The 288358-nt window shown below is 39.2% G+C and overlaps 17 protein-coding genes across 21 annotated transcripts; 8 read left to right on the top strand and 9 right to left on the bottom strand.

Moving 5' to 3' along the window:
* Positions 1 to 24818: 24818 nt before the first annotated feature.
* On the bottom strand, positions 24819 to 44465 carry LOC139937236 (pyruvate dehydrogenase (acetyl-transferring) kinase isozyme 2, mitochondrial-like). Its single transcript, XM_071932322.1, has 12 exons — positions 43957 to 44465; positions 37947 to 38088; positions 37507 to 37575; positions 35148 to 35211; positions 34377 to 34497; positions 31208 to 31294; positions 30807 to 30884; positions 30442 to 30518; positions 29874 to 29975; positions 29622 to 29735; positions 28717 to 28830; positions 24819 to 28106 (listed from the first exon to the last, which is right to left on the bottom strand). The coding sequence occupies exons 1-12, from the start codon at positions 44069 to 44071 to the stop codon at positions 27948 to 27950; spliced, it is 1242 nt and encodes a 413-aa protein (XP_071788423.1). The 5' UTR covers positions 44072 to 44465; the 3' UTR covers positions 24819 to 27947.
* Positions 44466 to 44727: 262 nt separating this feature from the next.
* Positions 44728 to 54977, top strand: LOC139937568 (protein CDV3 homolog). Its single transcript, XM_071932774.1, has 5 exons — positions 44728 to 45078; positions 46616 to 46689; positions 48720 to 48835; positions 49351 to 49591; positions 51042 to 54977. The coding sequence occupies exons 1-5, from the start codon at positions 44851 to 44853 to the stop codon at positions 51163 to 51165; spliced, it is 783 nt and encodes a 260-aa protein (XP_071788875.1). The 5' UTR covers positions 44728 to 44850; the 3' UTR covers positions 51166 to 54977.
* A 1501-nt stretch (positions 54978 to 56478) lies between these two features.
* LOC139937552 (gamma-glutamylaminecyclotransferase C-like) lies at positions 56479 to 63826 on the bottom strand. 2 transcript variants are annotated; one of them, XM_071932753.1, is made up of 4 exons: positions 63697 to 63826; positions 62370 to 62574; positions 60647 to 60906; positions 56479 to 59574 (listed from the first exon to the last, which is right to left on the bottom strand). In XM_071932753.1, the coding sequence occupies exons 2-4, from the start codon at positions 62553 to 62555 to the stop codon at positions 59541 to 59543; spliced, it is 480 nt and encodes a 159-aa protein (XP_071788854.1). In that variant the 5' UTR covers positions 62556 to 62574; positions 63697 to 63826; the 3' UTR covers positions 56479 to 59540. The 2 variants fall into 2 exon arrangements, with proteins under 2 accessions (XP_071788854.1, XP_071788853.1); XM_071932752.1 differs by having other exon boundaries at positions 56479 to 60906.
* A 127-nt stretch (positions 63827 to 63953) lies between these two features.
* On the top strand, positions 63954 to 65654 carry LOC139937712 (uncharacterized). The gene is made up of 2 exons (XM_071932994.1): positions 63954 to 64113; positions 64657 to 65654. Exons 1-2 carry the CDS (start codon positions 63966 to 63968, stop codon positions 64941 to 64943), a joined length of 435 nt encoding a protein of 144 aa, XP_071789095.1. The 5' UTR covers positions 63954 to 63965; the 3' UTR covers positions 64944 to 65654.
* A 395-nt stretch (positions 65655 to 66049) lies between these two features.
* On the bottom strand, positions 66050 to 77043 carry LOC139937711 (uncharacterized). 2 transcript variants are annotated; one of them, XM_071932992.1, is made up of 3 exons: positions 76374 to 77043; positions 67963 to 68117; positions 66050 to 66872 (listed from the first exon to the last, which is right to left on the bottom strand). In XM_071932992.1, exons 1-3 carry the CDS (start codon positions 76426 to 76428, stop codon positions 66423 to 66425), a joined length of 660 nt encoding a protein of 219 aa, XP_071789093.1. In that variant the 5' UTR covers positions 76429 to 77043; the 3' UTR covers positions 66050 to 66422. The 2 variants fall into 2 exon arrangements, with proteins under 2 accessions (XP_071789093.1, XP_071789092.1); XM_071932991.1 differs by lacking the exon at positions 76374 to 77043 and adding an exon at positions 68888 to 69658 and having other exon boundaries at positions 66066 to 66872.
* On the bottom strand, positions 69784 to 73963 carry LOC139937365 (uncharacterized). Its single transcript, XM_071932477.1, has one exon. The coding sequence runs from the start codon at positions 72168 to 72170 to the stop codon at positions 70977 to 70979; it is 1194 nt and encodes a 397-aa protein (XP_071788578.1). The 5' UTR covers positions 72171 to 73963; the 3' UTR covers positions 69784 to 70976.
* A 2597-nt stretch (positions 77044 to 79640) lies between the features above and the next one.
* On the bottom strand, positions 79641 to 102695 carry LOC139937391 (activin receptor type-2A-like). The gene is made up of 6 exons (XM_071932514.1): positions 101852 to 102695; positions 89320 to 89808; positions 87996 to 88801; positions 87301 to 87442; positions 85620 to 85753; positions 79641 to 84519 (listed from the first exon to the last, which is right to left on the bottom strand). The coding sequence occupies exons 1-6, from the start codon at positions 101928 to 101930 to the stop codon at positions 84355 to 84357; spliced, it is 1815 nt and encodes a 604-aa protein (XP_071788615.1). The 5' UTR covers positions 101931 to 102695; the 3' UTR covers positions 79641 to 84354.
* Positions 102696 to 103653: 958 nt separating this feature from the next.
* LOC139937587 (sorting nexin-4-like) lies at positions 103654 to 136125 on the top strand. The gene is made up of 12 exons (XM_071932796.1): positions 103654 to 103812; positions 106923 to 107044; positions 112690 to 112828; positions 115006 to 115206; positions 118855 to 118910; positions 120781 to 120853; positions 128421 to 128548; positions 129597 to 129686; positions 130277 to 130370; positions 131429 to 131583; positions 132584 to 132698; positions 133702 to 136125. Exons 1-12 carry the CDS (start codon positions 103693 to 103695, stop codon positions 133747 to 133749), a joined length of 1341 nt encoding a protein of 446 aa, XP_071788897.1. The 5' UTR covers positions 103654 to 103692; the 3' UTR covers positions 133750 to 136125.
* Positions 136126 to 136779: 654 nt separating this feature from the next.
* Positions 136780 to 146229, top strand: LOC139937659 (uncharacterized). Its single transcript, XM_071932907.1, has 10 exons — positions 136780 to 136848; positions 137154 to 137234; positions 137613 to 137707; positions 140280 to 140492; positions 141260 to 141335; positions 141598 to 141684; positions 141998 to 142170; positions 142661 to 142762; positions 143537 to 144065; positions 144618 to 146229. Exons 2-10 carry the CDS (start codon positions 137183 to 137185, stop codon positions 144971 to 144973), a joined length of 1683 nt encoding a protein of 560 aa, XP_071789008.1. The 5' UTR covers positions 136780 to 136848; positions 137154 to 137182; the 3' UTR covers positions 144974 to 146229.
* Positions 146230 to 147235: 1006 nt separating this feature from the next.
* LOC139937185 (DNA topoisomerase 2-binding protein 1-like) lies at positions 147236 to 179613 on the top strand. Of its 2 annotated transcripts, none has more exons than XM_071932246.1 (32): positions 147236 to 147374; positions 150494 to 150620; positions 150841 to 150980; positions 152351 to 152483; positions 153333 to 153440; positions 153941 to 154145; positions 154577 to 154642; positions 154859 to 154911; positions 155074 to 155191; positions 158628 to 158809; positions 160606 to 160769; positions 161615 to 161740; positions 162574 to 162701; positions 163619 to 163732; positions 165507 to 165638; positions 166247 to 166469; positions 167717 to 167905; positions 168242 to 168866; positions 169356 to 169457; positions 169695 to 169844; positions 170382 to 170465; positions 170630 to 170698; positions 170954 to 171348; positions 172229 to 172425; positions 172902 to 173068; positions 173547 to 173726; positions 174251 to 174395; positions 174645 to 174751; positions 174985 to 175098; positions 175552 to 175755; positions 176765 to 176898; positions 177449 to 179613. In XM_071932246.1, the coding sequence occupies exons 2-32, from the start codon at positions 150549 to 150551 to the stop codon at positions 177549 to 177551; spliced, it is 4929 nt and encodes a 1642-aa protein (XP_071788347.1). In that variant the 5' UTR covers positions 147236 to 147374; positions 150494 to 150548; the 3' UTR covers positions 177552 to 179613. The 2 variants fall into 2 exon arrangements, with proteins under 2 accessions (XP_071788347.1, XP_071788346.1); XM_071932245.1 differs by having other exon boundaries at positions 158625 to 158809.
* Positions 179614 to 181112: 1499 nt separating this feature from the next.
* Positions 181113 to 191958, top strand: LOC139937210 (uncharacterized). The gene is made up of 10 exons (XM_071932291.1): positions 181113 to 181216; positions 181625 to 181721; positions 183438 to 183532; positions 184283 to 184366; positions 185164 to 185278; positions 186109 to 186324; positions 187399 to 187576; positions 188789 to 188903; positions 189194 to 189273; positions 189949 to 191958. The coding sequence occupies exons 2-10, from the start codon at positions 181692 to 181694 to the stop codon at positions 190008 to 190010; spliced, it is 975 nt and encodes a 324-aa protein (XP_071788392.1). The 5' UTR covers positions 181113 to 181216; positions 181625 to 181691; the 3' UTR covers positions 190011 to 191958.
* A 1836-nt stretch (positions 191959 to 193794) lies between these two features.
* Positions 193795 to 221651, top strand: LOC139937150 (uncharacterized). Its single transcript, XM_071932177.1, has 14 exons — positions 193795 to 193903; positions 200294 to 200352; positions 203053 to 203107; positions 203802 to 203876; positions 204260 to 204354; positions 205150 to 205314; positions 206641 to 206767; positions 207563 to 207637; positions 208255 to 208385; positions 209037 to 209097; positions 210720 to 210764; positions 212405 to 212461; positions 213468 to 213680; positions 215232 to 221651. Exons 1-14 carry the CDS (start codon positions 193874 to 193876, stop codon positions 215337 to 215339), a joined length of 1296 nt encoding a protein of 431 aa, XP_071788278.1. The 5' UTR covers positions 193795 to 193873; the 3' UTR covers positions 215340 to 221651.
* A 1359-nt stretch (positions 221652 to 223010) lies between these two features.
* On the top strand, positions 223011 to 275374 carry LOC139937111 (bifunctional purine biosynthesis protein ATIC-like). The gene is made up of 17 exons (XM_071932113.1): positions 223011 to 223171; positions 224873 to 224999; positions 225865 to 225941; positions 226623 to 226689; positions 227323 to 227411; positions 227943 to 228021; positions 229341 to 229413; positions 230060 to 230447; positions 231690 to 231775; positions 233324 to 233413; positions 267044 to 267172; positions 270111 to 270277; positions 270747 to 270855; positions 271455 to 271514; positions 271880 to 271975; positions 273547 to 273681; positions 274253 to 275374. Exons 1-16 carry the CDS (start codon positions 223150 to 223152, stop codon positions 273664 to 273666), a joined length of 1779 nt encoding a protein of 592 aa, XP_071788214.1. The 5' UTR covers positions 223011 to 223149; the 3' UTR covers positions 273667 to 273681; positions 274253 to 275374.
* On the bottom strand, positions 236426 to 243401 carry LOC139937112 (uncharacterized). Its single transcript, XM_071932114.1, has 2 exons — positions 243183 to 243401; positions 236426 to 239414 (listed from the first exon to the last, which is right to left on the bottom strand). The coding sequence occupies exon 2, from the start codon at positions 239399 to 239401 to the stop codon at positions 238277 to 238279; it is 1125 nt and encodes a 374-aa protein (XP_071788215.1). The 5' UTR covers positions 239402 to 239414; positions 243183 to 243401; the 3' UTR covers positions 236426 to 238276.
* Positions 244823 to 247068, bottom strand: LOC139937113 (uncharacterized). The gene is made up of 2 exons (XM_071932115.1): positions 246931 to 247068; positions 244823 to 245838 (listed from the first exon to the last, which is right to left on the bottom strand). Exon 2 carries the CDS (start codon positions 245824 to 245826, stop codon positions 245101 to 245103), a length of 726 nt encoding a protein of 241 aa, XP_071788216.1. The 5' UTR covers positions 245827 to 245838; positions 246931 to 247068; the 3' UTR covers positions 244823 to 245100.
* Positions 247796 to 257322, bottom strand: LOC139937770 (uncharacterized). Of its 2 annotated transcripts, XM_071933075.1 has the most exons (3): positions 257191 to 257322; positions 255942 to 256487; positions 247796 to 252158 (listed from the first exon to the last, which is right to left on the bottom strand). In XM_071933075.1, exons 2-3 carry the CDS (start codon positions 256427 to 256429, stop codon positions 250910 to 250912), a joined length of 1737 nt encoding a protein of 578 aa, XP_071789176.1. In that variant the 5' UTR covers positions 256430 to 256487; positions 257191 to 257322; the 3' UTR covers positions 247796 to 250909. The 2 variants fall into 2 exon arrangements, with proteins under 2 accessions (XP_071789176.1, XP_071789177.1); XM_071933076.1 differs by lacking the exons at positions 255942 to 256487; positions 257191 to 257322 and adding an exon at positions 255727 to 255751.
* A 3033-nt stretch (positions 275375 to 278407) lies between the features above and the next one.
* On the bottom strand, positions 278408 to 282676 carry LOC139937380 (uncharacterized). Its single transcript, XM_071932502.1, has 2 exons — positions 282455 to 282676; positions 278408 to 282093 (listed from the first exon to the last, which is right to left on the bottom strand). Exon 2 carries the CDS (start codon positions 282071 to 282073, stop codon positions 279980 to 279982), a length of 2094 nt encoding a protein of 697 aa, XP_071788603.1. The 5' UTR covers positions 282074 to 282093; positions 282455 to 282676; the 3' UTR covers positions 278408 to 279979.
* Between the last annotated feature and the right edge of the window lie 5682 nt (positions 282677 to 288358).

Here is a 288358-nt window from a genome sequence, read left to right as displayed (position 1 = left end):
GGACGAGTTCACATAGGGACGAGTTGACTTGGGGTCGAGTTGCCTTGTGTACAAATTGAATAGGGTACGAGTTGACTTGAGTACCGTATGATCTGAATTTTTCCAACAGGTCAACTTGTGCCACAGTCAACTCGTACTCATGTCATAGCGCACCGGCTTTTAGACGTACATTGTTAGTGCAGAGATGAGATGTTTGTGGCGGGTTTTTCCCGTCTTGGGAAGGCGGCCTCCCAAAAACCTCGTTTGATAAACACAGGTTGATAAAAACTGATTTGATTATCGTCTTAACCGTAAATGGAGTTCCTCAAATTTCAAAACATGTAATAAATCAAATATCATCAACTCAAAAGGGCTACGTTGAGGTATCAGAAAAAAATCCCACAACTGCGTAAAAAACAAGCAGAGTCATATTACTTCTCTGAAATATTATTTTTGAAGAAAACATCCCCTACCAATTTTCAGTGTGAAGTTTCATAACAGAAATAATTAAAACTAATTTCCCTTATTTCACTAATTGTTAACGCTGCAGCAATCACCTAGTTACGAGTTCACTTGGTACAAGTTGACTTGAGTACGAATTTACTTTGGGTACGAGTACACTTCAATACGATTTCACCTGGGTACGAGTTAACTTGGGGACGAGTTCACATAGGGACGAGTTGACTTGGGATCGAGTTGACTTGTGTACAAATTGAATAGGGTACGAGTTGACTTGAGTACCATATGATCTGAATTTTTCCAACAGGTCAACTCGTGCCACAGTCAACTCGTACTCATGTTATAGCGCACCGGCTTTTAGACGTACATTGTTAGTGCAGAGATGAGATGTTTGTGGCGGGTTTTTCCCGTCTTGGGAAGGCGGCCTCCCAAAAACCTCGTTTGATAAACACAGGTTGATAAAAACTGATTTGATTATCGTCTTAACCGTAAATGGAGTTCCTCTCATTTCAAAACATTTAATAAATAAAATATTAATATCAACTCGAAAGGGCTACGTTGAAGTCTCCGAAAAAAAAATCCCACAACTGCTTAAAAAAAAACCAGTCATACTAATTTTCTGAAATATTATTTTTGAAGAAAACATCCCTTACCAATTGTCAGTGTGAAATTTCATAACAGAAATAAATAAAACTAATTTCCCTAATTTCACTAATTGTTAACGCTGCCGAGTTCACCTAGTTACGAGTTCACTTGGTACAAGTTGACTTGAGTACGAATTTACTTTGGGTACGAGTTCACTTCAATACGATTTCACCAGGGTACGAGTTAACTTGGGGACGAGTTCAAATAGGGACGAGTTGACTTGGGGTCGAGTTGACTTGTGTACAAATTGAATAGGGTACGAGTTGACTTGAGTACCGTATGATCTGAATTTTTCCAACAGGTCAACTCGTGCCACAGTCAACTCGTACTCATGTCACAGCGCACCGGCTTTTAGACGTACATTAATAGTGCAGAGATTAGATGTCTGTGGCGGGTTTTTCCCGTCTTGGGAAGGCGGCCTCCCAAAACCCTCGTTTGATAAACACAGGTTGATAAAAACTGATTTGATTATCATCTCAACCGTAAAATGGAGTTCCTCTAATTTCAAAACATTTAATAAATAAAATATTATCAATTCGAAAGGGCTACGTTGAAGTCTCCGAAAAAAAATCCCACAACTGCGTAAAAAAAAGCAGAGTCATATTAATTTTCTGAAATATTATTTTTGAAGAAAACATCCCTTACAAATTGTCAGTGTGAAAGTTCATAACAGAAATAAATAAAACTAATTTCCCTAATTTCACTAATTGTTAACGGTGCCGAGTTCACCTAGTTACGAGTTCACTTGGTACAAGTTGACTTGAGTACGAATTTACTTTGGGTACGAGTTCACTTCAATACGATTTCACCTGGGTACGAGTTAACTTGGGGACGAGTTCACATAGGGACGAGTTGACTTGGGGTCGAGTTGACTTGTGTACAAATTGAATAGGGTACGAGTTGACTTGAGTACCATATGATCTGAATTTTTCCAACAGGTCAACTCGTGCCACAGTCAACTCGTACTCATGTCAAAGCGCACCGGCTTTTAGACGTACATTGTTAGTGCAGAGATGAGATGTTTGTGGCGGGTTTTTCCCATCTTGGGAAGGCGGCCTCCCAAAACCCTCGTTTGATAAACACAGGATGATAATCAAACTGATTTGATTATCGTCTTAACCGTAAATGGAGTTCCTCTAATTTCAAAACATTTAATAAATAAAATATCATCAACTCAAAAGGGCTACGTTGAGGTATCAGAAAAAAATCCCACAACTGCGTAAAAAAAAAGCAGAGTCATATTATTTCTCTGAAATATTATTTTTGAAGAAAACATCCCCTACCAATTTTCAGTGTGAAGTTTCATAACAGAAATAATTAAAACTAATTTCCCTTATTTCACTAATTGTTAACGCTGCCGAGTTCACCTAGTTACGAGTTCACTTGGTACAAGTTGACTTGAGTACGAATTTACTTTGGGTACGAGTTCACTTCAATACGATTTCACCTGGGTACGAGTTAACTTGGGGACGAGTTCACATAGGGACGGGTTGACTTGGGGTCGAGTTGACTTGTGTACAAATTGAATAGGGTACGAGTTGACTTGAGTACCATATGATCTGAATTTTTCCAACAGGTCAACTCGTGCCACAGTCAACTCGTACTCATGTCATAGCGCACCGGCTTTTAGACGTACATTGTTAGTGCAGAGATGAGATGTTTGTGGCGGGTGTTTCCCGTCTTGGGAAGGCGGCCTCCCAAAAACCTCGTTTGATAAACACAGGTTGATAAAAACTGATTTGATTATCGTCTTAACCGTAAATGGAGTTCCTCTCATTTCAAAACATTTCATAAATAAAATATCATCAACTCAAAAGGGCTACGTTGAGGTATCAGAAAAAAATCCCACAACTGCTTAAAAAAAAGCAGAGTCATTATTTTTCTGAAATATTATTTTTGAAGAAAACATCCCCTACAACTTTTCAGTGTGAAGTTTCATAACAGAAATAATTAAAACTAATTTCCCTTATTTCACTAATTGTTAACGCTGCAGCAATCACCTAGTAACGAGTTCACTTGGTACAAGTTGACTTGAGTACGAATTTACTTTGGGTACGAGTACACTTCAATACGATTTCACCTTGGTACGAGTTAACTTGGGGACGAGTTCACATAGGGACGAGTTGACTTGGGGTCGAGTTGACTTGTGTACAAATTGAGTAGGGTACGAGTTGACTTGAATACCGTATGATCTGAGTTTTTCCAACAGGTCAACTCGTGCCACAGTCAACTCGTACTCATGTCATAGCGCACCGGCTTTTAGACGTACATTGTTAGTGCAGAGATGAGATGTTTGTGGCGGATTTTTCCCGTCCTGGGAAGGCGGCCTCCCAAAAACCTCGTTTGATAAACACAGGTTGATAAAAACTGATTTGATTATCGTCTTAACCGTAAATGGAGTTCCTCTAATTTCAAAACATGTAATAAATAAAATATCATCAACTCAAAAGGGCTATGTTGAGGTATCCGAAAAAAATCCCACATCTGCGTAAAAAATGTAGAGTCATATTAATTTTCTGAAATATTATTTTTGAAGAAAACATCCCTTACCAATTGTCAGTGTGAAATTTCATAACAGAAATAAATAAAACTAATTTCCCTAAGTTCACTAATTGTTAACGCTGCCGAGTTCACCTAGTTACGAGTTCACTTGGTACAGATTGACTTGAGTACGAATTTACTTTGGGTACGAGTTCACTTCAATACGATTTCACCAGGGTACGAGTTAACTTGGGGACGAGTTCACATAGGGACGAGTTGACTTGGGGTCGAGTTGCCTTGTGTACAAATTGAATAGGGTACGAGTTGACTTGAGTACCGTATGATCTGAATTTTTCCAACAGGTCAACTTGTGCCACAGTCAACTCGTACTCATGTCATAGCGCACCGGCTTTTAGACGTACATTAATAGTGCAGAGATAAGATGTCTGTGGCGGGTTTTTCCCGTCTTAGGAAGGCGGCCTCCCAAAAACCCTCGTTTGATAAACAAAGGTTGATAAAAACTGATTTGATTATCATCTCAACCGTAAAATGGAGTTCCTCTAATTTCAAAACATTTAATAAATAAAATATTAATATCAACTCGAAAGGGCTACGTTGAAGTCTCCGAAAAAAAATCCCACAACTGCGTAAAAAAAAGCACAGTCATATTAATTTTCTGAAATATTATTTTTGAAGAAAACATCCCCTACCAATTGTCAGTGTGAAATTTCATAACAGAAATAAATGAAACTAATTTCCCTAATTTTACTAATTGTTAACGCTGCCGAGTTCACCTAGTTACGAGTTCACTTGGTACAAGTTGACTTGAGTACGAATTTTCTTTGGGTACGAGTTCACTTCAATACGATTTCACCTGGGTACGAGTTAACTTGGGGACGAGTTCACATAGGGACGAGTTGACTTGGGGTCGAGTTGACTTGTGTACAAATTGAACAGGGTACGAGTTGACATGAGTACCGGATGATCTGAATTTTTCCAACAGGTCAACTCGTGCCACAGTCAACTCGTACTCATGTCATAGCGCACCGGCTTTTAGACGTACATTGTTAGTGCAGAGATGAGATGTTTGTGGCGGATTTTTCCCGTCCTGGGAAGGCGGCCTCCCAAAAACCTCGTTTGATAAACACAGGTTGATAAAAACTGATTTGATTATCGTCTTAACCGTAAATGGAGTTCCTCAAATTTCAAAACATGTAATAAATCAAATATCATCAACTCAAAAGGGCTACGTTGAGGTATCCGAAAAAAATCCCACATCTGCGTAAAAAAACAGTCATATTTATTTTCTGAAATATTATTTTTGAAGAAAACATACCTTACAAATTGTCAGTGTGAAATTTCATAACAGAAATAAATAAAACGAATTTCCCTAATTTCACTAATTGTTAACGCTGCCGAGTTCACCTAGTTACGAGTTCACTTTGTACAAGTTGACTTGAGTACGAATTTACTTTGAGTACGAGTTCACTTCAATACGGTTTCACCTGGGTACGAGTTAACTTGGGGACGAGTTCACATAGGGACGAGTTGACTTGGGGTCGAGTTGCCTTGTGTACAAATTGAATAGGGTACGAGTTGACTTGAGTACCGTATGATCTGAATTTTTCCAACAGGTCAACTTGTGCCACAGTCAACTCGTACTCATGTCATAGCGCACCGGCTTTTAGACGTACATTGTTAGTGCAGAGATGAGATGTTTGTGGCGGGTTTTTCCCGTCTTGGGAAGGCGGCCTCCCAAAAACCTCGTTTGATAAACACAGGTTGATAAAAACTGATTTGATTATCGTCTTAACCGTAAATGGAGTTCCTCAAATTTCAAAACATGTAATAAATCAAATATCATCAACTCAAAAGGGCTACGTTGAGGTATCAGAAAAAAATCCCACAACTGCGTAAAAAACAAGCAGAGTCATATTACTTCTCTGAAATATTATTTTTGAAGAAAACATCCCCTACCAATTTTCAGTGTGAAGTTTCATAACAGAAATAATTAAAACTAATTTCCCTTATTTCACTAATTGTTAACGCTGCAGCAATCACCTAGTTACGAGTTCACTTGGTACAAGTTGACTTGAGTACGAATTTACTTTGGGTACGAGTACACTTCAATACGATTTCACCTGGGTACGAGTTAACTTGGGGACGAGTTCACATAGGGACGAGTTGACTTGGGGTCGAGTTGACTTGTGTACAAATTGAATAGGGTACGAGTTGACTTGAGTACCATATGATCTGAATTTTTCCAACAGGTCAACTCGTGCCACAGTCAACTCGTACTCATGTTATAGCGCACCGGCTTTTAGACGTACATTGTTAGTGCAGAGATGAGATGTTTGTGGCGGGTTTTTCCCGTCTTGGGAAGGCGGCCTCCCAAAAACCTCGTTTGATAAACACAGGTTGATAAAAACTGATTTGATTATCGTCTTAACCGTAAATGGAGTTCCTCTCATTTCAAAACATTTAATAAATAAAATATTAATATCAACTCGAAAGGGCTACGTTGAAGTCTCCGAAAAAAAAATCCCACAACTGCGTAAAAAAAAACCAGTCATACTAATTTTCTGAAATATTATTTTTGAAGAAAACATCCCTTACCAATTGTCAGTGTGAAATTTCATAACAGAAATAAATAAAACTAATTTCCCTAATTTCACTAATTGTTAACGCTGCCGAGTTCACCTAGTTACGAGTTCACTTGGTACAAGTTGACTTGAGTACGAATTTACTTTGGGTACGAGTTCACTTCAATACGATTTCACCTGGGTACGAGTTAACTTGGGGACGAGTTCAAATAGGGACGAGTTGACTTGGGGTCGAGTTGACTTGTGTACAAATTGAATAGGGTACGAGTTGACTTGAGTACCATATGATCTGAATTTTTCCAACAGGTCAACTCGTGCCACAGTCAACTCGTACTCATGTCAAAGCGCACCGGCTTTTAGACGTACATTGTTAGTGCAGAGATGAGATGTTTGTGGCGGGTTTTTCCCATCTTGGGAAGGCGGCCTCCCAAAACCCTCGTTTGATAAACACAGGATGATAATCAAACTGATTTGATTATCGTCTTAACCGTAAATGGAGTTCCTCTAATTTCAAAACATTTAATAAATAAAATATCATCAACTCAAAAGGGCTACGTTGAGGTATCAGAAAAAAATCCCACAACTGCGTAAAAAAAAAGCAGAGTCATATTATTTCTCTGAAATATTATTTTTGAAGAAAACATCCCCTACCAATTTTCAGTGTGAAGTTTCATAACAGAAATAATTAAAACTAATTTCCCTTATTTCACTAATTGTTAACGCTGCCGAGTTCACCTAGTTACGAGTTCACTTGGTACAAGTTGACTTGAGTACGAATTTACTTTGGGTACGAGTTCACTTCAATACGATTTCACCTGGGTACGAGTTAACTTGGGGACGAGTTCACATAGGGACGAGTTGACTTGGGGTCGAGTTGACTTGTGTACAAATTGAATAGGGTACGAGTTGACTTGAGTACCATATGATCTGAATTTTTCCAACAGGTCAACTCGTGCCACAGTCAACTCGTACTCATGTCATAGCGCACCGGCTTTTAGACGTACATTGTTAGTGCAGAGATGAGATGTTTGTGGCGGGTGTTTCCCGTCTTGGGAAGGCGGCCTCCCAAAAACCTCGTTTGATAAACACAGGTTGATAAAAACTGATTTGATTATCGTCTTAACCGTAAATGGAGTTCCTCTCATTTCAAAACATTTCATAAATAAAATATCATCAACTCAAAAGGGCTACGTTGAGGTATCAGAAAAAAATCCCACAACTGCTTCAAAAAAAGCAGAGTCATTATTTTTCTGAAATATTATTTTTGAAGAAAACATCCCCTACAAATTTTCAGTGTGAAGTTTCATAACAGAAATAATTAAAACTAATTTCCCTTATTTCACTAATTGTTAACGCTGCAGCAATCACCTAGTAACGAGTTCACTTGGTACAAGTTGACTTGAGTACGAATTTACTTTGGGTACGAGTACACTTCAATACGATTTCACCTTGGTACGAGTTAACTTGGGGACGAGTTCACATAGGGACGAGTTGACTTGGGGTCGAGTTGACTTGTGTACAAATTGAGTAGGGTACGAGTTGACTTGAATACCGTATGATCTGAGTTTTTCCAACAGGTCAACTCGTGCCACAGTCAACTCGTACTCATGTCATAGCGCACCGGCTTTTAGACGTACATTGTTAGTGCAGAGATGAGATGTTTGTGGCGGATTTTTCCCGTCCTGGGAAGGCGGCCTCCCAAAAACCTCGTTTGATAAACACAGGTTGATAAAAACTGATTTGATTATCGTCTTAACCGTAAATGGAGTTCCTCTAATTTCAAAACATGTAATAAATAAAATATCATCAACTCAAAAGGGCTACGTTGAGGTATCCGAAAAAAATCCCACATCTGCGTAAAAAATGTAGAGTCATATTAATTTTCTGAAATATTATTTTTGAAGAAAACATCCCCTACCAATTGTCAGTGTGAAATTTCATAACAGAAATAAATGAAACTAATTTCCCTAATTTCACTAATTGTTAACGCTGCCGAGTTCACCTAGTTACGAGTTCACTTGGTACAAGTTGACTTGAGTACGAATTTTCTTTGGGTACGAGTTCACTTCAATACGATTTCACCTGGGTACGAGTTAACTTGGGGACGAGTTCACATAGGGACGAGTTGACTTGGGGTCGAGTTGACTTGTGTACAAATTGAACAGGGTACGAGTTGACATGAGTACCGTATGATCTGAATTTTTCCAACAGGTCAACTCGTGCCACAGTGAACTCGTACTCATGTCATAGCGCACCGGCTTTTAGACATACATTAATAGTGCAGAGATAAGATGTCTGTGGCGGGTTTTTCCCGTCTTGGGAAGGCGGCCTCCCAAAACCGTCGTTTGATAAACACAGGATGATAATCAAACTGATTTGATTGTCGTCTTAACCGTTAATGGAGTTCCTCTAATTTAAAAACATTTAATAAATAAAATATTATCAACTCAAAAGGGCTACGTTGAGGTATCCGAAAAACGTCACACAACTGCGTAAAAAAAGCAGAGTTATAATTATTTTCTGAAATATTATTTTTGACGAAAACATTTCTTACCAATAGCCAGTGTGAAACTTCATAACAGAAACAAATAAAACAAATTTCCCTAATTTTACTAATTGTTAACGCTGCCGAGTTCTCCTAGTTACGAGTTCACTTGGTACAAGTAGACTTGAGTATGAATTTACTTTGAGTACGAGTCACTTCAATACGATTTCACCTGGGTACGAGTTAAATGGGGACGAGTTCACTTAGTGTCGAGTTGACTTGGGGTCGAGTTAACTTGTGTACAAATTGAGTAGGGTACGAGTTGACTTGAGTACCGTATGATCTGAATTTTTCCAACAGGTCAACTCGTGCCACAGTCAACTCGTACTCATGTCACAGCGCACCGGCTTTTAGACGTACATTAATAGTGCAGAGATAAGATGTCTGTGGCGGGTTTTTCCCATCTTGGGAAGGCGGCCTCCCACAACCCTCGTTTGATAAACACAGGATGATAATCAAACTGATTTGATTATCGTCTTAACCGTAAATGGAGTTCCTCTAATTTCAAAACATTTAATAAATAAAATATCATCAACTCAAAAGGGCTACGTTGAGGTATCAGAAAAAAATCCCACAACTGCGTAAAAAAAAAGCAGAGTCATATTATTCCTCTGAAATATTATTTTTGAAGAAAACATCCCCTACCAATTTTCAGTGTGAAGTTTCATAACAGAAATAATTAAAACTAATTTCCCTTATTTCACTAATTGTTAACGCTGCCGAGTTCACCTAGTTACGAGTTCACTTGGTACAAGTTGACTTGAGTACGAATTTACTTTGGGTACGAGTTCACTTCAATACGATTTCACCTGGGTACGAGTTAACTTGGGGACGAGTTCACATAGGGACGAGTTGACTTGGGGTCGAGTTGACTTGTGTACAAATTGAGTAGGGTACGAGTTGACTTGAATACCGTATGATCTGAGTTTTTCCAACAGGTCAACTCGTGCCACAGTCAACTCGTACTCATGTCATAGCGCACCGGCTTTTAGACGTACATTGTTAGTGCAGAGATGAGATGTTTGTGGCGGGTTTTTCCCGTCCTGGGAAGGCGGCCTCCCAAAAACCTCGTTTGATAAACACAGGTTGATAAAAACTGATTTGATTATCGTCTTAACCGTAAATGGAGTTCCTCTAATTTCAAAACATGTAATAAATAAAATATCATCAACTCAAAAGGGCTACGTTGAGGTATCCGAAAAAAATCCCACATCTGCGTAAAAAATGTAGAGTCATATTAATTTTCTGAAATATTATTTTTGAAGAAAACATCCCCTACCAATTGTCAGTGTGAAGTTTCATAACAGAAATAATTAAAACTAATTTCCCTAATTTCACTAATTGTTAACGCTGCCGAGTTCACCTAGTTACGAGTTCACTTGGTACAAGTTGACTTGAGTACGAATTTTCTTTGGGTACGAGTTCACTTCAATACGATTTCACCTGGGTACGAGTTAACTTGGGGACGAGTTCACATAGGGACGAGTTGACTTGGGGTCGAGTTGACTTGTGTACAAATTGAACAGGGTACGAGTTGACATGAGTACCGTATGATCTGAATTTTTCCAACAGGTCAACTCGTGCCACAGTGAACTCGTACTCATGTCATAGCGCACCGGCTTTTAGACGTACATTAATAGTGCAGAGATAAGATGTCTGTGGCGGGTTTTTCCCGTCTTGGGAAGGCGGCCTCCCAAAACCGTCGTTTGATAAACACAGGATGATAATCAAACTGATTTGATTGTCGTCTTAACCGTTAATGGAGTTCCTCTAATTTAAAAACATTTAATAAATAAAATATTATCAACTCAAAAGGGCTACGTTGAGGTATCCGAAAAACGTCACACAACTGCGTAAAAAAAGCAGAGTTATAGTTATTTTCTGAAATATTATTTTTGACGAAAACATTTCTTACCAATAGCCAGTGTGAAACTTCATAACAGAAACAAATAAAACAAATTTCCCTAATTTTACTAATTGTTAACGCTGCCGAGTTCTCCTAGTTACGAGTTCACTTGGTACAAGTAGACTTGAGTATGAATTTACTTTGAGTACGAGTCACTTCAATACGATTTCACCTGGGTACGAGTTAAATGGGGACGAGTTCACTTAGTGTCGAGTTGACTTGGGGTCGAGTTAACTTGTGTACAAATTGAGTAGGGTACGAGTTGACTTGAGTACCGTATGATCTGAATTTTTCCAACAGGTCAACTCGTGCCACAGTCAACTCAACTCGTGTCACAGCGCACCGGCTTTTAGACGTACATTAATAGTGCAGAGATAAGATGTCTGTGGCGGGTTTTTCCCATCTTGGGAAGGCGGCCTCCCAAAACCCTCGTTTGATAAACACAGGTTGATAAAAACTGATTTGATTATCGTCTTAACCGTAAATGGAGTTCCTCTCATTTCAAAACATTTAATAAATAAAATATCATCAACTCAAAAGGGCTACGTTGAGGTATCAGAAAAAAATCCCACAACTGCGTAAAAAAAAGCAGAGTCATATTTTTTTTCTGAAATATTATTTTTGAAGAAAACATCCCCTACCAATTTTCAGTGTGAAGTTTCATAACAGAAATAATTAAAACTAATTTCCCTTATTTCACTAATTGTTAACGCTGCAGCAATCACCTAGTTACGAGTTCACTTGGTACAAGTTGACTTGAGTACGAATTTACTTTGGGTACGAGTACACTTCAACACGATTTCACCTGGGTACGAGTTAACTTGGGGACGAGTTCACATAGGGACGAGTTGACTTGGGGTCGAGTTGACTTGTGTACAAATTGAGTAGGGTACGAGTTGACTTGAATACCGTATGATCTGAGTTTTTCCAACAGGTCAACTCGTGCCACAGTCAACTCGTACTCATGTCATAGCGCACCGGCTTTTAGACGTACATTGTTAGTGCAGAGATGAGATGTTTGTGGCGGGTTTTTCCCGTCTTGGGAAGGCGGCCTCCCAAAAACCTCGTTTGATAAACACAGGTTGATAAAAACTGATTTGATTATCGTCTTAACCGTAAATGGAGTTCCTCTAATTTCAAAACATGTAATAAATCAAATATCATCAACTCAAAAGGGCTACGTTGAGGTATCCGAAAAAAATCCCACATCTGCGTAAAAAAACATTCATATTAATTTTCTGAAATATTATTTTTGAAGAAAACATCCCTTACAAATTGTCAGTGTGAAATTTTATAACAGAAATATATAAAACGAATTTCCCTAATTTCACTAATTGTTAACGCTGCCGAGTTCACTTTGTACAAGTTGACTTGAGTAAGAATTTACTTTGGGTACGAGTTCACTTCATTACGGTTTCACCTGGGTACGAGTTAACTTGAGGACGAGTTCACATAGGGACGGGTTGACTTGGGGTCGAGTTGCCTTGTGTACAAATTGAATAGGGTACGAGTTGACTTGAGTACCATATGATCTGAATTTTTCCAACAGGTCAACTCGTGCCACAGTCAACTCGTACTCATGTCATAGCGCACCGGCTTTTAGACGTACATTGTTAGTGCAGAGATGAGATGAGATGTTTGTGGCGGGTTTTTCCCGTCTTGGGCGGCCTCCCAAAAACCTCGTTTGATAAACACAGGTTGATAAAAACTGATTTGATTATCGTCTCAACCGTAAATGGAGGTCCTCTAATTTCAAAACATTTAATAAATAAAATATCATTAACTCAAAAGGGCTACGTTGAGGTATCCGAAAAAAATCCCACAACTGCGTAAAAAAAACAGTCATACTAATTTTCTTAAATATTATTTTTGAAGAAAACATCCCTTACAAATTGTCAGTGTGAAATTTCATAACAGAAATAATTAAAACTAATTTCCCTTATTTCACTAATTGTTAACGCTGCCGAGTTCACCTAGTTACGAGTTCACTTGGTACAAGTTGACTTGAGTACGAATTTACTTTGGGTACGAGTTCACTTCAACACGATTTCACCTGGGTACGAGTTAACTTGGGGACGAGTTCACATAGGGACGAGTTGACTTGGGGTCGAGTTGACTTGTGTACAAATTGAAAAGGGTACGAGTTGACTTGACTACCATATGATCTTAATTTTTCCAACAGGTCAACTCGTGCCACAGTCAACTCGTACTCATGTCATAGCGCACCGGCTTTTAGACGTACATTGTTAGTGCAGAGATGAGATGTTTGTGGCGGGTTTTTCCCGTCTTGGGAATGCGGCCTCCCAAAAACCTCGTTTGATAAACACAGGTTGATAAAAACTGATTTGATTCTCGTCTTAACCGTAAATGGAGTTCCTCTCATTTCAAAACATTTAATAAATAAAATATCATCAACTCAAAAGGGCTACGTTGAGGTATCAGAAAAAAATCCCACAACTGCGTAAAAAAAAGCAGAGTCATATTATTTTTCTGAAGTATTATTTTTGAAGAAAACATCCCCTACCAATTTTCAGTGTGAAGTTTCATAACAGAAATAATTAAAACTAATTTCCCTTATTTCACTAATTGTTAACGCTGCCGAGTTCACCTAGTTACGAGTTCACTTGGTACAAGTTGACTTGAGTACGAATTTACTTTGGGTACGAGTACACTTCAATACGATTTCACCTGGGTACGAGTTAACTTGGGGACGAGTTCACATAGGGACGAGTTGACTTGGGGTCGAGTTGACTTGTGTACAAATTGAGTAGGGTACGAGTTGACTTGAATACCGTATGATCTGAGTTTTTCCAACAGGTCAACTCGTGCCACAGTCAACTCGTACTCATGTCATAGCGCACCGGCTTTTAGACGTACATTGTTAGTGCAGAGATGAGATGTTTGTGGCGGATTTTTCCCGTCCTGGGAAGGCGGCCTCCCAAAAACCTCGTTTGATAAACACAGGTTGATAAAAACTGATTTGATTATCGTCTTAACCGTAAATGGAGTTCCTCTAATTTCAAAACATGTAATAAATAAAATATCATCAACTCAAAAGGGCTACGTTGAGGTATCCGAAAAAAATCCCACATCTGCGTAAAAAATGTAGAGTCATATTAATTTTCTGAAATATTATTTTTGAAGAAAACATCCCCTACCAATTGTCAGTGTGAAATTTCATAACAGAAATAAATGAAACTAATTTCCCTAATTTCACTAATTGTTAACGCTGCCGAGTTCACCTAGTTACGAGTTCACTTGGTACAAGTTGACTTGAGTACGAATTTACTTTGGGTACGAGTTCACTTCAATACGATTTCACCTGGGTACGAGTTAACTTGGGGACGAGTTCACATAGGGACGAGTTGACTTGGGGTCGAGTTGACTTGTGTACAAATTGAACAGGGTACGAGTTGACATGAGTACCGTATGATCTGAATTTTTCCAACAGGTCAACTCGTGCCACAGTGAACTCGTACTCATGTCATAGCGCACCGGCTTTTAGACGTACATTAATAGTGCAGAGATAAGATGTCTGTGGCGGGTTTTTCCCGTCTTGGGAAGGCGGCCTCCCAAAACCGTCGTTTGATAAACACAGGATGATAATCAAACTGATTTGATTGTCGTCTTAACCGTTAATGGAGTTCCTCTAATTTAAAAACATTTAATAAATAAAATATTATCAACTCAAAAGGGCTACGTTGAGGTATCCGAAAAACGTCACACAACTGCGTAAAAAAAGCAGAGTTATAATTATTTTCTGAAATATTATTTTTGACGAAAACATTTCTTACCAATAGCCAGTGTGAAATTTCATAACAGAAACAAATAAAACAAATTTCCCTAATTTTACTAATTGTTAACGCTGCCGAGTTCTCCTAGTTACGAGTTCACTTGGTACAAGTAGACTTGAGTATGAATTTACTTTGAGTACGAGTCACTTCAATACGATTTCACCTGGGTACGAGTTAAATGGGGACGAGTTCACTTAGTGTCGAGTTGACTTGGGGTCGAGTTAACTTGTGTACAAATTGAGTAGGGTACGAGTTGACTTGAGTACCGTATGATCTGAATTTTTCCAACAGGTCAACTCGTGCCACAGTGAACTCGTACTCATGTCACAGCGCACCGGCTTTTAGACGTACATTAATAGTGCAGAGATAAGATGTCTGTGGCGGGTTTTTCCCATCTTGGGAAGGCGGCCTCCCACAACCCTCGTTTGATAAACACAGGATGGTAATCAAACTGATTTGATTATCGTCTTAACCGTAAATGGAGTTCCTCTAATTTCAAAACATTTAATAAATAAAATATCATCAACTCAAAAGGGCTACGTTGAGGTATCAGAAAAAAATCCCACAACTGCGTAAAAAAAAAGCAGAGTCATATTATTTCTCTGAAATATTATTTTTGAAGAAAACATCCCCTACCAATTTTCAGTGTGAAGTTTCATAACAGAAATAATTAAAACTAATTTCCCTTATTTCACTAATTGTTAACGCTGCCGAGTTCACCTAGTTACGAGTTCACTTGGTACAAGTTGACTTGAGTACGAATTTACTTTGGGTACGAGTTCACTTCAATACGATTTCACCTGGGTACGAGTTAACTTGGGGACGAGTTCACATAGGGACGAGTTGACTTGGGGTCGAGTTGACTTGTGTACAAATTGAACAGGGTACGAGTTGACATGAGTACCGTATGATCTGAATTTTTCCAACAGGTCAACTCGTGCCACAGTGAACTCGTACTCATGTCATAGCGCACCGGCTTTTAGACGTACATTAATAGTGCAGAGATAAGATGTCTGTGGCGGGTTTTTCCCGTCTTGGGAAGGCGGCCTCCCAAAACCGTCGTTTGATAAACACAGGATGATAATCAAACTGATTTGATTGTCGTCTTAACCGTTAATGGAGTTCCTCTAATTTAAAAACATTTAATAAATAAAATATTATCAACTCAAAAGGGCTACGTTGAGGTATCCGAAAAACGTCACACAACTGCGTAAAAAAAGCAGAGTTATAATTATTTTCTGAAATATTATTTTTGACGAAAACATTTCTTACCAATAGCCAGTGTGAAACTTCATAACAGAAACAAATAAAACAAATTTCCCTAATTTTACTAATTGTTAACGCTGCCGAGTTCTCCTAGTTACGAGTTCACTTGGTACAAGTAGACTTGAGTATGAATTTACTTTGAGTACGAGTCACTTCAATACGATTTCACCTGGGTACGAGTTAAATGGGGACGAGTTCACTTAGTGTCGAGTTGACTTGGGGTCGAGTTAACTTGTGTACAAATTGAGTAGGGTACGAGTTGACTTGAGTACCGTATGATCTGAATTTTTCCAACAGGTCAACTCGTGCCACAGTCAACTCGTACTCATGTCACAGCGCACCGGCTTTTAGACGTACATTAATAGTGCAGAGATAAGATGTCTGTGGCGGGTTTTTCCCATCTTGGGAAGGCGGCCTCCCAAAACCCTCGTTTGATAAACACAGGATGATAATCAAACTGATTTGATTATCGTCTTAACCGTAAATGGAGTTCCTCTAATTTCAAAACATTTAATAAATAAAATATCATTAACTCAAAAGGGCTACGTTGAGGTATCCGAAAAAAATCCCACAACTGCGTAAAAAAAACAGTCATACTAATTTTCTTAAATATTATTTTTGAAGAAAACATCCCTTACAAATTGTCAGTGTGAAATTTCATAACAGAAATAAATAAAACTAATTTCCCTAATTTCACTAATTGTTAACGCTGCCGAGTTCACCTAGTTACGAGTTCACTTGGTACAAGTTGACTTGAGTACGAATTTACTTTGGGTACGAGTTCACTTCAATACGATTTCACCTGGGTACGAGTTAACTTGGGGACGAGTTCACATAGGGACGAGTTGACTTGGGGTCGAGTTGACTTGTGTACAAATTGAGTAGGGTACGAGTTGACTTGAATACCGTATGATCTGAGTTTTTCCAACAGGTCAACTCGTGCCACAGTCAACTCGTACTCATGTCATAGCGCACCGGCTTTTAGACGTACATTGTTAGTGCAGAGATGAGATGTTTGTGGCGGGTTTTTCCCATCTTGGGAAGGCGGCCTCCCAAAAACCTCGTTTGATAAACACAGGTTGATAAAAACTGATTTGATTATCGTCTTAACCGTAAATGGAGTTCCTCTAATTTCAAAACATGTAATAAATCAAATATCATCAACTCAAAAGGGCTACGTTGAGGTATCCGAAAAAAATCCCACATCTGCGTAAAAAAAAGTCATATTAATTTTCTGAAATATTATTTTTGAAGAAAACATACCTTACAAATTGTCAGTGTGAAATTTTATAACAGAAATAAATAAAACGAATTTCCCTAATTTCACTAATTGTTAACGCTGCCGAGTTCACCTAGTTACGAGTTCACTTTGTACAAGTTGACTTGAGTAAGAATTTACTTTGGGTACGAGTTCACTTCAATACGGTTTCACCTGGGTACGAGTTAACTTGAGGACGAGTTCACATAGGGACGGGTTGACTTGGGGTCGAGTTGCCTTGTGTACAAATTGAATAGGGTACGAGTTGACTTGAGTACCATATGATCTGAATTTTTCCAACAGGTCAACTCGTGCCACAGTCAACTCGTACTCATGTCATAGCGAACCGGCTTTTAGACGTACATTGTTAGTGCACAGATGAGATGAGATGTTTGTGGCGGGTTTTTCCCGTCTTGGGCGGCCTCCCAAAAACCTCGTTTGATAAACACAGGTTGATAAAAACTGATTTGATTATCGTCTCAACCGTAAATGGAGGTCCTCTAATTTCAAAACATGTAATAAATAAAATATCATTAACTCAAAAGGGCTACGTTGAGGTATCAGAAAAAAATCCACAACTGCGTAAAAAAAAGCAGAGTCATATTATTTTCTGAAATATTATTTTTGAAGAAAACATCCCCTACCAATTTTCAGTGTGAAGTTTCATAACAGAAATAATTAAAACTAATTTCCCTTATTTCACTAATTGTTAACGCTGCCGCAATCACCTAGTTACGAGTTCACTTGGTACAAGTTGACTTGAGTACGAATTTACTTTGGGTACGAGTACACTTCAACACGATTTCACCTGGGTACGAGTTAACTTGGGGACGAGTTCACATAGGGACGAGTTGACTTGGGGTCGAGTTGACTTGTGTACAAATTTAATAGGGTACGAGTTGACTTGAGTACCATATGATCTGAATTTTTCCAACAGGTCAACTCGTGCCACAGTCAACTCGTACTCATGTCATAGCGAACCGGCTTTTAGACGTACATTGTTAGTGCAGAGATGAGATGAGATGTTTGTGGCGGGTTTTTCCCGTCTTGGGCGGCCTCCCAAAAACCTCGTTTGATAAACACAGGTTGATAAAAACTGATTTGATTATCATCTCAACCGTAAAATGGAGTTCCTCTAATTTCAAAACGTTTAATAAATAAAATATTATCAATTCGAAAGGGCTACGTTGAAGTCTCCGAAAAAAAATCCCACAACTGCGTAAAAAAAAGCAGAGTCATATTAATTTTCTGAAATATTATTTTTGAAGAAAACATCCCTTACAAATTGTCAGTGTGAAGTTTCATAACAGAAATGATTAAAACTAATTTCCCTTATTTCACTAATTGTTAACGCTGCAGCAATCACCTAGTTACGAGTTCACTTGGTACAAGTTGACTTGAGTACGAATTTACTTTGGGTACGAGTACACTTCAATACGATTTCACCTGGGTACGAGTTAACTTGGGGACGAGTTCACATATGGACGAGTTGACTTGGGGTCGAGTTGACTTGTGTACAAATTGAACAGGGTACGAGTTGACATGAGTACCGGATGATCTGAATTTTTCCAACAGGTCAACTCGTGCCACAGTGAACTCGTACTCATGTCATAGCGCACCGGCTTTTAGACGTACATTAATAGTGCAGAGATAAGATGTCTGTGGCGGGTTTTTCCCGTCTTGGGAAGGCGGCCTCCCAAAACCCTCGTTTGATAAACACAGGTTGATAAAAACTGATTTGATTATCGTCTCAACCGTAAAATGGAGTTCGTCTAATTTCAAAACATTTAATAAATAAAATATTATCAACTCGAAAGGGCTACGTTGAAGTCTCCGAAAAAAAATCCCACAACTGCGTAAAAAAAAGCAGAGTCATATTAATTTTATGAAATATTAATTTTGAAGAAAACATCCCCTACCAATTTTCAATGTGAAGTTTCATAACAGAAATAATTAAAACAAATTTCCCTTATTTCACTAATTGTTAACGCTGCAGCAATCACCTAGTTACGAGTTCACTTTGTACAAGTTGACTTGAGTACGAATTTACTTTGGGTACGAGTTCACTTCAATACGGTTTCACCTGGGTACGAGTTAACTTGGGGACGAGTTCACATAGGGACGAGTTGACTTGGGGTCGAGTTGACTTGTGTACAAATTGAGTAGGGTACGAGTTGACTTGAATACCGTATGATCTGAGTTTTTCCAACAGGTCAACTCGTGCCACAGTCAACTCGTACTCATGTCATAGCGCACCGGCTTTTAGACGTACATTGTTAGTGCAGAGATGAGATGTTTGTGGCGGATTTTTCCCGTCCTGGGAAGGCGGTTTCCCAAAAACCTCGTTTGATAAACACAGGTTGATAAAAACTGATTTGATTATCGTCTCAACCGTAAATGGAGTTCCTCTAATTTCAAAACATTTAATAAATAAAATATCATCAACTCAAAAGGGCTACGTTGGGGTATCCGAAAAAAATCCCACAACTGCGTAAAAAAAAGCAGAGTCATATTAATTTTCTTAAATATTATTTTTGAAGAAAACATCCCTTACAAATTGTCAGTGTGAAATTTCATAACAGAAATAAATAAAACTAATTTCCCTAATTTCACTAATTGTTAACGGCTGAGTTCACCTAGTTATGAGTTCACTTGGTACAAGTTGACTTGAGTACGAATTTACTTTGGGTACGAGTTCACTTCAATACGATTTCACCTGGGTACGAGTTAACTTGGGTACGAGTTCACATAGGGACGAGTTGACTTGGGGTCGAGTTGACTTGTGTACAAATTGAAAAGTGTACGAGTTGACTTGACTACCATATGATCTTAATTTTTCCAACAGGTCAACTCGTGCCACAGTCAACTCGTACTCATGTCATAGCGCACCGGCTTTTAGACGTACATTAATAGTGCAGAGATAAGATGTCTGTGGCGGGTTTTTCCCGTCTTGGGAAGGCGGCCTCCCAAAACCCTCGTTTGATAAACAAAGGTTGATAAAAACTGATTTGATTATCATCTCAACCGTAAAATGGAGTTCCTCTAATTTCAAAACATTTGATAAATAAAATATCATCAACTCGAAAGGGCTACGTTGAGGTCTCCGAAAAAAAATCCCACGACTGCGTAAAAAAAAGCAGAGTCATATTAATTTTCTGAAATTTTATTTTTGAAGAAAACATCCCCTACCTATTGTCAGTGTGAAATTTCATAACAGAAATAAATAAAACTAATTTCCCTAATTTCACTAATTGTTAACGCTGCCGAGTTCACCTAGTTACGAGTTCACTTGGTACAAGTTGACTTGAGTACGAATTTTCTTTGGGTACGAGTTCACTTCAATACGAATTCACCTGGGTACGAGTTAACTTGGGGACGAGTTCACATAGGGACGAGTTGACTTGGGGTCGAGTTGACTTGTGTACAAATTGAATAGGGTACGAGTTGACTTGAGTACCATATGATCTGAATTTTTCCAACAGGTCAACTCGTGCCACAGTCAACTCGTACTCATGTCATAGCGAACCGGCTTTTAGACGTACATTGTTAGTGCAGAGATGAGATGAGATGTTTGTGGCGGGTTTTTCCCGTCTTGGGAAGGCGGCCTCTCAAAACCCTCGTTTGAAAAACACAGATTGATAAAAACTGATTTGATTATTGTCTTAACCGTAAATGGAGTTCCTCTAATTTCAAAACATTTAATAAATAAAATATCATCAACTCAAAAGGGCTACGTTGAGGTATCAGAATAAAATCCCACAACTGCGTAAAAAAAAAGCAGAGTCATATTATTTCTCTGAAATATTATTTTTGAAGAAAACATCCCCTACAAATTTTCAGTGTGAAGTTTCATAACAGAAATGATTAAAACTAATTTCCCTTATTTCACTAATTGTTAACGCTGCAGCAATCACCTAGTTACGAGTTCACTTGGTACAAGTTGACTTGAGTACGAATTTACTTTGGGTACGAGTACACTTCAATACGATTTCACCTGGGTACGAGTTAACTTGGGGACGAGTTCACATATGGACGAGTTGACTTGGGATCGAGTTGACTTGTGTACAAATTGAACAGGGTACGAGTTGACATGAGTACCGGATGATCTGAATTTTTCCAACAGGTCAACTCGTGCCACAGTGAACTCGTACTCATGTCATAGCGCACCGGCTTTTAGACGTACATTAATAGTGCAGAGATAAGATGTCTGTGGCGGGTTTTTCCCGTCTTGGGAAGGCGGCCTCCCAAAACCCTCGTTTGATAAACACAGGTTGATAAAAACTGATTTGATTATCATCTCAACCGTAAAATGGAGTTCGTCTAATTTCAAAACATTTAATAAATAAAATATTATCAACTCGAAAGGGCTACGTTGAAGTCTCCGAAAAAAAATCCCACAACTGCGTAAAAAAAAGCAGAGTCATATTAATTTTATGAAATATTAATTTTGAAGAAAACATCCCCTACCAATTGTCAGTGTGAAATTTCATAACAGAAATAAATAAAACTTATTTCGCTAATTTCACTAATTGTTAACGCTGCCGAGTTCACCTAGTTACGAGTTCACTTTGTACAAGTTGACTTGAGTACGAATTTACTTTGGGTACGAGTTCACTTCAATACGGTTTCACCTGGGTACGAGTTAACTTGGGGACGAGTTCACATAGGGACGAGTTGACTTGGGGTCGAGTTGACTTGTGTACAAATTGAATAGGGTACGAGTTGACTTGAGTACCGTATGATCTGAATTTTTCCAACAGGTCAACTCGTGCCACAGTCAACTCGTACTCATGTCATAGCGCACCGGCTTTTAGACGTACATTGTTAGTGCAGAGATGAGATGTTTGTGGCGGGTTTTTCCCGTCCTGGGAAGGCGGCCTCCCAAAAACCTCGTTTGATAAACACAGGTTGATAAAAACTGATTTGATTATCGTCTTAACCGTAAATGGAGTTCCTCTAATTTCAAAACATTTAATAAATAAAATATCATCAACTCAAAAGGGCTACGTTAAGGTATCAGAAAAAAATCCCACAACTGCGTAAAAAAAAAGCAGAGTCATATTAATTTTCTGAAATATTATTTTTGAAGAAAACATCCCTTACCAATTGTCAGTGTGAAATTTCATAATAGAAACGAATAAAACAAATTTCCCTAATTTTACTATTTGTTAACGCTGCCGAGTTCTCCTAGTTACGAGTTCACTTGGTACAAGTAGACTTGAGTACGAATTTACTTTGAGTACGAGTCACTTCAATACGATTTCACCTGGGTACGAGTTAAACGGGGACGAGTTCACTTACGGTCGAGTTGACTTGGGGTCGAGTTAACTTGTGTACAAGTTGAATAGGGTACGAGTTGACTTGAGTACCGTATGATCTGAGTTTTCCCAACAGGTCAACTCGTGCCACTGTCAACTCGTACTCATGTCATAGCGCACAGGCTTTTAGACGTAAATTGTTAGTGCAGAGATGAGATGTCTTTGGCAGGTTTTTTCCGTCTTAGGAAGGCAGCCTCCCAAAACCCTCGTTTGATAAATACAGGATGATAAAAGCTGATTTGATTATCGTCTTTACCGTAAATGGAGTTCCTCTAATTTCAAACAGGTCAACTCGTACCACAGTCAACTCGTACTCCTGTCATAGCGCACCGGCTTTTAGACGTACATTGTTAGTGCAGAGATAAGATGTCTTTGGCGGGTTTTTCCCGTCTTGGGAAGGCGGCCTCCCAAAACCCTCGTTTGATAAACACAGGATGATAAAAGCTGATTTGATTATCGTCTTAACCGTAAATGAAGTTCCTCTAATTTCAAAACATTCAATAATTAAATTATTATCAACTCAAAAGGGCTACGTTGAGGTATCAAAAAAAATCCCACAACTGCGTAAAAAACAAGCAGAGTCATATTAATTTTCTGAAATATTATTTTTGGAGAAAACATCCCTTATCAAATGTCAGTGTGAAATTTCATAAAAGAAATAAACAAAACTAATTTCCTTAATTTCACTAGTTGTTAACGCTGCCGAGTTCACCTAGTTACGAGTTTACTTGATACAAGTTGACTTGAGTATGAATTTATTTTAGGTACGAATTCACTTCCATACGATTCCACTTGGGTACGAGTTAACTTTGGGACGACTTTACTTAGGGACGAGTTGACTTAGGGTCGAGTTGATTTGTGCACAAATTGAGTAGGGTACGAGTTGACTTGAATACATTTTGATCTGAATTCTTCCAACAGGTCAACTCGTACTCCTGTAATAGCGCACCGGCCTTTGGACGTACATTAATAGTGCAGAGATGAGATGTTTGTGGCGGGTTTTTCCCGTCTTGGGAAAACGGCCTCCCAAAACCCTCGTTTGATAAACACAGGTTGATAAAAACTGATTTGATTATCGTTTTAACCGTAAATGGTCCTCTAATTTCAAAATATTCAATAAATAATAGCATCAACTCAAAAGGCCTTCGGAAAAAATCCCACAACTGCGTACAAAATAAAAAAGCAGTTTTATATGATGTTTTGAAAGAATTGTTTTGAAGAAAACATCCCTTAAAATGTACAGTGTTAAATTTCATAACATAAATAAGTAAAACCAATTTCCCTAATTTCGCTAATGTTATTACGCTGCTGAGTTCACGAACATGTAGTAGTATTCATGTCATAGCGCACTGGCTATTATACACGTACGTAGTGCAGAGATGAGATGTTGGTGGCGTGTCTTGTCCAGTCTTGGGAAGGCGGCCTCCCAAAACCAACTTTTGAATAACAGAAGTTTGAAATTGAGATCGATCGGCCAGTAAGTAAAATTTCGAGCACACATTTCTCATGAAATCGATGCCCCCCAAAAAGAATAAAACGCTGACTGAGCAATCCAACTGCGAAACTAGTTTATTTATTTCTCATTAATAATTACCTCAGACAGTTTCGCTATTCCTATTGGTGGAGAGCGCGTCACGTGGGTGTGTATAAACCTTTGTTTATGACCGGTAAAAAAGTGTTAATTCATGGGCGTGACACGCTACCTTGCACCTGTTCTTATAAGACATTTTCTTCATTCCTATTGGTCGAGAGCAACAGCTGAAACAGTTGTGCCACATCACGCGATACGCACGACGCGAACAACATTCCCTTATAAGGAGTTGTTTACCCGAGGGCGGCGGAGGGCTTTACCATTTCATAGCTAGAGGGGTGTTGAGTTGAAAGAAATCATTGAACAATTATAATTTGTGAATTTATTTTACTTTTTTACCAAAAAGTGATGATGTTTTTGACCAAAAAGGTATTTATGAATGGGAATCAAAGCGTGTTGAATCGGTTTTCAACTATGTGGTTCAAACCCGCCGAAGCCTGGTTCTTGATAATTTATCTCGACTTCGTCTCGGTACAATTATCAAGAACCAGGCCTCGTTGGGATTAAACCACTTGATGAAAACCTCTTCACCACACATTGATTCCCTTATTAATTAGTATATAACTTTTCGGACAAAAATTTTTCATTATTAGACCGTGTTAAAGTTTGATGTAAACATGTGATCTTCATGAATTCTGTTCTTACCAATTCTGTAACGTTCATGCTTTCAAACCCAAAATATAAAATCTGCCACATAAAATTGTATTTATTGACCAGATGACTCTGTTAAGCAGCTTTGCGGTTTATAACAAATGAAATCTGCCACATAAAATTGTATTTATGGACCAGATGACTCTGTTGAGCAGCTTTGCGGTTTATAACAGCCCCTGCTCCCCCCCCCCCCTCAGAAAATACTAAATTTTAAAAAAATACACCACCAAGGCAACTACATTGGTGTTATTCTCGGTAGACAGCCCTCGGTGCAGAACAGCGAAGTAAATCAATTACCACTCAAAACATCTTCTCATTGTGTTGTAGACTCGTTTTATTCACATGCTGCATGACAATTTTTTGTTCCAAACACAGAGTCTAATTTACGATAGGAAGCCATAAATTTTAGGAATAAAATTTACACACACTCTGTAGCACAGAAAACATTATGCTTTGCATAAACGGCTCGACAACAGAAATGCCCTGTGATAACTACCACAACCTATCTTTCTGAAAGTCTGGAGGTGTAATACTCAGCGCCTTGAGTACCTTGTTTGATAGATACGTGCGCTATATATAAGACTTCAATTTTTTCATTTATTTTTTTTAATAAAAAATGCATGGTTTTATTCTACTATATTTAAGGATAGTTATGTTGAGCCCAAAGTTGAAACCCGCACGCATTTCGCGCAGACATGCATGTGATCTGTATGCCTTAAAGTAGTAAGCCTGACCAAGGATGTTCAAAACTTACGCAACTTTTATTTCAACTTTGCGCTCAACACTGTTCCATAAAATTAGGGCCTGGTTTGGAGGTGTCGATATACACCTGACCGCAGCCGGGTTAGTTCAGTTTGAAACATTTTACATGGTGTGAAGTAATCATTATCTGTTGGTTATTGTGTGCTCTATCTATGACATCCCCAAATTTCCTAGTTGTTTGGTTCAAACTCCACCTAAAACATCAAAGATGCACAGTGACCCTGTATGGGTCAACTAAAAACAACATGCTTCATTATTTTCCCCAGTCCCTTATATGCTGAATTTGATTTGTTCTTTATACAAGAATAATCTACAGTTTGTAGCCTTAAAGGATTCGGATACTTTTTCAAAATGTCCACAGATTTACATTAAACTTACAGGGTTTGAAGATTACAGTGGAAAGCTTCCCTTCAAACATTACTAACTAATGGTTGTGTAGTTTTTGAGAGATGAGTAAAACAAGTCACAAAATCATTTTGGTCTCAGGAGACCAAAATGATTTTAGCATGTAAAATCCCCTTAACCAGTTATGATATTATACCAAAACCATAGTATAACTGGTTAATACGTTTTTACATGCTAAAACTGATACGAAATTACTACTTTTACTCATTTCTCAAAAACTACAGCACCTCAGTAGGTAAAATTTCAAGGGAAGCTTTCTACTATCATAATCTTCAAAATGTGTAAGTTTAATGTAAATCTGTGGACATTGTGTTTTACGTTAGGAAAAAGTACATATACATGTATTATACTCTTTAATAAAGACATCCAGACAGTTAAAGGGAAGGTACACTACTGGTTATTGTCAAAGACCAGTGTTCCCTCTTGGTGTATCTCAACATATTATGCATAAAATAACAAACATGTGAAAATTTGAGCTCAATATTGGTCATCGGAGTTGGGAGACCATGATGAAAAAAAAACACCCATGTTGGACGAATTTGTGTGCTTTCAGATAGGAATAAAAGACTTCTAGCTAGAAGTATTTCATTTTTTTTAGTGAGAAATTACCTCTATTTCAAAATCTATGCTACTTCAGAGGGAGCCGTTTCTCACAATGTTGTATACTATCAACAGCTCTCCAAAGCTTGTTACCAAATGAGTTTTTAAGTTAATATTTGTTTTGAGTAGTTACCAAACGTGTCAATAAACTTAATGTAAACCTCTATTTTGTACAACTGTTCCTGCTAAAGGTTTATATAACACATACATAAACTAGAATAACATCAGCAGGTTTTCATATAAATATAATTTAACTCTTTAAAATCAGGAGGTGATACTGTATCTAAAAAATAAACAAAGCAGGAAAACAGATCAAAGTAAGTTTATACCTTTGGTGAATGTTCATAAATCTGTAGACAATACCAATTATTAACATTTCCATATGCTAAGCAAGAATATAACAAGGTACCAGTCAAAAATCAGCATGCATCTTATGACGATTTGGACCGGTAACCTGGGCCCAGTTTCGTGCTTAAGTAAAAACATTGCTAATAAAAATGTCTGCTAAGCCTAGTAAGCAGGATACCAGCCACAGATGGTACACGTGATATGCTTCGCTGGCTGGTAACCCTGTTCCTATTGGGCTTAAGCAGCTCTATTAAATTGGGCTTTTTGCTAAGGAAAAGATATCTGATGGTAGGCAACTTTTCTATAGTGAACAGTTTTAATCCAACTGCATTGTTATAATTATTTCAGACTCGTCTCCAAAATAGCTTAATAATTTACAATACTTACAAGACATTTTTTTGTTTCCTCATCAAGCAGACATTTTGTCTTAAAAGCAAAATTGCATTGAATAAAACAGTTTATTTTTTCTCCATAATGTGCACACAAAGTCAAAGCAGATTTAATCTAAATTTCACTTTCAAATGCCGCACTTCTTGTATGGAAGTAAAAGCCAAATCGCTTGTCATTGCGAGCGACTACACAGTCGATCAAAGTTTGTGTTTCTGCGTTTTGTTTTGTTTTGTTTTGTTAGAGTCCAGTCACGTGATGCCTAAGAAGTACTGTGATTGTTGAGGCCCTTCTCAAACCTTGGCTTGGGCTCTGGTTCCAAGTGTTGTCCGATATTCGAACCACCAGCTGAAGCAAAAACACACACTACTCCAAGATCTGTACAGGCCTGAAGAAGGCCAGTTCATACTCACTTTGTTTCTGATGTGTAATGAAGCGCAAGGCGCCCAATCTGGACTCGGAGCCCAAGCCAGAGACAGAGCCCAAGACAGGGTTTGAGAAAGGGTCCCAGGTCTCTTCCGAAACGAAGTAAGAGACTCGGGGAGTCCGCCTACAATTTTGCCCGGTAAGTCTGCACCGACCTAGCATCCCCAAGCCATTTCCCCGTTATTAGTCAGTACTGTATTGAACGATTCTCAAAGCAAACCTTTTCTTAGGGCCTTTGGCAGCGACATATTTTCCGTCTGGGCCCAAATTCGTGGCTCTGATTACCAAAAGCAAAGAATCGGCACTTACGGAAGCAGGGAATTCTGTGCTCACGCCAGGCATTATTCACAGGTTAGTGGGCAATTTTGGCTTATGCGTAGGCATACTTCAATTTACTAGGTATCTACGCTTAAACAACTAGCGCAGAAATTCAGTGCTTGCACGTAAGCGGAGAATGGTGATCGTAAGTGCAGAATTCAGCAATAAGCAGAGCCATGAAATTGGGCACTGATCTTGAGGTACTCTAATTAATTGGTGACGGCTTTCTTCTAGTGGCCGTGCTGAATGGCCTGATATTGCCCGCTGGTGAACTCCAGTCACTGATGGAGGTCGTCGACTGGTACATACGAGACACTGCTCTGTTGTAGATTGGCAAGAGCTCATTGGCTTCACTTGAAAGGACCTATAAAGAAACGGAGAAAAAACAAAATGAGTTGTTTATTTTTCTTGTAAAAAATATATTCTTTATCCCCTATGCAAAACTAACAGATCCTGTTGAATCATTGCCGTACCAGCAGCTAACTGCCTTTAGCCTACTGGCTTGCTCGATGGTCTAGTAGTAAGACATCTACTCTATAGCAATGCCAGGTAGAGGGTTCGATTCCCGTCCGAGTGATTTGCCAGTTGAATTTTTTTTTTCATCAGGAAAGCACTGAGCGTACAGTGCAACTTCAATGGCCAATCGAGTCCAAATATACACGATTTGTTCTATACATGTATGCATATGTTGGGATACACCCAGTGAGAATACTGTCTTTGACAATTACTGTCTTTGACAACGATAACCAAAGGTGTCAAGCAGCCGATTTCATGAAACGCTGGGATATCTGGGATTTCATGAAACGCTGGGATAAACAACTCATTTTGTTTTTTCTCCTACATCTACATGTATGGATAAGGAATGTAACTTAGTCCTTAGATTAATTCTAAGTTCAAAGGAAGAGTTTGGTGAATTGGCGACAGTGCCTTTAACTTTATCTTTGCAAATAACGATTAGAAGTATTGCATCTCACCTTCAGGTAGACGACGGCGTCGGTGCCATGGCCATCCATCGAGGACAGGGTGAGGTCTCCGTGGAAATATTTGGCATAAAGTCTGGCGATGGGCAGGCCGTAACCGTAACCAGCCTGTATGAAAGAAAACCACCAAAAATAATATAATGCAAAAAAAAGCAGACAAACAAAAATTGATTGGTTGAAAGGGCACTGGATTGGAAGACGTACATTGTAAGTATGACTTGTGAGGGCAAAGATTGTTCTTGTCATTGGTTTAGCTTTAGTAAGGCATATTTGTTGCACAGGCTGTATTCCTCCCAGGGAGCTGAGATGGCTTAAGGAACTAATTTAGTGGCCCAGTGACCAGGGGGTGAACATGTTTGAAGCGCTTTGAGATGCCTTTCCGGTGTGTAAAGCGCTATATAAAAAACAATTGTTATTATTATTATTACGGCACTAGTTGTAAACTTGTGAGCTTTTGGACTTACAAGTAGCCAATACCAGCAGCCGATTTTAGGATGGGTTGAATGCGTCCTCACGTGTATTCATACAAAACTTAACTCGTCCCAAGATTAATCCTAAATTAGGAGGAGTCTGGTGAAAATCGACAGCCGGCTTAATGATACTTGCAAAGTCCAAACAGAGTGTTGTACTTGGAAGAAATCAGAGCCATAGGGTGCTTAACTTACAAGAGAACTAACATCAGATTGGCTCAAGTCATTGTAGGGACTATCAGTGTCCCTGTCAAAATGGCTGACATCATTGTCTATCTGTCCCAGCATGGCACAGGAGGTGTATGACCTGTCGGTGGTACAGATGTACGACCTGTCGCTAGCAGAGCTAGCATGTGTTGTGGGTAATTGCGTCAACAGGCGCAGTGGGAGCTTGGAGATGGGTTGGATGGTTTTGCATGACTGTCTTACCAATGGAGGAATGGTGGTGGTGCCCGGCTTGGGTGGATGAGGAGCAGTGGTGTACATGTAGTTGAAGAGCTTGTCAATTTGACTCCTTGGGATACCGCCTCCTTCGTCGCTTAACTGCAGAATAAAAAATATCCATGAAAAACATCCTTCTTGCAGTTCATTTGTCAATCAAAACGTACATTTATATATGATTTGAGGCATTTTATTTAAATACTCCCCTACAAAGAAAATGGTATCTTCTTCATGTCTTACCTTTATTGTGACATCTTGTTTTCCCTTGGTGACTAGAACATTGATTTTAGGGTAGTCCGTTACTGAGTCACCGTGATGCTCCATGACGGCACGCATGGCATTCTGTACGGACCCCAAAAAAAGAAGACATTTCTTAAAATCTCAGTGAGAGAGTGAGACAATGATACTGGATTCTTTATCGCAACCCTAGGGGTGTATCAAAGCACTGAGTATTCTTTCCTGCAAGGTTCGAGCTATGCTTGAAGTATGAGACCTTTTCCTTTCTAGCACCTTGTAAATAGTGCAAGGTATGCTGTGGTGCAATAAGCAGCCGATCAGACTAGGAACACCTGGGCCAACCCCTTATCTTTACGATAAGTACACTGGGTTCTATTATGTGTATTACATAACACACATAACCTACAGCTTTACGTCCCATCCGAAGGTCTTTGTGCACAGGCTTGAGTGTTTTTTTTTTGTAAGCTTGTATGACAAAAGTCACCAAGGGTAGAGAAGAGTGGGTACGAGCGAAGTCGACTAAATACCCCTATGTCAAGGAAAGGGTTAAACTACAGAACTTTGCCTTTACCTTAAACAGTTCAAATAAGATATGGTATAAATGTGAAGGCACGTACACCATTGTGATTCCATCAGTCTTATCGCGGGCTGAAAGAAAAGGAAAAAAGGCACAAATCATTTTACGAAAGCAATGCAAAACAGCTACTGGAGCTACTATTTTTCAAAGAGAATGCTACATGTATTTAAACTATTCTTCTTACTTTAGTCTGATTTTAGATTTATTTGAACTGAATTTTCTTGGTGATTGAAAACATTTTAAATGAATTTCAGCAAAGATCATTTGTTTCCGTTTTTTGTTCAAGCTGGTTTTTAACAAGTAACATGTATGAGGGCGTTGTTTTTAGGGTTTTTGTTTGTTTGCCACAAAGCACTTACCATCAATCCATTTGACATTCACATCGGGAGACCCCAGGTAATACTGATCGCAAAGGTATTTTGCACCATCGTATGCATCTGTATATAAAAAAAACACAGTTTTGGTCAAATGTCCTCATGGCTTTTTAAAGTTATTATCAAATGACTATTCCTTATTCACAACTGCACTCTTTGGGGTTGCTTGCCCCGGGGGATACTGGCTGGCCTTTTCACATGATCGCTTTACCTCAGATCTGCCCCGGCAAATTGGCATACCCCGGGAAATAGCCACCCCTGCTCCCTCTCCTCAGTAGGTCCAATTTCTCTTCTGTAAATGTCTAAAAGCATGGGTGCTTAAATGATTTCCATTTCATGGGCGGAGCTCCGTAGGTGATAAAAGGAGGGTGGTGGTATTTGTTTACCTTTGATGACGGACACTACATCGCAGTTTGGATTAATGCTCCCGATATGTGTAGAATGTGAATTGGGTGCACAGCCAAAGATGAGCGCTGCAAGAAGACAAAGGAAAAAAGGGACAATCAAAACTATCTATTATTACAACAATGGGAGACTTTTGGGAACACTTTGGAGCAATAATAGAAAGGTTTGCGGTAACACCATGCAATGACTATCTCTAATGAGTTGGGGTGGTTCTGAAAAGAACCGTTGGTTTCAACTCGATTTGATCAGTATGCTCTTAGCGCCTTCTTTCTCCAGAAGACGATCAGAGCATGCTGATCGAAACGTCGAGTTGAAACCAACGGTTCTTTTCAGAACCACCCCAACTCATTAGAGATAGTCATAACATGATGTTACCGCAAACCTTTCTCTATCGTATTTCCACCATGCAAAGTTTCAAATCCTACTTTGGAGCAAGTTCGAGTGTGCACATTTATTTGACCAGCAACGTACAGTACAAGCGCAGTGAAGCACTCACACAAATGACTACTTTGGAAGCCTAGTCAAACACTGGTACCATCGTATTCAACACTACATTGCCAATCACCTTTTCGCTATAATGTCACCGGTTCCCTGCTCCGCTTTACACAATTTAGCATGAAACAGGCTATTGGGACATACCAGTGAAGAAACCATCATCCATGGCTGGTTCAAATGGTCGACCACAGAATCGACCAACGGTAGACCAGCCAGGGTTCGAGTCAAAATAGTCAACCTTAGATAACCACGATGCGCACTCGAACTTGCTCTTGGTGGCAGCAGATCAATCGCTCACTGAAAGGTGCGTATGATTTAGGACTAACTAAAAAGCATTTTCCTCTTTTCACCTTGAAAGTATATCAGACGGTAATTAGTTATTTAAATAACTCATATAGGCCCTTTGTGCTGGTAAGCTTAGTAAAGTAATGAGAATATTATTTTATACAATTTTGTACATGATGATAGGCCCCTAACTCTTTAGAATTATTTCAAACAATTCATCACTTCGACTGTGTCAGACATTTACAGTGTCATTTACATCCATGGTAATCAGTAAATGATGATGATTATGACAGAATGAAGATGCTTAAAGCCAATGGACACTTTCTGACCAGAATAAAAATTAAAAGTTCACAGATTTACAAATAACTTACAGGGTTAATGGTGAAAGACTTCCCGTGAAATATTAAAACAATTATCAATTCTCGATATCGAGATATGCAGATTTATTTTAAACACATGTCATGACACGGCGAAACGAGTGGAAACAAGGGGTGGGTTTTCCCGTTATTTTCTCCCGACTCCGATGACCGATTAAGCTTAAATTTTCACAGGTTTGTTATTTTAAATATAAGTTATGATACACGAACTGTGGGCCTTTGGACAATACTGTTTACCAATGTTGTGCGATTGCTTGAAGTGACATACATGGAACAAGCTACCCAACAACATCAGAAACACTCACTCTCTCAACACATTTCAGACTCGTACCAAGAAACTAACACTTACTGCAAGTTATTAACATTTCTTTATTGGTGTAATGTTCAGAGAGCATTTGTTTACTTTTGTATTATCTTTTTGTAAAGCGCTTTGAGGAATTTTTATATTAGAAATGTGTGCCGCGTAAGTTTGTATTATCATGTTAATGGTGTCTTGAAGATTGACTAGGCCCATTCTTAATTAGAACTCAAAACCCTCTGAATAAAGGACGTACACAGCAAACTGTGTACATGTACCTTAGTTTCAATACAGCATCGCCCGACTACACTACCAGTATATTTTTCCAGCATTTAATAAACAAAATGTACGTAGAATAATTAATTTTGCCGTTACTGTTATTACTGTGACTCGCCAGCAGGATTAGTTATATCTTAGTTACTTTCTAACACTGAGCAGCTAGACTGGCATTTTGGCCAACAGACCACTGCTAAGCAAGAACGCTGACAAATATTCTAATTATTGCCCATATAAGTACATGGTAGGAGTTGATCAACTCGTGAAGTACCAGTAGATTACATAACAGTGACATTTTCTTGTGAAACAGGAACCCCACTCATCTGCATGCACAGGATGATTTTGCAAGGTTTTTACACTAACGTCACAATAGCCATGAAACAATGGAGTAATCATAGAACTGCACCACAAAAAAAAAGGTCAGGGCCCAATTTCATAGAGCTGCTATAAGCACAAAAAGTTGCTTAGCATGAAATTTTTGCCTTGATAAAAACAGGATTACCAGCCAAATTTCCATGTGATTTCAGGATAAGCAAACAACAGTCTGAATACCAGCAAGCAGTGCAACAATTGGCAGTTTGGGTGGTAATCCTGTTTTTAATCAAGAAAGAAATTTAATGCTAAGCAAATTTGTGTGCTTAGCAGCTCCATGAAACTGGGCCCAGGCCAACCATTATCATTTCACATGACTCAGTCATTTCCTCTGCAAGTGCAAGGCCCCCCCCCCCAATCAACAACCTTGGCCTCCCATATGAGACACGAAGGGTCAAGTGAAAGTTGTACAGCTGGCACTCATTTCCCTTTTCCTGTGACTTTTTTCTTTATCTGGCAAGCTATACCAATCTGGTTCATCTCACACCATGCCAATTGCAACAAAATTGCACCAGGGCCCATATTTTATGGGCTCTGCTTTAGAGCAAGGAACCCTGTGTTTTATTCGGTTTACCCTTACACCGATGTGTGTAAGCATTGTATACTCCGTGCTTTCCTGAGTTCTGTCTGATTACCAGACAGAAATGTCACCCGGATATCAGTCGCAACGATTTTTGTTTTTTTATTGTCCAGGCAGTATTTACATTAAAGACTCGTGTGGGGGACCCTTGCAACCAAGGTTATTGCAGCAGTATATTGACCTGAGATATGATTTATTGTCAACACTATTGTATGTAAAGCAGATGATGAAGATTAATTTCGGTTGAATCTCGGACCTACATGTACATGTACAACTATGCACTTCACAACCCACATCTCAATGAACTGATATGACACGGACCTATTGTTGTCATTGATAACAACTCTGAATAACCTTGGCCTAATTTCATAGAGCTGCTTAATGCTTAAGCAGACAATTTTGCTTAACAAATCCCTGCTTAGCAGAAACTAAGCAGGATACCAGACAGAAAGGAAGAAAACACTTACTGTGTTGATTGATGAGCATTCTAATGCTTATACGTGAGAGGTAGAAACGATCGAGAAAGTATTGGATTGTGCTCTCCTCAAAATGTTCAACTTCGTAACTCTGCCTCATCTCCAACACGCCCTGTTACCATGGGAACAAAAGACAGAGAAAAACTGAAACCACAATATCAACACTGTGTACTGGGTCTTACTTTAAGTATGTTCCAGATGTAATTTCTAATTAAAGATTCACAGTCATTAGCATTTTTCTGCAAAGTAAAGTTTACACAAAACATGTATTTTTGGAAAAACAGTAAAAACCTTAAAGGCACTGGCCGGACACTATTGGTAATTACTCAAACTAATTGTCAGCATAAAAATTTACTTGCTAACGAGCAATGGAGGGCTTTTGATAGTATGAAACTATGTGAGGAACAGCTCCTTTTGAAGTATCATAGTAATTGAGAAAGAGGTAATTTCTCACTCAAATAGTAAAAGACTTCGGGCTTGAAGCCTTTCATTAGGCATCTGAAAGGGCACACATTGTGCAACAAGAGTGTTTTTTTCTTTCACTATTCTATTAAATTGTATGACCAATTGAGTAAATTGCTGCCTTATGCATGTTGGGAAACACCAAGTCGAAATACTGGTGTTTGACAATTATCAAAGATGTCCAGTGCAGGGGGGGGGGGGGAATGACACAAAAAATGACTTGGGGTAAACCTCAAAATAAAACTTTGCATGAGGTCTCGACAGTTAGCAGGTTAGTGTGAAGATTTTCAGTTCCCTTACCTGTGCCATCGTCTCAACGACATTTGCATGCCTGTTTCGTATTGTGATCAGTTTATCTGTAAATCTGTAATGATACAAAAAAATAAAATCACTTTAAGGTTCTTAATCTAGTTTTGTTTGAGGAGTCACCATAATACATAAAACTCTCTCTGAGTTGTGGTGGTTAGCTGAAAAGAACCAACAGCTTGAGATTTCAATCAGTATTCTCTTGGCCCAACTTCATAAAGCTGCTTAAAGAGTTTGGGACTTTTGTACTGAAACAAAACACAATGTACACAGATTTTCATTAAACTTACAAGACTTGAAGATAATAGTGGTACAAAAGCTTCTCTTAAAATATCAATTACTGAGGTGCTGAGCTTTTTACCATCATTATCTTTGAACTGAGTAAGTTTAATGAAAATATGTGGACATTGTGTTTTGTGTTACAAAAAGTACCCAACCCCTTTAAAGGGGAACATCTTTAAGCGAAATTTGGCGATGTACAGATGTATCTGGTGAAGTATTTTGGCTGGTAACCTTATTCTACTAAGCCAAAACTTGTTGTGATTAAGCAGCCCAATAAAACGGAACCCTGATCGTCTTCAAGAAAATGCTTAAGTTGTTAAAACTCAAAATTAGAAGAAATTTGGCAATTCAGTAAATCACCATGACATACTCAAAGTAAATTCAATTTTTTGTATTGATTTATAATCCTAAACTGCAAAGCTTGATCATCAACCCATCTCTATCTGTCCCCAAAATGATTCTCTGCATAACAATAAAAAGAATCAAGGATAAAGGTATAAAGTTTGGCATCTTTCACCGATAACAGAAGCTGATAAATGTTTATGGACTTTGACATTTTGGAGGCAAACAAACTACGTCACTGCACTACAAAGGTCAAAAAGGTTGTGAGTACGTGCAGGGTCCAATCTCATTTCTACTGTCAAAATCTGTGTTTACGCTTAGCAGAAAAAAAAACATGCTCAGCATTAAGCACATTTCGCAGGTTAGCAAGGACTTTTGCCTTGCATGCATCGTGAGTAGGCCTATTGAACATTCCTAAGCACTTTTATATTACATAGCTAGGAAGTTTGCAAAATCCTAAGCCTACAACATGTACAATGGTGACCAATTGACCGTAACAAAATGCAAATTCACGATCTCATGAACAGGGCTGTGTAATCCGACTAAAACACTTGGGGGAAACAAACTTGTCATTATCTTGTTTTGTGTTTCTGGTCAAAGTTCTACCAATTTGTAGAAAAGCAGTACCTTTTGCTGTGTGATCGGGGTCCATGGATTTTTTGGGTATACCCCACCCAAGTCTACCCCAATACAGTGACATTTTATTGTTTCATGATTGCATCAGCATTCGAGCTTTGTCAATTATCTGTCTATTATACTGCAAGGGTAAACAACATGAACAATTGTAAACACTTGTGGGAACCAAAAAAACACAAAAACAATCTTCTTGAAAAATGACAGTTTTGGATTTGCCTCTGATACAATTTTCCCACCGAACCTGATTACAGTAGCATCAATTGTCTTAAGAATGCATTTGAGCCTGATAGAGTCAACTGTCGGTCTATCACACGACAAGGGTAAACAACTGTAAACAATTGGTGAAAATACAAAATACAATGACACTCTTTCTTGAAAAAATTGCACCCTTGGCTTGTCTCTGATGCCATTTGTCCCCATAGATGAACAAAACACCATAGACCTTTTCGCAAATACCCATTGTGCAAGCACTAACTGTTGAATGAGGTGCATGCTGGTCCAGCTAGCAATCAGCATGCACCTCATTCCACCCCTAATGCACGCATACCAAGTACACGTATTTGCGATTAAGGTCTATTGTATATGAACCCCAATACAGTGGCATCAATTGTTTCATGATTGCATCAGCATTGAGCCTTATCAATTGTCTGACTATCACAGCGCTAGATTAAAGAAATGTAAACACTTGGTGAAACTACAAAAACAATAACAAGCTTTCTTGGAAAATTGCAACCCTGGCTTTGCCTCTGATTCAATGTTCCCCCTAAAATGATCAAAACACAATGAACCCAGTAGTATCAATTGTCTAAAGATTGCATTTGAGTCTGATCAATGGACCCTTCCCATGAAATATGCTAATTACATTCACGCATCATACAGACCCTGTTGGTTGGCAAACGCCATAGAGTTGTGCACTAAGCAGACGCGCAATCGCGTCTGCGTCATGCACCCATTAGCCGTGCATAAAACAGTGCGATGTTCCCTCATTTTGCCAACCTAAACGTTAGTGCGCACGCGCTATGTGCAATTTACATATTTCATGGGAAGGGTCTATTATCTGTCTATCATCGAGTGAATGTGTGAATAGACTTACTGTTGCATTGTCTGAGAGTCGTTCGTGCTGTCGACATACTCCAAGAGATCTCCCAAAGACTGTGTGTACCTGAAACAAAAAATGTACACAATACATAATTAATAATAACAATCACCATTCTAATGAAGAAATCAATCTGCCTTAAGAGCTTTCGACCATTCTTCACCACCACCCTGGGGCCTGGGCCCAATTTCATAGCGCTGCTAAGCACCAACATTTGCTTAGCATGAAATTTCTTCCCTTTACCAGCAAAATTTGTATTTGTTGCATACTGCTTGTTACCAGTGTGGTATTCAGTTATGGACATTTGGGTGGTAATCCTATTTTTATCAAGGAAGAAATTTCATGCTAAGAAGCAAGGATTTGTGCTTAGCAGCTCTATGAAATTGGGCCCAGGTCATAACCCCAAATAGGATTGACAGTTCTGTACTTTTTCATACCATGATTTGACTGTTTTGCTTGAAGGCATTTGGAGGAGTTTCTCTGGTAGGAGATTGATCTCTTTCATGATGTTGCAGATCCGGACGGGTAATTCTTGCCGAAGAAACATGAACGATTTCTTCTCATTGGCTTCATTTAGACCTGCAAAGAAAGGACAACAAACATGATGTCAGGTTATTCCACCAGGTTCGAATCCTGCACCGATCAGTTACGACACTTGTGTCCTTGAGCAAGCTACTTACTAATAATTGCTTCTCTCCACCCAGGAGAATAAAATGCCTACCGGCGAGAGCCGAGGAGTTACCTGAAATGGTATCATATTTCCAGTGACTAGGTGCAAAGGAAACCAGATATAAACACCAGCATGGTGAGCCACATTGGCGCTAGAAAGACTTTACTTTGATTGGGAGAAATGTCGGCCATTGTTCACGTAGCAAGGTTCAAATTTCAAGAACGTGTTGTGGATATGAACAAACGATACGCAAAAATGAAATGTTAAAATGCACAAATACTGGGTTGTGGCAACTTTTATATTGTGTTTGGAGGAAGACTTTGTTGCATATTATGTAAGGCATATAAAGTGCCATAATACCCTGAACAGGTCAAGCAAGTCTTGTGCAAAAAGAACTGCAGATTGGTATGTTTCGGAAATCTTCGGTGCCCACTTTGTGTTAATTTTTTTAGAATGAAATAAAGTTGCCGTTTAACAGACCCCAACATTTGAATAGAACGTGCAAGACTTACGGCTGGTCTATTTCACTCATCAGCCATTCCATTGTGACTCGCGTGACAATCTCACTGGTTTTTCAACTTTTGAAAGATCTATACTCCAAAATATAAAACGTGGCTCTCATGTAACTCAATTTATATAAACTTAGTAAAGAGCCCTATAATAAAAAATAAAAAACGAACACAAATTGTGTAGGTATCATGTTTTTATAGGTGTTCCAAAAATGTGACTCGCGTGACTGCCAAAAAATGAAAGGTCTTGTATCCCTGTATGCCGTTGCCCATTCGTGAGAACTCAGAGAAACTTTTTAGTCCCGGATCACTTTTTTTTTAAGTACAAGAGAAGCACTATACTTCACAATAAAAAGTACAAAATAAAAAGTTTTTAAAAAATTGAAAATTTGTTAAATGCAACGTGACTCGCGTGACAGAAGTTTGTGACTCGCGTGACACGTGAGAAAATATACAATAGCTAAACAGGATACTGCATAACAAGAACAATTTATTTCATTCAGAACACTTAGAACTTGAAATTGAATCTTTTCATCAAAGGAAGAAACACCTGAAGCAACATTTAAAGGAAAATTAAGAATCTGAAGAGGCTTTGACTTAAACATGGTAATGTTGGGACGGTTCTGAAAAGAATTGGTGGTTCAACAACACTGTCTGGTCGAAACGTAGAGTTGTGAAACCACCAGTTCTTTTCAGAACCACTCAAACTCATAGAGAGAACCCTTGCTAGAAATTATTATATTGTTTTGTGATTGGGGGAAGGACTTTTTTCTCACTACACTTGGCAGAGTAGGTTGATAAGAAACAACCAATTTTGGTGTCAAGTTCTAATGGTATTAGACTGTGTTAGGCTGAGTACATGTACATCTGTTAAGTAATTTCTTTATTGATGCCCCTCTCCAAATCTAACTTAAGAATACTGTCTTAAAATACCCAGTTTCATCAAATATTTTTGTTCGTTCTTGTTTTAAGTTTATCATTCCTTGTATTATAATTATTTAAATTATGCAGATGTGAATACATTGTACAGTGCAGTATGCAGTGTACACATGGTACATGTAGTTCAACATGATCTGCTGACAGTGTGCCAAGTCATAATTGTACACTGTAATAATTCCTTTTTCTAACATAAATTTATAAATTCAGGGGCATAGTAGTATGTTCCAGTGGGCTGGGGTGCTTTTTTAACATTCCATGTAGACATCATCCCCAGAATACTTTGGTAGCTTTTGCCAACCATGTGCATTAAGTGCATTTGCCGTGACTCGCGTGACAAACTCGAGGGTGTTTTTTTTAAAAAGTAGAATGCCTAGGTAAAAAAAAACTAATAAATTCTTGAAAGACCCTTTGAAAAGACCACTATTATGAGAGAGAAGAAAAAAAATGTTGAGGGTCTATAACAGAAAAAATACTATAATCATTTTTTTTGTGACTCGCGTGACAGTAAAACGAGGGTAAAAATTAACTCCCATTTTTCAAAAGTCAATAGTTCAAAAAGGTATATTTAATTTTGGCTGTCCTTACTAATGACTCTTTGTTGTTTATACATAATGATTAAATCTGAACACCTATTGTTTCATGATTTTTTTTTCAAAACCTGAATTTCAAGGATTTTTCAGACTTCAGTGTACACTTTTTACCCTTTACTCCCAAGGCTGTCACAAAAACAATAAAGAATATTTGTATAAAGTCTTTTTAGAAATAGAAGCACTAGGTGTTCTTGTTTCAAAATAAATGTAAAAACTTCACTGATAACCATTTTAATTTTTTTACTATGAAGCGCAAATACCATGGAATGGCTGTCATGCTTGTGGAACACAAGTGCAGTAATAATTAGGGTTTAAAAATGGCTTTCTCATCGTATCAAAAACAACATTTCAATGTCAACTGGAAAACAGTCACTGGTTGAGTATCTGATGTGCCCATCCTCTCCTTAACTTTCTTGTAAAGCGAGGGTTAACGTGATTTACTAGTATAAAAAGAAAGTGAAATACTGTTGTTTAAATGCATTGTGTGCATTAAAGTGTAAATTGTGACAGCAGGCTGATGTGTTGGAATTGATCATTGTACAGACCTGGAATTTCACCTAATGATTAAAGCAATTGGACACTTTCGGTATTAAACAGTATTGTCCAAGGCCCACACTTTGTGTATCACAACTTAATATAAAATAACAAACCTGTGAAAATTTTGGCTCAATCGGTCATCGGAGTTGGGAGAAAATAATGGGAAAACCCACCCTTGTATCCGCACGTTTCGCCGTGTCATGACATGTGTTTAAAATAAATCTGTAATTCTTGATATCGAGAATTTATATTGTTTTAATGTTTTCTCAAAAAGTAAAGCATTTCATGGAACAATATTTCAAGAGAAGTCTTTCTCCATTACCTTCTGTAAACCCTGTAAGTTATTTGTAAATCTGTGAACTTTTAATTTTTATTCTGTTCCGAAAGTGTCCAATGGCTTTAATGGGTCAAGGCCATTTAAGGCCAGGAGGTGTACTTCTAGGCCTGCTGTGCTGTACATGTCCACAATTCCTTACAAAATGTATTCTACTTTGAATGTACAACTGTTTTAATTTATGTGATCACATTTACTGTATCATGATTTTAATAGAGATTTCAGAGGGTAGGGTGAAAGAAAAAAAAAATGGACAAAAAGGGCATGGCTTCAAAAAAGGATGAGGGCAGGGCCGATCAAAATAGTGTTTGGCCTCATTCTGGTTTATAATAACTTGATTGAAGTTTTGGCCCAAGTACGTACTTTGGTAGTGTACATTCTGTTAATTAATACGTACATGTACATGTACAATGTACATTTGTACGTTGTAATTGTCAAAGACCAGCATCCTCAATTGTTGTATACCCAGTATTAGGACCTACCGATTAAGATCATCGAGAGAAAATAACAAGAAAACCCACCCTTGTATCCGCGCGTTTCAGTGTGTCATGACATGTGTTTAAAATAAATCTGTAATTCTCACTAACGAGAATTGATATATTGTTTTACTGTTTTCTCAAAAAGAAAAGCATTTCATGGAATAATATTTCAAGAGAAGTCTTTCACCACTACCTTCTGTATACCCTGTAAGTTATTTGAAAATCTGTGAACTTTTATTTTTTGTCTGTACCGATAGGGTCCAATGGCATTAACTACATGTTGGCCTACAGCCAAATTCAACTGACAAAATTTACAACACCAGGTGTCACTACAAACAGCTGAGCTGGCATTACTGTGCACAATGTTGAAGGTATTTATGCTATTTATAAGCACTATGTGTACAATGTATTATTTGCACGTATTAATGGTAGAAAAGCACATTCTACAAGGTTATTGTTGTTGCTGGCAGCCTGCCATTATATTGACCCAGTGGGCGTTGTCATGCAACTCTGAGTTCTGATTGGCTGCATATGGGGGTGTGTGAGTACGTCAATGCATTATGAATGGCACCATACATGCAATACCAACTAAGGTCTGGGCAGAAGAATGCAGTCTAATATCTATGACCTACATGTAGTTGATTGTGGAGTGGATTTTGCCTACATGTATGCACAAAACCTCACGTAGGCAGGATAAATTTATCATGTAGTTAACTGGCTGTCATTGTGCAGTTTATACGAGTCAGTCAATAACACAAGAACAAAATATCAAACATGATACTCTGCACAGATTGCAAATTGTTACTGTCTGGTATTTTTAACAGCACACAGATGTTTGAAATATATATTTGCGTACATGTTTTCTAAAAGAAATGAGGACTACTTTTGTAGTAAACGGTATAATTTTTATGTTGTTGTTTTTGGTGTTTAGGTCTTTTTACGTTATTATTTTTGTAGAATTTGCTAAATGATGGCCATGAATTTGACTTCACTACATTGTAAATTTATTAAGAAATAATTTTGTTTTAAAGCCATTGGAGAAATCAACTATATATGCTTGTTACCAGCATTGACTCTTTGTATTCATGACATTGTACACACATCAATATTAATTTAAACCTATATTTTGTTGTAAACATTATATATTTAAACAAATAGCAAATATTTTTTATTGAGCTAACATATAGGCCTAATGACAAATATTTTATTTGTGTGTCTAAAGGCCTCATTTTAAAGCAAGGAGCTATCTTCAAGTTCCACCAAGGGAAAGTCACTCTCTTTTTTGTTAGTATAACTGTTTCAAGTTTCGTTGAAGGAGAACATTAATTAAGCGCACAAATATCCTTAACTTACTTTCACAGTATTTCAGACAAGATATTTCCCTGACAGAATGATTTTGGTTAAAATCATTGAGATTTCACATTGAAAAAAAGTCAATAATGTGTCGAATTTTAAATCTGATCTTGTTCAATACCAATTTTTGTTTTACCTGCACTCGATGTGCATTTATTACCATTTATTAGCACTGTTTGTGTACTCCAAGTACCTAATTTGATAATTTCTTTTTTCTTTCTTTTTCATGTGAGATTTACAACACACTGACTCAGTCATGACACATAAAACTACATAGAAATTAAACTCTTGAAGTAAAAATGATACAACCCATTTTGTAGTCATGATTGCTTAGAATTTTTTTTTTTATTTAGATGAATTTACTTCTTCTTTTTTTTTTTTAACTAAAAATTGGATTGTAATACTTTTACTTTAAGGGTTTAAGCCAATAATTATTTAGAGTATATTGCATGCTAGCCCACCTTGTTGAGCTGTTAATCAGTTAGTGGCTCCGCTTTTAACATCGGCTCATCACTGTCACGTGATGAGACCGATGTTAAAAGCGGAGCCATTACAGCTCAACAAGGTGGGCTAATTGCATGCAGTGGTCTACAACTAGTACTACCTTTAAAAAGTTCTACTAAGCCAAAAAATATGTATTCTGTATGTTAATGTATCTGGCCGGCCGCTTCTTTTTCAAATTCATTCATGAAGATTTCATTCATCTTAACTCAGATTTTTAATAAAATGAGGTGTTGCTTTTAGTAAACACCAACAATCATGAGGAAAAGTTTCCGTATGGCGCCACCACTTTTTCATTCGAAATAAAATAATATAGTATCTAATTTACCTGATTGATATATCCCTTTTTGTAAAAATGAGTGAAAAAGTGGCGGCGCCATACGGAAAGTTATCCAATCATGACAATGATGAGTGAAAGAATACGTTAACAAAAAGCATTTTTGAGAAAAAGTGCTGAACACAATCGGAACCTTTTCCGAGTTATACAAATTTAATATAAAATAAACCACCAAAAAAAACGCCCAAAAACACTCACCGAAATCCAGGAATTGTTTCATCGACAAAGGTGACGGCGAAAACTTCGAGAAGTGTTCCACTTGTGAGGGGAGACTTTTTAAAGTATTAAACAGAAAAATTGTCAAGCGAACCATACTGAAATACTGTGATGATGTTGCACTAAACTTGTAAAAATTGACCGCCTAACCGAAGCGGAAAGAGGTCTTAGCCCCGCGGGGGAAATACTGTCTTTTGACGGCCTGGCCGGCCGATGGAGCCGGTTTCGGTTTGTTGTTCCCGGTCGCGGAACTACTGTACGAGACGACTGAATACACTGCTGTTTCTGTTTTCTGTCAACAACTAGCTCAAAATTATTGGGTCTTCAAGCCTCTTTTTCAGTCTTCACTTGCTTGCTGATTCCAGATTGATGTCTGATTGCAGATCGAGAAGCATGGTTGGGTTGATCACGACAAAATAGCAGATTTAACTCAAAGTTCAACGTAAACCGGTCACGGAACGTCGATCGGTGTTGTGTGGGCGACGTGCACTTCTTTTTATGTTGAGAGCCGAACGGAAAATCACTGTGGAAAATCACCAACAATCCACCTCGTCCTCACAAAAGCTCGATGCCATTGACAGGATTAAGAAACTCTGAGAACCTGAATACAAGGATGATATCACGGTGTGACACAACCGGAAGTGGTTATATTCAACTTTGAACTTCTCAGGCATTTTGTTTCAACTTTGACCTTTGCAAATGCATTTCGGGAAAGTCATGCGCAATCAGCTCAGAAATCCTCCGGTCGACACACTTTTCGCACGTCGAATCACGTTGTACTCAAAACCTGCATCTGGTAAGGAAATTCAGTTTATAAATTCTCGTTTTTCTCAATATTTTGAATCCTTTCCGAAGGATACACAGGCTGGACGAACCATGAGTGAAGAAAAGTCTTTAGAGGACTTCTTTGCGAAGAAGGATAAGAGTAAGAAAAGTAAAAAAAGTAAAACTAAATTTGCGAAGAGCACGACGGAAGAGATTGCAAAAAGACTCACCGAAGCTGACCTAAAGAAAGAAAGAAAAGAGAAAGAGAGTCAGAAGGAAAAGCCGCCTCCTCCGAAGGAAACAGACGACAAAGAAGACAAACCAAAAGACATAATAGGGGTGAGGTTTGTCAGTTTGTCTCTGTAGAATAAGAAGTTTGATATTTTTATTACGTGTGATTATTTCTGATGTGACATCAACATCCATATGCTATGCTAACTGCTGAGATCATTCAGAAATCAGATCAGATTCAAAAAAGCATCTCCCTTTTTTGCCCTTGTGACTCCTCCTCTTCATATAGTTTTATATAACTCTATTGTTTTTATAGACTAGAGGCAGTATTGTGCAATATTGTTGTTCAATAAAACCCACTTCAAACAGTTGTTGTATCGGCTGAAGAAATATTGTGGTTTCTGATAATTAATAATATTTATCCAGTCTGACTCTGATGATGAGTAAATATAGTTCTGTTGGGCGCGATCGGTCAATCTGCGCGATCAACCGATCGCGCTGTGCTATTGAACAATCAAATTAAGATCAATTGGTCGCGCAGCAATCGGTCGATCGCGCACAATCGGTCGATCGCGCAACAATCGGTCGATCGCGCAATGACATCTTTGCGCGATTGACCGATTGCGCTACGAGTATTTTTTCCCGTTATCAGCGGATCGCGCAGGAAAGGCTTTGCGCGATCTACCGATCGTGCAGGAAAAGTTTTGCGCGATCAACCGATCGTGCAGGAAAAGTTTTGCGCGATCTACCGATTGTGCAGGAATTAGTTTGCGCAATCGACCGATCGTGCAGGAATGGTTTCGCGCGTTCGACCGATCGTGCAGGTAAACTATTCCTTGGGGCGATTTCTCAAAGCAATAAAATTCATAGCAGGACAAATTTTCAGTATCACCATAGTGATTTATATAGTGACGTCACACTACGATTGATTTGCAGTTACAATCAATGTTACATCTTTGTGATGTCGGCCCCTGAACATCAGCCGATCGCGCCAAACAATTCCTGCACAATCGGCCGATCGCGCAAAATCATTCCTGCACAATCGGCCGATTGCGCCGAGCCATTCCCGCACGATCAGTTGATCGCGCATGTTCGTTTCCGAATGTTGCGCGATCGACCGATTGCTGCGCGATCGACCGATTGTTGCACGATCGACTGATTGCTGCGCGATCGACCGATTGCTGCGCGACCAATAGATATTTCAATAGCGCAGCGCGATCGGTCGATAGCGCAGCGCGATCAACCGATCGCGCAGATTGACCGATCGCGCCCAACAGTTCTTTTGAATGATTTTCTTTATTGTTGTAAATGTAAGGCATTGTGGGAAGGATTAGGGGGCATTGTATGTTATATGCCCCCTTTTGTGATAAGGTCAATGGCAATTGCGTTCTCATTGTTCTCCATCTGCAACAATAATTTTAGGCTTACTTTTATGTTTTAGTTTGGGGGTTTTCTTGGTTGATTTGCTAAGCTGAGACGATAGTAAAATTAATATTCTTCTGGACTCGGCACTGCATACACTGTGTATTAAATCGCATGCAGCAAACAACGTCTTGCACCAAATTTGGCTTACAATTAAAATTTTATTTGATTTCACTGAAAAAATAATATTATTTTGTTATTAATTGTCATTTTTTTCCCTTAGGATGAAGATGACTGGCGGGATAATGAAGAAAAAGAAAAGGACTACAGTGGGCTGAAGATCCAATTACAAATCAGGTAAAAAAACTGTCTTGAGGATGCAGACAGTCACGCACCCTCTGCATTATTTGATTTATCCGTATTGGCACTTTGTATTGAAACTTTGCAAAGGACACCACAGCACGAGTACATGGCACCACAGCAATTGCTGTGGGTGCTGTGGGTTACATTGAGGCCGGCACAGGTATCATTTAGGTTAGTTCAATACATGTTGTTTGCCTCTCTTTTTTCCTCTACAGTATACTGTACAGACCTCTTGCATTGGCCGCCATCTTTGGTGTCAAGCAATGGAAACATTTACGCTGCCCATTTGACTCTCCGCAGTTTATAGCTCTTCACGCATGCATGTTTCATCAACAGTGGCGGCCATGGCAAGGGGTCTTTAGGTGGATCTGTCGTGCAGACACGGATGACACAAAGGCCATGGCTTCTGTTGCCCTGGTCTTGGCCTTAGTGCCCCATCAAAAGTTTCTTGTTTTCCAGTGGAAGTGCCCTTTGCAATTAAGAAAATGGTTTTGCCTCTCACAGATAACATTCCAGGGCCAGTCTTGTGTTGTTCACAAATGACTCTTCTTTACTTTGTATCTCCTTTCTAAGACTCCAGCCTCATGATTTGTTTATACTCTTAAGAGTATTGCAGACCTGCCCCCGATTTCACGAAGCGCTGCGACGCGTCGCAAGTGCAAGTTGTGACCGGTTGCACGTCGTAAGTTGCGAACTCGTCGCAGCCGCGATGTGTCTTATAGGTCTGCGACGCAACGCAAACCCTATGATGCGTCGCTACTTGCGATGAGTTTCGTGAAATCGGGGGCTGGAATTTCATCTTGGAGTGGGCAAGGTCATTTTAATTTTGCAAAGGGCACTTCCATTGGAAAATCTGAAGTCTATGGGAAAGTTTGAACGGGCGCAAACGCTCAGACCAAGAGCAACAAAGACAATGGCCCCTGTGGCCTTAATGCAATAACTGTTGCATTTGTAGACAATTGTTTCGTCCTAAACCCTTCCCATCCAGCAGGACCAGAGTTGCACTTCACGAGGGTGCCATCAAATATCACTGGTTCATATATTATTTATTTTTCCTTTCAACATTTGTACTTACTTCATATGAGGCTTGTGATTGATAATCTTGTGTGAAGTTTGGTTTAAAAGCAATGACCTTAGAACCACATCATGAGTGTTGTACAGTTGTAAAACTGTCCAGCTCGCAGTACATACTTGTCAAAGTATTGACTAACTATATTTTGTTTTTCTCCCTTGTACATTTGACTAAACCACATTTTATGAATGTGTATTTTTAACAGCCTGTGTTGATTTTTAGTGTTAATTTTGTGTACAATAAACATGGTTACGTACACAAATTGAATGTAACCGACATGCACAACATTTGTTTGCAGGGATTATGACTTACTTGAGCTTTGCCAAATCATCATGATGCAGTTGCAATTCCAGCCTTGCTAAACTTTGTTATTTATTTTGTGTCTTTAGAAAGAGTTGTTAATTAACCATTGGGAAAATTTTCTATATCACGCCACCACTTTTTCATTCGATGTGAATAGTATCCAATTTACCTCGATCAATGATGTTATATGACATTAATGACTAATGTCATATATGCGCCTTGAGTACCTTGTTTGGTAGATATGTGCGCTATATAAGACTTTGATACTGTTGTTTTTATTATTATTACTATTATTATTATAGGCCTAATTAATGTTACAACAGTGCTAGTCGCATTTGAGGCTCCCTTGTTTTCATTACCTGAAAGTTTTGAGTTTAAAATAAACAATAATTGTTAAAGGTAGGGTCATATTTGTTGTAACGACTAAATTTTCACAGGTACATAAGAGTACAAAAAGTATCTTTTTAGGCCTAATTGTAACAGTCTACTTTTTTTTTGTTTCCTATTATTTTCTTCCTTACGCTTTAGCCCCATGAAATTGGGCCCTGATGGCCAGGGATGGAAATAACACTAGTGAATTTAATTGTAATGTATTCTGTGGTCAAGTCATTACTTTATTTATACAAATATTATTTTGGTTGATTTTCAGTGCAAACCCTGATCAAGATGAAGAAGAAGAGGAAGAGGATGAGCTGGACGAGTTCGGAGAACCAATCAAAAACAAGGGATCTGCGCACAGTGGTCCCTGGAACAAGCTAGAACACGGTAAGTAGGATTTGAGACTTTGCAATGTGGAAATGTAGTTTGGTGAGGTTTGCACTAGCCTGAACATCTGGGCCCAATTTCATAGCTCTGCTTACCGCCGAATTCTGCACTTACAATCACAACTCTTCGCTGGTTGGGCAATCATTGAAGTTCTGCAGTAGCTTTGTAACGTGGAGTACGCACTCTCACAAGCCGAAATTCCTTGCTAGCCCATGAAATATGCTTGACATAAGTGCACATTTCCCTGCTTCCACAAATGCTGATTCTTTGCTTCTGGTAAGCAGAGCCATGAAAATGGGCCCTGTCGTCGTCTGTGTCAATCCCTGTCCATAACCACCTTTTACCTCGCATTCATTTCACATAATATGGAAATTAACGGTCAAATGATACAAATGCACAATGCCATATCGGGCATGTGGGACTTCTGTGTTTACGTGGAAACGCAGAAATCCGCTTCCTTTATTTTTCTATTCCCCGTTTTCTGTGACATTATGTGAGATTGTCTATACTTCCAGATCCTGATCAAGAGACAGAAACAGTAGCGCAACCACCACCACCGAAGCCCGTCGAGGTGGTCGTGGCGTCGACCAAAGTGGTCGGCGGAAAGTACGTACCTCCAGGCAAGCGTGGTGGCGACTCCGGCAGCACGCCAACGGGTCCATCCAGCAGATCATACAAGAAGAAGTCTGCTCCACAGATTAACAACGAGCAGGAGTTCCCGTCGCTAGCCGCCAGCTCCGATTTAGCTAAACATACGTGAGTGGGAAATTTAATTTGGCATTAATGCCATGAATTGACACTCAGGTTGGCATCAGGTTGGCTCAGTGAAAATAGAAGTTATGATTTTATTTTGGTTTCACAAACTAAAATGAACTTTATTTATTGCTCACTAAGTCTCTCGTGTTTCACCTTGTAGTGGTGTAGAGAGTCTTCAAATCAATTACTGTAACACCATGGGCCCAGTGTTGTAGAGCTGCTTTAAATGTCATTACATTTTATATAGCTTTATACCAGCCAACAAGTGCATGTCACATGTACCATTTGTGACAGGTATCCTGCTTACATGTATCCTTGCTCAGCAGACAGGATTTAAGCAATACTTTGTGCTTAAAGGCAGTGGACACTACTGGTAATTACTCAAAATAATTACAGCACAAAACCTTACTTGGTAACGAGGAATGGGGAGAGGTTGATAGTATAAAACAATGTGAGAAACGGCTCCCTCTTAAAGCACACAACTTCGTGTGACAAGGGTGTTTTTTCATTCATTATTATCTCCCAACTTCGACCACCAATTGAGCTCAAATTTTCACAGGTTTGTTATTTTATGCATATGTTGAGATGGGGGCTGGTCATCTCGCCACCTAGCAAGCTCGCCACCAACAAAGTCGCCCCCTGCAAAGTCGCCCCCTAACCGGCTCGCCCCGAGTTGTTACAAAGTCGCCCCCTGACAATGTCGCCCCGAAACAATGTCGCCCCCTAGCAAAGTTGCCCCCTGACAATGTCGCCCCCTAGCAAAGTCACCCCCAGAAAATAATTTAGGGTTAGGTTTAGGGTTAGGGTTTAAGGTTAGGGTTAGGGTTAGGGTTAGGGTTAGGGTTAGATCTTCCACAAGCACATTACTTCAGATGGAAATTTTTCTGTAAATGTTTTAACTATATTTTTTTACCACAATTACTGTAGCCTTAATTATTTTCCGAACAACATCTGGGGGCGACTTTGCTAGGGGGCGACATTGGCTGGGGGCGACATTGTCAGGGGGCGACTTTGCTAGGGGGCGACATTGTTTGGGGGCCAGATTGCCAGGGGGTAACTTTGTTTCAACCCGGGGCGAGCCGTGTAGGGGGCGACTTTGCAGGGGGCGACTTTGTTCGTGGCGAGCTTGTCAGGTGGCGAGATTACCAGCATTCGTTGAGATACCCCAAGAGAGAAGACTGGTCTTTGACAATTACCAATAGTGTGCAGTGCCTTTAAGCAGCTCCATAAAATTGGGCCCTGGATGTTCAGGGAGTTTTTTATCTTGAACAAGAGGGAGACTATTTTCATTTTTAGTGCTTTTTCATCTGTACAATTGCACATTGAATAATTTCAAATGGTTGATCAACTCGGTGGAAAATGTTACGACAGAGTACAACAGCCAAAGTCGGAACTAAACATTTTTGTTCTTGTTCTATTTCCTCTCTTGCTCCCGGTCTCTCTCCTGCAGTGACAAGAACTCCGACAAGAACTTTGAGAAGGTCACAAGAGGAGGCCCAAGCATACCCAACCATGGCGGTCAAGGACCAAAACTGGATCTTGGAAATCGCTACGCCGCCCTGGAACAAAACTGAATTTAGGAGAGCTTTGTGAAAACGGCTCCTCCGGGGAAAATAAAAAAAGTAATAAACATACTCGACATGTGATGATGAATCATGCACATTATTAAATTGAGAAAAAACTTGTATGAGAAAAACTTTCAAGTAGACTGTGAACACACTTACCAAGATGTCGCAGGAAGGTTGCAGAAATTTTCGTGAGGAAGATAAAAATTCTCTTCTAATTTGTGTTTTCGAGAATGTATGCAACCCTTTGTGCAAGGAATTCAGGGATGGGACTTGGTGGGGGTAATTGTAGCTTTGGCTGGGTAGAGTATGGATGTTGTGAAAAGACGGCTTGAAAGAACTGCCCTACGTGTATGTATTACCGTTTTGGATGAGCTTCGCAGGCCTTGTCTACTTGGTTTCTGAAAGGGCAAGGGCACCAAGGCCTTTTCTTCATGGTAAAGGGCACCCTCTGAGGAAATTGTAAGTTTCTACTGGAGCATTTCAAGGGCATTTAGAATTGACCAGGGGGCATGGAGGAAATCGCCTTCATTGCCTCTGTATCGGGCCTGCTTCTTCCCAAAAGATGCTTTGTACGTGCTGTACAACACCCTCTCTTGTGGATGGATGAACGCCGCACAAAAATTTACCTCAGAGACAACTTTTACACGCCAAGAGTATGCATTTATTAAACGAGTGTCAACGCTGAACAGATACGCAGATCAAAATGCATGTTATAGTCGTTTGACTCATTGGAGAAAAAAAAACCAGCCGAACAGTTCGTTTTATATGGATCGTCTTTCGACCACAAAGATGTCGCTTGTTTTTGAGAGTACAGCTTCAGACTCAGCGAGGCACACCAATCCCTGTTAGATAAGTCCACAAATTCACAAAGTCGTCAAAAAGAAATCCACAGAGTAACATTTTCTCCTCTTTTTGAACAGCGAGCTGTCTCTCTATGCAGGAATGTGGACTGGTGTAGCCCTTACAAGTACACGCATCATTCAAGTAGGGCGCCTCGACATGAGGTCAAGAGAAGGTTACTCATTGGCTCAATCCTGTGCCCCGTCCGTGCGTAGACAGGCGTGTCCATTGTTTGATCATCGTTTAAGGCCGTCTCTGACACTGCGTCGACTTCGGCTACAGCTCTGCTTCATCAGCGCGTATGCCAGTGTTGAAGAATGGGCAGACGTGCGCGATCTAGCCGTAGCTCTAGCCGAAGTCACCATTTCGGACACGGCCTTACCTCCAAGATGGTGGCATGCTCCTGTCAATGCATAAGGTCCATTCTTTATTTTCGTGAAGTGCAGATCTTGTATCTGATCATTAAGTGCCCCACCCAGCAGTAGTGATTGTAGACCCCCCCCCCCCCCCCATCCACCTTGTATGCCCAGAATTTTGTAAGCAATGGGCGCGTACCAAGTTTGTATATGTGCTGGGAACCACCTAGCATTCCAAAATCGCAGGATGTGCACTTTTTTTATTATTTTTTTTTTTCTTTTTTTTTCCTTTCCTTTTTTTTTATCACTAACACAGGGACTAAAAATGGAAAGGAAAAAAAGAAACGAGATGAGAATTTACACACCTGGGAAAATTCAGCAGCTTGTTAAGAAACCACTTGAATTGATCATGTTTTACATGTGACTTGATATGTGGGTAGCACTGCGCAGGAAATTAATTGATGTCGTACTGTTTTTAAATAGCCTGATAGGTCTTTACTAAGCCTGTTGACCGCTTGCATGATGCAGAATGCACCAATGCACTGTGCTCGTCTACATTATCCACCATTTTGGGAGTCAGTTCCTTTGTGTACATTCTGACTACCAAAATGGCGGACAGGATAGGTGCGTGTACACGTAAGTGCTCTATTCACCATGGAAGAGGTCAAAATTATACGTAGATTAGCCCTTGTACTAAGTGTCCTACTTTTTTCAAACGGGCCAAATTTCAAGCCCGTGTTGTGTCCCTTTTCTGATGTTTGACAATCGACTTTTTCAGGTATAGAAAACAAAAATGAAAAATCGTGTGATGGTCCTGGAACAAGAGTCACCCCGACAAACCATACTTGTGTCACCCACGATCAAAGACCAGGGCCCAATTTCAAGCAGGGAATTCTGTGCTTACATCAAGTGTATTTCACGGGTTGGCAGGGAATTTTCGCTTGTGCGCATGGGAACTCCACTTTTCTAGGCATTCTACACTTATACAGCTAGCGCACAAATTTAGCATTTGCACGAAAGTGGAGAATGGTGACCGTAAGCGCAGAATTCTGCAGTAAGCAGAGCCATAAAATTGGGCCCAGATGCAAATAAGCACGCTCGGCATTAATAGCCAAATGCAATTTGGCGTGCAAGATGCGGGTGCTACATGTACTTACAGACTTACATGTACAATGTACGTATGTAAGACTGTCAATACATGTACATATTACTCAATGTGAAATCTATTGGTTGATTTGCCTGTTGGGGAACATGTCGCAGAAGTAGGAATTTTCAATTTACTCTTGCGACTTAAGTTTTTCTAATGCAGACTGATGCCATTCTTCGAATGTAGAGAATGTAAAAACATCCTTTGACCCAAAGCTCTCTGTTGCGTAAAAAATGTATGCTTGACACTTGAGTGGTCGAACAACTTGGTCACCAGCAGTTGTTTTATGTCCTAGCAATTAAGTAGTTGGGGAAGGTTATGTGTTCTGTTACATCACCCCTATGTACACAAATTCCACGCTATCCTAACAAAATACATGTATGTGTTAAAAGATTTTAATTTCTCGGATAGATTTATTGTGTAAAAGACTTTACTTATTCCTTCATGTATGTTAGTTATTTAGTATGAGAGGAATGTACGTATATATAAAGGATGTACGTATTTACTTTTAAGGGTGAATTTTTTTTTTTTTTTTGGGGGGGGGGGGGAGTTTGTAAAACAGTTGGCAATCTTCACAAAACAACAGGGCATAGTAATCATAGCATTATAAATACTGCCTTAAAACACGATAAGGTATATATATATCTGAGCCCAATTACATCGAACTGCTTAAGCACAACATTAAAGCATGATAAAATTATGCATCATAAGGTTACCAGCCAAAATATAGTGTAACATGTACATTTGTGACTGGTGTCCTGCTCATTTTTGCTAAGCAGAAAGTTGTTAAGCAAAAGTTTGCTGCATAAGCAGGTCTATGAAATTTGGCCTTTGGAGCTGCTAGGTGTCTTCAGTTTCTAAGATAATTTAATGGGAGACTTTGGAACAATGAGCGGCAGGAAAAGACATACCAGGGGTACATTTCACAAAGATAGTCAAAACTTGGGACTAGTCCTAGGAGTTGTTAAAAACTTAAGGCTAGTCCCTTGGTAGGACGAGTAACTCGTCTTAACTCGAGATAAGACTAGTCGTAATTCTTTGTGAAATCCACCCAAGTAAATTTCCATTGTTCACATAGTTCTGAGCATGCAAACATTTCCAAGAATAATGGATTTACCTGGTCTGCTGCCACATAGTGTTCCTTTAGTCTCTGGTTATAGAACTTTTCGCAAATACCCATTGCGCAAGTGCTTACTGTTAAATGAGGTGCATGCTGGTCTAGCTAGCGATCAAACTTGGATCGCCAATTAGACCAGCATGCACCTCATTCCACGCGTAACGCACGGGTACCGAGTATTTGCGATAAGGTCTATGAGGAAACCTGCTATGTATTTGTAAAGAATGAATTTTGAGCAGATGCCAGTGATGCAGTTCGTTTCCGTTTAAGAAACAATTTACATACGTGTACATTGTACAAACAAATCAGAATAAAAATGTTGTGCTTATTTCTCAGAAATGGTACAATGAAACTTTAATTGGTTTTTTTTCTGACTTCCTGTTCTGTGTTTATGTAAAAATCCCTTGATTCTTAGAGTTTTGGTTTTGATACTCTGCATGAAAACCGATATTTTTAAAAGCCTATTTGTTCAGTAAATATTTATTCAAATGTTGCCAAATTTTGACACACCGTCATGGCATTTTCAGTGGTTGTGACCCCCCTTCCCTGATTTTGAGGTTTGTTACAAAAATGGTAGGATTGTCCCCATGGGAGATCTTGATTGTGTCTTGTGAATATTCTGTTCTTGACCATTCATCCAGAACATGTACTGTAGAAAGAAAGGCACCAACCATGCCAACAGACCCAGCTTTCTCCCTTAGAGGGAAGGTACACGTTTGGTAAATACTCAAAACAAATATTAACTTAAAAACTGACGTGGTAACGAGCTGTTGATAGTATAAACGACTCCCTCTGAAGTAGCATAGTTTGTGAGGTAATTTCTCTCTACAATATTAAAAGACTTCTAGCTAGAAGTCTTTTATTCCTATCTGAAAGCACACAAATTCGTCCAACAAGGGTGTTTTTTCTTTCATCATTTTCTCGCCACTTCGATGACCAATAGAGCCCAAATTTTCACATGCTTGTTATTTTATGCTTATATGATGGGATACACCAAGTGAGAACACTGGTCTTTGACAATTACCAAACGTGTGCAGTAGTCCACTGGCCAAAGGCCACTTAAAACACATTGGGATCAGGCTAGTTCTATGTTGAAAATCATCCATCTTTCATTTGAAGTTAAGGACTATTGATTTATAAGCTGATGTTACTAGTCAGTGTTGTAGGTCTCGACGGAGGTCTTGGTCTCGAGACTAGTGGGGAGACCACATTTTTCAGGTCTCGGCAATTTTCAGGTCTCAAAATGTTGAGGTCTTGGTCTTGTCTCGGTCTCCCCCTCGGAAGATGAGGTCTCGGTCTCGGACTTTAAGGTCTTGACTACAACACTGGTACTAGTGAAAGAACAAGCTGCATGTAACTGGTCCTGCTGGCCAAATCCTGCAAGTCTCACATGATACAATTTTGTTTAGAAAGTGCATTGCTCTAAAGGTGGGGTCATACTTTGGTAGGATAAATGACCATAATGACTTGGTCAATAAATACTGCTGCTGTTGTTGATCCTATAAACCGTTAGTATAAAGGATTCCCCTCGAAGAAATATGGTTTTAAAACATTTTCACCTAAAACACTTGAATTTGAGAAGCGATTCATGCACGAATTACTCACAGATTTGGTGTTTGTTCTCTGGTGCGACCAGATGGTCGGTACCTGCTATCACCTAGCTGAACGCGGACGGATTTTACGTTTGTGTAAAAGTACTGCAAAAGAAGTTTTTAAAATTAAGGTATGAAAAGAAAGGAGGGACCCAGGCCTGCAATTCATTTTCAGGATTTTTCGAATTCAGGAAATCTCCTGTAATTTTGGACATAAGTGTTGGGGCGGGGGAGGGAAAAATGAAGTGCTAGAAATGTAATTTCCTGTTTAAAGTTTTATTGAGTTTTTTTCATTAACACACTTATTTTCAACATTATTTTGACAACTCTTATTTTTTCATTGAGTAACTATATTGGAGCTAATCAATAATTAAACATATATTTAATATGTTCAAACTAGTAGATATATTTTATATGTAAACTTGTAATGATACTTTTCCCTTATGACATGCAAAACGGTAGTATTGGTGCAATACATTATTGGGCCTGTAGGTTGCACCACACTAACTCCAATAGTAACCAATGCTAAATGCTATATATTTACAAACTTGTTTTAAGTCTCTCTCAGCCTCTTAAAAGCCAATCATATATATTTTCAGACACATGCACTTCTGATTCCTTTTCAACTTTTGTCAGGTCAGCCATTTGAAATCTTTGCTACCCCCCCCCCAAAAAAAAAAAAAATACCCACTGTGTTTCTTCCAAATCCGACTTGCCCCCAGTTTTCATGAGGTAAGTCTACCTCAATTCCAAAGCTAAATAGGACCAAGCCCAAATGTATCAATCTCCTCAAAAGTTAAAAACCTAGAACCCCAGGTTGTGATATATTCTTATTACACAATATATTAGTTGCATGACCCCTAAAACATTCTTATTCAAAAGATTTTGAGGGCCCATGAATTTTGGCCTGTTTAGTGTAGTACACCCTACAAACACTTAACTTCCCCATTAATTATAATTATAATTGTTATTATTGTTATTAACAGCGCCCGCTATTGTTCGATAGTAATCTTCATGGTGCGGAGCTGAAAATCACGATAGTTAAATGATAATAACCAACAACGTCTTTGTACCAAGACAAGCACAGTGGGCATGGCTGCTGTTTACTTGAGGTAGTATTGGTCAAAACAACAACATCATTTTTATTAACAAACTAATCGTAGACAGGTTTTTCATTCAGTTTCTCAAAATGAAAGTTTATAACTTCATAAACCAAAGGAAAATAACTATCAAACATTTACATAATTTTGGGGGTAATTATTAGTTTTAAGATGCTGGTTTTCACATTATATTCACAATATAAAATGCACAAGTAATGCGCATATATTTTCTTTAGATTTTATAAACATCTACATTCATGACATTGTTAAATGTAATATTGTTCCCCCCTTTACTTAAAAATATAAAATATTAAATCTTATCAACAATAAAAAAAATACTTTACCATTACCCTTTCCATATTATACTACAAACAACAATGATGACATACAAACTGTAACTTCGATTGGGATGGTAATCTGCTCATCAGACTCACTGGGGTAAACAGGGCCCATTTTCATAAAGACTGTAAGCACAAAAATTTGCTCAGCATGAAATTTCTTTCTTGATAAAAACAGGATTACCAACCAAATGTTCACATGATTTTCAGGATCAGCAAGCAACAGCTGAATACCAGTAACAAGCAAAATGCAACAAGTGGAAATTTGGTTGATATTCCTGTTTTTATCAAGGAGGGAATTTCATGCTTAGCAAATTTCAATTTTGTGCTTAGAGGCTTGATGAAATTGGGCCCTGCTCACTAAATTGAGTGGATTCAGGGGTTTAAGTACTTTTTTTAAGACACAGAACACTACATCCACAGATTTACATTAATCTTACAATGTTTGAAGAGAATTTTGGTAGAAAGCTTCCCTTAAAATATTACTTGCTGTGGTTCTGCAGTTTTTGAGAAATGAGTAAAACAATGTCACAAAAATTATTTTCATCTCGGGAGACAACAATTATTAAGCATATGTGTACAATTTAAACGCCAGGAACTGGTTACTTCGTTGTACATGATAAAATAATGTTTTTCTATCGACATTGTTTAACTCATTTCTCAAAAACTACAGCACTTCAGCAAGTAATATTTTCAATATCTTCAAACCGTGTAAACCTATGGACATTGTGTTTTGTGTTACAAAAAGTACCCAAACCCCTTTTAAAAATCTTTTAGACTTGTTTAATTCCCTTCAGAGAAAGAGTTTTAAAACAACAATCGCGACCATGGTCACGTGATCTTTACATTTATTTTTCAGAATCGGAAAGAGGACTATTGAGGGTGCTACTGTGACCTGTTTTTGGTGGGGCTCGCCATTTGTATAAAAAAAATCAAAAAAGAGTTAACAATGTATGATCAAGTTATTTACTGAAATAAATGGTGCATAACATGGATAAACACTTCCATGTGACGTTTTGAGGTACCATGTGAAACCAACATTGAATTAAACTTCCACAATTTTCTCAATCAGGAAAAACAAAACCTCAAAATGAGGTACTTACTATGAAATAAATAAAATAGTTGCAACATGAGTGCAGGCGTACTGTTGCCCCTGGTCTCGGCCTCGGTGGCCCTAAAAATGCCCATAGAGGTTTTTTGATAGATTCGCATAATCGAAAAATGAGAATGGCTTTCACTTTCAAAGATGAAGTTGCATGGGCTGTAGGTGCTTCAGGTCTTGAATAATGGAGGCCAACAAACGAACCCCATTATTAAAAAAAAAAATCCCAATCGAATCACAGAAGCATGAACACAAACTTCTTTGTCAGTAAATTAAAATGGCCTTGCCCTCTCCACAGATGAAATTCTTCGGACTGCGGATGCTTTGTGTTGATGATTTGTCCATGGTTGGGGTTTCACACATTGGTGGTATTCCAGCTAACCGCATCAGCTAGGTCTAGTACCACTAGCAACTAGTGACTACAATATGTTTTGATGAAAGCTCACAAAAACATTGTGTAGTAGCTTGGTCAGAAAAAGAAAAAGAAATTTATGGGAAAATTCTTGCCACTACGTGCGGACTGTTGTAAAATATCGCAAGCCAAATTGACAAAGATCTACTTGGATGTTTTATAAAACAAGTAATGAATTTTTTTCATTCGTGCAAAAATGTGCAATTATTTTCATTTGTTGAAAGTTGGAATGTTTCATCTTTCAATTCATGAACAAATTTGCACCATTGCACTCGTACACTTTAGTATAATAGCTCATGACTTTAATTAAGCTACATGAAGGTGAAGTACTACGTACTGTCTGAATGCGTCGGACTCTGGAACTGGGCCGTAAAGCATCAGATCTCATCCGGGCTAGATATGTCATCATCACTAGTGGATAATAAAACACACAATTCCCGTTTGGAGTAAATCTTTCATTGGATGGAAACATTTGTATTGGGCACAAATATCAAGCGCATGGTAGTTCGTTCTTGTCAGGGCACAAACATGATAAAGGGCAAGGCGATTTTTTAGTAATGGACGCTAAAGGAAAGTGTCAACTTGTACTGAAACATTGCAAGGGCCCCATGGTTCTGCCCATGCACAAGCTAGTGTATGGGCACAGTACGCATGAATTTCAACTTTACCCATATTTAGGCCATTAAGGAAAGACTTATACATGCCATTATTTGATGGGAGACTTCAGATCAAATTCATGAAAATCATTCTTTTAAGTACTTAAAAAGGGTTTCGGAACCTTTTGTTGATCAAGTTTTTGGTCATGACATGAACCCCTACTCACTGTGAATGAAGATGTATGTAATAATATAATTTACCTGTAGACGTTTCAGCTTCTCAAGTCATCAGGTTTAAAAAAAAAAAAAAAAAGTGAAAATCACAGCGGGTTGTGTTTTTCAGGAGAGTCGCGTAAATCCATTGTACACTAAAATAATGTTTGCCTCATTTTTTTCGTACAGCACATCTAAATGTAAGCAAGTAATTTTTTAAGGCAAGCTTTCTACCACCATTATCTTTGAGCTGTGTAAGTCTGTGAACGTCTGTGTTTTGTGTCGTACCAAAAGGTACACAAACCCTTTGAGGACCTCATTTAAATTCAGCTGCTTGGACCAAACTTTCCCAAGTTCGAATCAAGAACCCCATACCGTTTTAAAAAATCCCAGGGAGAACCCTTGTCAGACATGGGGTGGATTTCACAAAGAGTTAAGACTAGTCTTATCTCAAGTTAGGACGAGTTACTCAGCCTAACTTAGGACTAGCCTTAAGTTTTTAATATCTCCTAGAGGACAAGTCCTAATCCTAAGTTAGGAGAGTCCTAACTCTTTGTTAAACCGACCCAAGTAAAATAATATTTTTTTGTTTTAAACGACCTTTGATGGCTTTGATCTAAGGAGCTGTTTTCACATCTGTTTTATGATCAACCATATCCCCCGTCCTTTCGCACCTTGGTGTATACTTCAGTCCGTGTTCTCCGTTGCTGTCATAGCTCTGGCGAAGCGGCAACTCCAGCAGGGACTCTTTAAAGCTCCCAAGGACATACACCATTACGTCCTGCGAGGGCTCCCAATCAACCTTCGTCCCTCCGCTGTCCTGTGTGAGCTGTATCTGGATGGTCACTCTCTGGTAGTAATCTGGACTGCCTTCAAACTCGTCGCAATGCTGCAGCATTTTGTCATCGACGTCATAGATTTCACCCTCAACATGCTGAAATTATCCGGGTAAATAATATGACAGAAAACATGAAAACAACGGGGAAAAAAACATTCAAGACATGTAAATTATTTGGGAACCAGTTATGAGCATAATCAGCGACGGAACCAGGGTAAACATTTAGGGGGGCACAAGGCCAGTGATTTCCCAGTGTTTGGCCAGTAAGCTCAAGACAGGACAAGTCCACTGAACTCATTTGGTGTTTGTAAGTGTATTTAATTTTTACCGGGCTATAATTGAAAGCATCCTTTGTTCATCCATCATTGTTTGGTTTGGTCGTGTTTCTGCCAGTGATCTTCGCAAGCTGAATTCTGTTGTACGATCAGCAGAGAGGATTATCGGTGCTAGCCTGCCATCACTTGAATCAATCTATAGTGACAGAATGTGTAAACGCACTAGGTCTATAATGCAGGACGAATTTCACCCAGCAGCTGATTATTTCCAATTCCTCCCTTCTAATCGTCGTCTTAAGCATTTTAAAGGTAGTAAGCGGTTCATAGATAGTTTTTATCCTCATGCTGTTAGTGCTTTTAATGATAACTAGTTTGTTTTCTGCTTTTTGTAGCTTGTATATTTGTATATATATTTTTATTTTTGTATTTTCTTCGCAATGTTTTTAAATGTATTTTGTGATTGTTAATCTAGAGAGCTCGAGGTACACTACAATTTCTGATGTTTTAGGTTTTAACTTTTTAACGTTGGCTGAATAAATAATTCTAATTCTAATTCTAATTTTCAATTCTCACCTGTGTCTCAAAGGAATGATGTTTAAATGTTAAGTTTGAGTCTCACAAATTTCTTTCAATTCAGTTTGAACTATGAGACCTAACCCCTTCTCTTTTCGTGCATTGGGTTCTTTAACAACAATGTACGTTTTCACAACACAAGGATGGGACCAATGGCTTAATGTCCTATCCGAAAGATAAAGCGATCATGGTTAAGTGTCTTGCTTTTAGGACAGAGGTTTCACGACTTGGCCTCAAACCTACACTCTACTGATCAGAAACACCAGAGTTTGAATCAGGTGCTCTTAAAGCCATTGGACGCTTTCAGAACAGAAACAAACAAAAAAGTTCACAGATTTACAAATAACTTACAGGGTTTACAGAAGGTAATGGTGAAAGACTTCTCTTGAAATATTATTCCATGAAATGCTTTACTTTTTGAGAAAACATTAAAACAATTATCAATTCTCGATATCGAGAATTACAGATTTATGTTTAAAACACATGTCATGACACGGCGAAACGTGCAGAAACAAGGGTGGGTTTTCACGTTATTTTCTCCCGACTCCGATGACCGATTGAGCTTAAATTTTCACAGGTTTGTTATTTTATATATAAGTTGTGATACACGAAGTGTGGGCCTTTGGACAACACTGTTTACCGAAATTGTCCAATGGCTTTAAATCGCTAGGCCATGATATGCAATTCATATTCTTATTGTACCATACTTACGTTTCCATGTCCCTCTTTATCCAGCATAAAAGGAATGTTACAACGAGATGCAATGACTAACGGCCACCTGTTCACAGTTCTTGCCAGGCCTGCAAATTTCACCACGCCGTATTGGGCAGCAAATTGCTCGTGGTTCGGCTGCCCTCGCTTCAGCGTTCCGTAAACAAACAATCGGTGAAGTGCCATCCCCGAAAAAGCAATTTATCTGTTAAATAACGACAGCAAAAAAGACACTGAAATTAACTACACTACATTGTACATTGTATCCTTTTTTTAGGCTTCTACTACTTGCTGTCAACTCGCATTGTGCCGTCAACTTGCCGTCAACTCCTCAAATTTTCATAAGTTTTAGGTTAAATTTCGGTTATCTTAACTACATTAAATTGAGGGTTTTTTTGTGAAAAAAAATTATTCACGAAGCAGCAAAGCCGTCATCTTGCTTTTTCACAGACAGAGCTTGTACAACATGGCCCTAGTTACATTCAATGATTGTAGTTTTTCCATTAAATTTATGTTTATATTACAGAACACATATAGTTCTAATATATCTATGGTTTATTGGCCATTTTGGAGGTATTTAAAACTTGTTGGCGGCGTGTTGGCGGCGCTCTGGTCTTGTTGTCGGTTGTTGTCGGCTTTTAGTAGGACCGCGTTTTGAGAATTATTATTTGCTGGTGTTTTCCGGTAGCTTTCCGGTATTTTCCGGTAGCTTTCCGGTAGTTTTCAGATGTTTTCCGGTGTTTTCCGGTAGTTTTCCGGTGTTTTCTGGTAGTTTTCCGGTGTTTTCCGGTAATTTCCGGTATTTTCTGGTATATAGTGTCACCGCTCTGGACCGTTTTTGTAACTACCTGCCACCACTTTTGTATTTGTTTAGTTGCGTTCCTCCAGCTTCGCCGTCGGCAGGAGGGTTACGTTATCGCAACTAGTGTAGTAGTATTCCTTATAAAACAAGGGAAAACATTTGTACCCTGCCACCACCACAAAAAAGGAATAATCTCAGCGACAGTTGAGTTAAATTTATATAAATTCATCTCATCATAAATAAAGAATGAAAAAGTGGTGGCCGGACAATATTTCAGAATTTTTTTTAATATTATTTTGCAGTATGATCACATGCTTCACAGCTAGCAACCCTCCAATGTCGTACGTCCTTTTTTAGTATTACTCTGAACTTTTGTTTTTATATGTATGATTCATGAAAAAAAACCTATACGAGATTACGTAATTAATTTAGTTTTCAAGGACAAGGAAGAGTGCTTTTTGCAGAAAACTCTCTCAATGATTCAGATTTACCTGTTCTACCCAGTGTCACCTGTGTCATACATACCTTGCAAGATGTTGCAATTGCAAAATCTACGCCTGGAGTGGTTACAGTATTTTGGTCAAAACAATTATATTTTCACGTGAGGTAACTTCACTTCCGATATAGCCTACGACGTTGTTTTGGTTTGCTGCATGGTCAGGATGGTTGATTGGTTGACCTCAAAAACTAAACAGCGCCCTCTTTTGACTTCCTTTCCCCAAAGTAGTTTGGGTAAAAGGAAGTCAAAAGAGGGCGCTGTTAAAACAGAGTTAATTGATTGGGGGCGCGTTGGCATGCCACCTGTAAACACCTGTTGCTCTACGGTCAGTGTCACTGTCAGTGTCAGCCTTACACTGAAGATCAGAGATAGAGTTAGCAGAGGAACTTATTATTTTCTTGTCAAGATGCCGCACACATCGGCTTCGATATACGACACAAATGGTAAGTTGTTTCATATAATAACGTGTGATATTGTATTTGTAAGAGCTACTAGCTGTGTGGTGTGTTAGTACGGACTCCGCTACTGTTGTTATTGTGTACCGTTAGTTATTAACTGAGTACAGTTAGTTATTAGCTGTGCACTGTCTACACAATGTAGACAGTAGAAGCATGGAGGAAGGAAATGGAGAAGAGACCTTTCTCGCTTATCTGTGTTGGATACACATCTTTCCTCTTAATAATCAATAACAAAACAGATTAGGTTTGGTTGTTAAATACAGAGCAATCTTACCCACTAAAACATAGGTTGAATACTTAAAACATTGCTGAAGCCTTTAATAATGGGATATAGGTCAGAAACATGCACCCCATGTGAATTATACCCCAATAGTTGACATGCTAATTCCAACTTGGCAACTCCTCCTTAGTTAGGGCAGAATTTTGCACTTTTTACAAGAGGACTCGGGTATGAATGCATTCCATGTCAACCTTTGTTATCAATGGCTTAACATAACCGCAAAACTTGTTCACATTGACCCCCCTCAGGTGTAATTTGTGATCGTAAACTTCTGAGTATCTCAACCCTGATTGGCCAACGCTACCCAGAGCTCGGGATCAAGCTTGGCATCACCATGGAGCAAATAATGGCAGTCAGAGCGAGGGCGCCAAACAACCTCCAGCATCAAGTCTTCCACACCCTTGACTTGTGGAGGAAACGGGACGGGAGGGAGGCCACACTGGTGAAGTTGAACCAAACCTTAAAGGAACTCGGATGGACATCAGTGATGACGCAAATAAGAAACACTCCGGATAATTTCTACGTTGTTACCTGAAAAGTTGGAAGCTATCTTTTCTTCATCAAAACAAGTGTTTCTATGCCATATGTGTACGGCTACCTGTGTGATCTACAGCCATTAATTCAGGCCTGATACTTTTGCAATTTCCTCATAGGGTGCCCTTTACCGAGGACAAAATGCCTTGGTGCCCTTGCCCTTCCAAAAACTATTATCAAGTAGCGAAAGGGTTTAAGTGTAGCCCTCCAGCATAGTGGAGCAGGGGACCTGGACCGAGAGTGCATGCTCCCCGTCCCCCCCCCCCCCCTTTCAGAATAAGATTAGAAACTGAGGTGTAAACAGTTTTTCTTTAGAAATACAGTTTTTACACGTCTGTTCTTGTGTATGACTAACTGTGTGATAGTCTACAGTAAATAATTAAGCCAAGTGTATTAACTATTGGAAGTGTGCCCCTCAAAGCTATCGGGGAGTACATGCCACCTCCCACCCCCGTCAGCAAAACATTTAAAACTGGGGTGTAAACAATTTTTTGGCAGCTTATTGCGCCACAGCAACTTGTAAACCACTACATGTACATGAGTAGGTCTCATATCTCAAAAACAAAGCCCCACATACCTCGCAGGAAAAATTACTGAGTACATACTTTGATTAGTCCTAACTTTGATACGCCTCTTGAGTGATGTAGAGCACTATAAGAATCAATTATAAGTAACATTTTATTATTATTGGTGATAAATGAAGGGAAATCGTCACTTTTAATTTAATACAATGTAGTAAACAGATTTTATTGTAACGTATTATTTCGCAGTTCTTTAAAAATAAATTATTAAAATATGTCTCTTCTAAATTGTTGATGTTATTTCACTTATTTTGCGAAAAGTTATTGTGCTGGTTGTGATTTGGAAGACAAAACAAACACGATCACAGTCTTAGAACCAGACTTGAAGGAATGGTACTAAGAAGTTGATATGGTGGTCTTCTCAAGCTTTCCATGCCTCCACTATTTTGTTAATGATTATTTCCCCAAAATATATGTACTTTAAAAAAATTATTACAGTACCAAATAATGATAACTTGACACAAAGACAAGTAATAACGGTAAAACAAAGTCCCTCGCGCAGATTATGTGGTTTTTATTTCAGACGAAAACTATAAACGGAGTTTAATTTAAAAGCATAACTTTACTTCTTGCTGTCATACATAATGTACATTAACTTAAAAGTGTCGGGGAATATTTATCCAATTCGTAGTTTTCCAGACAAGACTTTGTCTTTATTCGGAAGAGGGCGCTATAGGTGTATAGAAATGTGAAAAGATCTCGACTCCGAGGGAGAAGTCCAGTCTGTATTTTTATTCACACTGTCGAGTTGGGTCATTTTTATCAGGTCATGAACAGGCCAGCGAATCCGTCTTATTTGAAGAGTAAATTATTTATATCATCTTCATTCACTGTGCAGGAATTCATGTCTTGGCCAACAACTGTATATGCAAAAGGTATCAAAGCCCTTTCACTTTGTCTCACAAGTTCTCCATTTGATATTTCAGCAGCATAAAGTCAATTTTGTTCGCGAGGTCAGTTAGTTTAGGAATGATGCTCAGTAATCCCCGGTAAAAGTTTCGCTCTTCCGTTCCCTCAAAATACTCCTCCGGCAGCGCGTCCACACTCGGATGGTCCATCTTGGTCAAGTCCGTGGCCGGATTGGTCAGGTTTGACCACGTGGTCAAGATGACCTCCAGGTCTTCCCTGGTCCTCCGCTGTCGCTGGTTCTCCATTTCTTCCGGGAGTTGCTTCATGGTGAGGTAAACGTTCATCTTGACGTGCTGCCGGAGTATCCGGAAGTTGTTAAGGTTCCTAAGGAACGTCTGGAGTAAGGAGCGAAGGTCCATGGCCGGGAGGTCAACTGTCTCATCGAAGGTCCATGACGTCATGCAAATCTCTAGAATTTTCAGTGATGAGAAACACTCTACCTGAAAGTTGTAAAATTAAATAATTGTTTTGTAATCAAATTTTGTTGTAGGCGTATTCTAACTTGATCTGCTGTGAATTGCAGTGACCTAGAAAAGATCTGTCGTTCCTTGTAAATTTGACGTTTCGATGAGTATGCTCTGATTGTCTTCGATAAAAGCTGTATAGGGTGCATCAATAGTTCAGTCAGAGTGTGGAGCATTATGTCTAGAACGGAACCACTTGAACTTCCGGGAGTTTACAGACAACTTTGTATGGCGAAGTAACAGGAATGGCCTCTCAGTTAAAGTTTTGCACAGTACTTTTCACGGTGTTTTTTGTTTTGCACTAGTATCAGAAAGAAAAGGAGACCAGCCGATTAGACGAACCGAAAGTTACATTCCTGTACTTCCTAGTGGATTTAAAAAACTCCCTACACTACAACTTTATTTTGAAATTAATTTGACTGGTCGACTCTGTGTATTCCAATTTAGTTAGTCTTTTGGGGGATTCAGAAGACAATAGCCCCAAGATTCATGTCCAAATCTGACCCAGAAGTTTTTATAATGTATCAATAATGTAAACTAAGCTCAGACTGACACAAAAGTAAATTTGTATTAAATATTATTGACAATCCGATTATATGCTAGTGACTCTCGTAGAATGTCCTTTAAGGCAGTGGACACTATTGGTAATTGTCCAAGACTAGCCTTCACAGTTGGTGTATCTCAACATATGCATAAAATAACAAACCTGTGAAAATTTGAGCTCAATCGGTCATCGAACTTGCGAGATAATAATGAAAGAAAAAACACCCCTGTCACACGAAGTTGTGTGCGTTTAGATGGTTGATTTCGAGACCAAGTTCTAAATCTGAGGTCTCGAAATCAAAATCGTGGAAAATTACTTCTTTCTCGAAAACTGTGGCACTTCAGAGGGAGCCGTTTCTCACAATGTTTTATACCATCAACCTCTCCCCATTACTCGTCACCAAGAAAGGTTTTATGCTAATAATTATTTTGAGTAATTACCAATAGTGTCCACTGCCTTTAAGGAACTCTGCAAAATATTTTACAGAGAGTTTTAAAAACAAATATCCAAAAATGCAATTACCTGTGTAGGCTTGATTCGCCGCAATGCTTTGATGAAGTATCTGGTAGCCTTCTCGAATTTACTGTTGCATACCAACGTAGCGTGTAGTTGCTCCTGGTAATGCTTATGTAGTTTTTGGATTAGTTGTAGAAACTTTGCCTTCCGCTCGGATACCTCTGTCAGAGAGAAATACAAACAACAGATTGGCCAGAGATACCTCGACAATAAGACAAACTTAGAGAGATTTGTGGCGACACCATGTGAATATCCGCTCTTTTGAGTAGTTTGGTTCTGAAAACGGGCGGTTTTCAGAACCAGTCTATCAAAAGAGATATTCACTTGGTGCGGTTGCAAACTTCTCTTTATAGTTAGACCTCCACCATACGGGGCTTTTTAAATCTACCTACACAACAATTATTGTATAAAACGAACCGTCAATCAAAATTTGCAAACAAATTTCAGAAAGCTTGGTTATAAGGACCTTTTCACGTGAGGCAACTTTTGCAGGCAACTTTGAAGGCAACCACCTGCTACTTCGTCACCTCGTGAGTATTTTGTTCAAATAATGTCTTCCGATCCCCCATGATCAATACAGGTTTCAGATATGAATGGATTCTCTTCTTTAAGATTGACTGGAACTGGTTACCTGAAAATTGCCTTGTGACATCAGCACCAGCTTATAGCGAGTCTACGGTAGGCTATTATGTGACGACGATATTGTTTCTTCGGACACAAAAATAATAGTTTACAAAACATGGACCATTCTGCAACAACTTTAAAAAGCTGTGTCGCGCGGGAATAGTTTTATGGGCATATCTTAATGTGAACCAAAAGATGAAAAGCAGATAAAGGTCTTGAGTTTTTGAAATTCTTCACATGCATTTGACTTTATTTCGCCAGCAAAGAATGCTATTATTTTAAAACTAGTCACGACACACCAACTGACCGGAACTGAGTTGAATTTCAATTCGATCCGGGTCGTTCTCCCTCGAAGCCGTCGATCGCGCCGCCATCTCGGCTGTCACCCTAGAAGTAAAGGTGAGACCGACCCAACAACAACTCTCAACTTTTCTGAGTTTGTTTTTCTCCAAGTCTCTGTCTATCGACTTACAGACGTTGATTTCACCGACTAGAAGTTACGGTCGATCCTCTCAATGATTCCATCTCTCCATCGTCCCCGTCTTTCTTTATAGCCAAAACTCAATGCACACCATTCCAACTAACACAATCATGCCAAATTTTCATGCACAATATTCCATTCACGATAACAGTGTGGCCCAGAAAGAAAAAAAACGAGCAGTGTTAAACTTTGAACTTCGATGACAACAACCCGTTACCAGATTTGTTGATTCGTGATACAAAATGGTTCTGTGTAACTGGTTGCCTCAACAAAGACGTCATAAACCTATGAACACACAACAGAACTGTGGGGTATGTGGGTCCTTGTTTGCACTTCGCGCTCTGTATCCACGAACCGACCACCTCCATCACTTCAGGGGCATTGTTGAAAATTTGCTCAACAAACTTTTGGCTTAAAAGAGTTTGGACAGGGACATGAAGAAAACATTGTTTCACAATTGGTTTAAGTTTCACAAGTGCTGCTTATATTGCACTGAGAAAGCACGGTTAGTGTTGACGATCTGTAAGAACGTGTACAGAGTGTTGGAGATTGTGGTTAATTGTGTCCCGTGATCTATTACTGAAAAGTGTTTTCTAAACTGCTTCGTAAAATTATAATAAAATACTCAGAGGCCGGGTCTATACATGCATGGTGCATCGTGCAATCATTATGTCGTTCTGCTGCTTAGCTCTTTAATCTTTAATATCATTATGTGAAGTAAACTTAATTCCCATCCTCTAGTTTTTTATAAACAGAATCAAAACCATATTTAGCTGAGGTCTCGAGTTTAATTCAAATATTTAATTGAGAAATTCTTCTTTCTCAAAAACTACGTTATTTCAGAGGGAACCATTTCTCACAATGTTTTATACGATCAACAGCTCTCCATCGTGCTTACCAAGTAAGTTTTTATGCTAACATTTATTTTGAGTATTTACCAGTGTCCAATGCCTTTAAGATCAGCCTCTAGTGTTAAGATCACTGCAAACACCGTTGGTACACCAATGGTACCGCTGGTGTCGCTACTGCAACCATCAGGAGTCCGCATGCATCAAGTTAGACTTGATGACAAGTCGTTAGGCGCTGCCTGTTTGTCTGCCGTTCATGCAACAGTCACAGTGCGATTATACACATGCAACAGCCGTAGGTAGTGCGGGTAATTGCGACTGACTCACACACACATACTGGGATCGAGGGTGTGTGTCGCCCCCGTAGCTACACCGCGCTGTAACTACACACCGCGCTTAACAATTACCGTCTTGACTTCAAGACTAGCATCATGTGAACACCAAACACACACACCAGCAACACATACATAATATAGACACCTTTCCATCCATTGATTATACACTGTACTATTTGATTTTATTTGAAATGGTTTATTAAAAACAGAGACCATCACAGCCAAAGGCTGAATTGCAGTCAAATTACAAAGAGATAACAAATATACACATTTCAAAGAGTGAAAAAAAAACATCAAATATTAAAACACCTCAATTCTTTCTATTTATACATCAGGTTTCGAAAACAATTTCTCGATGTTTCTTAATCTGTATACATTGAAAGAATGCACCTAATTGTAAAAGACTGAAATCGCAGATATATACAAGCATACATTAACAAAGCTGCACTTTACGGTTAAGACCTTAAGCACATGACGTCATTTCAGTAGGGCGCCCCTTAGAGATCAAAAGGAGGTTGTTCATGGGCCAATACTGTGCGCCACGCGTACAAATCTGTGCGTCTCGATTGTTTCGTCACCGTTTTTCCTCCAAGATGGCGGCTGGATGACGTCAATGCGTAAGGTCCATTGATCTCCACTATAAAGTAGAGATCAACGATAAGGTCCATTCCGTCCACTTTACGAGTTGTTTTTTGAGACACGTCTCCCAGTTGTGGCGTTCATACATTCTGATTATGGTCTCTCAGCTGAACTCTGTGGTCTGCTGACGGCTTCATAGTCGGTGCTAGTGCTGCCCCCTGGTCGAGCGTAGTCATACTCTGGGCTGTCAGTCTCTTCTCCAACTGGTTGGTAGTAGGTATCTTGTGTGATGGCAGTTGTAGCTGTAGTAGGTTCCATATAGACTTTGTTCTTGTCCTCCGTTGGTTGCAGCTCCATGTAGGGATCAGCTTTGGGGATTTGAGATGCCTCGGTCTTTCTAAGACTTTTTATGAGACGTCGCATTTTGAAGATTTGAAATACACCAAGAATGTTGACGATGATGGATACACTGAACAAAATGATGGTAACTACAAAAGCTACAATCCATTGGCTACAAGAAGGGGGCTTGTCGATGTTGGGTGGGGTTGGGGTTGTCTTTGGACTGACTGATGTTATTGCATTAGTCGTAAATGTGGGCATTGTCACACTGATTGGTCCAATAATACACGAACGTGTCATTGCATTTGTACCACTCCCTTGTAATACAGAGCAGTTAAATGCAACACCATCAGCAGCAGCAGTTACAGTAAAATTCAATGACGTTGTATTTGTACCATCGACACTTGATGATGTCCAGGGGTAGCTACTGGGATCAGTCATTGGATGGGTTGTTGCTATATATGCAGGTTTATCAGCCTCATATAGACATCTCAATTGAAGTTCTGTACCGGTTTCTGCTATGATAGGTCCAGAAGGGGAGCATATTGGATACGATGGAGCTGACAGGATTACGCTAGATGTAGCTAAAATGACGACTCCTCCTCCCACTATAGGGTCCTTGATATTACAGATATATTCATCATAGTCAGCAATCTGCAGATCAGTAATCGTAAAGTCTTGAACAACCATCCCTCTCTGTGGATAGGTTGTAGTGTACATAAACCGTATGTTGGTCGTTATTGTAGTGTCATTCCACCTCAGAGTGGCATAGGGGTGAGTAGACCTCCACTCTACGATGTGATCTGACTCGAGGTTCATAGCGGTACACCTCATATCAACCTGCCCGCCCTCCTTACGATCAATCTCTGGTGTTAATATCACCGCAGACACAGTTGGTACCGCTGGTGCCATTGATGGTTGAGCAGTGACAACCATCAGGAGTCTGCCTGCATCAAGTGAACACCAAACACACACCAGCAGCACATACATAGACATCCTTCCATCCATTTGTTACCTTTTTAAATAAATGGATTTATCTAAAATGTGTTTCCTGATCGAGAGTAAAAAGGTACAAAATGGTGTTGTATTTTTGTTAACGTTATACCGTATAGCTTTACATGATGTCAGTTCCTTATAGTTCTGTGCATGGATCACACTTCAAAGAACTTCAACAATACAAATCGTTGGTTTACAAAAGGAGCTACATACTCCGTCTGCACTAAGCTTTTACAGGCCTACTCATTTTTTACTATTCAGAATGTCAAGCTCATGACCCTGGCAAGTTTTCACTGCAATCGGGATTTAAACGGAGGCACATATTAGTTATACACCATCCGAATATTACCTTTCATGGCATTAGTTTGGCATTACAGACTGACAGTAACATCCCTGGATTTGTTTGTAAGTGTAGTCTTGAATCAAGGATATTTATAAAGAATTGTGTGACCTATATAACCACGATGTATAGTCTTTGTCAATAAAATCTGACAATCAAAATCACACAGTAACGTGGAAATGACTCTAGTTATAGCGTGGAGTAGTCTCCAGTCAAGGAGGAGCCTGCAAAACTCTCAAACAAATTTGTACACAACAATAGCCCACCATGGAGGGAGGTTCCATGGGCGGGCACGCTGAGCCTCGGTGAGAAAATAGCGTAGTCTTTCGTCAAGGAGGTCTATAATATAGGCCACCCGGAATTAAAACATGAATGACAACAAGCTGCTATACTTTTTTACAGTAGACTGTCTCATCCACGCGTTGAATAATTTTCAGAGTTATACCAAACATAAACTGACCCTTATGGGAGTTATTTTATACCCATGGCTTGCAATTTTGGTGATGAAAAATTCCCTTTGAACGATGAATTGAAAGCATTGGTACAAAATGACGCAGAAAACTCTGCCAGCTTATTGTGCGCGAAATACGCTACGTTTGCACTGATACAAGCAGGCCTCCCAAAACTCATTTTTAACATAAGCCTTAGCATCTTATCATCATTGTGGTTCGTTAACCTTTCATTCAGCACTTCACTTATTTGCATACATAATATGAATAATTTATTTATAATCAATATGAATAAATAAACAACAACAAAACCCCGCAAAATCAAGTTGGAAAAGGCCGAGTGACTTCGCCACTCGCATGCACTTGCGCATGGGATTGTGTGGTTTTTCCTCTTCCCGACCTGCGACCAAGGCCCTATGTATACGGGTGCCTCCCAACTAAATAAACTACCCTCGCAAACAGTGCAAAGTGCGAAATGTTCAGAAATACTTTGTGAGTCTCCCGAGCGTTTTACTGTAAAATATGAATTAGCCATTGTTAAACTGTTGTCTGCTCATTTTGACACGAGTTGTCTCAAAGCTCGTCCAGTTATTCTCCCTCCTTATAAAAAACACGCCTACACCCCCTGTGTAAATTTCAACCTTGGTACAAGAAATGACCAAACAACTTTCGGCAAGAAAGGACCAGGGCCTGCAGCGGATCATCTACAATACTACAAGTTGGAACTGAGCAAGCCTTAGGTCACATTGTCAAAAGAAAGTGTAACCCTGTCGGTCTAGCCCTAACTTTCTATTTGGCTCTTAAAGCTGTCTATTAATTTGAGGGCCTATAAATAGACAGAACATTCATGAGGCCGACGTTCTGTTTTATCCCTATTTTCAGGTACACCTTTTTATACATGGAAAGATGGTTGGGCGAGCCAGCAAGCTCGTTAGAGCAGTTTAGACGTTTGAGAGTGAGAGCAGGGCCCAATATTATAGAGATGTTTGAGCACAAAAAGTAGCTAAGCTTATCAAAAGTATACTTATCCGAATAGGGTTTAGTGACTGGTATTCTGCTCATCCCTGCGTAGCAGACAATTACCTTGGATCGGTCGAGTTGGTCTTTGAAAAGCGTTTTGAAGCCGTTTATTGTGAAATGCATACGGTTAGATAGATACTTTAAAAGTAGAATATATTGGTCCACACAAACTTGCCTCGAAAGTACAGGGTGTTCCGTCTGCGTCCGACGGTCGGCCACTTTGTGGAGTCAAAATTTTCAAAAGAATGGCCGACCGTGTTAGTTCGCGACGTAAAAAGAAAACCGTGCAATTTCGAGTGATACCTGTGTGGATCATTATATTCTACTTTTAAAATATCTTTCTAACCATATGCATATCATATAACAAACGGTTTCAAACGCTTTTCACAGACCAACTCGTCCGATCCAAGGCAACGTGTTCCTTTAAGCAATTGCTTAAAGGCAGTGGACACTATTGGTAATTGTCAAAGACCAGTCTTCTCACTTGGTGTATCTCAACATATGCATAAAATAACAAACCTGTGAAAATTTGAGCTCAATCGGTTGTGTGCGTTTAGATAGTTGATTTCGAGACCTCAAGTTCTAAACTTGAGGTCTCGAAATCAAATTCGTGGAAAATTACTTCTCTCTCGAAAACTATGGCACTTCAGAGGGAGCCATTTCTCACAATGTTTTATACCATCAACCTCTCCCCATTACTCGTCAACAAGTAAGGTTTTATGCTAATAATTATTTTGAGTGACTACCAATAGTGTCCACTGGCTTTAAGAAGTTTAAATGAAATTGGGCCCAGTTGAGACGCGCGAGACGGTGACAAACATTAAAATGACTTGCCTATACAACAAGTCTACTATTACGGCCCGCCTCCAAACATGAACCCCCTGACTCGGATGAAATTAAACAAGGACACCTTTGTTTCAGAACGGCCAAGTACATATTAAAGGTCATGTGAAGAATGTGCCATGGCAATGAATCGCACTTGATTAAAGGGAATCACTTGTTATTAACTTTTTTTCCTGTTTCGTAGCTCTCGGTTTGGGAAGAATTGTTTGCATCGTGATTTTTCGCCAAACTTGCTTTTAATTGATTGTGTGTTTTGGTTATCCGAAGAACGAGTATTCGCAAAATGGTGTTGTTTTGAGTAATGTTTACGTTCAAGTTGTGTGCTTCCAGATGCTTGATTTCGGGACCTCAAAATCTAATTCTGAGGTCTCGAAACCAAATTCAAATATTTTAGTGGAAAATTTCTTCTTTCTCAAAAAACAAGTTACTTCAGAGGGAGCCATTTCTCACAATGTTTTATACTACCAACGTCTCTCCATTGCTCATTACCAAGTAAGTTTTGTTGCTAACAAATTTTTTTTTTTTTTTAATTATCCCAATAGTGTCCAATGCCTTTAAGTCTACCGAAAACAATAGTCTACCTCGGTATGGATCCGTTTGTGTACAACTTCTCCACGTTGCAGCTGTGCACACAAATCTCGGGTGTTAAAGTGTTAACCTGTTCACACTTGAACCTTTCATTATGGGCAATTTTAGTTAATTATTATTTAATCAGAGGTAATAAAATCATGAATCTTGATCGTTTACCCATTTACATTCAAGTTGTAAATGCTAATTTAGAGAGTGGCAAATTATAGACCTTTTGAAATATGTGCCATTTAAATACAATTTTACGATATTTTTTCAAAATTGTATTTTTTGTTGTTGTATTATTGTATTAAACTCATGGGCAACACTGGTATTTTGCAAAACCAATATTCGCACGTGACCCCAAATATACATGAAATGACATGTGGAAGTTTAGGCTCATTCGGTTGTTTGAGTCACGAGAAAACAGTGTACAAATCTATGTAGTATTATGTCATCACTGTTTAATCGAACATTGAGGCTTGGTCTCGCAAAATCAAAGCTGCATGATTGCTTGGTTTTTCAAAACCTATATAATATTTCAGGCAAACATGATGGAATGTTCGAAAAATCAAAAAAACATTTATACACAAAGTTTTGCTTAGGCCTGTCCCACAAACCATTCACAAAAATACAACCACGTAACATGCACGAACATGGCTGATGGACGTGAGATAATTTTGGGATCCCTGCATTTGTTTTAAAATTATTTGATGAACTGTTATCATTGGTTGACTTTTTTGGGTGCAGTGTCTTAAATGAAAACTTAAAACTATGTTCAGACTATAAAATAGCTAACAAATCACGGCCGATTTCACAAAGTGTGAACATTGATAACTGCAAATCAATCGTGTTGCTAAGTGTGATGTCACAATACAAATCACTATGGTGATACTGAAAATATGTCTTGCGATTAAAATTATTGCTTTGTGAAATTGGCCCATGAATACGCGTAAATAAGTGATTGGATAAACTCGTGAAATAAAATTGTTTTACCTGATGAAGCAGTTGTCTTTTTCGGCGGTGGGTAGAGCCGATTTAAATAATCCATTGTTAAAAAAAAAAAAAAAAACCGGGAAAAAACCAAGTTTGTCAGATAGTTGACGTTGTGCTGATAGAGACTCAGTTTTATAGAAGTCCACGAAGAATACTAAATGACCGGGATGTTGTGGGCATGACGATCTGGTCGATACCGGTCAAAACGCTCTGTCACCCCGACGACACAGCTTCGTCGGGTACGGTCTGGATTCCGGGTCCCCGGTGTTACTCTGTTATAAGGCTGAAGGCATGGCAGTAACCGTAGGGCAAAATGTCCACAGAGAACAGATGGTAGACTTGGTCTCAGTCAGTGCAAGAGTGGTAGAAGTCAGTGACTCAATGACGTGAACACTTTGATTTAAAATCACCGAATACAATTTTCTTCAGCGGCATTGGCGGTATATTGATTACAAAATAATCTTGTTCTTGATAAAAGTACTGATTGTAAAACAACACTAAAACTATCCAGCTGGTTGTCATGTTGTTAAAGCGGATTGAAATTCCTATTCTGTACACCGGAACAAATACAGTCCTTGTGGTTGACTTCATGGGTTGTTGAGCCTCAAAACACGGTAGCCAGAGGAGGAGGCAAAAGCGAGCTGTGGCCTGCGTGGGGGAAACGGGAACCTTGGCGACTGAATCTGTCATCGCATGCCGCAATCTGGTCGTTCCAGCCCCGATTCATAACCGTGAACTGATAAGGCCAAACAAACAAAAATACCAGTCGATCGTCCCCTCGAGGTTTCGTCCTTTTTGAGGACTTCTTTTTACATATTTTTTTTTCTTTTCAAAAAGGCATTGTTTTCTGCGTATTTCCCATGAAAGTAACTAATCTGTTACGAATTTGTAACTGCATAAAGTAAGTGTATATTGAATAATTGATAGCCAGTAAATTAAAATGCATGGCGCTAAGCTATGAAAGAAATGAAAAAAAGACCCTCATACTCCTCTTTTCGGAAAAACCTGGACGATTAACTGGTATTTTATTTTGCTTGGCCTAAGCCTCAACCTTTGCTGACCTCATTCCATTTTCCTAAGTGTGTTCTTTTCAAGAAAATAATGGAATTCACACCTTTTGTGAATTGTGAGATTATAATCAGAAGTTGATCAAAACACGAATCACGTCGGTAAAGAGGGGGCTAGACTTGGCTCAAGTCGGTTCCTGAGCTGTGTCGGCTATTCCACATATTTTGCCGTTAGCTGAAGGACGATGATATTCAAAGCACGACACAAGTCTGACTTGGGGCAAGTCTGCAAGCTATGTGAGGCAGTGCTTGGTTGGCGGAGTCACAGCTATCACTATCAGTATGTCAGTACAAACTGGGACTAATGCACAACGACGTATACAAATAAGTTACAATGGTCTACAAATCTTAGCCTCACTTCGAGGCTCGTACCCCAGTTGTTTGCCTCCCAACTACGGAGGACCTCGTTTATTTTGTTAATAGCGGCTGTAAGTTTTGTGGCATTTTGAGGTATCGATGTATATCCAGCTTGCGGACCATTCTAATTTGCTGTGGTGCTTGTTGTTTTGAGAACTTGTCCTGCTATTCATTCTTATGCGGAGTAGATTTTGGAATTCTGTAGCTTAGTTATAGCTGAAAAGAAACATCCTGCTTACAACTATAATTCGATGAGGAGGAAATCAACTGGGAGTTGCTTAGTCGGTCGAGGGCTTCAAGTTCTCGTTATTAACTTCAATGCCGCAGAGTGAATTCTACCATGGAGGAAGGAAAATCTTCCTACATGGTTCTACCATCTTCGCTTGGCTCTATGCCTGTTCGCAATGTTGCGACTCACATGCTCTAGTTTTTATAATATAGCTCCTACCCCCTTTGAATTTATCATGAACCTGGTACTTTGAGTAGAGGCTACACAATTTTTTTCTTTTCTGAAATGCTATGTGTATTACGGCACAACAATCACTGCAAACAGAAGACCGTGCTGGGCAACGGTTTCAAGTGCATTAGTTGCTTTTGATCACCAATCAAATAACGGCATCAATGGCTTCCTGCCATTGTGTGCCTTAATCACCTGTTTTAAACTACCAACGGGTCAGAGGTCGTTTACTCCGGGCAGAATAGTTTGATTGATGAGCAGGTCATGAGTTCGACGTTACCATGGTTACGTGCGCCTTTTTATGTTTTCAGTTTTGTTTACTCAGAACTAATATGTGGATTTTGTTTCCCCCTCGAGATTGGCGGATTGGAGCCTTGTGTTTGATTAAGGCAGTAATGACGCATAATCACAATGCATTAACTGATAGCGCAATGTAGCAACATGTGTATACATTGATAAGGCATATCAGGATTCAGAACCTTAAAAAGTCCCACTTGGTGACAGCCCCCGTTTACCCCCTCCCCCCCCCCCCCCCCGGCACACACACACCCATGTTTGTCGACCTCGTTTAAGCGAGGACTTCTCCTTTTTTTCTCCCACTGTGTGAACATGACATCGTATCGAAACCCGCTGGTTGTGTACACGAAGCGGGGACGTCCTCGTATCCCTTGTGTTTCGTTTTTGAATACCAACAAATCAGCCCCCCCCCCCAATACCCCCCTCCCTCCCCACCAACCCCGAGTATAAAAGAAAATACCACTGTAACAATTGAAACAGAAGGGTTTGGTAGAGGGGTAGGAATGGCAAGTGAGAGACAAAACCGTTTTAAGGACAATCGAATATTGGATATTAACCAAAACATTACAGTGGCTTTCGTTAAAAAATACGCAAAATTGTATGCAATAGTCTGTTCCCTCTTAAAGGCAGTGCACGCTATTGGTAATATTACTCAAAATAATTATTGGCATAAAACCTTTCTTGGTGACGAGTAATGGGGAGAGGTTGATGGTATAAAACATTGTGAGAAAAGGCTCCCTCTGAAGTGCCATAGTTTTCGAGAAAGAAGGAATTTTCCACGAATTTGATTTCGAGACCACAGATTTAGATCTAAACGCACACAACTTCGTGTGACAAGGGTTATTTTTCTTTCATTATTATCTCGCAACTTCGATGACCGATTGAGCTCAAATTTTCACAGGTTTGTTATTTTATGCATATGTTGAGGTACACCAACTGTGAAGGCTAGTCTTTGACAATTACCGATAGTGTCCACTGCATTTAAGTACCAAACCAACCCAGTCTTTACAGAAATTTACAGAAAAGTCCAATTAGTACAAAACAACAAAGATGGGGCTTGAGTAAATTGATAACAGCAAACCATCAGTGTTAACTTCAAACTCTCTAAGAATGCGTCTGTAATGTTTTATTTATTATCTTCGTTTGTTTTAGCCTGCTCACCGACAGATAAAAACATCTTGTTATACACAAAAAGTTATATATAGGCACTGGAAACTATTGGTAACTACTCAAAATAATTATTAGCATACAAACCTTGGGAGCATGGGGAGATGTTGATAATATAAAACATTGTGAGAAACGGCTCACTCTGAAGTAACATCATTTTTAAGAAAGAGACTATTTCTCACTCAAATAAAAAAGAAGACTTCAGCTGAAGCATTATGCCTCTGCAAGCAAACGCATTGTGCAACAGGTGTGTTTTCTTATTCTTTCGCAACTTCGATGACCAATGGGAGACTTTTGGACGCTAGGTGGCAGCAGACTTACCAAGTAAATTTCAATTGTTTACGTAGTTCTGAGCGTGCGCACATGACCGAGAACAGTGGATTTTACCTAGTAAGTCTGCTGCCACTAAGCGTCCCAAAAGTCTCCGATTGAGTCCAGGCTTGTTTTTTTATGCATATGTTGGGATACACCAGATGAGCATACTGGTCTTTGGCAGTTACCAAAGGTGTTCCAGTGCCTTTACTGCTTATTTACAACAGTAATTGTTCCAGCACCGACACTGAGTGTCGAGAAAAAAGAAAAAAAAATCATAAAATCAAAAATTATACAATGCAACTGAAAATACAAACGAAATCTACACATCGTATGAAGCAAAACAAAAATATATAAACGGCTTATAATACAATATGCAAATTACGTATTATAAAACTGGAATATTATGAAGTTATATTACATCTATACCATTTACAAAAGTCACTACACATTTTTTCTTTTATGATTATTGCTTAATACCTTTAATGGTAACTAATATATTATTATAATGATATTCCTATTTCACTGTTCAAAAAAATAATTACAAGTTTTCAGCTGCCCGATATTCACGTTAAAGGGTTTGGGTACTTTTTCTAGGACACAAAACACAATGTCCACAGATTTACATTAAACTTACACAGTTTGAAGATAGAAAGCTTCCCTTAAAATATTACTTGCTGAGGTGCTGTAGTTTTTAAAAGGCTAGTAAAATAAAGTTATACAAATAATGTTGGTACCAGGAGACCAACATTATTTTAGCGCACGTTAACGTATTTACCAATGCTGGTATTTAATTACCAGTACTGGTAATAAATACGTTGTACATGCTAAAATAATGACATTGTTTTACTCATTTCTCAAAAAACTACAGCTGCTCAGCAAGTTAGTAATATTTTAAGGGAAGCTTTCTACCATTGCTATCTTCAAACCATGTAAGTTTAGTGTATATCTGTGGACATTGTGTTTTTGTACAAAAAGTACCCAAACAAGTTGTTGCATTAGCGAGTGCCACAAAAAAGACGTATAATAATAGATAAGGCACGCCCACTTTTGGAGTGGGTTGGATTGTTATAATTGCTGATAATATTATTTCTTTAAATCAATAAAATGTACAATACTTTGTGCAGCGTTGGGATGCTTGCAAAACTGATGCTACAACACTGTCTTTTGTTAAAGGCACTGGACACTAAACTATTAGTAATTACTAAAAAATAACTGTTAGCATAAAAACTGACTCGGTAACGAGTAACGGAGAGCTGCTGGTAGTACAAAACATTGTGAGAAACGGCTCCATCTGAAGTAATATAATATTTGAGAAAGAGGTAATTTCTCTATCAAATAATAAAATACACCTGAAAGCACAACAATTTGTGCAACAAATGTGTTTTCTCTTTCATTATTCTCTTGCAATTTAGATGACCAATTGAGTCGAAATTTTCACAGATTTGTCATTTCTATGCATATGTTGGGATACACTAAGTGAGAATAATGGCCTTTGTTCTTATATTCCCACAGGTGTCCAGTGCCTTTAAAGATATCTGATAGTATCGAAAAACCTGCTGCATTTGACATGCTGTCTTTACATAAGTCACGATAGGTACAAAATAATTGATAATATATTCTATTTAAGTCAATATATTGTACACTTAAGGCAAAACTGCTACTATAGTGCTAACTACCTCTGCGTAGACAATATATAATTGATAATTTTGGCAAACTGTTTTTGTATACACACACTTTCCAAACCTGGCAATATAAGAAAGGAAAACAAAACTATTTCCATATTTAAAAAAAATAATATACCTTAAACTGGTAATCTGATATTTGTGTACATATCATTCTCGATCTAAAACGAAATTGTCCGACTTTAAATGTGCTTATAAACAGTAAAAACATACATGTATTAATATACTGCAATCAACCATGCAGCGAGGCATAACATCGTTGGGTAATATCTGTGATAAAAGACTCTAACCTCAGTCAGTTTTTGCATAAAAGTTGTTGGTCTTATATGTGCTGTAAACAAATTGTTTTCATGCATAGAGAGACATATTTTAGTGTTGTCAACTACATGGTTTTATGAGACGTTACTACTTAATATTGGTCAGTGAGTTGTTTTGTTTGATTCGTAAACAAAATATTTTAATTGTTTAGTTTCTATGGTCCCTTTTCATACATTATTAAAAAAATACTCATTGTTTGGCAAAACAAAAATCTAAACCTTATGAAAATGTTAGGGTTTCAATCTACATCTATTTTGTTTATTGCACTTATTTATAATTATTTATACAAATTGTCTAAAAACGCGTATTTACAGTTCACAGCGATAAATTGTATTAACAAGCTCCGGATGCTATTTTTTGTACCGAAACATAAAATGAAGTTCGTACATTTTTTTTGATGGGGCATGACTAAACACATTATAAAAGGAGTCATAGCAAAATAGCAAAAGACATGGTAAAGCATTGCTTGTAAAAAGTATTCCTTGTGTGTGTCCCCCCCCCCCCCCCCCCTAGGGCCACTGATTTTCCGTTTCAGAAAAGTGCAAATTCCGTTTGACAAAAACATGAATTCCGTTTCAGGCACAAAAAATTCCGTTTCATGTTTTGTAATTAGATAAAAGGTTGTTTATACCCAGGGAGTCACTTACAAACTTAACTTTTGAATAAGTTGCACATGCAGACTTCTTAAATGTTAATTTTGAACTGAATTTCTGAAAAATACTGTTAGTGTTACATTACTTGTTGATTAATTTGTAAATGAAAACATACAACGGTTCCCCTTATCAGCAAAAAACAACAGTGATGATGATTTAAATCAACGGCCGATTCAGTTTCGGAGTAACGAGTTGGAAATTTCAATTCTGAAATTTAATGCACTGACTCACTGACTGATCAGAGATCGCTGCAACAGAAACATGTAACAGCCGCAGCACTGTGACTGCAGTATCAATGCACATGACGTGATAGACTTGATTTCAAGTCTTACACCGCGGTTATTTCTCTGCATCAGCCACGCAGAATTCCCTCGCGATCGCGGAAAATCAGTGGCCCTACCCCCTCTCCCCCGATAAAAAAAGTATCTTTCAAATACATCGCTGAAAATACTTTGTAAGTTTCCGTCTGCGACAGTGTCAGGAATTCAGCCTATAATAAACATTGAACCTAACCACTGTTATCCTGTGCAATGTTTTTAAAAAAATCGGACCTTATGCACATGACGTCATTTCAGTAGGGCGCCCTCACCTAGAGGTCAAAAGGAGGTTGTTCATTGGCCAATACTGTGCGCCGCGCGTACAAATCTGTGCGTCTCGATTGTTCCGTCACCGTTTTTTCTCTAAGATGGCGGCTGGATGACGTCAATGCATAAGGTCCAATCCAGTGATATTATAATTTCCCAAACTAATTTTAAACCAAGTTGCAAATTGCTTCCACTTTGGTGTCGAATTAGTTATTAACCCTATTCAACTAAAACATTATATACATTTCTATATAACAACTATAGTAGCCATGGTTTAACAGGGCAGCCTGGATTAGCCCGGCACCTGTATATCCACAATTCGTTGGGATTGCAAGCAAACAAGTTATTACAACAATGTCTATTAAAAATAAGTGTAGGAAAGACTGCACGTTGTGACGTTGTGTAATTTTTTTTTTAAAGTGTCAGCGGTTTTGGTCACAACATAAAAAACACGTTGTTGTCGTTGCCAGGGGTTTTCTTCAATTCTGTATTGGATACTTTGTGTTCTTTAAACGTCGGGGCCCAACCAGCCTACATTGTGCAGAACACTGAATATTGTTGCAAACGTATAAATGAAGTAGTCTAGATTCACATTTCGTGTTCATTTGTTACCAACGTGACAGCATCCGGAGCGTCGTAAAACTGTTAACGAAGGTTTTTTTTTGTTTTTGTTTTTTTAACCGGGGTTGGCCTGACCTGTTCTCACAAGAAGTAAGGGTACTTTGGCAAGGGACACACATTGACAATAGGGATGGGGCACATTGGCAACTGCAAGGGAGGCAAATTGACAATTGAGATGGAGGGCACATTGGCAACTGCAAGGGAGGCAAGTTGACAATTGAGATGGAGCTCGGAGGGGCACATTGGCAAGAGAGGCACACAGGCAAGGTATGGAGGGGCAGATTGGCAATGGCAAGGGAGGCACGTTGACAAATCAGATGGAGGGCGCACTTTGACAAGGGTTGGAGGGGCACATTGGCAAGGGATGGAGGCGGGCACATTGGCAAGGGTTGGAGGGGGCACATTCTTGAGCATCAAAGAATACACGCCAGAACTCGATCCATAAATCCACCCAGACCCCTGTCTATACGACAGTAATGGTGTGGGTCTCGTTGTGGCCCGGGTTCTGTTCACCCTCTGCCCACGTAATAAGCTCCGTGAAACGCGCCTCCACGCAGTGAGCGGTTAGTCTGGCCTCCGGGTCTCCGTCCCAGCAATCCTCAACGGTGCCGGCGACCAGCTGCATGCCCTGTGAGGACATCAATTTAGAAAAAGGAAGTCAATCACAGAAATCAGTTACGTGAATTCAAATAAAATCTTTTAATGCACTGGGCACCTTTGGTTATTCTCAAAGACTAGTATTCTCACTTGGTGTATCACAGTATGAGCATACAATAACAAATCAGTGAAAATTTGGACTCAACTGGTTATCAAAGTTGTAAAATATATTGAAAGAAAAAACACCCTTGTTTCACAAATTTGTGTGCTTTCGGATGCACGATAAAAATACATCAGGCCTGAAGTCTTTCATCATTAAGTAACTTTTTATGCTAACAATTATTTTGAGTAACAACAAATAGTGTCCAGTGCCTTTAATTTAAAAACAAATCAAAGCAAGGTATCTACCTAACTTTGAGAAACAACCACGTTTTGCATAAGAAAGTGCTTCTTTTCAAGAACAATGCCCGGCCGCCCAAATCGGACATTCCCGCCTATCCTATAGCCTGAACATGACGTCACACTTCGAGGCTCATGAATTACGCCAGAGATCTGCTGTTGAGCCCAGGTACATAAATCACTGACCTCGCATCATTTCGCATGGCTTTTATGAAGTTGGCAGTTAAATCCAACGTACATGTGTTTACTTAAACCGTACTAGGACAGGAGACCATAGCGGAACATCTGACGTCACACTTCGAGGCCCGCGAATAACGCCAGCGAGTGGCCTCTAGCCTATAGGTCAATCCCCGTCCATTTGCACCTTTCACCTAGATTCATATGCAGACGACCGCAAGTGCAGCTGCCAAACGTCACCTCGGACCAATCAAAACACAGATATAGAAAGCTTACGTCACTGCATGTTTATCCAATGACATCATTGTATCCAATGAAATCACTGATTCTGAAAAGCAAGTACCTGTCTTTAACCTGGAGGATAAGGCCGTGTCCGAAACGACGACCTCGGCTACAGCTACGTCTAGATCAGCGCGTCTACCACCAGTGTTGAAGAATAGGCAGACGCGCGCGATCTAGCCGTAGCTGTAGCCGAAGTCGCCGTTTCGGACACGGCCTAAAAGCCAGGGGACAAGTCTAAGGGGACCAGTCTAACCCAACATGGCCATTCCTTACCGTGTTTTCATGCCATGAGGGCGGTATAACGGGTCTCTCCTTGTGCATTGCAACCACCGTCTTCATATCATCGACGCTCGCCCGTCCAGGGATAATATCGCTGAACGGTGTCCGATGCTCCTCAGCAGCAGACACTGTGAAGAAAGAAAAAATATAAACTTAATTGACTTTCTAATTGTTTTCATCATTACCAAGGGATCCTCAACTTAAGTGACTACGACCCTTTAACCCATTGGTCTATGGATAACCTGTGTTAAAGATACTATCAGTTGTGATGGAGGAGGGGGGAGTGGGCACAAACGCGCCGTTTGAACCCCCCGGCCCTGGCGTACGCGACGGTAGATAGATTGGACATGACGTCACTGGCCGCCATAGTAAATTGATGCGCGTGCACGTTTCATCAACGATGGCGGCAAATGGGTCGGGTTGTTGGAACCACATGTTTCTTTAGAGCACAAAACCAGTTTACCCTATGACTGAAAAAGGCTGTCTGTTCATTTTTTGTCTGATGACTGAATTGTTTCAAACCTGCAGCAAAGTATTGGTTTGGTTGCGTTGGCAGCACTTGCTGTTATAAGAGGGTTTGTCGTGCTTTTTTTGTCTTTCTCCAAGTTTGTCATGTCCCCTTTAATAAATGAAAAAAGAACCATTTTAATTATTGCATCCCGAATGATGTTTTTTAGACCTTACGAAACAAAACCAACCTCCGAAAGGAAATAACCACACTGAGTTTTATTGTACCGAAACTAACTACTTTTCCTGTGGCCCCATAAGTTCCATTCCATGTGAAACAAACAAAAAACATAGCATTACGCAACTTTGACAGCACAGGGTTGCGTGATGTTTTTGGCTGCACCATTTCTGGCTTGCTTCCGATCACTTTAAAATTTCAAACTTCCTGTCTCGAATCTATTCCAAGTTCAGGGTCACCGAGGTGAGGAGTTTGAGAAAACACAAACAACGGCCCGTGACGGCCGGGGGAGGAGGGGGGGGGGGGGGGGGGTCGGGGTGAATGAAGTGCAAAGTTTGTAGAAAACAACACTTCGATTCTTAGTCCATAGTGTGTGTAATGCATTGACGGCGGCATAAAGCCTTGTGGACTTGTGGACAAGTCGTTAAATGTCTGTCGCGGTGATAGCGTTCCGACTCTCCCCGCGATTCCCGCGGTATTCTACTTCTGCTGTCACGACTACGGGAGTAGAAGTCGGCAACCAGCAGTTCACGCGAGATCAGTGATCTCGCCATAGCACCGCCACAACTCGACTATCTCATCACCGCGAGGGACCATTAACGACTTGTCCACAAGTCTATATCAAGCGTAGTCATGCAAGTTTCAAATCTTAAATCGCGAATTGCTTTATGTTTTACTCTATACTTGTCGGTGGCTTGTAAGAGAAATGGTGGCGCAGTAGGTTGGGCCTGGGGATGCCGGCTGCGCAAAAATATTCTGAGGTTAGGCGATGTGTAACTGAAAATAATAACTGAAAGGACAAGTGCGTTTGGGGTTGCGAGTTCTTTGAGCTTATGGTGTTGTACGCAAATACGAGGCAATCACACATAACACGTTCCCTGTTCTGAGTGGCCTTACCATTGGAGTTACGGCGTCGTATGCAAATAAATGTCGTATGCAAATAAAGGGCATATTATCACTTTGTCCTTTTCAAGTTATGATTGGCCTTACCATTAGACACGTGACACCTGGCGGCAATTTCCCAAACGATAAGACCCAGCGAGTAGACGTCCATCTGCTTGAATGACTCCACGTCGTGTAAGTTGACTTTACTCTCCAGTGCCTCTGGCGACATGTAGCGCGGGGTACCAGCCTGATTATGCAAATAAGTCACATGATTTATTGAAACTCAGGTACCTTACTTGAATGTTTGTCATTAATGTAGCGGTATCCAATAGATTGGGAAAGAGAGAAATCATTCATATCATAGTGCTATTTCTGTGATTATGCAGTCATCCAAATAAGCAAATTGAAAAAAATGGAAGGTCTGATGTCCGCCATTTCGTCCACAGTGTGCGTGGTTCCCGATTCGGTAAACTAACACAGGCTGAAGGAGTTGATTCAAAAGAGGGCGCTATCAGACAAAACTTCTGAATTGGGCTTGGACGAAGTAGACCGGAGTCTCTTCTTGAAAAAATCAGCATTCTGAATTGAGTTTTATTCTGCAGTGAGGTTAGACTTGAAATCGAGTCGGTGGCTTTGTATATTCCGACAACTGCGCACTCTGCTCGCCACTGGTGAGTTTTCTTTGGGTAGGGTTTGTCAATATACTTTGTTTGTCAATAAATATTTTGTCAAGTCTACTGGAAGAATGAAGTGGGGAATTATAAAAGCAAATACTCACCTCTTTGAGCATTTCTTCTTACCTGTCCGCTGTTTGCCAGCTGATCGATGGACAATGTGGGATCGAGGTGAATAGCCAAACCAAAGTCTGCTACTGCACACGTCCCGTCATCCTTCACCAACACATTGGAGCTCTTCAGATCCCGGTGCGCCACCGGTATCTTATGGAGTCCAGCCGGACCGTAGACGTCCGCGTGTAGGTGCGCCACACCCCGGGCTGTGGTCCCCGCGAGACGGCACAACTCCTGCCAGCTCACGGTGTGGTGTTTCAGGTACTGGTAGAGGCAGCCTTTTTGATAGTAGCGCGTCACCAGCCAGAACTGGCGCTGGGAATCGTAGCTGCCCTGCCGCACTTCGGCCGCGATGAACTCCACCACGTTGTCGTGTTTCAGCATCACGGTAGCGTCTGTGAAGAGTTCTTTCTCCACGTTCCACGATCCCGAGTCGACCTCGTGGAAGATCTTCACGGCTACCGACATCTCCGTGTGCTCGTCGCCGTGCTTCATATCAGCCTTCCACACGGCACCGAAACGCCCTCTACCGATGACATTGCTCAGCGTTATGGGCAGGTAGTTCCCGCGCATGTGCACGGGGCTCTCGGGCGGGGTGTCTTGACCTATGACCTTGACGTCACTGTCCTCGGTGGTCAGATCGAGGCTGGTGCTCTCTGTATTGCTAGTGGGAGGGTTGACCTTACGGTCATTTTTGCGGCGTTTGACATAGGTGTAGGCGACAGCAATTCCTACAGTCGTTATAGCCACGAGGGCCAACAACCCTCCAATGATGCCAACCAGTTGGGCGACATTTATTCCTTTGCCTCCACCGCCATCTGTACAACAAAGACAAACACCCCCAAAAAATACAACCCAAAATGGAGAACACGATTAAGCGTTAGTATTGGTGGTCTCTTAAAAACAACTCAACAATCATAATTCCTAGTAGAACAACCATGTGTGAGTGTGCCACTCCTAAGTAAAGCGTGCGGAATGTCAGTATTATAAACACATAAGTCGTGAGCGTGCAAACATGCTAGAATGGTATGGATGAAAATGAACAACTACTTTTGATCTTTTCTTCCCAATATTTGTTTGGTTACATGTTTTGATCCAGTTATATATCAGTAAGGGTTAGATGTGTTACATGTTAGTTGAGGTAATCAGGAAAGCATCTGGTTCATTCATGAACCAGATTGGTCAATCAAAAACACACACACAAAATGGCGCCTGTATACAAACACTTTATCTCACACAAAATGGCGCCCGTAAACACTTATTTTTCCCCACTGCTAGTTACTCTTGACATGTGGTCCTATTCTTCTTTAATGATTTTCTGGCCGACAAATCATACCTGCGTCATTAACCTCTTTGGTTGAGGGTTTTACGGACGGCGTCTTCTGCTCCAAGTCCGGTCGAGTTGGTTTGGCCGTACTCCCCGAGACACCCGAGGTGGGGAAATCGGGTTGTTTGGACCCCGGAAGGTAGATGGCGTCGTTGCAGTAGTCGTGGGTACATATGCACGAGTGATCGGGGAACCAACCCTCTTCGTCGACGGTCCCGCAGAAGTGCGTGGTAATGTCACTCTCACGGAGCGGCACGGCTATTTCGTAGCACAGTAGAGTAGCTGAGAGCTGCGTTCTTCCCTCACTATCCGTGGCGTTCCCGGAGGGAGACCATGTGGTCACCGAGCAGTACGAGTCCTCCGTTTCGCAGGGGACTTTCTTCTCGCATCGACTACGGCAGATTTGACGGTCCATGTCGCAGTCCATGATTGTCTCCTCGCAGTTGAAGCAGTGACCTGCCCCGTCGGCCAAGAGGCCGAATCCAACACATACCATAACTACAGAAACGAACGAAAGCAAAATAGTCGTTATTTTTTATTAGTTCCTACTATTTGGTTTTATATTAGACATTGGTTTGACGTGAGGAATGAAAAACAAAACTAGAAAGCTGTACCAAGAGTAAAATGTTGAGATACCAGAGGAACCCACAGTTATTTTATGTATGTAGGCAAAAGACATAATGCACATCGTAAACAAAACATGTATCATCATAAAGTACAGACTTGTCTTGGAAAGGAAAACATAGTCTGTGGGCTTTCAGAAGGCCATGATCGCTACCGGATTTTATAGGTCATGGGGATGTCTTCATACACACGATGATTCATAGTCTAGCCTATGTGTCATGACCAACAAAGATACACACATTTAGAATGATTTTAACCGTGTGTTTAAGGGAATCAAGTCGCTCCACCAGACTTTGACCAATTGTGGTGCATTGCCAAAATGAGGGACACTAGAACGCTAGGTGGCGCTGCTGAAATACTAGACTGGTCTCCAGTCTTTATCTGGAAGGATAAAGACGTTCACCAATTTACAAACCCATGGTTTTCATTGGATAGGATACATGCAAGAGGCGTCACTACCAAGCTGAAAATAATAGTGTTTGCACAAACACAAGGTCAACTAGATATAGTGTTTGTAGAAAGAGGCGTCACTACCAAGCTGAAAATAATAGTGTTTGCACAAACACAAGGTCAAAAAGTTACTTTTGGGCAGGAACCGGTATAGGTTTTAAAAGCCGATATCTGGTGTTGGCATGCACCTCGAAGTGTCACGTTTAGATGTTCGGGCTACTGACATACAAGCTTTCATTTTGATGGTTATTGCCCATGCCTGTATCAAACAAAATGTCCATAGTTTACGCAGTTCTAAGTATACCAATATTTTTATAGACCTTTATCGCAAATGCTCAGTACGCGCGGAGCATGCGTTGAATGAGATGCATTCTGGTCAAGCTTAAGACCAAGGGCTAACTATTGAATGAGGTGCATGCTGGTCTAGCGATCGAAATTTATCGCTAGCTGTAGACTATCATGCATCTCATTCAATGCCTAACGCGCGTGCGTACCGAGTATCAATTTGCGAAAAGGTCAATGAATAAGGAATTAAGATGCACTCTGCTGCCACCTAGCGTTATCAAAAGTCCCCACTTGTTATAGACATTAATAACAACAATGACCTGCCCCAATTCCTCATTGCCAAGTCAATGTGTGACATGAAATCCAAAATAGCTGTGCATGAACCGACAGTCGTGCCAAATTCTAGGCCAGTAAGAGGAAACTGACCTAGATAGATTTTATGATTATTGTTCAGATTTATACCACAAGGAAACCGCAGCATACTTATGATTGTACGTGCTCACTTCCGGGACAACACTAATTGGCCTTTTTGAAGTATGGTGGACACTAGAAGAGTGCACTGTTAGGATTTGGTGCATTTTTAAGACAAATTTACCCAAACTCAACAGGCGTCATTATGGCTTACTTGCTCTGTTGTTGGGGTGGGTGGTTGTGGTGTGTACAATGCATACGAAGTGTGGACATGAGAACCGTACAGAGGTCCACACAAGGCAAGGTTTTTAAACACTACGTGGACTTACACACACGTCCACACAGGGTTTTCATACCAGTGTTGACGAGTAAGATTGTCCTTACAGTGTAATCAAAGGAATGTCCACACAGTGACTGCGGAAGATCAGTGTGTGTGTCACTTTTATTCGGAACCTTATGGAGACCAATGACAAAACCCAAAAAGGGAAAACAAATAGGGGAATTCTAAAGACTGGGTTGCTCCACCAGGAAATTGATGTACAAAGTCTATATGGGGAGATCTTTAAGACAAGGACAAATGGAAAGAATAGAAGATGTCTCAACAGGGATGCATTTCAGAATGCGCGTGTGCATGTGTCATACCTTGCCCATAGAGTTTCTCTCAACCAATCAGAACAAGTATAGTCTAAGCTTGATTAAAAACTCAAAAACAAAGGCAGTGAATTAAGAACTGACGACAGAAAGGTAATTCTGTTTATTTAAAGAACAAAACGCAATTCAACCTACAGGCAATCCACAAGACAATTTGAGCACATCCGATCCCCAATAAGGTTTTCTTTATTTTCCCATTTCTTCGGACATCCTGTTTTGTCAGGAAGGAGAGTCATCAATCCCACTCTGTGCAGACATTGTGTGGTGATCAGGTGGTTTTTATTTATAGCTAAAAGCGTTTAGGAAACATCGGGACAAGTCGACTATTTTCAATCTGAAGCTAGACCACCTTTGTCATTTGATTGGTGGAACACGCGTCACGTGTGTCATTCGATTGGTGGAACATGCGTCGCGTGTTTGTCATTTGATTGGTGGAACAAGCGTCACATGTGTCATTTGATTGAATGATGCGTCACATGTGTCATTTGATTGGTGGAACATGCGTCACGTGTGTCATTTGATCGGTGGAACATGCGTCACGTGTTTCATTTGATCGGTGGAACATGCGTCACGTGTGTCATTTGATTGAAGGGACACGCGTCACGTGTTATTTATACTATAATTTGCCAAGATACTGTTCCCATAATAGACCTTATGCACACGACGTCATTTCAGTAGGGCGCCCTCACCTAGAGGTCAAAAAGAGGTTGTTCATTGGCCAATCCTGTGCGCCGCGCGTACAAATCTGTGCGTTTCGATTGTTTCGTCACCGTTTTTCCCCCTAAGATGGCCGCTGGATGACGTCAATGCATGAGGTCTATTGAAGAGTCCTATAGTGGTCGGCACATAGTATACAAATATTGACTGCTTCGAGTGCTATGGTTAAAACTATGACTCCCGAGGTGATCCACGGAGCGTTCTATTTTCCCGAGGCGAAGCCGAGGGAAAATAGAACGCTCCGGGGATCACCGAGGGAGTCATAGTTTTTAACCATTGCACGAGTAAAAGCAGTCAATATTTGTTTTATAACACCCCAAACATTTCTAAAACCTGTATTATTATTATTAAGTTACAGACCTGAATGCTACAATCCACGGACGACGCGAACACAGATTGCAAACACTTTTACCTACTGTGTTGCATGTAGTGTCGGACAATCCGAAATGGTTACAGACTATTAATTTATCATCCTCGTACGCGCAACGGACGTCTGGGTACTGCACGCCGTGTGCTAGTCTGTCGGACTAGCGCACGGCGCCATGTGCTAGTCTTCGGACTAGCGCATGGCAAACCGACGCTCTATCACACGGCCGTCGTCTAGCAAAACTAAGACATGTCATGTGACGCGCTCTAAACCAATGAGCAGGAACAATACTTGCAAGGGGTGTTATAACAGCGCCTACAAGTCCCTTGCATTTGCTGCCATCGTTGGTGAAACGTTCATGCGTGAAATGCTAATATTATTTGACTGAGACTTATGGCCCTTTTTTAAACCACAGCTTCGACTCCAGATTCGGCTCATCCTAGCTTGGCCCCGCGGTTGTAATTGACAATTCGTGCTTGCTTTGTGTATACGTGCTCAGAGCGTCAGACGAGAGAACCTATCCCGGTATAATTTTCAGAAATACAGTAACAACCAAATATAACTCGTTACTTTTTAAATATAAAAGAGTGGAAAACACCACTCTTTACATTTCGAGCTGTCTCTCATATGGCTCTTCAAAAAGAGTGGTGGTTATTTCACTCTTTTAAAGGGGTTTCACTCCAGGACAGAGTGAAAAATCACTCAAAAAGATGCAAACTTCAATCTAAAAGAGTGGAAGACCACTCGAAAAAGAGTTGTCCTTCATGTGGCTCTTGAAAGAATGCCTTTTCACTCTTTTACATTAAGAGAGCAGGGTAGGGCGTGACAGGCAATGGCTGATCAAAGTACGATTGCAAGCAGCTTTTCAAGCGAATTGATTTCGATTGACACCCAGACTCTTTTCTGGATTTTATCGCTGCGATAAACGCATATAAGGGCTCGCCCTAATTCTTTCAGATTATTGTCGGGGTTTTTAAGGAAACTAAAAGGTCAAGGTGGGTCACCAGTCCCACCGAGCTAGTCTGCCGGCATTGGATTTAAATTCACGTTAAGAAAACAACATATACGCACGAGCAGAAGTCTGTTGTCTCCCTCTTTACACTGAGGTATATAGACTCGAGACGCCGTGAACCTTTAGTACCCAAGTTCTTAGAGCAAAGGTCCGCAAACTTTCTGTATGGCGACCCAGGCATGAAAACAGCCACTCGGTTTGTGACCTAACCGTCGATCGCCAGCCGTTCGAACCCCCGTTGCCGAATGTAAAGCAGGCCATTCGTAATACAGGTGCAAACTAGTTTATTGAATTAGTTCGTTTTCATTATTTAGTTCAATTCAATTCAATTAGGTGTATTCTAAACATTACAAAGCCTATAATATTAACTTTATCAAACCTTACGGAGTTTACTTTTCCGTTTTCGTTTTCATGTAAAAGAAAACACTGCATGCTGGTTAGATACACAGAAAACATTGCTCGGATGCAAGGGCATGATATATATATATATATAAATGTATGTGGTGTCGATTTCACAAAGAGCAAGTAAGGCTGATCTTGTCCACGAAACAAATCGTAATTGCCAAGCAAAGTGATGGATGTCACAATATACAACATGGTGATACTGACAACTCATCTGAATCTATAGTTCTTTGTGACTGAAGACGAGTCCAGGGACTGACTCAAACTGGTTAGGGTGGAGTTGGTCTTGGACTTGGACTGGTACTCAAACAACAGGGACTCGACTACAACATTGATGACTGGGCTTGAGGTTAAAGACAGGTCCCTGCTCCCAGTGATTCAATTTGATACAATGATATTGGATAAACGTGCACAGTGACATGAGCTCTCCATGCCCAAACAGTACACTGCTGTCACGTCCGCAATATAATTTGACTGCGTATCTCTATGTGAAATGAATGTAGGGCAAAGGTGAAAGTACAAGCCGATTTGGAGGCAGGTCTCTGGAGTTATTCACGAGCCTCGAAGTGTGACGTCAGATGTTCAGGTTACTTGCAATTTTTCTTCTTTCATCGTGTCCACACAATGTTGTGTTTTAGCCAGAACTGAACACATTCTTTGGCAATGTGTTGAATTCTTCAGCGAACAATGACGTGCGGAGACTCCCGGGGGTTGGTGAAGTTTTCATCACTCCTGTTATTGAAGTCTGGAGGTTCTTTTACCAGACTTTGACTCGGGTTCAGTTCAGGTTTTTACTGCGGACATAACTTCCTTAAGCCGGCTCCACCTTGCGTTCAGGAAACTTTGTAGGATCATTGATCAACTTTATTTTATAGAGCACGAGTAACTTGAATTGGTACCTTTTTATATCACGTAATAAACACCGAATCGCAAGGGCATGCTGAGGGCAACGGCATGTTGATCAAGTTCATTGAGTACCAGCCAGGGGGGTTAGTGTTTTGCTCGGGGCCTGCCGAATGTCTTTCCGACCAAAGTTATATGATCATTTCTCGAGACCCAGGAAAGTGAATGATGTGTTTTCTTTGATTGATGGATGTACAAGGTTAGAAGTATTGACGTACATGGCAATCGCGTGTGTCTCGTGGCAATAAACCGACATAATCTGATAGTATCTCTTGAAGGAAATGTGCTGGTTGATCTTGGTTGCAAGACCTTCGCCCTTTGCTTTCAACCGAAATTGATTGATAGCGGTTCGTTTTGATAAACCGCCCTCTGTCGGCTGTAGTTCGTAGATGATAGAGCGCAGTGAATCTGGTCTTGAATGAAGACTAGGAGGTCGTTTCCCTTCAAAACTCATTGCCGGTTTGTGTAAGACTAGCTTGCAGGTCGTTGCTGTTCCGTCCAAACTTGACCATCGTCAAAATCTGGTGCGATTGCCAAGTTCGTGCGAAACAAATGTTTATATTTGGTGTATACACATTGTAATCAACATAGTCGAGTATCTTTATGGAACGTTAACCCTGTACGGAAAGTTAATGACCTTTATAAATCGGAATTGTATTGTTTTCGTTTTGATACAAGGAAATGATTCCATAAACACAGGGGGTCTTAAACCTGTAAAATATCGTGTGGCACGATGACAATAAATCAACATCGAGTTGAGGGGGTTTCCTGACGCTTTTATTTCCTGGATTTGTTTGCCTTTGTGACGTTTTGACTCTGATTTGATAACAAGAGTGTATAAAGAAGGTCAGGAACAATGAACCCGGGGAAAAAACGTGTGGGATGGAAATAGATCCACTTTTCAGGAAAACTTTGTTTAAAGACACTGGACACTATTGGTGTATCTCAACATATGCATAAAATAACCAACCAGCCAGTGAAAAATTGAGCTCAATTGGTCGTGGCGAAAACACCCTTGTCATACGAAGTTGTGTGCTTTCAGATGCTTGATTTCGAGACCTCAAATTCTAAATCTGAGGTCTTGAAATCAAATTCGTGGAAAATACTTCTTTCTCGAAAACTACTCCACTTCAGAGTGAGCCGTTTCTCACAATGTTTTGTACTACCAACCTCTCCCCATTACTCGTTACCAAGTAAGGTTTTATGCTAATAAATGTTTTGAGTAATTACCAATAGTGTCAACTGCCTTTAACATTTCAGTGAGAAATTACCTCTTTCTCAAAATCTACGCTTCTTCAGAGGGAGCCGTTTCTCACAATGTTTTATACTATCAACAGCTCTCCAACCCTTGTAGAAAAGCATCATTACACAGCTGAAACTTTCACGTGTGACTTTTATTGTATCGTTCTTTATAATTGTGCCTATTAATCAGCATAACATTGACTAAACCAATCTATTACCTTTCCTTATTATGGGCATTGCGCTGCACGTTTGTTTGTTGATGGTTCTGGTTGTATTTTTAAATCCATATAGTTTCCTTCTTCCGCAGTGGTTCGTGTAGGATTCTTGCAAACTGCGGGTCAAACTTCAATTTGGATGAAAGGTTATACGGAAAACTCTGCGCATCTCCGAATTGGCACGATGGCACCCTGCCATTATATGCTGCAAAACGGAATTGTTTTTGCCTTATATCAATTGTATGACGTCATCGTATCATAAAGGGGTGGTATTATATTTATGTTAACTATAATAGCAGTGGGGAAAGAGCAGGATTGGTATTGGGGAAAGAGTAGTTTTAAGTTAAATTTTATGGCCAGATTTTTCCCGATGTTTTTGTAATGTTTGTTTTTTTCTTTTTAAATATTTGGTTTTTTTCTGAAGAATGGAACTAATTTGACAGACGATAGGGGCCTAGTGTACATGCACATTATTGTCATTTTCTATGATGAACGTGGATACCGACGATCATTTTGTAGTTTTTAACTATGTAACAAACGTAAATTTTCATGCATTATACCTTAAACAAAGCTTTTGATTTTCTTGAATCTAATACAAATAACTATGTCCTTTTTAAAATTTAAATCTTATTTTGGGGGGGTCAAATCGGCAAAAAACGGACCCTTCTCATCACTGTACCAATCCTCCGGAGAAATGTCATCTGAAATACTGGTACAGTCAAATATATATAACATGAAGTGCCAAGATTTGTTTTTCTGAAATCGAAAGAAGCTTGCAGGTTTCTACATGCACAAAATTGCTGACAATGATTCGATGACAAAAAAAACCTCTTCAGGTTAACATTTGCTATTATACGTGCTAAAATCTTTATTGGTAGATGTTAAACATCATGGGATATAAAAAAAATTATTAGTAGTATTTTACCCATCACTGACGTGCTGTGTTAAAGGAACACGTTGCCTTGGATCGGTCGAGTTGGTCTTTGAAAACGTTTGTAACCGTTTTTTATAAAATGCATATGGGTAGAAAGATGTTGTAAAAGTAGAATACAATGATCCACACAAATATGCCTCGAAATTGCGTGGTTTTCCTTTTACCTCGTCGACTAACACGTCGGCCATTTATGGGGGTCAAAATTTTGACTCCCATAAATGGCCGACGGTGATAGTTCGCACAGTAGAAGGAAAACCACGCAATTTCGAGGCAAACTTGTGTGGATCATTGTATGCTACTTTTAAAACATCTTTCCAACCATATGCATTATATAAAAAACGGTTACAAACGCTTTTGTTTTGACCAACTCGTCCGATCCAAGGCAACGTGTTCCTCTAAGCACTGTACATTCCCGAGTCCAGTCCTGTGAGCACTTAAGAAAACCCAGTGACATAGTTGGGTATGATTCGAACCCACGACATTTGCCAAACAAGATGTCTTATATACAAACAGACGCCCGAGTGTGCCCGTGATGAGGCTGTTGAAAATCTTTTACAACTTTGTTTTTAAATCTGAATCATCGATCAACTCATCCAAAAAACAACAGTGCAACACCTTTTGTGACTGTGAAAGACTGTGACTAAGCTCCAGCGTTGCAGGTGATATAGACAATAAGTTAAAGGGCAACTTCCCCCTTAATAAATGGAAGCTTATTAGTGACTCAATGATACGAAGACAATGTAAATAGTTGACTTCGTTTAATTTTGCTCTGTAATGGGAGGTTTGCAATTATGTACGCTAAAGGGTGGCATCTTGTTGTGTAATTAGTAAATATTTACGCATCCCTCCCGGGCATGATTGTGTTATATTACAACAACATCTATATAGTAATGTGCTCTGTGTTGGTATTTGTAAATCGCGTGTAAATCGTCGACCGGGTCTCTCAATTGTACAGCGTTTAGATTTATAGATGAATTGAACACGGGCAATAATGATGTATAATGAAATTTTTCTAATTTGGAAACAAGTTGAAACTGGAACGACAGTTCCACTCTTAAATCTAGCCACTCTGGTAATTGTCAAAGACCAGTGTTATCACTTTGTGTTTCACAACATGCTTAAAGGATTCGGGTACTTTTTCAAATATTTATTAGCATATAACCTTACTTGGTAAAGAGTAATGGTGAGAGGTTGGTAGTATAAAACATTGTGAGAAACGGCTCCCTCTGAAGTGGAGTAGTTTTCGAGACAGAAGTAATTTTCCACGAACTTGATTTCGAGACCTCAGATTTAGAATTTGAGGTCTCGAAATCAAGCATCTGAAAGCACACAACTTCGTAGATCAAGGGTGGTTTTTCTTTCATTAATATCTCGCAACTTCGACGACCGATTGAGCTCAAATTTTCACAGGATTGTTATTTTATGCATATGTTGAGATACACCAAGTGAGAAGACTGGTCTTTGACAGTTACCAATAGTGTCCACTGTCTTTAATAACAAACATGTGAAACATGGACTCAATCAGTCATCGAAGTTGCAAGACATCGAATGGGGAAAAAATCTTGTCGCACAACTTTCTGTGGTTTCAGATGCACAATAAAAGGCTTCAGTTGAAGCCTTTTATTAATTGAGTGAAAAATTATACATCGTTCATAAAAACTGTGTTACGTCAGAGGAAGCCGTTTCTCGCAATGTTTTATACTATCGAGCTCTCCAGTGCTCATTACCATTGCTCATTACCATTGCTCGATACCAATAGTCTAGCGCCTCTAAAGAGTGCGGTCAGCGACAACTCTATACAAATGGCGAAGTTAAATGGACAGTGTCAAAACTAAATCTGACATTCTACAGTAAAGGAAAGTTATTTCTCTATAACGGTATCAACGGGTGAACAACCCGAAATGTGTTTTCTTTCCCGAAACTGCACACGTTCGTGCGCAGTTGGCATTCGTCTATAGTTAAAAGCATCCTGCGAAACTATTTCGTCTGAATTAAGTGCACCCCGTTGATTAGAAATCAAAACAAGTATGCTGAAAAATCCGAGTCTCCTGTTTTGGGGACTCAAATTTCCGTGGTGTTGTGAATGCTGCCGCAGTCAGCGGTTGGTACCCGCGGCTGCCACCTCGCTATATGAGATGGATTTGACGTTCTTGCGATTTTAAGGGCTCTTAATTTCAAAAAAAGATGTTGGTGTTGCGTTGCTAATTATGTGACATTCATTATTTACACGACATAATAATAAACCTGATGTACTTGTCGGTGTAACTGCCATCATGAAATAAATGTAGTATTGAATGAATCCAATTTATCTAATTGAAAATACAGTGACTATCGTTTGCTGTTTTCTTGACAAGGCATTACCTTCAACTGAAACTTTTATACGTGATAATTTTGCTTACAAATCAGCATTAAAGGCAGTGGACACTATTGGTAATTACTCAAAATAATTATTAGCATAAAACCTTTCATGCTGGTGACGAGTAATGGGGAGAGGTTGATGGTATAAAACATTGTGAGAAACGGCTCCCTCTGAAGTGCCATAGTTTTTGAGAAAGAAGTAATTTTCCACCAATTTGATTTCGAGACCTCAGATTTAGAACTTGAGGTCTCGAAATCAACCATCTAAACGCACACAACTTCGTATGACAAGGGTGTTTTTTTCTTTCATTGTTATCTCACAAGTTTGATGACCGACTGAGCTCAAATTTTCACAGGTTTGTAATTTTATGCATATGTTGAGAATTTGAGATACATGCACCAACTGTGAAGGCTAGTCTTTGACAATTACCAATAGTGTCCACTGCCTTTAAAGACACTGGATACTATTGGTAATTGTCAAAGACCAGTCTTCTCACTCGGTGTATCCATGTGCATAAAATAACAAACCTGTAAAAAATTGAGCTCAATATTGGTCGTTTAAGTTGCGAGATAATAATGAAAGAAAAAAACACCCTTGTCACACGAAGTTGTGTGCTTTCAGATGCTTGATTTCGAGAGCTCAAATTCTAAATCTGAGGTCTCGAAATCAAATGCGTGGAAAATTACGTCTTTCTCAAAAACTACGTTTATACTTCAGAGAAAGCTGTGTCTCACAATGTTTTATATTATCAATCAACATCTCCCCATTACTCGTTACCAAGTAAGGTTTTATGATAACAATTATTCAATTTTGAGTAATACCAATAGTGTCCACTGCCGTTAAGAAAACCAAACGATATATCAATCATGCTGTGGCCATAATTTGATCGACACAGTCAGAGAGAAAGTTTAAGGTAGGGAAATTTGTCAAAAAGACAAAATTGGTAATGCATTACGGTTAAACAATTCATGTGAATAGGTATATTGAACCATGGTTGAACAACTCACTTTTGTTTTTTCTTCGTGGCGGAATTATCCATAATACTTTATGAAACACTTTTGCCTATAAATCAGCATTGAAAACCAAACGATAACCCCATTTTTAATCAATGCAGTCATAATGAAAGGAAAATTAATCAACACGATGATATCATTAGATGGAATGATAGATGAAAACAAACAAGAAAGAGAAAGTTTCAGTTTCAATGAAAGTTCTTGTCATTATAAGCGTTTTGATCTTCTTTATTTTGTCGGTTAATTAAAGGCAGTGGACACTATTGGTAATTACTCAAAATAATTATTATCATAAAACCTTTCTTTAATACGATAAATGGGGAGAGATTGGTAGTATAAGACACTGTGAGAAACAGCTCCCTCTGAACTAACGTAGTTTTCGAGACAGAAGTAATTTTTTAAGAACTTGATTTCGAGACCTCAGATTTAGAATTTGAGGTCTCGAAATCAAGCATCTGAAAGCACACAACTTCGTGTGACAAGTGTGTTTTTTATTTCATTCATATCTCGCAATTTCGACGACCGATTATTGAGCTCAAATTTTCAGAGGTTTGTTATTTTGTGCATAATGTTGAGATACAGCAAGAGAGAAGACTAGTCTTTGACAATTACCAATAGTGTCCACTGTCTTTAAGGAGAATGGACAAGGAACTTAGGAAGTGTATTTCGTGCAGAGTTTGAGCTTTAAAAAAGGCTTTAGGTCCGAAGCCTTATTAGATTTAACTAATTTAGTGAGAATTTACCTCTTTCTCAAAAACTATACGTTACCTTCAGAGGGAGTCGTTTCTCACAATGATTTTTAATCAACATCTCTCCATAGCTCGTTACCAAGTAAGTTTTGATGCTACAGGCTATTTTGAGTAAATTACCAATTGTGTCCAGTGCTTAAAGAACATAGGGGGTATATAACACTATTATAGAAAATGAAAATTCTGCTGAAAAGTTACAAAACTTACCGAAAACATGCAGTAAGAGGCAAACAGCCACAGGCGGTTTTCCTGACCTCCTTAATGTATCCGGATACAAAAGACCCATTGTTTTTTGTAATGTTAATCCAAATCCGGTGACCTAAAAAAAGATGAATGACTGTTCTGGTTTTCGTGGGTCTTCACAAGTATTTAAGAAGGTCATCATTTTGAGAATGTTGCTCGTAAAAACTTCACTGTTCAAACATGTAGTACTGGATCCCAGTATTAAATCACAGAGTGACTTGGCCACAATTTCTTTTGCTTGATTCTACCATGATTCTACCATAGAGAAAGTTTACACACAAAAATTCACTCAGGCCGGCAGCTGCTCAGGTTTTTCATCAAAACTTTCAAGCAAATTGTTCCCACTCCAAGTAACTCACACCAGTCCTATTATTCATATATTGTAGGAGAACCTTCCAGACGGAGATCGTCTACCGTTTCCAAGCATCACAGCTTGATGTCACATTTTTTTTTTATGCGAGGAAAACTGACTTCGTCCTCAACAAGTTTCATTCCAGTACATCCATGCACAGTGAAATTCTCGACCACCTTGTATGTAGTATGTCTACGGGTCGAAAGTGAACTTACTCGCTCGCTGTATGTTTAATTTTCCAAGAGATCGCTCTAGCTCTCCATTCACACTTGGAACTAGATCATCGTTTTGTCCCCGTGTATGACTGACTACAACTTGACTAATTAAAACAAACTTTCGGAAAAATGTAATGATTCACTCATTCTTAATTTCACGACCATAGGATATACGCTCCATGGCTCCACAGTCTAATTCACCAACCACACACAGAAGTCCAATTTTGACAGTGTTTGTATTCAAAGGCACTACTGCCTATGTAACAGGTCAGTGCAGGCAGGCAGGCAAGTTTGTCAAACAAAATTGAGGGTTGGTGATGCATCAAGGTTAAACCATTCTAGCAAATAGGTAAACCACAATCCAATTTCGTTATTTTTTTGTAATACTAGGAACTATCCCCAAACCCAATAAAACACTTGTCTAATATATGACCTTAAATTGCATTTCCTATTGGCATAAACAAAATATTGATACTTTTCCCGCATTCTCAAGACGTGTTGTTAAATAAATCTTCCCCCTATGTGGACTGTTCCATTTTCAGAGTGAAAATAATACAGCTGACATCACATCCGTCTCAATCGGAAATTGTTTGATGATAACAATGCAAAGGTACTAGACCATATACGTTGTTTAATGTTAAAGCAAATCTAGATAATCATTTATCATAAATTAATTGATTGATTTAAAATCTGAAAGTTCAGAAAATGACATCTGTCTCTTCACTGCTTTGAAACTAAGACTCATGACACTATTTGAGTTCTTGGTTGATAAATAAACACGGCCATTTGCGGAAAACACGGGGCAAAATTCTCTGAAGTAATAATTAAAACACGCAATTAGGGACCAGCATGCTAGTTCTTCAGCACTATATTGATCAGTTTCATAACTTCCAAAGTTTTTGATGAGCAAATCTATCTATTTGGAAAAGCAATCCTTACAAAAGAATAACAAAAACAGTTTGGAAAGTTGGACAGTCTGCTGGTCCATTGAGGAAGGAAATTAACTTTTTATATCTGGAGTTTCATTTAAATCGTAAAAATAATATAATTATTCACAGTTTCACACCGTCGAAATGTGTTGATTTTAGGGGGCCCGTTCCCCGTGCAAAAAAAGTTCCCTTTAATTTAACACTCGACATGATGTCATTAAAACGATAAAATTCACTGGTCCCAAATCCTTGTCATTACACACAACGTATGTATGACATAGTACCATCAGCTGGTGACACGGGATCAAAATGGCGGACGTAAATGAAGGTTCGTCCGCTGCTCCAACCTATGATTCTGATCTGCTTTCTGACCAGGCCAACGACTCCGAAGCCAGCTCAATCGGTGAATTAGCGAGGATTGCAGCTAAGGTATATATTTGGCATCTTTTAGTGGTTTTATTTGCCTTTTTTGGTGCAAAGGAACACACCTTAACTCTGGTTCTGCACTTGCGCTCGCCTACTCGCTACGCTGGATGGAGTGTGTATTTTTATGCTTTACAAATTCACCAGTGCAGTGCCAGCATGACCACCAGTGCTATAGTATGACCAGTGCAGTGCTGGATGGCAGCAGTTGCATATTGCGCTGGTTGGCATTGGCATTGGTATATTATTGGCTATGGGAAACATTCAGATTATAATTCACATACTCAGCATATAGAACATATTAATTGTATTTTGTGCTTTCAATAAATTCAAAGTCAAACTGATATTAACAGGGGGAAAAATGCCATTCGTCTGCCACTGAGTGTCACCTGTGCCAGCTGTCACTTTTGCCAGACTGTCACTTTGTCAGTGTCATGACTGTGCCACATTTATATGAAACAATAATAATAATTAAATAATTATGGATATTTATAAATAATGCACACTTCTCCAGAAAACCGATCAAATTCAAGGCGCCTACACAGAAAGAAAACATTATACATACAATAGAAAATGAAGAATAAACACAATGAAACCCAATGAAAGTCTAACTAAAAGGAAAACAGACTAACTTCCTCCATGGACCATGAACTAAGTAAGTGAACAAGTGTTTTTTTCGGCAGGCCGTGTTTTTCCCCTTTATTTATTACTTAGGGCCTTCATGCTTATATAGGTAAAGTTCCACTCAGCAGAGCAGAGAAAGAAGGGTTGACCATTGTGATTGTCACTGACACTGTCACTGTGCTAGTAGTGCATGTAGCTGGCAAATGACACTGACTGAACTGACCGAGTGTAGTGAGTGTGGAGGTAGAATTCTACGTCCATGGTGTTACTAGCAGTAAGCTAGTAATATTGTAATTTCAAGCAAGCTAGATTCTCTAGCGTGTCTAGTCAGTAAGTTATCTAGTTGGCTCTCTAGTCCTCTTTACTAGGAGATGATAGATGTAAACTGGAACACTTAAAGGGGGTCACTTTGTTTAAAGACACTGGACACTATTGGTAATTGCCAAAGACCAGTCTTCTCACTTGGTGTTATCTCAACGTATGCATAAAATAACAAACCTGTGAAAATTTGAGCTCAATTGGTAGTCGAAGTTGCAAGAGAATAATAAAAGAAAAAACACCCTTGTCACACGAAGTTGTGTGCTTTCAGATGCTTGATTTCGTGACCTCAAGTTCAAATTTTGTGGCCTCGAAATCAAATTTGTGGAAAATAACTTCTTTCTCGAAAACTACGTTACTCACAATGTTTTATACTATCAACAGCTCCCCATTACTTGTTACCAAGTAAGTTTTTATGCTAATAATTATTTGAGTACTTACTGATAGTGTCCACTGCCTTTAATTGTTTGGTAAATATAAAGACATGACCGAGCCCAGACAAGCTTTTCCGAGAACTAGAGTCTTTAATGCAAGGCCGACATGGAGAAGGGGTGACACTTTAATCTTGTTTCTAGGCCGTCAAGACTAATTATTTTATTGTGTTCAAAAAGTAGTCATTTACTTTTTTAGAGGAATTTGAGCACCGAATGAGAAAATGAGTTGAAATGTGCTGTTCGTGTTTATTGTGTCACAAACAATGTTTATAATTTGCAATTTCTGTTGTTTGTTTGCTGCCTATTACAGAACAGAAAGCCAAAACTTCCTCATTGGACGTCTTTAATTGATTGTCAGGTATATTTTGAATTACATTCCTGGAATGTTTGTTCCACCCTCCTCTCCTGCTATGCATGTTTTAAGTTTTTTGTTTGTAAAAATGTGACAAGAGAAGCCTTTAACTTGCCTTGTTGTTTAGTTTGTTATTTGTCATGGTTTTTGTTTACATTCTGGATGCTCTGTTTGTGTATTTTGAGTTAATTTCTGTCATGCTTAATATTACGTGAATGTTTACCTGACAACCATGCATGATTTAAAGTGACCCAAAGTTAGTGTTTGCTGAACTTGTTTGACACCTTTTGGAAGCCATGTCATTAAAACATAAAGGTGACATCCTAGTTTAAAGTAAAACTTTTTTTTAAACTATTGCTTATTTCATTTACATCAAGATACCATACTATTTTAACTACCACCAGCCCCAGTTCAATTGCATTGATTTGAATTAGTGGGGACGGGGTGAAATGTCTGAGAAGTAGCGTTTTGTGAAGTGTGAGTACTGTGCTACAGTGATATTTGTGTTTTAATTTGAGTTTGTGTTTTTGTTTGTGATCATTGGTGTAGAAAGATGACTCTCTTTTTTTTATTGTTAGCTTGCTTTTGTACATCATGTACATTGACAAGTGTTACCTGCAAAACAAAGACGAGGTTGTTTGGAAGGCAGCTGTTTATATATTGGACACTGTTGCATTTAAACAGAGCTATGTGTGCAATACAAGCAATGTCTTTCATTTGCAATTAGTGCTAGGGTATCCATGTACAATAATGTACATGTACATTGTACCATGTGCTTCACTTATGCATACAGTACTTCTGATTTCAGATTCTGAGGTAGCCTATAAAGTTGCTGGTAGCATTTTACTGTAGACTGCTGAACTGCATTACAATTCAACAAGGAAGGGCAAGAGCCTGGGTGATAGTTATAAAAACAGGACAGTTCTTTTCAGAACTGAGAAGTCTCCCGAACACCCAAACAATCTACTCCGCGGTAGTAGAATAAAGAAAGACAGTTCTCTAAGAACAAACTCTACCTGGCAAGTAGATACACACATGGTGTTACCGCAACCCAAATATGTATTTATATACATGTAATAATAATTGTGTGTCAACATCTTACATCTTAATAGATTTTTCAGCCTAAACTTTCACTCACATGAAAGGGGTGAAATCAAGAAAAAGCAAACAAGGAGAAGCGAGCATTGAGGACAGCAGAATAATCTATGTATGACCATTTTCGTAGCAGGTCATCAAGGCTACAAAGAGGGCATCATCAGAAGCTTCCCAGGCCTCTACAAAATACTGCGTCTGTTATAAACTGACAGTTGAGATCGGTTGCCATGCTTTTTTCCCCCCGCCCAAGAGTTTATTTACAAACTGTCTAATTGTGTACTCTCATCAAACAGGATGGAACCCTGCTGGAGCAGGTGGAGATATGCGTGTCGGAACAAGAGAAGAGAACGGGGGCCGGACGAACGGCAGCCATGGGCATGAAAGATGTGTATACCGTGTACCTTGTAGAAACTAGGTGAGTACAGAATGAACCAAACGGTGTTACAGACTACCAGCATGCTTAAAGGTACAGTCAAAGAGCAAGTTTGGGTGGCGACCTGACTTGACTAGACCGACTAGACTAAACCATAGAGCACAGGGAGTTTGACTATATAGAACCATGCACTGGATCATTGTCGACTGTGGTTAAGTCGAGAGAAAACCAACGTCAGAAAAAATTACTTCCTTTCTCAAAACAGTTTTTACTATCAATATTTACCAATCTATGACCCTATCTTTAATGACCCTATCTTTAATGTATACATTACATTTAGGTACAACCAACCTAATTAGGTGGTCACAAAATCGTAATCTGTCTGTGTGAAATTAGGAAAAAAATAGACTAAAATCACACCTGAGCTTGTAAAAATAGCAAACCCTTGAAATAGGGGGCTACTCATGGAGTCAGGAAGAGTAGAATGACAAGGGCCCAATTTCATAGAGCTGCTAAGCACACAAATTTGCTTAGCATGAAATTTCTGCCTCCATAAAAACAGGATTACCAACCAAATGTCCACATGATTTTCAGGTAGCAATCAATGTGCAACAAATGGAAATCTGGTTGGTAATCTTGTTTTTATCAAGGAAGAAATTTCATGCTAAGCAAATTTTTGTGCTTAGCAGCTCTGTGAAATTGGGCCAAGGTGTGGCACTGTAGAATAGATATCGGAACTACCCATATGCTGGTACAGAGTTTCATTGTTCAAAAAGTTAATGGTTGATGGTTGTAAATGTTTTTTTTCATTTCGACCCATGTATGTTTGTTTGATGCAAACATCAACCTCAGTAAACCAGGGCCCAATTTCATGGCTCTGCAGTGCTTACCAGAAGCAGGGAAGTCTGTGCTTATTATGTCAAGCATTTTACTCCATGTTACTAGGCATAAAACGTTTTTCTAGAAGAACAGGGTGTGAAGGAGCTGTCAACCCTAGCAAATTTTGAAATAAAATTGATATCAGAACCATTCATCACACATGCTGCAGACAGTTTTCAAGAAGTTAATCTCTTGATGGTTGTAGATGTTTTTTCTGTCCACCCATGTTTACTTGTTTGATGCATCAACCTATGAAACATTGGTTTTGGGGTTTTTCCATCGAGTAGATCAGGGCCCAATTTCATAAAGCTGTTTAAAGCAGAAAATACTGCTTAGGAAATATATTTTGCTAGGCAAAAAGCGAGTGGGGCACCAGCCAGTTGCAACAATGTTAACCTTATAGAATTTTGGCTGGTAACCAGTTCCTGTTTAAGCAAGGTTTGTCTGTGCTTAGCAGGTTTTTAAATGCTTACCGGCTTTAGGAAATTGGGCCCCAGGGTGTGAAGGAGCTGTCAACTCCAACGCACTTTGATGAGGAAATCATTGTTATCGCTGAGTGGAAATCCGAGTTAATAACAAAGTTCCTGGACGACAGCCAAGGGTCAGTTTGTACACTCTCTCCACAGTGGGGGTCTCGGTTTCGTGCCCGGAGTGCGCACTGTTGTGCTCTAGTTTCTCAGAAGGAATGTTTTCTCTGATTGACTAATGACCGATTGGAATTAGGATGTAATTTGTTGCCCAAATGAAGATTGAATGTTGCACATTATACTGGCATCCCAGACTCTTGTTTTCCTCTTGGCCTTGCCCCCCCCCCCCCCCTTTCTTAACAGAAACTCTAAAAGTTCAAGTCAAGTAAGCACAAGTTGTCTGTATTCCCAAGACAAGTACTGTCTAGATCTATTCAGTATCATACTATTTGTAAATGTATGCTAAGAATAATACAGTATACAATTGTTGCACGCTATGACTGGGTCCATGGCGTTTTGTACACCCGAGGGGAAAAATGGAACCCGAGGCGAAGCCAAGGGTGTCATTTTCCCTCGAGGGTGTACAAAACCCATGGACCCCAGTCACAACGTGCAACAATTGTTTTGTTTTACCTTTGTATAATTGTTATTCCTCTTCTCGAAGTTCTGTTGTCATCTTTAAACATTATTACGGCAGACTATTCATTGTTTAATAAGCAGACAAACGAGAAACAACTTCCTCGAACCCGCGGTTGTTTCGTACACAGCGCGAAATCGACCAACGCTGGGAACGATCAAGGTGATGTACACCCGGTGTACATCACTTTTCATGTTACCCGGCGCGTCGCGAGCCATGTAACATGCGTTTTTGTTGCGCGTCACATGATTGGTTCTCGACCAATCAAACTTCACAATTTGCACAGAGGTATAACAATAATGAATGATACACTGTATACCTACATGTAGGCTAGACCATTCTCTTAAAGACAATCGGAGCATACTGATCAAAAAGTTGAGTTGTTAACAATAACAACCGTTGTTTCACAGAACCATCACCTACCGTACATGTACATGTATGTGTACAATGTGTGTACTCGCTGTAAAATGTTACCAAAAGTAGGAGACTTTGAGTATGAAAACAAACTTCAACGTCTGAACTACATGTATGAAGCTGTTTTAAAAGTGCTTTAAACAAAACTGGCATTGTCGAGTGACACATCACATCAGAAGAACTCAATTTCATCTTTCCCAAGGTCCTGAGGAAATCCCAGCTCATGCTATATTAATACCCAATCAGTCCCAAAGGACCCCTTGGGCTTCTTCCAAACCTCGGCTCGGGCTCCGTCTCTGTTTCCAGGCTTCATTTGATGTTGGAAGCACCATTCAAAATGCACACTGCTCCAAAATTGATGACGGAGCCCAAGCTGGAGCCGGAGCCCAAACCGGCATTTGGAAAAGGCCCCTTGCGAGCAACATGCGCTTTATTTTTGGAGGAGGAGAAAAATAAGGAAACACTTAATTTTCTCCGAGAACGAATAAGGAAGGGCCTTATAAATGCCCTCAGGCACTCAATCAGTGTCCACAATAACAACAGGCCTGGATTTAAAAGCGAAACCTTTGTTGCACCGGTCTTGGCCTTGGTGCCCCTTCAAAAGTTTCCAGAATGGCCTTGCCCCTACAAAGTCAAAGACAAAATTCAAGGCCTGCAGTAATTGTGACCTCCCTTGTGCCTTACGAAGACAACAATTTCATAGCTTTGCTTAATGTAGAATTCTGCGCTTGTGCAATGTTAAAATACAAAACAAACATCAAATTTATGGCCATGGTTTAGAAAAAAAGACATAAGCAAATTGTTGATGTGTTACGTGGGATTGTGTTACATTCATTGCAGGCTTACTTGCTTGGTTAATTAGCAGCCTAGACTTGTGTGTGGGGTCTTCAAGTTGTATAAATTTCCTCAAGTAAGAAAGTATATATGTTTCTGTAGAGGATCAGTACTGTCAAGTTGAAATCGAACGTTTTTCAGTGAAATTTCAGATTGAAACTTAATTTTTTGTTTTGATTCATTTAAAGACACTGGACACTATTGGTAATTGTCAAAGACCTATCTTCCCACTTGGTGTATCTCAACATGCATAAAATAACAAACCTGTGAAAATTTGAGCTCAATCGGTTGTCGAAGTTGCGAGATAATAATGAAAGAAAAAACACCCTTGTCACACGAAGTTGTGTGCTTTCAGATGCTTGATTTCGAGACCTCCAAATCTAAATCTAAGGTCTCGAAATCAAATTTGTGGAAAATTACTACTTTCTCGGGAATACCTTTACTTCAGAGGGAGCCGTTTCTCACAAAGTTTTATACTATCAACAGCTCCCCATTACTCGTTACCAAGTAAGGTTTTATGCTAATAATTATTTTGAGTAATTACCAATAGTGTCCACTCAAATGAATAAAAAAAAAAAATGTTGGCAATAACCTGTCATATATTTACCTGAGAAAAAAAAGTAAGGAAAACGCAGTTTGCTTACGTATGAGGATCTTACATAAGTGATTTTGTCTATAAATCAGTGAATTATCAGGGAATCCATTGTGGTCAAATGCCCCGGCAGGTGACCAGTTTTGCCAGTGGTGAAAAATACTTAAAGGTGAAAAACAGTATTTTGGAATGAATTTGAGATATGCTGACAGGAAGTCCATCATACACTAGATGGACTAAAACAAAGCACAAACATGGGCTGTGTTTTAAAAACTACTGAACAGAGGTTGTTGAACCCTGGCTTTGTTTGTATTGGTTTCTCTGTAATTTGAGTATTTTGGTTGGCCTTGCACTCTAGTAGAACATGTGGATGAAATTTGGGGGCAACCCAGGCATTTATCTAAGAAGGTTTACGCAGGAGAAGGAAGAACTTCAAAAAATTATTTTAATAAACCACCAACAACTTCACAGCGCTGCTATCCGTCATGTCCAAAAGCACACAAGAGGCATGCTAACTCTCCAGTGCTTACTGCATGAAAATGACTGACGTCACAATGCAACATCCATGGTAAATGTGCAAGATGGCAGCATAATTTGCTTGCTAACCCCTGAAATACGCTTCACCTCAGCAAATTTTTCTGTTAATACAGAAAAATTGCTTACCATTAAGCAGCTTTATGAAACTGGGCCCAGCTGTGGACTTAATGAACGAGGGGGGCTGTCTGCTATCACCATTACGCAAGGTTTCAGTCACGCTAATCAGCAGTAAAAGTCATTGGATTATAATTCTTTGGTTAAAATGACACACAAGCACGTGGCCCGTTAAGAACAGCTTCCGATGGTTAGTAGACTTCCTCTGAGCCGGCTTCCTGCGTCGGATGGGAACAAGTTTTTTTTTACATGACTGGGTTATTGTTAACCAGATGCTTGGATAAGTTACCTCCTGTAATAACATTCCCTTGTTTTTATTTGGCATTTTGTTATATTTTGTTGTAAAAATTGAGACGATTCTGGTCTGTCAAAATATTATTTGTACATAATTTATATGTTACGATAGAAATACTATGGAAACTTTATTTCAGATGACCGCTATTGGTTACCAAGGCCCTCCCCCACCCCATTCTAGCATTTTTCACTCTATTGATCTAGAGGTCAGAGACAATCAGAAGGGTTTAAGATCATTGCAATATTATACAGATTCAGGTCTGTCCAAATATTATTTGTACGTTTAACATTTGAAAACAAAACAAAAGTAAAACTCAGACGACTGCGTTTAGTTAACCAAGGGCAGTGTTAATTTTGTGTGTTAATTTTTTTACACATGTTACCATGATTACTGGCTAAAATTACATGCCTTAGCACTAACAGTGCTTGTGGCTGGTAATATTTAGCTGCTGTTTATTTAGCGTATTATGTTTGAGTGGAGTCTTGCCCAGTACACTAATTTTTACTAATCAATTTTTGCTTAAAAGCAGCTATATGAAATTGGGCCCTGGTCTTACATGTAGGCTGCTCTCAAGAGCTGCCGGGTTCTTGTTTTTGTCCTTCTTTGCCTATCGTAAGCAACGGAAGGTATGCAGAAACTGAGGCGAGAGCCACTCCTTTAGCAAAAAATAATTTCTTTTAAACACAACTTGAACATTTTTCTTAACTGTCTATTGGAATATTTTTCTAAATGAAAGTAACCTGCCTCTTTCAGTTTCAGGAATTAAGTTCCAGAATTGTAATATAAATGTATGTAACTTAAATTGCATGTTTGTTTTTTTATTCTGTTAAATTTGGTTGAGGTTGCAAAAACACAACCTGTGAGGAGATGTTCAAGGATTTATTTGGAATGAAGACAACTTTTGATTTCGTTTAACAGAGTGAAAGAACAGGGAGCTAGTGGCCTCGGTGAAGGTCACACGTCACTGTGGAGGAGATATAGTGAGTTTGAACTACTGCGGAACTATCTAGTGGTCACGTACTCCTTTGTGGTCGTCCCTCCGCTACCGGAAAAGAGGGTAAGACGTTGAGACCTTAAAGAGTAAATCATTGGAATTTAGAGGAAAAATTAATATCCATCCCCTAAATTGTAAAACACATTACAAACCTTTTACAACATAGCAAAACTGTCAACTATTACAGCAAATCTTTGACAGTTTAAGATAACAGTTTTCATACTTTTGAGACCCTATAAAGTAAATCATTGGATTTTGGGTGGAATAGATCTAAGGCCTTGGACTTCGATATTGAAGGGGCACAGCATCTTTCCTCTGGTAAGGCCAGGGGCACTTCTGTGAGGAAAATTATGCAATTTTTTATTGGAACTTTGTAAAGGGCGCCACAGCAAAAGCTGCTTGGGTTAATTCAAGGATTTTGCATTTGCTTCCATAGAGCTGAAAATTGTGCCTGCAGGAAGTCCCTGAGGCTCTGTGGATCCTTTGTAAACATGTGAATCACAGGTTGTACAAGATCTGGGCCCAATTTCATAGAGCTGCTTAAGCAAAAATTTTTGCTTAAGCAAAAATTTCATTGCTTAGTAAAATCAGATTACCGGCCAAGACTCCACTCAATTGTAATGCTAAGTAAACAACAGCTTAATACTAGTCATAAGCAATGTATATGGCAGGAAATTTTGGCCAGTAACATGTGTAAAATAAGCGAGCTATTTTCGTGCTTAAGCAAATTTTTTGCTTAAGCAGCTCTATGAAATTGGCCCCTGTACTCACTGGACAGAGTGTCCTTTTCAATAATAACGTGAGAGGGAGACACAAACAAAATTTATTTATCAAACCAAATTATTGGGCGTAATAAAGCGTCCACAAGAGCAGCCTTATAAAATATTGACTCTCGTTACAAAAACAGATTAAAAACTACTGAAAGCAGATTTTTAAAATAATGGAACATCTTCACCAAGCAATAACAACAACGTCTGAGGCAAAACGCAAAACAGAATCAAGCAGCCTAATGAGGCACTGAGTTCCGGATACCAAATTGTGTACTCTACAGTCTGATTCCTGTTTACTTAGCTTGGACTTGTAAAACACGCTCTATATAGCATAGTCTACCCAGCACATGAGGGGGGTGAACGCCAGTGGACATGGACAGAAACCCTGACTGTACATGTTAGCTGCCCATAAGGGAGGGTAGTGGAGCGTAGCGTTGTGTCCCTTTTAGACGCCCTGTTTGGAATTCAGAAACCCAGACACAAGAATTTATCTTTCATATCGCCATGTGAAAGTACTTTATACAAAGTGGCGTTACTTAGGGGGGCACGCAGACAATGTGTTTTTGTACACTCACACCAGATTCAAAATAATAAACTACATTAAAAAGAGAGCTGAAAAGGGGCTTGTTTAAGAAAAAGGCGATTCAAACTTGGCCTGAAGTGCTCCCTTTTACTCTTGAAGGGGCACAACAATAACCTCTTAGTTAGGGGCACTTCTTTGGGAAAATGATTAGAAACTTTTGTATAGGGCACCACAGCAAAAAGCACAGGGCACCACAGCAATTGATGTCGGTGCTGTGGGTTATTTTGAGGCCTGGATTCACATGGTTACAAAGGATCCAAAGAGCCTGTACATACATGTAGGTCTATGGAAGCAAATGTAAAATCTTACAAGCTTTAAACTTTTGTTAGGAAGAAAGGGGGGCACATCACTCTCTTGGTTTTAGGTGATAACTACAAACATTGGATATGACTAACGCACATTTTGTATAGCGTTTCTTGCCTGCCATTAAATGCCCTGGATTGTTCAAGACATGGTATTGTTTCAAAGGCAACTCTGAAATATCTGTTGGATTGTGAATGTAGGACGATGTTTAAACAATTATTAGAAATTAATTTTAAAAACTTTAGGTTTTTCAGAAGGGTCCTTTTTTTCCCACTTTGGGTGGCGTTTTTAAGTCGCTACAAAAATCAGAATAATTTGTTGGACATTTTAAGGAGTACAGACCAGTGTCAGATTTGGTGCTGTAGCAACCAGCACATGGAAAGAGGAGCAGAAGAAGGCCTGTAAAGACATGTACATCAACCAACTAGGTGAAGACTCTAACCTGGCCTATGGGGACATAGACGATCGCACGCAGACAGGAACATTTGGAAAGCCATCACAAAACGTCTGTTGGAAACCCTTGTAATGAAAGTCGGTAAAGCATTTATCATTAACGTGTCATGCTTGTGATGTAATAATTTCAGATGACGTTAATGTGGCAGCAGTTGAGCACGGTGGACAACTTCGATGCCGATTTCATCGAGAGGAGACGAGTCGGGCTGGAGGGCTTCCTTCAGAGGGTCGGTGCCCACTTGCTGCTGTGCAAGGACACCGTCCTCCATGGGTTCCTGCAGCAGGAGGACGGATGGAAGGATACGGTACACGCAACAGGATTCCAGGCAAAGGTACGTCTTTCCCAACTGCGATGGAACGTAGAGCGTTGGTCTCGTGTGTTGTGTAACGCACGTTATAGAACCCAGTGCACTTATCGTAAAGCGTAAAGAGAAGGGGGTTCGCCCCGGTGTTCCTGGTTTGATTGGCAGCATATTGCACCCCAGCACCTTGTAAACCATTACATGGTGCTATGTTGAAAGGAGTTGGTATCATAATTCAAACGTAGTCCCACATACCTTCCAGGAAAATACTGTATGTTAAAGCGCCTTGAGCGTCACTGAGTAATTGTGTCCCCCATTTTCATATTGACTCAAGACACATTCACACACACACTCACAAATAGATGTGGCTCTGTGTTGCACATTCTTTTGTTCTCTGCATTTACAATGTGTAGGGAAAAAACCATGTTCTTCAACACTGTAAAAAAACAACACTATGTGGCGACGTATGCGAGTCCCTGTACTGTGTGGACCTCTTTTGTTCTTAGGTCCACATGTAACACATACTTTTACTTGGTGTGTGCATGGTATGAACATGTTGTCGTGGTGTGCGGGGGTGCGTTTTTATGGCTGTAGCCATTAACTTTTTTTGATCAGTGGCTAGTGATCAACCAATGGCCAGTTCAACCGAAAAAGTTATTGGTTATGACCGCCAAAACCCACTCCTGTGTTTTCTGTATTCGGGTGCAGTAATAGCGTAAATGCTACAATGTACGTGTGGGCGACTCTTTTTGTTTTATGCCTAGACTTAGAAAGCATCAATCCTCACCAAACAGATTAAGTTTGATTGCTTGGTTTTTCATTTCTTATTGTATTTTTTCCTTTCTGTTTTTTTGTTTGTTTGCATTACTGTACATATTTTGTTCTATTGTATTTTAGCTGCCCATGGGATTAGAGACACAGGTACTACAACAATGTATATAAAAACCAGACCAGAATTCCACATCCTTTGAAGTTTAGATTAGATTAGATGAAACAAAAATCTAACATCCCATAGATGAGTGTTTGATGTTTTTTTAACCGATGTGCAGTTGAACCATTTATTTCCTCAAGAAATCCACCAGGATCCTGCAGGAATCACTTTTTTCATTGTTTTTTTTTAAATTTATTTATTTATTTATTTTTTATTTTTTTATTTTTTTATGTTTTATTTATTATTATTATTATTATTATTAAAACTATTATTATTATTTATTATTTATTATTATTATTTTTTTTTTTCGGGGGGCTCATTTTCTTTGATTGGATGGAGACGGCACATACTGTAGGAGTTCAAAGCTAAATTTACCGTGACGCAATTCACACCATACCAGGCCTGAAATTACATTGAGGCCGTGACCTCTATTGCCCTTGTCTTGGCCTTGGTGCCTCTTCAAACCTTTCCCATAGAATTTAAGATTTTCCAATGGAAGTGCCCTTTGAAGGAACAGCAAAGATTTGTTGCTGTTCCTGCAAAATGCAAATGAAAATGGCCTTTGAAACAATCAATTCCAGGCTTGCCATACATTACAAAATGCATGCTTTTGGATGATGTTAACATACGATTTATTAACAGATTTTCTTATCTCTCCCCCCCCCCCCACCCCCTAATCATTAATATAACCCTTAGCCTTAAATTGTCTGCAGGGATGTAGTGTGGGCATTTTGATGGATGTTACTTACGCCCTTGCCCCCTTACTGGTTACTAATACATGCCTGACCTTCATATAATTTAGAAATAGAAAATAATTAGAAATCCTGTGTACAATATATTTAGGATTGTGTGCTGTTAAAAGCACCTTGTGCATGAGGTTTTTTTTTTTTTCATTGTGAAGGTTGTGTTTGTGATTTTGTAGTTAGCCTGTGAAGGTACGATGACTTGGTTTTATGCAAGACTACATGTAAATACATGCAAATGTACGTACATGTAAGAAAATGTTCTACAACCCCCATTGCATTATGCAATATTTTTGAACTGTATCTACTCTTTATTGTGTTCAGTGTGTGACTTCCCTGGTTTCCTCATCGGAACGAATGTAAAATTAAGACACATGATTTCCGTGCAAACAAAACAAAATTTCAAATCGTGGTTTTGTATTGAAATCAAGAGAAGATACCCCCAAAAAGTTCTTTTTCCTGTTTGTCATAATGGCAGTTTGTTTCAAAATCGGTTGAGCTACATGTAACAAAAATAATACCTGCAGACTGTGTTGTTTTGTGTGATCTGCCTACACACATGTACATGAAGATGGTGTACAATGTATGTACATGTGCTAGATTTTGTCATCTAATATTTTATATCGGGGATAAAGAATAATATAAAATTATAAAAATTAATAACATTTTCTATTAAACAAAAATTAATGTGTTTGTACAATGAAAGTTAAATATTTACTCTGAAATTACAATTTGCCATTCGGTGCATTTTGCACACATTTGTACACAGTTGTATGTAGGCTTGTTTACAAATTCTTAGGCATTTGGTAAATTTTCCGAATCTTTCAGAACAATTTGTTTGTGAAAATATTATAACCCTGACTAAGCAAAGTATTAGGACAACAAATGTTCTCACTAAATGCACTGGGATTTTTGTTCTAGACACAAAAGCGAGTTTTTCCCTGTTTCTGTTTTTGTGTCTAAAATGGTTAAAGGAACACGTTGCCTTGGATCGGTCGAGTTGGTCTTTGAAAAGCGTTGTAACCGTTTTTTATAAAATGCATATGGGTAGAAAGATGTTGTAAAAGTAGAATACAATGATCCACACAAACATGCCTCGAAATTGCGTGGTTTTCCTTTTACCTCGTCGACTAACACGTCGGCCATTTATGGGGGTCAAAATTTTGACTCCCATAAATGGCCGACCGTGTTAGTTCGCACAGTAGAAGGAAAACCACGCAATTTCGAGGCAAACTTGTGTGGATCATTGTATTCTACTTTCAAAACATCTTTCCAAAACGGTTACAAACGCTTTTGTTTTGACCAACTCGTCCGATCCAAGGCAACGTGTTCCTTTAATGCGTGCCTACATGTACATGTCTTCTACCATTATCTGGTTGTGTGTATAGTAAATGTATATGTTGCCTTAAAATGTTTACCCAGTCAGTTTCGCTTGTGGTTTATTCCTTGATATTAATTTTGACATAACATAATGAACTGTAACTTAGAATGTAAAGTTCATTGCCTGGCATGCTTGGTCTAAGGATCATTGAAACCCTGGCTTTTCATTCCTGTTACTAGTTGGAAATGTTCAAATGTAGGTGTCAGCATACATTGCTTATTTTTCCCGTTATTCCGTATTGACCCCTTGCACGCGCGTCACATGCAGCGACTGATGCCACGCTCACCATGTTGGTTGGCAGTTAGGTTTACGTGTATTAACGCCGCGTCGCCTGAAATGCACACTTCACTGCATAACGCACAGCATAGAGTTATATAGAATAAATGCATAGTGAAATTGCCCACCAGTATGGCGCATTCAAGATTTATCTGATGATGACATCAGGTGAAATGGATCAATAGTATTGACATTGCGCAACTCTTTCCATCCTACTGTTATTTTTACAAGAAAACTTGAGAAAACTTTTTGACTTGGCTCTGATTGCAGCTTTGTGTCAGCTAGTCTCGCTTTAAAATCAGTTCATCTTTTTTTCTTCTCTCAACTTTGTTTCTTCCTCCTCGCAGCAAGACTCGAGACTGAAGAGCTTGAACGCCTCGTTCCGTCTCAAGAAACCGGACAGGTTAGTCGCAGATTTTTTACTAAAAAAAAGGCTGTTGCAAAAGCTCCCACCTACCATACAAAGCTAGAAACAGGTTTTTGTAAGTTCTGTTGACTTTGGGTTCATTCTCCTCGCACTTTTTTGTTTTATCGTGAACAGGAAATGAACGCTTTGAGCGATAAAAGTCCCTTCCTGGGCCCAATTTCATAGAGCTGCTTAAGCAAAAAATGTGCTTAAAGACCTGCTTGAACGAAAATGTCAAGTCGTGAACTTTGCTGAATTCCACTTAAAATGTTTTCGATGAATAAGGAAATCGAGTCATATGATTATAAATAGGTTTCAATTGTGTAAAAAAACAATCATTTTGTATGCCCTTGTCCAGAGCTTTTCTGCGAGATTTGCGAAAAGCCCCATTACGTAATCACTCTCAAAACGTAATAAGTAGATAAAGCCGCTTTATTGCAGCGTGGATGTATAACAAAGCAAACTCCCACAAATGACGTCAGCGGCATTGTCCTTTGACGCCCGCTCTCAACGGCAGAAGTGTTTTTAGTTTTTCAAAAAACCTTTAGGTAGGGGCCTGATTTTTTAATCGATAATTACGAAAAGTTCAGAAGTGTACACATATCAAAATTACATTAAAATGGTGAACAAGTGCATTATAAACAAGTAAAAATACCATTTCTGTTGAAAACATTCAGCTCAGGTAGCTGTTTAAGCACGAAAATAGCTTGCTTATTTTACACATGTTACTGGCAAAAATTTCTTGCCATGTACATTGCTTGTGACTAATATCTAGCTGTTGTTTACTTAGCATAACAATTGAGTGGAGTCTTAGCCGCTAATCTGATTTCACAAAGCAAAGATTTTTTTGCTAAAGCAGCTCTATAAAATTGGGCCCTGATGCTGCTACTATCTTTGTCAGATTCCCTGTGTGCAATCACAACTGTAGATACTGATTCCAAAAGAGCACCGAACTATTTTGTCTCCGCCTCAATATGGTAACATTGATTTGATTAGGGGGGGAGTAGGGGGGGGGGACAAGATGCGCTGTATGTAGCACGCCCCCGTAGCAAATCAAAATTCTACTTTATTCAAATGTCAAGTTAGGCGTTCTGGTACAGATCAGGGCCCAATTTCATAGAGCTGCTAAGCACAAAAACTTGCTTAGCATGACATTTCTTCTTTCGATAAAAATAGGATTACCAACCAAATTTCCACAAGATTTTCAGGATAAGCAAACAATAGCTGAATACCAATAACAAGCAATATCAGGCATGCAACTCTTCCGCGTGTACGCGGAATTCCGCGTTTTAAACGTGAAAAAAAAAAACTTTTGGAAAAAAAAAAAAAAAGTAAAAAAAAAAAAAAAAAAAACTTTTTTTTTTCGGAGTTATTTTTTTTAAAGCCTAATATATGCCTGGCATTAACAGTGTACAACTACAATCATGTAAAATAAGCCTAGTACATGCTAAAAATGCCCCTAACAGTATAATAAACCTCAACATTTTCTAGGGTACCATTGTGGGTATCATGTCCCGTGGCAGTTCGGCTGCCTTCTGCACTTGCGATGTGCCTTTGAAAATTTTCCTCTTTTTTTTCAATGGGCAGTTGCATGCCTGCAATATGCATCAAATTGAAATTTGGTTGGTAATCCTGTTTTTATCAAGGAAGACATTTCATGCTAAGCGAATGTTTTTGCGCTTAGCAGCTCTATGAAATTGGGCCCTGGAACGACTGGGCCCAACTTCATAGAGCTGTTAATGCAAACCTTTACTACGTCGTATTTCCAAATTAGCAGTCAACTGTCTGTAAAGCAATCAACAACAGCCTGAAAATAAAAAAAAATTGTAAAAAAAAAATACTAATTTGTCCATTTGTCATTTTAAAGGAAATTTGAAGACCTGAAGAACTATGCTAGCGATCTACAGAGTCACATCACTGCAGTACTCAAAGTCAGAGCCGTAAGTACATGCAAGCTTTTTGTTAACACCGAATTTACGTGATGCAAAACAAGTAAAAACTAACCATCATATTACAAACATGGACAAATTTCATTTCATGTTTTAATTCTGATTGTGAAGCCAAGGACTCTACAAAAATCAATCTAAATCAATGTACTAGCCAAGAACCCAATGTACAGAAAACGGAGAAAAAAAATGTTTAGTTTTAGATGTGAGAGGAAAATCCACCCAATTAGTTTTTAGGGACTGAACACCTAAATCCACATAGTGCCCCTGGTGGGATTTGAACCAGGGTCCCGGAGGTGGAAGGCGAGGAAAGATACCACCATTCAGGTAGACCACTATGCCAACCTGACCACCCATATGAAGGCAGGCATGCAACTCTTTTTTTTTTCTTTTTTTTTTCTGATTTTTTGTTTGTTTAGCCCTATAGATGCATGGCATTAACAGTGTACAACTGCAATCATGTAAACTACGCCTAGTACATATGCTAAAAATGCACCTAAGAGCATAATAAACCTCAACATTTTCTAGGGTACCATTGTGGGTATCATGTCCCGTGGCGTTTCGGCTGCCTCGCTCCGCACTTGCATTGTGTCTTTGAAAATTTTCCTCTTTTTTTATCAACATGAAGAAAAGTAAGATTTTTTAGAATCAACTCGCTCATTTTTTTTTTTGGCATTTTGCTATGCTATACAAGGGAAATCTTTCAGTGCCTTGATTTATGAAGTTTACTGCTGTGCTGAAGTCTCATGAGATTCACAGAAGCTACAGGGTTGTCACTTAATATGCCAACAGAACAAGCTCATGTTCAATTTTTATTTTACATTTTTTATAGTCTTTCCAGTTTTGGCTTTGGGGTACTCTCTCTGTATCATATTTCATGTGGTTAGGATTTTTTTTCCCGCAATTATTGATTGTTTATCTTTCTCTCTGGAATGGTTTTTTTTTTCTGGACTCCTTGACCCTTATGAACCCAGCAGGGCGGGAAAGGAGGATAATTTTTATGTGGCGGTGTAAAAAACCGCAACATTTTCTTGTTGTTTTATTCAAGATTCATGAATGTTTTCCTTGAAGCATTCTTGAACTTTGAGGCCATAATGTAATTATTACACATTGTATGTAAACTGGTTCACCATAATGGTTTTAAAGTTGTGCACAAAGGAAAGGTACTTGTTTGGTAATCACTCTTAAAGTTATTTGGCAATAACAACTGATTGGTAAAAAGCCTATCCAGCAGCTTTCGATAGTTTTCATCGTACTACATCCATCTTAAAGGGTCTATATACCTTTTGTAGGACAAAAAACACAATGTCCACAGATTTCGACTAAACTTACACAGTTTGAAGATAATGATAGTAGAAAGCTTCCCTGAAAATATTACGTGCTTAGGTGCTGTAGTTTTTGGGAAATGAGTAAAACAATGTCATGAAAATAATTTTCGTCTCATGAGACGAAAATTATTTTAATCATTTACAAACATATATTCATGACATTGTTTTATTCATTTCTCAAAAACTACAGCACTTCAGTAAGTAATATTTTCAGGGAAGCTTTCCACTATCATCAGGATCATTATCTTCAAACCCTGTAAGTTTAATGTAAATCTATGGACATTTTGAAAAGGTACCCAGATCCTTTACGCATAAAAAAAAACTGAAAGTCAGAACAAAGAGATTACAAGATACATCTACAGGTGAAAAAAATGCAGTCATCTTTTAGTTTTGGCAAACTTGTGAGTTGAGCAGTAACGCCATTAATTAGGCCCTATTGAGTAACACCCACACAGTGCCACCACACCACATCCCTGTAAAAGTTTACACAAAAAGCTAAGCAGAAGGAAACTGCACAAAATATTTTGGCATTCCTGTGAGTTTCACACGTGCATGTTGTCCGATGATTGATGTTTTTCGAAGAAAACCCACATGCGTTGCAAACCACAACACATGCAAACCTCCCCCCCCCCACCTCATAAAATGTTCAAGTGTCACATTTTGGTCACAATCACATTCCATCCCTGAACATTTGACATGCAGACGACAGGTGGTTTGAGAGCCCTTGTTTTGGAGTTTGACCTTTTGGTTGACCCTTTCTGATTGGCTCAATGGGACTCCTGATTGGCTGTCGGGCTATTACTGTAAAGCAGGCAGTCTGTTTGTGACGTAACTCTTTGTCACTATGGCCTCTTTTATGGATTCTAAGTTTATCAAAGTGTGACGTATTTCTGTAAGTCTTTGGGTGAATTTCTAAGCTTTGGACTAAGCTTCTGCAAAATGTTCTCTTGATGTACTTTTAAATGTCATCGAGAACACCCTCAAGATTCACCAACAGTATCTTTGGATATGTCACTTCTTGAATTAAGAGGTTTATCTTGTTTTTTTTCCCGCCGCTCTTTTTTGAAGTGCTGTGATACCATACCTGTGTGGGAGTGCTATAAATTCCCTTAAAGGGATTGTATGTTTGGTAATTGGAACGTACCCGATGTAGTTGTAGATATTAACCATAACACTAAACCTGTGAAAATTTCATTTCAACAGGTGTTTTTGTTTTGAAATATTGCCATAATCTGGAGCAGTTATGTCCACTCAGGAAGAATAACCTGAAATTTAAATACACAATCTGAGGAACGTTTCTGTCAGTAACGCTGTCAGTTATCTTTTTCCATAATCTCAGTACTTCGAAGTTAAGCTTTTCCCAAAATTGTGGCAGGACGGCTTTGTAGAGGTGCTGGTCACCTGTTCCTCCTCGCCACTCACTGGCTTGTTATTTTTAAGCTTTTTGGGTTCTTTGTTTCTCTATGAATCGTATTGTATATTTATATTTTTATTCCAGTGTAAAGTTTAATAAAACTAAACTAAACTAAAACTAAAATACAGTCTTTCCGAAGCTACTGTACTGTACTGTACTTTTTATTGCCATTATTTTTTGGGGTCGTTACAAAATAGAGACATTCCCTTTAAGTTCCATGTGGAATTCTAGGATCAATGCGGTGACATTGGCCTTATTTAGGCACTCTAAAAATAGCTAAACCAGGCTGCTTTATGCTTGATTGGTAGAAGAAAAGGCGGGCACACGCCCATGATTGGAAACGCGATTTAAGGCACTGGACACTATTGGTAATTGCTCAAAATAATTGTTAGCATAAAAACTTTCTGGTAGCGTTCAATGGAGAGCTGTTGATTGTACATAACATTGAGAAACGGCTCTCTCTGAAATAACATAGTTTTTAAGAAAGAGGTTATTCTTTCTTACTCAAGAAGCCTTTCATTAGGCATCTGAATGCACACAAAGTTGTGCAAGAAGGTGTTTTTACTTTCATTATTTTATGGCAACTTCGGTGCCCAATTGAGCTTAAATTTTCACAGTAATGTTGTTTTATGCATATAATGTTGGGATACACTAAGTGAGAAAACAGGTCTTTAACGCACTAATTGTGTCCAGTGCCTTTAAAGGCAGTGGACACTATTGGTAATTACTCAAAATAATTATTAGCATAAAACCTTTCTTGGTGACGAGTAATGGGGAGAGGTTGATGGTATAAAACATTGTGAGAAACAGCTCCCTCTGAAGTGCCATAGTTTTCTAGAAAGAAGTAATTTCCACAAATTTGATTTCGAGACCTCGTATTTAGAACTTGAGGTCTCGAAATCAAGCATCTAAACGCACACAACTTTGTGTGACAAGGGTGTTTTTTCCTTTCATTATTATCTCGCAAGTTCGATGACCGATTGAGCTCAAGTTTTCACAGGTTTGTTATTTTATGCGTATGTTGAGATACATCAACTGTGGAGGCTAGTCTTTGACAATTACCATTAGTGTCCACTGCCTTTAAAACAAGTACATGAACTGTTGACTGTCTTCTGTGGCATTAGTAGATCTCTTCAGTCTAACACATGGGCCCAATTTAACAAAGCTGTTCAGCAGAAAATACTGCTTAGCAAATTTCTTGCTTAGCAAAAAATGATTGGGGTACCAGTCCCAACAATGCAACCTTTATGGAGTGTTTGCTGGTAACATGCTATTGCTAAGCAAGATTTGTCTGCGCTTAGTAAGTTTTTGTGCTGACAGGGTTTATGAAATTGGGCCAGGTCTACAGGTAACTGAGTTAACATGCTAAACATTGAGAACATTGCAAGCTTAATTCGCATGAGATGAGCAGGAAGAGGGAGGGCTTCGTGTTTTAAGTGAAACACGCAGAAGGACAAGATGTACAACTTGTTGACATCCACGGACTGGCCTGCTACGATAAGCAGCAGATTGGGTAAATAGCTGAGATGAATGCATGTCGGAAAGGGAGTATCGTGTGACTGTTTTGATTAGTACATTATGGTGGGTGGGGATGGAAGTGGGGAATGATTATAAAACACTAGTGTGCCAAGATATCAACCACCGCACATGCAGCAGCTGGACTAGGATGCGTTTCGACGGTCGTAACCAAGCTGTTTCGATCGTTGGCTAGTCATTTACTAATGGCCAATTCAACCGAAACAGTTATTTTAGTGGGTTTTAAGGCCATTCGTGTTAGGCTTTGGGGGCTCATTTGTCAACCTTGTCTTGTTTGGGTTTTTAAATTGTTGTCCCTGCCTCGTGTTTTTATGGTGTTTTTGGGGTGTTGTTTTTGCAAGGCTTTGGATTTGCTTTTGTTTTAAGTGTTTTCTGTTGTGTGATTTTAATAGCATTTGAGTGTAATCTCCTTTTTATAAATAATTATTTTGTTATCCTTGGCAGGGATGTACACATCTTAAAGTGATCCCAGTATTTATACTTGTGTATAACCTTGACAGTCCCTGTCCAACTTGTAATCATTGTGTATGTCTTAAGATTTCAAATAAAAAAATAAAATAAAGGGGATGGGGGAAAGGGTGGCGTGGCCTCTTTATGACAGCTCTCGTCAGATACTTGGGCTGTAGAAACGACAGGCTGTCAACAGGTTCTAAGCCGAAGTGTTTTGTCTTTTTTAGGGCTGGCCTTTGGGGCCGCTTTTATAGGGGCATAAATAAGACTTGACACAGTGGGTGTTTCTCTTAAGAGAAAGGGATTTCCTGTTTTGCAATATTTGTGAGAATAATCTCACTCTTTAAATGCTGAAGCCAAACGTGTGTGTATCCGACTAGAGGGAGATTAGATATGGGCACAATTTGATAGAACTGGTTAAGCAGAAAATATTTCTTAAGGAGTAGGCCCTATTCATGCTATTAGCTAAGCGAGAATTCGCAGGGGAACCTGTCTGTAGATGGTACATGTGATATGGATTGTTTTGGGTTGGTAAGCTTGTTCTGGTTAGCAAAATTATTTATGCTTGGGTTTTGTTTGTGCTCAAGTAGCACAACAAACAAAAAACAATACAAAATAGTACTTAAAATACTTGAATAAGAGGTCACCTGGTGAGGTCACCTGGTGAGGAAGTACATGAACAGTGCTGTAGTTTTGGTGTTATTGATTTGATAACATCTTGTTTTGTTTCAGTAGGTCAATAGGAAAGTCACCCAATAAACCCAACCAAGATCCTATCAAACGACTGTTTTGCTCACCAGCTTGGGTTCTGTCAGTCACTTTTGAAAACGACAATTCGGGTATACATAGGACTTCAGGGGGACTGTGCTTAAGCCATGCCTGAGCCACAAACTAAGCCAGAGCCTAAGTGGCGGTTTTGACAATGTCCATAGAGTGCTGCTGATGACCATGATCACCCACACTGGTCTAGTTCTTGGCGACCTGTATCTAGGTCAACAGGAACTCGGGAAGATGACCAATGAACCCCAGTGGAATCCTTAATGATTAGAGTTTCCTTTTGGTCAGCGGCTTGAGTAGAAACAGAGCAGAGACACGTTCCTGCTCATTATGGTGAATTAATCCTTACATCCTGCTTGATACTAGTGGATCCCATAGGCCACTTATATTGGTCCTATATTTAACAGCAGTGTTACGTAACTCGGATGATTTGCAATCTCTGTGCTCATTGGTGTTGAATGATACCCCTGATGTGATGAGTGAGATGGTTTGTTTCAGGAATGTTTTAAAGGCTCTGGACACTATTGGTAGTTACTCAAAATAGTTGTTACCATAACAACTTGTGCAATGGGTACTTGCAAAAAGGTCTAACAAAGTGTCATGCAGTATCACACAGCGCCCTCTTCTGTTCAAACTTGTCCATGATGCACCGATAAAGACATCAGGCACTGGTTTTACAGACCCAATGATTTCATTGGATAATGTGCATTGACACATTGTTTTAACAATGTATAGACTGTGAATCTCCATGTGAAATGTACACAAGGTCAAAGGTGCAGTTGGAAGGATCCTGACATAGGCTCATCGAGGCAGGTTTCTGGCATAATTCACAAGCCTCAAAGTGTAGCGTCAAATGTTTAGGTTAGGGAACACTAGACTTCTTAAATATCAGAGTTCACCTGATATGCGTGTGCACCACATGTATCTCTTGACAGTCGTCTGGATGGATCCTTGTAACAGTCTAGTTCTTGTGAACTTTTAGCCTTTGGAATGATGAAGTGCTCACACACCGCAGCAACAGGAAGTTCCGTGCTGCTAACTTAAAGATGTATCCAATGTTTTTATCGTACCAGGGATTCAATTTGGGTGGGGGGGGGAAGGGGAATGCACAGCACCGCAGGGCTTGTAACTCAAAGGTTTTTCCTGGACCAGAAATTCTTTTGACAAGAATCAAATAGAGAAACGCTTTCTATACAGTTTAATATATAAACTGTTTTTAGTGAAAGAACTGAAGGGAATATTTATCTCATTTGCTTTAGAGCCATTGGATCCTTTCGGTAAGCAGTATTGTCCAAGGCCCACACTTGGTGTATCACAACATATATATAAAATAACAAACCTGTGAAAATTTAGGCTCAATCATTGTCAATAGGTCATCGGAGTCGGGAGAAAATAACGGGAAAACCCACCCTTGTTTCGGCACGCTTCGCCGTGTCATGACATGTAAATCTCGATATCGAGAATTGATATTGTTTTAAAGTTTTCTAAAAAAGTGAAGCATTTCATGGTATAATATTTTACCATTACCTTCTGACTTCTGTGAACCCTGTAAGTTATTTGTAAATCTGTGAATTATTATTATTTTTTTTTTTTCTGTTCCGAAAGGGTCCAATGGCTTTAATGTAAGTTAAGAATTGAGACCAACAGACTAATGGGATGGTGGGTTTACCAGCCCGATGTCGGCCTGGTTTGAATCCCATCTCGGACCAGAGCCTTGGGTTATCATTTCCTACCTGATTGGATGGGTTTCCCCATTTCGGGGTTTTCCTCCAACAATGTCCAACATCTGAAACTGAACATTTTTGTTTAGAACCACCCCAACTCATTTAGAGATTATTATTGTTACATGGTGTTTACACAAACCTTACTATTATTGTATTTCCATCATGCAAAGTTTAAAATTCTACTGAACACTTCTTGTTTCCTATCCATCCTGCTATTGGCGCTAAATAAATTTGTAAAAAATAAATAAATAAATAAAATAAAAAATGAACAGAATAGTCTAATCATTTGTGCGTTAACCATTTAAAAAATGTATTATTCTTGATCATTACAGAAGCTAGCGGATAGGCTCTACGGCATACATAAGATTCACGGCAACTACGGCCGGGTGTTCAGCGAGTGGAGTGGCATTGAGCAGGAGATGGGGGACGGCCTGCAGAGCGCCGGGCACTTCATGGACGCGTAAGGTTCCATCTGTTTAAGTTTTTTTCTTTCTCATGTTACCTTTATCGATGGATGATAATTTCAGACTTTCATCTGTATTCAAACTTTTTTTTTGGGGGGGGGGGTATACCTTTTTTCTTTTTTTTCCATTTCGATTTTTTAAATCCTATATAAATGCTGATGTTTACAATAAAACTACTAAAATGTTTGCGAAAAAACGGGAAAATGGTAGCCAATCAAAGTTCTTAATTTACAATCATTGGGGTGGCTATGATCCAATAAGTGAGGACCAAAGGATGGTCAATGAATGAGTGGATTACTGGACCATAAAGGTGGTAATTGCATTCAGGGTATTATGCAGGAAGTTTGAAAGAACAGAATATACATATTGTTTACACTTGACGCTGATGTCAATACTATGCTTAAAGGCAGTGCCACTATTGGTAATTACTCAAAATAATTATCAGCATAAAACCTTACTTGGTGACGAGTAATGGGGAGAGGTTGATAGTATAAAACAATGTGAGAAACGGCTCCCTCTCAAGTGCCATAGTTTTTGAGAAAGAAGTAATTTTCCACGAGTTTGATTTGGAGACCTCAAGTTTAGAACTTGAGGTCTCGAAATCAAGCATCTGAAAGCACACAACTTGGTGTGACAAGGGTGTTTTTTTCTTTCAAAGTTATCTCGCAACTCCGACGACCAATCAAGCTCAAATTTTCACAAGTTTGTTATTTTATGCATATGTTGATATACACCAAGTGAGAAGACTGGTCTTTGACAATTACCAATAGTGTCCACTGTCTTTAATTTTAAATGATTTGGAGCTGAACAAAGAAAAATTTATTAGAGTAGGACTCAAACCAACGACCACAGATAAACGTGCCGTCGCTCAACCAACTGAGCTATCTACCTTGTTCAACCCCAAATCATTTGAAATTTACCCAGTCAGTTTCCCTTGTGGTTTATAATTATTTGATATGCTTAATTTTACATCAAGTTTTGCAATGAGTTTTACAAACATTTGATATGATTCCTTCTTTCATTTTCAATCTTTAATTATTTTAGCTACAAAGACTACATCGATGACTACATGAATGAGGAAGAGCAGATTGCTGATCAGCTCAAGGAGTACATCTACTTTGCCGACTCTCTCAAGTAAGATTACAACCCCGCCTCCCCCCACCACCTCGGTCCACACCCAGCCAAAACATGGACCTAAGCTTTGGTGTTGTCAACAGCAGAGTATAGGTTTGAATCCCGATCATGACACTTTTGCCCTTGAGCAAGGCACTTTAAAACCATAATTGCTTGTGAAGAGTTGGGAAGGTATGTGCGTTCTGCTCTACCAGCTAGGCTCCTAGTGGATAATAGCCATGCCTGCATCTTTAAGGACTGTGAAGGGGTTAACCGTGTTTTGTTGCAGATGGAAAGACCCCTCGTTAGTTCCCCTTGTTATTGGAAGTGATAAACTAGTTCCCTCGGCTTTGTAACATACATGTAATAGACCGATCCATTAAGCTCCGCCCCATTGCGTATTGACCAATCACAATGCAACGCAGGTCCGACAAATAACGTCCGACATGCGTGCGCGTATGCTTGGCGCGCGCGGCAGATTGTGCAGAAAGGCATTGGAGAGGCTCACGCGTTCTTGCTCACATGGATCGGTCTATTGGCAATGGATGATGCAGTAATTAATTGCCTGTTATTTTTGTATCCCACTCTGTTCCTCTTTCCTCCCTCGCTAGGTCTGTGTGTAGGAAACAAGAGGTCCTCCAGTACGAGATGGAGAAGGCAGAAGAGATGCTTGCCGCTAAGACACTGCAGAGGGATCAAATCCAGGTAGGAGGTCATCAGGGCATGAGACTATTGGGCCTTGATTTGTAGCTTAGAACACAAACAATTATGCTTACCAGAATGACGTTACCAGCCAAACTACCTCGTCACATGAACCTGTTGTTGTAGCTAGACCAATTTTAATGGTGGGCTAAAAATTTTAGAAGTCCACCAACGGTGAGGGAATCAACAAAATTATTAATACCATTAATTATGGGGCCATCATTGCTGCTGTGCCAGCTTCAGGCCAATGCAAGGTTTCCAAACTATTCATGTTGTGGGGCCATGCAATAAGTTGAATGGCATTTTGACTGTGTTCTTTCTCTGCGTCTCAGACCATTGCACAGTGGACAATATTTTGAATTAATCTTGGAGAAATCTGTGCTGGGCGGCACAAAGTATTTTGCTCAGAGTGCTGGGCGAAAATTGCGAGTTCTGGGCGGGCCCACCCAGCACCACCCACCATGGCTACAACACTGCCTGTGAGCCAAGTTCAATTATAACACACCTCTTGCTTGTTCTGTATTCTGGTTGGCTGAAACACGGTCATGTGGGATGAACTAATATAGGCTAGTGATCGCACGTGCATGTTTGCGGGAATAGTACCAGAGCGGGCAATAGTCTTTGAATATAGTGCCCGCGGTAACAGCGCCCTCTCATGACTTGAACCGTGAACAACTACAAAACTCCTTTTTCTGTTCTTATTTGACATTTAAGACCGAGCTGTGTTATAAAACACATATTGACTGGCATAATTTCGGTAACTACATGTAGTGTACGTCTATTCCCCCTCGGGCCTGTGAGTGACCAGAAGAGGGGCCTATTTCCCTTGGCCTTCGGCCTCTGCAAATAGGTCGCTCTTCTAGTCACTCAAAGTCCCTCGTGGGAATAGACTAGTTACCTCATTGCCAGTCAATATGTGTATACTAGTATCCTGCTTACTTTGGGCCTTGAGTTCTTTATGAAGCAATTGATGCACCATGCACAACATAGACAGACACATAGTAACTACGTTTAAATTAATCAAGTTTAAATTTCTCTTATACCCGTTCTCCCCCTTCCAGGGTAACACACCAAGCAAATCCTTCTCCCTGCGAGGGATGAGGTCTAAGATCTTCGGCCCAGAGAGCCAGGAATCCAGGGACGCTCAGGTCAAGCTTCTTGAGGAGCAGATAGAGGAATGCGAGCAACACCTGAAGAGATCAACTCAAGAATCTGTGTAAGTGACAAGCGAGGGCGCCCTCTCATATTTATCTAGCCCTTACCAAAGTTTCCAACTCCCATTCTGTTTTTCCAATGGGAGACTTTTGAACGCTAGGTGGCAGCAGACTTGTTCTGATCATGCACACATTATCAAGAATAATGGAATTACCGGTAAGTCTGCTGCCACCTAACCTAAAATTTTCCCATTGGAATTTATTGGGGTATTCCCCAATTGCGTTTTGGCACTAATTAGTTGGAACTGATTGGACCAATACTATTTCCAATTTGAAAAAATAACCAATAGGATTTAAATAACTAATGGGAAGAAATAATAATACAAAAAATTTGCTCACATCTACGACTTCAAGGACCCACCATGGGACTTGTTAAAGGCAGTGGACAGTATTGGTAATTACTCAAAATAATTATTGGCATAAAACCTTTCTTGGTGACGAGTAATGGGGATAGGTTTATGGTATAAAACATTGTGAGAAACGGCTCCCTCTGAAGTGCCATAGTTTTTGAGAAAGAAGTAATTTTCCACGAATTTGATTTCGAGACCTCAGATTTAGAACTTGAGGTCTCGAAATCAACCATCTAAATGCACACAACTTCGTGTGACAAGGGTTATTTTTCTTTCATTATTATCTCCCAACTTCGATGACCGATTGAGTATTTTGATGGGGGTCGAGAAAGTTACAAGCTTTCATTTGAGCCAATTATTAGTAGCAGTGTAATAAAGTGCTCAAAATTAGTTTTTGTCGAGATCCCGAAAATATAACACGTGGCCAATTCTTATGTGTTTTATAAGAAACGTTTTAAACTTTGTCATGGTTCCTGACCATTAAAAGTAAAAGTTAAACTGTTTTTCGTTACAGCAGGTGATACTCTTTGAAAAACCATTCACTCAAAATCTATTTTTTAATGTTTGGGGCCAAAAAATCTTTAAAAATTGATATAGATTTAAGTTCTTGGTCCTGGTTTGATTGGAACTCTCTTATTTTGCTGATTGACAGGTCTTTCATGGAGAGGGCCCTTGCCGAGGTGGAAAGGTTCAAGAAGCAGAGAACTACAGACCTGAAAGAGATATTCATCAACTATGCTATTCTACAAATCAAAATATCCAAAAGGGTAAGCTTGACAAAAATAAAATAGATACACTTTATCATTGTGCGGCCATTTTGTTTTCTCTCATTCTTTGCTCTCATTCTTTTCTTTCACTTCCCAACACTTTTTCTTTTCTTTCCCAGAATGCCTTGCTCGATCGTAAATGTGACTTGAAGTATCCAACTATATTGACTATTTAAATTAGTTCTATGGTTGGTCCATTCTGTGTTAGAGCCTGCGCTGTCAAAAGACGCACTGTTACCGTTACGTCTATCTGTGTGCAGTTTAGGGCGACCTCATAAAAATATGATTCATTTGAAATGTATTGCGATGAAATACATGGATTTTGTGCACTTGATTTTAAGCGCCGGACAAGCGCTGGAAAGTTTTCAGCTAGCGTGCATGTAACTTCTGGTTAGCCAATCAGGGGTGAGAGATGTCTGCAGAGATAGCGGGCAATTTGGCGTGCTGCCCATTGTAGCGAGGCTGCTCACATCCTAGTCGGCAAACATTTGTCTGGTACATTTATGTGAAGTGAGAATTGTTGTCAGTGTTGCTAGTGTAACAGGAAACACGGTAGACATGAGAATAATCTGTTTTTCGAAAAAAGAAAAAAAAAAACTGCCCAACATGCTTAATCTCGAGCACTGAATGTTCATTTCAGCTAAGGAAGGTTTTGTTGTGTCAATAGACCCTATTCAAAACGCGCAGCGCACATACATGTGCGTCTCCTGTCGGACATTTTGTGTGTCAAAAACGTGCACAAAAGGATGTTACACATGTTTACGCACCTCCGAACAATGCGCGTCTACCATTTCTGCCCTTGGGGAGTCCATTCCTTTTGTGCACGTTTTGACACACAAAATGGCGGACAAGAGACCCCTGTGTATGTGCGCTGCGCGTTGTGATTAGCGTTTATAAGTGACTTTCAGTGCAAAACAGCTTTTTGGAAATTAGGCCCCCTAATGGAGCACTCAAATTTTCTTTTGTTTTAAAACGGTTTTTGTTTGTGTCTGCATTCTTCCAGGGGATTGCTGTATGGACCAACACAAAGGAATGCTTTGAGAAGATGTGATCCTGCCTACATTATAAAAGCAACTCGGACCAGTTTAACAACAAGAAAAATCATTCCTGAATCCCAATGCTTTCCATAGCAGTGCCAGTAACTTTAATTCTGGGCTTGGTTTTTATTTGTCAGTGGAAGTTTGAAGTTTACACTGCCGCTATCTATGAGCATTATTGAGTAAAAACCAGCGTAGGGGTCGGGGTCGTTTGTAGGGCTAGCAAATAAATTTACATTCAGCTTGTAGCTAGCGTAAGGTAAAATTACTCCAGTCTACACGTTAGGAAAGTATCATTAAACTTGCACATTTTGGTCTTTGTACTGTGATCTGCCTTCATCGTAGCCCTCTTGTGGTCAAGTTGAGCCAGTGCTTGAGATTGAGAGCATTATTTGTATGCAATTGCAAAGTTTGATTGTCGGCATAATGTGTCCTGCCAGAGACTGCTGTGATATTGAAATGCCCATTTGAATTCCCACTAACAAGACATTTGCAAGTTATGGGTCCTCATGATTACAGTGTCCACCCATCTGTACAAGAATTTCATTGGAGAAGAATGTAAAATTTTCTTTTTGTTTATTTTAGGTAGAATCTTAGATCAGTCGGCCTTAAGTGCACTTTGACCATTGTAAGATTAAAAACCGCAATTTAAATTGTGTAACTTATTTGGTATTGTATAAAATATGATTAAAATATTACCATTGCGATGTTTAGACCAATGAAAATTGACTGCCAGTTTCATGGCCAGTTGAAATGTCAGGGCCACATGGATATTTTGGCCTGCATGAATAGAAAAAAACTATGGTGTTTACAAAACTTCTACAATCTTTAATTTTTATTTTTTTTATCAACACAAAAAAGTTACCTCTGAGCTGCAATCGTGTTCTTTCTTGTTTTTTCCAATAAGCATGATTACCTTGTTACCCGCGAAAAAAATGCATTTTGCAATAATGAAGTTTAAAAATAACTTACTGCCAGAGACATGACTCAATTTTTTACAAAGATGGTTCGATGTGAAACTTGCGATGATCAAGTTACGTTGGTCTGATGGTGCATTTATTTAACAAAATAAAATATTGAAGAAAGTACAAAGTCAGAGAGAGGCAGCTCAAAGACAGTGTTGTAGTTGTCTAGATTGGTCACGGTCTCAAGACTAATTTTTCGTGGTCTTGGACTCGAGCATGCAATGGTCTTGGACGTTCTGATCTTGGTCTCCCCCTTGGCCTGTCGATCTTGGTATTGGTCTTGGTCTCTGACTGCCTAGTCTTGACTACAACACTGCCCAAAGATGAAGGATGAACAGCTTACGTGTCGAAAGGAATATTGTATTATTTTAATTAAAAATGTTTGTGTGAAAGTGACGGTGATGGGGATAAAGAGACAACATTTCAGGGGGGTATTTAATTCATTGAACCATAAATTAGGTTGTAAATTTTGTATTTCATTTGTGGTGGAAATGGTTCTAAGTGGTGGTGGGGTTGGGGGAGGGGGAGGGGTGGGGGGTTCCAACACCCTGTCCCCTGGTTGTGCCACAGCATGTCACTATGCCCTGTAACTCCATTCTAACACAAAGGGATTTTGCTTTGTTCGCGCCACTCACATAACCGGGCCTACAGTGTTGAAGAAAAAAGTTCACCAAAAACTACATTAGTTTTTTTATTTCTTGATTCATTTTCAATAAATTAGCTTTGTCTGTTGAAATCTATTTTTAATAATTTGTGATCAGTACTGTTTGTGGTTAAGAATAATGTTATGTCATCAGTGAATTTTTTAATATTTTTTTTTATGTTCTGTTTTATTTGACACTTGAAAAGTGGAAATGTAGAGGATTTGCATCAGTATAGCTGCTGAGATATTCGGGGAAAATTATAACAAAAATTAAGGGTTTTACCTACTAGTTGAGGATGCAATTGCAGCTTTACTCCGTTTTTGTAAGAAGCTTGATACCGAAGACTGAATTGTATAAATTTCGAAATCGAATTATCAAAGAATTTATCCAGTTGTCCAATACTTGTACAATAATTATAAGCATGTAATTTGTTTTGGGAATAAGAAACACACAACTCATTAAAGGCATTGCTATATTTTGTTTTGTTTTTTATTGTGGCATCTTTGAATTATTGATGTAATCTGTGGTTTGAAATCAATGAAGGGATCTTACTTGATTTCTCACCTTAATTTATTTTAAAGTGGACCTGTGAATGTTTCGACGCGGCAAACCTCTTGTCAAATTGTGGTCGTAAATTGTTTCTGTGCTAAAATTGTTTGTGTGATGTAAGTGTAAAGAACACTATAAAAGAATGTGTTGTGCTTTTGATGTCATGCGGTGTGGCCCACCCCAGGTATTGGATATATATAATTAAAGTAATAAAGTCAGTACAACTATAATACCTGTATTTGTCATACTGCCTAGTGATTTTGGGGCGTTTCTTTTGTTTGGTTGTTTGTTGAGGTGTTGGGGGTGTTTGTTTGTTTGTTTGTAGTTTGTTTCAATAAAATGGTGCTTTTTTCGTCTTCAAAATTCCAAAAATAGCATTTGCAAGCAAAACAAAAAATAATAGAATATTCAAACATTTTTGGAAGAACACTATTAACTTGATCCTCAATTTGTAAAATGGGACTTGTGCTTAAATTTGTAACCTTTCAAAAGTTCATTGTCGTATTTGGTGGTCTTAAAAAATAATATTATTAAAAATTCAGAATGTTTTATAAGAGTGTTTGTGCGCTGAAGTTAGATTTAAATTGCTGCCATTCAAAACGAACAATGCAGACTTTCAAGGATTGTAAATTCTTTTTCACAATTTTTCTCTCCTCGATGACATAATCATTGTCCGTAAAATTTAAGGTGACTATGCTGCACCTTTAAGTATTGTATTTCAAAAGTTCAATCAGCACCAGCATTTAATATTGTGTGCTGTGGAAAAAGTTTTTGGTATCGCCGTTCTATTTCCAGAGAGTTTGAGTTTGTAATTTAACACCACCAGCCAGCCTACGATCAGTCGGTCTAGACACGGCCGCGCCAGTTCATCATCAACGCAAGTAACCTTTTTACAAACCCAAACCAGACTACTCATGTAGTAAATGCAGCGGAGTTTCTCTTTGTGTTGTTACACGTAAGGATTTTTTTCATACATTCTTTCACCATTTCTAGCCGGTTTGTGTTTCAGTATTGTTACATTTTACAGTTTTACTGGAATTTGATAATGACATGTATTCTGTGTTAGCTTTGTGTAATTTCTCGGCCTTTCTCGACCAAAATTTAGGGAAGTGTTTGTAAAAAAATTGTAGACTCCGAATTGTATAAAGCCCGCCCTCATCGACGGTGCATACCTAAAACACTGGATACTTTGTGTTATTTTTCATCCTTTCTTTATCGGTGAATTGTGTACTCTTGGTTCTTTCCATTTGGTTTTTATAGGCATGCAGAAGTAAGAGGAGACTTCATTCATGTCTGCAATGAAGCGAGCCTTCTCTGGGAGCATTGGAACTCCGCCTCCTTGTAAGTTCGATAATAATCAACAAAATACGTGACAAAATGTGAAGATGTGGCCGATGTTGTTTTGATTTCAAAAATGTTTACTTCTACTTTGTTACTTGACAGAATCCATAAGTTGGGACTTGCATGTAAACACCAAGGAGCATTTATTAAGTTTCTTGTCCAAGGATTGACACACTTAGGCTACTTTTAGCTTTACGTTTACGTCCAAACTTATGCATGGATCCTCCTGCTGAGTTAACCAAGTAAATGTAAACGTAAACAAGTTCTGGGACTGAGATTCATTGACTGTGACAACTTTTGGTTTCATCTTGCTTTTACTATCAAGACAGTCAAGTCTCTTCTTACCTTTTTTTTTTTAAATTGTTTATATTTGCGTAGCACATGGACGTTCCCATTCATCCCAGCCATCCCAGCCAGTGGTTGCCAATTACCCATCATTCAATGCAGGAAAGGTCGGCAGTCCGGGAAAATCGGTACGTACCAAATGGTTCATGTTCACGTAGTTAGCTGTTCACTTGACCTTGTTGGTATTATATGTTAAATCACATTGCATTGCATGGGAAACATTGGAAAATGTTAATACGGGGATAACTTTCCGTATGGCGCCACCACTTTTTCACTCATTTTTACAAAAAGGGATATATCAATCAGGTAAATTAGATACTATATTATTTTATTTCGAATGAAAAAGTGGTGGCGCCATACGGAAACTTTTCCTAATTCGGTCCCATACCTTTTTTTGACCCTCTTTTTTTAGCAAAAGTTGGTCAAATATTGCGGCTGCTCTTGGCATTTTGGTACAAGCTGCTTGCAACCGCTATTGTCTCGCTAGCCTATGGTCTCTTATTAAAAGGGCTGTGGTATTTTTTGTAGGATACAAAACACAATGTCCACAGATGAGCCTTGGACGGGTCGAGTTGGTCTTTGAAAAGCATTTGTAACCGTTTTTAATAAAATGCATATATGGGTAGAAAGATGTTGTTAAAGTAGAATACAATGATCCACACAAACATGCCTCGAAATTGCACGGTTTTCCTTTTATCTTGTCGACTACCACGGTCGGCCATTTATGGGAGTCAAATTTTTTTACTCCATAAATGGCCGACCGTGTTAGTTCGCAAAGTAAAAGGAAAACCACGCAACTTCGAGGCAAATTTGTGTGGATCACAGGGATGTGATTTCTCCGGCTTTTGCCGGATTTCCGGCTTTTTCGACTCAAAAAGTCAACCAATGTGAATCATGTGAATCCGTTGAGAAAATCGGGGGGTAGATTGTACTAATTAATTATTCTAGTTGAGTTTTGGATGCCAAAATGTATTTAATTGGTTTTACGATGAACGTTCTACATTAAATTGTATTGCCATATACGAGAACGAGGTGGAAACAGAGCGCTGGGTCGGACGGGATTTTTATTAAATGACGCTAAGAAGACGCATAAGTTGTGATCGTTCTCACATTGGACCCGTACGGTTTGTTGTTTTTACTGGGAAGGAGCGTGCTTCTTTCATCAAGTCTAGTTCCTATTAACGCGTGTGCTGTGCTTGCGTACTAATGGAATGGGGGAACAGACTCAATGTGTAGCAGTGACCTCGGTTTGTGTCTGCGCAATGTGCGGTGGTTTTAAAATGGTGATAACTGCGCAAATTTAAAAAACTCGAAATGCACGAACAATTTAGAAATTGCGCGTCGCCAATGCTAGTAGAGAAACGAAGATCAGTGCTGCGCTGGAGCTTCTATTTTTGGTTTGCGTGCACAATATGGCAGCATTTGCCGGCCAACGTCCGTCCACGTGTGGCCGGCCACACCAATACAATCCATACGACGTACGACTGTTTTGAGGATTCGTACTGTCATGACTGTTGTCTCATCAGCCAGTCGCATCGGCATGGCGGCGTCGAAACAAACTTTGCCGAGGGGAGACCCATCAGTTCGAGACCTGGAAAAAGGTGTTCGAAATAAATTCCGCTGGAGTTGGCTGGAGGAGTCGAGCACTGTTGACGGACGTACTTGAGATTCATTTGCATCAGTGCTAACTGCTATGAAAAATTAATGACCGCGGCTAGAAAAGTGATAGGTACTTACTGTGATGCAAATGACACCATCATCTCCGGGTTTGTTTACCCAAGGCTACAACAAGTACAATGTATGATTTCACTTTTCCCTTTACACGCAAAAAGAAGTCTGCCACTGGAAATGGCAGATTATTTTAAACACAGAGTAAATTTGGCAATGATTTTGTGTTTTATTTTCAATGTTATACTTATTCTGAACAAGGGTTTCCCAGCTGAATTAAATGCAATATTTGAGATTTTTGTTCTTTCTCCTCAAAAACACTGGAAGTGGGCAACAAAAAGTGATTCTAAGGAAGGTGTTCTAAGGAAGCTTAGGATGCACCATAGAGCATCTAGACTTCAAAAATTTTTCGGGGCCCTTGGGCAGGCCCCGGACCCCACGCCGTAAGGGGCGAGCTTGCGCTCGCAATGATAGCCCTCACATTTTCAGACAGTTTAAATTTTCAGGCTCTTTTTAAGACAAGCAATCACATCCCTGGGATCATTGTATTCTACTTTTAAAACATCTTTCCAACCATATGCGTTTCATAACAAACGCTTTTTATAGGCCAACTCGTCCGATTGAAGGCAACGTGTTCCTTTAAACTTACACAGTTTGAAGATGACGATAGAATGCTTCCTATAAAATATTACTTTATGAGGCGCTGTAGTTGCTCGAAATGGGTAAAACAATGTCACAGAAAAGAAATTTTCCTCTCAGGAGACCAACATTACTTTAGCATGTGCAACGTTTTTACCAATACTGGTATTTACACAACTCTCCTTTCTCAAAAACTTGACAACTGATGAAGCTGAAACTTCAACAGGTGAATTATATAACAAGCATCTTCATTCACAGTTTCATTCATCTTCATTCATCTTCATTCACATCTTCATTCATCTTCATTCATGTCTTTGCCAAAACTTAATCTGCAAAAGGGTTACTAAACCCTTTTAGTATTAATCATTTTGTCACTGTCGGTTTACCTCACAGTCCAGTCATGAGGCACGCGTCCCCAAGCCACCAAAGCCTCCAGACAAGCCCCTCATGCCGTACATGCGCTACAGTCGCAGCGTGTGGGACAAGGTCAAGCAGGAAAATGGCGACCTCAAACTGTGGGAGATCGGAAAGATTATCGGCCAGATGTGGAGAGAGCTGCCGGAGGAGCAGAAACAGATCTTTACTGAAGACTACGAGAATGAGAAGGTAAAATTAAGCATTATAGTGATGAATAAAGCTTTTTATTGTGTAAATTAGTTAACTTGCAGATACAACTATTTATCATACCCCAGAGTGACATCCGCATTTTTGATTGGCTAATAACGGATCCCCTAAACCTGTATTTTACCCAAATGCGTTGTGCACATGCGCAGTAGTATAGTTGCGTAGCATTTTGGTAAGTTGTATTTACAAACATGGTGTTTCAGTGTTTGGTAAACAAACCGGTTCCTGCGTTGAAATTTAGGTTTGCAACATTCACTGGGGACGAAATTGAAACAAAAGGTTTAAAAGGATAAAAGTGTTTTATGGTATGATCAAAACATTATTAGGTTCGGTGTAGTGTGTGATATGGACTACATCTAATATCGGAGTCTGTACCAGGCTCGGGCAAGCGTCTTCATCTGATACAGACTCCTCGACTAGAAAAAGTCCATATCACTTCCAACCTCACCTAATACTATAAAATCTCTTTTTGGAGGAGTGTTGGCTCTGAAAAGAGCCAGTGTAGTCTTGATATTTCAAACAGAGTACTTTTTTCTGCTGAAGACGAGTCGATATGCAACCTCTTTTTGCCCTCATGCTGGGGGCACCCTTACTCTACTTCACTCGGGCATTCTCCTGAAGACAAGTCGCTATGCGACCTCTTTTTGCCCTCTTGCTGGGGGCACCCTTACTCAAATATTTACTGTGCACTGTTAGAATGAAAATTATGTAGATTCTTACGATTGTTTTGTTTTTGTTTTGTTCTCCAGGTGGACTATACAAACAACATGAAGATTTACCACAATTCGCCAGCCTATCAAGCCTGGGTCGTTGCCAAAGGAAAAGGTGACTTGCTTTGCATAGTAGCTTGATTTCAAAAATTTTGCCTGGGCCGTCACAACATTTGCAAAAGTTGTCTTAATTTTCAGAACTGGCTGTGTTTGTTAACAAAAGGGAAGGGTACTTTTACAAAGTTGAGACCCTTTTTTTTTTGCTAGCTGTCATTTCCAGAAAGATTATAGAGTCTTGTCTTTAGAACGACAAAGTGAATATGTTATTTATTAGAACAAATATATATTATAATAATTGTTTATGTTTTATGGTAAAGTTCAACAGCAGCAGGAGCAAGAAGCGAAGGAGCCGAGACCCAAGCCAGAACCCCGGATGAGCATCCAACCAGCCGAAGATGACGATGGTAGGTCATATGCCAGCTCTTCCTGATTTCGCAAAAAGTTTCCTGAAAATCCACCAAACTTTCCATGTTCTGATGAACAAGTATCAAAATCTCCCTGATTATGGAAATGTTTACCCTTTTGAAGTAAACAAAATAATAATAATAATGTTTGAAAGGAACTTGTGTGAATCAAGATATTCTGCTTTTAAAACGTTTTTCCAACCATGTATTAATTTCAAAAAAGTTGCTCTTTACAGCCAAAAGCTCCAGGCTTGACGGCTATGTTCAAATCTAAAATATAAAAACTAGATTCTGTGCGTATATTTTCATTTAGATCAAGATGACGGCTACTCCGTGAAGCACATTGCTGCTGCGCGATACCAGCGCAATCATCGATTTGTCAACGACATCTTCAGCGATGCCGCCGTACCAGACCCTCGTTCCGTCGTGACCGAGTCTCGCATGCAGGTGTTGAAGCGACAGGTTCAGTCCTTAATGCTACATCAGGTACTGAGTGCAGATTGTTGCAATCTCTTTCAAAAATAAACAAGTTTCTTTTTTATATTCAGGTTTTTTTTAAAGGTGGACCGTTTATTTTTCAGTATTTTGTTTGTAAATCTGTGACCTTACCTTTATATTGTATGTATTGTTAAGTTTTTAGCTTTTCGGTTTTTTGTTTTCAGTGTACACTTTGCGGTTTCCAATTTTGATTGCGTGTGGGAGTAAATCATGTTTTCTGGACTTCAATCTTTTGGGATAAAAAGTGATATATTTTTCCATAACTGCAGTACTTTGAAGTGGAAAGTTTCTCAAAATGCATTATATTCCAAAGCTGCTGTAGTATAGCTTTTATTGCCATTAATTTTCAGAGTCGTTACCAAATATATACAGACCCTTCAGTTGAAATGTTATTCTCTGCTGTGTTTCTATAATTGATTATAAAGATAATTCAAATTCATCCTTCTTGCTTTAATTTTTTTTTGTTTCTCTTTGGCAGAAAAAACTGGAGAATGAGCTGATGCAGATTGAGGAAAAACATGAAAGTAAGAAAAGGAAGTTCTTCGAAACCAGCGATCAGTTTCACTCCTCGATCAAGAAGGTTTGTTCTAGAAACGTAACCATTTTTAATTTGTATCCACTCAATACTGACTACACCTTTAATTATTTATTAATAAACCACAAGGGGCTGACTGGCAAAAATTGTAAATAATTTTTTGAGTGAATGGTATTTCAAAGAGTATCACCCGCTCTAACGAAAAAAAAGTTTACCTTTTACTTTTAATGGTCAGGAACCATGACAAAAATGTAAAACGTTTCTTATAAAACACATAAGAATTGGTCACGTGATATATATGTCGGGATCCCGACGAAAACTAATTTTGAGCACTTTATTTCACTGCTACTTATAATTGGCGGACTTTTTCGAGCAATGGTTCATATGAGAGCTTGTAACTTTCTCAACCCCCATCAAAATACCTATTGAATTTTAAATAAAGAAATTTGGGTCAAATCGGCAAAAAAAATCTGATATTGCATCTTTAAGGGTTGAACAAAGACAACTTGACTTGACTAGAGTAGGATTTGAATCTGTGGCCTCTGGTTGAATGTGCTGGGGCTCTACCAACTGAGCTAGGGTCTCGATATTTTGTCAATATCTTTGTTTGTGGTTGCCATCATTTAAAAAGTAGATCGTCAATTTAGGTTAGCACCAACTTTTATGGTGTTCCTGCAAACAATAATTGAACAAAAATTGATGTATCCGCTTTTGTACTAGAAAAGGCTTACCTAAAATTTGCGACACAAGTAACATTTATGTATCAAAAAGTAAAAGAAATTAGAATTACATCAATTTAAATTTGTCTGTTTCCCCCAGCTGTGTGATCAGAAGGTTGAGATAAAATGGGACGAGCTTCCACCCCCTGACATTCCCCTTCCTCCCCCGCCACCGCCCATGGGGAGTATCCTGAGCCACGCCCTTCAGCGACCCACCATGGGACCGGCGTCTCTCCTACCAACACTCCCACCAATGGTACCCACACAGGTACACGTTCATCCCAGTCCGGTGCCACAGGTCGAACCACAACCAATAGCTCCAACTGCGTCGTCAGAGCTGGGGCCACAACCGGGGTCACAACAACCGGGGTCACAACCGGGTTCAGAGCCCGGGTCCCAGCCTGGGTCACAGCCTGAGTCAAAGACAGCCCTGGAACAGCAATCACCAGAGCAGCCTTCATTAACTGGACAGCCTAACGGGGAGCAGGAACCAATGAAAGAAGAGCCGAAGAAGGAGGAGTCAATGGAAGTTGATGCGCAGAAGGTAGATTCTAACGATGGAACCTCCACCCTCCAGAGTGTTTGTCCGCCTCCCAAAACTGATGGAGGAGAGAGTGAAAGCAATCAAGGTATTTTATTCTGATGCCGGGTTCTTATGTAGCGCTTTATCACACCCCTAGGGGCGTATCAGCATGATCAAAGCACTCAGTACTTTTTTCCTGCAAGGTGTGTGGAGCTACGTTTTGAAGTATGAGAGCCTATATCTTTTATAACATAATGTATTGGTTTTCATAACATAATGTATTGCTGTGGCACCATATGATGCCGATCAAACCAGGAACACAGGGGCTAACCCATTCTCTTTACGATAAGTACACTCTAATCTTTTACATAAGTACACAACACACGGGAACTACAGCTTTATGTCCCATCCAAAGGACAAAGCAATGTTGCTGAAGGACACAAGTGTCTCGACCCTGACTCAAACTCACACTCTGCTAATTAGAAACACCTGAGCCGGAGTCCATTCTTCTTATCAGCTCGGCCAGGACACATGACAATATTAAGCGTTTACTATTAAAATCCTCTCTAAATTCAAGTCATTACAATCATGTAGTTGACGCTGTGTTTGAATCAATCAGTCAGTATTTTCTATAATTTCTGATTTGTCCTATCGCTAGACTCAGAGACGCAGAAACCATCCAACCCAGACACTCATCCACCGCCCTTGATCAAAGACGCTGTGAAGCAACCGACTCAAGAGCCCTCTCAACCCAGCCAACTCCCAGTGGATTCCATCTCCCCCACCGCCCCTGAAGAGGAGAAGAAGATGGACACTCCAGCAGAGTCAACTGAGGTCTTGAAAGCTCCAGCTGTACCTGAAGATAAGATAGAGAGTGGTGGCAAGGAGGTCAAGATGGGGCCTGAGGAGAAGGTTGGAGGCGGTGAGAAGGATGACAAGGAGGTGGGACCGCAGGAAGAGAAAGCTGAGGAGAGTTCAAAGGATGGAGTTATGGAGGGAAAAGAAACACAGTAGCTTGATTACAATCTATTAGCAGTTCAAACGATTCCAAGAGGCTTGGGTTGATATAGTGTTAGATCTAAAATGCTGGTAGTCTATTTAGCTACCATTGCCCTATGTTGAGTGAAAACACCCGTTGTCTGTAATGGTGTTAAGTCAACATTTTTTATTTGTTTTTTATTTATGATTCATTTGGTCAATTCTGGGCACAGTTTCAAAATTATGCTTAATACTGAAATAAGAGTACCATTTCAAATACTATGTGACATGTGAAATGTGTGACTGGTTTCCAGCTCATTATTGCTACAGTATTGAGCAGGAAATTCTTAAGCAATATTTTGTGTTTGAGCAGCTCTATGTAATCGAACCCAGGTCTTGCTATACACCCAAGTTTAAACTTAAAGAAGCCATTCTGTAAATGTATGTGTTGAGACCAGTTGCCAGTTGACCAATTCATTTGTACATGTCCAATGTTGTGTTTGTTATTTCATGTAATATGTTTGGTTCACTAAAAGTACAGATACTGGTCGTTGCGTAGACTTGTGATAGACAAGTCATTAATGGTTTGTCGCGTTGATAATCAAGTCGTGATGTTGGCGTAATTATTCAGGTCTCACCGCGATTGAATGCTGCTCGCGTGAGATCACTTCTCTCGTGCATAGCTGCTGAGTGCTGACTACTCCCCCATTAACAAGAGTACATGAGAACTGTAGTCTTGTACGGGCCAGCAGTCTCACAAGAATATCCCCCATCTCATGCGAGTCTTGGGAGTCGGACAGATATAACCGCGACAGACATTTAACGACTTGTCCATGAGGCTAGTTTTTTTGCGTAAGCAATCAAACCAATGTTGTTTGCATGCTGTTTGTTTAAAACTCTTGACTCACTGAATACTTCTCAAACAATAAATCTTGTTTACATATTTATTTCCTATTTGTGCATGGATGCATCATTCCATTCTGCCTTGTTGATGTTCCAATACCAAATGCTACAAAATGTCCAAGTTTGTTTGCTTCGTTTTTTTAAGGGTAAGGGCTCCTTGGTAAAATGCACCCTATATGGCAATTGTAAATCTCTACTGGAGTGTTTCAAGGGCATGGAGGCAATGACCAGGGGCATTGAGGCAATAACCTTTGTTGCCTCCGTGAAGTAACGGGCCTGTATGTCTCTCTTTTGACAAACATGTAAGAGAAAAGTTAATTTTAGGTGTTCAGACCACATTGCTGTTAAAGGTGAAATAAAATGTTAATGCTATGAAACGGGAGTACATATTCATGTGTTTGGTGTTGTTTATATTTGTAAAGATTTAGCTTACCATGGGGTATTTACAATGTACCTATGAAAGTGTTTTATGCAACAGATAGAGAACCTTTTCCCTCCATATATTGACCCTGTTCACAACAAAGAGCATGCCAGGCTCGTTTTACAGTAGAAAATAAACATGTGAATGGAGAGGAGCGATGGGGAAGACTCCTGAATTCAGAAAATCTACTCCTGCAACAGTAGAATAGCGAGACCAAAAGAACATTATCTACCCAGCAAGCATACACATAGTGTTACCTATACCACAAATCAAACATCCATTGATACCTCATCACCATGCAATTTCTCAAATCCCACATAAAACATCTTGTTCAAATTCTCTTTGTCTGCTTACTTTATTACATATTGTGAGGGGGGAGGGGGAACTTCTATCTGTTTAAAGGATAACATACCCAATTAATTGACCCCTGGGGAAAGATCATCATCGGGCGCCATCATACTGTTACCTAACTTTAAAAAAAAATATTATGTAATTGATATCTGCAACTGGTGTTAACGGAAGTAGGTCATTGGTGAAATGAAAATTTGAGTTGTTGAATTATTTCTTTGTTTTGTACTAAAAATAAGTGAAAGTGGAGGTATTGATTGTTTTTTATTTTGAAATCTATTATTGAGCCATATCCTGTGTGTTATTTAGAATTCCCTCCAAAGATATTTTCTTGTCCAGAAATTAAATATTAGCTGTAGCTTTTTTCTTTTATAAGCTAATTAAGTTACATCATGTTTTATTGAAAGAACCATGAAAGAACATGATAATTTAAAAATGTACAGTATTATAGCAACATACATGTAATTTGCCCGAAGCACACAGCCCCTTTAAAGCCACGGTCCTGTCAAGTACGGCCACCTAGGGTCAATTGATATGTAAAATACCCCTCTGGAATAAGAAGGGCAAGAGACTGGCCAATCAGCTTAGCGGATTTTGGAGCTGTGCGGGAAACCCAGACCATGCAGTGACAAAATGGTGGCGGAGCGGGAGAAATCTTTCACGAAACTTGGTACAAGTTTTCTCCCAAAATGTGAACTTCATAGCTCGAGAAATTGTCCGCTTTTTGTGGCCAGGTGGTGTACACACTGTGAGGACATAAACTAGGTAAGTATCGAGACGAAATTTGTGAGTAGTTTTGCTACATGTCTGATGGAATGTTCACGAACTTCTTGTGAAGTTGAGTGACAACTTGACCCACTCTTGACATGATGCATTGCACACACGGTACATTGAGTCGTGCTCTAGCTTGGGTTTGTGCACGGCACTGCGGTGAACAAGGGCACACACGTTGTCGTATGGGGTTGATATTCGACACTCCTGGCGCCAAGTTGGCTGTCCTGGTGGTTGCTCATTTTTGCCCCATTTTTGCTCCCTCTTCTGATGTTTATTTCAAATGTTAATCACAATACATTTTGCTGAAACTTCACTTTTTTAGTAAGGTGTGAAATGTTGTGTGGAATGCCTCGCTGAAAAGTACTTTTTCTGGAGTATATTTTTCGTACGCATGTTCCGGAGGCCAATTTGTGTAGGTAGGTTGTTTTAAGGAGGGGTGGCTGGGTGGGCATAGTGGTGGGGTGGTGTAGCTTTATATATTATTTGTTTAAAAAAACTTTCGGAAATTTATTCTTATTCAATTTTAAATCATAAAAACAATTGAGGGATGTTTGAAATTAATTAATCAATATTAAAAAAAATCAGATATTCTTGAGGTTTCATTTTACAAAGTGTAACTGGCTTAATTTTATTAAATTTATAATAAAAATGTTGTAACTTACCTACAAAATTTTAGAACTTGCATTCACCGAGTTCATTTTGGAAAATCGGAGCTTGGAATAACTCCATTTGCAAGATTTATTTTTAAAAATTGGTGGTGCCACTACCAAAAATAATCAAAATTTTGGTACTGATAAAAAATGTTCAAAATTTTGGTACCGATGCCATGGAAAGCTTACAATAAAATATTAATTTCTGAAAGTTGCAGGGTAAGCTCCATTGGAACGCCAGTTGAAACAAAGTATTGGAATTTCATCTTTGAGAGGATGAGGCCATTTTAACTTTGCAAAGGGCACTTCCATTTCGAAAATCTGAAATACTTTTCATTTTCAGGCAAGGTTTAAGCCAGGATTTGAGCAACAGTTTAAAAATCTGCAGGAAAAAAAGGGGAAGAAAATGGTTGTACGTATCGTTCACCTTCAACCTTAAAATATATGATAGATAAATTTAGAACAGGGTGGCCAAAAGGTAACCCCTCCGACTAACACTACATGTGATTCCAGGCCTGGTTCGGAAACGCAGATAGCATTTAATAACATGTGGTAGAGAATATTTCCTGATAGGGAAATGACCCTTAATTCAGGGCGTGTTGGATTGGAAGGCAGTGGCAATCAGGAAAAGCTTTGAAGTTCCCTAATTGATGGTCTCAGCCGAATGAGCAACAAACTACCCATTTCTTGAGCCTTTTTCTAGCTTTAAAAAAAATAAAAATATATACCACATTTCAATAGAAACAAAACGTGTTTTTCTTCATTAGATTCAAATGGTCTTTATAAATTTGAAGTAAGACAGAAAACTTGCCTACCATGTACATTTTCTCAGGCCATTTTACTTTTGGGGCAGGGCTCTAAAATTAAAAACTAAAGGAAACACCGACCAGATTCCAGGACTTACTGATAGCTTTGGGCCAGTAACACCCCCCCCCCCCCCCCCCCCCCGATACCACTGAACAAGTCCTGCAGTCTGGTTCTTTTGCAAAACCATGCTTTTGAAGAGTCACTTTTTTGTGTACTCATAATTGATAATTTTTTTTTTTTTTTTAGTATCAGGGTTTCTGAAGGCATTAAAATTTTCTTTTAAGAAGAAGGACTGTTGCCAACGATAGAAGAGTAAAAATAGGAAATGTTGTGTCATAACCTAGAAGTTTTATTTTTCGGTGATTCATAGAGTCTGTAAACCTCATGAATTGTAACGTCTGGGAGGTTCTGTGTGTAGAATAAGGGGAAAACCATTTCAGGAATGTTCACTTTAGTTGAATCTCATCCCTGAGTTTGAGTCCGATGTGTTCAGCTGTTTTGAGTTTGATTGATTGTCCCCAAAGAACTTATACCATGTTTTAGGAGACTTGTGGTAAGGTCTTCGGATGGTTCATAAAAACCTACTTTTTGTACAATGTTACATGTTAGAAATATTACACTCTGCTTTTGTTTAAAGCCATCGGACCCTTTCGGTTCAGGAAAAAAAAAAGTTCACAGATTTACAAATAACTTACCTGGTTTACAGAAGGCAATGGTGAAAGACTTCTCTTGAAATATTATTCCATGAAATGCTTTACCTTTTGAGAAAACAGCAAAACAATACAAATTCTCGTTAACGAGAATTACAAATGTATTGTAAACACATGTTGTGACACGGCGAACTGCGCGAAAACAAGGGTGGGTTTTCCCGTTATTTTCTCCCGACTCCGATGAGCAATTGAGCCTAAATTTTCACAGGTTTGTTATTTGATATAGAAGTTGTGGTACTCAAAGTGTGGGCCTTGGATAACACTGTTTACCGAAAGGGTCCAATGGCTTTAACCTAATATCATTTGAGGACTATTTCTGTTCAAATAATGTCCATTTCCCCTTCTTTTTTTTTTAATGTAATTAAACTTCCCATTTACTACAAAAAACTTGTCATGTTGAAAAAACTAATTAACTGTATGTTGTGTTTGAAATGTGGGTTTTGTGAAATGTATTCAAAGGCAGAACACGTCTTTATAGAGGAGTCAAAAGGGACTTGCTTACATACTAAATAAAGAGGGACTTGCTTAAATACTTGTAAAATTACCTTCCCCCACCTAAAGTATGTTTTTATTCCTGCAAAACATAATGAATTCTAATGAATGATTTCCCTTCAATACCATTGCAAAAATGCTACACAAAATGCATTTAAAGTCATCATTTGAGTCTTACTAATTAATCATTTTTATTCATAAAACTTGTTTAGTCTCTCAATATTTGCATAGCAAAATTTCTGGAGGAAATCGTTTCCTGACATCAGAATTTTGACAGATCCACAATTTTTTTAGAATGAAATTTCGTTTAAAGTATTTGGCATTCTTAGGGCGAAATTAAGCACTGACATAACATCAACACCACACATTGATATTTCGATCTAATACAAAGGGAAACATTTTCAAAAATTAGCATAATAAATAAATGTTGATCCTTTTGTTGTCCTTGTAGGTTCATCTCTTTGAGTGGGTGTCTTAAGTTGGTTATCTTCCAAAGGCTTGGAATCATGGGTAGCTTTGCCATCAGAATTGTTGTGACCAAGGACTCGCAGAAGGAGCAAATCAAGAAAGCAGCCGAGGTAAACCTTGAAGCATTGAAGACAAATCTCATTACACAATTTTTTAACTCTAAATATATTTGGTCAAGCAACAAAGAACATGGTTTCCTATCATCAATCGAAATGAGAACGATTAGTAGCCTATATTAATACTCAATTAAGTCTCTCAAACACTAGCGAGGTCATTGCCTGATACCTTTTCCTGTCTTTAAACTTGTTTTTTTTTTTTTTTTCTCAACAGGCAGTTCAAGTCACTGGACTAGAGACGGAGAAAATAGACGAGAGCTCGGTGTTGGAACTGGCCGAGAGAGATGGTCACATGTACGTGTGCGACCCGTTTGAAGGGGACGCATTCAATCACCTGATCAAGTTGGGCTGCAGGTAAGTAGAGGAATATTCAGCTTTTATGGAGTGAGTTGAGTCTTACTTTAAAGTCTTGAGCAACCCTCAAGGTTCTTCGTTCGGGGTTTGGAGTTGGCGTATACAGCCACACTACTATTCTCAGTTACATCAGCGGGTTAGTTGACCTACCACAACCATTCATCTGCATCCTGTGCATGGGCCAGGGTTCGAATTTGACACTGGACCACAGGCCCAGGGCCAGTACTTATAGTGCCGGGCCTGTCAACTCATGACTAGACAAGTCCGGTGGTCTTGTGTTTTTCAATTGAATAATAAAACCTCTACATGTGCATCAAGGCCACAGGGGCCATAGCCTCCGTTGCCCTTGGTCTTGGCTTCAGTGCCCCCTCAAACATGTAGTGTTAGCTGGTGGGCAACATGTTAGCTAGCGAGCCGTGCACGCCGTGTTAGCACGGCCAGTTGGGCTGAAAACGCGGGCAAAAATTTGATGCACGGCTATTTTTTTGTAGTGATTTTAGGTTGCACTCCCACTTTTTCAGTTTGCACTCCCACTTTCCAAATTCCTGGCTAAGACGCTGCTGGTGGGGTTACCTTTTTTTGGCTGTGTGTAGACCTAATATCTAATCTTGAACAAAAACAGATATGTTCAAGTATTGACTTTGAGTCTGTTAAAAATACCTTTCAATTCTATTGAGAAATGAGAAACCAAAACAGTTAAATGCATGGTCAATTGTGTTGTGTCAGCAAGATTTCTAGCCTTCTAAAAGCAATTCTGGGCCAGTAAAAAAATTGCTCAACAAGCCCTGTGTTCCTGTTGATTTTGTCTCCCAATTTCGAGCCCTGCATGGGTTGTGTATGGTGACACAACTCGGCATAGAGTTTACTCTGTACCAGGTCGATGCTTTCACCACAGTGGGTGCGTTCGTTTAGCTGCCCTGGGTCTACCACGATGTGTGGCGTTTTTTTTTTTCCAGGACGAACGTGGGTAGTTATCTGCACACGTTCGTCCTGGAAAGAAAAAACGCCACACGACGGGGTCGACCCAGGGAAGCTAAACGAACGCACCCAAAATCTCATAAATCTAGGGTAGTATCAATCGTTCAGAACCACAGTGGATGATAGACGCTCTCATTGTCGGACACCATCATCAATATATATAATTGTTCACGTGCAGTTTGTTTCTTAAAGGGTCACATTTCCTGGTCAAACTATTTCCCCACACCACCCTGTAAAAATAACAAAAGTGGAAATAGCATAGCACAGTTACCACATTTGGAATCGTATTAACACAATACAATTTTCAAATTGCAATAAGTCAACAGATACAACGTAACTGGATGGAACAGCACCAACATTTATGATCCTTTCTTGTCTGATTGTTTTTCTAGGATTGTCGGACCTCAGTGTGTGATCTCATGCTTGGAGAATGAATTGGCAGTCCCCAAAGCAGATCACCCAGTGTATAGCATCAGCATGTATGGCGTGACTATCAGCTGTTCCAGTGTGGAGAAGTCCGAGAGGGTGAGTCTCTCTGTGGTTTTAAGGGTGTGGTGAGGAGTGCATCGCGCTCTGTGGTCTTATCATCTGAGACTGACCCTGATTTTCTGGTACTCATGTTTGTGAGGGCCTTGTCACACGAGGCAATTTACCAGCAATCAGTTCCAGGCAATTTCCAAAAAGAAAGGACATTCACATTCCAATGTTCACGTAGTTTTCTTGTCGATCGTAAGACAATGTTTGAAAAAAGACTTGTGCGTTACCAGAGTGGTCTTGTAACATGCACTGCAGTTGGTTGCCTGTAGAAGTTGCCTCGTGTGACAAGGCTCTAAGAATGCACAGGCCTGGGACCAATTTCATAGCGCTGCTTAATGGTAAAATACTTAATTACTTTATTTGACAGGTTTGCAAAAAAAATTTGTGCGGTCAGCTTGCGCGTTCACCATGGATTTACATTGTTACATCGTTTATTTTCACACAGTAAGCACTGGAAAGTGTGCATGCCTATTTGTGTGTTTACGGTTAGCTGCGCTATAAAATGGAAACTCGTGCAGCAAGCACTACATCGGCCTCAGGAAAAAAAACGAGAAAAAAAACTAATTTATTTCAAATATATTTAGTTGGTTTCCCCCTTCACATTCCCAGTCTGTCTGGGTTTGTTTTTACCTGGACCGTTTTTCAGCTGTCGCCTTATCTTTATTTATCGAAGTAAGATTATTTGTGTTGTCAAGTTCGGGGAAGTCATGTACTCATTTCGTAATGAACCAAGATAACTAGTGAAGCGCTGAACACATGAAGAAAAAAGAAAAAAAATCGCTGAGAGTATTTTTCTTTCTCTACAATATCTCATCAGAGTTTTATTTTATTTTCCAGGAGAAAATACATAAGTTGGTTCAATGGATGGGAGGAACAGTGTCTAAGAACTTCACAGACAAAGTTACACACCTTGTAGCCGGAGAGGTGGGCTCAAAGAAATACCATGTGAGTTGTTTCTCTTTCATTGTTTTTTTATTTGTTGTTCACTCTCTCTGTCTTGCTGGACACCCAGTATTCTGCAACAAAATAGTTTATACAGACCTGATACTTCACAGATGCAACAAAGGTGATTGCCTCCATGCCCCCTGGTCATTGCCTCAGTGCCCTTGAATTGCTATGGTAGAACTAACAATTTCCTCATATGGTGCCCTTAACCATGGAGAAAATAAATAACAATAGTACTGAGTTCTTAAAAGTGAATCAAAGCACTCAGTATTTTTTCCTACATGGTAATGTGGAGCTATAGGTGCTGTGTCAAAAAATGCCTTGGTGCCCTTGCCCTTTCAAAAACGAAGCGTACAGGCCTGGTTTATAACTCGCTTTGTTTGACCGGTTTTTTTTAATCTGATTTCTAGGCAGCACTTTTATGCTTAGAAAAATGAAGCAGCACTTGGTGCGGCAACACATGCACCATTATAATCTAATTTGCCACTAATTGCCCTCAGGTTGCTGCAAGTTTCAAGAAGCCCATCATGTTGCCTGAGTGGGTGGTGGCTTGCTGGGAGAAGGGAAAGGACAGGTATGTGTCCGCCACGGATGACAGCATTTTGGCCAAGTACAGCTGTCCTATTTTCAAGGGGTGTATCATCTGTGTGACTGGACTAGAGAGTGAGTTGAGGAGAGATGTCAGCATGCTGACCGATGAAAATGGTAAGTCCATGGGTCAAATTAAGTGTATTTTCATGGTAGTCAGCAGGGCTAGTAACCCAGAATTTTTAGTAGCCCTGATGAGATTTTGGTAGCCCGAAAAAAAACATTACGACTCAGTTCATTATTGCTTGTGATGTTCATTTTTGCATATTTTGTTCCCACTTAAACTGGAAAAATGAGTTAGCATGGCTGTAAATCTGGTAGTCTTGGGCTAGGGGGCTAGTGGCAATTTCGACCCCTGTAAAAAGTCACATTGGGGGTCGAAATTGTCACTAGCAAAACGTGTTGATGGTTTGATTCAGGCATAGCTTTAGCTGGTGCCGCCAATTCCAACACGACATTGATGCACAGTTAGTACAAATGTAACAAATGACACATGACCAAAAACATGAACAACCTCCAATAGAAATGTTTGTTTTGTTTTTATTCAGGTGGACGATACTCCGGGGAGCTGAAGTTCAATGAATGTACACATCTCGTTGTAAACAGCCCAAAGGGTGAGTTTAGAATTCACCCAGTCTCTTCAACTACTTCACCTCGTATAATTCATTCAGTTTCCCTTATCTAAAAGAGTTTTATGTAGCCTTAAGCCTGATTTCTTAAAGTTGCTTGAGAAGGCAAAATTTTGCTTAGCACAGAAACCAGTTTAATGTCCCAAATTGAATTTTTTATTAATAACTGGTTTCTGCCAAATTTCACATTTTTCATTTCAGGCCCCAAATATGAGTTTGCAAGAAAGTGGAAAATCCACTGCGTTTCATCAAAGGTAAGTAAGTTATGACTCGTATTTGTTTCATTTCAAGATAGATTGTGAAAATTAAAAAAAAAGTTAAATCTTGTCATAACCTTAAAGATCAACACTGCCACCATGAACACAGTAAGTGAAACATTGACGTTGGATGACGATGTTAATTTTTTGTCTTTCCAGTGGTTCTTTGAAAGCGTCGAGAAGAATTTTTGTCAGGATGAGAATCTGTATCGAGTTGACGCAGACGTCCAGGCAACGTCCACACCGAATGGAGTGGCTGCCAGTTCAAGACTTAGTGGTAAGTTGTCTTAACCGTCTACTGTGATATATCGCAAATGCAGTCCAGAGCAAGTTCGGGTGAGCCACCCGACTTGACCAGAAACTGTGACGTAGCTCTTGAATTGACCAAATCGTCCATGCTCCAGTGCATGGTTCGATGTAGTCGAATCTCCCTGTGCTCTATGGTTTCTGGTTAGTCTCGTCAGTCTAGTCGCCGCCCGAACTTGCTTCTAGGTGGTCATAAAGGTGTTGACTGCTTTTCAGCTGATTTCTTCTTCTTTTCAAAACAGTGCCATAAAAAAACTAAAAAAACATTGTACAGGGATTAAGTTTGATCTGCCATTACAGAGGATGTTAACCTGTAAACATCTGGGAGGTACAGGGTTAGGAATAAGGTATTTTTAGGAGTTTCACATGATCAACTCTCATCCCTGGCAAACATGGCAGCACAATATGGGTTGATTGGACTACAATGGATTTGATGTCGTCATTGCTTTGGAAGAGCCAACTCCATTCCAACCCTAGAATTTTCCCTCTCAGCCTCGATGTGGTGACCTTAATCTTCAAGCAGGATGGAGACTGGTTTAACGTCGTCCATCATTTAAAAGGATGTTGTGTAGAGGCAAGGGGTTGTGTAATGCTCTGACTTGATATAAAGGCTAGTATTGCACTCCCCCCGGCCTTTACAAAGCAGCCATGTAACAACAGAGGTACTGCCGCAGGACGGAGGCTTTTCCCCCTTTATGGGTCCACGTTCTACAACTGTTCTACAGTCCTGGACGAAGCTGCTGATCTACCTGAACATAAACAGGCTACCTACCCTAGTGCCAAGGATCCTGAGATGCTTCAATAGAATTGTATCATACCCAAACAATTAAATAACACACCTATGACATAGTTGAGACTGTAGAAATAAAGACACTAGTTTTTACCCAAGTCGGTTTATTTGTTCTTTTTTTTTTGGCCTTATTTACATTTTTTTGCTTAATTCTTTTTTACGATTATTTCTTTCAGTACCTTAGAAAACCCAAATATTTTGTACATAACTTTCTTTGTTTGATAGATCAGTAGTTTTCTCTATTTTAGTCCCTGCAAAGACAAAGTTAAGTTGTATGTCTCTGTTTGGAAGGGGTCTTACAAATATATCCACGACTTCACTTAGCTTATCTCCCGTTAAGAAAAACCAAGACGAAGCTGAAGAACGTTTAGTTTGTCTGGCCTTTGATAGCGACAAAGACACAAGTTGTATGACTTAAACTTACCAAAAATGCTTTAATCTAACATATCCTTCAATGACACATGGGGTCTTTTACTTTTTGTTTTTGTAAGGCGTCACTCGTGACGGACCGTACAGTAAAGCCCGGTTCATACTTCCTGCCAATGTGAAGCGAATTTTGACACCACAAAGCTGTTTTTCGCAGCGAATGTTTTGCAGGACTTGAGCACAATTCAACTGATGCGAATTATTCGTTGCAAATTTGTGACGTGAAAATTCGTATCGCGTGCGCAGGAAATATGAACCGGGCTTGACACTCATGTGAAAGATCCCTGATAGGCTACATGTCTACTTTGCGCAGGCCTGGGCCTGTGCAATGCTTTTGATTTCAATGTTGCTCTAGTATTGCACTCCCCCCGGCCTTTGGAAGGTAGATCCATACACCAGTCTGCTTTGGGTAATAATCTTATCGGGGCTCAAATTTTACCTAGGGCCCTAGGCCAGTAGTTTTAGTCGGGCCTGATATTCTTCCTACTTTTTCCGATTTTGTATCCCTTGGGAAAAGTAAAAAAAATTAAATAAAAATTATTAGTTGGTAAAGGAACACGTTGCCTTGGATCGGTCGAGTTGGTCTTTGAAAAGCGTTTGTAACCGTTTTTTATAAAATACATATAGGTAGAAAGATGTTGTAAAAGTAGAATACAATGATCCACACAAACATGCCTCGAAATTGCGTGGTTTTCCTTTTACCTCGTCGACTAACACGTCGGCCATTTATGGGGGTCAAAATTTTGACCCCCATAAATGGCCGACCATGTTAGTTCGCACAGTAGAAGGAAAACCACGCAATTTCGAGGCAAACGTGTGGATCATTGTATTCTACTTTTAAAACATCTTTCCAACCATATGCATTTTATAAAAAACGGTTACAAACGCTTTTGTTTTGACCAACTCGTCCGATCCAAGGCAACGTGTTCCTTTAAAGACACTGGACACTATCGGTAATCACTCTTTAAAAGAAAATGTTAAGCATAAAAACTTACTTGTTAATGATCAGTGGAGAGCTGTTGATAGTATAACACCTTGTGAGAAGCGGCTCCTTCTGAAGTAACGTAGTTTTTTAGACGAAGTAACCTCTCACTAAAATAATTGAATTTGATTTCAAGACCTCAGAATTTTATTTTAAGGTCTTGAAATCAAGCATCTGAAAGCACACAACTTTTGCGACAAGGGTGTTATCTTCCATTATTCGATCGCAAATTCGACTACCAATTGAGCTAAAAAATTTTCCAGGTTTGTTATTTTATGCATATGTTGAGGTACACCAAGTGAGAAGACTGGTCTTTGACAATTTCCAGTGTCCAGTGTCTTTAATAAAGCCTGAAAAAATATTGGAGCCTATACCGCGTGTACATGTATGTCAGCCCTTGTGCTCAATAAAATTGTCCTCCTTTTTTTCCAAGGAACAAATATGCCTGTGTTATCTGTGTTGTTGTGTTTTCCTTTTCTTGTTTAAAGGGGGAGGTGGGGTGAAAAACTTAAGGGCAGTGACACAAGTCTCTTTGTGGAATTGAAGATGATATAGAAATTTGTACAACAATGAAAAATAGACTAGAGCAGGTTTTGAACCAACGACCTCCTGATTAATGTGCCGGGGCTCTACCAACTAAGCTATCCAAGCCCTAATGTTTGCGGTCACTGTCTTTGTTTGGGGGTGCTGTCTTTGTTTGGGGGTGCTGTCTTTATTTGGGGGTGCTGTCTTTGTTTGGGGTGCTGTCTTTGTTTGGGGGTGCTGTCTTTGTTTGGGGGTGCTGTCTTTGTTTAAGAAGCCATAAAACCGTTAACTGCCATGTAACCAGGATCACACCCAAGTTTCTGATGAAACCTGGAAAGTGGCAACCGACTATTATTTCAAATACCACAATTTGTCAATACAATTTCTTTTTAGAACTTACTTTTTGGGGAAAGGAATAGAAAGGTTTGCAGTAACACCATGTAATGCTAATCTCTAAATGAGTTCGGGTGGTTCTGAAAAGAACCTTTGGGTTTCAGAACCACCCCAACTCATTTAGATGCTATCTTAATACATGGTGTTACCGCAAACCTTACTATATCGTATTTCCACCATGCAAAGTTTCAAATCCCACTTTTTGGGAAAGGTTTTTGTCAAAACCCAGTCTGACAACTTGACTGATTTGGTTATTTATTAGATTCTTTTTATTGTTATCATCATCAGCAGCTGGGACCTCAATGGCCAATTTTAGTGCAATCAGTAACATCAGCATGGCGTCGGCTGTAGACGACACGGCCATGACAGAAGCAAACCTCTCCCTTGCTGAACCAAGGTCCGATAATATGAAGGAACTGGATGAGTTGGATTTGTCTCTGACGGACGCGGGTCTGTTTCTGGATGGATGCAAGGTACGCTTATAATTCATGAAGTGTAAATATACAGTTTGTACTAAAATTCAGTTGGATAGTGGCATTACTTTGTAGGAGTTTACCCAAAACCATCAAATGTAATTCCGTGTGAGATGTATGAGAACCGAATACACAGGATGCAAAACAAGTAAACAACCATGGGTTTTCATTATTCATATTTTTATGTATTTTGTCATTTTGTCATTGATGCAAGAAAACTACACACAGGTAATTAAAATCAGGCATGAGAATCTTCCGGTTTAAACCGGAATTCCGTTTTTTTCCCTTTCAAAATTGTGGTCTCCGAGTTCGATGTGAATTTGCTATAAAATTCGGGGGGTAGGTTTTTAGGGGTATACATTTGGATTTCTCTAATCCCTCTTCTCTAGTCAGACAATGTCAGTTTACCTTTGTAATTGTTATTATCGCGGATCCACACGTACGGTGTTCATGAAAAAACGGCACCTAACTAAACAATAAATTGCCGTCCAGCAACTGGCCCAGTTTACGGCTTGTGGTCTTCCTGGCATCGCGCATGCATGCAGCAGCAGAGACGGATGTATAAACTTGCCTCATTCCTTGCTTCGTTTATAGTGGTACGGTTCAATAATGTTTGCGTGTAATGCGCTTGCTGCTGCAGCAAAGATAACACGTGTGGAGACTTTTGAAAGTCTACTGAAAAAACAATGCACGTGTTTGCACCATGTGTACTGTGTACTGTGTACGTCCGTGCAGGTTTGTACACGAACCAATAAGCGGCGCGGCACGAATCTGAGATCGCCGGCAGGCCATGGAAAACTGGTACCTGTTATTGCCTCACAACCAGCGAAAGATATATTGGGAACCAGCGAACACACTGTACGTCCGGACGACGTGCTTTCTTCATTGGTTCTATTTCTATGTTGGGGTCTAATCTCAACCTCGTTCCAGTTATACCCTATGCTGAATAACAACCTCTTTCTCAAAAACACATCGCTCTCGCCAAATATGTAGGCCTATTATTTTAAAATGTGCGTCGCCGACAGATCGTTAAAATCACAAACATTTAATTGCAAAAGAATTTCTTTTACACAACCGAATTTCAAATCAAGAACCTATAAAAATGGTTGTTAATGAGAAAAAAAGCATTTTCAAGGGCAGAAATAAGGGATAAGATCGTCAAAAAAATAAAAATATTATTACTATTGGTTTTTTGTTTTTTTTTCCTTTCTTTCTCCGGAATTGTAAAAAAATCGCAGGCGAACCCAAAAATGTTTGAATTGTTTGAGCTTTACATTCCTTATTTTCTTTTAAACCTATTATTAAAAAAAAAAAAAGGAAAAATCACACAAAGGTAGGTCACTTCTACCTGGAAAAATAGGTGTCAGAAATGCATCAGAGACCACCACAGAGCTTCTAAATACCCAGAGCTCCCAGGGCCCTTAAGCGGGCCCTGAACCCCGGCCGTAAGGGACTTCACGCTGCGCGCGAAAATGATGGAATATTGACATTTCCAATCAACTGAATTTTTTCCTGTTTTTTTATCATCACCCATTCTCATGCCTGTAAAATAATAGATGCAACTGTAATATTGGTGCAAGACGAGGCCCTGATGAAAGCACTCTACTCACTCAAAAGTATTGTAAATTTAGTGTTTTTTCACCAGATGTCAGGATTTTCTCTAAACCGCCTTGAGCCTTTAAATTTTCAAGATTATTTAACAGTCGTAAAATTTTGAAAAAACTATCACTGCATTCTTCACAAGTACATTGAATCCATCCATGTTTCATAGTGACCTCTGTGCTACCCATACATAGGTATTCCTGAGTGGTTTTAGCGGAGCTCGGCTCGAGAAACTGCGCAAGATCATCAACACTGGGGGCGCTACACGCTTCAACCAGATCAACGAGAGCGTCTCGCATGTTGTGATGGGACGGAGGGTGCCAGAGCACATCAGCCTCCTCATGCAATCATCATACAGGTGTGTGTGTAAGACGAGAAAACACCCTGGGACGAATTTCGTAGAACTGCTTATATTCCTTTGGAGACTATAGCTGCTGTAAGCGTCTTTTATGAAAATGCCAAGAGAAGCCGCAAGCGGCTGCAATATTTGACCAACTTTTGATCAAACAAGAGGGTAAAAGGAAAAGTTTGGGACTGAATTGAAAATTTCCAATAGTCCCATGTAAATATAGAATCTACAACTCGGGAAAACAAACCATGTATTTTTCGTTTCTTACCTGACATTGTTGTTGAAAATAGCGGTGGAAAAAATCTACAAGATTAGCAATGTCTGGAAGTGTGGTGATGATTATACAGAAATTAATGGTCTCTTAAGGGTTAAACACAAAATCTTCACAGTTGGTGTATCTCAACATATGCATAATATAACAAACCTATGAAAATTTGAAGCTCAATCGGTCGTCGAAGTTGCGAGATAATAATGACAGAAAAAAACACCCTTGTCACACGAAATTGCGTGCTTTCAGATGCTTGATTTTGAGACCCCAAATTCTAAATCTGAGGTCTCGAAATCAAATTCGTGGAAAACTACTTCTTTCTCGAAAACTACGTTACTTCAGAGGGAGCCGTTTCTCACAATGTTTTGTAGTATCAACCTCTCATTACTCGTTACCAAGTAAGGTTTTATGCTAATAATTATTTTGAGTAATTACCAATAGTGTCCACTGCCTTTAAGTTTGGAACTAGGCTTCTCCGCCTTTGTTTGTTTTCTGCTTTTGTGTGTTTTTCTTCACCTTTGTACGATTTCTCTGCCTTTGTATGTTTTCCCTGAGCATGTGACGTTCATCTTGTATTGTCTTACAGGCCCCATGTAGTGACCGCCATGTGGCTCGTTGATAGCTTCAAGCAGACCACCCAGGCAACTGAAGAAAACTACATCTGTCTTAACTTGCCACCACTCACGTCAGCATCACCAGCCAATCACTCAAGGTTTGTATTCTTGTCTTTTGAATTAAAGTTTATGTTCGGGGCCCAACTTCATAGAGCTGCTAAACACAAAAATTTGCTAAGCATGAAATTACGTCCTTGATAAAAAAAAGGATTACCAACCAAATTCCCATTTGTTGCATAATGCTTGTTACTGGTACTCGGCTGTTTGCTTATCCTGAAGATCACGTGGAAATTTGGTTGGTAATCCTGTTTTTATCTAGGAAGAAATTTCATGCTAAGCAAATTTTTATGCTAAGCAGCTCTATGAAATTGGGCCCAGGTTTGGTAATTTTTGAAAAGAGAGACTGACAAACTGACTACAGCAGGCTAGTCGAAACATTTTTACCAATTCAGAAATCGCTCGAGAATAACGAGATCCCTCTAGATCCACAAGGCCGATTTTCTACCTTCCGCCCAGGTAGAAGTTAATAAGCAGGACAGTTCTTTTCAGAACTGGAAGTCTTTTTAAATTCCGAAAAATCTCCTCCGCAGTAGTAGAGAAGTCTCCAGATTTCTTAAAAATCTACTCCGTGGTAGTGGAATAATTAGCAAGACAGGTTCTTAAAAGGACATAATCTACTCAGCAAATATACATGGTGTACAGTGTACCTGCAAACCAATACATTGATACCTCACCATCAAATGCCTTAAACAAAATTACGATTTAATCTGAAAGCCATTCACTTATAAAAAGGTTTGTATGGGTACAAATTTGTTGAGAAATACATTTGCCATATTTCTACCAGTCCCAACCCCATCCATAAAAAAAAACACCAAACGAAATTCTGATTTATGATGAGTAATCTTGGAATGGCGATACAATTTCTTGGCAGACCTGAAAAGCAGAGGATGTCCCTGGGAAAAAATAAAAGCAAGGAGCGTTCCAAGAAGTCCGCCAGTAAGGCGGAGGAAGATGCGGAAGATGCTGACATGATGCAGCAGTATCTACCAGGAGCAGCAGGTCAGTCCTAGTTGGGTCATCAGAAATTATCTCAAAACCATTTTAGGGTAACTTGCGGAGAAATCCAGTTATAGACCCCTTGCAATACGTGCAGCGTACTCACATGTGCCTATTCTGGGTGTCATTTTGGGTGTCAAAATTGTATACAAACATGCACAAAAGACAAAAAAAGTTGACACCCAAAATTACGCACATTTGCTCGGAGGCGCATTCTGTTTTGTGTAAGAAATATATAGCTCCCCTTTGCATAACCCGAAACGCTACATGTACGCTGAGGTCACGCGCACGATTATACGCTCAGAGAACAGCTATTTTCCAATGATCTGCCTCTCTTTTGAGAGTGTGATGTCATATGCAATGGGTCTATATTGTGGATGAGTTTAAGGGGAAGGTATTGCAACAAGACCAGGGCCCAATTTGATGGCTCTGCCGACCATAAGCAAAGAATCGGCGCTTACGGAAGCAGGGAATTCTGCGCTGACATTGAAGCATATTTCATGGGTCGGCAGGGAATTTTAGCTTTCGTGCGTGCGTACTCCACATTACTAGGCATTCTTTACTGCACAGGTAGCGAAGCAATTTGGCACACTAAGCGGAGAATGGTGATCTTAACCGCAGACAACGGTGGTATTAGTAAGCAGAGCCTTAAATTGGGCCTAAGTAGATTAGATTTTACTCTCCCAAATTCCAATGATGTTATTTGTCTTTAACGCAGTTTTTAAATTTTATATGTATACACACAAAAAATATTTATTTCACTCCTGGGTCACACTGGCTAGATCGTTGCAAATACCATGGATCTCCCTTTTTGTAATAACACCGTGTTGACAAAACTATTTAGGCCCCATGGCATACACTGACGTGAACAAGTCATGACTACCAATAAAAATGGTTTCTGCCTCTGTTTACCTGCGCAGATCAGAATGAAACCACCAACGATTCCGAGGTGGTTTTTAATCTACCCAAAGAACGTGATCCCGAGCTGACCAGAATATCTCTTGATGACGACGCCACACAAATGGACGATGAGGGTAAGACATTGTTTCGGCAGTCCTGATAATTCACGGAGGCTACGGAGGCCATTGCCTCCATGCCCCCTGATCATTGCCTTGGTGCCCTTGAAATGCTCCAGTAGAAATTTATAATTTTTAATAGGGTGCCCGTTACCAAGGAGAAAAAACCATGGTGCCCTTGTCCGTTCAAAAACGAAGCAGACAGGCCTGATTCGGGCTGGCCAAACATGGGGCTGGCCAAACATGGGGCCTTCCACACCAAGGGCCTAATTTCATGGAGCTGCTCAAGCACAACATGAAGCGTAGCACAACAAAAAGATGCTGACTGAAATATTAGGATACCAGCCAGGCTATTATGTCATTTGTGGTATCCTGTTCATTTCTGCTCAGCAGAAAATGTAGTATTTTTTTGTTTTGCTTAAAGGGAAGGTACACGCTTGGTAATTACTCAAAACAAATATTAACTTAAAAACTGACTTGGTAACGAGCATTGGAGAGCTGTTGATAGTACAAAACATTGTGAGAAACGGCTCCCTCTGAAGTAGCATAGATTTTGAGAAAGAGGGAATTTCTCACTAAAATAATAAAAAACTTCTAGCCAGAAGTCTTTTATTCCTATCTGAACGCACACAAATTCGTCCAACAAGGGTGTTTTTCTCTCATCATTTTCTCGCAACTTTGATGACCAATTTAGCTCAAATTTTCACAGGCTTGTTATTTTATGCTTATGTAGCGATCTACCAAGTGAGAAGACTGGTCTTTGACAATTACCAAACCTGTACCTTCCCTCTATGAAATTGGGTTCAAATCTTTAAGAAAAAGGTTGTTAAATAACCCTAAAAAGATTTAAAGTAATGCAAACCCCCTGGGAAAGATACATGCGAGATTACACAGGAATGAGACATTTTAGATTTTTGTTCTGGATTAATATTTTTGTGTATGTGTGCTTGTTGAAAAAAAAGCTGTTGCCTCCTTCAGACACCCCTCCCCCCCCCCCAACAAAAAGGGAAAGGAAACCAACCCAACAAACAAGCAACTTCTAGCACTGAGGGATACTGTTCCCAGAAGCTACTTTGTATTCTAATAACTCCAAGGGTTATCAAAAGTTGGAAATGTCAGCATTTCAACATACCTCCTTAAAGGCACTGGACACATTTTGTAATTGTCGGAGACCAGTGTTGTCACTTGTTGTATCCCAACAGATGCATGGGCTCAATCGGTCATCGAAATTGCAAGAAAATAATTAAAGAACAAACAGACCCTGTTGCACAAATTTGTGTGCTTTCAGATGCCTGAGAAAGGCTTCGGACTCGAAGTCTTTCTCAGATTAAAATATTTTAGTGAGAAAAAAAACAAGTTACTTCAGAGGGAGTCGTTTCTCACAATGTTTTATACAACCAACAGCTCTCCATTGCTCGTTACCAAGTAAGTTTTTATGCTAATTTTGAGTAATTACCAAACATGTCCAGTACCTTAACCTTGGATCCTAGTTTTAGAACTTTATCGTCAGCAATGACTCTCTCACACTTGGAGATAGCGCAATGACTCTCTCACACTTGGAGATAGCCTGAGCTGATCCCGGCATTAAAAAATATTTGTGCCTGTAGCTGTCAACGATGATGCAGTAGCAAGAAGACTTTGGGTGCTGCGACATTGCGACACACTCGCACACATGTACTACGCACACGCTCACAGACGCCAATGTTGTAGGGCAGCTATTTCACTGGTGACGTCATATTTGATATAACTCTGTTTAAATTTCTCCTGTTTTATTTTAAATTTCTTGGAACAGCTAGCAGTGAGGAGGAAGTGACAATCCTGGAAGAGCAGACTGATGGGATATTCGCTGGCAAGTCCTTTGTGATCTTGGGTTTCCCCCCGGAACAAGAAGAGCAGATTCTGGATATGCTTATCACAAACGGAGGTAATTGTTTGTTCAATGCTTTGCTAATTTTTTTTCTTCAAAGGCTCTTTTAAATTGGGCTCTGTTCATGCCACTGTGATTTAACAAGTTTTTGTGCTAAGCAAAGTTAAATTGTACAAAACTTTATTTTGCCTGGTAACCAATTTGTGCTGAGCAATAATTTGCAGTTCTTAGTGTGTTTTTTCTGTTTTTTTGTTTCTTTACAGCAATAATTTTCAAAGCAAACTAAGTGGTATTCATTACACGTTAATTTACCATGTAAAACTGATTTCTGCTAACTAAGTTTTGTTTTCTGTTTTTACCAATAACTAGTGCTTAGTAGCTCTATAAAATTGGACAAAAGTGAAGAGTAAATAAATAACTGGGGTAGGCCTGCCTGGGGAAACCTAGGTGTTATTTTGCGGACTTGCAAACGTCCTGGGCCCTATTTCATAAAGCCTGTAAGAACAAAAATCTGCTAAGCACAGGAAAATCAAAACAGGTTACCAGCCAACATTCCATAATATTTACACTTTTGCGATTGGCCCCAGACTTATTTTTTTCTTAGCAAAAAATAAAATTGATATTGGACCAAGCTCACTCTTACCCCTCTCTCTTACTTGATTCAGGAAAGGTCAAAGCTGCTGCTCGTCGGGGCATCGCAGACTTTGCCGTCGTTCCAATCAACGGTTGCAAGGTCAACGTATCCGTCCATGAGGTCATTTCAAACTGCTGGCTGCAAATGTGCATGGAGGAGAATATGTTCCTGGACCCGACGTCCAATCCACTGTTCACACCCATTTCAATAATGGAAGAGGCCAGTCCGCTTTGTGACTGCGTTGTCACCATCAGGTTTGTGTTTTTTTCTTCTTCGTTTTGGGGTTTGTTGTTTGTCGGCTTTTGTTGTGTCAAGTAAAAAAGTGTTGATTTTTGAGGCCTGTGCTCAATTTTCACAAAGCACTAAGATTCATCACCAGTATGATTTTACTCGTCTTTTCTACAAACAAATTATGTGCATCAACTTTGAAAGAAAAATATTGATAAGTACAACTCTGGGCAGAGGGAGTTGGGCTCTCTTTGTACGACCTGAACAATGTTGAAGGGGCAGGGGCACCATGTGGACTGCATGTTATCCCTGGAATAAGTCTGGGGTTTTCCTCCCACATCTAGAACTGAATTTTCCTACCTTGCTTCTTCTCTCCATGGGGTTCTCGGCTAGTACAGTGATAACATTTGCTTTTCTGAGAGTCCTTGCCTTCACAACCAGAATAAATGAAATGAAAAAATAAAATAAAATAAACAGGCATGATATTCTTCCTACTTGAGTCTGATTTCTCATTTTGTTTGCCTTTGGGATCAATCTGAAAAAGTATTTAAAAATAGCCTGAAAAGCCTGTTACATGTGAACATGTAGGTCAGCACTTGTACTTTATATCATTTTATTACTTTTTTTCCGAAGGGTCCGATATCATTCCTGAATATAATGAAATAATAATAATGGTAAAACGGCTGTTATGTAGCACCCTTAACCCCCAAGTCCTGAGGCGCTTCACAGAGGTTAAAAATTTAAGCAAGTTAAGAAAAATACAGAACAATTTAAGATACACTTATTAAAAATGCTTAAGAAAATTACAACACCTATGACAATTATTACAAATTTTTAAAAGCAAGTTAGGAGTGTACTGTACAATTTAAGATAAACAGATTAAAAATGCTTTTTGGGGTTGAACAAAGAATTGACTAGAGTGGGATTCGAACCAACGACCTCCGGAAACGTGCCAGCGCTCTAGCAACTGAGCTATCTAGCCCTATGCTGGTGGTGTCCCAGCATAGGGCTAGATAGCTCAGTTGGTAGAGCGCTAGCACGTTTCCGGAGGTCGTTGGTTCAAATCCCACTCTAGTCAATTCTTTGTTCAACCCCAAAAATCATTTCAAAATTTACCCAGTCAGTTTCCCTTGTGGTTTATATTGATAGATTAAAAATGCTTAAGAAAATAACAAACGTCCAATAAAATAAAACAAAATGAACTGAAATGATTACATAAAAATATGTGGACCCTTTATAGCACTTAACTGTGTTTCCGTCTTCTCGCTCGCAGTCAGTTCTCCGGTGTGGAGCGCGATTGCCTGGTCCACATCGCCGAGCTTCTCGGAGCCAACTGCCAGGAGTACTTCTCCCGGAAGGCCACGGAGGCGTTGAGACCCAACACACACCTGCTGCTGAAGGAACCCAACGGCTCAAAGTACAAGGCCGCTAAGAAATGGAAAGTACCCGCTGTGACCAAAGAGTGAGTTTAAGTGCATTGAGTTCTCATGAAACTTATCCAAATGTTCTGAAAGAGAATTGTAGTGTGGAGTTTCAATTTTTATTTGACTAGGTAAATTTCTAAATAATTTTGGGTTGAACAGTTAATTCCCTTGTGATTGATTTCTTGATATTTGAATTAAAATATATTCACTCTTTATTTCTGGCGATACCTCAAAGCGTTACCATCTACATAATTATAGAAATATTTAGGATTAAAATAATCGAAGGGTTCCAAAAACCTCGGGTAAACTTTACCTTTAAATGTTGATAGCTTCACACCAAACATCATTAACCAAACTCCTGTACTTTATCACAGTTGGCTGTTGGAGACAGCCCGGACAAGTAAACGCCAGCCAGAGAAGAAATTCCTGGTGGACTTTGCACCCCCACCACAAGATCCAAGTCCTCCCAAAAGTCGCCTTCCGACTTCTAGAACTGATCTCATCGCCCCAGTATCAGATGAGGGAGCGACTTCAAGAGCAGGGAAGGTCTCTGTTTCCAGCGAGCCGCAGAGCAAATCTCAGGATCTTGATCATCAAAATGTTGACCGGCTAAAAGCTTGTGAGGATCGAGTTGAGAAACCGTCCAGAACTGGAGAGGCTAACTTGGTCTCCGAACGCCAGGAAGACTCTAGAACTAGCATAGATGTAAATAAGACTACGGGCGTGTCCAGCGCGAAGGGAGAAGCATTCAAAGGAGATAATAAGGAAAATAGTACAGGCATGGCTTCAAAGGATGCACCCAGGGGCACGCCTGTCGTAAATAAACACCTGTCGGTGTCTGAGAGTGGTGGTGAGGCGTGGTCAAAGGACACGCCCAGTAAATTCCTAGGAGTCGGAACGGTGTTTCATCCTACTTTTGACACCAAGGATGCGCTAGCGTACCTGGAGTCACCGGCTGGTGTTCATCATAAGAAACGTCACACGAGAAAGTCTAGTCTGGTAAGAAAGGGTTGAATAATGTTACTTGTAGGTGCCATCTCAGTGCAGTGTTCCAGGAATCCTAATAGGGGGTTATCAGATTCTGGGTCGTTCCTTGTCAGATCACCCAATGGGCCAAACCCTATCCCTTTCAAAAACTTATCAGCGTTCTGCCAAGGATTTGTTTAGTGGTAGACAAAAAAATTTCTAGAGCATAAAAATAGACCCAGTCGGAGTTTAAATAGCAGACGATATGATGCCCGCCCTCTCTTGACAATGGACGCCTCAAAATATTCTCTGATGGTACATATCATATGGCACCAGGCTAAAAGTCTTCTTATTTGAACACGGATAACTCAACAAATCTAGTCCAGTTCCTGGAAGAAGGGTTGAAGATCATAAAATTTGTAAAATGGTTCTACAAAAAGGAGGACCGTTTTGGTTATTTATTTATTTATTTATTTATTAATTCATTTTTTGCTCTTTGGACATATTGGATTTTATTTACAGCCGTTGGATGACTTCTTCCACATGAACATTGCCAAAGCACTGCAGAAAACAGGTGAACAGGCTACCAATGAGGAGGCCGACGAAACTGTCTTTCATGAACAGGTGAGAATTTCTGAAGAGTTCCTACCGATCGGATATTTGAGACACAGGGTGTTTTTTCTGTCATTATTATTCTCTTGCAAATTCAATGACCAGTTGAGCCCAAATTTTTACAGGTTTGTTTAATTTATGCATATGTTGGGATACACTGAGTGAGAATACTGGTCTGTGACAAATACCTCAAGTCTCCAGTGCCTTTAAAGTGATTTATCTGTGGCTCTCTTTGACCCCCTGATGCAGGTGAAGTCCAAGGGAGTCCTGGATGGAGTAATCCTCTCCGTCAGCAGGAAGCTAGTCTCCAAACAGGCAGAGTATAACACCCTGGCTGTGTCTCTAGGCGCAGAGTTCCGCTGGACGTTTGACGACAGCTGTACCCATTTCATCTTCAAGGTGAACATAATTTGGTGATTGATCCTTAACCAGTTAAAGAAAGAGATCTTTTTTTCTCTTCCACGCTGACATGACTATTTTCTTGGAATTGCTGGAATGAGTTTTGTTTGAGTGTATTGTTGGTGCAAAGAAACCATAATCGAACAATGGCAAGAGAACCACTTTTTTTATGCCCCGCCGGCGAAGCTAGGTGAATGGGCATACAGTGTTTGCGTTGACCTTCAGTGTATGTCCGTGTGTCCATACATGCAATCATTGTCCGAGTGATAAATCAAGAAGGACTTGGCATATCAATTCCTAACTTGGGTTATTGGTTGGTCTTGGGATCCACCAGACGCCTGTTGTTTTTTTAATCCCCAGGTTAAATGTCAAGGTCACAAAAATCAAAATTTGTCCCAAGTCATTACTCAAGAGGTTAATTTCAGAAGGGCATTTGTCTTTGAAAACAAATATTCACTCACCGTGAATTGCCGAGGCATGCAGCTTCGTCTTTTTTTTTTATTATTTCATTTTGTTAATTTTTTCTTCTGAAATCAGGGAAGAGCAAATGACACGTCAAAAGAGTTCCGAGCAGCGAAGAGTAAAGGAATGCGCATCGTTTCACCTGTTTGGCTCCAAGCTGTAAGTAGCCATTACAAATAGTTGCACGACTTTGGACAATATTTCCTGAAAATCGGGACCGATTTTATCTTTTATAATCGGTGAACTCTTGAAATATCACTTTTTTTCTTTTCTTTTTTGTAGTTCAAATATTAATTTTTTGTATTTTTTTATTTTTGTTTTAGTGTGAGGAAGAAGAGAGGCGAGTGGATGAAACGAGCTACCCACATACTTACAATCCCAAGATGAGTTTGGTAAACAAAACAAATATATATTTTATTCTTTAACTATCGGGATAAAAAATGCTGAAACTTCATTTCTTTTCAACATGCATTTTAAGTAACACACACATTTTGCCCATTTTCATGATGCTGCTTACCACAGAGGTATACGCTTACTGCACCCTGTAGAGATTATCCTACAGCTCAATCTGAAAATATATAGAGACAGTTGGCAGAAATAAACATGTCAAAGGTGACATTGATACATTTTGTTTTCCCATCGAGCAGTCGGTCGTCTCAACAAGGCGTGAAACTCCATCTAGGACCCCTGCCCGCTCCTCCCGTAAGACGCGCAGCATGGCTCAATCGGCAACCCCGTGCCCGCCACCAGCCCAGGCTAAGCAACCGACTCAAGCCACCCCGTCTCCACAGGCTATCCCGACTCCCCAGGTCGTACCCACTCCCCACGCTGCGCCCGCTCCACACCACGACGAGACCGCTATGGATGGTTTCGGAGCAGGATCCACCGACAGCGACGAGGAACTGATGCGGATAGCGGAGGCCGCCGAGATGGGGGAGGTCGTCGAGGAAGATGAGCCAGAGGTCATGGACAACGAGGAGGGGTCACTGGAGCAGCGAGAGAACCTTCAAAAACAACTTGAGGGCTTCATGACGTCGACAATGTAAGTGAAAACCCCTCTGCAAAAAATAGTTAATGGCCTGACGTTTTGACCTTAGCAGAGTCTTCCTCGAAGGCTAAAAAACCCTCTCTCTGATACACCCATCCCTCTCCCATCATACCTAGGTCTGAATTGATGATATAGACCATTCCTATCTAAGGATGGACACAGGCAGTGGTCTTACAAGCCCAATGATTTCATTTGATAAACGTGCAATGACATAAGCTTTCTGTATCTGTGTTTTGGTTGTTCCGAGGTGATGCAGTTTATTGGCTCAACTCAAGGCCATCGGCATACAGTGTGCACAATGATTGTACATTGTACATGTACATCATTTTGTATGAAATGTGTACATGTATGTGTGAAAAAAAAAAATGCTTTGTACTTTTGAAAGCTTCTGTAGGCTTCATTTGAAAAGTTTGTATCACCATTTATTTGAAGAGTGATTACCAACTGTATACCTTCTCTTTTAGCAGAAAGAAATGTTACAAAACACCCTGTAATGTGGGTTCAACTTCAAACGCAGGCCTTGTTTTTGAAAGGGCAAGGGCACCAAGGCATTTCTCCTTGGTAAAGGGCACCCTATGAGGAAATTGTGAATTTTTACTGTAGCATTCAAGGACACTAAGGTAATTACATGGGGGCATGTAGGCAATCGCCTTTGTTGCCTCTGTGAAGTATCAGGCCTGCAGACGTATACCTTCCGTTCAAAAACTATGTCTGATTTTGGAGTTGAACAAAGAATTGACTAGAGTGGAATTCGAACCAACGACCTCCGGATTAACGTGCTGGCGCTCTACCAACTGAGCTATCTAGTACTAAACTGGCGGTGTCCCTATGTCTCGGTTGAGCTGAAAAACTATGTCTGATACTCTTTTGACAGGAATGTCAAAGGTGGACGGAGACGAAGTCGAATGCACAAGGGCAGCTCTTCAGGGATCGACACTTCATCTAACAGCACATCAGCATCCAGAGATAGATCCGGCCATCAGGAGAGTGGTAGGCGCACACGGTCAAGCAGGGCCATGGTACACAGTGTGGATGGAGGGCAAGCTGCGGGGACTAGCCGGACACTGACAGGTGAGTTTAGGCAAGACGTACACTCAAAGCTTCTTCAGAAATGCCCCCCCTCACCCCCAGAACCCTATGCTGTGTCATTTGCAGATGTCATTCGCTCACTCTCCTGCTTTGGACCAAAAGAATGGAACACTTCCAAATCACATCAAGCATGCTCAGACTACTCATATTTTCAAGAAACTACTAAAATATTATATTTTCAACAATTTTAATAGATGTTAAATTTGCACCGGGATAAAGAATATTAATTTTGTTTTTTACCCATTTACACCGATGTGTGTTAGCACTGTATACTCAGTACTTATCCGAGTCCTGTGAATAAAATCACTGGCATATTACTCGGGTGGGATTCGAACCCACGACCTTTGCAATTAACTCCATATCTTGTCATGTCTTGAGTGTCTTTGAACAATTTTTGTTGATTTTGGCGCTATATAAATGTTTTCAGATCGATTGATCCCTGCTTTATGTTTTCTTAGTGCGACCCCCGGAGGTTCACCCCGAGGCCTCTCAGAATGTACAGATAACCTGGGACGACCAGTCGGGTCGGAAGGAAAGAGAGAAGATCATGGCTCATCTGAAGAGGTCCTGCAGCCCATCCCAGGATCATGCTGAAGACGACGAGAATATGGAGATGGGAAGAGAGGTTTGTTCAAAACATTTAAGAAATAGAATATCAGCTGATCAGCTGATTTCCTGTTTATCTTTTCAAAACATTACCATAGAAAACTGAAAAACAGTGTACAAAAGTTAAAGGCACTGGACACTATTGGTAATTACTCAAAATAATTGTTAGCATAAAAACTTCCTTGTTAACGATCAATGGCGAGCTGTTGATAGTATAAAACATTGTGAGAAACGGCCCTCTCTCCGAAGTAATGTATTCTCACTCACATATTTGAAAATGATAAAACCTTCAGGCCTGAAGCCTTTTATAGGCATCTGAAAGCAAGGGTGGGTTTTCCCGTTATTTTCACCCGACTCCGATGACCGATTGAGCGTAAATTTTCACAGGTCTGTTTTTTTATACATAAAGTTGCGATACACCAAGTGTGGGCCTTTGGACAATTCTGTTTATCGATGTTGTGCGATTGCTTTAATATTGTTATCTTTGCCTCGTTCAGGTCTCTCCAAGAGGTCTCCTTCGAGGGAGTGCCATGGGAGAGATGCCCTACAAAGAGGACTCTAGAGACTCTGCTGTAACGCCTCCTACCCCGAGAGCTCCTTCCATCCGTCTGCCGGTAGCCAACCCACCAGTCGCCCCTCAGCCTCGCAAGCAGAACACCACTGCCTCCAACTTAGAGGTAAAGTGTCTCGCCTTCAACAGTTTCAAAACTAATGTGCTAGACTTGTCTTTAAGTTGCACAAACACACCCACACATCTCCACTTCTCAAGCAATAGACCCTTTTCATGCCTTTGGCACCATCTTGGTCATGTTCCCTGTTTCCAATAACAGTAATGAATGCTAACATTCATTGCGCATGGCACCAGACTATTATTTCATCCAGCTTCAGTTTGGTTACAATGAGTTGGAATGGGGTAAAATCAAGTAGACCACACCGTGATAAAGGTCTATTACACTGGCTTCCAGTTGCCCAACGTATTCAATTTCATATAATGGTCCAAACTTAAAAAACACTCAATCGATGCGCCCCGGATTATCTGTCCTCTCCAGACCTGTTCTTGTTCTCTTTGCTCATCAACCGAATCTCTCTCAGTTCATAAAACACATAAACTTGCAGGTGTCAGGGCCTTTTCTATTGCTGCTCCCTGATTATGGAATAGTTTACCTGTATCAATATTGTTTTAACACCTTGATAACTCTAGGTACCCACCAAGCCGCAGCCTACGTTTCTCCTATCCGGCATGAGCCAGGATGAGAAGATTGACTACAGTGACCTCATTGAGAAGCTCGGGGCTGTCGTTAAAGACGGGATGTATTTCGTCCCTAGCTGTACGCACATAGTGGTCGGTGAGTGTGAACCTTGGTCGCTGAATATGTTTTATCTGTTTTTTTATTTCTTATTTTCCCTGGAGGGGGAACTTTATTGAATCTCAATTCTAAGCCTGATGGAGATTTGTTGTTTCTTGGTAGAAAAAATTTTTTTAGTTCTTTTTTTTCCCCTTGAAGATGAATTGTATTCAATCTGAATTCTTAGCGTGATGGAGATTTTTGATTCTCGGTAGAAAATGTTTTCTGAATTTTTGTTCTTTCTTGCAGGCAATCCCACCCGCAATGAGAAGTATTTGGCCTGCCTGGCATCCGGGAAATGGGTGCTGCATAAATCATTCCTGGAAGCATCTCGGAAGGCTGGAGAGTTTGTTGAGGTAAAAGCTGCCACCCTCATCCCCTCAATCAGTAAACACCCCTTGATCATACTGTCACCATCTAGGTCATGTTTCCTGTATCCAACAGCTGTCCTTGATGCTAATAATGCATCAAGTAAAAGAGGAACCAGACTAATTTGACCCTTCCAGAAGAAGAAAAAATTGCCAAATGTGTCCAGTGCCTTTATGAAATTTCGTCTTGATTGATATTTTTGTTTTGACTGTTTATATAGGAGGAGCTGCATGAGTGGGGTAGCGCGACAGACCTCAGCACGCTGAATGAACAGACGGGCAAGTTGGCTCTCGCTGCTTGCAGGTGGCGTAGGCAACTTCAAGAACACCCCCAGGTAATGGTGCTCTTTGACAGTGTTGTAGCCATGAAGGGTGGTGCTGGGCAGGCCTGCCCAGGACTCCAAATGCCCCCCCCCCCCCTCCCTCTGAGCAAAATACATTTTGCACTAACTCACAGAAAAAAAAGTGAAATGTCGTCCACTGTTTATTGATCTGAGACACAGCTAATGATAAGGAGTTTCAAATGTCACAGAGAAGTAACACATACAAAGGGCCATTCAACTTATTGCAGGACCCCATAACACAGCACAGTTTTGGAAACCTACCATAATAACGGCCCCATAATTATACATGAATAATTTTTTGCCCATCACTAAAAAGTTGGTCCAGCTACAACCTTGCTCTTTGATTAGGCTCTGCCAGTTACTCGGAACTTTAGGAATGATACTTATACACAACTAGGTTATAGACTAGACAGTAATCCCCGAGTCTTTGTCCCTCTACCACAGGCTGGGTATGACCCAGAGCTGTATGGAGCTTTCAGCGGATGGCGCGTCATTCTCTACATCGATCGGCAGAAGGAGGCGGGCTTCAAAAGAATACTCCAGGCTGGAGGGGCGAAGATTGCGAGCATGCGACCCCCATTTGGGTGCCTGGACCATGTCACCTATGCCTTTATGGACCTGCAGAAGACTAAGACACCAGAAGGGGCGGTGAGTTATAGCGACTGATATCCACAACAACAAAAACATTTTGGATTTCTCACAGAAATTTACTTACTGTTAAGCAGCTTTATGAAATTGACCCTACTGGATTCACCTGTTTGACTAAGGGGCCGTACAAATAATAATAATAATAATAATACAAGGTATTTATAAAGCGCTCTAACTAACAGGGGAAAGTACCACAGCGCTGTACACACAAAATAAACAAAGAGCAAAGAATAAATAAAAGCAAGCAAATCAGTTGAACAGGTGGGTTTTGAGAGATTTCTTGAAGGCTGCTAGTGAGCTAGAGTGGCGGATGCTGTGAGGTAAATCATTCCAGAGTTTGGGGGCAGCAGCGTGGAAGCTTTTTTCACCAGTAGTGGTGCGTGTTTTGGGGATGGCAAGTAGTCTGGTGTCAAACCACACACTTTTTTCATAACCCTTCCTCCCCCCTTAAAGTGTCCAAAGACATTTCTAACTTTTGTTCACTACTCTACATGGAGACACTTCAATGTAAATCGCATACAAACCCTGTTGATTACGAGCACACAAATAAGAACAAGGCACAGCTTAAGTACGATTTGAACCTTTACATGGTGGAAATAACTGTATGGAAAGGTTTGCGGTAAAACCATGTAATGACTATCTCTAATGAGTTGGGGTGGTTCTGAAAAGAACCGTTGGTTTCAACTCGACGTATCGGTCAGTATGCTCTGATCGTATTTTGGAGAAGACACAGCTTTAATATCTGACTTTCAAAGGTTTAAACAAAAAAATTAAAAATTGTCGTATCTAACAGTGCAAAAAAGCAATAAAAGATGTCAGTTTTTATAGTAGAAATTTTTCAGAAAAACGAAAACAAAAGGGTCAGACTGCCATAACTCCCAGCGTACGCTTGTGAAAATGTTTATAATTGCGAGCGGCCCCTTAGATGAGACTTTCAAACATTTTCAGGAGTTTTATTTAACATGCAATCAAATCCATTTAATAATTTTTTTTTTTTTTTTTTTGGCAGATTGATCTGGAAGCTATGGCCTCTGCTGGTATACTCTGTCTAAAACCAGAGTTCATCGCAGACTTCCTTATGCAAGATGAAGCACCGCCACATTCCAACTACTTCATCAGTGAGGTCAAACCAATCATGGAGAGGTCAGTTATTTCTACCATCACTTGAGAACCATCATTCCCTTAAGGCTTAGTAATAATAATAATAACCAGTTTTTATATAGCGCTTTTTATACCAGGAGGGCATCTCAAAGCGCTTCCAACATTATTACCCCTGGTCACTGGGCCTTAATTCACTCCTTAAACCATCTCAGCTCCTTGGTGGGGAGTATGCAGCCTGTGCAACATTAATGTGCACTACTCGGCTAAATCAATCACAAGAACCATCTCTGCCCTCGCCTACATGTAATGCTTAATGTTTTTATTGCTCAATCGTGAATGTCAAACAAATGCATGCAACTATAGTGTTAGCCAAAGGGTGTCTGGGTGTCTTATACACACCCCGTTTTATTTGTCAATTTCATGTAATTTATTGTAAGTGAAAATTTTGGACACCTAGTTTTTTAATTTCCAGTAAATTTGGACACCCTTCTACCAAAGCCTTACTAAAAACTTTTTCGCATCCTTTTGTCTAACTAATTTGACATAAGTCTGATGCGTTTATTTGTTTTATTTCGAATCTTACTCTCTACAGACTTTATGAGAACCATCATTCCCGAAGCGGACGCACTCCGTCCAAGAGGAAACAGCTTGACTCTGCCTCAACGCCCAGGAGCAAGAAGGGTCGGGTACGATGATGAAGGAGTCTCGTCACTGCTTGAAACGACTTAAAGAGTGTTGAATAAATTGCGATTTGGTATCAGGCATGCAACTCTTACGCCGATCCACGTTTTTTCCCAATTTCATAAAATAGAAATCCATCATTACAAAAATTCAGCCCAACAAAAATCCGCGTGGGATGCTCTGCGGAAGTTTAAAAGCACCCAAGGGTGTACACGCCTGCAATCGTGTAACTCCTATTGTCCCTCTTTTGTTTATAATACACCAACTTTTTTGCAACAGCACCCATTGGTTTTGTGCATGTTTTCCAACCATGGACATCTCCTTAACAATGCACTCTATTGTCTTCTTTTGTTTAAATAGGTCCCTGGTTTGAATTGCTTGTTGTATAAAGAGATGCGGCAGGAAAAAAAATGAAGTAGTTCTGGACTGCTCATTTTCAAAATGCACTTTTGTATCTTTTAACAGGAAAGGGATGTGAGAAGGAAGGGCTGGAGGTTGAGGGTTGCATGGGACAGTGTTTATATGTTCTTTGGGAGTAACAATTGGAACCAGATGCTATAAGGGCTCAATATGTCGCTAGCTTCAGACTGGTACATGTGGTCAATAGGAAAATTTGAATTTTCTGCATTTGTTTTTCCTGCTGAAGAGTTGAATTCCTGTGCTGTTCAAGTGCCAGTTGTTAAGTAAATTATTTATTGTGCATAGATCCCTTGTATTTCATAACAGTACTTTCTATTTCGATATCATTAGGAAAAGTATTACAGTAAATTGTTATTTATACTGAAAAAAAGATTAGCTTTTACCAACTACATGTACTTGTCCAAGCAAAATGACCCGTGGTATAAATGCAAAAAAATGTTTAAAGGGAAGGTACACATTTGGTAATTACTAAAAACAAATATTAACTTAAAACCTAACTTGGTAATGAGCATTGGAGAGCTGTTGATAGTATACAACATTGTGGGAAACGACTCCCTCTGAAGTACTCACTAAAATATATTCCTATCTGAAAGCACACAAATGGGTGTTTTTTCTTTCATCATTTTCTCGCAACTTCAATGACCAATTGAGCCCAAATTTTCACAGGCTTGTTGTTTTATGCTTGTGATGGGATACACCAAGTGAGAACACTGGTCTTTGACAATTACCAAGCGTGTACAGTGCCTTGAATGACCTGAAATGTTTACCCTAGCCAAGTTTTTCTATGTTTTGGAGTTTTTTTAGCCTTTGAAAAGACTCTACTAGGGTCAAAGGTCAGTAATTATAATTATAAAAGTTAGAAATGGTTCTCTTTTCTGAAGTAGGACCAATCTCATTTTCCTCCCAAAGTTGACAGTTTGTTGATTTTCTTCTTGAAACAAGTCAAGTTGATAGCGTTCACAGTTTAGTTTTAGGATTTTTATTGGAAACTGAGTGGCTGCAATTTTAATTTAAATAGACTTCTGCTATTGACTGATCAGACAATTTGGATTCAAACTGTGATTAATCCTTTCCAAATGCAATTGTGATTCCCTTTAGCAGTTTGAAATATTTTGTTACTCGTATTTTGGAGCATGGCTGAGCAGTCAAGCACACACTGGACTCAAGCTCTTCAACCACATAAACTAAATGGGGCAGTGTACTTATGAATGACAGATAAATTATAGATAAAAGAGAAAACAATATTAAATAAATTTTAGAAAGAACAATGCCCAACTTCTTAGAGCTGCCTAAGCACCAAAAAAAGCTAAGCACAACAAAATTTTGCTTATAAGAATAAAGTTACCAGCCAAACTTACATGTCATGTGTACTATTTGTGACTGGTATCCTGTTCATTTCTGCTTAGCAGAAAATTGTGTAAGCAATATTTTCTGCTTAATCAGCTCTATGAAATTAGGCCCAGAATCTGGGATCTCTTTATCCCCAAGCTCAAAATAATGATAGAATCTCAGAATTGTCGTTACATCTACTGAGTACAGTTTGTATATATTGTATTTACTTGGTGTACATTTACTACGTGTGCAGAGAAACCTCAGTTTTGTCATTTCGAATGGCAATGCTCTTATTTAAGTTACTGTTGACGTAAATAAAATGAATTAACCAATTCTTTCATAGTAGTTGTGTGTTTTGTGTTTATTCTCTTGCCTCCCCCAGACATTTGAAAAGACCCACCGATAATGCCAAAGCCCTTAAAAAGCACATGACCAAAAAATTAGATGACATTTTAAAACATTGCCCCATCCTCTGGATTCCTGGAATTTAAAGGAACACGTTGCCTTGGATCGGTCGAGTTGGTCTTTGAATTGGATTGGTCTTTTTTATAAAATGCATATGGGTAGAAAGATGTTGTAAAAGTAGAATACAATGATCCACACAAACATGCCTCGAAATTGCGTGGTTTTCCTTGTACCTCGTCGACTAACACGTCGGCCATTATGGGGGTCAAAATTTTGACTCCCATAAATGGCCGACCATGTTAGTTCGCACAGTAGAAGGAAAACCACGCAATTTCGAGGCAAACTTGTGTGGATCATTGTATTCTACTTTTAAAACATCTTTCCAACCATATGCATTTTATAAAAAACGGTTACAAACGCTTTTGTTTTGACCAACTCGTCCGATCCAAGGCAACGTGTTCCTTTAATATTTGAACATGGTTTAGGCTAGACCCAGTGACTGGGGCGCTGTACTCCTTTTAAACAATTTTTGACTTCATCTGTCGTATCTGTCGTATCTGCTAGTACGACAGATGAAGTCAAAAATTGTTTAAAAGGAGTACAGCGCCCCAGTCACTGGGTCTAGTTTTAGGCCATTTTCATGTTGCTAAGGGCCCCTTCCAGTGGAAATCTTAAAGTCAATTAGAAACTGTTGAAGGGCACCAAGGCCAAGACATGGGGCAATAGTGTTCATGGCCAAGCTGCTTTTTTAGGGCCCTCGGGAAAATATTTAGCATACAATGTTCCCGAATGAAGGCAGGTTGTTTGCCATTCAGTTATTTTTATTTTTTCAGTTGGTCTATTTCTACCGTGGCTGAAGTAAGACACGCCCTAAATATAAACATTTATATCCATTTTACTTTTCGTAATATCGTCATTGATTTATTAAGTGACATTTTAACACCTGTAAGCAAACCCTCATCCGCCCAATGCCTCACCATCATTGAAAATTGATTAATGGTAAAATTTTTCATTTGACACAAACGTTTGAGTGAAATACTGTTTTAGCCGGTTTATCTTTAAAGTATGGTTACTATACTTCTCAATCTCAACACAAAGGGTTGTTGAGCGCAATCTTTGAAGATCGCCTTATTAAATTTTCTGCAGTTTTCATGCGCGCAATTTTTGAACTGAAGCTTGTCTACAGACACGTCAATAAAAAATTGCGAGCGAGGCTGCTGTGATACGAACTACACAGTAGAACCGGACCACGCTACCCGGCCCCCTGCGCAAACCTAAAAATCAGGAGGGGAAGTTTGTGCCTTGAAAAACAAAATGACAGCTTGCGCGAATGCGGAAAAAGGCCGCGTTAATTGCGCGCTAGCAACATTGAGCTCCGATCCCAGTTGTGATTGATTGATTGATTGTTTGCGCGGGGATCAAGTTGCGGGAACAAACAGAAACGTGTGGTGGCGCAAATTTGAACGTCTTCTATGTTATTCGTTGGTGTTGACAGATGTTATCAAAAGCGTGCGCATGTATGGTGAGTAATATTTATGCCAATAAATGGACAGAAAAAGGTACTAAACGATTGCATTGGAATTCGAAAGGTACGCCTACTTGGAGAGTCTTAAACCAAGACTAGGCTGTCTGTAGTGTATGCTTCGTTTTTGAAAGGGGGCACCAAGGCATTTTCTTCTTGGTAACCAGAAAAGGGCATCCTTAGTATGACATTAAATTGCAAATTTGTACTGGATCATTTCAAGGGCACAAAGGCAATGACCAGGGGGCATGGAGGCAATCGCCTTCGTTGCCTCCGTGAAGTATCAGGCCTGCATCGGATTAGATACAAACGGCATATAAATTAATACCATGATAACTGAGTAAGGTTCAACCACAATTGACTATCGTCATCGTGTCCCCAATAATTTATAATCTTCCTTTTTTCAAGGCTAAATAATTTGTTCGACTGATCACAGGATTTCAAGTAGTACAGTACAGACTACAGTACAGTAGAGATGGCTCACAGCAGTCACAACAATGTCGAGGTAACTAAAGTTCTTTACACAATTGATTAACTGCTATTTATTAATATTAGTATAAAAGTGTCTATAATTATAGTTTTTATGTAACTACAGTTGTTTGACCAGTTTGGGATCACTTTTTGAATTCACATTGTTTTTTGTTGCAATCTCTTTGATATCTTAAACAAAAAAGTTTATCAGTTTACCTAAACATGTCATAAAACTCACCAAGTATTCACTGACGAAAAAATATTAGTTCTTTTGAAGAGGCTTTGAGAAAAGTATCGTCACCTGTTTGACCAGTTCAGGATCAGTTGAATCTATTCTGAATCAGTAGAGTGCCCTTTATTGCAAACCCATACTCCCATTCATAAAACTGTCTCTCAAGGACACGAAACTTCAGAGGTGTGTTGGCATGGACTTGGACTTCCTTTCTTTAGTGAATGTCATGCAAGTGTCTTCAATAGCAGCGCAAAAACCCAGCCACAAAACCCCAAAACAACAGCAAAGGCAAATGAAAAAGTGAAGTGAACCTAAAAAGCAATATTGACCCCTCCAAGTTTAATTTTCTCACAAAATAAAAAATCTACAAGAATTTGTTGAAGTAATGTTTCTCAAAATCAACTAAATAAACTTTCTACTGCAGTAGTATGATTTTACCATACTTACTGACTTCGTAAGTTAGTGCGGCACAATTTGACGCAATGAGATGTTGAGTGATCCCGAACTGGTCAAGGGTAAGCTGCCCGCCCAAAGAAGATTTTGGGATCTTCGTCACCTCAAAAAAAACAAGATGACTGCACAGTATTTACAGGAATGTCTTTTTACACATTCTTATCACTTTACATAAATATTTTTTGCCCCGGCACTCCAATTCTACAGGTAAGAAGTTTTAACAGTGTTTTTCAACCAACATTTTTAAACAAAAAAATGATAAATTTCGCAGACAACCTTCAGGAAAACAGCCATAATTTATTTGCTGATGATATTTGGCACCTTATTTTTGGGTTTGTTGGTTTAATGGGTGTTAATCTTCACATTTATCAACAGAAATTGGTAATAATGAGAAGTGATATAATTATTTGGTTATTGCAAAGTTGAAGTGATCCCGAACTGGTCAATGATCCCGAACTGGTCAAATGACTGTACTAAGAACGTGAGATTGATTTACTTGGACAGAGCAGAGTGACGCCCGTTCATACTTCTTGCAAATGCAAAATTTGGTGACGCAATAATCGGTATGCGCTGTTTTTTCTTCTTGTGATGCAAGAAACTTCACTTCGCACGAAGCATTCGCAGGAAGTATGAACCGGGCTTAACGACAGTTTCACAGACCTCATCGCAAATCCGCTTGGCTGATTTTGCTGAAGAGCCAAACATGCCAAAAGGCATTGTGGGATGCAAAAAGGAGCTGTGATAAGCCCCCTTTGCTTCCCACAGTTCCTTTTGCCAATATTAGTCAGTCAGGCAAGGTCTCGCTGTGTTTATTAGTTTAGGCTTCAGGCTGAAATGGCTGAAGTTCAGCCAGCCAGATTGTCCTAAACTGTTAACCTCGAACAAAGAGAAGGGCTTTATTTTACAAGTGTTAAATATTTATCCAAATGTTTATACTTTGAGCAAACAAAAACCCATTGTGCTTTCCACACCTGTGTTTTGTGAAAAAAAAAAAAAAAAAAAAGTCCATTGTTTCATGGTAAAGTATCGGTCCATTGTCATAAACTTTATCATTTTTCTTTCCAGAGGGAGCTAGCCATAGTGCTCCAGCAGCTGCATGAAATCACGGAATCGGTGTCCAGCGATCTTCGCGTCTTGAGATCCAATCCATTGCTTGCCAGGTAAGGATGCATTCAAGATTTCACTGAGTGTTTCATTTAGTTAGTAATCTTGCTGACCAGTTTTTACTTGTATTAGAGTGCACTTGATTGAGGTTGCGGTTCAGGGTTTCACGCTTGCGCCCAGCCACAGTGCGGTAATCTTATGAAGCAGCACTTGTAAGGAAGAAGAAGGAGCAACAAATCGACCGTCTCGACATTTCAACAACAAACCCCACATACCTCACATTTTAAGTTCAGGGGCCAATTTCATAGAGCTGCTTAAGCAAAAAGCACGAAAATAGCTTACTTATTTTACACATGTTACTGGCAAAAATTTCATGCCACATACATTGCTTGTGACTGGTAGTTAGCTATTGTTTACTTAGCATAACATTTGGAGTCTTAGCTGGTAATCTGATTTTACGAAGCAAGGATTTTTTTGCTTAAGCAAAATTTTGTGCTTAAGCAGCTCTATGAAATTGGACCCAGTTCAGTAATATTTTTTCCCGGAAATTTTACAATTTATTTAAGCATCATGCAGTCACCTTAAAAAAGTTAGGGGCAATACCGATAAATAAAGTAAAAAATAAAACGGAATATGAGGTAGAAATTTACATGCATGTGGAAAGAGCATTGCCTGTTTAGTAAAGACCCCAAGGAAAGTATGACAAAATAAAACATTTGTGACTAGGACATGACACACACTTGAGTAAAAGAAAATGATAAGTTCAATCGGTTGAATAACAGGTCTGATGATATTTTTCTTAACAGTTCCTCGAAGAGTCGACAGCATGTTGATCAGATTGCTAGCAAGACAGAAGAAGTCATCCAGATATTAAACCAGCTCAGTGTAAGGTAAAGATATAATTCATTTTATTGAGTATCGGAATATGTATCTCAATTATAGTCTGCAAAGTATCCTCATGGAAGTATCACACCAAATCTTTGTAGACAAAAGAAAATGAAGAATTTTTTTTTTTTTTTTTTTTTTTTTTTTTTTCGAAATTGTTTTGACCCACCCACCCACCCACCCCAAATGTTGATTTTTTAAAATTGATTTACTTCACAATATAATCTATACACTAAAGAACAAAGTAATACCTCAAAAGGATGCAGATGTTTTAGGTCAAAGGTCTCCAACATCAGTAGTTTTCAACTTCAGCAATGAAATTGGCAAGCACATACAAGTTCCCGCCTCTATTTCCCGCCTTCGTGCATCACCAATCCACCTCCACAGTACTTAAGCAGCATGCAGCATTCTCCAGAGTCCAGCTTTCTCCAGAAGACGATCAGAGCATACTGATCGAAACGTCGAGTTGAAACCAATGGTTCTTTTCAGAACCACCTCAACTCATTAGAGATAGTCATTACATGGTGTTACCGCAAACCTTTCTATAAAGTACACACAACTTTGTACAACAGTTTTTAGTTTGATATTATGAGCTTCTGCTCTCTCATCAAATGTTGCAATTCTGGCGAGATTAAGCAGATACTATCACCCATGCAGGGATGAGATTCTTCCGCCTTCTGGTGGAATTACGTCTTTCCGACTTTGAAAATTAGGGGACAAGATCATCCAAAAATAGACCAACTCGCCCGATCCAGGGCAAAGTGACCCTTTATAAGCCAAATTTTGTCATCTTTTCTTATAGAGGTATTTCAAGACATAAGGAGACCAAAGTCTCAAGACGAAGGGGAGACGTCCCAGTCCCGAAACCAGACATCTTACAGAGGGTCTCAATGCAGCAATATCAAGATATGGAGCAAGTACGTGGGAAGTAGAGGGTTAAAAAGTTGCAGGTTCCAGTGCGTCATAAAGAGTTATTTGCCCTGGAGAAGACATCTTTAATAGTGCATTCATTGCTCAAACTTGGATTCAAATGGCAGAAACTTGTCATAGTTTGTTTTATATGTCAGACTTTTGGGCGCATGTTAGCTGTCTTTTGATTGGTCGACATTAAAAGGGTGTATGTAACTTTTGTAGGACAAAAATCACAATGTCACAGATTTACACTAAACTGACACAGCTTGACGATAATGATAGTAAAAAGCTTCCCTGAAAATACGTGCTGAGGTGCTGTAGTTTTGGGGAAATGAGTAAAACAATGTCATGAAAATAATTTTCGTCTCATGAGACAAAAATTATTTTAATCATTTACAAACGTATTTTCATGACATTGTTTTACTCATTTCTCAAAAACTACAGCACCTCAGCAAGTAATATTTGAAGAGAAGCTTTCCACTATCATTATCTTCAAACCCTGTAAGTTTAATGTAAATCTATGGACATTTTGAAAAGGTACCCAAATCCTTTAAACGGGCGGAGCTTATCATATATCGATTAAACAAGGCTTCCCTTTTAGATTAATATTCGGTTTTGTTTGTTGCAGGCGTGTTATTCTGCCTACTTTAGTCTGTTTTCTGATCATTTTTGCCCTTGGGAAAAATCTTAACAAAATTGTGATTCAATAGCCTGAAATGTCTATTAGAGCATACACCATGTGTTGGTCACCCTTTCTGTACTTGATAAAGATATTCCTACTTTTTTTTCCCAAAGACCAATTATTTTCATGCTCGATTCGAAATCCTCTGTTCAGTTTGCCACTCAGGTGCTCAATGTAGTGGAGGTCGGTACCAGCCTTAACTTGCCCGTTAAGAATTCCTCGCATCGTCATAGTAATGATAAACAATACAGTCATCATGGTCACAGGCACCGAGATGCCAAGCACAGCACGTGGTGTCAACGATCGTATCGCCACGTTATACCAACACTAGAGGGCTGGATTCATTTATTGGCGGAAAATCAGAAACAGGTAATTTTGTAGTTAAAGATGCTATGTGATACACGAAGTATGGGCCTTTGGACAATACTGTTTACCGAAAGTGTCCAATGGCTTTAAGCAAAATTATTGTTTTAGGCTTACAGGCTTTAGGAAATTTAGCCCTGGTCCCAATGTCATCACTCTGCTTACCGCTGAATTCTGCGCTTATGATCACCATTCTACGCTTACAGGGCAAGCGCTGAGTTTATGCACTAGCTATGTGCGAAGGCCTGGTAACAAGAACTACACATACGCACAATACAATATTCCTTGTTAACCTGTAAAGAATGTTGATATAAGCGCGTAATTCCCTTTCAGATGTCCTAATTACTACAGTGCTGAGCTGCTCACAAGTTGAAGAGAAACAGTTTTAAACCCTATTGCTTGTAACTGTTTATAATTTGATGGAAAGAAAAAAAAGATTTTTATTATGTCTAGGTCATTAAAGGCAGTGGACACTATTGGTAATTACTCAAAATAATTATCAGCATAATACCTTTCTTGTTGACGAGTAATGGGGAGAGGTTGGTGGTATAAAACATTGTGAGAAACAGCACCCTCTGAAGTGCCATAGTTTCCGAGAAAGAAGTAATTTTCCACGAATTTGATATCGAAACCTCAGATTTAGAACTTGAGGTCTCGAAATCAACCATCTAAACGCACACAACTTCGTGTGACAAGGGTTATTTTTCTTTCATTATTATCTCACAACTTTGATGACCGATTGAGCTCAAATTTTCACAGGTTTGTTATTTGACAATATCCAATAGTGTCCAGTGCCTTTAAGTTCCATATCCAAAGGCGTAGGACGCATTGAACCCATCCTAAGTTAGGGCGGGTTACTATTCCTAACTCGAGATCGGATTAATCCTAGCGTTTCGTGAAATTGGCTGCTGATGTCCTAATTACTAGGGTGCTGAGCTCGCAAGCAGAAGAGAACCTGTTTCAAATCCTAACGCTTTTAGCTAGTTATAATCTTACAAACCCCCCCCCCCCCAAATTTTTTTAAATTTTATTTATTATAATGCCTCAGACATTAACACATCTTTTGACAACCAACTCTAGGAACTGCTGGCAGATGGTCCGCCGCCAAACACAGAACATAGCAAGATGGTTTCCCACTTCCAGAGGTTGTTTGATGTACCAACAGAGGGCGGTGTCTATACGCGGATGAACGAGCTGTACATGCGCGTCGGAGAGATGCAAAACATCATTCACTCGTTAAAGGACATCCTTGGCCTCGGTATGTACGAGAAAACATCTTGAAGATAAAAAGCACAGAGCTGTTGACATATATTTAGTCCGCAGGGCTTGAAATACCCAGATGTTGTGACATATGAAGATCAGTAAATTCAAGAAAAAAAGAAGTAGTCTGGGCCAGGGCCAGATTAAGTCTACCGTAGGCTCTAGGCACTAGTGTTCCGTAGGCCTGAGGGACTCCGTATTCCATAGGTACTAAGCACCAGTGTTCTGTAGATCCTAAGCATTAGTGTTGTGTAGGCCCCTTTCTCTATATTGTCACATCAGGCCCTACATGTAGGCGCCAGAGTTCAGTAGACATGAGGCACCAGTGTTATGTAGGAATATAGTGTTTTTTGTGCCCTAGTCAGTAGTCACCTGTGTTGACTGTTCTTTAGACACTAGGCACCAGTGTTCTGTGGGCCCCACTCTCCATCTCCTCGGGCCCTACATGTAGGCACCAATAATAATAATAATAATAGTGGCTTCTTATGTAGCGCTCGGGTCCGTCACGCAGTCATAATTATTACCCTGGTCACTGGGCCTTAAATCATTCCTTTAACCATCTCAGCTCCCTGGGGAGCATACAGCCTGTGCCGCCAAATAAGTAGCACACTAAGCTTATCAATCACAATAACCAACTCTGCCCTCACAGGTACCCATTTACCTCTGGGTGGAGAGAAGCAATTATAGTTAAGTGTCATGCTCAAGGACACAAGTGTCACGACCGGGATTCGAACCCACACTCTGCTGAACAGAAACAGCGGAGCTTGAGTTTGATGCTCTTAACCGCTCGGCCACGACATGCCTAGAGTACAGTAGGCATGAGGCACCAGTGTTCTAGAGGTTCCAGGCGCCAGTTTCATATCGGCCCAGGCACCAATTTCATATAGACTCTGAGCACCAGTGTTCTGAAGGCACTTGTTGGAGGTACTACTAGTATTCTGTAGACCCTAGGCACCAGTGTTCTGTGGGCCCAGTCTCCATATTGTTTCTCATGCCCTAGGCACCAGAGTTCGATCTAGGCACTTGGAGGCACTACCGCACTAGTATTCTGTTGACCCTAGGCATCAGGGTTCTGTAGGCCCCAGTCTCCCTATTGTTTCTCCGGCCCTAGGCACCAGGGTTCAAAAGGCATGAGTCACCAGTGTTTTAATGGCCCTACGCAATTGTTATTGCAATTTGTTTTAAATCGTCTCTTCTTTTTGTTTGCTAGATGAGGAAGCCTCCTCCGGATCTGTCGTGACGGCAACTAAACAGCTTTGTGAGTTGTACTCTGGTTCAACAGCTCACCTACTCGGCCAACTTCTACAACAGGAACGACTGGACAGGTAGATTAAAAAGTTACTCCTAGAAATTGTTGTAATTTATATAAGAAAACAGTCCCCCTCCCCCCCCAAAAAAAAAAAAAAAAAAAAAAAAGAATTGGGCTTTGGAGTCAGAATTCTCTGTTTGGCAGCTAAAGTAAATGACTGTATGAAATCAAAGGAAACTATATCAGTCATTAAACTATGTGCTTTACAAGGCACCGTAAGTGACAAATGTCGTGGTAACCGGTGCATGTCAAACCAAAAAGTTAACATTGCAATTTAACAATTTTTTACAAATTTATATTTAACAGGTTCATCTCTCGAATGCACCATTATCGCAAGTTTTTCCCCGTTTTTGACGACATGGTAAAGGACCTGATGGAGATTCTGGGTAAGCAATGGCATTCTGGGCTGAGAAAAACTTGAAGTTCCCTGTTTGATTCAAAGTGCAGAACTGTTAATTATCTTTGTTCATGAATGTGACGTAATTAAAGCCACATTCACGTCACACAAACTGTTGCCAACATTTACCACTTAAAAGCGCATAGGAGGCTCATCAAGCTACATTTTGTTTTGAGGCTTGTCCTTGAAAAGTTTAGTCTTTCGATTTATGCCCCCTTAAATAGAAGCTAAACAAGTGTTCCTTGTCTTCATATTAGAGGAACACGTTGCCTTGGATCGGATGAGTTGGTCTTTGAAATGCGTTTGAAACCGTTCATTACGAAATGCAAATGGTTAGATAGATAATTTAAAAGTAGAACATAATAATCCACACAAACATGCCTCAAAATTGCACAGTTTTCCTCTTATGATGTTGCGAAGAACCCCGGTCGGGCATTTTGTGGAGTCAAAATTTTGACTCCATAAGTATTTTGCGACGTAAAACGAATACCGTGCAGTTTCGAGTGACACTTGTGTGGATCATTATATTCTACTTTTAAAATATCTTTCTGACCATATGCATTTCATACTGAACTGTTTCAAACACTTTTCAAAGACCAACTCGTACGATCCAAGGCAACGTGTTCCTTTAAAAAGAAAATCAATTTACCGTTTGATTTTGCAGGAGTTGTCTCAATGGAAAGAATCGTTCCAGCGGTTCGAGCGCTGAAACTGCTGATTCCTTGACGTAAATCCGCTGGATCTTGAGGCTCATGCTGCTGTGTTTATATAATTGAGTGCAACATACCCCTTTGCAGATGACAGCGATTTAGCAAGGGTCCTTTGCCTTTTTTAAACATAGTTGCTACTTAAAACACAGTGCACCTCATGTGAAAGGAAAAACAATGTTTGTACTGGCCAAGACGGATAGCAAATTTGAGACAGTCCAAACAGTGGAGTCCTTTTACCTGAAGTGAAATTTTACTGGAGTTTCACAACCATGCTCAAATTAAACCAAGGGACCCCTGCTAAATTGACGCTTGTGAAAAGGGCTATAGATAGCTGGTGTTTGTTTGTTTGTTTGTTTATTAAGGCCACAAATTGCTTCATGATTTTTTTTTATCCGATTTGTGTAAATATCTCACATGTGTAAAAAATAAAGTGTATGCTAATGTTTGTGCAATTGCTGTTACTGCAATATTTTGTCTGTATTGAAAATAGCAATTTTCGTAAACAAAATTACTTGCAATTTGTTAGCCTTGCTCAAGGCAGTCGAATTATTCACTCCGAAAAAAGACCGCCGCTGTGTATACGGGTTGGTCATTCAGTGTGATCGCACACACCATGCACAGGGTATACGGCGGGTGGGTTTACAGCTGCGTCTTTCGGAGCGAACAATGCGACTGCCTTGAGCAAGGCTAGCAATTTGTGTATTGTTTGTTACATAAGATTTGGGAGTTGTACTCAACGACTTTGAGTACATCCAAACTGAAGGAGGTCTACAGCATTATTAACTACTGATAAATCTTGTTTTCTTAATTTTTAAATAATCTCTTTTGCTATTGTAAATAAGATTACACTTTACTTTTTTTTATTCATAAAGAGAAGAAATTACATTTTGTATCTCTCATACGTTGATTTTGGAAGACTGAGAACATTAATTTTACTACTTTTTTTTTAAATTTGACTTGTTACATATTAAAACCAAACTGACTTCCAATACGTCTCAGAACTAGAGAACTTAGTTACTTTTAGAACTTAGTTAATTACAAAAACTAAAGAATACCCATAACATCTTCAGGCATGATATTTTTCCTACTTAAGTCTGATTTGTTTTCCCTTGGAAAATCTGGAAAACTTTTATTAAAATAGCCTAAAAAGACTGTTTAAAGGCAGTGGACACTATTGGTATTTACTCAAAATAATTATTGGCATAAAACCTTACTTGGTAATGAGTAATGGGGAGAGGTTGATAGTATAAAACATTGTGAGAAACGGCTCCCTCTGAAGTGACATAGTTTCCGAGAAAGAAGTATTTTCCAACGAATTTGATTTCGAGACCTCAAGTTTAGAATTTGAGGTCTCGAAATCAACCATCTAAAAGCACACAACTTCATGTGACAAGGGTGTTTTTCTTTCATTATTATCTCGCAACTTCGATGACCAATTGAGCTCAAATTTTCACAGGTTTGTTATTTTATGAATATGTCGAGATACACCAAGTGAGAAGACTGGTCTTTGACAATTACCAATAGTGTCCACTGTCTTTAAGCCTACACAATGCATACATATGTAGGCCTACTCAGTAGTTGTCATACTTATTTCTGGGGACCAAATATCATGTCTTGTGGTAATCAGTTGTATGCAGGATAGAGTTTACGTGTGGCATGTCAGACATCGAGCCCGACTCAAACATGTGGCAACGCGACAACTTGTGTCTACTGAGTGAGTGAGTAAGTGTATCTTACAAACATTCAAAGATCTGGCTAAGTCTATTTACATTTTCGGAAATATTCTAGGCTCTATTAATGCATCCAATGTTCTTTGTGCTTTGATTACAAATTGCTACAAAATTAATATCTGACTTGCTCTTGCCTAATGCCATTAATATTAATGTGTTTAATACTAATAACACGTACGTCCATGCAATTGTTTGTAAATAACTGAAATACTCGAAATGAATTTGTTTTCTTAATAAAAGAGCAATAAAACTAACTGTCAAATTGTGTATTATTCAAACGTTGTCTCACATCCTTTCTCTGTATCCAATTTATTACTGGAGCCATTTTCCCCCTCCACTCTTATCCCAGTGGATCGCATACAGCCTTGGGGATTGCCTGAGATTTTTTTTAACCCATGGTTACCTCGGCTTCCACGTGGTTCTGGTCGAATGTTTCGAAAATACCCCAGGGCCTAATTTCATTAAGCTGCTTAGTTGTAGAAGCAATTAGCACAACTATGCTTATTTTACCAGCCAAAATACCAAGTCACATGTTACAATGTCTGACTGGTGTCCTCAGCTGTCCATCTGCTTTCTAGCAGACAATCGTTAAATGCAATATCTGCTGCTTCAGCAGCTCTGAAATTGGGCCTGGCTTAACCTGCGGCTTACCCCAACACAAGGGCCCAATTTCATAGAGCTACTTAAGCAAAAATATTTGCCTATAAGCAGAAATATCCTTGCTTAGTAAAATCAGAGTACCGGCCAAGACTCCACTCAATTGTTATGCTATGTAAACAACAGCTAAATACCAGTCACAAGCAATGTATATGGTATAAAATTTTGGCCAGTAACATGTGTAAAATGAGCGAGCCACTTTCGTGCTTATAAGCAAATTTTTTGCTTAAGCAGCTCTATGAAATTGGGCCCTATGCAGCGGTGGCAATTCCACATTTGGCCCACTGATGTAGATCAGGGTCAAGTGATCCAAGTGTGAAAGGGGTGGGCCGTTTCGCGGGGTTTCACTGGGAAATATAGTGTGAAAATGGCTTAAGGGCTCTGGAGCGGGGATTGGGCAGTTTTTAGGTCAATCCAATGTTGACTGTTGCAGACTCAATTCTATTTTTTCGGTATTACCTCTTTCCAATTGCTTTTGTCTTTGTTTAGTTGTCTTATGTGCCATCAAGCTCTTTCTGGTACGTGTCATGTTATGTTGTAAATTTTGTGTAGTCTTACTACAGTAAGATCTTGATTTGTAAAGGCATTTTATGACTTCATTGTTCTTTTGATGCAAGAACCTGTTCTGTTTTAAGTTGCAGTTTGGATGTGCAGTATTGGTACATTAGGTTGGAAACTGCCATAGAATTGTGCACTGTAGGCGCATGCAGCCTCCATGGATTCACAAGCTAGTGCATCATCCCTATACTAAAGCGGTGAAATGCTCTGTAGCTTATAATAATAATAATAATTTTGGGAACTGCTGAACCGAGTTGAATTATTGATAAGTCCAACATCATCATAATGTTCCCCTAAACTATAATAAGATTAATTAGACAAATAAAATATGATTAAATTCATGATAAGAAATATCAGTTACCCGAAGAGATTTCCAAAAACTCTTATTTATTTGTACTACAATATTATTGTTGAATAATATTCTCATTTTGGCGCGCTGCGAACACTTCCTTTCTTTGGATCTCCCGCCAAAATCAATAAACCCGGAAGTTTTTTGTTGCGCAAGCGCGCGTGATCCTATCAAAACGTAAATAAATGCATCCAGCTGTTTTGTTCACGTACAGTCGAGCTGCCACGCCATTGGTCAATCATGTGTCTAACCTGTACATAGATTCACGTAAAATTTTCATCATATTATACCATAAAATGAACAAATTTGATATTTTTTTCATGTAAAATACTGTTTGTGATGTCTTGTGATATTTATTTTAGGAATTATGCTTTATTATCTTTTCGTAAATAGCCACAAAAAGACCTCCAAGCCTAGGAATGGTCAACCAATCAGAATGAGTTTCTCATCCGTCTAATTCGTCGTCTTTAAAGCCCCAATGTTTTTAACTAAGCCATTGTCAGAATATAATGATCTCCGTCTCGCAGCTCGTCTCTGTGAGGCAACGAAAACCAAAACTTTCAGAAGAATTTCTCTCCTTGAACGATGAGTAACAGCATCAGAAGTCGCAGTGAGGTAAGATTAGATCCTTGATATTTCACACTGTTCTCTTTAGGCACAGAAACGATAATTTTATGGTAAAAATCTGAATTGTTTTGAACCCCTTTTAAAAATTTACGTTTCGTCTGTCTCGTCCCCAGGTTTTAGATTTGAATACAAATCCGTGACGTACGAAGTGTTTTGTTCCTGTTATATTGCCACCTGGGTGACCCAATTTCAATGTAAACAAATTAGCACAATTACTTTGCTCTATTCGGCCATTGTTAGACATCATAAACAAATGGATAATATTAATAACGATTGTTAACATTGTTTATTCATTTTTGTTTACCTTTTTTGGCTGGTGTGGTAGAGTGGTAACATTTTTTTTCTTGGCTTTTGATTTGAGAAACTCAACCTGTTCACACAAATATTTTAAATCATGGAAAGTAATTTTTTGTTTTTATTTTTGAAGAAAAAAAAACAATTAAAAAAATTACCAATGGTAATTTTGTTAATACCATGCAACCGTGACCTGGTCATAGCTGTGGCGTGCACTGCTATTCTCCTTCCGCAGATCATATGATGTCAGGAACAAAATTAAGGAGTACAGCACTCTTCCAGTCACTATACTGGGTCTAGCACTAGTCCACTTTCGTTTGGCTAAACAAAATAAGGATTAACTTTGCAATGTTTAGTCAAACCATAGATCGAAGGTCTACCGCATTGTCAAAATTAAAATCATCACATCAAAATAATAACTATCACTAGTCGCGAAGAACATGCCTCCACACTGAGAACATCTTGGATTGAGACCATAGGATTTGGATCACACAACAACTACAATCCTGGCCATATCTTGTCTTGATTGTAAGTTGACACCACTCTTTGCTAAGCAATTAAAGGGATGCTGCAGTGAATTAAAATAAAACAGTTAATTTTGCTGTCACTTATTTCTGATATATGTATTGAACATCAATAAAATGTGTTTTTTTTTTCCCCGACATATCTCACTTGCGTAATTAGCGAATAAGTTATGCCCCCCCCCCCTTTTGTGCATTTTTACCGCATTTTTACCGACGTCATGTCGGGTATTCAAACATATCGTCGGCAAAAAGAGTCTGGTCCCTAACTACACGCGCCTAGGTACCAGGCCACACAGTGCACACGTCTCTATATGCACACAGCTATATGCACGGGTTACCGACATGACATCACGTTTATGCTCCCTTTTAGGGGCGGGGTGGGTTCCCCTTATCTCTTGAAAACCATTTTTAAAATACTTGCGCATTTAATAAAAAAAAAATTAAAAAAAAAATTCAGGTTTAAAAAGTCATGTTTAATTGTTTAAATTATATTAAAAAAACACTGCAGCCACCCTTTAAGATTCACTGCTAAAATCGATCTTAGCTCTTAATGAAATCAGCCCCAGAGGGTTACATGTATAGTTCATCTCAACTAGGTTTCTGAGACCATAGGCCCCTAGTTATCCGAATTGGGGTTTTAACTCCAGGGCCCTATTTCTTAGGGCTGCTTTTTAAAGAACATTTTGCTTAACAACTATTTGCTACTAAGCAAAAATGAGCAGGATACGAGTCACAAAGTGTACTTGTGACGTGGTGGTTTGGCTGGTAACCTTATTTTTGTAAGATTAGGAAAGAAATTTGTCAAGCAGTATTTTCTGCTTTTAAAACGAACTGCTTTTTTGTTTTCTGCTTTTAAAACGAACTGCTTTTTAATTTTCTGCTTTATAAAATTGAGTTTGGTTGCGATCATTGTAACCACCTCTCTGAGACCAGATTGAGGATTCGTAGACTCAGGGGGGGGAGTCACAAACATCGCAACCATGAGATCAGAGAGAGGCACAATCATCTTTGCAATCTCACGAAGAATATTAATTTTGGTTTTTACCCATACACCGATGTGTGTTAGCACTGTAGTAATTTCCCTAGTCCTGTGAAAAAATATCACAGGCATATTACTTAATATTACTTAATTCTAAGGCAGTGACGTCTTGCCAACTAGACTAGCGAGATTGTCCGGTAGCTAGAGGCAGTTTGAATCCTGTGTTTTGGCAGCGGGTATCGCAACGATAAAATAGATATTAAATTTGATATAGATGCAAATTTAGCATCTAGGACTATTTAATCAGAAGAACAATTTTGTAGACTGTATGATGTTGCTGTTATTTGTCATGTTCTCTGTGTACAATTCACAATCAGTTAGTACTGACTCTCACTGTACTAAATAGGGATCAGACTAATTTCAAGCCCATCAAGCCTCAGTCATGTCAGTGCGGTTGTAGACGTCCTCAGCACCATCGATTAGGCGTGGGCAAATTATTCGAATATCCGGTTAATGGCGAATAGGTTTTCCTATCCGTAACTGCGAATGCCTTTTTTTTCTCAACCGGATATCCGCATAGGGCGCGAATACCTATTTATAAACCAGATAGTTCTGTAATTACAACCAAGTAACCGGATATTCTTTTAATATCCGAATATCCGCGGATGTCGGGCGACAACTGATAGGAATGTTTTGTCTGAATCCTTATGAAACTTCTATTAAGACAGCATAAAACAGCTTAAATTAAGTATTTAACTATGCTCACCTCCGTGAAGAGTTAAACAATGACATTTCTGAAGTAATTTGTTCAAAGATTACGAAAGTTTTCCTTCACGTAGAGTCAATCACGATCAAAAGAAAAAGCAAATCGCCATCTTTAAATTAGATCCTGTTATTTTTATGAATGAACCGAGTGACACTGTCTAAAACTAATATCAATCCGCCCATACGATCTCATTCACAAATGAACAGCGCCCTCTAGCAGCAAAAAAAACTATTCGAATATCCGGTTAATTTCGGATAGTTGGCCAGCGGTATCCGAATATCAAAATTTCACTATTTGCCCAGCACTACCATCGATCTACCAAATGATCAGGGCACAAACAAATTTCTAACAAACATTGCAAAAACCTGTGGTCACAACGTCTCAAGCTGAGTTTGGCACGAGTAGCGTCACTGATACAGAATTACAGCTAAGCAGGCAGTACGCCTCTACATTTGTTCATACTGGGTTTCTGGAACTTGTATTGTATATAGGCCTTACTTCTTGCTTTTCAACTCTACCGATTCCAATCAAAAATTTTATCCGAAAGCCAACTTGGCTTGTAATAAAGACTGTATTTAAAGACACTGGACACCTTTGGTAACTGCCAAAGACCAGTCGTCTCACTTGGTGTATAGTGCTGGGCGAATAGTGAATTTTTGTTATTTGGATAACTGGCCAACTATCTGAAATTAACCGGATATTCGAATAGTTTTTCGCCGCTAGAGGGCGCTATTAAAAATAAAAAAAAATAAAAAATATTTTTGTTTGCCGCTAGAGGGCGCTGTTCGTTTGTGAATGAGCTCTTATGGGCGGATTGATATTAGTTTTAGTCAGTGTTTTAGACCGGATCTAATTTAAAGATGCCGATTTGCTTTTCAGACAAAACATTCCTATCAGTTGTTGCCCGACGTCCGCGGATATTCGGTTACTTGGTTGTAATTACAGAACTATCCGGTTTATAAATAGCTATTCGCGCCCTAAGCGGATATCCGGTTAAGAAAAAAAAGGCATTCGCGGTTATGGATAGGAAAACCTATTCGCCATTAACTGGATATTCGAATAATTCGCCCAGGCCAATTGGTGTATACATCTCAACAAATGCATAAAATAGGCCTGATAAACCACTGTAAAAATTTGAGCTCATTTGGTCGTCAAAGTTGCGAGATAATAATGATAGAAAAAACACCAGTTTTACACGAAGTTGTGTGCTTTCAGATGCTTGATTTCGAGACCTCAAAATCTAATTCTGGGGTCTCGAAATCAAATTCGTTGAAAATGACTTCTTTCTCTAAACCTACGTTACTTCAGAGCTACCTCCATATTCAGAGGGAGCCGTTTCTCTCAATGTTTTATACTATCAACAGCTCCCCATTGCTTGATAACAAGTAAGGTTTTATGCTAATAATTATTTTGAGTAATTACCAATAGTGTCCGGTGCCTTTAAAGCATCCTGCGTAAATTATTCCAACTGAAGTGCCCCCGTTGACTAGAATTCAATCAAGTGTTTCGTTTATAACAAAACTACGTGCATGTCAAAATCTTTCTAGCAAAAGACAAATTCGGTGCTGCGTTTTGTTGTGTTCAACAGATAAACCAATTAATAACACATGACTTGGATAACCAAAGCAATTTTATCTTGAACGTAATCTAATTTAGTGGTCGCTCGTCATTAGTTTGGGTTGATTTTCATCAACGTTGGCTATCAAAACATTAAGGGATTGGCACTTGATAGTTCATAAGGTAATAACCAGTGATCCTTCAGATTGAATAAAAAATGTCAGCCCAGTAAAGTTGACCAATGTGAATGTGGGATCTGCATCATGGTGTTTTCTTGACTTTGTGTTTTTCCTAATGTTACACTGTTTTTTTTTGTGTGTGACGTGAACAGTTATATGAACCCACTACATGATGGTTTTCTTTGATCACAGTAGGCCTATTAATACAGCCATTTAGGTAACACGCTTAGTTACTTTTTGTGCTCCATGAATGGGCTGTCATCATACCCTTACATCTCTCTTTAACCTGGAATTCTGTCATAAAAACATCAAAAACAACAACTTTCCGTCAGTGAATTCCACAATAAAAAAACCCCATTAATTCACTAGTTTGGGTAACTCACTTATTAGCTTGAACAAGTTTACTCAGATTTCAGAAGCAGACCTGTACATATGTACCAGAGCCAAATGTATGTAATTTTAACTGGCTCACCACTGCTTGAATTTCAGCAAAGTTACTCAGCATCACATTTTGCCAGGCAGTCGAGCTATAATATGAAATTGCGCTGGCTTGTGTTTTGACACTAAAGGTCAATGAATTACCCGATTGCGTACTACTGGTATTTAACATATCAAGTTGCAGCAGTAGGGTTCAGTGATCTGCAAAATTAGGCCTGTAACTTCGTTATCTCGTCAATGATGAAGTTTGGCTAACATTATTAGCTCATGGCCGTAAGGTTGACATGCGTCGAGGGACATACCGATGGATGAAACCAAAGAGAACGAAATCAACACATACCACTAGGAGCTATGGGTGCTTAGTCTTGAAAGTCCAAGACGTTGTAAAAACTATTGTGTTAAAGGTACTGGACACTTTTGGTCATTGTCAAATACCAGTCTTCTCATCTTAACATTTAATGCATTGAAAATAACAAACGTAATGCCCTGCAATTCAACACTTGCGATGCTTGCCAGCCTTCAAAATGCAAAGGCCTTGTCAGAGCAACAGCCTTCATTTGAAAGACATTTTATGTTCCTATTTGTGGCATGTTTTTGGGGTAGGCCTATTTCTTATAAAAAAAAAGTAAATATTATTCTCACCACCATTTTATTTTGATTTCCTGTAATTAATACCAAAAAGTGGATTTGACTGACACTGACACTGTACAATTGTTCATGTTGTTTAGTGCATGATCACATGATGTAGAATTACATTTCACTTTTCAAGTGTGTGTAACATTTATAGGCAAGCCCATTAAAAGGTACACAGACATTTGGATATTTAAAAAACCAGCACCTTAAAGTTTAATGTTTTGTATTAAAAGGCTCAAAATTTTCGCAACATTCGGCACCCTGTCACAACAGCTACTTCAGTGATTTGATCAAGTGATTGTCCCATAGCAGATTTAAAATAGAAACAAAACAAAAAGTTCCATGGCCCAATAACAGGTGCCAATAATCATCGAAAGAAATTTGAAATTAAAACAAAATTTTCTGAATAATTGTTGAGAGAGACATTGCACAAAATGTGTATTAAGCTTTTAAAATCGATGTGAGAAAATTTTAATAACGATTGTAAACAAATTTTAGTGAATTAGGTACTTATTGTATTCATAAATAGGAAGTTTTTTTTGTCTGCAATAGCCTAAATGAAAGCATAAACTTCTCACATTTGGCCAAAATTGGACCTATGTACATGTAGCACTACAAAGCATGTACTGATGGTTGTAAGTTTATATTCTATGACTTAATTTATTGTTTTTGAGATGTTCATCGTACATCTAGATCTACTTACAGGCTGCACTTTAATACAAAAACCAACAATTGCCGCAACTCTTCCTAAGATACGCTCGCCTTAATCCCCTGTCTAAAAATTGACTTGACTTCTGAAGAGCTCTGATCCATTTAACAGATTTTTTTGCCTTGGACAAAATTGAAGAGGTTTGTTATTAAATGAGCAAGATGGATGGTCGTCTTCAGTACATTAAAGGGATGTGCCACAGGGCTAAAAAAAAAACCTTTTCAAGCCTTGTATGTGTATTGAAGTTTGATATTTTTTCCTGTTTAAAAGTAAATTTTGTTTTGTTGTTCTTATTACAGCTCCTGCGGGATGATGAATGTCTTATCAACCAGAAACTTCCAAAGGAAGACACTTTAAGGTGAGTTCATCCACTGAGAACACCCATCAAACAAAAGCCCAAATTATTATAGTTTCTTATTTTTAGAGATTCAAGAAAATTATTTGTCAGCTTTTATTTGATACCTCAGTCAGAAGTAAATTTCTCAAAATGCGTTAGGCCTACCCTTTAAAGTGAAATTGAGTGAACGGTTTCAACTGAAGAGGCAAAATTGTTTTATTAATTCAAATGCTTTTAAATTTTAGGTCGTTTTGTTTTTGTCGTAAAATGACTGAGAAAGCCAAAGGCCTAGTTGCATTTGAACCACATCAGGCAAGAACCTTCTAATCAAGCCTCCACTTGTGTTTGTTGAAGAGGATTTGCTTTACACACTGCATATATTCTTACAAAAGCTACCACTTTTTACACTGGATTTTGTTTCTCCATTTTTTCCTCTGTTTTTCCAACTTTGTAGAAATACTCATGTGATGTCTCACATGTTTAAGGGCATTCATTTTGGTACTCTCTACACCAACATGTTAAAAGCACTGTATACTTTCCCGAGTTTTGTGACAAAAATCACAGGCGTTACTCGGGTGGGATGCGAACCCACGACCTTTGCAATTCTAGAGCAGTGTCTTACCAACTAGACCACCGAGATTGCCCGGTAGCTAGAGGCAGTTCGAATCCTATGTTTTAGCAGCGGGTACTGCAAACGATTTATTGTAAATTTGCATCGGGGATAAAGAATATTAATTTTTTGGTTTTTACCCATATACACCGATGTGTGTAGCACTGTATACTCAGTACTTTCCCGAGTCCTGTGAAAAAAATCACAGGCATTTTACTCGGGTGGGATTTGAACCCACAACCCTTGCAATTCTAGAGCAGTGTCATACCAACTAGACCACTGAGATTACCCAGAAGCTAGAGGTAGTTCAAATCCTATTAGCAGCGGGCACTGCAATGGTAAAGTTGTTAAATTTGCATCAGGGATAAAGAATATTCATTTTGGTTTAGGGCCTTGCCACGCACGAGCAACTTTTGAAGGCAGCTTGAACGCAACTAACTGTAGTGCCATGCTACATGTACAATGACCACTTCAATAGCACATGAGTCATTTTTCAAACAATGTTTTACGATTCCCAAGTAAAATTAAAGGGGAAAATAAAATGTGATTCTCTTCATTGAGATTGCCTGGAACTGGTTGCCTGCAAATCAGACGAACCCTAGCAGACTGTACACGTCAAGTGTCCCTTTAAACCTGTCGAGTGTCCCTTTAAACCTGTCGAGCGTCCCTTTAAACCTGTCGAGTGTCCCTTTAAACTTTTGTAGGGAATGATGGCAATTTGGGACGAATACTGTCGTACGTAGTGTAGCTTTGAAGATGAACAACACGCACAATATAAATTTATGCACGGGAGCACACACGTGCACCACTGAAGACACTTTTAGCTTGGATTGTAAAGAATTTAGGTGCTGTTATGGTGCCATTTTTATTTCAACTATTCAGAAATTGTTTGTTTGAGTCAGTACGATGATAACCATGCCAAGACATGGCTAAAATTGTTGATTTTGAACACAGTATTGCCAGGTAAAATGTCTGGGGAAAACAATACTTCATGCATGTCATACGTGTATAACAAAAAATGTTGTTTTGTAGTACAAAGGGATTTCAAGCATGCTTTGACCAGGACATTACCATTTTGGTTGCAAACCGGGAGGACAATTCTGGTGGCCACTCCCAGCAGCTACATAAATCTAAACATTTTAGCATAATGGTTTAGGCCGCTTACCCTAACACTAAGGCCAAATAAAATAAAATACCAGTAGCAGTTGATTGTTCAAATTTTTCAAAAAAGAGGAGGATGAGGGCCTTTTTTTTTTTTTTTCATCTTTTTTTCCAAGATGGTCGCTTAGTATCTCAAATCAAACGGGCCACCAATTCTTCAGTTTGAACCCACTGCAAACATATTTTGTATTGATTTGTTGCATGAGGACCCAGGTTAACAGGGTCGGAGTATTACACTAGAAAGATTTATTAAAAATCTATATAGGCATCACAGTAATGACACTAATTTTGTTTTATGTAACAGACATATGTTACACGTGTTCAAGAGCATCGCGTTATATTTGGGAAAAGCCCCTAGGCCAGTCCTTTTGAAAGGATGGGTGAAGAAAAAAAATTCAAAAATAGTAAATAGTACAAAAAAGGATGCGGCTCCCAAAAAGGATGTGGGCGGGGACGATCAACTGGTATTCTTTTAATTTGGCCTAACAGAGGCTATGGACATAGGTAAAGTATACTGTAGCCACTTGTGGCTAGCTAGATGGTCTGGAATAAAGACTATGATGCTTTGAAAAACAAAATATATTTTATTGTCATACAATTTTGAATCTGAAATCCTCGGCCTGGAATTGGGTGCCCCTTCAAATGCTTCTCATACAATGTAGGCTCTATCTCAAAACTTTCCAAAGTAAGTGCCCTATTGGGAAATGAAAATGGCCCTGCTCTCTCAACCTTGAAATTCAGTGCCCTTTCGAAAGTTTCTCATCTGAGGCTCTACAGATTTTCCAATGGAAGTGCCCTTAGGAAAATGAAAATGGCCCTGCCCTCACAAAGTTGAAATTTGTTGCCCCCTCGAAAGTTTCTGATCTAGACTCTACATATTTCAAATGGAAGTAGCTTTTGGAAAATGAAAATTTGTCATTTTCAAATGTTTTTTTTTGCTTGTCTCACAGGATATTTTCATACTTGGATGTCGTCAGCTTGTGTCGATGTGCCCAGGTTTCAAAGGTATGTATAAATGTACACATTCAGTTTCATTCTTTTTCCTAATTGATTCTGATTGCAGAATATAGTTCAGTTGAGGAATTCCTTCTTGGCATGCAGTTTCACTTGTGAATAATATCCGGTCGGTGCATTCAAAAACACTTTCCGAGCACAGCTGTGATATTATTTTTCGTAACATTTTTGGAGGTTCTAAAGTAGTCGTAGAAAAAACTGTTGCTACACCGAAACCTTGACTTGAAAAGTTAAAGACAACAAATAATATTCTTATATGTCTCAAAGGCAGTGGACACTATTGGTAATTACTCAAAATAGTTATTAGCATTGGTAACGAGCAATAGGGAGAGGTTGGTAGTATAAAACATTGTGAGAAATGGCTCTCTCTGAAGTGGAGTAGTTTTCGAGATAGATGTAGTTTTCCACAAGTTTGATTTCGAGACCTCAGATTTAGAATTTGAGGTCTCGAAATCAAGCATCCAAAAGCACACAACTTCGTGTGACAAGTGTGTGTTTTTTCTTTTATTATTACCTCGCAACTTCGACGACCGATTGAGCTCAAATTTTCACAGGTTTGTTATTTTGTGCATATATGTTGAGATACACCAAGTGAGAAGACTGGTCTCTGACAATTACCTATAGTGTCAAGTGTCTTTAAATGAAGTGTCATTTGTTCTCTCTCTCTCTCTCTCTTCCTGTTCAGGCTTGGAATCAACTTGCGCTAGACGGCAGTAACTGGCAGAAAGTAGACTTGTTTAACTTCCAAACAGATGTAGAGGTGAGTGAGTCCAGGCGCCATTTGTAGAAAATCGACTTTTAATAAGCAGCTTGGAGTTGTATGCTCCCCAGGGAGTTGAGAAAGCTTGAAGTACGGTCTAAAGTATGCCTGGGGCGATTTGATAAGAGTTAGGCTGGTCCTAAGTTAGGACTAGTCTTATTAGGTGATATAAAAAATCTTAAGGCTAGTCCTAATAAGTAAGGACGAGTAACTCGTCCCAACTTGAGAAAAGACTTTTAAAAGTCTTTGTGAGATCCACTTGAGGTGAAATGGATTTAATATAATGTTTGTAAAGCGCATTGATTTAGCTGCTAGGATAATGAACGCTGTGTAAGAACCAAATATTATTATTGCTATTAAACCTTTCTTGTTTTTGTTTTCAGGGTAAAGTCGTAGAAAATATTTCCAAACGTTGTGGGGGCTTCCTGAAAGATCTGAGCCTTCGCGGTTGCCAGAGTGTCACAGATGACGCTCTCAAGTAAGTCTATGCTTGTGTTGGATATAAGTCTGGGGGTCAATTTCACAAACAAAGTCCTAACTTAGGACTAGGGATGCCAGTTTTCCAGCTATTGCGAGAATTCCGGCTTTTTTAAATTTTCCACAAATTTTTCCGCCGCTCCGTGTTTCATCAGACCGGAGAAAATATATTTTATTGAAAACAGATTTCTGGCGCACATTTGGAGAGACTCGTGTTTAATGATATTATGTTTTGATCCCCTTTCCTTCGCAGCAAGTATTTTTGAGGCTCTGAAGGAAAGAGTCACTGGCAGTTTGTCTAGGACTAGTCTTAGAGTTATTAAAAACTTAAGGCTATCATCCTACGCTCGAGATAAGAAATCCACCCCTGGCTTAAGAGAGTTATTACCGTCTTAGCCCATCTTATTCTTTGGGGTGTTGTGGCCGAGCGGATAAAAGCATCAAACTCGAGCTCTGGTGTGTCTGTTCAGCAGAGTGTGGGTTCAAATCCCAGTCGTGACACTTGTGTCCTTGAGCAAGACACTTAACTATAATTGCTTCTCTCCGCTCAAGGGTAAACGGGTACTTGTGGGGGCAGAGATGTTTCTAGTGGGTGATTTAGCCTAGTAGCTCATGATTGTATCACAGGCTGTATACTCCCAAGGAGCTGAGATGGTTTGAGGAATGAATTAATTGACCCAGTGAACAGGGGCAATCATGTTGGAGCGCTTTGAGAAGTCCTTTGGGTGATGTAAAAACTGACTTATTGTTATTACTATTACTATTTCCGTTGTTTTTTTTGTTTTTTTTCCCACAGCACATTTGCACAGAATTGCAAAAATATAGAGGTGCTTAATTTGAGCGATTGCAAGAAGATCACAGACAAGACGGCCATTAGCCTCAGCAAGTACAGTAGCAAACTCAGTCAACTCAATTTAGATTCCTGCACATCCATCACAGACCAGGCACTCAAGTTCTTAAGGTATGCTCCTGAATTAAAGGCGCTGGACCCGTTTGATAATAAGCCAATTTGCGTGTTAGATTTGAACAGTGTTTGGTACAATGACGTTAGGTCACCACTAAAGTTTGTATTCCTCTGTGTATTCCTCTGACTATCGAGACTGCAGTTGCTATGCCACGTGATTAGGGGCAAGCTTTTGAATAGCAACCTCCAGGATGAACAAACCCTGGTACCATTGTGCCATACACGCATTAAACAATTGTTGCACACTGTGACGGGGTCCATGGCGTTTTGTACACTCGAGGGTGGAAATGGAACCCGAGGCGAAACCGAGGGTGCCATTTCCCCTCCAGGGTGTACAAAACCCATGGACCCCAGTCACAACGTGCAACAATTGTTTCGTTATACCTTTGTATAATTGTTATTCCTCTTCTCGAAGTTCTGTTGTCATCTTCAAACATTATTACGACTAACTATTCATTATTTAATGAGCAGACGAACAAGAAACAATTCCCTCGAACCCGCGGTTGTTTCACTAGCGCTAGAAATCGACCAACGCTGGGAACGATCAAGGTGATGTACACCCACAGACATAAAGAACCTAGGTTCTTTATGTCTGTGTGTACACCGGTGTACATCACTTTTTATGTTACCCGTCCCGTCGAGCCATGTAACATGCATTTTTGTTGCGCGTCACATGATAGGTTCTTGACCAATCAAACTTCACAGCGGTATAACAATCAGAATTGTGTATGGGTTTTCACCGTACATAATTACGCAAAAGCTTGCCTCTAATCACAGAGGCAACTGTCTCGATTATAAATCTGAGGAATTCAAATATGAGCGCTGATTATATCTAAGCAAGTCATTGTACCAGACATTATTCAAATCTAATGCGCTCATTGTCAAAGACCAGTATCCTCATTTGGTGTATCCAAATACATGAATAACACAACAGATAATATCACCAAAGACACGACTCTCAATTTGAAACAACTCATAAGGGATAAAGCAACCTGGCACCTTTTCATCAAAGCTGCTTCTACTCAGCGATACAAGGACAAAGGATGATGATGATGAACAATTCTGTGAAAAATTTGGGCTCAGTTGGTTATTGAAGTTGCAAGAGAATGATGAAAGAAAAGCCCTTGTTGCAAAAGTTTGTGTGCTTTCAGATGCATAATAAAAGGCTTCAGCTGCTGTGTCTTTTATTGTTTAAGTGAGAAATTACCTCTTTCTCAAAACTATGCTTCTTCAATGTTTTATACCAACAACAGCTCTCCATTGCTAATTACCAAGTAAGTTTGTGCTATAAAATTGATTTTTTTTTTTTTTTTATTCTTTCAGTGATGGTTGCCCGAATCTTAACAATCTCCATGTATCGTGGTGTGACCGTCTTTCGGACAACGGCATCGAAGCACTGGTCAGAGGGTGTCCCAAGCTAGCTCTGCTCATCTGTAAAGGTTGCCATCTGGTAAGCATATCTTCCAACTCTCCCTATTTTCTAGGGACAGCCGGAGAATTCCAATGTCAACAAAAATAGAGAAAGTCCCTAATTCTGAAAGTCTTATAATGTTAAATTCAACTGAAAAATAAGATATATGAGTTTGGTAATGAAGCTGTCCTTCAAAAATCTGTTGAAATTTGGACTCAATTGGTCATCAAAGTTGCAAAAGAATAATGAAAGAAAAAAACACCCTTGTTACATAAATGTATGTGCTTTCAAATGCCCAAAAGGCTTCAGGCCTGAAATGGTTCAATATTTGAGTGTTAAATTTCTTCATTCTCAAAAGCTATGCTAATTCAGAGGGAGTCGTGTCTCACAATGTTTTATACTATCAACAGCTCTCCATTGGTTGTTACCAAGTAAGAGACCAGTCTTCTCACTTGGTGTATCTCAACATATGCACAAAATAACAAACCTGTGAAAATTTGAGCTCAATCGGTCATAAAAGAAAAAACACCCTTATCACACGAAGTTGTGTGCTTTTGGATGCTTAATTTCGAGACCTCACATTTTAAATCTGAGGTCTCGAAATCAAATTTGTGGAAAATTACTTCTTTCTCGAAAACTACTCCACTTCAGAGGGAGCCATTTCTCACAATGTTTTATACTACCAACCTCTCCCCATTGCTCATTACCAAGTAAGGTTTTATGCTAATAATTATTTTGAGTAATTACCAACAGCAATAAAGTTGTCCTACTTTTTCCTAAGAACCAAATCTTATGCCTGGTTTTAAAAGACTCTTTGTTTGGTTTTGTTGGCAGTTATCAGACGACTCACTGGTACATATAGGAAACCACAGTCCTCATCTGACAACGCTTAATGTACAAGGATGTGCGGTAAGTGTAAGAACAATGGTGTCTCTGTCATTTCGGGGGCGTGGTTGGCTTGTGCGTAAAGCGCTCGCCAAGGTGACACTAGTTCGATACCCGGCCAGGGCCATAATGTGAGTTGAGTTGTGCGTTGGTTCTCTGCTGTGCCATTAGGGTTCTCCAGACCATCCGGTTTTCGTCCCTCAAGAAAATAAAACACTTCTCTGTCTGTGCTCCTTGGTCATTATGGTTTGATGTGGCTGGCTGCCTGCCAAAGATGCCCTTGCATGCCTGCTTCTTGCACACGCTGTAGCCTCATCCTTCGCAACTCAGCTCTTAGCTGCCAGTAAGGATAGACTCCAAAATTATTATTTGACTTTTTTGTCTGAGATCCGGGTACTTAAATAAATAGATAAATTAATAAAAAAAACATTTATAAGGCGCTATACAAAAAACAGAGCGCCTAACAAAGGGAGGGCAACACAAGAACAAAAGCAAATTAAAAACCGACCAACAACAAGCCAAAAGATTAACAAAAAAGAGGAGCAAATTAGGATGGTTCTGGGAGCTAAAGTCTCTTAGCTTCTGTTTTTTGCATTAGTACGGAATATAATGGTTCTAAACACATTGATTTCCCCCTGCAGTTGCTGACGGATGATGGTATGCAGAAACTGGCACGAGGTTGTCGGGAGTTACAGTCACTATGTCTATCAAGTTGTACACACCTCACTGATGCAACGCTAGGAGCCCTCAGTACGTGCTGTCTCAAACTCAGGTAAAGCAGCCATCTTGAACAGCGATGATGGCTAAAGGCTGGGTCACACCAAACTCCTTTCTCAAAACGTCCGAACGCGTCCTAGGAAAATCGTAAAACGGGTTTGGTCTGGCTGGAACGTTTAGCTTTGGCCAGAAATGTCTATAATGTGACCCTAGTTGCATAGTTCTGGTAATGAGTTGGGTCTGTCTGTAAATGGGATGAACGTGCTACAAACGGACCAGGTCTATGTTGCACACGTACATCAAAGTTACGCCTGACCGCATCACGTCTAGCATGTCCCTTAGTTCCAGGAACGGCAATTCCATTCATAGTACTTCCTTCGTGTTTTAAGTTTGATGTCACTCTGTATAATTGCAGGATGGGAAATTGTTAACAGGCTCAAAGATCTAGAGCACTGTTCCGATCGAAACCGTCCGAGCCCGTCAATGAAGTTCATAAACAAACCTTGCTACTACGTCGACTCCGTTTGAACACAGTTTAAGCTCGTTCGGCTACATTTTTCAAAATGTTATGGGAATGAGTTTGGTGTGACAAGGGTATTATCCGAGGGTTTTTTATGGAGAGAGAGAGAGAGAAAAGGGTCGTCAAGTTTGTACTTTTCTTCTGAGATTACAAAGCTGTTTGTATTTTGGTATTTTTCTTTTTTAGGACGTTGGAAGTAGCCAGTTGTTCACAATTCACAGATAATGGATTCTTAGCATTAGCAAAAGTGAGTATTCATAGGAAATAATGTGAATCGTAAGGAAATATTTTAAAACAAAATAAGAAGCTTGCTTTGTGAAATTTGTCGCACAATAGGGCCTTGTCACACATGGGAACATTCATCGACAACTTGGAGAGACAAAAGAGAGGTTTTGCAGAGTCGCGGATACGAATACGTATACAGATATCGAACCGTACGCGTTCGCGTCAAGTGAGCTGTGTAGTTTTGTTTCGCAAAATTTTAACGAATACCCTCAACTTGAGGCTCAAGAGGGCGATATTAAGCAAATGGCTGCACCCATGGACAATCGCCATTTCTCTTTTTCTGAAGCATGGTGGTTAACAAATGTCCAACTACATCCATGTATGATACCTCTAATAGACATGGTGAAAACCTGGTGCATTAAAAAATAACAATCCGCTACAAAAACATGAACCAAATACTCGTTGTTTACATACGTGTATGGCGACAGACTCCCGTTTTGAGCGACTATTCTAACTCTTGTGCAACGGTTATACGTCACATGGACCTCAAAAAGTGTTGACAAATTATGACGTATCCGTTCACGTAAGAGTATCTGTGACTCTGCGAAACCTCTCTAATGAACTGCAGTGCCTGCTACAGGACCACTTTGTTAGCACATGAGCCATTTTGCAAACATAGTATTCCAGTCCCCAAAATGTGTAAAAAATGAAATGTGAGTGATGGCTTTTCTTCTTTGAGATTGCCTGAAACTGGTTGCCTGTAAATTGCCATTTGTGACATGGGCCCAATTTCATAGTGCTGCTTAGCGTGCGATTTTGTGCTTACTGTGCAATTTCTATTTCACAGCGCTGCTAACCGTAAGCACACAAAAAGGCATGCTAACCTTCCGGTGCTTACCGGACGAAAATAATTGACGTCACAATGCAAATCCACGGTAAACACGCAATATGGCCGCCAAATTTTTCTGCTAACCTGTGAAATACGCTAAGGCTTAAGCAAATTTGTTTGCTACAGTAAGCACGCAAATTTGCTTACCGTTAAGCAGCGCTATGAAATTGGGCCCAGGTCCATAATCTTTACTGCTGTTTTGTTTTCTAAAAGTCACCTTTAAAGTCTTGTTTGATTTGTAAATGCCGCCGTTTGAACTCATTCAACTAGCCAAGATTTATTTTATATGTGCTTTTCAAATACAAAATCGGCTTGCTTGTGTTTAAAGCGATGAATGGTCAATCCCCATCTTATATATGTGATCTTGTGCAGCCATATGTTCCAACACGAGAAAATCTACGCTCTGCAGACAAATTTCTCCTTGAAGAACACAGGGCACGCAACTCTTGGGGAGAGCGTTCATTTCTAGTCGCAGCAGCAAAGATATGGAATGGTCTTCCACATTACGTCCGAGCAGCTGTCACAACTGATACTGCACTCAAAACACATCTGTTCAACATCCACAAATAATCATTGCCTTTGACGAGCATAATGACTATAACTTTTTTTTAAAGATATCGCTGACTAGGGTGCAGATTTTTTTAGCAAGCGCCATGAACACCTGCATTGGCGGATACCGGCGCTTTACAAGACTTTGATTATTATTATTATTATTTTTTTTTTTTCTTCCTTTTTTCTCTATTTTTCTTTTGCAGACGTGTTCGGAATTAGAAAGAATGGACCTTGAAGAATGTTCACTGGTAAGAAACACAGATGAAAATGATCACTGAAACTTTTAGGGTTTGTGGCTGGTGAGTGAGGAACCAATGCATTGAGCTGGGTTGGGTGTAGCTCTGTTTCGGCTTTGTTGTACCTGTACGAGGTTGAAAAAAACATGCTTTGACCCCACGCTATACAGTATTATTAGCTAAGCTTGGGCATATCGATTTATTTTATTCACGATATATCGCCGACAATATATCGCGATATTCGATATAATCGTGATCAATTAAATCTGACATCATCAGTCTTCAAACTCCCAGTGAAAGTTGTAGAAGAGACAGTCAAAGCATAAGAGAGGTGTTCTAATGACCTATTCTTCTGGTTTTACTCCAAACCTATGGGGGTGCAAGATGTCTCAGCTAGGAAATACATCGCGATATTGCGATACTATCTATATCGCGATATATCGCGATATATCGCGATATATCGATATTTCGATTAAAACCAAATCAATCCGATATCGAAATCGTTTCCAAATTAGTATCGCGATATTCAGAAATATCGTGGTATCGCCCAAGCTTAGCTAGTACTATACAGTATCGTGTCAATATTGTTATTCTAGTGTTGCATTCTATGACGTCCAATGTGTAATTAATGCTGCTTAGTGATTTCAAAGCGGGGTGCTTGCGTTAAGAGCCTTGAAACAAGGCTAGATGGGGTGGTGAGGTGGGGTCGGATAAGCAGGGATGGGGGTTGCAACTCCTATGGCAGTGGTTTGAGGGGTAGGGGTAGGAGAATTATGGAGGACTGTAAGAGCATCGATTGCGGAGATGACCCATCTGAAGGAAGAGTGAAGCAATAATGGTGAAGAGTCATGCCTTAAGACACACCGGGACTCAAACCCACACTCTGCTAATCACAGAACTTGAGTGGGGTCCCCTAGACCGCTCAGCTACACACCACGAAGTGATATATTGACTACTCCTGATGATGATGTAGCCCTATATAGGACTCTTTCTCTGTACACAGGAACAGAGTCCTGAAAAATTTCACAGCTTCATAACTTAAATCTTACTAGCAACAAGCCACTAATTCAAACAGATTCACATTCCATGGCGGCATACATTTTTCTGTGGTGGGTTTTGGTCCTCATATTTTCCTCACAAATCCGTCATTTTTGTGAAATAATGCAGCTTCCAACTATAAAAAATTCCCGTTTCGATCGTTTTCTCACAGTGTTGTCTGTTGTCGTGCGTACGCGTATACATTCGCGTGCAAGACGCATGATGCAAGCTTAGACGCATGAATTCTTGCTCACCGTATCTTGACTGCACAGTGTTAACAACACAATTCAAAATTTGCGCGTCGTGCGTCTTGCGTACACACGGCAGACTGTGAGAGTATGAACTAAAATGGGAATTCCTTAACGTTGGGAACTGCATTATTTCATGAAAATTACGGATTTGTGAAGAATATATGACGATCAAAACCCACCGCAGAAAAACATATGCTGCTATGGAATGTGAATCTGTTGAAATTTGTGCTTTCTTGCAGGTAAGATTTGAGTTATGAAATGTACCCTGATGTCCAGGACGTCACTGTAGTACAAAACGAAAGTGTAAGGCCGCCAGGGCTAATGATGATGTATTAACAAAAGCTACATATGTTTGTATTTCAGATAACTGATGCGACGTTGTTACACATGGCCAATGGATGCCCCAAAATGCAGAAATTGGTAGGAACTCTTTGATCTTTGTTTCCCGTTAAATGATTTCAGCAATCATTTTTTTTAAATTCTTTATCCCCGATGCAAATAAGCCAATATCTATTAACCCATAGGATTCAAACTGCCTTTAGCCAACTGGCTAGCTCGATGGTCTAGTGGTTAGACATCTGGGCCCAATTTCATGGCTCTGCTTACCGTAAGCACAGAACCGGCACTTATGGAAGCAGGGAATTCTGTGCTTACGGCAAGCGTATTTCACGGGTTAGCGGCGAATTTGGTCTTCTGCGCGTGCGTACTTCACGTTACTAGGCATATTACGCTTACAAGGCTAGCGTAGAAATTCGGCGCTTGCACGTAAGCGGGGAATCGCGATCGTAAGCGCAGAATTCTGCGGTAAGCAGAGCCATGAAATTGGGCCCTGCTCTTACAATGCAAAGGTTGCAGGTTCAAATACCACCCTGTGAATTTATGTTCACAGGGCTCGAGGAAAGTGCCGAGTGTGCGCTTCTTGATACACATCAGTGTTTGGGTAAAAACAAATTATTTACTTGAACAGCTCTTGGAAAATGAGCCATGGTGCATCTCCCGCCAACTTTGCATCCTTAAAGACAGTGGACACTATTGGTAATTGTCAAAGACCAGTCTTCTCACTTGGTGTATCTCAACATATGCATGAAATAACAAACCTGTGAAAATTTGAGCTCGATTGGTCGTCGGAGTTGCGAGATAACTATGAAAGAGAAAGACACCCTTGTCACACGAAGTTGTGTGCTTTCAGATGCTTGATTTTGAGACCTCAAATTCTAAACTTGAGGTCTCAAAATCAAATTCGTGGAAAATTACTTCTTTCTCGAATACTACATTACTTCAGAGAGAGCCGTTTCTCACAATGTTTTATACTATCAACCTCTCCCCATTACTCGTTACCAAGTAAGGTTTTATGCTGAAAATTATTTTGAGTAATTACCAATAGTGGTCACTCATGCCTTTAAAATTATTCTTGTTTTCTGCGCAGAGTTTTTCCCACTGTGAGCTCATCACAGATGAAGGGATCCGTCACCTTGGAACCAGTGCTTGCGCAACGGAACACCTACAAGTCATCGAGCTGGACAACTGCCCCCTGATCACCGACGTGTCGCTAGAGCATCTGATGGGCTGTCAGAGTTTGCAGCGGATTGAGCTCTACGACTGCCAGTTGATAACACGAGCAGGTATCAGGAGACTCAGGGTAAGTTGAGGTTGGCTACACAAATTGTTTTTTAGCAGGGTGTGGGTTCGGAGTCGTGAAACTTGTGTCCCTGAGCAAGACACTTAAAGGAACACGTTGCCTTGGATCGGCCGAGTTGGTCTATAAAAAGCGTTTGTAACAGTTTGTTATAAAATGTATGGTTAGAAAGATTTTGTAAAAGTAGAATACAATGATCTACACAAATATGCCTCGAAATTGCCTGGTTTTCCTTTTATCTCGTCGACTAATATGGTCGGCCATTTATGGGAGTCAAATTTTTTACTCCCATAAATGGCCAACCATGTTAATTCGCAAAGTAAAAAGAAAACCACGCAATTTTGAGGCAAACTTGTGTAGATCAGTATATTCTACTTTTAAATTATCTATAAAAACAAACGGTTTCAAACGCTTTTCATCGACCGACTCGTCCGATCCAAGGCAACGTGTTCCTTTAACTACATGCTTCTCTCCACCTAGGGGTAAATGGGTACCTGTGAGGCCAGAGATTGTTCTTGTGATTGATAAAGAAGAGTTTTACATATTTGGCGGCACAGGCTGTATACTCCCCAGGGAGCTGAGATGGTTTAAGGAATGATTTAAGGCCCAGTGACCAGGGGTAATAATGTTGGAAATGCTTTGAGACGTCCTTCGGGTGCTAAAAGCGCTATATAAAAACTGGTTATTACTATTATATTAATTCATTTACGAAAAAGGGAGACCCCCAACATAGGGCTAAATAGTTCAGTTAAAGGCAGTGGACACTATTGGTAATTACTCAACATAATTATTAGCATAAAACCTTTCCTAGTGACGAGTGATGGGGAGAGGTTGATGGTATAAAACATTTTGAGAAACGGCTCCCTCTGAAGTGCAATAGTTTGATTTTCCACGAATTTGATTTCGAGACCTCAGATTTAGAACTTGAGGTCTTGAAATCAACCATCTAAACGCACACAACTTCGTGTGACAAGGGCTTTTTTTCTTTCATTATTATCTCGCAACTTTGATGTCCGATTGAGCTCAAATTTTTACTGGTTTGTTATTTTATGCATATGTTGAGATACACCAACTGTGAAGGCTAGTCTTTGACAATTACCAATTTTTGTTTAATTTTTATTTTGTTGAGTTATATGAATGCTTTCTTTTTCAGTGACAGTGGGTTAGTTAGTGCAGGATCATGGGTATATGAAGCAATCGTCGATTGAAATGGAAAAATCTGAGTTTTTTTTTTTTTTTTTTTAAATAGCCGTCGTGCCCTTCGCAATTTTTTTATGACTGCCGTGATCCCCTTTGAAATTTTTGAAAATTGCCTTGGTGCCCTAAATTTTTACAAAAAGTCAAGGCAAAACTACCTTGCCCCTTAAAAGCTGAAGTATCAGGGCTGAGAGCACCTTCATATTAATCCGGAGAGGTCATTGGTTTAAATCCCCCTCTAATTAATTTTTCTTGTTCAATTCCAAATCATTACAAAGATTGTAAATACATTGGTTTGAGAGTCACCTTGTGTGATATAATGTACTTTATTTTGACCCCTCTTCCCACCCAAAACAGGCACAGCTTCCTGACGTAAAAGTTCATGCTTACTTCGCACCTGTTACGCCGCCCCCCTCAGTGGGAGGGGGGCGCCCTCGTTACTGTCGATGTTGCACGATAATCTGAAAGACCAAATCAGTCATCCTCCAGCAAGATCCAGCAAGATCCCGGAGGTAAATGAAATCAAAAACAAGCCTTAAACAAGAGAAAATTTGCTAAATAATGTGCATTGCTGTGTACTTTTAACGTCCATGGGGAGACCGGTGAACCTCATATCGGCTGATAGAGGGCGATGTTTGTTCTTCCCTGCGTACAGGGAAGTGAGTGGAGAATGGGAGCTGTCTTTTCTATAGTCGGCATGTGATAGGGTAGTCATTGGTTGAGACAGGTGCGAATTTTAAGATGGATGGTCAATCTAAGAACTACATCCTTGAAGACTGCCCTTATTTGCCACACGTGGCTGATATCAGATTTTTAAAAACTTTTTCCTTTTTTTTTTATACATGCCTGGAAAAATGCTACTAAATAGAATATTGTTATTTTTGGATTAGAAATGGAGATCGTGTGTTCACACAGGATATATATACGATTGGAATATATCAAATCAGGATTTAACCTTTACGTTGACTGTTTCCGTTAAAGGCAGTGGACACTATTGGTAATTACTCAAAACAATTGTTATCATAAAACCTTACTTGGTATGAGTAATGGGGAGAGGTTGATAGTTTCAAACATTGTGAGAAACGGCTCCCTCTGAAGTAATGTAGTTTTCGAGAAAGAAGTAATTTTCCACGAATTTGATTTCGAGACCTCAGATTTAGAATTTGAGGTCTCAAAATCAAGCATCTGAAAGCACACAACTTCGTGTGACAAGTGTGTTTTTTTCTTTCATTATTATCTTGCAACTTCGACAACCAATTGTGCTCAAATTTTCACAGCTTTGTTATTTTATGCATATGTTGAGATACACCAAGTGAGAAGAATAGCCTTTGACAATTACCAATAGTGTCCACTGTCTTTAATAAGGTGAAATCATGAGCGGGAAAAAAAAAGAGTCATGAGAATTCGGTCCGTCTTGTAGAGCAAAAAATATTTAGATTTGGGTGCTTTTTTCGATTCTGCGAAAATGAAAGTCGGAAATGCTTAAATGTGCTCAAAATCCATAACTGATATTTTTGGTGTTTTCTCAAAAAAAATATGACCATCAAATTTGATGATATTTCTCACATGTTGTCGTATGGTTTGTTTAATGAGAATAGCACGGTGGACCAGTGATGTTTCATAAACAGTGTGTGTGTTTTTGTGTCTCGGGCCTCATACTTTGGTCTTGTGAGGTCTAGGCAGCTCAACCTCTCGGTAAATCGTGTAAATCGTGTAAATTGTGCCACAAATCTTTGAATTCTACTAAAAGGTTTCACTGTGGTTTCATCACGGACCAGATGGAAAAACTTTTTAAACTGCCACAAAGCTCTGTGGGTTGCACCACCCACTGCTAAAACAGAGGGTTTCGAACAGCCTCTAGCTACCGGGCAATCTCGGTGGTCTAGTTGGTATGACAGTGCTCTGGATGGAATGTCAAATGGCGTGGGTTTGAATCCCACCAAGTGATATGCCTGTGTTTTTTTTCACAGAACTTGGGGAAAGTACTGGGTGAACAGTGCTAACATACATCGTTAACCAAAATAAATATTCATCTTTAAGTGTTGTGATCAAGTACTGACAATACAATTAAGAAAAAAACTCTCTGTACACATGTCTCCTAACTAAGCATGCCCCCCACCCACCACCATTCCCTTATTAAAAATATACAAGATAAAAAAAGTTGTCCAGAAGCATATATTATAGTCGTACAAAATGCATGTGATAATATTATCGTTTGAAGGGATATAAAAACTGCACAAAGTTGAAGTTGAATTTTATAAACATAAGTCTGTGTGAAGAAGTAGTTCAATCTTTTTGGACAAAAGAAAAATGATTTTGAGCACATAGTTTTTGTAAAGGCAAATACTTGCATGCTGGTTTTGTATACAAATTTGTGTCATCTTCAACAGTGTGTGCCGAATCTGATGCACGACTTTTGTAAAAAAATAAAAATTGAAAAAATAACTCATACAATGTTTTTAAGTAAATCAGTAAATCAGCGGTAAATCTTTTGCTCTTTTAGTTGGAGACTGTGTGTACAAAAAACATAGAATTGTATAAAAATGGGCAAGCCTTATTTTCTACATCTTGAATGTGGGTTCCATACATGTCACTGGTTTCATCTAAAGGCACGACACATTTGGTATTTACTCAAAATATTTATTAGCATAACAATTTATTTGGCATCGAGTAACGGAGAGCTGTTGATGTGAGAATAGACTCCCTCGGAAGTAACATAGCTTGGGAGTAAGAGGTTATTTCCCACTAAAGCTGAACTGAAGGCACACGAATACGTGCAAACTACCTTCACTACTGTCTTACAACTTCAATGACCAATTGAGCTTGAATTTTCACCAATTTGTTGGTTTATGCATTTGTTGGGATACATGAAGCGATAAAACTGGTCTTGGACATTTTACCAAACGTGTCCAGGGGTCGATTTCACAAAGAACTTGGGACTAGTCCTGAAGAGATATTACAAACTTAAGGCTCGTCTTAACACTTTGTGAAATCCACCCCAGTGCCTTAAACATCAGCACTTTTTACTCCAAAACAGCTTTTGGATTCAGCAAAATCAGTTGGTTTTTTTTCCGGGTTTTCTAGCTATGTAGGTTTACATGAATATTTATTAGTGGCATAGTGGAAGTATTTATAAGCTGAGTTTACACTTGAACTGTTTATAAAGCTGATGGCAACAAATATAATCTAAAACAGAAAAAGAACTTTTTGCACATTTTAAATATTTTTCACACATTTGCAGCGGAGGGTTGGACTTTTTCAAAACATTTTCGTACTTGAAAAAAAATATATATATAATTTTTTGGGAGATCATTCTCTGGCTGTTGTTTTTTGTACTAAGAGCTGTAAAAAGTTATTTTGTGATATATAAGCTGATATATTATTCAAATTACATAAATTGTCAGATATTCTGGAGGGAGAACCAAAATTATTTGGATTTTCACCTTTTCACTACAAATTTGGTATCCGCAGAAATTTCTTTTTACATAAGTTGTCAGAAAATATTTTTTTGATATTATTATGATTGAAATGTACAATTAATATGAAGTTCTGAACGCTAGACACGTTTCATCTAATATAAAGATAAAAGTTACATGTTCAGAAACGTTACAAGAGCTGCTTCGAGGGCAGTTGCTTGGAAACGGGGTCAGCCAAGAAATGTTTTCCCTAACAGTCAATTTGGTATTTTATGTTATTTGGTTTGGTGATTGTGAGAGAAGAGTTGTAGCAATGGATCAAGCTGTTATGGCTGACTAAACGTAGCTAACGTAATCATCATATGTCACACTGTCAAACATTGGACCTTCTACAACAAACCACCAACTCCGTAAACCAAGTCAAGGATTTAAATTAATTTTCTCCTTCAAAAAATTATGATGTACTCCTGTGAATGGTTTCTTTTTTGCAGAAGTGTCTTGAAGAGAATACGTTCAGATTTCATAGGATATAAAAACCAAGCAACTAAACTATGTGCAACTAAATTGATCTGGAAGACAAACTCTTACTCACAAGATGGTCTTTTCCGTTCACTTACTCTTTCATTATTCTCTTGTTACTTTAATGACCAATTGAGTTTAAATTTTTACAAAGTTTGTTATTTTATGAAGATGTTAAGATACATCATTGACAATAAGGTGTCCTGAGTGCTTTAAAGCCAACATACTGAAGCTTGTAGGTGCATTCTTTGGTCTGTATCAACTTGAGCGGCGAAATGCAGTGTTTAGAGGCTACTCTTAGTGCCGAGTAGACAAAATGTAAAATCAATGCAATTATTTTAGTATTTATTATCTTGTATAAAATGAGTTTTTCATGGCGGGATAGGAGAACATCCGGAAATCTGTAAAGCATTATCTAAGAAGTCTTTGAAGGAGAAAATTTAAAATATGTAAAGAAGATTAAAGTCTAATTTACAGCCTCAAAAAAAAATATAGATATTTAACTCCCCCATCCCCCACCCCCCTTTACCATTCGTTTTATTGTTCACAAGCGGGGATAATTGTTTGTGACTCTAAAATAATTAGAGGGCGCCATGTTCTTGTTTTGAGGGGGTAAAGCTCTTCTTTTTTTCTTATCTGAATCTTAAAAAAAAAAATAGTCTAAATTTTATGGCTGTGTAAAATCGGTAATGCTAATAATGTTTTTGTTTTAAACCCATGAAGGTATTGTTATGTTAATTATTATGTTCTTGATCACCAGGTACTATTTGCCAAGCAAGAGAGAGGAATTCCGAAAAATAAACATCTACAAAAAAATAGATGCACAAAAAATAATAACAATAATTCCTGCTTCTTGGCACTTTCTTTTGGGGCCAAATTTTTACAGAAGCTCCTTTAATAAGTAAAGCTTCGCCAGAACAAGTCTTAGTTATCTTTCATGGCTGGTTATTGATAGATATTGCTTAGCAGATAAAACTGGGCCCAATTTGGTGAAGCCTCTCAGCACAAAGCTTGCTTTTAAACAGCACGGAAAAGTATTGCTTAGCAGAATAGGGTTACCAGCATTGTTGGGACTGGTGCCTCACTCAATAATATTTGCTTAGCAAAGAAACTTGGCAGTAAATTGGGCACAGTGCGCACAATTTTCTTGCTTAGCATCTTAAGGAAGATGGGCTCGCGAATCTGCGGGAAGGTTCGAGGACTGTGTCTCTTGACTCAAGCGAAAAGAAAAAGGAGAAGAGAAACAAATGGGGGAAATGTACATTAATCAAATTGATTGCAATTTACCTTCCTTGTATATTTTATACTATTAGTGTCAGTGCTTAAAAATCATGGCATTATTATAATATTATGTAAAATACTCACTTTAATTTATTAACCGATGTCGGAGAACATTTTTTCGCATTTAATGTGAGAGTTCTGCATTGATGACAGTTATATATGTTTGTATATAGATAAAAAATAACAAATAATATTAATTACCAATAAATGTCTGTTGATTAGAATTGCCTGTGGGGTTGTGAAACTAACTGAGCTGCTGAGCTTTTCTTAATTGAATGGGTTTGTGTTCCGCAATGCTCCATACTTGGTCCCTTTTGAAATAAATTATGAGGTTTACACAAACTGTTCCCTTTGTACCATGTGCTTATACTGTGTGGACATTCACGCCGCAGATCAAGTTTAAGATTTAAGAACGAGTTTGAACTTGACTGTAAGCAAAATTATTGGTGCTTTTTGAAACGGAGAATTCCATGCTTAGGTCAAGCATTTGAAACATAATTTTAAACATTGTCATGTACTACAAACCAAAGGAAAACATACACAAATATTATATAATGTGAAGGATTTTGTTTACTTCTTTATTTAAGTATTTATTTATTATGATAGTGACTGATGATGTAATCTTGACAACTTGTATATTAATTACCCTACATTGATGCAGGCAACCCGAACAACAATACAGGGTTAGTTTAAAAGAAGTTGAAGAAATTAGCAACAACTGACCCTCAAAACTCAAGTGAATCACATATTAAACAAGCATTCTTTCCTGCCTATCTGAAAAAAGGGAATCAAACAAATTGATCATTTCTAAGAGGATGACTGTCTTACTGAAAGCATGCATTGTTTGTAGCTATCCATGGAATGTTAATGCTAAACATCTGAGTAAGTAGTAAAAAGTCATTAATTTCTTTGGTCAAGTACCCCGTGGACAGCTTGCAAAATGAGTACCCGGTACCTTCTAAATAGACAACTCCTCTTAGGAATGATCATTTTCTTTCATTCTTTCTTTTTTTCTGATAAGCAGAAGAGAGTGCTTGCTAAATATATGTTTTACTGAACTTCATTTGAGTTTCATTTGTTGGTTCTTGAAAAAAAAATCACCAATCCCGGTCAACTTTTTTTTGACTCGCCTTGTATATAAGTGTGATATACCTGCTGCATGGGTTACAAACAGCTTTCCTTTTCCCCATCCCATGAGCCAAACCTTTAGAGAATAACAGTTACAGCAGCTCAGTGATATTATTAACAACCTCTTTATACCGTTAATTTTAATCTATTAGGCTGTTATTAATTTTTAATGTGCTATTTTTGTATAAGAAAGGACATCATTTTTGTGTGAAAGCTTCCTGTCATTGTTTCTATACATGTATAAAACATAGCATTCAAGTATGAACAGCAAGAGTAGTGTTGCTTGTCTGAGTTTTATTTGGTGTGTGAAATTGTCTTTAATGATGGGCCTCTGTAAAGATCAAACAAAGTATAATTATGCTTAACAGAACAACCCCAAAAGGTTTAAGAAATTGTAACAAACAAAATAAGAAGAAAAGTTCAAAACGTACTATTTGCTCAAATAAAACACAGAAGAGGCTCTGGGAAAAAAATAGTCTTGTGTATTCTGTATTTCAACTTTTGGGGAGTCTTTAACAAGTTTTTTTAGTAGTTTTTTTTTCTTGGCTTGAGAAGTGCTCTTCATGAAAACTTTGGGGACAATTTCAGGGTTTTTCTTGCGGGTGTTCAAGCAAACGGCTGACCTGCCAAATGAAGAGAGAGAGAACAAAAAAGTCAGGTGTTTAGTTTTTGGGGGTATTTTTTTTTTTGTTTTTTTTAGTGTCGTGCTGCATCAATGGGTGAACTGATAGATAATGCAAACAAATTATCGCCAAAAATTATCACCATAAAAATCAAAATCTGTAAGCCTTCCGAAATTATTTGGAAAAACTTTTTGGGGGGCATTCATGTATACAGATAGATTTTGTATTGTGAATACCGACGGGCATGCCCGGGCAATCGAGCTGCGCTCAACTCTTAGGAGACGTGAATAGGCTTTAACATTGGTCCTATTTGGCTACCGAAGTTGATTATAATAAAGTGCTTCGGCGAAAACTTGCAGCAAATCTGTTTGAGAGAAAAAGCACATTTTCAAATTTCGGGTTTTTCTTTCTCTGGGATAGGGCCTATTTAGTTAAAAAAAATATTTTAAAAAGCTGACGGATCCTGCCTAAAATTGAAAGAAATGTAAGTGTATCCGAAAATGAGTTTGTTTGGTTTTCAAGAAACCGAGAGTTACAGAAACAAAAACCGCCGAAGATCACAGATAATTTACATAAAACTTAACGGAATGAATGATGATGTGGATAGTAGAAAACATCCCTTGAAATATTTATGTCTGAAATGTCATAATTTGATGAAAAATAAATAAAACTAATTTCGCGTTTGGAGTTTATCGCTCAGTGAGCGTTTTATTCATTTTTATTTTGGCATCAATGCAATGCACAAAATTTAATCGTTTTTTCACTATTCTCTCGTGACCATGCATGGCCGATCGATCTCAAACTTCTTCAGGAAGTTCAGGTTTGTCAGTTTATGCATATGGTGGATTACACTACCATCATCAACTGTTTTGTTAGCAAAAAAAAACAATTCTGTAATGTTCCTTTAAAAAAATTTTCTTTTTTTAGTATTAATTTAGATTTGTTCCCCACACTAGCCGCGTTTACTGGTTTCTGCGGGAGCTTAGTGTTAGATGAGATTTATAGAGCCCTTAATCATCCATCAAAACAAAAATGTACCAAAGCGCCACCTGTTGTTGACTATTTTCTTCAGTCTGGCTTCAAGCTCATGTACTCAGCGTCTTTTGTTGGGGTAAAACCTAGACCTGTTGTTATTGTGCAGCGAGCTCGGCCGCTGGCGCGCCATATTCACACGTGCTTCAACTACTAATCTACATCACTCTCACGCACTGACTGTGTATCGAACTGTGTGACAGCAGATACCTGAACTTCTTCAGAAGTGACATTCTTAAATCAATATTTCTTCGTTATCTCACCGGATTTTAAATCATGGCAGCAAGTGGTGAAATTGGTAAGAACTGATTTTGTTTCTATTGACAAGTTTTTACTATGAATATTTGAATATTGTATGACATTTACAATGTTAATTATGTTCGGTCTGGCCGCCTGGCCATGGATGGTGGTACGGTAGTCTTTTTTCTTTCTTTTCTAACACGAGAATATTGGACAGTGCGTAAACTAAACGGAGTAGCTGCGGTCGTTAGACTTTAATTAATGCAGCCTGCGTACTATTATTACGACTAGGCCTACTACTACTACTAGCTGAAAAATAATAGTGAAACATATGGCCAATTAAATTATGAATATGATAATTCTATTTTTATACTTAATTAAAAGCTGGTGTATGTTCAATAATCATGCTGGAAAGAAATAAGGCCAGAAATAACTAGGTCCTATCTAAATTAATTTGTTTGTATACAAAAATGAACAAAAAAACAACAATGTCGTAAAAATCAGACAGATGTCCATTTGTTGGGGGATTTGGCAGTTTGTGGGTGGTGTGGGCCCCAATTAAAAATCAAATCACGTTATTAAAGTTATTGTAAAATATAGGACAAATCCAACTTAATAAATGAATTTTCTATGAAACACAGCCAATACTCACATAATTTTCGTTTACGTTTCGACTAGCATGACTAGTTTCACAAGTCATCCTCAGATCAGAACAAGGCACCACCAGTGAAACTAGTCAAAACATAAACAAAAATTACGCGAGTATTGGCTGTGTTTCGTAGAAAATTCATTTATTAAGTTGATAGATCATCGTGTTCATTTCCTTTTGTATCGTATCATTATCATAATAGCCCTTACAGACCTACCAAGTCTCGTGCATTAGGCGTGAGACTCTTGCATTTGGGCTCTGTCTCACGCTCACACGCACAGCAACCATTGTCTCACGCATTGGGGCCAGACCGGGAAAAAAACGCAAGGGGGGGGGGGTGGTGAGCTTTGAAAAATCTCACGCAAAGCTGGCCTCTGGACTTGGCATCTCTGCCCTTACTCCTAGCAGAACTATGTGGTTTCGTTCCGCCAACTTTACTGGAGAGACGATAGCGGAACAAAACCGCATAGTTCTAGGAGTAAATAGCCCTGTGTATTTGTATTTATTTATGGGGCTAGGGTGGGGCAGAAGGAAGGGGTCAAAGAATCTTATAATTATTTTTATTGTTTATTTATTGTTTGTACTTAATTATTTATTATTTTAAGTATTATTTTGTTTGTATATGTCTAGGTATGCAGCATTCAATGTAAGACCCTGAATTTAATTTTTACTATTTATTTGATCAAGTTTCGGATCAAGTTTTGGGACTCTCTGAAATTCACTTCCGGATATACCTCATCAGACAAAATGCACATTATCACTCTCTTCCAGCAGAAACTTCAAATACACTTGTTCATTAGTATTATTATCAGTATAAGCCACAAGGGAAACTGACGGGGTAAATTTTTGAAATGATTTTGGGGTGGAACAAAGAATTGACTAGAGTGGGATTCGAATCCCACTCTAGTCAATTCTTTGTTCAACCCCCAAATCATTTTAATTTTAATAAACGGCATTTTATTCAGTTCATTCATGCTTGCTTTCCAACATCTTGACAATACGTTAACTCAATCTTTAATTTTTTCCGGACCGGCGCCTTGGAATGCTTTCGGTAAAGTGCGCCTTATAAATGCTGTAGTTTATTATTATTATTTGTTACTTCGTCCACAGCACTTTTAAGTGTCTCCAATAAGACCGGACTGATTGATTTTGCAAAGCGTCTCCATGTTCTGGGGCTGCATCTTGTTGCGTCTGGAGGGACGGCCAAAGCAATCAAGGATGCAGGGATTCCGGTCAGGTGAGGTTTGATATAGCGCTTTTTCGCAGCCCTAAAGGGGCGTATCAAAATGCACAGGGTGTCATCATGGCCGAGTGGTTAAAGACACTGGACACTACTGGTAATTGTCAAAGACTAGTCTTCACAGTTGGTGGGTCTCAACATATGCATAAAATAACAAACCTGTGAAAATTTGAGCTCAATCGGTTGTCGAAGTTGCGAGATAATAATGAAAGAAAAAACACCCTCCGTCACACGAATTTGTGTGCTTTCTGATGCTTGATTTCGAGACCTCAAGTTCTAAACTTGAAGTCTCGAAATCAAATTCGTGGAAAATTACTGATTTCTCAAAAAGTACGTCATTACAGAGGGAGCTGTTTCTCACAATGTTTTATACTATCAACCTCTCCCCATTACTGGTAATCAAGAAAGGTTTTATGATGATAATTATTTTGAGTAATTACCAATAGTGTCCACTGCCTTTAAGAGTATCAAATTCAAGTATTGGTGGTTCAGTCACTTGAGTGTTGGTTTGAATCCCGGTCATGACACTTGTTTCCTTGAGCAAGATACTTTACTATAGGGCCGGGTAAAAAAACAAAACATGTTTCACGTCCGGGTTTCTGCCGAATTTCTTCGCTAGCCTTGTAAGCCTAGAATGCGTAGTAACGGGGAGTAAGCATGCACAGAAGCCAAAACTCCCCGCTAACCCGTGAAATACGCTTGCCGTAAGCACAGAATTCTCTGCTTCCGTAAGCACCGATTCTGTGCTCTGCTCTCAGACTGAAACTGATAATTTTGAGTGGTCTGGCGTGTGTGGAACATATTTTTGTTTGGTGAAAATGCTCATGAATGTTTACTTCTTGTGTCTTTTTTCCTGCTTTAGTGATGTGGCCTCTGTGACTGGAGCTCCAGAAATGCTTGGTGGGCGTGTGAAGACTCTACACCCTGCTGTACATGCTGGTTAGTAGCGCTCAGGGTTGTAGCTTGACCAATTTCCAGCGATGTAATTTCTCTGTTTTTAATCGGAATTTCTTTTCTTTCTTTTGCCCTAAAAAAAAATAGAACGCCGGTTTTTTTGACCAATTTTCAGCGATGTGATTTCACTGTTTTTAATCGGAATTTCTTTTCTTTTTTTGCCCTAAAAAAACAGAACTTCTGGTTTTGTTTGACGCCACCCCCACCCCACCCCCCCCCTAATTTAAAAGGGGTTAAAGATCAAATTCATAAAAGAATGAACATAAAACCGTGTAACAACACCCCAAATAGCCAAGTAGGGCTTTTAAACCAAAGAAAAAATGTTCATGCTCGTAAGTTTTCAAGCTCGCATGCTTTTGCGCTTTGAGCCTAGAGTTCTGGTTTTCTTCTCCACAGCCTATCACATCCCTGAATTTAGTGGCGAGCAATAAATCAAATTTTTTGAAGTTAGGGGAGTATACAGCCGGTGCAACAAATAAGCTACTAAACTAAGCTAAAACAATCGCTAGAACCATCTCTGTCCTCACAGGTACCCATTAACCCCTGAGTGGAGATCACGATCACGATCAGGATGCGAAACCACACTCTGCTGATGGACAAAGGTTTGAGATATTTCCTTGGGTGGTCAATAGTTCTTATCGGTCCTTCTTTCTGTTTGTTTTTCAGGCATTTTGTCCAGGAAGATAGAGCAAGATGTCGCTGATATGAACCAACAAGGCTTTCAGTTTGTCCGGTACGTAATAGGTCTTGGAATTAGTAGGCCAAATGGACTGCTGGTCAGTTTGTCAGGTACATGAAATAGGTCTTAGCGTTAGTAGTTTGAATGCACTGCTGGGACCAATTTCATGGCTCTGCTTCCAGTAAGCACAGAAGCAGATATTTCTGCGCTTAGGCTAAGCGTATTTCCTGGGTTAGGGAATTTTGGCCTGTGCGCGTGCGTACTCCACGTTTCTTGGCATTCTATGCTTACACAGCTAGTGCAGAAATTCTGCGCTTGTACGTATTGACCCATTTCACCTGACGTCCTCATCTGGTGGGCAATTTCACTGTGCGTTTTTATTTATAACTCTATGCTGTGCGTTATGCAGTGAAGTGCGCATTTTAGGCGACGTGGCGTTAATACACGTAAACCTAACTTGCCTACCAACATGGTGAGCGTGGCATCAGTCGCCGCGTGTGACGCGCTTGCAAGGGGTCAATAGAAGATTGGTGATGGCAAGCGTGGTTATCACTCCCGACATTCATTCTTTGGTTTTCAGGTTTTTTTCCGTTACCACAGTGGCATCTCTGCTGTGGATGAAAAGTGTTGTGCAGCAAATGAAGTAGTACTTTGAAATTATTTAGTTGTTGTTTTTTTTTCACAAAGATTGGTTGCTTGTAATCTCTACCCATTCGAGTCGACCATCGCCAAACCGGATGTTACCGTGGCAACCGCTGTGGAGCAGATTGACATTGGTGAGTCTGAATGCAAGAATGAAGGCAGTTTCTACATTTTTAAAATTGTTATTTTTCTTCTTTTTTTTTTATTGTAAGGAGTGTTCTTTGTAAGCAAAACATAGGATTGGTAACCCCAAAACAAACACAAAAAACCCACTTGTTTTAATATGGAAACTCCATTTATAGATACTAGATCAGTACCAATCCCTCCAAAATGCTGTCAAATCCTTCCAGCAGGAAAAAAAGGAGACAAAAACAAGTTTCACTGTTTTCACTTTCAATTTGGTGGTAGCATGGAAATTGAGGCAAAATGAATGCACCTGAAAAAGTTCAGAAGAGAATCAGTCATTTTTTTATTATTTATTATTACACTAAAACCTGACGCCCTGTAAGAACATTGTTAAAAGTGATTCATGCCAATCTCTATGTTAACTAGTCAAGTAATATGCCTGTGATTTTTTTTACAAAACTCGGGAAAGTATTTGGTAAAACCAAAATGAATATTCTTTATCCCCGATGCAAACTTATTGTCTGTTAAATTTTGTTCAGGTGGCGTTACTTTGCTTCGTGCAGCAGCCAAGAACCATTCCAGGGTCACGGTGGTGTGTGACCCCAAAGACTATAACAGGTTAGTCAGACCCAAACACAGGTCATTGACCTTATACTAATTATGTTATCGGGCTAGGAATGACCTCTCTCAAGAGGTCAAAAGAAAAATGCTTTCTAGGGTCATGGCGGTGTCAAATAATTGGATCATTGTTTTACAATTTTGTATTTATTTTTATTTATGAAAGTCCCATACACAAGGCCAGAGGGCCACTTCAAGGTGTGTGGGCTACAATCATTTATTTTTCCAGGGGTTGTTGCCCCCTAATCCTGGGGCTGAAACGGCATTACCCCCCTTTACAGTCCTTATGGATGTAGGCTTGGGTATCATCAATCAGAAGCATGGCTGGTAGAGCAGAAAGCACTATCTCCCCAACTTTTACGAAATGATCATGATTATAGTGTCTTGCTTTAAAGGACACAAGTGTTTACAATCGGGACTCAAGCCCACACTCTGCTGAACAGGAACACCAGTGCTTGAATCTGGTGCTCCTCAGCAGCCGATTTCACGAAACTTTACGCAACTGCGTAAGTCCACTTGCGCAACGTTCAATTCACTTGGGCAACGTTTATGGAGCAACTTGCGCCATAAACGTTGCGCAAGTGGACTTACGCATGCGTTAAGTTTCGTGAAATCGGCTGCTGGTCAATAGAGAAATGCTAATCACTAGCACAACCTTGTTCATTTTAGGGCCGTTCTTTTTATTTCTTCTCATAATGGTTCTACCCCCTAAGTGGACTGGTGGTGTATGAGATATGTGCATTTTGGTCTATTAAATGGATTTTTTAAAGACAGTGGACACTATTGGTAATTGTCAAAGACCAGTCTTCTCACTTGGTGCATCTCAACATATGCACAAAAATAAAAAACCTGTGAAAATTTGAGCTCAATTGGTCGTCGAAGTTAAGAGATAACTTTGAAAGAAAAAACACCCTTGTCACAAAAATAAAAAACCTGTGAAAATTTGAGCTCAATTGGTCGTCGAAGTTAAGAGATAACTTTGAAAGAAAAAACACCCTTGTCACACGTATTTGTGTGCCTTTAGATGCTTGATTTCGAGACCTCAAATTCTAAACTTGAGGGCTCGAAATCAAATTCATGGAAAATTACTTCTTTCTTGAAAACTACGTCACTTCAGAGGGAGTAATTTCTCACAATGTTTTACACTATCAACCTCTCCCCATTACTCGTTACCCGTTACCAATTGAGGTTTTATGCTGATAATTATTTTGAGTAATTACCAATAGTGTCCACTGCCTTTAACTTTTATCATGATTTGCGTGTTGATTACTAACTATTTTTTTTTTGCATTTGCACGAATGATCATAATTTTCTGACAGGGTTCTTCAAGAACTAGAAAGCAACCAGGACAAAGATACCGCACTAGAAACCAGACAACAGCTCGCTGTCAAGGTATGTCCATCTCCTGCCGATTTTAGATTTTTAGGCAGGTTTTGAAACAGGTTTTAAAGACACTGGACACCTTTGGTAATTGTCAAAGACCAATCTTCTCACTTGGTGTATCTAAACATATGCACAACACAACAAACCTGTGAAAATTTGAACTCAGTTGGTCGTCGAAGTTGCGAGATAATAATGGAAGAAAAAACACCCTTGTCACACAAAGTTGTGTGTTTTCAGATGCTTGATTTCGAGACCTCACGAATGAGGTCTCAGATTTTTAAACAGGTTTTTCACAGGTTGTTTTTTTTTATGCCTATGTCGGGATACACCAAGTGAGGATATTGGTTGTTGGTGATTACCAAAAGTACACCCTGCCTTTGAAAGGGCAAAGGGAACAAGTATTTGATAAAAACAACTTTTGGTATTGTTAAGAATGGGTTAATAGTTGCTTATGCAACGTAACGTAAGTAAACTGGTGGTCGTGATTCTCGTCTTTGAACATTGGAATTCCACGAAATCGGTTGTTTAAAAGTATGGACAATGCTTGCGACTCGGCAGATTCTAAGTTTTGGTTTACAGAAACTGACGTGAGTGTGATAACTTCGACTGTCGGAATAACTTTGTTTTGTTTTCTTTGCCTTTTTGTGCGGACCAGGCATTCAGTCACACAGCCCTCTACGATGTAGCCATATCAGATTACTTCCGTCAGCAGTACTGCAGCAATGCCTCCCAACTTAGCCTCCGCTACGGGACCAACCCCCACCAGAAGCCCGCTCAACTCTTCACCTACCGCGAGGAGCTCCCTTTGAAGGTGCTCAACGGTTCCCCTGGGTTCATCAACCTCTGCGATGCCCTCAATGCCTGTCAGCTGGTCAAGGAGTTGCGTGCCGCGCTCGGGATGCCGGCGGCGTCCTCTTTCAAGCACGTCAGCCCCGCCGGTGCTGCTGTTGGGTACGAGTTGAGTCCAGAGCAGGCGAAGCTGTGTATGGTAGCTGACATGATGCCGTTAACCCCGTTGGCCACAGCTTATGCCAGAGCAAGAGGTTTGGTTTATTCATTTCTGGTTTTTACCCCTCATACACCGATGTGTCTTAGCACTGTATACTCGGTACTTTCCTGAGTTCTGTGAAAGAATTCACAGGCATATTACTCGGGTAGGGTCGGAACATACGACCTTTGCTAATGTAGAGCAGTGTTATACAAACTGGACCACTGAGAATGCCCTGTAGCTACAATCCCGGCCAAAATGCGTTAAAATGCATTACAATAACCATTCCCTGTCCACTTCCCCCTGACAATATACAATTGTTGCACATTGTGACGGGGGTCCATGGCGTTTTGTACACTCGAGGGGGGAAATTGAACCCGAGGCGAAGCCGAGGGTGCCATTTCCCCTCGAGGGTGTACAAAACCCATGGACCCCAATCGCAGCGTGCAACAATTGTTTTGTTATACCTTTGTATAATTGTTATTCCTCTTCTCAAAGTTCTGTTGTCATCTTCAAACATTATTACGACGGACTATTCATTGTTTAATGAGCAGACGAACAAGAAACAATTCCCTCGAACCCGCGGTTGTTTCACACAGCGCTGGAAATCGACCAACGCTGGGAACGATCAAGGTGATGTACACCCGGTGTACATCACTTTTCATGTTACCCGGCCCGTCGAGCCATGTAACATGCGTTTTTGTTGCGCGTCACATGATTGGTTCTCGACCAATCAAACTTCACAGTTTGTTACCGAGGTATAACAATAAACATTGTCTCCCTCGCCCCGTCCCCCCGCTCAATGTTGACTGGAATGCAGAAGACCGTGCAATGAGAACCAATATTGAAAGGGGGCGGGGGGGGGGGGGGCCAACGAGATATGGCGGGGATTGTGTAGAGGCAGTTTGAAGTCTATGTTTTGGCAGCGGGTACTGCAAACAATTTAATTGTTAGTGTTGTTGGTATGTCACTGCTCTAGAATTGCGAAGGTCATTGGTTCAAATCCCACCCGAGTAATATGCCTGTGGATTCTTTCACAGAACTCGGGAATGTTCTGAGGATCTTGAGCGAGTGTCTTGCTCAATGACTCAAGTGTCACGACAGGGACTTGAGCCCACTCTCTGCTGATCAAAAATACCAGATCTTACCTAGCCATGACACACCAAATCTGTAGCAAGTCTTAAATAGGTTGATATATCTTCAGTTTTATAAGGGTTACATTCAATCTTCCTCTAGTCAAAACAAAATCCAAGTTTTGAACATTTTGTAAAGCTTTTTTCATTTTGTTCCTTTGTAGGTGCTGACCGTATGTCATCATTCGGTGACTTTGTTGCTCTGTCGGACATTTGTGACGTCCCCACTGCAAAGATTATCGCTAGAGAGGTAATTTTTTTAATTTTATTGTATCACTCCGTATGTTCAGACAACCCTATGTACCAAGAACCCCACTTGATCTACACGCTAGGGTTAGCGTCAGGGTGAGCGTTAGGGTGAGGGTGAGGATTGGGGTTAGCGTGAGGGTGAGGATTGGGGTTAGCGTGAGGGTGAGGATTGGGGTTAGCGTCAGAGTGAGGGTGAGGATTAGGGTTAGCGTCAGGGTGAGGGTTAGGGTTAGGGTGAGGGTGAGGATTGGGGTTAGCGTCAGGGTGAGGGTGAGGATTAAGGTTAGTGTCAGGGTGGGGATGAAGATTAGGGTTAGCGTCTCGGTGAGGGTGAGGGTTAGGGTGAGGGTGAGGATTGGGGTTAGCGTCAGGGTGAGGGTGAGGATTAGGGTTAGCGTCAGGGTGAGCGTTGGGGTTTGGGTGAGGGTGAGGATTGGGGTTAGCGTGAGGGTTAGGATTAGGGTTAGCGTCAGGGTGAGCGTTGGGGTTTGGGTGAGGGTGAGGATTGGGGTTAGCGTCAGGGTGAGGGTGAGGATTAGGGTTAGCGTCAGGGTGAGCGTTAGGGTTAGGGTGAGGGTGAGGATTGGGGTTAGCGTCAGGGTGAGGGTGAGGATTAAGGTTAGTGTCAGGGTGGGGGTGAAGATTAGGGTTAGCGTCTCGGTGAGGGTGAGGGTGAGGGTGAGGATTGGGGTTAGCGTCAGGGTGAGCGTTAGGGTTAGGGTGAGGGTGAGGATTGGGGTTAGCGTCAGGGTGAGGGTGAGGATTAAGGTTAGTGTCAGGGTGGGGGTGGAGATTAAGGTTAGCGTCTGGGTGAGGGTGAGGTCGAGGGTGGGGAGGGTTTGGGTGAGGGCGGGGAGGTCTAGGTAGAGGGTGGGGGAGGGTTATGGTGAGGTTTTTGGCCAGGGTTAGAGTTAGGTTGAGGGTTAGGGCTGGGGTGACGAATATACCTTTAAAGGGGTGGTAGAACATGGGTGTGTTCCTGATGAACAACACAACAAATTTTCCTCTACCATAATTTTTGTTTGACATTTTGTGATGGATTAAAACAATTTTGGATAAAAAAATGTAGGTTTTGTGTGCTTTGCTGTTGCCACCTTTATTTTTTTGCAACAACAAAGTTACATGTCTGCAATAAAACCAGGGCCCATTTTCATAGAGCTCTTAAAAGATTTTTGCTTGAGCAGCTCTATGAAATTGGGCTTCAAGTTGAAATTGGGCTCTCAATTTCATAGAGCTGCTTAAGCACAAAAAAATTACGCTCATCAGAGTTTGGTTACCAGCCAATCAAAATATCTCGTCACATGAACCCTTTGTGACTGGTATCGACTGCTAATATTTGCTTACCAGAAAAATAAATAAGCAATGTTTGTCTTGCTTAGGCAGCTTTATGAAATCGGGCACTGTAAAGAGAATAACAGATTTACAGCTGTAAGTCTGCTGCTACTTTGTAACCCCCCCCCCCTCGATAGTGTCCCATTCCGAAACCTCTGTTTTGAATACCTCTGATTAATACTAAACAATTGTTTATTAATTGTTTGTGTTTTTCTAGGTATCTGATGGTATAATAGCCCCTGGGTACGAGCCTGAGGCATTTGAAATCCTGGCCAAGAAGAAGGGCGGCAAATACTGTATTCTCACGGTAAGTGACTGTTCTCAAGTTTATGTAAACCCAGGGATGTGATTTCTCCCTTTTTTTTCTTGTGTTTTTCTTCTTCTTAGTTTTAAGATCATATTCATAACAGAAATGAAGCTTATGCCTCTCCTAATATTCATGCATCATGTCATAATTCTTACCCTACTGAGGTAGAGGCGCAAGTCTGCCCCCACTTGCAGTGGCTGCGCCTGTGGCCTCATTGTGGGTTAGAATTGTGACGTACTCATGCATAAGTGAGGAGTATTCAGGGATGCGAGTTTTCCGGCTTTTGCCGGAATTCACGCTTTTTCAAATTTTCCCGTTTTTTTCCGGCGCTCCGTGTTTCAGCTGGCCGGAAAAAATTTAATTTTTAGAAAAATGATATCCGGCACTCCGTATTTATCTGGCCGGAGAACATATATTTTAAATGAAAACAGAGTTCCGGCGTTTCGTATTTCATCTGGCCGGAGAAAATATGTGCCGTCAACTCGCCGTCATCTCAACCACTACGCAGATGGCAGGTATGAACTAGCCTTGACCCAAGGTGTTAGCGATCAATTAAGATAAAGTGCAGTACATACTACACATGCGGTACCAATCATTGACGCCTTTGGGCAAGACTATTCCAAATGCAGGAAAGGGCCCTCTGTTACCCCCTCTCATCGCTGCAATTTTTTTTCAGGCTCTGAAAGAAAGAGTCACTGGCATCCCTGGGCGTATTTAAAGCCCCAGGTTGCAGAGTAGGGCTTTTAAAACTAAAGATAAGTGTTAATAATTGGGCTTCATGCTCGCAAGTTTTCGAGCTTGCTTGCTTTAGCGCTTTGCGCTCAGAGTTCGGTTTTGTTTTTTCAACAGCCTATCACGTCCCTGTAAACCTGACTGTAAGGCCGATCATGGTTTTGCAGTCTTGGATTGCAAGGGATTTTCCCTAACTTTTTTTTTTAACTCGCCTGGCGAATGACGCAATTTTTTACATGTTTGTAAACTTAAACAACACAAACCGTTGCAATCGTGGCCTTATTCAATGAAGAACATGCCAAGACTTGAGACTTGTCAAACCGTTTTACGATCTCTTTGGGATTTTACAACTGTATCCCTCAGTTATTGTGACAAGCAAAACATGTTTTACTCAAGCTGTGACTAGTAATACCCATATTATAGACATAGGGGAGGTGGTTCTTTGTGCTCTACCAGCCAGGCTTCGGACTGATGATACCCAAGCCTACATCCATACGGCCTCTGGAAAAAATAATTGTAGCTCACACCTTGAAGTGGCCTTCAAGTCTGGCAACTTGCATAAAAAGAAATATAAAAAAAAACACGCTGCTTCCATTGTGATGGAAAAGTGGCCAAGAGCGTGGCCAATCGGGGGCAAAACATGGGAGGATCTCCATTAGAGTGGTTTGGTCAGGGTGGGATTTCCTAGGTCGGGAAGTTGCATTCTCTCCCCATGCTTATTTTGAACATGCTCAAACAAAGCATAGCCAGGTTGTTACCAACAATAAGAGGGGCAAAGTCGAGTGGGAACGCCATTATCTAAAAAACAGCATGGTAGCATCCTTGTGAGATCTCTGTGGTCGTAATTAAACGCAGTACCGTCGACAACCATGCTGAAGTAGAAACAACCGTTTGGTCGGCATTGGTCTTGAAGTAAAAGCAGTACAGTTGAACAAATAAATGTCTCGAAATGTAAATGTTGTGTCAAGTCTCTAATTTTCCAAATTGCTTAATTTTGACGACAATTGTATCCCAACTTGATCGTTTTGAGATCGGGGTGATAGGCATGGTCTTCGTAAGGTCACAGAGCTGTGTGAACAGGGTATAAAGAAGGGGATCTGACTGTTTTTTAGTCTCATTTGGCGACCGGGCGACTGCTAATTTCGAACTTTGATTGCACCGTTGATCCTCACCTCTTAAGTACAGGCATGATATTCTTCCTACTATAGTTCGTTTTCTGACGAAAACACATGTGTAAATCAGAAAAACATTGGTTTTTTCCCCCTTTGTCTTTACCTTTAGTAGGATCTAAACTCTGTTTAAGAGTCTAAAGACTGAACAGTTTTACCTGTGTGGTCACTTTTTTCAACCATAGTTTTGTTGTACTGGACTGGTGTCATGTCTTTAGTCGGAGCCAAATGACTTTTTGAAAATGGGAATTCATGCGAATTAAACTGGTTTGTAATGTGTTTGTCTATAGAAATGAGTTGATATATCTTTAGTTTCACAAAGGCCAAAATTCAAAATATTGACTCCACAAAATGGACCGTGTTAGTTGGCGACGTAAAAGGAAAACCTTGCAATTTCGAAGCATATGTTTGTGTATATTATTATATTCTACTTTTAATTATCTATCTAACCATTTGCATTTCATAACGAACGGTTTCAAACGCTTTTCAAAGACCAACATTGCCTGATCCAAGGCAACGTGTCCCTTTAAACTTGTTTGTTATGTGTTTGTGTATCCTTTGGAAATAATCTGTACACATTTTGTTCATAATTATCGATAAAATAATTTAGGCCTCAACCCCCAGGTTTTTCAAAACTAGAAACACTTTCCTATAGGGGGGCATGTGCCAAAATGACAATACTTTTACGTCATGTTTGCTTTGTTATACCTCCATGCTGCAACAAAGTGGCTATACAAATCAGAGCTTTCACGCTATGACATATAACATAAGTGATGATGCAACAGGGTTTTTCACAAATCTTTCTGAAAAGCACTGGAGAAGGGTACTCAAAATTATTGTTTTTTTTTACACAATTACAATCTCTTTATTTTCATGTGATCTCAATTTCCTTATTGATTGAAAGCATTTTTTAATGAATTTCACATTCAGCAGAGATCAATTGTTTCCATTTTCGTTCAAGAAGTACATCTGTAAAGAATCACAGACCGACTAAATAATAAAACATTTTTGAAGCAGTTTGGGTTACTTTGATGGAGAACCATCATTTAATACTATAATAACTGGCCGGCCAATTTGAGTTGACCAATAACAAAAAGGCCATACCATAAACTAGCTACTAAAAGTACAATAAACCAAAAGATTGAAGAAAGATTGTTGGTGCAAGTGCCTTCAAGATTAGAATGCTAATGAGCTCCTTGCACGAAAAGCTTCCAAAGGATTTAAAAAATAAAATCGCAACTACACTCGCATGGTTTAAGTGTCTTGTACTCCAATCTTACATTAGTTAAAATAATTTTCTTTTTTGAATATACCTCCTGTAAATAATTCAAGAATATTAAAGAAAAAATGAACATAAACACATTGTTTTGGTGAACATAGGAATGGCTGAGCTGCTCGCCTACTATACTACATGTAGTTAAATGAGAATGTGAAAGAAAACCTTACGTAATCATTTCACGCTCTAACGAGCGCGCTGCACCTGTCGTGCAATAACAAAAAGAAAATTAACACCTCGCCTTCTGGCATGTGACCTTCCATTGGAGGGCAATAATGAATGCTAAATGTGAACAATGATTGCTAAATGTGTTCTTATATCACTTTGAAAGACAACTCTTAAATTCTTTTATGAGTCCCAAATCATTTTTTTATATTTTTATTTGATTTGAAATAGTTAATTCACAATTAAAAAATGGATTAGCGACCAGAGGCAGAATGAAAACATTTGTACATACACATTTAAAAACTTGGAAATTTCTAACAGAAAAGAAAATCATGCAATTTATCAAAACTTGACATTGTACAGGCCTATTTCACTAAAACATATTACAAAGCATAATGAGCTGGTGAGTTATTATTAACCTATTAAAGATATTTTGCTGAAGCTAGTTAATAGTAATTTATGTGATTTGCAGCCTTTTCTTCAATTTAACCATCGATGCAGAGTACCAGGATGAACAGCAATAATAAAAATGACATTGAATGAGAACAGAACAGAGTGTTTTGCGAAATCTCTCATGCAAACAGTTATATATTCAGTACATGTCTATATTCAGTACATTTATTTCAATGCTGTCATACAAAACAATAATACAATAGCGTACATTTATGTCAAAATTAAAACAGGCAATATAGTATGAGGTATGATTAGGTACACAATACTTCAAAAAAATAAACAAGTAGTATTTAAAGACAACATTTAGGTGTAAGGTTAAGCAAAATGCTTTTGTGCCCTAACCTATTGACAGACAAACATGATACCAAGGAACACAAACAAAGACAAAGACAAGGGACAACATGGTCAGACGATAGGTGTAGGCCTACAAACAACACAGAGGCGAGTCATCATTAAATGGACTCGTACTATTAAAGTCATGAATTATAGGGTTATAAGGAATATGCATTTGAGTAGTAGTTTTTGTAGTTTTTTCGAAAATACAGGTAGAGTGATTGCGGATTAAATTGTACATAAATTTGCCTAATATCAATGATGATAAAAATCAGAGAACAAAATAATGCAACAGTATGAAAAAAAAACCCCTAAAAAACAAAAAAACGACATCTCGCTTTCGTGAAGTAAGACGCTGATTACTACTAGTGTTCCAAAGTATTCCCTATTTGAGAGACAAAACAGACACACAGGTATACACAAGCTGACAGCTGAGACCAAACAAAGCAAACGATTAAAAAGAACAACATTAGATTTTGATGGCATTACAGATAAGTATCTAGCAAGTATTGTTTAAGTTTTCTTGAAAATGTACTGATTGTAGAAGGTTGCTTAAAATGTATGGGAAGACTATTCCAATATTCTACTCCTCGTTGCACAACGCTATTTTTATGAATTGAAGTTGATTGACATACAGATCCCCCTTCAATGCTTTACGAGTACCATAGGAATAACAATAGTGTGTTGGAAGTCATACCTTCCTGACCGTTATGACCTTCCTCATTGTAACAAACTTTATTCTAACAATTTTGCTTGGATTTCATCGAGCTCCACTTTTTCATAAGTGTCTGATTCCTCTCTCATGTGTGGGCATGTAATATCCAAATCTTTACATGCTATCTGTAATGCCTCATATCCTGGTTTGTCCTGAAACTTTTCTTTTAAGTTTTTTAGCAGTGGGTGCTTGTAATAGTCCAAAATTAATATGATTACAGACTTCCATGAGAATTCATTCATGGATGACAATATTATGTTGTGTTTATACTTTTTTTCTGATAATATATTGCGACCCAGGCCTGTTTCGCTTTCTGTTTTTGTAGAGTAGGTCTTGGCATATTGGATGTTAAATTTAACGTTAGGGTTATCATCTATGAATTGTGTGATCCGTAGAGCACATTTACTACATGGGGAGTAGTTAAGGTAGAGGTTGTATTCAGTCATCTGCTGGGAGGAGCTCTTCTGAGAAGTCGAGTCTTCCAATGATAAAGACTGAAATCCTGACTTAAGGTTTTCTAGGTCTTTTTCCGATGATGAAGGCTGATCCACTGGCTTAACAAGGTCTTCTTGGTCTTTTTCTGATGATGAAGGCTGATCCGCTGGCTTAAGGTGGTCTTGGTCTTTTTCCGATGATGAAGGTTGATCCACTGGCTTAAGGTGGTCTTGGTCTTTTTCCGATGATGAAGGCTGATCCACTGGCTTAACAAGGTCTTCTTGGTCTTTTTCTGATGATGAAGGCTGATCCGCTGGCTTAAGGTGGTCTTGGTCTTTTTCCGATGATGAAGGCTGATCCACTGGCTTAACAAGGTCTTCTTGGTCTTTTTCCGATGATGAAGGCTGATCCACTGGCTTAACAAGGTCTTCTTGGTCTTTTTCCGATGATGAAGGCTGATCCACTGGCTTAACAAGGTCTTCTTGGTCTTTTTCCGATGATGAAGGCTGATCCACTGGCTCAAGGTCTTCTAGGAATGCACAATCAGCATGTTGCCTGCCAATATTGTGATAAATCTTCGGTTTTGTTCCTTGTTGAACAACCAGAATGGTTTTATATTTTAACCACCTTCTTTTTTCAAAGTGGCCTGTTCTGGTCATAAGATCAATGTCATCTTTCCAGCTGCCAGTGTTGGGCCTGTTGCTTTCCATGCTGATAGGATTTCTGTAGAAATACAGATAGGAAGTATCCATGTCATTGTTGTTTTGCAATATTTAAGAAACAAACTTCTTTGAATTGTATGCAGTTTGTATGTGATATAATAACCACACTTCACAATGGACTATCATGTATCATGTTCCCTTATCTTTAATGTATGTCTCCCTCATTGCAGTAGTTGTACTCCCTTTCCCCTATTTGTGAATAATGGACCCAAACGCATTTTGTTTACTTGTAGTTTATTTATATATTTGTTCATTTGTTTATTTGTTTACTTATATATTTATTAATAAGAGAATAAAATGGTAGCGAGTTCTTACACGGCCATTTAAAGTCGGCAGGGAGGCCCGGCAACGACCCTGCAAGGTTTTTGCTTGTTGTAAGAACTCCCGAAATTTAGGAAGGAATGAGAAATTTCAGAATTGTTTACAACTGCAGGATGAAAAAGGGTAGGTTTTTCTTTTAAGACTAAGGTCAATGTTTGAAAAAAGAAGAGGGGACAAGTTTTTCTGATCAAATTTTACAGGTAGGAAAACTTCACACTTATCCGCAAATAAAAACTAAACACAAAATTAAGGATAAATATTTAAATAGTTTTAAAAATGTTGCTGTTTTTTTTCTCTGAGGATACTGTTTCCAATCACTCACTACAATTCTGTGACTGTAGATCTTTTTCCAGCAGTATTAACTCGCATCCCTGTTTCCAGTCACAGGAAAAGACAGTTTTGTCTTCATTATAACCCACTATTTTTACTTTTAGATAATGCAGACCTGCCAACCTGTACGCATTTTGCGTACCATGCACGCATTTTCACCCCTGAGTACGGTGGTACGAGATATTCTGCAGAACGTACGCAAAAAGCAAAATCTATATCGCGGTGTTTTAAAACTGCAGCACGAACGGACAATTTTGTTCTCAATTTAATCAACTGTTATTCGTTCGACCCCAAGTGCAAAAACATCAGATCAAAAACACCCCACACACCCCACATCTGAGTGATCATTATGCGCTTCGATAAAAAAGAGGTTGTGCTTAGAATTATTTTTTAAATTCTTACTCCCGCTGGAAAACTAATAAACCAATGCGTAACAGAAGGGGTGGGAATGGCGCATACCAGTTCGGTTAACCTGGTTTAGTACATGTACAGCCTTATGCATGGATGTACATGTACATGTACGTGCACACAACGCACGTGTTCGCCTCGAATTCGTTCGGCGTCGCCGTGTGTTTATACTATGCAACATGGACGCTGATCGAAGGCGAAGTGTCAGTGATGGGGGAAAAAGTACTCCTCCACCCGAAAAAAAAAGAATGCATGCTCCAAAGAAGTTTCTTCCTCAACGTGGAAAATAATGCATTTTGCACAGTGCACGTGTGCAGTCGGCAGTGCACACACTTTGACAATTAGACATCTCGAAGAGCGGCAGCAGTTTAGGTCAGGAGGTAGCATTCATGTTATTATTTACGTCACGATTTTTTCCCAACTCCCGAGAATTTGGGGAGAATAATGGGAATTTGATGGCCTGTAATCTTTGTATAAGCCTGATAAGGGAAACAAATGATGAATTGAAGCATGCCTCAATTGAAGTGGAACTGGAAAACTCTACGCTGGGCTTTCGTTTGTCTGTTTACTGGGCAACCAAAGATGGATACCAAGTTATAATATAATATATTTGCATTCCGAGTTTAAGTTACTAATAATGTAGGAACATTGTTCAACAGAGCTTGTCAATGAAATTAATATATGTTACAGGCCTCAACCTTTAGCTCCAGAGGGGCAAGGCCACTTGGCCTCAAAAGCTCTAAAAAAGAAAGGGGCACCAAGGCCAACTGAAAGGGCACCAAGGCCATTTTCAAACCTTTATTTGTTGATGATTATGTTAATATACTTTCCACTGATTTCAAGATGGTGGTAAACTTTCCAACCCATATTTATTTCATTGTCGCTGTTTACATATGCTGTGCAACTGAAATTGAATTAAAGTCTAAAAATATTTGTTTCTGAATTATTTACAGTTTTGTTTGCAGCACTCAAATTGCAAACGGTCGATTACCCCAGTAATTAACTTTCCCCATTTTACCCCCTCCCCTTATTCATCAACTTAATTAAACTCCCTTCTGCTCATCTGAAGACAAATCATTGATCCAGAACAAAGAATTGTTGAAAAATCATACAGAAACAAATATTACTAAAATTAATTCCCTGCGTGCTAATCTGAAGAAAAAAGATCAATTTAGTCTCTGGCTCACCACTACCCCAACTCTGCGAGACAAACGAGCCCCACCCACCCCACGCCAACAACCCACCAACAACCCGAAGGCTCAGCTAAATCCGATGATTTGGAAAAATATTTATTTCTTTTTTTCTCTTCTTTTTTTGTAAATAAATATGATTATGAAAATTAAAAATGAACCCCAACCCCTTAGCACAAAATAATTGGCCAGCATTTATGCCACGCTAGACTGCGCTAAATAAATACTATAAAAATGTAAACAAACGCACCCAATTAAAAAATGCTTCTAAAGTTGGCACTTTGCTGCCACTCCAGCCCTTTCGCCTTCCTGCTTATTTTTGCATCTTTTGAGGGATGGCATGCTGATTAATCAATAATGAACTTGATGGAGTATGATTATTTCCAAAATTAGGGCTCTGCCGTTACCTCCATATAATCCAATTTTGACGTTTTACAATTCCACGCTTGTTGTGTGTACACTAACATGCGTTTGGCAATAAAAAACAAAGTCGCAAGGCAGGCAGATCACTGGTAGTGGTGGGTCACAAACATTAATTTAGCCAGGGGAAAAACATAGACTGTATCCAGCCCCCGGCCGCGCGCATCCCCCGCCCGATCCGCTACAAATACAGATCTCAATAGACAAAATCAGTGCGAAAATGCGTAACTTAGTGTAGGGACTTGTAGCGAGTTTATACATTGGAGTAGTCTGGTGCTTCGTTTTAGTAGTAAACAGCTCAACTACGTTTGATATGGTTACCGTGCCACGTTCTCGACACATTTTTTATTGCACAGAAGCAGCATTGTGCGGGATCGTACGTTCCGAATTTTACCTCCATATAAATCAAAATTTGATGGGTCACTATGTAAACATTAAATAACATTTTCGAATAAATAATGTTATGAAATCAATGGAAAAGGGCACGACGGCCAAGTGGCCGTAAGGTACGTGATTTTTAAAAGGGCTTCACGGCAATTCGCTGGGGCATCGCGGCAATGGCCGCTGGTGGCCGCTGTAGAGGTCGTGGCCTGATGTTATGGATCAGAAACGTGTCAAAATGGGCTCACCGCCCGTAGGGAAATCCCTGGCTTTTTTTTTTGTGATGTAAAAAAAAAAAAAAATAACACTTTTCCCCTTCACTCCTTCAGTTTTAAATCCTTGATCTAGGCATTTGGAACATGGTTCCAGCAGTCAACTGGTTATTTCTTTTTCATTTTTTTTCCAGACTGTTAAGGTCACGAGCACAAAAAGTCATAAAAAGGCCACATCAACCACCCCTAAAATAACCACTGATATCATGATACAACTTTTTTTTTTATGAAGTAGCCTGTATTTTGTGTGAATTGATATATAATTACATTAAATGAATGGTTCATCTAAAATTAAGTGGTCCATGGTTTTTGCTGACTAACCGTAAGCATTGTGCCATATGCCGTTGTGCACTGGGCGATCATGTTTATGCCGCTGCGATAATGTGGTACTCAAAAAAAAATTACAAGGTTGGCAGGTCTGATAATGTGATCAATAATAATACTTACAGTTGTTGGCTGTTTTGAAGTTCAAGTTGTCTTTATCAGCGTAGATGTTTGCCTTTTGAGAGCTTTAAAAGGACAGTCTCGTAGTGTAATTTGCAGACATTACTTTCAATACGTCTGAGGCGTTGACTGAAAACAGTGTCGTGCAACTCGGGTATTTATGTATTCAGCATTTCTGGAACATTCGAAAAATCACTGGTGCATAGATTGTGGACAATAGAACGTGCAGTGCTACAGAACTACTGAGGGAATGCCCACCAAGTGCTTGAGAGGGCAGGTGTCACATGACTTATAGTGGGTATTCAATGTCAACATACAGAGCGCAGTGTGCATGAAAAAAACATAACCTCATCCAAGTGCCAATGCTGTAAGGCTCATGATAATAATAATAAAACAGTATTTTTATACCCCAATATAAATAAAACATTCCTCTGTTTTTCTTCCATTATTCTCTCACAACTTCCATGACCAATTGAGTCCAAATTTTCACAGGTTTGTTATATTTTATGCAGTTTACATACACCAAGTTGAAAATACTGGTCATTGACAATACCAAAAGTGTGAAGCTGGATGGCACAAGCGAATTTCTAACATTGTAAAATTGTGGTCACAACCTCTCGAGCCGAGTTTAGCCCGAGTAGCGTCATTTCAATAAAGTCCTTTTAGTGTAACATGGCAGCAAAATATTCTATTAAAACAAAAACAAAATATTTCTATGGATCATTTAAGGATATAACAACAAATTAACATCACAACTAATTCAAATATAAGCAACAATAAACAACTCTTAGTTTTTAATTATCCTTTTGCTGAAACATTAAATACAGTGGAAATTTAAAAAAATAAACAATGCAGTGTACAGTACACAATAATTTAGGTAAAGTAATAAATAACTATAAGAAAAACGTATTTTTAAACAATGCACTTTATACAGCTGAAACAAGGTTTGTTACCTGAAAAGATCACTGGTTTGTATGCATATGTTGAGATGTATCACAAAGTGTGGTCTTTGACAATTACCAATAGTGTCCAGTGTATTTAAAGCCACTGGACGCCTTCAAAATTGTCAAAGACAAATATTCTCACTTGGTGTATCGCAACATATGCATCAAATATCAAATCTGTGAAAGTTCAGAGTGAGTAGGGATTCATGTCAGGGGCACAAACATGATCTACAAAAAGTGGCAAGATCTTTTAAAATTTACATTTTCAGAGGTTTGTACCTTTTCGTCGCGGTTTCTGCTACATTAATTACTGCAAACAAATTGTACCTGACCTGTACTACGTTCATTCATTCATTCATTTTTAGTTGAAAAAAAAAAAACAACTGGCCAAACAAGATTTATAACAAAGAATTGTTAGTTAAAAAATGTAGATTAAAGATATATAAGAGCAATCATTAAAAATTGGTTGGTACATGTAGGCCTACAGATATCATGTACAGATAAAATTACAAAAATAGAAATACTTATCTGGTAAAATGGCAAAATGGCAATCACAAAATAAATTATTATAGGAGTACTTCTATACATTGAATATCCCCTTTTATAAAACCCCCTTTAACACAAAACCTGTTTGGATATTAACTGTTCACCTCCCCCCTCCACCCTCCCCCCCTCCCCCCACCCGAAGCGGTAGTCGGGTAGTCACGAAGAAAAGCACCATTCTTAGACTTTGGTTGAAGAGTCTTGGATTGAGCTACATCTGAAACCGTAATTTTTAGGCTATAAGCCGCAGCACCAGAAAAAATTATAGTTCGGTTGAGACAGGTTTGGACAGTGGAAAGTTTGGACAGTCCAATGCTCAAGGACACAAGTGTCATGGCTGGGGTTCGAACCCACACTTGAATTCAATGATCTTTAACCACCCAGCTATGACACCCTACATGTACATAATTTGTGGATGCGATCTTCCCCTTTTGCTAAGTCCTTCCACAAATAGCCTTGAACATCTTTAGCATCATTATAAACTTTTCATTGTCTTCATAGATTTGTTCAAGTACTTCTTCTTCAGTCTCGTCCGATTTCTCTCTCATTCGAATCCATCCAGGAGATGTTTCAATACCCAAGTAAGCGACTGCGATCGCTAATGACTCGTATCCCGACTTGCACCGAAGAAGTGTTTTCGATTTTTTTCTGTGAAATTTTAGAATTGATGTTATCACAGCCTTCCATGTGTTTCCAGTCATGGTTGCCAAGGCAATGCGGTCTCGGTTTATTAACATTCGGAGGCCATCTCCACCCTTGTAGGTCATGGCATAGTGGATGTGAAATGCAACAGAAGGGTGGTTGTTTATGAATCTTATGATCCGGTCAGCACAATCAACACATGGCGAATAGTTGATGAAGAGGTCGTATTCGGTCATCTTCTGGGGCATGCACATCCTGGAAAAGATGTCTTCAAATGATAAAGACCAGTCCGCACACTCGAGGTCATCTAGGAAAGCACACTCGGCATGTTGTGACGGTGATTTTTTCGTTTTTCTTCTGCTGTGAAAAATCCTTTCCGTTCTGTCACTTTGAACGATGAGAATGGCTTCATGCGGCCATTTATACCGCTTGGATGTCTTGCGGCGTGGATCCTGTACGCCTGTTCTGATCATGATTTCAATGTCATCTTCACAACTGCGAGGCGCGTTGGTTGCCATGCTTGTTGGATACTGTAAAAAAAAAAAATAGAAATTCTTGATGTCAGTTCTAGTTGGTGTTTTACGAATTGAACATTCACACTTCACATCAAAATAAACTATAAGAGAGGTTTAGCAACACATATTTACCTAGAGCGTCAACATAATAAAAATAAATATCGAAGTCTTATAGCGCACGTACTAAACGCTGAGTATACAAACTTTCAGAAAGATAGGTTATTGCAGTGATGAATTCTGAGACCCAATTATGTAGCACCTTATTAAGGGTTTACAAGGTGCTACAGCGCATACATGTACAGCAGCCACAGCCAGGAACACTGGGGCGAACCCCTTCTCTTTTCGATAAGTGCACTTTACATGCGCTGCACAACACAGGGGACCAACGACTTTACGTCCCGTCCGAAGGACGAAGCAGTGGTTAAGTGTCTTGCTTAAGGACACAAGTGTCACAGCTGGGGATTCGAACCCACACTCTGCTGATCAGAAACACCAGAGTTTGAATTCGGTGCTCTATAATCGCTCGGCCACGACACGACACATGAGTGTGTGAAACAGTTTTCCTTAACGTTAAGTTAAAAAGAAACCAGTATATCGAACTTGGAATTCTTTTTGTGTGAATATGTCTGTGCATATTTATGACGCCATCTGGGAACTGGACAAACTTTTCGCTTTCATTTGTAGAACCCCCCCCCCCCCAGTCAGCCCTTTAACAAATGTTTTACAGGTAAAACATTTGTATTTCTGACTCCACACATCCCTTCTTGTTTTCATCTACGAAATTGCCACTGTTGTACTTTCCAATGGGTAATTATTATTGTCTGAATCGATTCAAATAAGGGAATCCTTAAAAATAATATCAGAATTTTTTTGGAGGATGGCATTATACAGAAAACAAAATTGGGGGGGGGGGGGGAGGGGGCTATGGGTTAGAAGAATAGAAGACATAACTACCTCAAAGTACTAGGAGTTTATTAACTCTGAAATGTAGAAATGTAACATGCCCCAACTTTGGTTCAACCGAAAGTCTGTTCAGTTGCCAAGGTTATACAGGAAACAATACTAGCACAATGTATTAAATAGGATACGAGGAAACGATGTACTTACAGTTTATGGATGTTTAGGTGGTTCAGTTGATCTGTGTAGAAAAGCCTGTGAATGCTTTTTGTGGACTTGCATCTAAGGCGGTCTCTTTTTGTAAGTTGCAGACAGTGCATTCAAGGAATATGCGTACATTGGAAAAAGTACTGGACAACACGGGTATTTATACAACATTTCTAAAATTGGATTGTAGGCCTAATTAATATGTGCAGAGACTAGACAGCAGATGAGCTCATTTCCAAGTTTATTCCTTACAACTGTGGTACATATTGCACAGTCTTTGAGGCAAGCATCAAAGTGTAATTGCTGAGAACTGTGGTATTGCGAAATCTTCGAGGCTAGCATCAAAGTTAGTTCATTTCTTACAACTGTTGTATTGCGAAATCTTTGAGGGAGTTCCCCCAATCGTGTTGTGATGTACATTACATGTACAGTGTTCAGGGAATCTGTCCATTATGAGAAAACACTCTCAGACTTTCTCAAAAACTAAGTAGCTATTTCTCAGAACTATATTGTACTATAAAGAGCTCTCCGTTGCTCGTTCAAGTAAGTTTTAATGCTAACATATATTTTGAGAAGATAAACTTGAAGAAGAACCATACTAGAACGTCCCAGATTGCAGAGTTGGCTTTTATGAACCCAACATAAATGTAAGTAAACAGGTTTCCTGCTCGCAAGGTTTGGCGCTCCGGAGATGTTGCGCTCGCAAGCTTTCATGCTTATCCCTCACGTTTCAGTTTTTTTTAAACATCTGATCCTCACACATTCCTGGAAGTACAGACTCCCTTTAAAAGATCTTGTATTTGAATAATACTGGGGGAACTGGGAAATAAAGAAAAAAAATTGTTATCTGTTATGAAAAAAAGGTACTTTTTATTGAATGATTCTTTGCTCAGTAAATAGTTTTTCTTCTAACTTGGTATTTGATAATACCCTCTAGGATTAAATTGCATGCCATAACAATATACCGCATATTCCCGTAATAAACCACAATGTACTGCACCACCTTATAAACTGTAAACACTTTTTTAAATAATTAACTACATGTACTCTCTTTTTGGAAAGTACTTTGGACCTACAATGTATGTGTGTGCGCTATAAGTGCTGTTTATTATTATTGTCATTATTATCATGAGTTTTGTTATATAAACCTCAGCTCATAAACATAGTTATTAACATAACTGAGGAGTACATTTTAGTCATATTCCTCCTTGTCATATCTTCATCGTCTTAAAGGCACAGGACACCTTTAGTAATTGTCAAAGACCAGTCGTCTCACTTGGTGTATCTCAAAATATGCATATAATAACAAACCTGTAAAAATTTAAGCTCAATTAGTTGTCAAAGTTGCGAGATATATTTATACAATATTGGATGGCTTTGAGGGGGATACAAGAATACATTGCACGAGCTATGACAATATTGCACGAGTCGAAGACGAGTGCAATATTGTCATAGCGAGTGCAGTATATTCTTGTATCCCCCGAAAAAGCCATCTAATATTATTATTATTATTATTTATATCAGGCTGAGGACTTGATCAAAGCAACACTACTTTGGTTCACGTGATTCCAGATTTTCAAATTCAATTTTATTATTATGTTTTTTTATAAACACTAGCTCGCAAGCGTAAGCCGTTGTTTATTTTACCTACTCTTTCAAATATCGTTGGAAGATTTTTCCCGTCGGGTAAGCTCTCAGAACATGTACTGCTTGTTTTGTAGCCTTCAAGGTGTTTTCTGCGTCTTTGTTCTTCAAAAGTTCTTCAAAATCCTCATCGGAAACCGAAGCGAATCTCGCACCACTAGTAGAAGTAGCCATTGTTATTGATAATATTATTTCAGCTCCGTTCACTGGTTAACAACAGTGAGCGTGCACTCTTGACTATCATGATCATGGGAACCAGCGAAACTTGTTAAAATGCCCGAATGGAGCAATATTGAAGCAATTGCTCCATCCGGGAACTTTTACTGACACAATATTGCTGTCATCCGGGTAGTTTTTCGCGAAAGCGTTCAATATGCTGATATATTTTCGTCTCTGGAAGCCTGATATAAATAATAGTATGTTATATTTTATATTTATTGGTTTATTTCATAAAAACATTACAAAAGAATGAACAGTATGACAACCGATATAGTTGAATTGCACTAGATCATGTACAGTTTAAAAATTTCTTTAGAAAGAGCTAAAGGTAAAACAGTTAAAACACACAGTTAGCTAATGAGCAAGTATTACAAACAATCCAAACAATAAACAATTAACCAGCACTTAAAAAAAATAATGAGACTTAACAAAAATAGACGTAAACAAAGGGGTGATAATGAAAGAAAAATCACCCTTGTCACACAAAGTTGTATGCTATCAGATGCTTGATTTCGGGACCGTAAAATCTAATTCTGATGTCTCTAAATCAAATTCATGGAAAATTAGTTCTTTCTCGAAAACTACGTTTACTTCAGAGGGAGCGGTTTCTCACAATGTTTTTAACTAACAACAGCTCCCCATTACTTGTTGCCAAGTAAGGTTTTATGCTAATAATTATTTTGAATAATTACCAATAGTGTCCATCCTTACTCATCATCATAACTTTCCTCTAAATCATTTAAAGTCTCCCTCATTTCGACCATGTAACCAACCCCACAGTGGCCTTTACTTTCACTAATGTCACAAACTTTCTCCTAGATTTATTAGGTGTTCGGGCCAACAGCCCGGAACACCTCTTATTTTGTTCGTTTTTTTTCTTCTTTTTCTTCATACTTCTTCTTCTTCTTCTCAGCGTCCCTTGTCTGCTAACCAAAGGGCCTTTTCAAAACTCGTATGAACTTGAAACTTCACACATAGTTAGCGATTTATTAGGAGAAGAAACCGTGTGAGTTACGTCATGATGACGTCATCAATTCTTGAGTTATGAATATTCAAAGTTTATTAATTCAAAAAATCATAACTTTTGATCTACATGAGGGATTCTTACAATCGAAACATCATCGGAATCGTCATTGAAAACTCCGTAAACGCCCCACAGACATGACCCCATTTTGATGTTGTCTTCCGGCTCAAAAGAGAGGTTGAAAATTTCAAAATTCACGTCTAAAGAACAACGTAAATCCCCATTGGTATGTGCATAAACATTGCACGTAGGCATACACACAACGTGTAGTGTATTAGCGGTGCAGCAGTGATCATCCATAATAGAGCGCGAAAAAGCTTCATGAAGAATAGTCTTTGTTCAAGGCGGTTAAAACATACATGCCCCTTACAGTCTTTTCTACAGGCGTCAATATTTCCTAAGTTCATATTACCTAAACTACATAAGCTATTTTGACAATCTATACATCATATGAAAGGGCTTTACGTACTTTACAGAAATGGATATGTTGGTGAACTTTCGTTGACCTTTTGATCTGTTTAAACCGGAAGTGACTGAAATGATTTGAAAGGGCGTTGTTTATTGCCTTTTAGGTTGAAATATACATCCTTTGATGCTTTACCATCACAACATACAAGTCTGGCAAAGGTCTGGTTTAAAACAAATATTACCGATGACGTCACCAAACATACACTTTTACTAGATGACGTAATCATGTTGTTTTGACAGTTTTTGCAATTTGAATCATTTATTACAAATCTTGAGAACAAAGCAAGGTGTAATATTTGTTTTTTAATCCAGGCTTTTACTCCCGGAAACCGAACACCTTGAGTTTGTTCACAAACTCTCAATATCTAGTTTATTTATTTTTTGTTTTTCAGTTTTGTCTGATTACCTTCTTTATTGGATATACTGCGTATAAATACAAGCGCCTTATGCCCAGGAAATTACGGTACATGTAGGAGAGCTTTCATTTCCAAGTGATTTGTTACCAGAATTATCCTGAAACTTTTCTTTCAGTTATCACTCTTTATCATTTATATGTTTGATTGATATAACCTCTCCCATAGTGGCCAAAGACTACCCCATACGGTGGGTAACCTTTCTCATCATATCTTAATCATCAAAACCTACATCATCATAACCTTCTTGGGCGCCGTAACCTTTCTCTAAGTAATCATAACCCCCCTCACAGTAGCCGTAACCACTCCCGTATTGTCGATAACCTCTCCCATAGTGTCTATAACCAACCTTATATGGGCGATAAGGTCTTCCATACTGGCCAACAGCAACCCCATATGGCCGATGACCTCTCCTGAAGCGAACATCACTTTCCCAATCATCATAACCTCCCTCATCATCGTAATACCCTTCCTCATCGTCACAACTTTCCTCCCCATCACAATTTTCCTCCTTGTCACAGCTGTCTTCCCCGTCACAACCTTCCTCATCAGAATCTTCCCAATAATTGTAATGGTCCCAATCATCATAACCTTCCTCATCATCGTAATACCCTTCCTCATCGTCACAACTTTCCTCATCGTCACAATTTTCTTCGTTGTCACAATTGTCCTCCCCGTCACAACCTTCCTCATCATAACCTTCCCAATCATCATAACATTCCTTATATTTTTTCTCATCGTTACAGCCTTCCTTAAGGTCACAAACTTCCTCATTGATTGTTTGAAGTTTTTTTGTTTCATTCTTGTCTGATTTCTCTCTCCATTGAATCCATCCAGGGCAGCTTTCAATGCCCAAGTCTTCAACTGTTATCTGTAATGACTTGTACCCAGAATTATCCTGAAACTTTTGTTTCAACTTAAGCAGTTTGTGTATGTGAATGTCCAGAAATGATAATGCCACAGCATGCCAATTGTTATCATTCATGGTTGCCAAGGTAATCCTGTCTTGATTCTTTAATTTTCTGAGACCGCCACCATCCTGGTAGGTCATGGCATAGTGGATGTGAAATTCAACAGAAGGATGGTTATTGATGAACTGTATGATCCGGTCAGCACAATCAACACATGGCGAGTAGTTGATGTACAGTTCGTATTCAGTCATCTGCTGGGACAAGCTCAGGATCTGGGAAATCAGGTCGTCAAATGATAAAGACTGATCTGCTGACTCAAGGTCTTCCAGGAATGCACACTCTGCGTGTTTTGCTCCTCCAATGGGCATTGATTTCGGAGTGCTGTGGTAAATCATGTTCAGTCTATTACTTTGAACTAAAAGAATGGCCTTCCGTGGCCATCTATATCTCTTTGATGTCCTATGACGCCAATCCCATACGCCCGTTCTGATCATGATTTCAATGTCATTTCCACAACTGTACGGACTGCTTCTTGCCATGCTGGTGTAATTCCTGTAACAAGTATAGAAAGAATAAATTGTCAGATTAGCTACAGTGATTTTGTTTAAGATGTTCTTTAAAAAATAATTTGAGCTCTAGTTTGTTGACTGAGGGACCTGTTTCCAAAAGTTCACTACAAAAATGTGACTGTTGATCTTTTTTCAGCAATGATTCTGGCCCCTTTATATACTTTTTGTTTTTGGCCATGACCTGAACCCTTACTGTGAATGAAGATGTATGTAATATAATTTACCTGAAGACGTTTCAGCTTCATTAGTTTTTGAGAAAATCACAGAGCCATGTTTTCAGGAGAGTAAGTTTATTGTAAATCTGTGGATAATGTGGTGTGTCCCACAAAAAGTACCAAAACCCTTTATATATGCACAGTTTTGTCTTCATTTTAACCCATGGGCCTACACATTGAACAAAATGTGAAAATATATACTCACAGTAGTTTGTTGTTTTGAAAGTCCAGTTGGTCTGTGAGATCTTTATCGGGACAGTCCCTCAGTGTAATTGTGCTTTCAATAAATCTGCACTTTCAATAAATCTGAGGCGTACACTGGAAAAAATGTTGGGCAACTCAGATATTTGTTAAGTATTTTCTGAACTTTGATCTTAATATGTTACTGTTGCCAGAGTAACAGTGACAAAAAGTGGTATTGCAAAGCCATTGAGGGAAATCCCCAAACTAGTTTGTTCACATTATGAATTATTCTCCGCAGACACAAACAATCACAACAGACAGTACACATTGAGTTGGCTTATTTATATCAGCTTCAAGTGCTGTGTTTTTATCGACCATGTCACACCAAAAAAAACAGTAACTATTAAATAATTTTGTTTATTTATGAATTAACGGAATACAATTAATTTTATACGATTAACAAAAAGTAAATACAATAAGCCACTGAAAGAAACACAATAGTATACAAATATTGACTGCTTCGAGTGCTATGGTTAAAACTATGACTCCTGAGGTGATCCCGGAGCGTTCTATTTTATTAGAAAATAGAATGCTCCGGGGATCACCGAGGGAGTCATAGTTTTTAACCATTGCACGAGTAAAAGCAGTCAATATTTGTTTTATAACACCCCAAACATTTCTAAATACTGTACTATTATTATTAAGTTACAGACCTGAATGCTACAATCCACGGACAACGCGAAGACAGATTGCAAACACTTTTACTTACTGTGTTGCATGTAGTGTCGTGCAATCCGAAATGGTTACAGACTATTAATTCATCATCCTCGTACACGCAACGGACGTCTGGGAACTGCACGCCGTGTGCTAGTCTGTCGGACTAGCGCACGGCTCCGTGTGCTAGTCTTCAGACTAGCGCATGGCAAACCGACGCACTATCACACGGCAGTCGTCTAGCAAAACTAAGACATGTCATGCGCTCTAAACCAATGAGCAGGCAGAATACTTGCAGGGGGTGTTATAAAGAGAATAATGTACACAAGGTGTATACAAAAGATTACGAGACATTAACCAATTTCTGAAAACCCCCAAAAAAATCACGGATCAAGAACATTTAAAATAAAATCTTAAAACAGTTTGAAACTCATCGCAAATAAATGCCAATTTTATTAATAATTGTTTTAATTATTCATAGTTTATTAAAAACATTCAATTTGGTTGCCATGGGCAAAATTATATAATTGAATTTACCAAAAAATTACAGTAAAAACATTTTACAATAAAAACAATATATGTTTGCAATAAAAATAGTGTTTGTAGGATATTTTTATGTCCATTGATTAATTTTTTTATATTTTTTTTTGGGAAATCCATTGTTGGTACCTACATGTTACTGTCAATCATTCTATCTTTTTGTAACTGCCATCATGGAATAAGTATTTATTTTAATTTATTGGAAACAAAACTAAAGGAGAAAAAAAAAATTTGTAAGACAGTGCCAAAAATCTTCACAATTGGCATGAGTTCTCCAGGGCTCATGTTTTTATAGCGCGGACGTAAAATAAACAGGGACGATTTTTTGTATTTCTTTTTTCTTTACATTTGTAAAATGCGGTTGACATTGTTGCCTACAAGCTGTATGGCCAAACAAAATAAATGTTGTGTTTCTGTTATGCGTCAAGTCCCCATTTCAGATTGTACATGATTGCATGGCAGCTGGGAATTCCACCGATGTGACATACTCAACAGGGAAATGAAAAAAAAAGTTGTTATCTGTAATAAAAAAAGGTACTTTTTATCAAATAATTCTTTGCTCAGTGAATAGTTTTTCTTCTAACTTGGTATTTTATTATCCTCTTGGAGTCAATTGCACATAATCATAATATTATACTACTGAAAATATTTGATAAATAAAATAATATACCGCGTAATAAACCATAATACTGCACCACCTTATAAACCGGTGGTCTCATAATTCAAAAACCTGTCTTCACAAACAAGGAAGCACTTTAGGGGGGCTCGCTATATATACAAACTAGTTATTATTATTCCTATTTTTAGCTGTTCCGACCCACTGTCGAAACAGGTATTGTTTTTGTCAAGATTTTTATCATTTTCTGTCTTATTCTTTGTTTCTGCCTAACCCCCCGTAGCGTTTGTACAATTTTTTTTGCATCCTAAAGTGTAAAAATGAAAGAGTTAGATCTTATATCAAATTGAAGCTTAGAACATAAACTTAACTCTAAAGTAAAACAAAAATTTCAATTAATTAACGATGTGATCTGCATTTGAATATTTAAATACTAAATCTTTGCAGCACCATATCTCAAGAAGTTCATAGCCGATTTTGAAACCTTTTCCCCAGTTATAATCTCCTTGGGCATTCAAGATTAGCCTTGGGTTACCATGACCCCATGTTGACCTACCTCCGGGTCAACCGGAAGTAGGTCCGTAATCTCAAGACTTTAGTTCAGATATAAAACCTTGAGCATTAAAGGTTAGACAAGGGTCATCATGACCCATGTTGACCTTTATTTCTGGTTTCAAATTTCCTTTAGATTCAGTATCAGAATGAAGCTCAAGTTTAGTTTTTTAGAGACACGAAAAGGAACATTACAGAATTGGTTTTGCTAGCAAAAAAAAGTTGCTTGCAGTGTATGCACTTTATGTAATCCACCATATACATAAACTGACAAACCTGTAGAAGTTTGAGATCGATCGGCCATCTGGGTCACGAGAGAATAGTGAAAAACCGATTACAAATTTTGCATTGCATCGATGCCAACAAAAAATGAATAAAACGCTCACCGAGCGATAAACTCCAAACGCGAAATCAGATTGTTTATTTCTCATCAAATATGAAATTTCAGACAGGAATATTTCAAAGGATGATTTCAACTATCATCATCATTAGATTGTGTAAGTTTCATGTAAATCTGTGATTTTCACGATTCTTTTTCTTACCAATTCTGTAACACTCCTTTAATTGGAAAGGGGCCTCTCAAAGGTCAAGAGTCTTCTATCTTTAAATCAGACATTGTTATACATAGATTTGAGGCACTTAATCGAAGCAAAACCACACAAAATAGCTTTGTGTTTGTCGATAAACACTAAATGTCTTTTATCTTGTTTTTTTGTTTCTTTAGTACAAACCTGATTGAGTTCCATTTTCTTTTCCCTAAAAACAATCTTGATATCCAGATTCGCCTTGGGCTCTCTCCATGCCCTCCCTCTCCTCATACCCTTCCCTTAGAATTTTTGCAAGTATTTTATTTTCAGTCTTGTCTGCATTCTCGCGCCACCTTTTCCATTTATCAGAGTCTTTAATTATGTCTAAGTGTTTAACTACTTTTGTTATTGACTCATACCCTGAATTATCCCGGCGAATAATCTCCAAAACTGAGATTTTTTTTTGGTGAAAGTCTAGAATTGCTGTTATCACAGACTGCCATTTACCACTATTCATGGTTGCCAAGGTTATGGGCTGTTGATGCGTTAACATTCTGAGGCCATCTCCGCCATCCTTGTATAACATGGCATAATGGATGTGAAATTCAACGGAAGGGTGGTTAATTATGAATCGTATGATTCGTTCTGCACAATGAACACATGGCGAGTTATTGATGTAGAGTTCGTATTTGGTCATCTGCTGGAACATCAGAGGAACAGAGTCTTTGAATTCTGAGTTCCAACCACCAGACTCGACCGACTGGAGTTCATCTCGGAATGCATCCTCGGCATGTTTTGGTGTATTTCCTCTTCTCAGTCTGCTGTGATAAATCTTCCTCAGTTTGGTACTTTGAACGATAAGAATTGTTTTCTTTTCTTGTGTAGTTTGTTGTCCTTGGCTAAGCATGTTTTCAATGTCCTCTGTCCAATTGCTCTACACGTTTCCTGCCATACTGGTATGACACCTGTAAAAGAACAGACAAAATGCACATCTCAGCTTTTGGTTATATCTTAAAAGCATGTGTGTAATTCAGACTTTGAACTTAGCGATTGCCCATTTGACAAATATGAGCGGAAACAGGGGTGGGCAAGTAAATCTTTTAAAAGTGCAGGGAGGGGGCAGAGCAGGGAGGGGGAAAGAACAGAGCAATGCATGTATGGGCCAGGGGAAAGCAACGCTAGGGAGGTGGGGGGGGGGGTTAAGCCAGGCAGGGGGAAGAAAAGGGAAGTGCAGGGGATAAAGCAGGGGGCAGAGCAAGACATCAGAGGGGGTAGGGACAGAATGGTAGGGGGCAGGGTGGGGTAGGTAAAGCCAGGCAGTAGTGTGGGGGGGGGGGGGGCGGGGGCGGGTTATGTTTAAAAACCTGTTAAGCAAATTTGTAAAACCTGCTAACAAACAAAGCATGGAAACCTTGGCATTATTACGGTTTGATTTGTGTAAGCTTAAGAGAAAGTTAAAGACCTCACTTTTTAAAATACATTTTGTCATGGCTGAGATTAACGTTAATGTGTGCAAACCCCCAAATTAAATAATTTTATATATCTCAACCATTGTCAGTTGAGTAAAAGGCTGGAGCATTAAAAAAACTATTTGTATGTGATATATACATACTTTGTTTAACCGATACATTCACTTAACTCTGTAAAATATGATATACATGTACTTACAGTTTGTGGATTGTTGGTTAGTCCAGTTGGTCTTTTAGTTTGCCTCTTAGTAAAAGTTGAAAAGGTTGGTGTCTTGTTGATAATTTACAGGCAAGACTAACACGTAATTTGTGGCTTGCACTTGAAGATAGCATGGCCAATTTATGGTACAGTGCATAAACAGGATATTTGTCATATATGTGGACTCTGGGCAATAGAAAGGGAGGTATTGCAAATTTGCCGAGGGAAAGCCCCTCTTTTCTATATATATTTCTTTGTTCTGGGTGCCATTCAGAAGTGATTCAACGGGGAACGTTGTCATCTAGCACTTTTTGCATAGCAAAATATTTGGACTGAACAATTTTTGTGCACAAACATGACAAAGAACATGGGTAATATTGAGTGGAAAATGACGACTTTTGAGTAGCAACTGACACATTCTGCTATATACAACAAATGTTCACCGCTTAATAAACAAAAAACCTATGCATCCACATGCCTAGTGGGCCATCCACCCCCCCCCCTGGAAGTCGTAACTTATGTTTGATTTGTTTAAAATTGAAATTGAAGTTAAACAAGAAACAAGAAAAGGAAAGACAACAGCCATGATGTTCTTTCTACCTAAGTCAGATTTATTTTGCTCTTGAAAAAATCTGAAAAAATTGTGTTTTAATACAGCTTGAAATTTCTATTAAAGCCATTGGACCCTTTCGTTAAACAGTATTGTCCTAAGGCCCACACTTCGTGTATCACAACTTCTATATAAAATAACAAACCTGTGAAAATTTAGGCTCAATCGGTCATCGGAGTCGGGAGAAAAAAACGGGAAAACCCACCCTTGTATCTGCACGTTTAGCCGTGTCATGACATGTGTTTAAATAAATCCGTAATTCTCGACATCGAGAATTTATATTATTTTACTGTTTTCTCAAAAAGTAAAGCATTTCATGGAATAATATTTCAAGAGAAGTCTTTCACCACTACCTTCTGTAAACCCTGTAAGTTATTTGTAAATCTGTGAACTTTTTTTTCTTCTTCCTGTACCGAAAGGGTCCAATGGCTTTAAAGCCTACACCATGTGTACATGTGCAGTAGGTCAGCACTTGTATAATGCAATAAAATATTCCTACTTATTTCCAACGGACCAAATATCATGCCAGAAACATTTAAGTTGCCCCTTCTTAAAATTGTCACACCTTATAAAATGTGTGTTTGAGATTGTGCAGGCCATGCAAATCAAATGTTGTGTTTGCGATACATGACTGTCATAGTCATGATTTCAGATTGTGCACAATTGCATGGCAGTAGGGAATTCCACCTGTGTGAAGTTGAACAGGAAGGAAGACAAATTAAGGAAGTTAAGTTTGTATAGCGTCCATCCATGAATATGCTCCTGGGCGTTTAACAATAAATAAAAAAAAACATTAAAATTCATGCAGAGGATACAAAAGCAGCTCAATCATTATTAAAAGAGATCAATTCTAAGCATGCCATTTAACAATCTAGTTAGACATGGAACAGGGGTGGATTTCACAAAGGTAGTCCTAACTTAGGACTAGTCCTAGGCAATGCTACGAGATAGGAGTGGTCCTAAGTTAGGACCAGTAACCCATCCTAACTTAGGACTGGTCCTATCTCTTAGCATTGCCTAGGACTAGTCCTAAGTAAGGACTACCTTTGTGAAATCCACCCCAGGGCTGTTATTGGTGATGAAAGGCCATGAAAGGAGTGTGGTATTACAAACAGTGGCCAAATCCCGATCATGCCATGTTTATGGACATGTGTTTTTGGTGTCTAATGATTGATGTCATGTTTATGGGCATATGTTTTGGCTGTATGATAACATCAAACATTCTAAAAAAAATTGTGCAGCCAAGTGGTTAACTGACGTATCATGCAAGGATATTGACAAAGTTCATACATTCATGTACTGCATGCAGGAATGCCTAAAATGTAACTGCTTAAAAAAAACATTTAAAAAAAATAAATTACCCCAAAAGACGGTCGACTTCAAACTTTGTGACGTCAAATGGAAACTATCTATTTAGATGTGACTGATGTCATTTACTTAATTCAGATTGCGCCTTCACCTATTGTTGTTGGTAAGCAGTTAACACTTAGGCCTATTCTTACATAATTTTCAATAAATAAAACAACCTAATACAATATTTACAGGCAAATTGAGAAAATCTGTAAAACTTAAATTCGTGTCACGCCCTTTACGCTAAGTTTTCCATAGGGTCAAAACTGCATTCACATTCAACAGTGTTTATATGCGCGTGCTTTTGTGTTTATTGCAATTAAATGTTTCCCTGATTTTTGATGCTGCCTGATTTTTTAATCACATACATTGATCACTTTTTTGAAGGTCTCAAAGTCTCGGTCTCTGACCCTCCGGTCTTGGTCTCGAGTTGCCGGGTCTTGGTTTTGGTCTCAACTTGAGGAGTCTTAGTCTTGGTTTTGGTCTTGGGCTTGGTCTTGGGCTTGGTCTCGACTTGCTGTGTCTTGTTCTTGTTCATGGGCTTGGTCTTTGTCTTGGTCTTGGAAACAACAACGGCAGGGGGGAGAGCAGGAAAGGGGGAAGGGCAGGGTAGTGGGACGATCAGGTTAGGGGTAAGAGCAGGGTAGGGGGAAGAGCAGGGCAATGGGAAGAGCAGGGCAGGGGGGAGAGCAAGGCAGGAGGAAGAGGAGGGGAGGGGGAAAAGCAGGGTAGGGGGAATAGCAGAGGAGGGAGAAGAGCAGGGAAGGGGGAAGAGCAGGGCAGGTGGCAGAGCAAGGCGGGGGGAAGAGCAGGGTAAGGGGAAGAGCAGGGAAGGGGGAAGAGCAGGGTAGGGGGCTGATGTTGTAATAAGGGGGAAGAGCAGAGCAAGGGGAAGGGCAGGGTAGGGGGCAGAGAAGGGCAAGGGGCAGAGCGGGGCAGTGAGACAGGGCTGTCTTTTTCCTCGTCTAGATCTTGATGTCCTCAATCCAGACATGCCTTGGGCCCCCTCACTCTCCTTGTACAATTCCCTTTGTATTTTTGCAAGTGTTTCTTTTGCAGTCTTGTCTGCTTCCTCTCTCCATACTATCCATTCCTTAGAGTCCTCAATGTCATAGTGTTTGACTATTTTCGCTAATGACTTGTACCCCGACTTATCACAACAATTTTGTTTCAAAATTTTGATAGTTGGTCTGCAAATGTCTAGAGTTGCTGTTATCACAGACTTCCATGTATCGCTATTCATGGTTGCCAAGGTTATGCCCCTTTGACGCTTTACCTTTCTGAGGCCATCTCCGCCATCCTTGTATAACATGGCATAGTGGATGTGAAATTCAACGGAAGGGTGGCTGTTTATGAATCTTACGATTCGGTCAGCACAATCAACACATGGTGAGTAGTTGATGTACAGTTCGTATTCTGTCATCTGCTGGGACATCAGAAGAACAGAGTCTTTGAATTCTGAGTTCCAACCACCAGACTCGTCCGACTCGAGTTCATCTAGGAAGGCGCACTCGGCATGTTGTGCTGGTTTTCTTTGCCTCAGTCTGCTGTGATAAATCTTCTTCTGTTTGGTACTTTGAACTATGAGAATGGTTTTCTTTTGCCATAAATATTTTTTTTCTTTTAAATGTCTCGGGTCCTGTACGCCTGTTCTAAGCATGATTGCAGCGTCCTCTTTCCATCGGTTGTCCACACAGCTTGCCATACTGGTACGATGCCTGTAAAAGTACAGACATGCACATTACGTTTATTTTGTCATATTTGAAAAGCACATCTTTTTCTTTAAGGTCAGCATCCACGTGCGTGGCACCAAGGTTTAATTTTTTTTTTTTTTTTTTTTTCTCCCTCTAAGAGGTTTTTGCATGCCGTGAATTTATCAATGGTAAATTGCACCTTTGTGTCGGTTTGTTGAAACAAAAATTTTGAGTTTCGTTGCAAAGTTACCTAGCCTCATCATCGTAATTTAAAAAGTAAGGCTCCTGAAGCATTGCAACTTCATGAGATTGTACGCCTCGCATTGTCTAAACATGCACAAGAATTAAAACCTAAAAAGTACTGGTTTTCTCCGCAGTGTGTCAGTTTGTGTCGGTGACGATATATATGTACGTACTTGCAATTTGTAGATGGTTGGTTCAGCCAGTTGGTCTTTAAGTTTGCCTTTTGGATAAGTTTAAAAGGGTGACGCCTTGTTAAAAAAAAAAATTAAAAATTGTGGCTTACACTGAAGAGAGCATGAGCAATTTATGCAACAGTGCTTAAGCGGGATGTTTGTCATATATGTAGACTATGGACCATGCACTGGGCAATAGAAATGGAGGTATTGCAAGCCAGCTGAGGGAAAGCCCCTTTCTATCATAGCATATCGATCTTGGTTAAAGAGGAAATGACACATTTTGCAAAGCATTTTGCTCTGCTATACATGTGTACAAGGGAAACATGTTCACTGCTTAATCAAAAAGAAGCTAATGCGCCCATCCAGTGGTGCAGTAGGTTAAAGACATTGGACACTATTGTTAATTGTCAAAGACCAGTCTTCTTACTTGCTGTATCTCAACATATACAGAAAATAACAAACTTGTGAAAATTTGAGCTCAATCGGTCATTAAAGTTTCAAGATAGTAATGAAAGAAAAAACACCCTTGTCACACAAAGTTTTTTGCTTTCAGATGCTTGATTTTGAGACCTCAAACTCTAAATCTGAGGTCTCGAAATCAAATTCATGGAAAAGTACTTCTTTCCCGAAAACTACTCCACTTCAGAGGGAGCCATTTCTCACAATGTTGTATACTATTAATGTCTCCCCATTACTCATTACCAAGTAAGGTTTTGTGCTAATAATTATGTTGAGTAATTACATTACACAGTGGGCCATCTAACCCCCCCCCCCTGGAAGTTGTTACTTATTTTTGATTTGTTGAAAATGAAATTGAACAGGAAACAATTAAAGGAAAGACAAGAGGCTTTAAGTCTGATTTACAATTTATTTTGCTCTTAAAACAAATCTGACAAATTGAGATTAAATATAGCTCGAAATTTCTATTATCTTGTACTCAATAAAATATTCCTACTTTTTTTTCCCAACAGACAACAGACCAAATTTAATGCCTGGAACATATTCAGATTTGTAAAACATGTCTTGAGATTTTGCTGGCCATGAAAATAAAATGTTGTGTTTGCGATGTGTGTGTCAAATAAAGTTTCTTTATTAAAATCCTTATTAAAATCCTCCACTCTTTGTTCATGACATACACACAAACAAATTGAGGAAAAGTAATTGAAATGATGAAAATATCAATAAATAATAAGTATCTATCGCACAATTAAACATAACTATATTATCGCTAACAGAAGGGGGTTTGCCCCGGTGTTTCTGGCAGTGGTTACTTATGGATGGTACTGTGCCATCTTATTAAAGTCACCTGGAAATATAATTTTTTTTCTTTCAAATAAAAAAGTATGTGCTTACGAACAATAAAACAATTTGTTTAGTAATTGTTTGTCACGATTTATATGTTTAAAAAATATATAAAGTTGTTTTGGGGGCTGACTCCGCATACCCCTTTTGTGACGTCAATCGAGGCAGACTTTGCCTGCAATGCGTATAGTAAACACACGTGCAAAGTACATGTACGTCCAAGTCGTGAGTTGGTACATTTCAAAAAGTGTTTTTCTGCTTTCAGCAGCAATACACCTGGTCGGCATTGCCGGAAAAAAAACATTTTGTTTTGTTTTTTGAAACGTACAAACTCACGACTTGGTTCGTGCATGTACTTTGCAATTGTGTTTACTCTACGCATTACAGGCAAAGTCTGCCTCGATTGACGTCATGAACAGCGCCCTCACGGGTCGGGGTCTACTCTTAAATTTGTAAATAACATAATAACTGGTTTTTTTTAAACCTTAGTTAACTGTTCATTCACATTCCACTCATCAAAACACATATTAGTGACAAAAGCTTTATTTTGAAAAAATACCACTTCCAGGTGACTTTAACTGTTCAGTTTCTGGCAGTGGTTACTTATGGATGTACTGTGCCATCTTATTAACTGTTCAGTGGGTCTCATAATCAGAATCGAGAAAATGTCCCAAGTATTTATGAATCACTACATTCTACGACTCCTAAAGCAACAACAAAACAAACTCCACACTGATTTGGGATTCAGACCTACATGTATGTAAGAAATAACCTCCTCGTCATGAGAACTCTCCCCTTCCTCTTCCTCAGAACTTTCCTCCCCCTCGGAACTTTCCTCCCCCTCGGAACTTTCCTCCCCCTCGGAACTTTCCTCCCCCTCGGAACTTTCCTCACCCTCCTCCTCCTCCTCCCCCTCCTCCTCCTCTTCCTCACTTGAGTTCCTCAATCCAGATTCAACTTGGGCTCCCAATATCTCCTCATACCCTTCCCTTTGTATGTTAGCAAGTTTTTCTTGTTCAGTCTTGTCGTCTTTCTCTCTCCACCTTGTCCATTTATCAGAGTCTTTAATTATGTTTAAGTATTTAACTACTTTTGCTAATGACTCATACCCTGAATTATTTCGACGAATTTTCTCCAAAACTGGGATTTCTTTTTTGTGAAAGTCTAGAATTGCTGTTATCACAGACTGCCATTTAACACTATTCATTGTTGCCAAGGTTATGCCCTTTTGATGCGTTAACTTTCTTAGGCCATCTCCGCCATCCTTGTATAACTTGTCATAGTGGATGTGAAATTCAACAAAAGGTTGGTTGTTCATGAATCTTACTATTCGGTCTGCACAATCAATACATGGCGAGTTATTGATGTAGAGTTCATATTTGGTCATCTGCTGGAACATCAGAGGAACAGAGTCTTTGAATTCTGAGTTCCAACCACCAGACTCGTCCGACTCAAGTTCATCTAGGAAGGCGCACTCGGCATGTTGTGCTGGTTTTCTTTGCCTCAGTCTGCTGTGATAAATCTTTTTCAGGGTGGTACTTTGAACTACAAGAATTGTTTTCTTTTCCTGCGATTCTTGGCGTCCTCGGTTAAGCATGTTTTCAATGTCCTCTTTCCAAATGTTCTGCATATTTCCTGCCATACTGGTATGACACCTGTAAAAGAACAGACAAAATGCACCTCTCAGCTTTTGGTAATATTGTTTAGTGTGTAATTCAGACTTTGAACTTAGCGATTGCCCATTTGACAAATATGAGAGGAAACAGGGGCCGGCAAGTAAATCTTTTAAATGTGCAGGGAGGGGGGCAGAGCAGGGAGGGGGAAAGAACAGAGCAATGCATGTATGGGCCAGGGGAAAGCAACACTGGGCCGGGAGGGGGGGCAAAGCCGGGCAGGGGGAAGAAAAGGGAAGTGCAGGGGATAAAGCAGGGGGCAGAGCAAGATAGCAGAGGGGGTAGGAACAGAGCAGGGTGGGGGCAGGGTAGAGTAGGTAAAGTCAGGCTGTATGGGGGGGGGGGAGGCTGCAGGACAGGAGGGGGGAAGAGCAGGGCAATGGGCAGGGCAATGGGCAGGGGCAGGTGGAGTAATGAAGGTTTAAAAACCTGCTTTAGAAGCAGATTTGTAAAACCTTTAGCAGGTTTTTTCAAACCTGCTAAGCAGGAAACCTTGGCAATATTATGGTGTGATTTCTGTAAGCTTTAGAAAAAGTTAAAGTTAATACCTCACTGTGTTAAACACATTTTGTCAGGGCTGAGATTAACGTTATTGTGTGCAAACTCCCAAATTAAATAGTTTTATAAACCTCAACCAATGTCAGTTGAGTAGAAGGGTGCAGTCAACCACCAGGTCACTAAATTTTGTTTCCTTCTATCTGCAAATAATTCATCGTTTTGCGTGCGTGACTTCTGTTATGAATATTTACTTAGTCAAAAGGGCTTCTGGAATTCGGTCGTTTTCGGCCTTTTTTGAAAAGTCTCAACCAAAATAATGTACGTGTAAATTGAAAAGAAGAGCATATCTGTCGTTATGTATGAAAAAATCAGTGCAACTCAAATTTTAGAAAGAGAAAATTGTACGTAAAAAATTGGCTTAAAAAAGAAAGCAAACAAGTCTTTTTTTCTTTTTGAAGCCATTTTTTACGTACTTTTCTCTTTTTAAAATCGGTTGCACCGATTGTTTTCATACAAAACGACAGATATGCTCTTCATTTCAATGTACTGCACTATTTCTGTCAATACTTTTCAGATAAGGTCGAAAAAGACTGAATTTCAGAAGCCCTTTGGACTAGTTATGTATTCAAATCGAGGTCATGCATGAAAAACCACACCAAACACTGCAGATAAATCCCGGCAAATAAACTTATTAACGCATTAGACTGGCTGGAGCATTAAACAAATTGTTTATATGTGATATACATACTTTAACCCATACATTCACTTAACTCTGTAATATGAATGTACTTACAGTTTGTGGATAGTTGGTTTGTCAAGTTGGTCTTTTAGTTTGCCTCTTGTTAAAAGTTGAAAGGTTGGCGTCTTGTTGATACATTTACAGGTAGGACTAACATAAAATTTGTGACTTACATGTACACTGAAGAAAGCAAGGGCAATTTATGCTACAGTGCATAAACAGAATATACCATTTGTATTTGTCATATATGTGGACTCTGGGCAATAGAAAGGGAGGTACATGTATTGCAAATTTGCTGAGGGAAAGCCCCTCTTTTCTATATATATTTCTTTGTTCTGGGTGCCATTCAGAAGTGATTCAATGGGGAACGTTGTCATCCAGCACTTTTTGCATAGCAAAATATTTTGACTGAACAATTTTTGTGCACAAACATGACAAAGAACATGGGTAATATTGAGTGGAAAATGACGACTTTTGAGTAGCAACTGACACATTCTGCTATACAACAAATGTTCACCGCTTAATAAACAAAAAACCTATGCATCCACCCAGTGGTGCAGTAGGTTATGAAACAGGGTTGCCTAGTGGGCCATCCACCCCCCCCTGGAAGTTTTAACTTGCGTTTGATTTGTTTTCAATTAAAATTGAAGTTAAACAGGAAACAAGAAAAGGAAAGACAACAGGCATGATATTCATTCTACTTAAGTCTGAGTTTTTTACTCTTTGAAAAGATCTGAAAAAATTGTGTTTAATTACAGCATGAAATTTCTATTAGAGCCTCATGTACATGTACAGTAGGTCAGCCCTTGTTTAATGCAATAAAATGTTCCTACTTATTTCCAACGGACCAAATTTAAGTTGTCCCTTCTTAAAATTGTCAAGGTTATAAAATGTGTGTTGAGATTGTGCAGGCCATGCAAATCAAATGTTGTGTTTACGATACATGTCATAGTTCATGATTTCAGATTATACACAATTGCATGGCAGTGGGGAATTCCATCTGTGTGAAATTGAACAGGAAGGAAGACAAATGAAGTTAAAGGGTTCGCTTACTGGTTGGTACGTGTGCGTGCTAAACTAGTCTTTGACAATTACTATAGTGTCCAATGTCTTTAAAGATCACAACTTGACAAAAGAAAAGAAAACACCTTATGCCTTACAACCACTTTTGTTTCTTTCTTCTTTTTTAAATAAATAAACAGAGCACAAAATCTTAATGCAAAAGGATACAGTTGTTGTTTTCTCAAAAATCTGCTGGTCTGTTTCTTGTTTTATTTTTTAAATAGTTTTTTTTAATATTTTTTTTTTCATTCCACTGGCGTGTTTTCAGCACAGGTCACCACACACTGCACTGAAGGGATGCTCTGCATTCAGTTGTTTTGAATAGGGTCCTGTCTTTACCGGCCAATCAAGACAGAGTAATGTCATCATGTGACTGCCTTTCAGCCAGTAGGGATCATTTAAACTCTGCAGGATGTATATTAATACATGATGTAAAAGTGGTGTCAAAGTTTTACAGTTTTACCGTTTTATAATGTTAAATACTTTTTTTTTTTTTCCTCTTTTAGATGGACCCGGATTACGAGCCTGATGATACTGAGACTCGTACTCTATACGGACTCCAGCTACAGCAGCTTCGCAACAATGCCTCAGTGACGAAAGAGATGTTCAACAACTTAGTGACCAAGAAAAATAAGGTACGCACGTGTTTTGGGTGGATTAACAAAGTCAATAATCAAATATAACATGGTTCGGGATATTGGAAGTTGACACGCATTGCCGTAGTGACAAAAGAGCTCTTCAACAACTTAGTGACCAAGAAAAATAAGGTACGCAGGTTTCTTTGGTGGATTAACAAAGTCAATAATCAAATATAACATGGTTTGAGGTATTGGAAGTTGACGGAACAGCTCTTCAACAATATTGGCCAAGTTCGAGTGGTGACGATTTGTCAACCACTAGTCAATATATCATGGTAACCTACGCATGCAAAACATCCTGGTACAAGGCAAAATGGCCAAATGGTCAACTTAAGTCCCTCGCACGAACCCGGCCCTAGCGACCGAGAAAATAAAGTTACGCAGTTTCTTTGGTGGATTAAAAAAAGTCAATATTCACACATGGAACATGTACATGTAGTATGGTATGAGACTGTTCATATGAATGCTAAACACATATACAACAGGCAGCCGTGCAAAGCCATTAGAGAAAAACTAGACTGGACACCAGTCTTAACATGAATCACTAGAGCTAACCTAACCCGGCATGAACAATGAGGGAGCAATTTGACAAGTATAGGAAGCATTTTGATCTTTTATTTGGATAACAAATAACCGGCTAATAATAGGCTCTCTGAATTCAGATCGAGAAGGTCTCGGGGAGACAATTCATTCTGCGTGGCTGCTCCCACTATAGTTTTGAAAACTCTTAGGAGATGATTATATGCCTACATCCCTTCAGTGCGTCAAGTCCAGTTTAAAGACATGTTTCGTTCAAATATTCTTTCTAAATCAGTGTTCAGTGTTTTGTTACGATTCATTTTCTCTTTGTTGAAAGATTCGACACGGTATAAATATTTTAGTGTTAAATTTTATTGTATTATAAAGTACATGACGTGTCCAGCCCTTTAAAAAATATTGCTGGTTTCACACATACTTTTGGAGGATCCTTAAGTAAACACACTGTCCTGGCATCCAACTGTGATAATCCCTTTAATCCCTTAAACAAACAACCTGCTCTGGACTGGCCTGACTGGATGATTTCTGGAACTACTTTTAAAAGCTACATGAAATAGCCATTGGCAATGGCAATAACTGAGCAATATGTGTATTTTAAAATTAGTACTTTTTACGTAATTCTGTCATTAATGGGTAAATTAAGCTTAATGTACATTGCTTCTAGATTTTGATCAGGCATTATACATTATATACATGTACAAAAGTTTTTTTTTCTTTTCTTTTTTGGCAAAAGATATTGTAAGCAGTTCAAAGCCCAGTATGGAAGCTATAATTGCAGCTTTCTTTGCAAACTGTGACTACTTTGTACTTACAGTATTTAATATTCAAAGGGAAATGACGAAAAACAACGTTACAAGACCCATGCACTCTTGGCCAGCTTTTATTAAAAGCATTCTAAGTTTACCAGGGAACGATTTCGTCCAGTATTTCTGCATGGACTGTTAGGCAATTTTTTTTTGTATAGCAAAATCAAAATTTTGCATAGCAGTCCATAAATTTTGTATCTAACAGCAAAATGTTAAAAATCGCTTAAATTGCAGACACATAAATTTGCGAAGCGGGCTAAAGTGTTAGGGCAAACATAGTACAGCCTATAGTAACTTAAGTCGGTTTTTTTTTGCCTTTTTTGTGTGTAAAAATTTAGGGCACCAAGGCAATTTTCAAAAATTTCAAAGGGCATCAAGGCAATCACAAAAAAAGTTGCGAAGGGCCCGACGGTAATTTGGAAAAAAAAAGACAAAAAACCAGTTCTTCCAATTTGTCCATTTCAATTTTCAATCGATTGCCTCCTAACTATCGTATTTATACCCAATATGCACTAAAAACTAACCCACAGAAAAAGAAAGCATTCATCTAACTGAACAAAATAAACAAAATAAAGAACAAATCTTACAATACACAATGAAATAATATTTTTGTTCATACGGCTACTATTGGTCATGCTGGTTGTGTAGTTTGTCGTAGAGACGCTAAAATTCCCACGCAACTGCTCGGTTTTGGGCGATGTTGACAGAAAGATATATATCCATGTGCGCGACGACTAAGCTTTACATGATGTATGTATGTACGTTATGTACGATATACTATTATGCATGCATCGTGGGGGAGCATGTGCAGACACGTCGTCGTTTTCTCAAGGCGTGTGTGTTTTTAGTTCGCGTAATTTTACCAATAGAGGGCGTTTAATCTCATGCTATCGCATTGTTCTGAAGCGCCGTCTAGCGTTCAAAGTTTCTTGTATTTTTGTGTCACACGCAAAGAACAACGACTAGTGGGCTTGAAATCTGCTGTTGTGCGTGAAATCTGGTGCTAGTTCTATGCGTGTTTGCTGACGTTCGAGGACCAGTGCAGCGGTTAAAAAGACAAGTTATTTGTCACTCATAGAACTTCTTCCAGATGTTTTATTTTGTAAAATTAATTGAAAGAACAAGTTTGCCTTTAAAAAACGTTCGCATGCATGTTCGTCACGGACAGGGCCTAGCAGCACTACTTTATCTATAAACAGTATTAGTGCGCACGCACGGTGCAGCCGGCGGAACGAAAGTCGACACAAACAATAACCGTTCTTTGCTATTCATTGATGGATTTTTACCATTCAAAAAAGAAAACCAATTAACTTTTTACAATTTTAATCATTTTAAATATTGTACCAATCAATATCTTAGTCTTCAATTGAAATAAATCCACATGGATTCCTTCAGGCAGGATGGCTTTGTCAAACCTTATCGGATTAGTGGTGATAACGATCTTAATCCCCCAACTCCCAGCTGATTTTTCTCACTTTAAAAACCTCCAAAAGTATGCGTCCCGACCCGACCAGATACAAGGTTTGGTCGGGTCGGGTTTTAGAGGGCCGGACACGTAATGAAACAATTTCTTTAAATGGTTTTGGTTACAGTTGTCCGAGGGAGCCCTTCGAGACTTGATTGTGGCCACCATCGCTGTCAAGTACACGCAGTCAAACTCTGTCTGCTACGCCCGGGATGGTCAGGTGATTGGAAGCGGCGCGGGGCAGCAATCTCGCATCCACTGCACCCGACTGGCTGGAGATAAAGCCAACAACTGGTAGGTCACCAGGCGTGGTACTGCGAGGGGGGGCAAGTAGAGCAGTTGCCTCCATGCCCCATGGTCATTGCCTTGTTGCCCCTTGAAACGTTCCCAAACATATTCCATTTACTTCATAGAGTTGTCCTTTACTGAGGGAAAAATTGAGCTAAGAACTTGTGATCAGCAGGCTTGATCCTTTATTAAGGCAATACAGGCAACTGCCTCCATAACGCCCCTGGTCATTGCCTTTTTGCCCCTTGCACGTGCCCAAACATTTTCCATTTTCTTCATAGAGTTGTCCTTTACCGATGGAAAAATAAAGCTATCAACTTGTCGTAAGCAGGCTTGATCCTTCACGGAGGCAATGCAGGTGATCTGGAAGATGAAAAGGGATGTTATTGGCCCAATGACCAGGCTGCTAATGTAAAGCGCATGGTTATTTGGAAATGCACTTTATAAGAATTTGTTTTTCTTTTTCTCTTTTCAGGTGGATGAGACAGCATTCCAAGGTCTTGGGCTTGGTCTTTAAGCAGGGGGTGAAGCGAGCTGAGATGTCCAACGTCATCGATGTGTATGTCAATGGAACTGTCGGACAGGTAGGGGCATTTGGAATTTCTAGTGGACAGCAGGCCTGATATCGCACGCACCAAGTTTGCTTGAAGATAAATAAGTTATCACAGGCGCGCTCATGGAATACAACAAAATATAGTACGTCTGTGTCTCATATCAACAAAGCCGAAAGCGCAGAAGTGCAATATTTTTCCATATTTCATTCGTGCTTGCGTGATGACTTATAATGCTTATTGGAAATTTTTTCTTCAAATGAATGTTCAAATGCAAAAAGTTGATTGTGTGTATTAACCCTTTAGAGACCACAGTAGCCACAAACTGCTGGTACCAAAATGCCCATAGCAGCCACAAACGACTGCAAGATCTGATCTACTTCTACCCAACTAAGAAGGTTAAAGTAAAGGTCATGACCTGACCTGAACTGACATTTTGCAATGTTTTTGATGTCAACAAAGTATCTATGTTTAATTTTTTTTTTTTTTTTTTTACATATTAGGAACAACACAACCATGTCTGGGCGGATGGTGATGATTATACAGAAATTTTTTTTTTTTTACAGCATGCAGCTGGTATTTTTTCAAAGCAAAGTCTAGTCTAAAATTATTTTTTTCCGTCTGTTTCACAGGATATGGACAAGGATACCTGGGAAGGATTTCTGGAGACTGTTCCGCCGCAGATCACTCAGGTCAGTACTTGGCTAGGAATCTTCATCACCTTCATCCGCCATCTTTGTCATAATACCCTGTGTGCACTAGCAATAATGGATGCTGACTCTCCATACCATCATGGGATCTGACTATTTTTCCACCCAGCCTTGGTTCGGTTGATTTGGTTTGAATGGGAAGATTACAAGATGGCTGTGCAATGATGAAGCTCTACTGAAAAAAGACCTCAGTTTATATCATGGTTTTTGGTTTACTCTTTTAATTTTGGCTTTTTAGTATTTTTATTCTTTACATTCTTTAGTAATGCTTTCAGGTACTGCTACTGGTGATATGTTCTGTGAATACCAATTTTTTAAAAATACTCTCCTTGTTGATTTTCTTGTAGGAGGAGCGACGTGAGTGGATGGCCAAGTTTAAGGGTGTGGCGCTGAGCTCGGACGCTTTCTTCCCGTTCCGCGACAACATCGATCGTGCTTACCAGGCAAGTTGACATTAATACGCCATTCTTACTTTTCGCAAAAACAAATACTATCTTATGGTGATGACTTTGTTTTACTGAAATTATTGAAATTAATGCTTGTGTTATAACCACGTTTGAAACTTGTAACATATTTGTTGACAGTTAATTTTAATTGTCTCAACATATACATTATTGGAATAATCCAAAGGTGTGGAGTGTGAATGGGGCATTTCCTCGCACTTTAATTTTAAAATGTCTCGTTTTATGTTTTTGCTTTCTTTTAGTTTTTTAGTGGTTTGAATGTTACTTTAACTTGACAGTGAAATAACCAGTTTTGTAATTGGTGTTCTCGCTCTGTGATTCAAACTTTTCATTGTTTTATCATTTATATGTCCGCTCTATTGTTGCAACAGAACAAACATTACTTTGCAAATGTACATAATGTGATTTATTGCTGTGCCAACTAACAAATTTGTTCACTGTGTGTATGGAAGTGGTGTAAGACTCCACGATCTATGTACCTCCATACGGTTGTGCTTAAAGTTGTGCTGCACTGTATGTTCATCTATTTGCCATGAAATTGTAACAACCTTACAAATGAAATCTGTACCCCTCCTCTCTACCCCTCCCCCCTCTTTATTACATTTTTACTCCCTTTTTCTGTCTGCATTCTGCTTCTTTCTTTTCACTTCTGTATACATGTACTTGACCTTGTCTGATTACATAAGTAGTGTGTGTGTGTGTGTGTTATATTGCCATTAAGCCTCTAAAGAAGACTCCTCTATCGTCTTGGGGAGGGAGGGTGGGGGGGGGTAATTTTAGGCTTATTTTTCTCTTTGCTCAGTGTAAGGCAAATAATGCTATAAATGGCAGGGAGGCAGTATGTATGTACTATGTACACACAATTGTAAGACAGACACATCATTAGGGTTGCTTGTCCGATTACGGCACTCATGATATTCTTCCTAGTAAGTCTGGTTTTTCCGATTATTTGCCCATGTGTATAACATGTAGGTAAGCCTTTGTACTTGATAAAATAGTCTTTATAAAATTACTCTTTATTTCCAATGACCAACTATCATGCTAGTTAGGGACATTAAAATCATGAAAGATTGCTTGTGAGATTTCACATTTCAGATTTGAAGAAATGATTTTTGAGTGTAATTTGTATGCACTTGTTCGAATTGAGGTTTTTTTGCTGGTATTTATCTTTTGCATACTGTAGGCCTACATACATGTACATGTAGTATGTTAAATTTGCATTGGGGAAAAAGAATATTAATTTATGTTTCGCCCTTACACCAATGTGTATTAAGCCTTTTATACTTCGTACTTTCCCCGAGTTCTGTGAAAAATATCACTGGCATATTACTCGGGTGGGATTCAAACCCACGACCTTCACGACCTTGCAATTATAGAGCTTTTTGTGTATTTTGGGGCTTAATTGTGTTTATTAGCTATGTTTCTTTTTTTAAAGATTCTGAAACATGTATTTGTTTTCTAATTAAAATTAAGGCACCTTAGGTGCTTATAATTAAGAAGATGGCAGTCTTTTCTAATAAGTTTCTTTTCTTGGGCTTTTATTGAACCAGAGTGGAGTCGAGTACATCGCCAGTCCGTCCGGGGCTGTACAGGATGAGAAGATTGTCGAGGCTTGTAACGAGCACGACATTATTCTCGCTCATACCAGCGTCCGTCTGTTTCATCATTAGAAAATGCTGAACACGGTAAGTTCCTTTTGGTTAGCAGCATAAGGGGCCATTTCAAAATGGTTAATGTTAAATATTCATCACCTTCACTGTAGAAAAGATGACAGAGAAGAACTTAATGAAAATATTATGTCAGTGACTATAAAAGACACTGGACACCTTTGGTAAATGTCAAATACCAGTCTTCTTACTTTGTGTATCTCAACATATGCACAAAATAACAAACCTGTGAAAATTTGAACTCGATTGGTTGTCAAAGTTGCAAGATAATGGAAGAAAAAAAACTCCCTTGTCACACGAAGTTGTGTGCTTTCTAATGCTTGATTTTGGGACCTCAAAATCAAGTTCTGAGGTATCGAAATCAAATTAGTGGAAAATTACTTCTTTCTTGAAAACTCTTGTTTTTCAGAGGGAGCCGTTTCTCAATGTTTTATACTTTCAACAGCTCTCCATTGCTTGTAACCAAGTACGTTCTTATACTAACAATTATTTTGAGTAATTACCAATAGTGTCCACTGTCTTTAATTCGAGACAATTTTGTTTTGATAGTTTGATTGGACCGATCTCTTTTTTTACAATTTTCTTTCAGACATTTTGGTCTCGTTGCTGGAGGCTGTTGAACAATGCAAGAAGACTCTGAAGTATATACATGTAATGTCATTGAACAGTCGGCAAAACAAAGAGTTCTCAAATAATTGGCAGTCACAAGGTGAGGTGCCTAGCAGTCACAATGTGAGGTGCCTGAAGTGTTTTTGTTTAGCAGAAATTTTGTGAAGCAATATTTTGTGCTTGACCAGCTTCATGTGGTGGTTTGGGTTTTGAAGTAGTCTTGGTGTTGTCCCAAAATGTTCACAGTTTAAATTTGTTTAACAATCCAGGAAACAAAGCTTACTATCATTTCAAGTTTATTTGAGAACTTTTTGTTGTTGCTGTGACTTTCGACTCTTTAAAGTGAATTAGTAGATAAATAACGGTGGCACTTATTTTATGAATTTACCAAGTAGTGTTATTGCAGGCCTGATCATCACTATCATCATCCTTCGTCCTTGGACGGAATAGTAGAAGCAGCTTTGATGAAATGGTGCCAGGTTGCTTTATCCCTTTGAGTTGTTGGGTCTCGTTTTATGAGATTGGTGTCTTTGGTGATGGTGTCTTTTCCTCCTGCCGCAACTTGGATGTCCACCAGAAGGATTCCAGAAGATCAGGTGTGATATGGGGTGAACAGGGCTGATACTTCAATCTGTCCTGGGCAATTTCTTCTGGGTACAACTTTGAGAGATGTACACTTTTAACTGGACAGTTTGACTGAAATATTTGGATTGCCATTTTTTAGGCCTTTTTTTTTGCGGCGTTCAGGCATTCAATCATGTTGGTGAATGGGAGGCTGTGGAATGCTTGGTGGCAGCAGAGTTACCAGGGGTAGATTTCACAAAAAGTTAGGACTAGTCCGAACCTCGAAAAAGGAGATATTAAAAACGAAGACTAGTCTTATCCCTTTGTGAAATCGACCCACGGTAAAATTTCATTGTTCATGTAGTTCTGAGCACACGCACATTACTAGGAACAATGGATTTACCTGGTAAGTCTGCTGCCACCTAGTGTCACCAAATGTCTACCATTGTTGCGTATCCACTGCATGCCCGAAGTTTTCCTTTCTTCGCGTCTTGCTTTTTTTTCATTTGATGTAATCATATCCCACCAGAAGGTAAAATTATTTTTTGTAGATTTAGCAAATTATCAATGAGGTACTAAGTCATCGAGTGTCGGATATAAAAACGGACGAGTAATTTTCTTTTCATTTCTTTCCGAAAAGAATAACTGAAATAAGACTGAAACTTTTCAGTTGTGAGGACTTGCCTATACCACAATTAGGCTTTCAAAGTCCAGATCAGTCTATTTATAGTGACATCAAAGTTTATTTTCCTAATGTTGCATTTAATGCTATTGTGTATTTGTATGATCATAAAAAGGTAAGCACATATAAAAAATGTTTGGTGTCTGTGGCCATGCAAAAATAAAATAATGGTTATGGTTGGTTGGAACAACAAAAATACCAGGATGGTATTTCAGAAATGCTTTTCCTTCATTGTTAATAATAATAATAGTGGCTTCTTATAAAGCGCGCGTATCCGTCACTTAGTGACGCTCAAGGCGCTTTAACATACAGTATTTTCCTGCAAGGTACGTGGGACTACGTTTGAATTATGATATCTACTCTTTTTACATAGCACCTGTAAGGTTTTACAGGTGCTGTGAAGCAATATGCAGCCAATCAAACCTTTGAGTTGGGATGAGTTACTCGTCCTAGACTAGCCATAAAGGCTCTGGACACTATTTGTAAATGTCATACTCAAAATAATTGTTGGCACAAAAACTTGCTTGGTAATGAGCAATGGAGAGCTGTTGATATTATAAAACATTGTGAGAAAAGGTTTGCAGTTTTTGAAAAAAGAAGCAATTTCTCTCTAAACTATTTGAATTGATTTTGAGACCTCGGCTGAGGTCTTGAAATCAAGCATTGGAAAACACACAACTTGTGCAACAAGGGTGTTTTTTCTTCCATTAATCTCTTGCAACGTCGACGACCAATTGAGTTCAAATTTGCACAGGTTTGTTATTTTATGCATATAATAGATGTTAAATTTGCATCGGGGATAAAGAATATTAATTTTGGTTTTTACCCATACACCGATGTGTGTTAGTACTGTATACTCAGTACTTCCCGAGTCCTGTGAAAAAATATCACAGGCATGTTACTCGGGTGGGATTCGAACCCACGACCCTTGCAATTCTAGAGCAGTGTCTTACCAACTAGACTACCGAGGTTGCCCGGCAGCTAGAGGCAGTCCTAACATAGGATTCGAACTGCCTCTAGCTGTTGAGAAACACCAAGTGAGAAGTCTTTGACAATAGTGTCCAGTGCCTTTGAGTATTTAATTTCTCCTAGCCCAGGACTAGTCCTCATAGCTATTTTATAGTATTGAATACTTGTTGTGCTTTTTGTTCATTTAGTACATGCTAATATTATGGAACTCAAAATGATCATAATAAAATACTTAATATTTGGCTTTATGACTGATTACTGGTTATCAATTACTTTGAGTGAAGTTATGACGGAAACTTATAAGGCAATTTCTTTTTCAGTTTCGGTTTTCGAAGGAGTAAAGTCCATTATAATACATATATATATATTTTTTAAAGGAATACTTGTCGAAATATAGACACGTACCTTTTGCATTAGTGAAAACAAACCCAAAAGGCCAGATCATAGTTATAACCATGGAGGAAGAAATAACAAACTATCATTCTTTAATGTCAATTTAATATTTTATTTCCAGTCCAAACTAAAACAAAAAAGACAATTAAAAATTAATAATCATATAAATCGTGATTACAGTGAATGAAATTATTTAATATTATGTTACCGGGTAATACAACAAAATAAAATTACAATGTAAAAAATCCGAACATGGAAATAGAGCTGGGGGCGTAAAAAGCTGAGCTTGTTGAGTGTGGACCCCCCCCCCCTCCCGCAAGCAATTGTTTGCTTGCTGTGAATCTCAGTGTGATTGAAACACACAGAGTCGCGCTGCCCAAGTCTGTTATCGCTTATTTTTTTGTAGCTGATTGGTACACCCCTCTAAATAATATTAAACTCCCTTAGCAAACATACAGTGCAAAAAATATTATTCCTTAGCAAACATACAGTGCAAAAAAAAAATGTTATTCAAAATTAACCACATTTAATTATACTTGGAAGTCCCACTTCATTGATTGACTCATAAACTTGTACCCTCTGCTCAATTTGATATGGAGACTACCTAATCGTCGACTTCACCAAACTTAACTTAGCAATAATCTTAACACCCCTCGGCACAAAAGGACCATTTAATTCAGGGCCTTTAATGTCATTCATAATACATTGCACATTGTATTTCTTTAGGCTGTCAAATCTGTCTAAATAAAGAATATTTTGGCGCCCTCTTGGGGAATTAACCCCGGCAATAAAGGGTCTATGTACTTTTTGGGGGACAAAAAACACAATGTCCACAGATTAACATTAAACTTACACAGTTTGAAGATAATGATAGTAGAAAGCTTCCCTGAAAATATTACTTGCTGAGATGCTGTAGTTTTTGAGAAATTAGTAAAACAATGTCATGAAAACTTGTATTACTCAAGCTGCGACTAGTAATACCCATATTATAGACATGATCATGAGACGAAAATTATTTTAGCATTTTCATGGCATTGTTTTACTCATTTCTTAAAAACTACAGCACCTCAGCATCTAATATTTTCAGGGAAGCTTTCTACTATCATTATCTTCAAACGGTGTAAGTTTAAAGTCACCTGGAATTAGAATTTTTTTTCTTTCAAACATAAGAGTATATGCTTACGAACAATAAAACAATTTTTTTAGTAATTTTTTGTCACGATTTATATGTTTAAAAAAAATATAAAGTTGTTTGGGGGCTGACTCCGCCTACCCCTTTTGTGACGTCATTCAAGGCAGACTTTGCCTGCAATGCGTATAGTAAACACGCGTGCAAAGTACATATACGTCCACGTCGTGAGTTGGTACATTTCAAAAAGTGTTTTTCTGCATTCGTCAGCAATACACCTGGTCGGCATTGCCGGAAAAAAACCCTTTTTTTTTTTTTTTTAAACGTACAAACTCACGACTTGGTCCATACATGTACTTTGCAATTGTGTTTACTCTACGCATTACAGGCAAAGTCTGCCTCGATTGACGTCACGAACAGCGCCCTCTCGGGTCGGGGTCTACTCTTAGATTTGTAAATAACATAATAACTGATTTTTTAAAACCTTAGCTAACTGTTTATTCACATTCAACTCATCAAAACACATATATTAGTGACAAAAGCTTTATTTTGAAAAAATACCACTTCCAGGTGACTTTAATGTAAATCTGTGGACATTGTGTTTTGTGTTACAAAAAGTACCCAAATCCTCTTGTAGCCATTGGACACTTTCGGAACAGAAAAAAAAAAAGTTCACAGATTTACAAATAATTTACAGGGTTTACAGAAGGTTAAATGGTGAAAAACTTCTCTTGAATTGTTATTCCATGAAATGCTTTACTTTTTGAGAAAACATTAAAACAATTATCACTTCTCGATATCGAGATTTACTGATTTATTTTAAACAACTGCCATGACACTGTGAAACGTGCGGAAACAAGATTGCAATGCATAAAAACAAACAAAACACAACTGGGTTTTTTTTTCCTTCAAAAGGTACATTCGAAACTACAATAACTACGAAACTACAATAATATACAGTTTTTAATTTGATTATATGAGGATGGTTGAAAACCAATCCTTTACAGAATTAACATTGAAATGTTTATTTTAATAAACAACATTCATATGAGTTTTAGAAATGATGGGACTATATACAACTACTGTGCAATACCATGCTATTAACTATTATAACAAAATTGTTTTAAAATCTTTGAATTAATTAAATTCTAAACATAGAGTAACAGATGTTCTGTCTGACAGTTGTTAAAATACAACATGAATGTTTAATTGTTATCTGTTCACGAATAATATATGTTTAATGTTTCGACAACAATCCTTATGCTTTTCAGTTTTACTTGTTCTTTACATCAATGAGTTTCAAATCCTATTTAAAAATGCACTGGACACATTTAGTAATTGCTTAATATATATAGCATCAAACTTTCTTGATAACCGTCTGTACAATCGCTCCAATTAAATGCAATTGAATTAAAATTAAAAAGAAAACAACCCATTGCAGCCAAGGGTCGATTTTCAAATCTTTAACAACATGAACAGCAATTAGTTTTGTAAACAACCAGCAAACACAAACACCATAATGCAAAAATGCAAGCCATTACCAACAAAGGATCAACAACATGAGCTTAACAACGTTTGAAACAGGAGGGGATACGCTTTGCAACAAGGAGATAAAACCTTTACAATTCTTAAATGTTGGTTTTACGAAATCTACCATTATCCTTCCCCTAAAGGAAACACTATGCTATGATTGGTTTAGATTGCTATTTAGCAGAGGAACTGAGTCCAGCGACTACAATAATAGATCAATGGGGACTGCGCTTTTTTTGTAGCGCTCTATTCTGCAGCGCACTTTATTTGTGCAGTGTTTTTGGCGGGAATCTACTCGAGTTTAAAAGGAAGCCAGTCATGGTACCGGGACGGCGGTATACTTAACTCTCTCCGGCTATCTTTACTCAAAGAGCAAGTTGTCCTTGCTCTAAACCAAATAACGAAAGGTCTTGAGAATTGTTTTCCGGTCTGATATTTTACTATACTCTTTGATATAACTTTGTGCAGTTCTCGCCAACCACTGCAAGGTGACCACGGGGAGTGTATGTGACGTCATGGAAGATATCATTAGAACGGGCTAGGATTGTGGGGTCAGTACCAAACCTATAATGACAAATGCAGTGCAGCGTGGGTTGCGCGAACGGTGAGCTTGTAAAGCTTGAAAAGCTTCGAGGAATGTGAGGACCGAATGTTATGTCCTGCTGTTGTTTAGTTACCCCAAACGCGCTTGGTGGAGTGCCGCAACTGACCCCAAACGTGCTTGATGGAGGGCCGCCACCGAACAAGGTGCTAGGAATCTGCTGCACTGCACGAATACCGTCACTAGTCTTAGCCGGCTGTACTGCACTGGTGGTGACGACTTCGCTCTCTTTAGGCACTATATTGAATATATTAGGTTTTGGTTCCCCCTCATATACAACATAGACACCACCAACTTGGTCACAACAAATCCCATACGGAGTGGCATCTAAATATCTAAAGAGTGTCTGACATTTTGTGTCATTTAAATAAAAACACATAAGTGCACTCTCATTAGGACTGGTGTAAATGATTCTCTGGTTACTCATGGCCATGTATTCATCAATCCCTGGAGCAGACAGTGTTCTGATGAGGGATCCATCGGGGTTGTGTAGAGAAACCTCTTCCTCGTCTTTATAACCCACTGCTATCAGATTGTTCTCATCTACTGCAAGGCATGTGGGTTCACTGTCAGACTCTTCACCTGGAGTGAACTCATGAAGAAGCCGACAGTTTGATGCAAATGTTTTGACATTGGGACCATCCAAGATAATAACATTGTCGTCTTTGTTCACAGCAAGTGAAATGGGGTTTTCTAAGTTACCACTGAGCCATGACTTACCATAAGTTTGCAAAATGTTTCCATCTGGTTTCATTACTGTGAGTGTTGCATCTTCTTGGCCCATTACAATCATACAGTCTGTGGAAAATGCTCCAATACGTTCCCCACCAACTTTGGCTGTCAACATTTCCCCCCAATTTTCTTTCAGTAAAAGTGTCCCCATCTCACCTTTCATCCCATGTTTACTTTCCTTGAAACTTAGGAAGGACAGATCATACGTCAAATCTTCAGCTTCTTCTTCATCTATGTTGATGTAGTCATGAAGATGTTTTTGTCTGTTCTTAAGGATTTTTAGGCTCTCGTAAGCTGTGTTTGAAGATTGTACTATCTTTAGTGACTCCTTGGCAAAAATAGGTTTTGCTAATATTTTACCCTTTTTACTGCCTGCATCTGAAGCCTCTTGCAAAAGGTTTTTCTCCATGTTTCTGATTTTGGAAATTTCTCTCTCTGCTTTTTCAGAAATTTGCCTCTTTGTTTCCTTGATCATGATACCAAGATTATGTAATAAAAGCTCTAACCTACTGGTTAACTTATAACTACTTCTATCTAGCTGAGAAGCACCATCTATAATTTCTTGAAAGCTTTTTTCAGTAGCACTCTTTATATCAACGATTGTGTGAATTGATGCTCGGTGCTGTTTTGCACATACTTTGCAAATTAGTTGCTCACACGTCATACAGTAGAGGCAGAGCTCTTGAATGGGATGGATGTCACATCTTGAGATGTTCATCATTGATTCAGTTTGGGTTTCATCAACTTCTTGCAATTCAGCCAAAGTTTTGATCTCGTGATTCTTCAGTGCAGCTAAACGTTGGTGTGCTTTCTGACACTCCAGACAGAGATAATGTTCACAATTCAAACATCGTGAAATTGCCGCGTTTTCTTCATCACAAGCTTGACACATGACCTTTGACTCTTCACCTTGTGAAAGCTGTTCCTGTTTGTTGACCTCCTCCACCAGGGCAATCAGAAGGTTGTTGCTTTGTAATCCAGTCACTCCATCGAGTGGTAAGATGGTTTCTTTCTGACACAGAGGACATTTTAGTTTATTAGTGTCAGGATTTTGAGTTTTCTTTAGTTCTTGGAGACATTTGAGGCAGTAACTGTGTGAGCAATCCAGGTTTTTGGGTTGATTGTAACGAGTGCAGCAGATGGAACACTCCAAGTGTCCCTGACTTATCTTCACTGACTCTACAGTAACACCTTCCGCCATCTTGTACTAAAGAGCTGTGTCTGTCGAGTGAAAAAAATGAAGCAGAATTTGGTTTACTGAAGGAAAAGGATTTAATATTTCATTTGTTTAGTTCTGTCGATAAACCCAAGAAGACTGCCATTCCAATAATCCATTGAATATTCACCCCACTCTTCATAAAGCATCGTTGTTTTTCGTTTTGTGAATTTGCTTCACTTATAGCCTGTGTAGTTTCATTTTGAAAAGCAAAACCATTCAACCCTTCCAGAACTGTAAGTTCAGTCAGGAACCCACATTTCATCCAAAACACAACTTTGTTTTAATTTTTGTGTCACCAAGAAGCTGTATCAGACACTTATAACTTGATGAAAATGAAATAGAGTCAAATTTATCCCAACATACCTTATCTGCTTAAAAAAGGACAGCTACTTTTCCTGGCTGCTTTCATGTTCTATGTATTCCCATCATCTGGACTGTGCTGAAGGTATGACGACGTAGAAATTACCCATGCATGTGAATTCCAGGATCTTGATGTAAAATAGCACTCTGTTGTTACGCAAATAGCTGCAACTTTTGTGTACCATTGACCTTGTATTTGGGCTGTATGACATTTCTGTTTTGATAACACACCTTTGTAAGGATTGATGCAGTATGACTGGTAAACATCACTGCGCTGTGGGGGTGAACCTAGGTTATCCTACAACTGCATTATTTACATCAATACACAAGTTTCATTCAAACTTTACATTTTAAAAACACCCCTGCCCCTAGAATAAAAGAAATTGTAAACATAAAGAACGGTTGCAAAATATATGACAATTCTCACATGATGATAACATTTTGCATTTAGTTTTTGTTTGATATTTTGTTTCTCTCCAATGGAACCAAACAACGAAAATATCTTACAAACAACTGTTTTTCAATTCGACACATGCTATCTTTATTCTACTTGTTTGTAGCATTACAGTGACTTTATTTTACAACTGCATAAAACATATTTATTTACATTACATAGTCACATTTTCTTTCAAAAAGAAAAATCAAAACATTTTCCGCCTGGAATGAAGCATTTGCAAACGATAACAATGTGTTCAAACGAAGATATTAGTTTGCAATTTTTTTGATTTTTTCCTCTTCTTTTTGGAATGATGTACAGAAAACGAAAGTCAGACCACACAAACACGTTTTAAAATTTGATGTAAGCTTGATTCTACCTGTTTTATTTTATTATTAACATAATACATGTATAAACAAAACGGTTATTCATTTAATATTGCAAGGCTGTGCTATAGTCATTGGTAAATATCTCCCATGCTCGACTTTGCCCTCTTGAAGAAAATGCCATAAAACTATTAAAATCAAATCTACACATCGATCTGTGTGATTGCAATGCGTAAAAACAAACAAACCACTGATTTGTTGCCAAAAGGTACATTCGTTGCACTCTTCTTGTTTTCAGTTTACAAATAAACAAGCAACCTGTTGTCATTTCTTCTTATTAGGCTAATTATTATTAATGGTTTATTTATTCTGAATATGCTAATCGAGATGACGGTTTACATGCATTTTAACACATTTTAAGTATCGCTGCCAGTTTGATTGAAAAAGAAAACAGTAAAGAAAAATGAAAGGTGCGTTACACGAGACAATTTTCTAGAGCATATTTTTCATTTAGTTTAGGAAAACATCTCTTATGCATGGACCATTTAATTAGTTTCTTCTTCTACTCACTACGAAACTACAATATACAGTTTTTAATTTGAATAATGTGGATGGCATGGGCGTCAATCGGGGGGGGGGGGTGGCAGGGGGACATGTCCCCTCACCTTTTGGAGGGTGGGGGACACAATATCAAATGTCCCCCCACCTTTTTGACCACCTTTATCATGAAGCCCAAGTTTTGCACTGTGTAAGACGAAACCCTGTGTCTCTATCTGGGCATTAATCCTGTGGGGAAAGGACGAAACAATATCCCCCCCTCAAAATTGGCCCTAGATTGCATCACAGAGCATCTAAAATACAAAGATTTCCCAGGCCCTTAATCGGGCCCGCACCCTGAGCCGTAAGGGCTTCTAACACGCATGCTCCATCGTTGACAGATTTGCACCCCCCCCTTGAAAGAATGGAAGGGACGTGTACCCCACCCCACCCCACACCATTTTCGAAGGGTGGGGGACACAGTATCAAATGTTCCCCGTGTCGTTTGACCACCTTAAGCATGACAATCGTGTTTTGCACTCTGGAACTGTGGAGCACTGGAACACAATATTCACACAGCTCATTGTTCTGTTTCGTTTGCCATTTAGCCGCTAAATGGCCTAAAGATTGCACCACAGAGCATCTAAAAATACAACATTTTCCCGGGCCATTGAGCGGGCCCGGACCCATGCCTTAAAGGTTTTACACTCACGTGCTCACTCTTTGACAGTATTTTCCCCTAAAACTTGGTTCATAGATCCGCACTAACTTGTAGATGCTGTCAACCCAAAAGATTCTACTGCTGCTCACATTTTACAGATGTTCTGTTCCGTTCTGTATGCCTCTTATTGTTCTAAGATTGCACCACAGAGCATCTAAAAATACAAAATTTTCCCGGGCCATTGAGAAAAGCCGTAAAGGTTTCGCACTCGTGAACTCACTCTTCGACAGATTTTCCCCCTAAAACTTGGTTCATAGATCCGCACTTGAAAAGGCTGTCAACCGAAAAGGTTCTACTGTCTGCTCACATTTTACAGATTTTCTGTTCCATTGTGACAGAATGATTTGCCCCATAAAACTTGTGTCTTAGGTCTGGTGATAATAGGGATGAAACGCCGTCTGAGCATTAGAATGCAGAAACAATATGGATATAACGAAGCTATATTTGAGTTGCTTTTTAGGTACAATTAAACCATGATAGCAAGAATAGGTTAAGGCCCTCATTCTGCACAGAAAGAAGGCGTTTGCATCAGGGGACACACAGTTGAGGAAGTCACTGAGAAGTCAGGTCATAAAAGAAATCAAGAAGGCCAAAAAATCCCACAACATCAACAAGGTGAGATATCTGCAAAGGACAGAACCGGGAAGGTGGCATAAGGAAATCAGATCATTTGCCAATATGAAAAAGTCTGAAACCTCCATTCATGTACCAGAGATCGATCCAAGTGATCATGCTGCTGTTGCCAATGCTATCAACAATCATGGCCAGTTTTTCCCAAGTGCAACAACCAATCAGGTTAAATGAGCTACCGGCCTATCTGCCAAGTAGCAAGCCACCTCCCCAGATTCAACCGTGGGACATTTTTGAGGATTTGAAGAGGGTGTCTGTTTCCAAAGCCGGGGGGCTCGTACAGGGCACTGTTCCTAATCAATGGAAAATTGCAAATGTCATCCCTGTACCCAAACAGCATCCCCTTCAATGGAGAAACTTAGGCCAATTTCATTGACATCAAGTTTAGAAAAAATTGCTGAAGGTCGTGTAGCCAAACATGTGCTAAAGTCAATCCAACCTCTTGGTGATGACAGACAGTATGGTAACCGTAAGGGTATGTCAACCACACATTGCCTAATTGATGTCTACCACCAATTGGTGTCAAAAGCTGAGAAACCTGGCAACATCAGTACTCTCGTACTAACTGATTTATCCAAAGCTTTCCATGTTATTGATCACAACATTGCTTTTTCTAGTCTTTTGAGCATGGGTGTGGCGCCAAATGTTGTGCAGTGGGTGGTTGACTTCGAATCTGGTAGAAAGCAAAGGGTCAAATATAAACAAACCCTCTCCGACTGCATAACTTTAATGGGTGGTGTCCCACAGGGAACAATCTTAGTTCCAATTATTTTTCTTGGCATCATCAACAGTGCCCAGGAGGAAGTCAGGGATACGGACGTCCATGCATGGAAGTATGTTGATGACCTGACATTGAGTGAGAGTAGAAGTTACGGCAGTCCAGGTACCATCCAAGATAGTTTGGACTCCCTGTATCAATTGACAATCGATACCAAACTGAAATTCAACCCATCAAAATGTCAGGTCATGCAGGTGTACTTCGGACGAAAACCCATCCCCGACGTGGATGTCCGTATCTCTGACCAGAAACTCGCCATCGTGGACAAGGTCAAACTACTGGGGGTAATTATTGATCAAAATCTTAAATGGGAGGGCCAAGTAGACTCGATGTACAAAAAGGCCAACAGAAAGCTGTTCATGCTTAGGAAGCTGAAGGATGCTGGACTAGACGCTGAAGAGCTCATCACGGTATACAAAGGCTATATTCGCCCAGTCCTCGAATATGCAGCCCCTGTTTGGAATGCTGGCCTTACCCAGAGGCAGGTGAACCACCTCGAGAAGATCCACCTCAAGAAGATCCACCTGAACCACCTCAAGAAGCGTGTATGTCACTACATCCTCTCTAAGGACTACACAACATACCACGATGCTTTGTCTATTCTTCAATTGGACTCCCTCCAGTCTCGAAGAATCAAACTCTGCCATCAATTTGCAGAGAAGGCAAGCGCTTCTGTGAGATTTTCGAGGTGGTTCCCTGCGTCTGTAATCAACTCAACAATTCAACTGCGCCGACGAGCCAAGTTTGGACAGTTTAACTGTAAAACCAACAGATTCGAAAATAGCCCCTTGCCCTACCTCACCAAGTTCCTGGTCTTAAATGTATGTAAATGTAGTCAAACTGTTTGTATATTTTTTTATCAAATGTTCACTATGTATTTTCTATTGTAAAGCTTTTTATTAATTATTGTAATATTTTTAATGATTGTAAATTATGTCGCAATTCAGCGGTATGCTGCGATGCCATTGTTTAAATAAATAAACCATAATAGGTGCATCATAGCTTGAAATAGGCATTAAATTCCAACATCTGAGAGGGGGGAACATCACCCCTCAGATTCACTAGATTGCACCAGAGAGCATCTACGAGCTAAACAAAATTAACGCCGTTAATGTTATGTCCCCCCACCTTTCAAGACGGATTGACGCCCCTGGTGGATGGTCGAAAACCAATCCATAACAGAATTAACATTGACAATCATATGAGCCGGGGCCCTAAAGCGGGCACCGGACCCCACGCCGTTAATGTTATGTGCCCCCCCCCCCCACCTTTCAAGACGGATTGACGCCCCTGGTGCAAGACGGATTGACGCCCCTGGTGGATGGTCGAAAACCAATCCATAACAGAATTAACATTGAACTGTTTTTTAACAACAATCATATGAGCCTTTGAAGTTATGCCACTATTTTATACAGCTACTGTGCAATACCATGCTATATTATAACCAAATTGTTTTAAAATCTTCGAATTAATTAAACTCTAAACACAGAGTAACTATTCTGTCTGACAGATGTTAAAATATAACATGGATGTTTAATTATTAATTTTATACGAATAATTTGCTTATAAATGTTTCGTTACCAGACCCTATGTTTTTCAGTTTTACTTGTTCTTTACATCAATTTGTTTCAAATCCTTAAAAGGCAATTGACACGTTTGGTAATAACTCACATATAATATTTTAGCATCAAAACGTACCTGGTAACTGTCTACCATCATTTTAAGGATTGAAATTAATACAATTGAATAGGTTTATAAAGAAAACAACCCATGACAGCCAAGCCTCGATTTGCGAATCTTTAACAACATGAACAGCATGTGTAACCTAGGGAACCAAAGAAAAACTGCTGGTGAAAAAAAGATTATTTGAAGGTACAAATCAAGTAGTTAGGGTGTCAATAAAACCTTCTTTTTTTCAATTTGACCACATTTGACCATAGTTACGGAATGTGACACATATGTCACATTGGGTGATTAAGCACACACATTTAAAAAAAAACCTTAGTTATAAAGTAATGTATGTTACAAGGTTACGATTTACAAACAGTTTACAATCAATGTTACTCATAAGTTATCACACGCGCGCTCGTGGAAATACGAAAAAATATAGCGCCTTTGCGTCCCATATCGGACTCGACCTTTGGCCTCGCAGACGCGCTAGATTTTGTTCATATTTCCATGAGAGCGCGTGTGTTATAACGCATTTATCTTCAAGCAAATTTGGCGTGTGACATAGAACACACAATACGCAGGTAGTGACATGGGCGCGTGCATAGACCGTATTGAATAACCGCTTCTCCGCTTCGAAAGTCGCCATTTTGCAAATCAGGGCCCAATTTCATGGCTCTGCTTACCGCCGAATTCTGCGCTTACGATCACGATTCCCCGCTGGACGTGCTAGGGCCGAATTTCTGCGCTAGCCTTGTAAGCGTAGAATGCCTAGTAACGTGGAGTACGCACGCGCACAAGCCAAAATTCG

This window comes from Asterias amurensis, chromosome 5 (genome assembly GCF_032118995.1).
Source record: "Asterias amurensis chromosome 5, ASM3211899v1".
In the NCBI taxonomy this organism is placed as follows: Eukaryota; Metazoa; Echinodermata; class Asteroidea; order Forcipulatida; family Asteriidae; genus Asterias; species Asterias amurensis.
Note: the sequence above shows the minus strand (reverse complement) of the source record. Positions and strands in the feature narration are given on the sequence as shown.

Coding starts and splice junctions, on each gene's coding strand:
- LOC139937236 (XM_071932322.1), bottom strand. CDS start 44,071: ATGGTTCGCTTGACAATTTTTCTGTTTAATACTTTAAAAAGTCTCCCC. Junction 30,885..31,207: donor TGTAGTGTCCGTCATCAAAG/GTAAACAAATAC, acceptor TTTTATATACAG/ATGCATACGATGGTGCAAAA. Junction 30,519..30,806: donor GAATGTCAAATGGATTGATG/GTAAGTGCTTTG, acceptor CTTTTCTTTCAG/CCCGCGATAAGACTGATGGA.
- LOC139937568 (XM_071932774.1), top strand. CDS start 44,851: ATGAGTGAAGAAAAGTCTTTAGAGGACTTCTTTGCGAAGAAGGATAAG. Junction 45,079..46,615: donor AACCAAAAGACATAATAGGG/GTGAGGTTTGTC, acceptor TTTTTCCCTTAG/GATGAAGATGACTGGCGGGA. Junction 46,690..48,719: donor AAGATCCAATTACAAATCAG/GTAAAAAAACTG, acceptor GTTGATTTTCAG/TGCAAACCCTGATCAAGATG.
- LOC139937552 (XM_071932752.1), bottom strand. CDS start 62,555: ATGGCACTTCACCGATTGTTTGTTTACGGAACGCTGAAGCGAGGGCAG. Junction 60,907..62,369: donor ATAAAGAGGGACATGGAAAC/GTAAGTATGGTA, acceptor GGATAATTTCAG/CATGTTGAGGGTGAAATCTA.
- LOC139937712 (XM_071932994.1), top strand. CDS start 63,966: ATGCCACCTGTAAACACCTGTTGCTCTACGGTCAGTGTCACTGTCAGT. Junction 64,114..64,656: donor TTCGATATACGACACAAATG/GTAAGTTGTTTC, acceptor GACCCCCCTCAG/GTGTAATTTGTGATCGTAAA.
- LOC139937711 (XM_071932991.1), bottom strand. CDS start 68,954: ATGGCGGCGCGATCGACGGCTTCGAGGGAGAACGACCCGGATCGAATT. Junction 68,118..68,887: donor TGAAATTCAACTCAGTTCCG/GTCAGTTGGTGT, acceptor TCTCTCTGACAG/AGGTATCCGAGCGGAAGGCA. Junction 66,873..67,962: donor GGCGAATCAAGCCTACACAG/GTAATTGCATTT, acceptor TACAACTTTCAG/GTAGAGTGTTTCTCATCACT.
- LOC139937365 (XM_071932477.1), bottom strand. CDS start 72,170: ATGGATGGAAGGATGTCTATGTATGTGCTGCTGGTGTGTGTTTGGTGT.
- LOC139937391 (XM_071932514.1), bottom strand. CDS start 101,930: ATGGGTCTTTTGTATCCGGATACATTAAGGAGGTCAGGAAAACCGCCT. Junction 88,802..89,319: donor CAAAGAGGTTAATGACGCAG/GTATGATTTGTC, acceptor TTTGTTGTACAG/ATGGCGGTGGAGGCAAAGGA. Junction 87,443..87,995: donor AGCTGGCAAACAGCGGACAG/GTAAGAAGAAAT, acceptor TTGCATAATCAG/GCTGGTACCCCGCGCTACAT.
- LOC139937587 (XM_071932796.1), top strand. CDS start 103,693: ATGGCGGACGTAAATGAAGGTTCGTCCGCTGCTCCAACCTATGATTCT. Junction 107,045..112,689: donor GTGTACCTTGTAGAAACTAG/GTGAGTACAGAA, acceptor TTCGTTTAACAG/AGTGAAAGAACAGGGAGCTA. Junction 120,854..128,420: donor CAGTACTCAAAGTCAGAGCC/GTAAGTACATGC, acceptor TGATCATTACAG/AAGCTAGCGGATAGGCTCTA.
- LOC139937659 (XM_071932907.1), top strand. CDS start 137,183: ATGTCTGCAATGAAGCGAGCCTTCTCTGGGAGCATTGGAACTCCGCCT. Junction 137,708..140,279: donor TCGGCAGTCCGGGAAAATCG/GTACGTACCAAA, acceptor TTTACCTCACAG/TCCAGTCATGAGGCACGCGT. Junction 140,493..141,259: donor AAGACTACGAGAATGAGAAG/GTAAAATTAAGC, acceptor TTTGTTCTCCAG/GTGGACTATACAAACAACAT.
- LOC139937185 (XM_071932245.1), top strand. CDS start 150,549: ATGGGTAGCTTTGCCATCAGAATTGTTGTGACCAAGGACTCGCAGAAG. Junction 150,981..152,350: donor CTGATCAAGTTGGGCTGCAG/GTAAGTAGAGGA, acceptor TTGTTTTTCTAG/GATTGTCGGACCTCAGTGTG. Junction 153,441..153,940: donor TGGGCTCAAAGAAATACCAT/GTGAGTTGTTTC, acceptor AATTGCCCTCAG/GTTGCTGCAAGTTTCAAGAA.
- LOC139937210 (XM_071932291.1), top strand. CDS start 181,692: ATGGCTCACAGCAGTCACAACAATGTCGAG. Junction 181,722..183,437: donor GCAGTCACAACAATGTCGAG/GTAACTAAAGTT, acceptor TTTTCTTTCCAG/AGGGAGCTAGCCATAGTGCT. Junction 185,279..186,108: donor AATATCAAGATATGGAGCAA/GTACGTGGGAAG, acceptor TCCTCTGTTCAG/TTTGCCACTCAGGTGCTCAA.
- LOC139937150 (XM_071932177.1), top strand. CDS start 193,874: ATGAGTAACAGCATCAGAAGTCGCAGTGAG. Junction 203,877..204,259: donor ACTTCCAAACAGATGTAGAG/GTGAGTGAGTCC, acceptor TTTTGTTTTCAG/GGTAAAGTCGTAGAAAATAT. Junction 207,638..208,254: donor TTAATGTACAAGGATGTGCG/GTAAGTGTAAGA, acceptor TTCCCCCTGCAG/TTGCTGACGGATGATGGTAT.
- LOC139937111 (XM_071932113.1), top strand. CDS start 223,150: ATGGCAGCAAGTGGTGAAATTG. Junction 223,172..224,872: donor GGCAGCAAGTGGTGAAATTG/GTAAGAACTGAT, acceptor CTTCGTCCACAG/CACTTTTAAGTGTCTCCAAT. Junction 270,856..271,454: donor TCAATGGAACTGTCGGACAG/GTAGGGGCATTT, acceptor TCTGTTTCACAG/GATATGGACAAGGATACCTG.
- LOC139937112 (XM_071932114.1), bottom strand. CDS start 239,401: ATGGAAAGCAACAGGCCCAACACTGGCAGCTGGAAAGATGACATTGAT.
- LOC139937113 (XM_071932115.1), bottom strand. CDS start 245,826: ATGGCAACCAACGCGCCTCGCAGTTGTGAAGATGACATTGAAATCATG.
- LOC139937770 (XM_071933075.1), bottom strand. CDS start 256,429: ATGCTTAGCCAAGGACAACAAACTACACAAGAAAAGAAAACAATTCTT. Junction 252,159..255,941: donor ATTCGCCGGGATAATTCAGG/GTATGAGTCAAT, acceptor TACTTGTTACAG/GAATTACACCAGCATGGCAA.
- LOC139937380 (XM_071932502.1), bottom strand. CDS start 282,073: ATGGCGGAAGGTGTTACTGTAGAGTCAGTGAAGATAAGTCAGGGACAC.